Raw genomic sequence first — 237,312 nt, 5'->3', positions numbered from 1 at the left:
CACTTTGTGGAGGTGTGAGGTGCAAGTACTGGTGGAACAGTTCCACACTATCAGAGTTTATTTACAGCTCAATTTTGTTCTATCCGTATAAAATTTTGATGATGCCCCCTGCTATTTTATGCAAGAACTATATTTCTTCACAGATAGATGGAATGCCACATGCTAGCTAGGAAGCCAAAATCCAGTGCAAAAGTTTATTTTTACAGCACATTTTGTTTTATATATACCCAAATGTATGTTGAAATAATTGAACTTTTCCCACAGAGTTAAAGTAGATAGTGGAAACAGGGTTAACTAAAACAAGCTAACAGGCTAAGGAGTGAAGTTAAGTGCTATTTAGTTCACTTTTCTTCCTCTGCAGCTTTGAAGGAGGATAGTCAAGTGTCACGGTTTACTGATCAACTGGTATTTATGTCTTCAGGGGTAAACTTAAAATACGGACACTGAATATCACACCTGGAAAAGACATGAGGGTCATGATTTTGGTTTGGTTAGTTTGTCTCTGTGTGTGTGTGTGTGTGTTTCTTTATTCTGAAGGCCATGTCATGTTGCCTCAGGATGGGCATTTCAAGCAGAAATACTATTTGATATTCACCGGGAACTAATGAACGATCCATCTATGTGTTTAGCGGATATACAAAAGTGATACTGCAGTATATTGAATTTTGGGTTGTGAATTGAACAGCATTTTTCTTTTTTAAGGTCTGGAATTACCTCCCCAATAGCTAAATAGATGGATGGCAACGAAAGAAGCAACATCCAATCAGTCAATTAAACAATCATGTTAGAATTCTTTGATATCCAAGTCTCCTGGAGCAGCTTTTGAAACGTAGTCAGCATGGCTTTCATGTATTGCCAGATGGTTACTGGTGTCTTATTTGTTATTCTGTAGCCGACATTTAACCTCATCCCAGATTCAAGACACTCCCAAGTCCCAAGACAAACCGTTGGCCTCGAGGCATTGTGAAGGGACACGCTGTTTCTCTTCAAGCCTTCTGTGTCATCTGGCGCTTGTGAATTCACACACGGGACAGAAGTGGTTCGACAGTATGTTTTTATTTGGGCTTAAAAAATGTAAAATTTTCAAGGTCATTGGGCACAAATGGTGAGTTCACTTGTTTCAGTAAGAGTCCACACACACACACACACACACACACACACACACACACACACACTTAGCTAAGTGATGAAGCTTCCCACTACAGCAGGGTTTACACACCCTAAAACCATGCATAGTTACAGTATATGTTGCCATGGATACCTTCGAGTAATGTGACATTATTACCTGCCGATAAAGATAATATTGTGCTTAATTTGAACAACACATTACTGGAATCATCAGTATTCTATCCCTCTAAATTACTCTCCACATTGACTTTACCCAACAACTCATGAATACAATAATACAATCAAATAACTTTTTACATTAATGCACATGTAGAGGTTAAATAGTGGCCATAATATGAATACTCAAATTGTGAAACAATATTCTCTTACTGTGATTTCAGATGAGGTGATTCAATTTCTACAATGTTGCTATTTACAAGCCCAAACTAACCAGATGGTCATGCATCTGCACCATGCCCCTTAGAATATACAGTATACACAGTAAGCTGAAACTGTAAATAAACAGATTGTTAGTGTTTATTAGGAGGACGTATATTTACTATTCAGGTACATCACTGTTCAGCTGCACACACACACAAAAAAATTAGGTATATTATCAATTGTTTTTATGTTAAGTCAGTTTTTTAAAAATATAAACTCATTCAATGGAAGAAACACTGACATTTTTGTGCTACGTAAAACACAATTTGTTTACCTGGGGTTATTTTCTTCTGAATTAAGTCTACCGTTGTTTTATAGCTGACACCTCTTTTTAAGCAACATAATTTGTAATATAGAAACCACTCACAGCACTCAACATTTCTAATTACTTTAACTAGGGGACACAAGTTTGTCGCTACTTACTAAACTATTAACCCGGATTTTAAAAAAAAGCAGTAACTGAATTAAAATAAAGAAAATGAACAGCAGAGTAAACAATGTTTGTAAACATGCCAGATCTTTATCATTTGTTCATTTCATAATTAATAATAATAATAATAATACCTTGCTGAAACCAAAACTCAGGTTTAGCAGATTTGCAATTGAGTGCAGGTCAGATATCAAGATATTTCAAGTGGTAAAGTATTCTTTGTTAAATAACATCTTGACAATAAAAGAAAAATGAATTATTAAATTCAGCAGCAGCAGAGATATCCAGACTTTAATGCTGCCTTCAAGACAAGTCAGAAGTCTGGGAAAAACAAGACCCAAGATGGGGAAAATGAATTGAATAGCATCCAAGCCCATAATTGCCTGTCAGAAAGTCTTTCCAGAGCTTATTTCTCTAACCTCACATTACTTACAATGAAAAATATGGTAGCTTTAAGAACATGATTGTTCTTATTGTGAACTTTGTGTGCATCTTATCTTAATATAAATGAACACTCTTACGTTCCAGCCCTCACCAAATGTGTTCTCGTAATGCTAATCGCTGCTACATTAATCTCTCTGTACTCTACACGAAATGGCGGTCATATATGTGGGGACATTCCAGCGCTGCTAGGAGGAGGCATACTGTTCAGAACTGGCTATTTGTGGTTAGCACTCCGCGAGCTTAAATGAAATCTTGGGATTCCCACTTCTGAGTTGTCTTGAACGCAGTATTAGTCTATCAAATGGTTAAAAAAAAAAAAAACTAGATCCTACACTTCCCATAATGCAACTCAAAAGTGTCAGATGCTGTTAGCTTTGTAAACATTGGAGTTGCTGCTGTTTTCTACTCCTGTTGTAATTTGTACATCCAAAGCCAAGATTTCTGATGTAATTTCATCTTTGTAAAGTGACAAAATTCCCTTTGAGACAGAGAAGACTATATAACTGTTTTTACAGGTTGTGCCTTGACTATTAGTAAGTTCCCTGCAGCACAGAAAATCTACTGATACAACCGCAATCATCACCTCAGCAGCAATTACTTAGAAAAGAGAATGGTATTCTCCGTTATCTGCCCCTCCCAGAGAAAACCACTACCTTTGTTTTCATTGGCTTTATAGCTGATCTTCACAGCTGTACACTTTAAATGAGAGGAAAAAAAGGAATTGTACACCCAAGAATCAGGAGGGACCAGAAAGTGAAGTTCTGTGGTGAACTAGATTTAAGAACAGAGGAACCCAGTGTCCTGTTTTGGTCCTTTTAAAGCCCAGCATGAGGAACATGCTGTTCTAACTTTGAGAAGAAGACATTCAGTGCTTGCAACCAAACAGCAGTGGCAATCCTTCCTCTTTAGCTTTTTCCTACACACATCCGACGGAATGAGGTGCAGAAACCCTTTTCTTTTTCTTTTTTTTGCACGGTGTAAGTTTGCTGAATAAGTGTACACATGAACCACTATGAACTGAGACCATGCATTTAGAGGACACAAGCGGAGGAGAATCGAGTAGTTGGCGGAAGCAGGAATTTGATTTGTGCTTGAAAGAGAAGAGCTGGTTGTTTAGTTCTAGAAGATCACGGGGCATTGGCTCCAGTCCTCTTTGTCTTTGGCCTCCCAGTACCCTCCCCTGTAGATGTATGTGTTCTCCCCAGTTGTCTCCTCAGTCCTCTTCTCAAACCACAGCGGCTGGTAACCCTCGATGTCCTGCCCTAGTGACGCAGAATCACATTACTTTTAGACGCAACATGATGAGGTGATGATTTCCATAAATCTCAACTGTTTTCATCAATTTCCAGGTCACATAGCACACTTACTTGTAAAAGACGCAGTAAAATTGTACACAAAAGAGGTGTGTCACTTGTCCAATCTAGTAATAAAATCTTGTTTGATTTAGAGCCACTTGGTTACATGTCATACAAGCTATTGGGAAAAAAATCATTTACTATTCCAAATAAATACATCACTTACATGAGTGTGATTTTTTTTTTTTTAAATATGGGCCAGTTGGCACACAGCTATTAAAATAATTACCATAATCATCATAATTTGCGTCATTCAAACAATAATTTGTTGATGGTCCCTTGGTGAAAATGACATAATGATGTTAGGATACTGTTGACTGGAGGAATCACCAAAGTTTTTACTTAAGATTTCCATGTGCCAAATTTGTAAATAATCTATAGATTATTTTTCCTGTCAACTATGTTGTGAGAGGAATAAAATGCAGAGTCTGTATCGTTGTTCTTATTGGTCTCCCTGTACTGACCTTCCTCCAGGGCCTGATTAGCTTGTGCCTCCCTCTTCTTCCTCTCCAGCCTCTGACATTCCTCCAGACGCTGCTTCTGGATGTTTGCCTCATCCCACAGACCCGCCTCCATTAGGCGCTGGTCAGGCCGTAGACGGCTGTCAGTGGGCGCGATCCCCTCCTCTGGTTCATTCAGGGTCAAAGCCAGAGAGGAGAAAAAATGCATGTTCTCTGCATTGTCCCTGCAGAGTGAGAGAAACGACAGAGTAAAAAGGGAAACATGAGGAGAGACGGTAAAGCACTTATCATAAATGTGCGATTAGATAAACATACGGTAGAGGATATTTCTTCCACAACAGTTTGGGTTTAAGAGTCTGATAAACTGTCTTTTGTTTGCCCTCAGAACTTCCACAGCCTTGGCTACTGTCCACTATTTTGGCACTCTCCATTTTCTCGTCCCAGGTTCCTGAAAGGATGTAATGTGCGGTGCCCTCACCGTCCTCCACCACTCCAGTCACCTAGATGACACACAGAGAGAAAACTGTTCCAGATATTGTGAGACACTGACCTATTCACATCTCGTAATTCATAAAGATCTGACGAGGCAAACATTTTTAAGACATTAAAGCTTTTATTTAATGTGATCTGCACTGATAAGCTACAAGCAGAGAGGAAACGAGCTGTGGTTCAGATACAAATGACATACTTTCCGTGGGGCATCTCTAGAGAAGTAGCTGTAGGGGGAGAATTTCAGGCGACAGGTGTCCTTGGTGGTGTTGTTTACTATGTCGATGTCCCCAGACTGCCAACAGAAAGACAAGCACATCTGACATGAAGGACACTTTTCCTTCTACTAATAAGAGTCCATAGATGACAGACACAACATGAGAGGAGCTCACCTGATCAATCCAAAGTTTTCCTACTATAATATTATGCACCGTTGAGGTCACTTTGCTCCACACATAGTGGTTCCCACTGGAGTGGAACTTCAGGTGAATGTTTCCTACAGTGAGGATATTAAAATACAGATGTTTGCATGTGATCTGTTCAGGCATCTACACTATAGATAGTCAGCACTGAGCTGCTTCGAGGTCAATAGTTTCCTACCTAGTGGCACAACAGAGATATATTTCCCACGGAACTTGCTATCAATAGTGATATGCTGCCACAGGGTCCATCCTCGCTGTGAGGTGACATGGTGGGCAGCAGCTGGTGGGTGATGACTGACCTGAGAGTGCAACAACACAGGTAATTCAGACTTCATGCTCTATTTATATTTTTGTACTATTATCTCCAGCAAGGAGATCATGTTTTGGGTAAGTTTGATATTTTATCCACAAGATGGTTGTAAGTGGACTCCACTGGTTTAGACCTTTCCCAAACTTCACACGTTTGATGAAAGTCAAGATAACAGTGTCCCTGAGTGTACACAGCAGGTGATACACAGTTCACTTATTAGTCTGCTCTGTCATCCAACGTCCAAATATTAGCAGGTTTCACCACTTTCTCACACATTCCAACTTTAATTCAAAGCAACTAAGTGTAAAGGCCCAATAGTCTGCCTCAGTGGACGTATGCGCTCTTCGATTGTTTTCTAATTTTTATACAAGTACAAATGGAACAGCATATACAACCTGCTTGTCTTTTACCTGCTCACAGATGGAGCGATAACCATACTCCTCCCATCGGTCCAGCTCGTAGGTCTCCCCCAGCAAAGGGTTGAAGGGTTTGGCTGTGCGGTGGACTGTGGTGGAGTAGGACGAGACAGAGAAAGCAGCCACCAGACACATCTGCTCCAGGGAGGTGTCGCAGCGAGCTGCCCGGTCCAGAAGCTCGCTGTACTCCAGATCCTCGCTCAGACGCTGCAGCATCGACAGCGGCTCGTTGAAGTTTACCTGCAATTAGAGGCAGACACAGACGGTCTCCAGTAAGAGCTGCCGGTAATTTTACATTTTAGCAAATGTTAGTTTTGCCCTTACAGGCATGGGTATCTTGGAAAGGTCCTTTCCAATACAGTTCTTCATGATGCTCCACAGGTTGAGGGAATAATTGGGTTTGTCAGGAATATGACTGCGTCTTGCTCTTCGTAGCTGCATGTGGTTTGTGACTGATGTGTCCTGCAAAAGAAAAAACAACAAACAATATACAGAGCTTAGGTTTCTGCAAAAACTGAAACAGAAAGATTCAGATGGATGTTTTTCTGTGTCAACAAATGCATGTGAGTAAATTTCACAGCAATTAGTATGAGCTTGTTAGCAAAGTGATTAAAAACATCAGTCTTTAGCCATTCAGTCACCATTTTTCAGGCAAAATAATTCCAAAATATCATGGGGAATAAACTGGAGCCAGGTTACAAATAGATTAAGAATTAAAGGCACTCTGATAAATTCATGCCAACTATTTCAAACAGCACGATCATGCAATATAAGAATATTAAACTAAGTCTCTCTCTTTTGGTTTGTTTAGTCCTTAAGGAACACGGGAAGGTGATTAATAGTGTAGCTATGCGTGCTGCAGCAGTCAAAACACAGTTCATGAACCTACATCCTCGTTGTGAGTCCAATCATTGGGAACTCCGCCGCTCATCATACTCTGATTACTTCCTGAGCGCCTGAGACAGAGACAGAGCAACAACATTTATATACAGCTGACAGCTGAGACATTACTACTGTCCGTTGGCACTTTGTCTCACTTGTGCTGCATGTCCGCACTGGCAGTCACAGTTATGAATGCAGGCGAGTCCTCCATGGCGTCAAAGAACTCAGCGTCATCGTTCTCATCACTCGCATCCCCCTCCTGAGATCTCTCCACGCCTACAAGGAAATATGTAGGAAGTAAATAGATAATACCTGCAATACCATAGAATAGCACTGCAGTGACGGCTTAAAAAAAAAAGTCTCCCTAGTATACTTTTCTGATTTCTTGTCAGAAAATTTCATTATTGTCAATAAAAGAGAGAATCACAAAACCAGTAGCGTCGCAGTGAAACCAAGGACCTTTTTTTTTTTTAAAGATGAAATCATTTAATTTCAAGTAATCTCAACTGAACTTTGCTAATGAACTGACATTAACTCAGATTTAATTTGACTGTTTCTTTTCTTTCATTTGTTGTACTAGAAATTGCACAAATAGACTCTGCAACAGTTTGGTGTTTGCATCAATCCTTCCTGAGGTGCCTACAGGTGATGAATATTTGGCAAATAGATAATTCTGTGGAGTAAGAAGGGAGTGGGAGTAGCAGGTTCAAGTAAAATCATGACAACAAAAGAGAAAAAAGTTCACAAACTCAGAGGAAGTGATGAAGAAGACTATCACCATCAAAAAAATGAAAGATTCACTCAGTGTCACTTTCAAAATTTTGGCCTTAAAGAGTGAAATTAACAATGCTAAGAACCTGAAAAATCAACATTTTCATCTCTGTTTTACGGTATTTCTTTGTCAATCCTTTTACCGTAGTTACATACCCGAAAGAAGTGCTTTCCACTCTATATGCAACGGTTAGGATGAGAAGAAGCAAAGGAGAGTCTGAGAGAGTGAAGAGTCTCACCTGTATATGAGGTGGGATTCTCCCTCCAGGCTTTCTCAAGGCTGTTATGCTGTTTGGCTAACTGCTCGATGGTCTCCTCAAGATGGTGACGCTGCTCTCTCTCATACTGCAGGGCCTTCTGCCATCTCCGGCTGTGAGACTCTGCTACATCCAGGAAGTCACGACAAGCCTGAGGTGTGAACACAACACACACATCAAAAGATGATCTGCCTAATAATCTGGCTAATAACAGTAAGTGGCTGAGGGGCTCACGTTGATCATAGCATTGGAGGTGATGCGGAACAGGGTGGCTCGCTCATTAACAGCTTTCACTTTGTCTGTGCTGTCGGCAGATCCTCGCAGCTCCTCGAGTTCGCTGAGGGAGCGCTGGAGGGCAGCGCCGTGCTTTCCAATCAGCTCATTACAGGTGCTCAGGTCATCTAGCTTGCTGGCCAGAGTCTTGAGCACCCCTTGGGTTACGGCTCGATCCTCCTGCGGTACGGGGCCTTCATCTCCTGAGTCATCTTCTCACAGGCATGCCAGAGAAAAGTAGTACATTTCATTTGTAGATGTCATAGAGGGCGAGGAGCTGGCTAGACTTCACACAGTAGGCCTTTTTTTTTTTAGGTTTCCATTGAGCAAAAGCTATTAGGTTAGCAAAACAACTTGCTACATAACAAAGACACATTCTTACAATAGTTTGACATCACCGTCACCTGTGTTAATGAGTACCTCAGAGACATGTTTAGGCTCAGAGCAAGCACACGTCTCTCATTGTTCACCACAAACAATTCCATGTCCAGTGACGTCAAAGCCACTTCTTAAAGCTCCTTTGCGATTTCCTGCTGCAAGTTCAACAGCCGTTCAGGGTTCCCGCCTCGGCGGTTTGGATCTCTCTCTCTCTCTCTCTCTCTCTCATTTTGGTATAACCTCCAAGCAAGTTGGGCTCAAAAAAAGAGGTACTGTCTGAGTGATGTGGTGCGTTTCTGATGGTGACCTCATGTGTACTAAAGAGAAGAGGAGAAGTGAGACGAGAGCCTGGCCTGATAGATTAGGAGAGACTGAATTTAGTTGAGGAGTGTGTTATTGGGGATTGGGATGGAGGGCGATAACACTTCTCACTCTGATCTCTGACACCCCATCCTTTACAAGAACAGAAAGCTGTGAATGAACACTGTTGCCCTGGCAACGTAGGCCTGTGCAATCAGGAGGCTCGGCTATTTTTAGAAGTTGAGGGAAAAAAAAAAACAGATGCTGACGCATTACCCTCTTCGTCCTCCTCCTCTCTCGTATTGGTATGAGTGCATCCATCAGTCTCAGGGATTTTAGATTCTATAAGGGAGGACAAGAAGTCTGAACCAGAAACCATAAAATAATGAAAAAAATATGATATTCAATCCCCATGATCTTCCTCCTCACTTTAAAAATTTAAATCAAAGATCAAACTAAGCTTCAAAGTTATAAAAAACATGTCTCTGTCTACATTATACACATTTTCTTCTTCAGTCTGATATTTGGCTCTAAACCTTGAGATCTTACTTTTAAATAGATTCAGAGGCTTTAAATAGAGCACACCTGAAAGAGATTCTGAGCAGACATTCGGATAAATTTAGATCATGGCTGTTGTCTTCCTTTAGACAGAACAATCCACACAAGTAGCTTTTCAATGTACATAACTTCATGTCAAAACGCCCTTCTCTGTTTCTAGAAACTGAGATTCTACTCTGAGAAGAAGTGAATGTAGGCCAGTGATGTCTGCAGCAGAGACAAACTACTCCTCCCTATCAGAGGGGCAAAGAAACCAAACAATCAGGGCACACCAGATTAACAAAATCTCAGGGGGGAGAAGATTTAATAGAGAGAGTGAAAATCCTTCAGGCCTGTGTAATGATTTCATGTGCCATATATAGTAGAAACACAATAATATGACTTGACTTATAGTGATGTTAGATTATGAATTTTACATCTGGGTCAATCTGACGTCCAACTTGTGTACTGCTTCTTCACACTCACACACACTGCTTCTTCACACTCACGCACACACACACACACACACACACACACACACACACACACACACACACACACACGTAATATCCTCCATGCAGGGGAGGAGAAAGTCCTCAGCTGTGTACTAACTTGTTATTAGACATAAAGTTGGTGACGCATCGCTGACTCATGACCACACACCCACAGGTGACCAGTATGGACACAAAGTGGGATTCATCGTCGGTTAGATTTCTGCTACGGTAGAAATGAAGCTATAATACCAGCTGCAACTCTCACACCCTTGACTATTGGTCAACCCACGTGTTTAACGGTAGTTGGGAAGGTCTGGACTTGGTTTCACTGCTGCTTGTCCAATCAAAGGGAAATAAACAGATTATATGGGATTCCAGGACAGGTGCTTCACAGCTGCTTAATTAAGGCTGTCAGCCAGTTCATTTAACCTGATGTTAAAGCCACTAAAAAGCTTGTGTTTGAAACACACACATTTATCCTATTAAAATTGTGCTGTGTAAAGCCTCGGTAAAATCGCAAAAGTAGAATGACTATAATTAAACGAACGAATCAATCACACTGCACACGCACACACACACACACAAGTTCTGAACAGTGTGAAACCTCAGAGAGATAAAGTGAGGCGGCACAAAACCTTCTTAATGGGCTCAGCTTTTTAAATCCTGTTAATTTTTTTTTACAGGAGCTTTAAACACCGTCTGTATACGGGGAGGCAATGTGCACCGCTGCTAAATGGCACAAATAGATTCCCACGTTAGTCATTGTCCCTGCATTGCTAATAAGAGCAGCGTAAGAAAATGCAGGTGTAAACCTTTAACTCAGCATTAAAGGAGAATTATAGACGCTCTTCTCTTGCAGCTACATTTAACAAACCGGAAACATGTCAGACACGTATAGCCCGTTTAACTGAGTGACATTTTCCGTACTTTATATTCAATCAAATAAGAACTCCCTATATTTATACAGGCACAGGACACACCACTGGCAACAAACACACACATGCAAACAAACACATGTCTGTTAAATCTTATTATTGTCTCATTGTAAAGTAATTGTTACTTACAAGGTGACACACAATGAAAATGATGCACTCATTTCTTCCTATTATCCACAGGGTGTGTGCTGGAAAATAATTTCAATGAAAAGGCGCGTTCCCTCTGGTTTTCGCGCGCGCGCGCGTGTGTGTGTGTGTGTGTGTCTGTGAGCGTGAGTGTTTGTGTATGTGTGTCTCTCTCTCTCTCTCCTGCAACCAGAGCAGAGGGAGGAGTCTACAGCAAGGTCATTTCATTCAGCTCTGACTGTCGTCATACTGAATAAGGCAAGGAATGAGAAAGGAGATAGGGAGGGAGAAAGGAGACGGGTGCTAAGGAGGTGGTAGCTTGGGGGGGGGGGGGGGGGGACAACGACGACAACGACACACACTGGACATCTTTGCTTTTGTGTCCATTGAGTGACGAGACAGCACTGACCAACACACCCAAGATGTTCATTATAATATTATATGTTAGTAAATCCATATTTTTTTTCATTACACTATCATACAAAGTGAAACTGTAAATATTCACGAAAGAACAGTGGCAGCTGACAGGTTCACATACTGCTCCCTTATGACTGTTCCATTCTAGAACAACACTGCCCTCTAGAGGTCTGTTGTTTAGATGACACTAAAATAAAACGTAAGCTCACTATTTTCTAAGGTGAACTATTCCTTCCAAGTGCATATTCAGGGGAGGAAAAACTCCAGCAGTGATTGTAGTATTTAGCAGCAGGAAGATTACACAGGCGGCCTCCAGGGTATGTATTCATAAAACAAAATGTGTCTGCATTTTTTTGGCCTCAGAAGGATTGTGCAAAAAATATGAACCCTAGTTTGACCAAAGCTGGTGGAGGTGCAGAGTCTGGATCAAGAAAGAACCTGTAAAATTTGAGGGGCAATTAGCCATAGCGCCATCTGGTGTCAGCAGGAAAAGTTATTTGTTTTGTACTTAAATGTAGCAGTGGCAGTGGCAGTGCTCCTCATAGTTTGAGGAACTCTATCACGCAATTGGTCAGAAACACTGTGAGGATTGTGAGTTAAACCCTGTTACCTGTTAGCGAGGCGACCAATTTTGATAAATTATCATACAACGAGAAACTGTAGTACATAATTCACACGTTTGATGAGCATCTTGGCCAGAAGACTCCTACCAGCTGAATTTTACTTAAAGTCATAGTCCTGCTGGTTACAGGAACTAAGCCTGATGTAACAAAATCATCAGCATTTCACTGGGTTGTCTTATGTGTTGTAATGTGTGTTACTTCGCACCACCTAGAGGATGCAGGAGGTGATATTTACACCACACTGCACACATTGTTAGGATCCTTCATGCAAAATCCAAATATAATCAAGATTCACCTCCCTCTCTTTAAAGGGACCCTAAAAACTCTGAAATGCAAATCATCAATCTTGCACTTTTGCACTTAATCTGGGATGTGATTTCTTCTCAGTACAACTTCAAATCCCCAAAGCAATTCCATCCATCCATCATCCATCTTCCGTTTACTCTTTTTAAGGGTCGGGGGGGGGGGGCTGGAGCCTATCCCAGCGTCTAAGGGTGAGAGGCGGGGTTCACCCTGGACAGGTCACCAGTCCATCTCAGGACCAACACATAGAGACAGACAACCATTCACACTCACACTCACACCTACAGTCAATTTAGAGTATCAATCAGCCTCGTCCCCTCTTGATGTCTTTGGACTGTGGGAGGAAGCTGGAGTACCAGAGAGAACCCACACAGGAACAGGGAGAACATGGAGACTCCACACAGAAAGATCCCGTGCCCAAGCCGGGAACCCGGAACCTTCTCCCAAAGCAATTCAAATGCTGTTAGTCCATTTCAGGAATTCACATCATTTCTTTGAACTGGTTCTGTTTGTGAATATGTAACAAGCCTTAGCAGAGCCAGAAATAATAATGAAAGATCCATATTTGCAACATGGACATCCTGAGGGTCAAATACAGTATAGAGTGTCTGGCTCACCGTGGTGATGCTGCATCAGGGGAGTAGCATTAGCCTTAGCCTGCTGCAGGGCTGAAACCCACCGCTGACACTCCCCCTCTGAGTAGGCCTTTAGGTGGTAACTTCGGCCCCCGCTTGTTAACACAAAGTTGCACGTCTCGCCCACCTCAATGTGAGCCGTAACCAGGGGAATGGTGCCCCGGCATGTGTGTCCCATCTCTGCCTGTGTCCTGAGGGAAAACGACGTAAAGCAGAATTGTTCATGGGAGCGTGTGAAACCAGAGGAAAACGAGGAACACTTAACCTTCTGCGCTGTCTCCCGTGTTGACGTGTTCCATTTACAAAATGGGGGCAGCTCCATTTATGGATGGTAGCTGCTTCAGTTATTGTTAAACCAGAGTCACAGTAGGTCAAATCATGTATGTTACATGTGTAGTTCAATGCAATGTAAATAGAAGTCGGACACAAAACACATTTGTTACAGATTTTGATGCTGTTTACATTAGCCAATAACACTGAATGCACCCCCCCCCCCCCCCGCATGTGCACCAAACACTTCCCTTCATACATTCCAAATGCAACCAGACTGAATAACTAACATCATGGTAGTGAAATGAGTCATTTTGCGGAGGCTGAGTGAAGCTTAAACCAATTTATCTACTTTTTTACAGTCTAAAGCGCACATTCGCCATGTGTCACGTATATTAATGATGTTCTCTGAATAAATTAGCATTATGGATGTATATAGCATTGTTCTTGGAAATGTACCTATTAAAATGTTTGGGTGAAGCAGATGAGACCTTGGTTAAGAAAAGTGGCAGCAGTGTAGAAGCAAGTGTGTCGTGTTGTGAGGTTATTCAGAGCCCTCAAATGCACCTGCAGACAGGCTTGAGGGCCCTGCAGCATTCTCTGTTAGATAGGAAATTACCTTTTAAATTAACCCAAGATAAAAAACAAATCAATCACTTCTATTCTCACCAGGTTCTGCAGAGGTTCCAACTGGCTCGATCAACACTTTGGATGTTGCAACTAATTTCTTTTGAAAGTTAGAAAAATTTGACCCTTTGATTGGACAAGAGGGTAGAATTTAAACATCCTACCGATGGTCTCGCTACGATGCTACCATGTACTCTTGCGGGTGGTGTGTCCTGTTCTTCCATGGCCTCGGGAAAATGCATTAGTTGCTGGCCTCTTTCTCAGACTGAATTTCTACATACTATTTATTGATATATCTCAATGTCTGCCTTATCCAAACTTGACCTCCCCTGTACTCAGACCCAAGATATGGGACTCATTCTAGTTTTGGGACTCATCGCTGTACCCTCTAATAGCACTTGCATAAGCTACAACATGGGTACTTCTCAGTCTACAAGATTATTTCCTATTCACTTAAGTTTTTCTTGTTGTAAAACTGTCTCAGTCTCAGGTTGCAGGGATGGCATCAGTTCCAAGGACAAGCAAATTAAACCTGGTCTACTTTGGTCCTGGAACAAGCAGGCCGAGTTTAAATGAATTTAAACACAGAATAACAGAGGCTGTTGGTTAGAACCTGCTGCAGTTGCTTAAAGCCTGATTGAATACAGCTGTTTGACTATGAACTGTTATACTTAATGCCTCTCTTGTAATTTGACGCCCTTTATGCTATTTTGATTCAATCTCAGTATGACTTCAAGTTAAATAAATGTTGAATTGCAGATAACTTGCGTTATTTATTTATTTATTTATTAATGAGTAAAGGACCCCCAAGCCCCCCCTCTTGGTGCCCCAGGGAGTTCTGGCTAACCCTGGTTACCTGTAGTAGGACAGCAGGCCGTTACTGAGGACGAACCACCGCAGCTGGTAGCCCTTCAGGTAGTTGGTCCATTTAAAGAGCCAGCCTTTGTAGGTATCCAGACACGGGACCAGGATCCCCGGGAGAGACGGGGAGGGCAAACTCTTCACCAGCTCATTCATTTGTTCCTCTTGAGTCCTCGGAGGCTGGACAGAGAGGCTCGCTGCCGGGGACAGAGACGCACCAACAGCTGGTCCGCTAGCAGCTGCACTGCACCGCCTAGCTAACTGTTAGCTTGCAGCTGTTTGGTGTCCCCTCTCCTCCTCCCCCGCCCCTTCCTCAGAGACAGTTTAAAGTAATAATATCCGCCTTTAAATGTTCCGCTGGGACGACACAACAAAGTCCAGTTTTCTTTAACTATTAACTATACCGTCGAGTTGAGTCTAATGTGAAAGAATCCTGAATGACAGAGATGACGCGTTCATCGCAGGACTGTAGCTAATGAGTGCAGGTCTATGTGTCTGTTTGTGTGTGTGTGTGTGTGTGTTTGTGCGCGCGCGCGCGCGGGCCACATGCATGTCATTTACTCACGAATAAAAAGTCGCTTATTGAAAACATGTCTTAATAATAATAATCCATGAATAATCCCGTTATACCAATAATAATCGAATAGAATTAGAACAAAATTTAAGTTTCCAAGTGGATTTTTAAAATGTAAAATTTAAAAATCTAAATTATGTGTGCAAGGTCGAAGTAATAATAGTAATATGAGGAAAAATAAGACCCTTTAAGTTTTTAAATAGATTTGAAGATTTAGAATCCATCCATTGTCTTTCGCTTATTCCTACATTGAGGGTCGCGGGGGGCGGGGGGCTGGGGCCTATCTCAGCGTCTAAGGGCGATAGGCGTGGTTCACCCTGGACAGGTCGCTAGTCCGTCACAGGGCCAACATACAAAGACGAACAACCATTCACACTCACATTCATAGAGTATCAATCAGCCTCGTCCCCAATTGCATGTCTTTGGACTGTGGGAGGAAGCTGGAGTACCAGAGAGAACCCACGCAGGAACAGGGAGAACATGGAGACTCACACAGAAAGATCCTGTGCGCGAGCCGGGACTCGACTCTTTAACCTTCTTGCTGTGAGGCCACAGTGCTGACCACTGCACCACCGTGCCGCCCAGATTTTGAATCCAAATCACATTTTTTTTTCAATTTTAGGGAATTTAATTAAAAAAGAAGAAGAAATCACATGCAGTCAAAACGTGCAACCACAAGAGTTTCAGAGACGATCAGAATTTTGACATTTAAGTTTTTTTTTCAGGTAAAAGAAGAAGTTTCAGGTTTAAATGTAATGACCACATCATTTACTAATGCTGAGCCCCTACAAGGTGGAGATGAGCTTCACTCCCCTGCCCAGAGACTCAGCGGTCCTCCATGTATTGATTAGCTGGTAAAAATTCATCATTCACTGGCCATCTGTGTCCCGATGGGCCTTGATGAGGGTTTCATTTTCACTCAGAAAAATGTTTTAAATGCTTTTTTTATGGTTTATCATTGATAAAATCACTTGGATGCTTGACTTTAAAGTGCATATTTTTTCCTATAAGATTCAGAATTTGTTTTCAATATTTTTTGGGGGATATGAATTGTAAATATTGCATTGTTTTTGTCAGAATACCAAATCAAAAGTGAATTAAGCTTATGATGAATTAGTCAAGGTATAGATTTGTCAGATTTGAGATTTTTGTCCACCAGATATGAAGGACAGACATCAAACTTTCTAGAGCAGCATGTAATTTGGGAAAAATGGAATTCCTGATAATATGATTAAGCATCAAACATCAATATGTTTTGTTTTTGCTTGCAATTATTGAAATCTTTATTCAACACATCAAAATGATAAAATATTTGACTCTTATACAGACAGTGATTTAAATAAATAGCATGATTACTTATCATCAACAACGCAATAAGCAGAATTATCCGAGAAAGACCTCTGGAGTTTCTTCTATTTTTCTGTAGATTACTGGGGAGGTTAAATAAATGCATTAATAATTAATAAGCAAACAACTAACAGTTGGAAATTGTTTTCATTTGGCATCATCACAGTCATGAGTGAAAACTTTTGTACAATCATTTTTCCAAAGTGCTTGTTTTTTTCCATTTGTCTGAGAATTATAAGGTTTCGATGCCTACAGCTTTTTCTGTCATCACATCGTTGAGGACCAGTTTGGAAAAACCAGTGAAAGGCATCCCCAGATCATCACCATCATCATCATCATCATCATCATCATCATCATCATCATCACAAATCTCTATGGCACTACATCAGGATGCTTGATATGGTTTTCACTAGATAATGTTGTAACATATTTGAACTTTACATTGCACTGTGTAACAGTTCATTTTAAATACCGTGTAAATAATACAAAACAAGATTACGCAGCACAATGCAAATCAATTTTTTTTACTCCAACTAACTGACGAGAAGCATTCGTTAAGTGAATCTCAATAAGCAAATCAAATCCTCAACTTAATTTTGAAACTTGGTGTATTTCAGAGTTGCTGGGTAGAGTAGTAAGGCAGTCAGCACGGCCCTTTTTAAAAATCGTCACGGTGAAAAATGTTGCTACAAGAGTGATTTTTCATTGTCTTGAATGTTGTTGTTTTTTAAAGTTGTCGTTATCACAGTGTGAATCGTCCGGTCTTCCTGCAGCCGCCTGCTGTCCGATGCTTAAAGTAGACCGTCTTGCTCAAAAACAGAAGGAAGAAGAGAGAAGTCGAAGGGCACAAACTTGACGCCGGTCCCGTGGTAGAATTTATTCTGAAACTCCACCCTGAAATAACAAATAACAAGCATTTTATTAAATACATAATAAATGACATTGATTAATAAAAAGAAAAAAAAAACAACCTATCAGCTATTTTTGAAAAGTCTTTACTGGTGCTCTTATTCACAATATGTGTGAGTAACAAGGTCCATTAAATCATACATAATAGTCACAGCCAGGAGATGGTATCATTTAATTATACTAATACTGCTTCCCGGAGTAGTAAAGATATCTGGAATTTATGATCCTTTCACTCCCTGGAAATATTAGTCTCATATCTGACTTTGAAGAGGCCCGAGGTGACGTGAATAGTCAGACTCACCAGTGGAGGCGGAGAGCGTGGAGGAACGCTGACAAACCCTCCATGACCAGTAGGATGGACACGGTAAGCACGGCGAAGAGGCCAAAGACAGGAACCAGAAACACCACGCCCACTCTGGTGGTGATCTTTAGACCCAGCCGCATCACCATCGCCCACAACACCTCGGACAGCTCTAAAACAAACAAACAAACAAACAAACAAAACAAACAAATACGCGCATAAAGATGATCTAAAGGGACACACAAACAGTGTAGATACTTTAACTTTAGAAGGTGAACTTACGGGCGTGAGCCAAGCTGAGCGCCCAGAGTCGCAGGTAGGACGCCGTGTTGGAGATGCAGCCCAGGCAGTACTCGATGGTGTGAATGGCCTGATGCAGGAGCACATCTGCAAAGTCAAACTGTCAAACAATTCACATTATACACAAAGTACTGACTCACAGTCAGGACTGAAGGTTACATCATGTGGATGCAGTAATTCATTCTAATACTAGTGTTCCTGTCAGCGCTAGAGGCGGAGATTAGAGCCCGGCGATGGGACAGATATTAAGAAACGATCCTCAGGCTGGGGCTTCTGGTGATGTTGCTGGAGTTTGTTATTTACGCCTGAACACCTAACAACAACCTTGTTGTCTGTGTTGTTGGTTTCGCCCATAAATTTCTAAAGGGACAAAGTAGAAGACAGAGTTTTCAGAAGAACCTGGCTTACGTGATGGAGGACGCAAAGTGACATTTGTCGTTAGGACTGGTCAAAGACTGATACTAGATCTTCAGTTAGTCTATGCTAAATAAACAACATAAGATTAAGATATTAGTATACCATATAATTACAGTGTCATTGAGTTATGCCCAAAAACATTAACCTACCAATTAATCTACCAAAATCAAATAGTGCCAGCTTGACTCTAGGGGAACATTTGTGCCAAATGTAAAGAAATGTCCTCGTTAAAAACAGCGTTTGAGATTATCCTTTCCCTACACATACAAATATTTAACATATTGACCTCTGACCTCTTTGGGAAGAGCATCTCTGCTGGTCATTTCATCAAGCCCCTCCTCTTCATCATCTTCATAGGATGGTGCTATGGAGTTGTCATCCTCACTTGCATGCCTCACCCTCTCATAGCCCTGTGAGACAAAACAGCATTGTTTTCCATACTAATACTGAGCTTAAGATGTATACAGTATTTATACTGCAGTATTTTGGAGCAGACTCACCCTACGTCTGCGCAGGCCTTTTCCTCCGCGGTACAGCCAATACAAGAAGAGAGGTTTTCCCAACAGCAGCACAGGAACTGAGAGCAGAGCCACCAAAACTAGGAAGATCTGCAGCCCTGTCTGTAGAGATGAGAGAACACACACCGGCTCACACAACGATGATCAAAACACACACGGAGCTGACCACCAGACGCAAAACACACACCTGTCCTGGGTAAAGAGGCGTGATATCCTTTCCCTGCATGACAAACATGTTGATGAAGTGGATGAGGATGCTGGGAGCCTGGCTGGAGTCTCGTGCGCTGAATGCCAACCACTTGTAGAAAATCATGAAGACCAGGTAGCCAAAGAGACAGAGCAGGAAGAGGAGCTCAGGAAGAAAGAGCAGGTAGACATTACATTTCTGTCGGAAGTGCCTAAAGACGGAGGGTGTGGGAGAGAAGAAAGTGATCGGGAAGTGATGATAAAGAATGTTCTTATGCAACAATACACGAATACTAGTGCTATTTGTATGTGTATCATCAAAGCACTGGTTCATTGGTGACTGTCATCGTTTCATGCAGAGAAGTGGATGATAAAATGTAATTTAATTCAAGAGTTCTTAGTTCTGAGCTCATTTCTTCAAGAGCATCTGCTATCAACCTGCGTCACCAGTGATGCTATCACGAGTGTGAACGTGTCTCTCCATGGAGCTCCAGTGACTGCTCGAGCTCAGACCTTAATTCCACTCGAGATGCAAATAAATACAGCAGTGCCTTGTTGTTTGGAAGCAGCACCCTGATACTTGAACTGACACATGCTGCTCTAATCCTATGAAAATTCCACACAGTGCTAGCAATACCATGTTTCTGTTCTATTTGTGTTTAGATTTTGTGGACCAGCTAATCCATTCATTTAGAACAATTTTTCAGTTAAATTTCAATTTTCTATTTCAGAAAAAAAAATATATATATATATATATATTTTTTTTTTTACACTTCTGGCCGTCTTAATTCATCAACGTATTGCATCAGAAAACAAGAATGCTGCGCCTGACTGGTGTGCAGCAGGAGCTGGTGGCGAGCAGGCACCATTAGCTTCATGCTAAAAGCACTTGGCCGGCTCTCTCTGCACTTTGAAGTCATAAAAAAGAGATGCAGGAGGGGAAAAAAATGTCTTTATGAGCTCAAGTCACCTATTTCTGAGTTACTGAAAGTATTTTTAAAATACACATTTTGGGTGAAGTATTGCAAAAATTTAAATGTTTGCGGCAGCATTAAACCCTACTTTGCTCATTCAGATACCAAACAAAAGACAAAGTGAAGCCTATCAGGCAGTTCAAAAGAACTGTGGCAGTTGTATTTCAAGAGGGAAAATATCTGTCAGGCAGCCCTGATATGGAAGGATGTCCACTAACAACTGCAATCAACTGCAGCCAAGGGCTTGAACTCAAGTCACTTACAAGTGATTGAAGACGCTCAGCACCACGCCAAAGCTCATGTGGATGACCCCGATCACTACTGACATCTTCATCTTGTAAGAGTTTAGGAAGGACAGCCGGTTCACAGCCATGTTCCATATCTGCGGTGACAAAAAGCATCTCAAGAAAACGACTGGAATGCAGAATGATGAGATTATGACTGTTTGTTTACTCACAGGATCGATGCCGAATGGGTAGGGTCCGGCAAAAACCCCACTGACGTTAGGGTCTAATGTGAGTAAAGCATTTGTTTGAAGAGTCTTGTTTCTGAAATGTAAACAACAGTTAGGACTGAATGATAAAGTAGCAACGAGTGTGTGTTTGTACAGCTAACATACGTCCACTGCTGATTTGTGAACATTGCCTTGATGCTCCAGCCAGAGCCAAAGATGTTCAGAGACTTGGAGAAACAGTCATTGTAAATGAGGCCGGTGTAGACGGAGAAAAGCCCCATCATGAGGATGATGTAGCGCCCGTTGAAGAATGTCGCCCATATCTGTGCAGAGCAGAGACACAGTGAGCTATTAGCAATCATTCATTTACGCTAATGAGATTTTGCTTTACGGCTGAAGGGAGAAACTCATTCTCACCTCATTACTGGAGCGTTTCTTCTTCTGCTTCTTCTCTGTCAGCACCATCCACAGCGCAAAGAAGCTCATGACCATCCCGTGGCCGAGGTCACCAAACATCACGGCGAACAGAAAAGGGAACGTGATGATGGTGTAGGGAGCTGCCAATTAAGAAAAAATATGATATGTGGTTTCTGCCGTGAAGCTGCGGTTAAAGCAGTTATTTTAATCGTTTTTACTACAGAGGACACAGTCATTCTTACCTGGGCTTACCTCGCGATAGTCCCCCACCCCGTACGCCTCCACAATGCTCTGAAACCCAGATGTGAACTTGTTGGTTCTTACGAGGGTAGGCGGAGTGTCAGCACTTGGGATGCGGTTCACAAATGACGGCACAGTGGCATCACCTTTTCTCTAACAGAAAAAAAACACCACCAACAATAACACCACACACACACACACACACACACACAAACAGGGAATTCTGAAATATTGTGGTGTAGATTTTAAATGGCTGTAAGACAAAAATAGCAACAAAAAAACTTCTCTCGAGCCTCATTTTAAGAGCAACATGCCCAGAGCCACACTGGTGGGTGCAATTATGCGTGCTATACAACTGCTGTCAGTTGGAAACTGGCAATGACATTTGAAGATGAGCACTTTGAAGTGTGTTGACCTGTTTTGATATTTTTCCAGTGCATCTAGAAGTGCAGCTAAAAGCATTAAAGGAAAAGGAAATGCCAAACAAGGCAAAGAAATTGCATCAAAAGCCAATACGGAGTAAGAGGTTGATGAAAGGGATTCTTCCAAAAGATTTGCTGTCAATAACTGAGACAATAAAAACACAATGCAGTATCTCATTCCAATAAAAGGTTAAAAAGATCCAAACCAATGGTTAATACTTTCTTATTAAAGGGATTTTTTGCCCATAAAGTGTATTTTGGTTTTCAAGTACTTACAAATAGTTTGCTTGAGCTCACAGAGACATCCACCCCCCCCTGCATTACTTCTTTGTGACTACAGAGTTCAGGAGGAGCCAGTTACACATATTTAGCTTGAGGCTAACGGCGACTGATGGCTAAAAACTTTGAACTAGAAACAAACGGAAAGGCCTCCACTTCTGCGCGACTAACTAACTACTCACTAACACTATTTTGAGCTCCAGCAGAGTGGAATAATAATAATTAATTCTTGTTTCAGTCATAATCATTGAGCCTTCACACTATTTTTTTCTCACCGAGCCTTCCTCTAGCGCCCCCCGCAGGTTTGCCAGGTCACTGACAGGACACCACACCTCTGCGATCAGACACTTATTGGTGACATCGAAGCTGCAGAGGTTGAGGATGTGGTAGATCGCCTTCATCTTCTTCACTTGCACAACCCAGGTAAATGCTGACTCAGAGGCCTTCTGGAGAACCTGCCTCAGGTAGTCCTCGGTGCGATGCAGCACCTGCAGGAGCCACGTGGTGCAGTAAACTGAATAAGAATCAGGGTTATACCTCGATCCTGTCCAAATTAAAAGCCTCCACAACAGTCTTACATTGTTGAGGTCTTGGATGCGCGTCCTCAGGCTATCCAACACGTCCGCCCTCTCCTCATCGTTCTCAGGGTGCGGATAAAGATGGCAGTGGTAACTGAGGATGACAAAGACGATGCTGGTCAGGATGAAGAATACCTCCGGTACTGAGAGATGAAGTCAGTCTTTGATGATGTCATCCTTACCAATCACAGATTTTCTGAACTTTCTGTCCAATCTGGTCTCCCCAGAACGAGATGAGAAACACAACACTTTTGCTGATCTCACCCTGGAACAACACAGTGTTTTGCTTTGAAGTTATTTGCTTTCAACAATTTATTTTTCATTTAAATCAACAAATGTTGACTGTAAATAAAAGTTTGAAAAAATTATTTAATATTTTTCTATAATTACACCACACATTCTAACGTCAGGAAACAGACACACACTAAAAAAATTTCCTCCTTTGCAGATATTCTGATTTTAGATGGATTCATGTACAAATAAGCGAAAAAGTTCAAGTTTGGAAATTAAAACAAATCTAAATTATAAGTAACAGTTTCTCTATCAAATACAGCATTAATAGGGTTCAACACATTTTTAATTTTCTCTGCATGAAAATAACTCGTCACGTTCATTTTGGAGCTCATATTCTCTCGTTATGCAACTCACAGTATCAAGATCAGCAAGATTCTCATCCACTTCCGCGTAGCTGAGGATGGTGTAACCTTTACACACTCTCCACAGCATGCGCTCGAAAGCCTCCACTTTCACCCGCTGAATGAGGCCGGACACAAACCTGGAGCCGGAGGAGATGGGATTCTTAACGACTGCGGCTCCATACTGATGGTTAAATGGCCCTAAGTGATGCATAGATTGTGCTGCTCACCCCAGTTTAGCTCCGAGTCTTTGCATGCCGGTGCATCCCGTCACCGAGTCTGTCTCCATTGTAGGGAATTCTTCATACTGGGGACCAAGAGCCTCATGCTAATTATGAGAAGGAACATGTTTCATTCATGAAAGCTTATATTATCATGGTTTAACATAACGCTAATGCAACATTCACACATTGGAACGAGTGTAGTCTCCTCTCACAAATGCCAAATCATTCCCTGTATTCTATTTTAAACATCGGATGAGTCAGGCGCTGCTTGTGACGGCTGCACTGCGACCGTGTCATTAACTGAAGGCAGCAGCAGCAGCTTCACGTCTGTCACCCAGGGAAACAAAACACGTCAAGGAAACAAGATGCTGCTGGAGAGCTGAAGCATCCTCGCTGAGAGACTGGAGGATGCAGTGTGATGTGTCAAAACATTCGACAGCTAAACACAAACACACTCACTCTGGAACGGCTGTGTATGAAGGTCCGTGTGATCTTCAGCATGTGTGTGTACTCGGTGAGCTCGAGGAGGTTCCGCCGCAGCTTCTCTTTGTTTCTCGCCACTTCGCTGAGCTCCATCTCCAGCCTCTGAAGCTGTTCCTGAACATCAGCACACACATCAGACACCAACGTCAGTCAACATTCAGCAGCTGGATAACCTGCTCAGTGAGCTGCCAGGATTCAGACCTCGATATAGACACCGATCCAGGACTTTAAAGATACAGTATGTAGGGCAACTGAATAAACTAGTGCTTTGTAGTTCACACTCCAAGTCAACAGGGGTAGCAAATCACCAGAAATTGGTGTGTCAGTATATATTGTTAAAAAGCAAGAAAACGCTAACTGCATTTAAAAAGGTTTGAGGGACTGAGCCCTTAAAAAAGGTGCCATCATTGAGCGTCACTCTCCCTCGTCTCCATGTCAACAGGTTTTTGCTTAAATGTGGGGAGTCAGGTCTGTGTTTCAGCCTGGGTTGATGTATTTTGACGTTTTGTTGTACGGCACAAAACACATTTGTAAATATGGATTTTGAAAACTTTTTGTGTCTTGAAAAACCAAGGTTGAACAAGACTACAGCAACTGTTCATTAAACTGTTAATTATTGTACAATGGGGCGGCACGGTGGTGCAGTGGTTAGCACTGTCGCCTCACAGCAAGAAGGTTCTGGGTTCGAGTGGACTGGATCTTTCTGTGTGGAGTCTGCATGTTCTCCCTGTTCCTGTGTGGTTCTCTCTGGTACTCCAGCTTCCTCCCACAGTCCAAAGACATCAAAAGGGGACGAGGCTGATTGATACTCTAAATTGACTGTAGGTGTGGCTGTGAGTGTGAATGGTTGTCTGTCTCTATGTGTTGGTCCTGTGATGGACTGGTGACCTGTCCAGGGTGAACCCTGATCTCGCCCATAGCTGCTGGGATAGGCTCCAGCCCCCCTTCAACCCTTAACAAGAATAAGCGGAAGAAAATGGATGGATGGATGGATGGATGGATTATTATACAATTTGCATATTTGGAAAAAACAGTAAAAACAAACTTCATCGTGCTGAGAACAGGAATGCAAGGCTAGTTGTAGCTACACTGACGTCATGCTTTTTTGGTGTAGTTCGCTGATAGCATAACGATAGCTAGGTGACTTTCATTTACGCTTGAAAAAAAATCATAAAAGTAATTTTAATCGGTGGCGATTGTCTTTAAATTTGTACCAAATTCAACTGAAAAATATCCATGATAGGTTTAAAACTAATTTTATACATAAAATAATATGTTAATAATAAATTTTACACCAATAATGGACATTTTTAGCTTTGGCTTACTAGCCTTCACTTGAGTGAACAAGAATCAACTCTGAGGCCTTTCATCCAGTCTAACAGTAGACAGTGCCCCCTGTTGGAATCAAGTTTAACTGCAGCACAGACTTGTAGCCTAACAACAGCAACAATCCTATTTTGAGGATGTTGCAGGCCAGACTAAGTCGGCTCGGCTGTGGCCTTGGGGGCGTATTTTTTTGGTATAATCATTTCAATTCACTTGGGTATCCGGTTATGTGTTGAGCATGTAAATGTGCTTAAATCCGAGTTTCAGAAACCTGAATAAAGCCTTCGGTGAAAAATCTGCTGGAGAAGAGCAAGCAGAATCCCATGATATTAAAAATTCTCATCCAGCATTCCTGAAGGTATATTATTGACGTTAGTTTGAAGCAGTCAGTCCAAAAAAAAACAACAAGCAAGTGATAAGATGACGTATAACATTATAATGGCTAATGTGCTGAAATGAAAGTCAACACCCATTCAGTGTATATACTTGCTACCTGAAAGGGAAACTGGATGTTCTTAAAATGGAGGAGTCACCCTAGTAGACAGATATGAATCGCCTGCTGGTATCTGAATACGTTACCACGCACCATGATCTCCAGGACCTGTCTGGGAGGAGGAGCAAGCGGACTCTCATCCTCCTCAGGAACGGCTATATGAGCCTTCTGAATCTCCCTCAGCAGGTAACCTGCAAACACGAACGCAGACATTTCAGAACAAGCTGCATCGGGAAGGTCCCTGAGGGCCCAGGTCCAGGTTTGGGCTGCACCCACGTGACGCTACCCAGGTATGTTCTCTCTCTCTCTCTCTCTCTCTCTCTCTTACCCAGAATTCTCTCCATCTCCTCACATCTCTTGATTTCGCTGACAAAGCGCCGCTGGAATGAGCTGACAGTCGGGTTGAGCTGAAACCAGAGGAGCATCACAGGTCAGGTGACTGGAAGTTACCGCATCAGCACCGAAGCACGAGCGCTAACAAGGATCCTCTGGTGAAGAAACACGTCCTTACAAGTTTTCACTAACACATCTCCAGGATTGTGATCCGTGTCAGCGTAACAAATACACAGAGAAATCCCTGTGATGGGCGCTCATAGGACGGGCCTATAACCTCTTCTTCTCGGTCAAACATCCATATGTTCTTGATGGCGTGAATGCATGATGTCATTATTTGCTTGATATGATTTTTTTCCCCTGTTTTTTTTGTTGTCTCGTTTTTTTAATCTTTCTTTCTCATGTTTGAATCAATAAATCAATCAAAATATTTCAGCAAAATGAATGAAAAAATGACAAAAGCGACAATCAAGATAGATTTTATTCTTAGTCGATCTCTAACATGTTATTGCTCTTCCTGGAGCAAATTTCCACAACGTTTACATTTTTTAGAATTTTTTTTTTTTTTCAAATTTTCTACCCCCTTTTCCAGGCCTGGAAACTGGTATTTAGAAACTCCAGGACTTTTTTTCCTCTCCCAGTTTTTGACTTTACAAAATAAAGTGGGTGCTGGTGGCTGATTGTAGTTATGATTCCACTCAATCTTTACATTTTCCTCTGCACATGGCCTACTTATGGACCCCCATCCCCCCCACCCCAACATAATGTGCAGACAGAACAATGTGACATCATCACACTAGTTACTCAGTCCTCTGTTGGCAAAAATACATAAATACAATCACACACACAGTAAAGCTCAGAGGCCTGAGAGTGTTGAGTTAGACACAGTCTACTTACATCTCGGAACTCGACCAGCCCGAGCTCACCCAGCTCGCTGATGCAGTCATACTCGGAGCCGGACTGCAGGAACAATTGCGCCAAACACATCTCCTCACTCCGGAACACCATCTTTACCGGCAGATAGCTCCGGTCTCCTCGGCTGCTCTCTAATCTGCTGCAAATCCTCTCAACCGATACGACGAGCCGTTACACGACAATAAAGCACATCAACGAGTGGCTGCGTGGCTCTAAAGCCATTAACCAATTAACATCCGCCAGAGGATTAATTATAGGCCATTAATATTAACGCTTATCAGAGGGCAGCCTGTCCTCATTCTGGTGTCCGCTGGTGTCTATTGGATAAACACTATGACAACAAAGGCAGAAACCTCCCTTATTATGCACCTTTTACATCGAGCGATCCCGGAGAAAGGCGTCATCCTGTCGGCTCGGTACCTTGATGAACACCTGTCATGACGGCGGAAAAACACGGTGACCCCGCAACACACGCCGGACAGGGAGCAGCAGCAGGCCGGCTGGAGGGTGAGTGGTCAGCCCGCTATGTAGGCTGACATGGCTAAAAGCACGTTAAAACAGACGGCGGTCCAAATAGGCTACGGCCTTTATTCGCACTACGTCGCCCGGCAATTGACACGGATTGCGTCTGTGGGTTGCCAGATCTGCCGCATCCTCTGAAACGATCGTCACTTCTTTATTTCATAAAGTGGGTGAACCATTTTAAGGTGCTCTCGTAAAATAAAATAGGATTCGGGACACTAACACACACCCTAATGGATGTAATGTTTTTAATACTATTGTAATTTTTATTACTATCACTATGTATCAGATTATAATCTATTTATTACTCTATAGCCGCTGATTTTATAGGTAATTTCCTCGTGTCCTTTTTTATGTTCAATGAATATTCGATTGCTGTGTATTTCTGTATCACTGAGCGTGGACGAAGCTATAAAAATAAGGTGACCTTCCCTCGCCTTTGTTCTATATTTATCCTATTCACATGCAGCCTTCAGATGTGCAAAATGTGTGTTAAACAATGAATAAATTGTGCAGAGAACATACTAAGGTTACAGAAGAATAAATATTTAAATAGACATTCTCTATTCAAAAGTATGGCATTGCGATGAGTAGATGTAAGTCATTTTTTGATGTATTGGTATGCACATAATTCTGTTCCCAGTATCTTCTAAATATAAGATTTACGGGCTTTTTCTGAATGTTCTGAAGACCTTTTATTTCAAATTCACAGTGATTACACGTTTGTCAGATTGTACATCACATTAACTTGTTTTGAGACTGATAGTATTGACATCAATTAAATAGGTATATTAAATACTGGGGAAACAAATAATGATAATCTTAAATCACTCTCATCCTCCTTCTTTCATTCAAAAGAGGAGAATGATCCACAGCGTGTAGTTACGGATCCAAACCATTCTGTTCCTTTGTCTCGTTTTCATGTCTGCTCGTCGACAGCTGAACACAGAGGGGGATTATTGACAAACCTGGCAACCAGCGCATCTTCTTATTCAGTTCCATCACTAAAAGCGGGCCGACTATCTGCTCCCCTTTGTGTGTGAAAACCTTAAATTGAGGCTTCATGTTGAATTTGGTATTGATTATCGTTTTGAGAAAACACGAACGTGTGTTTGTACATCACGTCGGGGGTCACACACGTTTTTAATAAAATAAGTTGCACGCGTTTCCAGGCCTTCCGAGCAACATTTTATGACCCAGAAATCTTTGAAACCATACTTGAAAAATTAGAATTAAAAAAAAAAAATCCACGTTAAAATGTGCAAAAGAGTATGTTACTAAAAAGGAATATTAATCTTGGTATCGTAGTCAATCATTGCAGAACTTAATTGAATAAACCTAAATAAACAAAAACATCAAAACATTCTGGCTTTATTTAATTACCCTCTTTTCACCTCCATCTTTTTATATTTTTGTTTTCATATCCCTTCCTTCTCTTTTAGCAATGTCATGATGTCATTTCCTGTGTTTTTGTTTTTCTAATTATCCAATCACATTTGTTTGGTGCTGAATAGAAAGAAGCTCTGAAAGAACCCCTCCGTCCAGATGAACGTACACGCTTTAGCGAAATGTTGGGAACTGAATAAAGCAGAGAAAAGTGAGTGTGGGAGTATTTATTCTTTGTTTTTTTATTCATATTCCAAAACTTCTCTGTGCCTGGAAATCAGCTTTTTAGAAATCTGTAAATTTCCAAGGACTTTCACGGCTGTACAAACCCTCAAGGTGTCTTGAGTTAAGTGTTAAGTGTGTCAGCGGTGAGATGAACACTGAGGTGGGAAACTATGGCACGAACAAACACAAAAGTGATTCTGGGTTTTAGAAATCTGAATAAAGCTTGGAATTTAATAATCATGAAATGAGTAATTTAAGAAAAAGCATAGATTAACTCCAGACCACAAAAACTCCTGATGTCAAATAAATAAATAAATACATCAAATTGAAAGCAGATGTTTTACATCAGACTAACATGATCCAGGTGTGGAAGAATCCCACCCTCCTGGATCCAAACGTGTACATTAACTATATGTCATCATATTCTAGATTTACGTCCTCAGACTCTGAGCGAGCCGATTCAGCTCCTGAGACAGAGCTGTGACCGTGTCCAGGATCCGCTGCTTGTCCTGCTCCTCGAGTCGGGCCTCACACCTCTGAGCGAACTTATCAGGATGCCACAGCGTTTGCTGCTTGCGAAGCATTTTACGAAACACCGGCACATCCTTGCGGTCCACCCCGTGCAACATCACGTCCACCATCTCCTGAACGGTGCCGCGTGGCCCTGCTGGCCAGGGGATGTCGCTGTAACTTAGCTTAGCATTGCCCGCTGAGGAGCCAGCTTGGAAAGTGGCGGCACAGCCTTCATCGTAGCGGCGCTTCTTCACCTGCCGAGTCTCTTCTTCTTTGCGGGCAGCGCGAGCCAAATACTCCTCATGTTCCCTCTGCAGCCGTTCATGCAGCTCCTTGTAGCTTTCCTCCTCTCGCTCCTTCTTCCGTTTTTTCCCTCCAGAGCATGAGGCTGCCAGTCTTTGAGCTTCGGCGTTTTTTTTCTGGAAATACTCATTTCTAATACGGTCAGCCCAGTCGCCAAAGTCTTCCTCATCGTCATCAACAGGAAGAAAATCATCAGCTGTGAACCAAACGCAGCAGCATTATTATCACAAGAACGAATATGAAAACAAGGACCAGTGTTCGAGTTTGGTTTTAAACTGTACCATCATAAACTCCGAAGGTTTCACAGAACTCATCCTCGCATTCACCAAACAGCTTCTCCAGCCATTCTTTCTCTGCCTCACGTTCAGTTGAACAGCCGGCGTTCGCTGTTTTCTGCAAAGAATTAGAGTACAATCACCATTAACTAAGTTGTCATTAGCTTAGCTTGAGGCCTTTCTGTCTACAAAAGCAGCCTGACTGGCGCCCTCAAGCTTTGGTTTGCTCCTCCTTGATCCTAGTTCACATTTTGCCACAGTAACTTATTTAAACTGCACCCTCTCTAAACAAGCCACTGGACAGTTTTCAGTCATGGAAGCTGCAGCAGGATGAAGATGAGTATAAACAACACGGGAGGAGCAAAGAGCAGAGCAAAGTGACGGTTGTAAAGTGTGTTATTTGCCCAGTCTAGTCGTAGTATCCGGTGACATCACACGATGTGGATACTATGGAGAAAAATAAGCGGGCGTTTTAGCAACGAAAAGGTCTAATATTAGAGACAGTAAAATGTGAGAGGAATGTCTGTCCAATGTCTGCCACCAGTTTACACTGCCACATCTATCAGAATTAGTCTGATCAAACTGCTGTAGGATTTGTGATCGCATTAAAACTAAGTCATTACATATGCTTGACATACGGCAAATAAGTGAATTTATTTTACTCAGCCTCAGTGCACTAATGTTAGATGCAGCCCTACATTTGTTGTTTTATTATCACCATCACGTCTACCTACATACCGGTGTGAACTTGGTCCAGTTCATGAGGTCCTGAGGTGTCACTCCGGCACAGTTACAAACGGTCATAGCCTCTGGACAGCTCTCTCTGAGTGGCACTACCAGGTCGATGTAGGCTAAAGGAAACACCAAAGGAACCAACCTAAGTAACGAAACATTAAAGTTTAAAAAAAAGAAATCTATCAGTAGCTCATTCCACTGTCCTCCTCACCCGTTTCCCCGTGTTTCAGGGCCCCGTTAGCTGCTACATGTAGCGCTGTGTCTCCTCTTCGGTCTTTCTGGAGGACATCCGCTCCGTGTTCCAGCAGCAGTCGCATTGCAGCGTCGTTTCGCAGGGAGCAGGCCAGCTGCAGCGGGCTCCTCTGCCTCTTGCCCACGGCGAAGTTAACGTCCAGTTCCCGGTGCTTCCGCAGATACGACTTCAGTTTTAGCAACTTATTCTCCTCCACGTACTTCCATACCCGCTTTTGGCCGCGGGACAACATACTGCTACAACGTTAACTTCATGAGAGAGTTGTGTTAGCCGGAAAAGGCCGCAGCAACATTAGCCTAGTTAGCATAGCGTAAACTGGTCCGTTTTCTTTGTGATTCCGGAGGTAGCTGCCGCACGGAGAGAACAGTTCCGGGACGGCGTTGATCCGACTTTATCACTAGATGGCAATGTTGCTTCTGAACCGGTCATTTAAGTTGTACCCGTGTTACCTTACTTGACCCCCCCCCCCCCCCCCCCCCAGCTAGACAGGATGTCATGACCCTAGCTATATCTATCTATCTATCTATCTATCGATATCTATCGATATCTATCTATCTATATCTATATATATATCTATATATATATACAGATATATATTTACTGTATATATATTGTATATATATACTGTTTATGAAGGCACCAGTTCATACAGTACATGCAGAATGACCTGGCTTAATATTAATTAGCCGGAAAAAAAATGTGATATCACAAATCCTGCTCATAAGATGGCGTAGTCATTATTTAACTAAGTATTGGTTGGCTCCAAAGTTGTCTATGCGATCGTACACCAAGATTGAAATGTCAAATCAATATAATGGCTGTCTGTGTAGTGCAGTGCAGCACACATACTTGTCTTTAGGGACATTGAACACCCCCCCCCCCCCCCCCATGCATGAATTATGCACAGACACAAAAGTTTTGTCAATTAGGTGGATGTGCTGGTGCTTGAGCGCTGTTAGAACCCTGATGATCTTCCCAAGTTCCTTGCAGCCTGCATCCACCACTAGAGGGACACACAGAGAGACTTGGACATTTTTAGGCGATTTGTGTGCTTCATCTGAAAGACTTTATTTTGATACAGCAAAAGGAACTGGAGGATTCACACAGATTGAGAGCAGCCTGGGATCTTTGAAAGACACTATACAAATTCAACTATCATAGCTATTGAGTATTTTTCTGACTGACTGAAATATGGCCATGCACCTGACCTGTCATTGTTTTAATGAACTGTCAGCAAAAGCATCAACTGGTAAAAATCTTAATGGTTGGTAAACCGGTTGATGCGGGCATCACCAGGACTAACTTTTTGACATTAACCCAAATAAAGTGTCATTATTTGAGTTATTACCTACGTAACCCAGGCTTGGAACTGGGTTTTCTAAACAGGTTTGAAGCGCACCACCGTGAAATGATGTGTGAAAAGGTCGCTTTACCTTTTTCTACTGACCTTTATATTTACCTTGTAGCATCTACAGCTGGAGAGAAGTTCATAAACCTTTAATACAACATAACACAAAACCTTGTTACCGTTCAGCTGGGAGTTAAACTTACCACTTGTAGCAGCATCATAGAACATCTCTCAAACACATCTTCGATTTGCCCCTCCAATAAATACACCTGTGCTCTTCTGGAGCTCAAACCGTACGCACGTCAAAATAAAAAAACTCATCACAGCTGACTAGAAACTTGACACAAATTAAACTGGTAGATGGCAGCCTTTTAAGAAACATTTTATTGGTTATTTACAGTTGTAGAATAAATTGAAAAACTATGAATTGGTTTTGCCGTCTCACATCTGTCCCCATATTTTATTTTCATTCATGCTCTTTGTGTAAGCAGTGTTTACAGAGGACTTTTGTAGGCCCATGGTTGATAAAATTCTGTATTTAACTCTTAAAAAGCCACTAAGGCTCATAGTTTGCTTATATGAGGAAAAACATCGATAATTTAATAATGCTAATTTTATGTATGGTTTTGTTTTACTTCTGTGAGACCCCAAGAAGAGTCACTTCTACCATGTATGGCAGCTAATAAGGACCTTTTTTTTTCCATGAGCCCCCCCCCAACACACACACACACACACACACACACACACACACACACACACACACACACACACACACACACACACACACACTTCCTTGCTGTTACAGAAGCTTTCAGTACATAGCAGCAATCACACAGAGCAGTTTATGTTTGCCTCTGCTCAGCTTGCTGCTGTGTGCCACGAGGCCTCTCTGGATTGTTGTTCCTGCACCATTTATTGTAAATTCACTCGTCTGTGCAGTTTTCTCTACCTGAGATGCCTCACTCAGAACAGCTGAGTCTCTTTTACTGGCTCGGTCCGGCTGCCGATTACAGGGCATCCATTTAGACCTGAGGGATGGAAGGATGCACAACGGAGAGGATGGAGGAGGGAATGAAGGGACCCTCTGTGTCCCGTGAAGAGGATGATCTGACTCACATAACGCAAGATCCGGAGTTTTCCAAAGCTTGGGCACTTCCACTTTTTTTTTTTCTTTCGCTGTCGGAAACGACGTGTCCCCACTAACGATGGTGGTCTTGTGTGAATGCCTTTGAAATGTCTGCCATGTCAGGAGATAGGGAGACAACGGGCTTGTCACTTTGGGTCAGTGTCTGTTACTAATAAAGGCGTTAAAGTCTTCTTTACAATAGTGCTTTTTTTTTTGGTGAAAATATCTCAACCTTAACCCTCCATATGACCAATGCAGAAGAGGTTCTGGAGTAAGCACCCTCAATGCATGTCTCGCTGAGGGCCTTAAAAGCAGTGAGATCTGAAAGGCAGGATATCCCTGATCAGGAACCTTGTACTTACTCACCCGCCCTTTTGTCTTCCTCTCAGCCCACTGACTTCTATCCTGTCCGAGAGGTCTATCGTCCTCCTGGGATGACAGGGAGGAGTGCTACGAGACATAGCAGCAGAAAACATGGGGTCCTCCAAGACACTTCAGGGGGCAGCTTGCCATCCTGATACTCAGCAGTCATACCAGGCTCAAGGTCCGGTTTGCTGGCTGTGCTGCTTTGCTTCCATTGTTTGGATGGAGGAGAATGCATGCAAGCTTCCTCTGTCTATTTTTTGCTTGAGCCAGTTTATTGGGGTTTGATTTATGTCAGTCAGACACATGCTTCACACACATAAGGCCTGGCTGCAAGCCTGGCTGAAAACAAAACAATTGCAAGGGCTATTTGCCACCCATAGATACAATAACTGATGATTTAGAGTTCCACCCCTATAGAAACTCTTCCTTAAGAGTCTATTGATATTCATGACCTAATAGCCAAACACACGTACTATCACACTTTGACTCTGTTACCGCGCCTGTTGTTTCATACCTTTCTATTCATCTATTCAGACTGAAAGCGTCCGTTCACTCAAAAATACACTAAAAGTCGATGAGATAATGAACATGATTTGGATTTTATTGCCAGATCAGAGTTGTTCACCTCGTCCAGGTCAGATGTTTCTGTTATTTTGGATTATGAAGTTTCCCTCTTTAACTTTAACGGAGACTGCATTCTGGCTTCTCATTAGCAAATTTACACAAGAAAGGCTTGTGGAAGTGAGAATTTAAATGTGGCAAAGACAGCCTTTTTTGTTGTTGTTGCTGCATTTAATTCAAATGAAATCCATCATGAATATAAGAACTGTTATGACTTTATCATCACTTTATTGGACTTTGATTTGATGTATTTATCCCCCTGAAAACACACCTTGCCAATGGTGAATATACCAAAAACCCATGTTTAAACCCATTATGTAAGATGAACAAATGAGACCTTTGTATGATTCAATGAATTTATTGTTTGCACGGTTTAGAGGGAGAAGCTGAAGACGGTCGGGATCCTCCCACGGCAAGCCCAGTCCCGGCGTAGACACTTAATTTTCAGACTCTGTTATTAGAGAGGAATGAAAACATTTGCGTAATGGTTTCTCAGACAAACACCGGCCGTGTGCACCAAAGGACATAAATCATAGTTGTAGCACTTTGTTTCCAGCTTCGGTGTCGGCCATATTCATGCCATGAAATCTATGTAATTTGATCACATTTCGCTTCATAAAACTTGAAAATAATCTATCCAGATGATCTTTAACTGCAGGCTTTGATGCTGACAGGTGGAGGATAATAGTGAGGCTTGTAAAATAAAGCCGCCATGTGGAATTTAAAAGTGTAATGTATGTGATTTTCCCCAATAAAACGCGGTGTTGTGCAGACTCAGTGCGTCAATTGTGCTACAGTTTTTAGCTTTTGAACCCATTTACACCTAAAATGGCAATAAAAACATATTAAAAAAAAACCACTGTTAGAAATGCCTGCTAAAACCTTTATTTGACAGCCTCTGTAGCAGGTAGATACATGAAATAAAGTTTAAACTTTTGGATTTTATTTTTCATGTTACACGGCGTGTCTTTTTACCCTTCAGATACAGACACAGGAAGTTCAGCCTTATTCACATTCATTCCGATGGTAGAATCCTTGAGACTAAGCCACCCTCCATCACAGGTATTACACAGGAGATCGAAATCAGTAACCCTGGATTAGTCCCGTCCTTCTGTTTCCCCGCTGTCGCTGATTACGTCCTGTAAAAAGCTCATTACAGTCAAAATTGATTAATCATTAAATTCTAATTCAAAGCTCAACAATCTGTTGTTGCCTTTGTTTGCTCAAAACAACGCTATCATACCTCGGTGATGTCGGATGACGGTAAAAGGAATTTATCGTGGTTGATTCCCTTGAAAATGTTTATTCTCGTGAATTGTAAGAGAAGAAACAAACACATGAGAAGAAGGAAACAGAAGTCCAACATGCATTTCCTGCAGACATATGCTTTGATTTTTTGCCCCGTGAAACACAATGGGAGTGAGGCTGACTCCCCTCAGCAATGCACAGACAGGAAAAAGCACATTCACTGCAGAGGAGAAAATAAAGTTCGGCAAGACTCAGCATCACAAGTAACAGAGACCAGAGAATCAAGAATGTTTGTCAGAGCACAATTCTTTTTTTATTACAAATCTCAGAGTCAAAAATAACATGTATTCACAAAATGCTGTATGACAAATATATTTGTCAGGAACACACACAGAAACAAACTCACACATACCGGCTGTCAAAGCAGTCACCTTTTAATTGGGCTCTATACCAGCCTGAAAACATTTGTCAGCTGCCATCTGTCTGTCTGTCTGGGACTCCCCCTCCCTCCTGCTATCCTGTCTCGCCTTACAACGCTCTTATCAGACTCAAACACCTCTTGCAGACTGGTGCACCCTTCTGATACACACACACACACACACACACACACACACACACACACACGCGCGCGCACACACACACACACACACACACAGATGTAACGCTGCCAGCTGCAGCGCAGACACTACAGATTGAGCAGTCTGGTAGATATCACACCTCAAGTGCTTACAAATGAAAACAAGAAATGCATGAGTGGTACATTTCATGGTGACTTGAGGTCAAGTCTTCAGAGTTCATAGTCCACAGGAGAACCAAGACAAATACATGTTGACCTTTTTTAAAAATACATTCCTCAGTCAGGTTTATGCTTGGTTCCTTGTAGTCATATAAGTTCTGCTCCCTGCTTTTGAAAGAGAAGCCGGATGCGTCCAGATGCTACAAACCTTCTCCAGTCTAACCACTGAGTCAACTGACCGAAGATCATCAATGAGCAAGCACCAACTGTTTTAATTTACCTCCCAGCATGCCTCTGGGCTCTTGGGGTTAGCTACACCTTTGTGGCCAGAGACTGGGCCTCCGTCTTCTGAGAGGACAGGGAGCTGGCAGGGCTTGCATGCAAGAACTTCTTGAGTTTGAGTAGGCAGAGACACTGGGATCTGAAGCGCAGGTCAAAGAAGGCGTAGAGGAAGGGGTTGAGGCAGCTGTTGACATAGGCCAGGCAGGTGGCGTACGGGTGAGCTACCAGCAAAAAACGCAAGAAGGCACAGGTGGCAGGAAACAGGTTCAGGTAGGAGAGGGCATCAACACTCTTCACCACGTGGAAGGGTATCCAGCAGGCGGCGAACACCACCACCAGCGTGGTGATGATCTTCAGCAGCCTCCTCTTACGCTGGTCTTCTTTGCGCAAGGTGTTGAAGTGGCGAGTGACTGTGCTGCCGATGAAACCATAGCACACCATCATCGCGACGAAAGGCAGAAGAAAGCCCAGTGTTGAAGAGGAGATGCTTAGACCCGCAATCCAAAGGCTCTCTTGGTCTTTATTTGTCACCACCAGACTGAAGTCCATGGCACAGGTGGTCCGGTTGCTGCTTAGATCGTATTTGGTGGTGCGGAAGAGCAGAGTGGGGGCAGCGAGGAGACCTGACAGCACCCAGATGGCTGTGAGGGAGGCTCGCATGTGGCCACGGGTCCGTAGCTGGGTGCTGGACAGAGAGTGGACGATGGCGAGGTAGCGATCGAAGCTCATACAGGTGAGGCAGAAGACGCTGGCGTACATGTTTAGCAGGACCACATAGCTGCTGATCTTACATAGAGCCACCCCAAACAGCCAGTGGTAGCCCTTGGCTGTGTAAACAGCCCACAGAGGCAGCGTTACCACAAAGGTGAGGTCAGCCAGGGCCAAGTTTCCTATGTAGACATCTGCAGCTCGCCGCTTGCCCTGGGCTCTCCACACAGTGAAGATGACCACTCCATTTCCAGAGAGACCAAGGATGAAGATGAGCATGTAGAGCACAGGGATGACGGCGTACGACGGCTTCCACTCGGAATAATCGCACATGGTGGAGTTTTCAGTCTCCTCGTAGTCGTAGTAATCATAAGGGTCCTCGGTTGCCTCCATTTCTATTCTCTGCCTTCTCTTCTCACACAGAAGTGTGTAGCAGATAGATCCACAGTTCAGCACTCTGAAGTCTGTTGCTACATGTGATATCGACTCACCCTTATATACACCCCCTCCTCTTGAACCCTCCCAGGATGCCCCCTCCTCCCCTTCTCCTCTCTGCTGTGAAGAGCATGCCCATTCATTGCATTTGCAGTATCACCAGTCAGACTGAAACAGGTTTCATTGCTCTTAATTGTAACACTTCGTCTTCATTATTATTATTTTGAATCAATTTTTACCAAATGAGAGCTGCAAGGATGACTCTTCAGCAGAGAAATGCCCCCCTCCTGATCAAATTTCCTTGTAATTCCCACATATATGATGACTTTGTTTTATTTCTCTGAGGGGAAGAAAGTTTATTAGACATGTTGGAGAGTAGCCCATGAGTCAAGCCTGGACATGACAAGTTTCACCAAGTAGTCAATTTCAATATAAATTGAGAGTCGTTCTGGCACCGTAGTGCTCTGCTGAAATCTGAATAGGCTGCTCTATTTCCATCCTGTAGCAGTCTCTTTCATGGCAGAACATGCTCCAACACGTAGAGCCACAAGCTAAAAACAATAAGATGAGACAAATAACTCACTGGCCTCAGACCTGAATGTATATGAAGCACATAAACTGATGACTATCTCTAAATATGCCAGACAGCCCTGGATTAAATTCCACCATTTAAATTTACAAGAGAAACTGATAAAGCCTTGGAATGAATCAAATTATATACTCGATAGTCATAACATCTTAAGTGATACTTCAGACAAAAAAACTGTACTTTGCCTTTCAAGTACTCACAAAAAAGGAGTCAAGCTCACGAAGACAGTTTCCCCCCTTCCTGCATTACTTGAATATGACTCCGAAATGCAGAAAGATCCAGCAACAAATATTTAGCTTGAAACTAACAGAGACTGACCGTGCAAAAATGTGTTAAAAATGTTTGAACACAAATAATGAAAAGAAAAAAGGCTGGGCTGTAACTCTTAGCCCAGACATCTTTAAGTTTGTACTTAGTGCAAATCAAAGTGTTGATGGAATACTAAACACGCAAGTGATGAAAAAGACATGGATTGCATTGCATGGCGTGCTGGAGAGTTCATAAAAGGACAGTTTTGCTGCTGAGAGGCTCAATGTTGGCTTCGAGCTAAATATACATGGCCGGCCCTTTCTGCATTCTGGAGTCACAAAGAAGTGATGTGGCACAGAAAAAGAAATGTTTTGTAAGCTTTTGATTTATTTGAAAGGAAAAAATATGGGGCAGCACGGTGGTGCAGTGGTCAGCACTGTCACCTCACAGCAAGAAGGTTCCAGGTTTGAGTCCAGGCTCCATCACAGGATCTTTCTGTGTGAGTCTCCATGTTCTCCCTGTTCCTGTGTGGGTTCTCTCTGGTACTCCAGCTTCCTCCCACAGTCCAAAGACATCAAGAGAGGACGAGGCTGATTGATACTCTAAATTGACTGTAGGTGTGGCTGTGAGTGTGAATGGTTGTCTGTCTCTATGTGTTGGCCCTGAGATGGACTGGTGACCGGTCCAGGGTGAACCCTGCCTCTCACCTGAAAGCTGCTGGGATAGGCTCCACCCCCCATGACCCTTAACAGGATAAGCGGAAGAAAGTGGATGGATGGATGGATTTCTGTCATTTGATAAACAACAAAATGGATCAATCAAAGCCAGTTGAATATCTAATAAAATGTCCTATACTAATACTAAATAAGAGAAGGGATTAAAAAAAAATGTCAAATGTGATGTGATCAACCATTTTCACAAAAAGACACTGAACACTGTTTATCCATCCAATTTTTTATTGGAGAAAACTTTTTTTCATTCATTATGGAGGTGTTTAGATTAAGCCGAAGTGAATATTAGAAAGTTTCCATAAATTTCGAATATGATGTCATGTATGTATAGAATATTTCATACGACTGAGTGGTGTAACTACTATTTCCAGAGGCTTCCAAATCCCCCCACCCCGCCAGCGTATGTGCAACATTAAACTTGGCAAGGCATCAGAGCTAGCATGGGAATTGCAATCATTGTGACAATACCAACTACTTTTCTAACAGGTCAAACCATAAAGTCATTTACAAATTGCAACTCCTCATGTGGGGCTGCCACGTGGCTGTTATTTTTTATATATTGAGAGCAAAGCTGAGAGCAAGATTAGCTAAACATAAACATGCTACAAGAATATCTCATGGATGAATATTATAAAGAAGCTGGCAACAGCTTTAGCAATACGCTAAAAATACCTGGTATAGCAGCAAACTCACAGACTCTTACAAAGAGAACTGGATGTTGGATGTTGGATGTTGGATGACAGGAAGTGGTGGGGGGGTGAAAACACATCTTCGTTGTGTACCTAGCTGGGTTTTATGTGCCGACCTCCCCGTAAAAAAGTTTTCTTTTGTATATTTGTGCATGGTAATGTTATTTCTTATGTGTAGTTTCTTTCTTCTACTTAATATTTTTCACTTGATGATTTTTAGAGCTCTTAAGAAGCAGATAAGCGACATAGCAGCTTTTGTTGTGAAAGATGAAAACATTTACTCGTTCCAAACACAGATACTTTGTCATTTAGTTGGGTCGCACTTGCTCATATGTGTGTTTAAATCTTTGCTATACTTTAATAAAACTGTCTGTTTTGTCATGTAGCTATTTTTGTTTTTATTGTTATTTGTTATTATTAATGTTGGCTTTCTGACGAGCTAAATTACACTAGCTAATTGTCAGTACACAACCTGACAGTTGACCTCCTTAGCTTCATTTCATTTATTTTGTCATGAGTGATGAGGCTGTTTGTCACAAATAGAGCAGATATTCTGGGGCAACCATGTTGCCTCTTTGTTATGTAAACTTTCTTTTCTGGGAGGTGGCACCTTTCCACGGTTGCATCAAGAGAACCAGATACGGCGTCTGAGCCGAGGCCTCATTCATTACCTTGAAAGCTGCTCAGTGGCGTATGAAGCCAAGAAAGTTCAGCTTTTGGGTTTGAGGTAAACACAAATGGGCCACACAGGACAACAGAGCAAGCAGCAGAAACTTCTGCTGGACAAAGTGTCTAAATTCCAGTTTGTTTCCAGTTTCCAGGAAATGTCACTGCTATTTTAGACTTTCCAAATATTAACCACACACATCAAATCATGGTTGTGTAACGAGTCATTTAGCTGTGGTTGTGAAGCTAATAAAATATGTAGCTGACACATTCCATAAGGGAACGTTCCAAATTCCATCTGTAAGAGCACAGTATTAGCTACATAAATCACATGACTACCCACCTGTTGCACTTACCTCAAATTAATCATGTGACTCATTAACATCTAGCCTGGAGGCAGCCATTTTGACTCACCCCATAGAAGGCGGTAATGATGGAAACATGAAGGTTTGCACTGTTCTTAGGACCAGGCTCAGCCTCAGATTTCAATTAAAACAACATGTTCTAATTTTACACATCGTTTTCGTGGAAATCAGTAAATGCTGACTATGCAGCTACTTCACTCGACTTTAAAGGGTTAACAAGCCTTTCTTGGGTGTATTATCCAGCCCAGGTGGGACGCCTCAATCCGCAGGCCACTCAGCAGCGTGGCCACAGTGGCGCCGGGACTCAGAACTTTAGACACAACTACTGTATCACTCAACAATCTCTTCCTCCACTGATCCCTTCCTCCACTCCTCCATCCTCCTTTCCTCTCACCACTGACCTCTGCCTTCCTCTCATTATGAAGACAAGCATTTATTCCTGTCTCCTCTGCTTTTACCGTCATTTACTCTCAGAGGACTGTTTGGTTTTGCCAGTTATTGTGATGTTTGTTCATTACACTGATGTAATTGTGTTTACACGCCTCCGCCCAGCTTATGTCCTCTCTCTCTTAATTACTTCAGCTCTTTGTCCAACCCAGCCGGCGTTCTGCAGGACGTCGGGCCAAAAAAATAAATAAATCAAAGCGAGCTTCCTATCCTTTCTCTGGTGGCACTGAAGTCTGTTTTTAGTTCATTGACGAGGATGTGAACAAAATAAAACACCACTCCTTGGCAAATGCATCCATCCACCCACTCACTTCACCCAAAATCCCCTCATCAGGGAAGTGGAGGAGACTGAACTTCTCAAAGATGAGAGTTTAGATTTGAAAATGAAAGACGCCTGCACAGAAAAGCGAGTTATTGTGACGAGTTCCAACAAGAGAGCATCAGTCCTTTCACTCAACGCACCAATTCTCCTGTCTCTATGACATTCTTTTTATGTTTGTCCTCTTAATTGCCCACCTGTGTCCTTAATTGATTGTGTTGTTGTTTTGCCCTCTTGTGTGTGGTCTTGTGCTGTAAACCACACACCAGGAGGACGACCACACCAAAGTTGCGCCCGTCTTCATCCCCGATGGTCGTCTGTCAGCGACGAGTTAATAACAGAAATAAAGATGGCCTCGCATAACACGCTTGAAGGTAGAAAGGCACACACACACACACACACACACACACACACACACACACACACACACACACATCACAGTATCTGTCTGCAGAGCATCTCTTTGATCTTTTATCGTGACCTTGCACATTTATGGGCCTGTTTTTGGTGATACTTGTAGCACCAACAGAGCATTAAGTGTGTGTTCTTGTTGTTTAGGCTTGTGTGTGTGTGTGTGTGTGTGTGCATTAGTGGGGGTTTGACAGTTGTTTGATGTGTGTGTTAAGCTGTTGCAGGCCACATGCACTGAACCCCCCTGTGCTGAGACAGCTGGTTCCTCAAGGCTTTTGTTTGTGATCCCAGTAACTCTGAGTCAGCCATCAGAAAATTCATGATGTCACACGTCTGACAGAAACGACGTGATGATAAACGCATCCCGGGGCAAACACGGAGCCATCACAGCCTCTTGCACTATCGGTCACAAACACAGTCTTATCTGCACTTTTAATTAGCTGAAAGCTGTCAAAGCTGACACTTCAAGCGCCGTCAGAGAGCTTGAGCATTTGGGCTTTGTATCCGTGCTGCTGCCCCCCTCCCCACCTAGTCTTTTCTGCATAGACAATCAGGTGATTGACACCAGCTTGTTAGACACAAGGACCAGAAGGATGAGACGTTTACACCTTTTATCACTTCTCCAGTGAATGTAGCTTCTGAGTCAGGCGGGTTTGCGTGGCTGAATTAGATGGTGAAGTGTGTGTTGGGGTGTTGTAAACATTCATTTTTCCATTGAATGAATTCTGAAGCTTTATTCATGACATTCAAGACTGGATGAAGTTAATCACCTGAAGAATTTCCCTGTAAAGAGAACTGATTTCTGATTTGATATGGACAAAAATACATTAAACCTGTGTATTCTAACTTTTAATTTCAAGTTTATCCTGTAGTTAAAAGGGTTAAAATTTAAATGGAAAGGCGCTTTGCTTAGTTTGATATCAAAATATATATTTAAGTCCTTTAATTTAATTTAATTTTTCAGTTCTGTCCTTCTTTATGTTTCTTTTTTCTCCTTTTTGTTGAAAACCAACTCCAGCAGTGTTTGGTTGACATAAAAAAACTTCCCCTGACCTTCCCTCATCATGAAAGTGAGTAGATAATTACTGACTTTTCATTTTGGGGTGAAGTGTCCCTTCAACCTCTTGCACTACAAACAGTTTTTGTGACATCCTATAAGGTGATGTCAGTGTAGCATGCAGCATATCTAGAAAAAGGAAATATAGGCTAACAGCCAATAACAAACATTTTATCTAAAGAAAACACAGTTCCAACAACTAAACATGCATGTAGCCAAAACACAGCAACAGTTTATTCCCACATCGGTGCTGCTGGTGATGGTTTCACGTGTTCTCGACACACAAACAGGATCTCAGATGAAATCTGCACCGATCCAGATGACATCGAGACCTTTACTTTCATTTTATTTATTTATTTTTTTATGTTTTGCCCATCTTGATGTGTCTTACCCTCCATTTTTCCTTTTTTTTTTTGTTTAACGTGACCTTATCCCTTTTATTAGACTGACAGAATTTAAAGCCTTGACAATTTTCTGCGGAACATTTGTAACAATAAAGAAAGAAAGAAAACAAAGACGGTATTTTATCTTGCAATGTGTGAAACTTTGTCTTTTTCTATATTGATGACATTAAAACAGTGCTGGGTTCCAGACAAAACCTTGTGTTTGAAGGTTTATCAGACTATAAAACTCAGAATCTACAACTCTGGAAAGTTGTTACAGCTGCAGTGATTGGGGCTTTTGTCTGACTGTCACTGGTTCAGCATCAGGAATGTGCTGCTGGTGTGCTGGCACAGGCCTCTGGGCCATTGTAGTGCCTTCCTTCATGCAACAGTCGGACCTGTGTTCTTCCCGGACAACCCTGCAATGTTTGCATCTCCGGACATTAACGGCCTCAAGCCAGATTTGATTAACATCCCAAATACACTAATTCGATTTCCATTTGCTGTGGCACCAATCAGTCCATCCTGGCTGAATCTGTTCTGTTTGCATAAATCAGATTCACTCACTATTGTCCACACGGGTTTTCCTGTTCAGGGTCATGACACTCAGCAAAGTGTTGGGAGGAAAGGTTTGTGTGTTCCGATGGACGCGTGCAATCACAGGGCACTTTCTTGACCCTAATCAGCACATATGCAGGAGGTTGCAAGATGGTTTTTTTATGAGCTTATAGCCCTGATGACCCCACTGCAGGCAGCTCCTTACCCTCCACAGAAGTCCGGACACCCAGCTTGTGTTAGTTGGTCAGTCAGCCAGGAGACTCTGTTGGTATGAATCTTCCTGTTTCTTGTCGTCTGAGCCAAATTCAAAATGTTTATCAAATATTCACGTGAGGAGAAGAGAGGAAAATCCCTAACAGTTTTCATGAGGAGGTATAAATAAACTTGGAGCGGTCAGAGAAAATTAGAACTGAAGAAAGGCGGGTCCCGGTCAAGTCTCTTCCGCAGGACAAGAGTTGAAATCAGACAGAACAAAAGGGAGAGGGTTCATTCATCATTTATAGAAGCGGTGAGGTAACACATGTCCTCTCTGGTCTGTTTATACAACAGGTTGTACCAGAGCTCACTTCCTGTCTTAAGAAAGAAGGTCAGTCTGCTGCAGAGGGATAATGTACAGCCAGGATGACCCAACAAGAAAGATTTTGGTATCTTATTGATCTTATCAACTTACTATCTTTAACTTTCCAAAATTTTTTAAACTTTGCACCAAAACACTCTGAAATCACAGGAACTGCAGGGGCCCGAGGGTAAAATCAGCACCTAGAACGTGTAACGCGATCTCAATGTCATTATACAGTCATGCTTTAAAAGCCCCAAGTCACATTTACGGGACATTTAATACAATACACACTCTTTAATCATTTTCAGATTAGTTGTGCATGTCTTTCCAAGACCAGTGGGTTCACAGTAATCGAGACCTGACCAGGGGCCAGATGTAGAATCGAAGTGTACATAAAAGTACGTGGATAGACGGTTTTCAACACAAAAACTGATATTTATAAAGAACACACTCTGTTTTTGGCTTTAGACCGATGTGAAGAGTCAGAAATTGGCACAGCAGAATGTCTTATTCCATCGTGGGTGTGTTTTTTTTTTTTTTTTATAACTCGATTTATCTGTTTCGTGGTATTAATTGACATTCACTGTGAACAATTTTTAACGTTAACACGTAAATGTCATGTCCTCCCCAGAGCCACACAAGTAGACAGATCATGTCTTGTCTGTGCTGGATGAGAGACCCCCAGAGACAGTTAAGCTAGCACAATGAATGGCGGTCGGACAAGTTAGCGTACCTCCGTCTTGCTCGCTTAGCTTCTAAACTTTTAATTCCTCCTCTGTGTGTTCTAGTTCAAAGGTTCAGGATCTTAGTTTGTGCCCCTCCTCTCTTACAAAGTCAGCCATGATTATTTGCAGAGTTTGCTCTTCCAATGGTCAAGAGACACTTTGTTTTGTTGGCAAAGTCAAATCACTGAGCCCAGTCAGGAAAGGTCTGGTTGCATATTTCTTCAAAAATTACAATGTCTCATAATTTCTCAATGTTATACACAACCTAAGCTCTTTTAACACAAAGGAACTGGTGGCTGGAAGTTGGTAATGTAAAGTTGTATTTACTCCTTTAAAAAAAAACTAAAAAAAAACACATTTAAGAGGAACAAAAGAAGCAGACACTTTATCAAATATACTGAGTATTTCTTAAGTTGCATTTCTTCTCCAGGATGCCTGACTGATATTATTCTCCAAACCATGATGAGTCAGAACAAGCGGTGGTACAGAGTCTGTGAGAATGACTCCAAATGCACTCCGCGATTTAAGAAAGTGTTTAAATCTTCACCCTTCAAGCGTAACATGAACTGTTTCATCGATCCTCATGGCTGTATGAACTTCACAGCTTTTGAAACACAAGTCGGTTTGGTTTCAAGGGTTAAGAGATGCATGCACACACACACACACACACACACACACACACACACACACGTATAAAACACACTCTCCAATCCTCCGTTCACACACTTTGTAACATCCATGACTACACTGGGTGCAATACAATAAGCTATTGTAACTTCAAACCAAAGGGCTCGACCCCCATATGCTTTTGTCATTAGTTTCAATTATAACAAGCTATGAGGTCACCCATGGTAATGCAGACATCCTTGACTCTCGCTCTCAACACACACACACACACACACACACACACACACTGCAAAAATACTGTATACTGCTGAATTTGGTTTTTATTTTTCAGGTTAACTTTGACAGTTGTGATAATCAGACTGATCATTTTGCTGCTCCTTCGTCTCTTCTTCTGTGATATTTTCATTCAGCTTGTGTACCCTGCCACTACCCTCACCTATGTTGCAATCAACCAGACTCAGCAAGTAACGCTAAAATCTTGGACCCTCGCAGTGCTTCACCACAGGAAGCCAGAATTAGCAGTTACTCTGGTTGTAACTGCAGTTCTATGAGTCCGGGTGTTGCCTCTGTGCAGCAACTACATCCATCCATCCATCCATCCATCCATTTTCTTCTGTTTATCCTGTTAAGGGTCATGGGGGGACTGGAGCCTATCCCAGCAGCTTTCGGGCATGAGGTGGGGTTCACCCTGGACGGGTCGCCAGTCCAGGGTGAACCCTTACCCAGATACCAGCATGCCCATCGGTTCTGACATCCATCACCAGGACAATGCCTCACTCCTCCTGGAGCGGACGACGTCTGGACAAAATGCGGACACAGTCCTGGTGCTGATGCAGCAGAACCCATGCAAACAGCGCCACAGGTAACCCATGTGATGAGCCAGTGATGGGATAGTGGAAACCTATTTTCGGTCGACATTTTTATTCACCAGACATTTCAGTCACTGTTATCACAGGCTGCCTCGCTTCTCCGGCTCACCATCAGTATCAGCCTGTCCCAGTTAAGCCTGTCCCAGGTTTATCAGAAAACACACACACACACACACATGCACACACAGATACACACACGCACACACCTCTGCTCCCCCCTTCTTTTGTATATCCTCTCTGAGCTCCTGGTTTCCTCGGCCGGGAGAGAGGAGGGGAGTTTCGATGCACAGGAAGAGAGGAGACAGCAGGGATGTGACACAACAATGGCAGGAAGTGGCTTCAGATCAATACAGATAAGTACTAAACACAACACAGAAAGTGCAAACTAACAAATATCCCTGCAGAGGAGATAAACAGGGAAAACACACACACACACACACACACACACACACAGCATGATATCAAATATACAAACAGGATATTCATTGATCTGTTTGATTGTTAAACACGCACAACAATTAAAAAACATTCTTGCATATAAATGGCTGTCATTGAAGAGTTATTCATTTATCCCCATAAACTTAAACAGTTTTTTTATATAATCCTGAATAAGCTGCTGTACAAATCAAATAACAAAAACAAATGACTCACAATGCAAAGGAGGTCTGAAAATAAGAAGAGATTAAATGAGCTGTAACGCAGGAAGCTAAAACATAGGGCTGCAACTGGAGAGGAAAGGTTGTTCAACAGTTCAGAGGTCACAACAAGGTCCCTCAAGCAGAAAACCTGATCGGCCTGGAGGTTGTGTGAAGTGTAAACAGAAGACTAGCTGTCTGCTGGCAAACTGAAATCAGTGGAGAGAGGCCAAAATAACTGGATGATGTGACATTCTACCGTCCGAATCCTATCTGCAGACAGGAAAGACTAACTGGCTCACGCTACCAGGACACACACACACACACACACACACACACACACACACACACACAGATGTCTGAATCAAAGTTTGAGAAAACAACAAAACGCACGACTTTATCGAGCTCTTAAAACGATAGGGAGGGCGTGATTGAGGAAATTACAGTCTAGAAGAAAAGATTTAATCGATAGACTGGCTTGTGTTGGAGAGGAGTTCATTTTAGACACACTGGATTGCTCTTAGTCAAGAAATAGACTGTTTAATCTTAATCCTTCTTGTTCTCTTACTCCCTGCAATATTTCTGATCTGCTGTCAGGAAAAAAACCCACTTGTTCCTGATATCGGCAGTCACTCACAAACAAACTTATTGCATTCCTATTCTATTACGGCAAATTTAACAAAAGTCAACTTTGGTTTCATCAATTATATGATTTTAATGGGCAGCTGCTACAGCAGGGAATGTTTCGCGCTAAATTTGTACAGCATTTGAACTGCAAATGTCACCCATACACAGGAAACTAATCGCTGCAGAAGAGAGGGCTTCCATCTGTCTGTTAACTTGGCAAGAGCTGGCAACAGTGTCTTTTGTCTAAATTCAAATCTTTGCGATTATTTCCTCCGGTGAAACTCACACATTAAGACAGAAAGACAATTTACACGATTAATTCATTTATACATTTTTTACTTCCCAGAATTTTCCACCTTAATACAAGTGTTAAGTATTGTGCAAATATGCAATTTCTGCAGAAAAGAACCAAGAACAGTGCTTTAAATCGAACCTTATGATTCATAAGAACCTCATTTGGGCTGTAAAGGCGATCAGGGGAATCCCTGAGTGGGATACAACAGGTGTGCAGTGTTATTACATGCTACAAATTATACCCTCGCCTCCAAAAAAACATGAAGCTGATGATCTGAGCCCATTGGGGTTACATTTCCAACTACTGTTATCCTGAGGAAAACCATAAAAGGACACACACACACACACACACACACACACACACACACACACACACACACACACTTCCTGTTCACTGTCCAGAGAGCATGTGTGACAACCTCTACTCCGACTCTGCTTCCTGTCCCACACGTGCAGCTCTGCTACTTGAAATTTTTTTTTTCCAGTGCCCTTTTCAGCCAAACATGGAAGAAGAAATGGCTGCACCTTGTATCGCTCCTCAGTTCAACCTTTTTCGAATGCTGGGATGCCGTATGAAAGCGAGAGATGAACTCAAACGCTAAACTTCACTTGAAGAATGTTAATGACGGGACCATCAATCTGCGTTCCAGTAACAGGGTTGACCACTTTCAAATTGCCTGTGCATGTCAAAGTCTCAACAAATGATGATGTCCATATATGGTCAGGGAGTCTGAAACGGGAACTTTTTGGACCAGTGCCGAACCTTTCGATGGGAGTCGGCAGTTAAAACCTGCAGAAGCATAACCTTCTTTTCTCAATGCAAGCCAAGTGTTCTCAACCCAAAATGTCAGATGGTTCATTTCACAGAAGGTGCCCAGAAACTGTCTGTAAAAGGGTGGATACTCTCAAAAGAATACTTGGCAGGTGATTGGATGAACCATCCGTCTATCACAGGCTAACTTCTACCACACAGATCAAATAACACAGAAGCCTAAGCCAGTCTGTGGATGAGAGAAAAGACCTTGTCCATGGTGAAAACCCATCAGTACCATATCATTGATACCATAGCAACACCTACGCTAAACCTCCTCAGGGACCGACGCTGCTGTTTTGAACAAAACACAACCAAACCACGCCCCTTCCTCCATAAAGGACACTGACTGGTCTGAACCACTCCACCGCTGACACCGATGCATCACTTGAAAGCCTGACTGGTGGTTTCTCGTGATCTCATGATGGTTTGACCCACCAGCTGCCTCGTTCTTTGGGCATAATCTTAGTTGAAATTTTTCCACGGCACTGACACATCGTAAGCACGTTAAAGTCAAATTCACTGTATGAGTTCTGTGGTCTCTTTAAAGCACAGAGCTGTAGGTGATTGATGGTTTGTTCGCATCTGCATCTGATGGTGATGGAAACATTGGTCTGTTCAGTCAAAACAGGACTTGGGTGCAGTTATTGTGCACAGTTTGAAAATGTAAAGACAGGATTGGTTTGCGTTCTCTTTTTCATAAAAACATACCACAATAATGTTGGATGATATTCAAAAATGCATGCAAACAACAAACCATTATAACACAGGATTTTTTTTTTTCATGCCCTTGACCTCTATCCCTCCTATAGGTGGAGGGCATGAAGGGGGTTCAAGCAGGCAGGGGATAAAGGTCCAGACCTTCAGCTCGGCCTTTGTTACCAAAAAGCTTTAGAGGAGCTTTGTAGCTCCTGAAGCCAGACTTTAATCTCCTAGACGCTTCACACATATGGCCTCATGAGATCATCCACCTCTCTATACTCAGCCATAAACAGCTTCAGTGTATAAACAGACATCACATGTGTACGGTAGCTGCACACACACACACACACACACACGCACGCACGCACACACACACACACACACACACGCACGCACGCACACGCACGCATGCACGCACACACACGCATGCTGACTGGACCTTTGAAAATTAGAGGGATACATTTTAGTCCTTAATTGAGCATTTGAGGTTGAGTCATCGCGAACTTCAGAGAAAGAAAGTTCAACACTTAAGATCGATAGAGCCACACCCCCCTGAAAAAGCCATTAAAAGTAACATTTTCATAGATTAAACCTGCAGTAACAGGCTCCACAAGTGGTAAAAAGAGCTTCTGGGTGTGAAGGTGACGCGTTTGAAGTGTTTTGCTAGAGTGAATTTGGTTAGTGCTGAAAGCCGGTGAAGAATCTAGTTGAAGACCTCGATTCCTCTAAAATGGAAACAGTGAAATATCATCATCAAGCATCAGATATCTCTTATGAAGCCTAGTGAGGAGGAAGTGGAAGGAACGCTGTGTACTCTGCATAGTAAGTTTGCACTCCAGACCAGTGATGACAAAATTTGTGTCATATGCCTGCTAACAGCAATGTAAACAAGTAAGTTATGTTAGTTAGTTAAGTAAGTAATGTAACATCTTAGCTTTTGCTGTTCAGAGTCCAAACTTGGATGGACAAAACAATTCACCAGAAGATGGAGAAATTGACTGGCAACTTACTGCACCATTATAATCTTCATCAAAATCTTCATTTTCAGTATGCAGGTCGATACTAGCGAGCTAGCTCAGAGGCAACTTTGTCTATGTGACCCGCGTCATCATTAATGGAGGCAAAAATGGTTGTGGTGCTTTTCCAGAGAAGTGAAATCCTGCCTCATACTATTATAGGGTGCCGAGTTGAGTTTCTGAAGTGGATTACTTTTGTAAAACTGAAATTGGACTTCCAAGATCATATTTCATCTTCTCACCAGGGGTTGTATATAGCAACACACCCATGCTAATATAGATGGGGGTTTTCTCACACACACACACACACACACACACACACACACACACACACACACACACACAAAATTTGCAATCTGTATGCCTCTGCAGCAACATGGAGTGGAAGAAAAGGTCATTCCAAGCAAAAATACATAAAATAATACAAATAGTGCTTTGGTTTGCAGTTTATGATTTGACCGTTTTTATGGACTATTTTGGCCACTTGGCTCATAAAGTTTTTGAAAAGGTTTCTATGATGCTCTTGTATTCAACACCGCCAAAGCAACACGCAACCACAACTGTTCTGCTACAGCTGAATGTGTCCTTCTGCTCTGTAGCTTAGCCATGACCAGCAGTCTCCCATCATCTGACAGCGAACGTCCCTGTGAGCTTGAGCAGGGAGACAGACATGCGGGTCAGGTTTGGATTGGAGGGTGGAGTTGGGATGAGGTGGAAGAGCTAACATTGTTTACATGTGGAGAAAGAGGGAAGCTAGAAAGGTAAAAACGCTTTAATGAGGGGTAGGAAGAATCGGGAAGCTAACAAAAAAATCTGTCAATGATCAACTTGTTAGTTTTAATAAACTAAAATGCTCCCTCTCATCTTCATCACTTCGTGTATTTCCTGAACATAGAATTATCTCGTTACGAGTCGTAGAATCACACGAGAATATTAATGCAGTTACATCTGATGAAGCCATCTTGAACTAAATTGAAACGGTTGTCAGGTTTCGCTGGCTGAGCCAATGAAAATGTCGTAAAGAGCATTCTTGGCTGTCATGCTCTCGAGCCGCAGCTGAACGTTGTCGAAGAAGAAGAAGAAGTAGAAGGCCTGTATACACTCCATTCAGAGGCAAAAGGCTGGTGGGTGAGGCGCTTTGGACGCTGCTGCTGCTTGCTGTGGGAAATTGCCTCATTTGAGATGCAAATTCCTCAAAGAGCTGAAAGACCCGGAGAAACAGGTGTCCGAGGAAGTGTGCTACTGCATGGGTGGGTGGGTGCGAGGGTGCTGAATGATAACACAGAGTGTGTCTGTGTGGTATTCTCCTGTCGCATTTTCGTCAGTACTTTATGCAGGCAATAAGATGTCTTGAGTGTGACAAGGCTGCAAGTAGCCGTTAGTTTCATCGATGACTCGGCTGTAAAACGCCATGAAATTTGAATGAGGCTTATAATGTGTTCAAATTGCTTCTTTTGCACTATTGGAACATTTTCTGTCTTCATAATAACGATTAAAAAAAAAAAAAGCAGCTAATCCTTCGATGGAGTTAAGGCTGTAACCAGCAAATGTTTGACAAACAAAACAGAAAAACAACTCTGAAATGGTTAATCAATGATCAAATAGTTGATCAATTTTTCCTTTGAGCAATTGATTCTATTTTTACAGTTCTACAGTACAGAATAAGAAATTGAGACAGATGTGCAAAATCCAGCTGTTTGTAATTTTATTGATTCAAATTTAATTTGGTAGAAAAAAAACAGCATGTAGATTTGATTATCAATCAACTGATCAAATAGATCACAAACACAGTAATAGTGTGGAAAAACAGCAGAATGTAGTTGCACTTTTACAATCTCCGCAACGGATCAAGACTGCTTCACAAAGATAGTGGAGTTTCTTTGTCGCAAATACTGAAACAGAGAACTCAACAGAAGTCTGGGACCCTTAGGAATCAAGAGTTCTGATCCCTGCATGAGGCTCAGCGCTGCCATCTACTGTTCAACAAATTCAACTGCAGCATGCTAGAGTGGGTTTCCACTATGAAACCAAATGTTGGCGTAAATGCGAAAATAAAAGGCTTCAATCCGCCTTTGACTGAGAGAAAATATACACACGACGTACACGTCGACATTCTCCATAGTGCTTAGAGTCAACCAATAGCTCAACATGTCTCCATCATAACAAACCGACGTATGTGCAGTTCAATGACGATCAGTCAGATATCCTTGACTTCTTCACTCTACACGGTGTCAGGTCAAGTGTCTACACATTCTGCGTGCAAGTTTATGGCTCCCACGGCTTTTGTTGGTTCTGGGCTGGAGCTGCAACAACCGATTAATCGATCAAAAGAATATCAATCGCCGGCTATTTTGAAAATTGATTTACTATTTGAGTCTTTTTTTCATACAAAAATGGTCAAACATTTGCTGGTTCCAGACTCATAGCTTTAAGAGTTTTAAACTTTTTTTGCCATTTGTAACAGAAAATGTAGTCTTCTGAATGTCGGATGAACATAATAAACCATTGAACAATTGTATGGGTTATTTTGATTGGCTTTTTTTTGTTGTTGTTTGGAGCATTTTACAGACTTAACAACTGATTGAGAAAATAAATGGTTAATCAATTGAAATACGGCAATCGTTGGTTGCAGCCCTAACGTGAACTGCTAAATATTAAGATTTTACTGTGACTTTGAATCAGAGCAGCTCTGCCAACATCATCATCTCTCAATGCTTCTTTAACAGTAAAATCTGATTTTGTTGAGTCACTGGTCCCACAAACCCTTCAGCATGACAGGACAATAATCACATGTGGCAAAATTTCATTCACACCATAAATATCAACTCTCCCAAACTGATTTATACATATTCCAAGAAACTGAGTGAACAACTCAGACAAAATTCATCTGAAAAAATATTCGTGAAAAATCTTTGGCTTTGTTGCACAATAATCCCTGAACACTTTTTCCTTCATTTGATAGTGCACAGTGAGTCTGTTTTTAGCTTGAGTCAGATGTCAGTGCGCCCTCAAGTGTTCAAAAAGAGCAAAGACGCTGGTAGGAGCAGAGCGACAGTCAACGAGTGGATCTGAAATCCAGCACTAACGATCAATGTGAATCTCTGAGTTGATACGATTGTAGGCACAGAGGAAGACTAGACAAGCGAAGTGCTGTACAACAAAGACTTCAGCAGTGAAGACAATTTTAGCCTGCTTACAAAAGGCAATAGCATCAGTAGCTGTGAAGTGTGTGAGCTTGTGTGTCCAGTCATTAAGATGGTAGCTGCTTCATTCTTCCCCAAAATAAGAGTCCAAAGGGTTAATTCACCTTCTACTGTTGCCCAGAGAGAAGCACACACTTGAGTTCCCACAATCTTTTGAGTTACACTCTCATTTCATACTAAACGTTCATAAGCGTACAACTTTGCGAAAAGCATAGAACAGAGAATTCCGTGTAAATTAAATGATCGTTTTTGTCAAATTGTCCTTGATTAACTGATTGATTTTTTTTTTTTGAGAATTACTTGATAAATTTAAGCAAGTGAGTGTTTTCAACTGAAACTGTGAAACAGACGGAGCCTCCCAAGCACCACATCCCCCTGATGAAACTCCTTACCATCAGGTGATGAGGCTGACGACTGGACGCGTAGGAGCACAGGTAGGAGGAGGCAGGTGGTAGTGGGGGGGCTCCAACAGCAGCAGGGGGATAGGGGATGGGGGGGTAGAGTTGGGTTGTGAGTTAGTGATAGGGGAGAAAAACAGGGAAAAAAAATAAGGGAAAATAACTAGGAGCTGTGGATGTAAATGAAAAATGGACTTGAACCTCTCCATTTTGGAGCAGTTTGTTATGTTGCCTGAGTGGAATGACTGACGTGTAAACACTCGCCCTGCTACCTGCTACAGGTATGTGTCATGCTCTGCACTGCTCAGACTCTCTTTCGACCCTTGTACAGTCACTTGATTGAGGAGGGGTGAAAGGTCACCGGAAGGAGGGGGAGGATTAACCGTCTCCTGAGGTGGCACGACTGTTTCCTTCTGCGTCTCTTCTTCAGTCTTTCTACCGTTCTTGGTGTCCTCTGCTGACTTCCCGTCCTTCACAGGTGCCAGAGGAGACTCCACGATAATGGTGGGCCTCTGTCTTAAATCCTGTCGGCTGGGCGGCTCAGCAGCCATGATGGCCTTGGCGCCGTGCATCCTGGGAGGGGACTTACAGTTTAGATCTCCATGAGTCTCTTTCCAGCGCCGCAGCTGAGCGAAGTGTTCCTTCTCAATGTCTTTCTCAGACACGGACAACTCAAGAATCTGATATGTGAAGCATCAGAAAAAAAACAGGTTTATTTGTCTTTTTATAGCAGTTACCATAGCAACAGTTAGGCAAAGAATGTCCCTACAATCAGACAGACATCACAGTATGCGTTCAGGGTAAAAACACAACAGTATAACCGTACCTCCCGCACCAGGAAGTTCTCCTGCATGTACTGCGGCTGTATAGCTCTGAGAAGCTCCATTGTCTCGTAGAGACCTTGACAAGACTTCAATTTCTCTTGAGATCCCAGCATGCATTTCAGGAGAACCAGGCCCACTCTGAAGAGGATCTTCACTCCTGAAACAGAGACCCTCATCAGAGCACATGCAGCTGGAGCAGCAGCATCTCTTCTATCAGATCCTAAACTATTATTATCAATCATCCCCATGCGTTTTGCTCAGCTACAGAAACCATTCAACCACAAACATGTTCAGCTCCTGAACAAAATTTTACATTCCTACCTTTCCTACTTTCTAAAGTATCCAGATGGGTTTTTTTGGTTTTGTTTTTTTTACAACCTTAAAATTCAGCTTATCAAATTTTCTGGCCCTTATTTTAGCTTTCTGAACTTCACTGAACAGTTTGTTGTTCTGATGGTTCTCGTGAGAGGTCCTCCAGGGCTCGTTTTAGACTTACAAAGATTCCCATTTGTAAAACGTGTGTTTTCACCCCACGGAGTGAACAAATTGTTCTGTTTGTGGTTGTTAGACTGGCACGGAATCAATTATGGAGCTGCTCAGCTGATTATGGTGAAAGCAGATGAGTCTGGACATGGATATCTCGCAGCCTCGCACCCTCACAGAGGAACATGTCCCAGACGCGTAGAACCGACACCCACGGAAGAGTGCGAGAGAAGGCACACATGAACCACTCTGTCATGTACAAGATGGGCTCCAGCTTGTGTTTCTTCAGGTGACGGTGGGCTAAAGGAGAAACCTTTCGTAGCAGAGCGTACAGGATCTCGCCGTCCAGTTGGATCGCCTCCTGTGGGGGCGGCACAGGTAACAGTTAGAGGACAGAGAGAGAGAGAGACCAGACAGAGGATTGTCTGATGAACTCATCCTTATTATGTTATTAGGACAGTCACCAGCTCATAGACACACTAGTCAGATAAGCAGCAGCTAGCTAAACCCTGCAGCATCAGAACAGGACTACCGTAGGTAGCTAACTGTTACACCCAGTCTTCTTAGATTTATTGTGTTCGGGTGGATAACAATTGACCCGAGGAACTCTGTAAATACGTAACCTGTTTACAGTCTAGTAATGTGGTCAAACAGCTGACGGTGCTGCTGTCAGGAACCTTACCAGCCCTGTGCTGTAGTATCCAGGAAGGTATTTCTCACAGATTTGGACAAGAACCCAGAATGCATCCTAGGAGGGTAAAAAAAAAAAAAAATTGTTAGAGGAAGAAAAAAAATGTGATTAATGTTAAAGAAAACTGCAGAGAAGAGACAGGATGTACAGAGACAATACGTGGGGGAATTAAATCAAACATTTACGGAATTAAATATTGCATTATGTATTCAAAACAGAAGTATGATGTATTTTGATTTGCTAGACGAATTTATGGAATGGCTTGGACATGAAACTAAAGCAAATTTCATCAGAGTTTTTACTTTTTATAGCTTTTTGTGCATCGTTATTCTTGGTTGTTTGTGTAGTTTTCATGCTAAATAAACTCATGCATTCACACTATTTGATGTGGTTTAATATTGGAGAAACAGCACGAGTTAAGGTTGGTGCGAGCTCACCTCAGCTGGCATATGCATCAGTAGCACAGCAGCGACGGGAGCCTGAGCCTGACAGTAGCCCTCCTCAGGACGATGCAGGGTGTACGCCTTCAGCACGCGGAACAAGTCTTGCTGCCTACGAGCGCGACAAACACAAATATGAACTGACAAACCGTATTCAGCTCACGACATGGAGCCTCCTGAAAACAAAGCTGCTTTACCCATGACCTCCTTTAGCTGCAAACATTTCATGGAAGGGAAACTGTCGATGGAGGTCTCTCTCAATAATATCTACCCATTTAGGTTCTCCAGGGTGGCTGTCCAGCTCCTTAACACACAAACATTTTTCTGTCAGCCCATCAAACACATATGTACAATCATAGATCGTAGTTCTGATCCATACTGCACACAGGCATTGTAATTATATGCTCCAGACAGTATTTGGATATTAATTTCAAAGACAAGATCATACTGAACTCATAAACCTGACCTGGAACTTGCCCTGGTTTTGCTCCCTCTTCACTTTTGCCCCTGTAAGGTAGAGCCATGCCCGGCCACGCAGCGATGGAGGGATCCCCTTCTGACAGCGCTCTTTCACCTACTCATCAACACACACCCACACATGCACACACAGTTATAATCTGCAAGAATATCACAATACTTCCAAAAGAAATTTACGGAAATGTTCAGCGAAGAGACTCCTGGATAAACAAATCCTGGCGTCACTTAACACTGGAGTCTATGGTGCAGTTGGAAGTTACTTCTGTCATTTGAAGAGTCACAGATAGATAATTATGTTGCATGAACACTCCAGCAAAAGAGAAAAAAAATGTATGAAATGTAGAAACTATGATCCTCTCTACTCCGGACTCTGGACATTCCACCACAAAAATGTCTGGCAATAATGAAGTAATAAGTCAGTGCAAGTTCTCAGTCATCCAGGTCATGGTAGGTAGGTAGGTAGGTCAGGTCAACAAGTCCAGTTGCCTCCGCTTAACTTTTAGACAATGAAGTAAAAAATAATTCCTGTATCTGCCGCCTCCTTGGTGGTGGGACTGAAAGGGACATAGGTGTATCAGGAACTTTCCAGGTTACATGGCAAGTTCTTCTTCTTTTTAGAACCTTTCCCATTGCACGCACCCATGGGTACAGATGTTTTTCAGATTCAGGTATACGTGACTGATCCTGTTCCCATTCCAGAGAGGATTTTTTTTTTTTCCTGGTGTGAAAGAAGGGAAAGGTTTTGTGAAAACAACACTGGAGAATGGTATCTTGGGCTTGTATACAATCTTTAGAAGCTGTCGGAAAAGCAGCATGGAGAACTGTGACCGTGTCTAAGATGGATTTTTAGCTCCAGTCTGTTTTTCAAACTCAAAGCGGTTAAATAAGCATGTCTAACGTAGAGTCAGTTGACCCGGGACTGAATCCTTATAAAGCCTGATACCACTGCAGAAAAACCCCAGTTGTTAGCAGTTTTTTTAAGGGCTTTAGTTAAATTTACAACAGAATTATTAAATGTTTATTTATTCATGCTCCACAATGGCCCAATGAGCACTGGAGACACTCCTAATGGTGTCTATTTGCATAATGCAAACTTCTGAAGGTCGTGAAAATCCAATCAGATCATAAACCAGACCTTCTTGTGTTTTTTGGCCATCCACTTGTCCCAGCTGTTGAGCATCTCCAGCCATTTTGCCTCGCGCTGCCTCAACACCTCAATGGGGATCTCCTCAGCTCTGTGGAGAGAAGAGACACAGTAAGACAAAGACAGTAAATAGCAAAGACTTCAAGCACTTGCTGCCCTTCTTTTACATACAAGCTCATACAAACATTCAGTCACAACGGTTCCTCTGTATTCTGTTACTTCCCTGAACTTATGAGGGCCGCCCCATCATCATCATCATCATCATAAATGGCTCATCTCTTCCTCCTCTACACAGGAAACCTACTCTCAGGAAAAATAGTGGAACACTTGAAATCCGCTGCCAAGTGCATGAAAACAGGAAGCTGTGAGACAACGTTCCCCTCGCCAAGATCTCTACAGAGCCCAAGTGAACACTAACAACTCGAGCTGACCCACCGAACACCAGCTGGAGACCAGTGACATACAGATAAAATGCAAACTGCTGGCTGACAGTTTTTACATATCAAAGCCGAAATCAAGTTTGCATGTTGTTATATTGAGAGAAATAAGAATACTGTAGTTTGTGGCCATGGTTACATGTTGGGTTTTGACTTGTTTTTCATGCCCATAGAAGAATATTTTTTGTGGCTTTAGCAGGAGACAAAAGCGTGACTACAGAGCCAAAAATGGTTTTGGCCGGGGGGGGGGGACTTGACCTGAGTGAGAGTTAACTGATAAGATTACGAATTTAAAAAGTAAATGTACTCTGCTGCAAACATTAAGTATATTTTTAGACTTACAACAATGGAGATATCAGCCGAAGGATCATGAGTAGGAGGATTTAAACTTAAATTGTTTAATTAATCTTAACCTGCAATACTTTGGATAAAGTGGTCCAGTTGACAAAAAAAGCAAGCTATGAATCAGAGTCTGACAGTTGGTTTCCTACATTCAGATACAAAACGTATTGAATTCAGAACAGGAGGGATTTCTCCTAAAAGGAAAATGACAGCTTGTCACGGGAAGGTTTGTTAAATGAGAGAACTTTTCACCTTTACCTGTCTGTCAGTGCATTCTTTAAGGAAGTCCTTGGAAACACCAAATAAACCCAGCCATTCCTCACAGATATAACAAGGGAGACTTCTGCAGCTCAACTTACGAGACCGTGGGGCACTGCTGGGCTCCACCGGTGAAGCCGTACTTATCAACCGGTTTCTCCGCGAGGATGACACTCCCGTTCTGCTCCAGGTCGGAACCAGACGAACCGGTCTTTCCATTATCCGTCAGTCTCTCCGTGCTGCCTCGCATATCAAGTCTGTTACACTGCTCAGTTTTTGCCATTTATCCAGCCGCCCTGTGATTATTTTCTCTCATTACTTCCTCCCTCGCCTGCTAGGGTACTGATTAGCTAACTGTCACATCGACGCTAACTAGCGTTAGCAGCTAGGAAGATCAGCTTCCCTGCTGCTTCTTCATGCTAAAAAAAGCCACCCATTTTCATAGTAACCCTCCTCACTTTGATACACAGTTAATGTCGGGTCAATCTTTTAAAACGCAGCTCAGGTCTGTATACTCGTATTAACTCCGAAGCTGACGTGCTAGCATAACACAAGTGTCAGCTGACACTGATTTAAGCCGGAATCTCTGCTGTCAGCAGGAATGTAGGCTCACTGGTGGCTACGAAGAAGAAAGAGCAGATAAAGTAAACAGACCATCCCTGGCATCCCCGCTCTCGGCTGCCATCCAACGGTACTAGTGAGAATTACAACAGACTGTTCAGTAATTTTGTATATTAAATAGTTGTTTTTTTTACCTAGACGCATTTTTTTTAAATCATCTATGTATTTTTAATGTATAGATGTGTCATTTATCTTGCCTCATATTTTGGACTAATTTGCTGTAAATGTATTTTCAGAAAATTTGCTTGTATATTTATTTTCTCATCAAATTGACAGCTATTAGTATATTGTTGATTTATTTTCCACTTAATTTTGCGATTAAATACTTTTTTTTTTTTAGTCAAGATTACCTACAGCAGTAGCGCCTTTCCACAGGTTTTCACAAGGTCACGAAAACCCGAAATTTGATGTGTATCACAGAAAACAAAGTATTTCTGCTTTATTAGGATATTATAGTATGCTTGGCAAACAAATTCAGAGGCTTTAAGCAAGGAAAGAAGCAATACAACAGTAAATGTTTGCTATAATCAAATTGAATAAACTATGAAAAAGCAACATTTACACATAATAATCAGAAATCTTGTAAAATACTTTATTTGTCCTGGTTCATCAATATGCTCCATTCAGACATTTTTTTCCTTCATTTTTCATAACGACCTGACTACTATAAAAAACACAACACTATTGAACAAAAAGTTTCATAAAACCTGTTCAGTAAAAGTAGATGTCATTCATGTACAGCAAGGATGAAACTACTCCAACACATTATGTATAAATACTAGATTCTTTATTTAAATATTGTACATATTTGAAAACATATTTACATAAATTAGACCTGCATTGTTACATCGTAGACACAGATGCATCTTTCATACGCACAAACATCGCCTGCTGGAAACGGGACAATCATACCATAGAGACAGAAGCACCTTTGAGAACTGCTGGACGAAAGGAGAGAAAACACAGAGGGGGCTGGGCAGCGTAGACGTCACTGACAAACACAGGGCAACGTGGACCAGACAAGCTTGCAATGACGGGAAAGGCCTCTTAAGTACAGGTCTAGCAATTTAAGGCTGAAACTGCGCTCCCCTTTATACTGCAAGTTCACAGAACCATTACCTTTCTCACCCCCAACCCTCCTTCTGCCTGCATACACACACACACACACACACACACACACACACTTGCCTGACAAATATCTTTGAAGTGAATACAAGCTCAGAACCTTTACACACAAAACCATTAAGAACCGGAAGTGAGTGTAAGAACGTTCTAACTTGGCGCCAGTGGCTTAGATGGAAATCATGCAACAAGTACAGGTGTGATATTAAGATAACTTTTGTGTATGAAAATGAAACATTGATTATTGTCCTCCCATCACACATTTCCTGCTTTTTACTTAAAGAAAACACGCGGGATCAGTGGATTCAACGATGGCAGCAACTGTGTCTCTTCTAACACTGTAACAATATCGTCTCCACCTGCACAATGTGAGTTTTACAGCAGGGCAGATCGTGCATTTATATATGGCTTTCCTTCTTTGGTTTCATAAACCTGTCGTACTTTGTTGAACATAACTGGTCACAATACAATTAATGCAAAAAACAAACAAACAAACCCTAATAGTCCTTCTGAGCATTTCCAGCCACTCATCTTACCAAGATTCAAAGCACAAGGAACTTACAGTATTGCTGTTTGATGTTTGTAACAACAACAAAGAAAATGTATCTTTGGTGCACCTGCTTTTAAACTGTAAAGACACTGTCCATTCCACTGGAGTGAGCTGTTACACAAGTGAGAGACTAGAACAGTGTTCCAGTTGTCTTTCATGAATGTAATTTCTCTCTCTCTCTCTCTCTCTCTCTCTCTCTCACTCTCTCACACACACACACACACTCTTTACAATCATGGTGAACACATAAATCATGTCAAGTCATGTACAGATTTGAAAAAGAAGAAGCAGCGAACAAATGTACAAGGAAAAATATTGGACGCGCGCGCACACACACACACACACACACACACACACACACACACACACAGGCAAATGCACACACCCATCTGATTCTCATTTATAGTCACATCTTTATCATCCACATTTCATGTCAGCAAACACCTCAAACTTCCCCTTTAAAACCAAGTTACATAAAAAAAAAACACATCTCTGCCTTTTTTAAATTCACAACCTGACCTATCATTGCAATGGTGAGCATTACCAGATGCTAGCTTTGAGCTTTGTGAGATAACAAATATTAACATTAAATACAACAAACATTCATATTACATTTTACATGTACACCCCCCTTCCCCATTCACACCACAACCCCCCCCCCCCAACACACAACAGCTGCAGCTACCTATCAAGTGTTCGTTTCAGCAAGTGGAAGTGTGGGATTAATAAAGCTCACAGAAATTTGGGCGTCTATACAAAATATATTTATGAACGCGCATGTACATCTCTCACAATAGTAACTTGTTTATCCACCGAAGCAAAAAAGGCCAGAAGGTAGCCCTCTGAACACAAACATATTTACAACATATCTGGATGTGCGCACTAAAAAGGATCCCTCAGCCGAGTGAGAAAACCTAATGAACGTTCAAAAGTCGGCTCTAATAGAATTCTCTTTAGATTCCCCTGCTAGCTAAAGCTAGACACACACACACACACACACACACACACACACACACACACACACACACACACTCTACAGTGGCGTTACAATCCTGACCGTTAAATCTAATTGGATCACAAATTCAAGGATGTTTCAATAATTTTTCAAATCTCACGTGACTGGATGGCACTTCACACACTACAGGGTGATTGTGCCACCCGTAGGAGTGCCACCTCACATCGTTGCTCCCATAAGGAAGAGGATGTAAACAAACCAGAGACCGACGCAGTGCAACAAGTGGTTGTAGTAATACTTTGCAGTGAGAATAGACAAAAAGCAGGAGGACAACCTGGACGTCAAACTGTTCAGGGGACACGGTCACCCCAGGTTCTTTAGCAAAGGCTGAGGGTAACATTTTACTGACATGTCAGTCAACAGCAGGCTACTGGCGACCATTAGCCTTAAAGGCTACAACGGTCAGCCTTAAGGTTGCTTGACGGCTGTCAGCTGTTCTGAAACTGCTTTCTAATTGGCTATTATGGTTCTGCTCGGAAATTACTCAAGTCACCCCGAATTAAAAACTTAAGGGTTGCCATAGCAACATGAGGGCGGCTTGTTTGGTTTACATGTGTTGCCTCTGGGTTGGTTGGAGCAATGACCAGGACAGCTTGGTTGGTTGAATTGGCAATTAGGAAGAAACAAAACAAAACAAAAAACAAAATGTAAAACATGTTTTAAATTTTTGGTCAGGATGCATAAGCCTGGATCTGTAACCAGCTCACACTACTGCATCATCAAGAACACCCTCGCAATTGTACGGAGCGCCAAATCAGACTCCAAACGGGTGTGATTATCCCCTAGTGTGAGTCCAGCATAAGAAAGTTAGCTCTAGTTAGCTCCTCCATTGTTCACAATCCCAGCTTCATCCCCAACGCCAGCCTCTGCCATCCATTTATAGGCGAAATTCAAAAACATGGAACACATTACGAGGTGGAGCAACAAAGATTGCCATGTTCAACAGTCAATTCCCTAATGAATCCCAAACCATGGCTTACTCCTTTTACAAGATAATCTTTTTATACACAAGAACTACTAGATTATCCACCCAAACTGTCCTGGACGGTCTCTAGCCTAACCCTCTAAGAGCCTGCCACCCTCAGCTCCTCCTGGGTCATGGTCAACATGAAGATATCCTAGCTGCCTGCTTCCCCTCAACCACTCCAGCCCGGAACACAACAAGAGGAAGAAAACAAAATGCACACAGGTGGACGTCGGACCTGCAGCAAGGAGGAGTGTGTGTGAGTGTGTGTGTGTGTGTGTGTGTGTGTGTGTGTGGGTCGTGTTGCTGCCAGGGTTCCCTCGTCGGTCCATAGTGCATTTTGGGAGTGCTGCAGGTGGAAGACTCAGGCTGACAGGAGGGATGAGTCACCCCCCCCCCCCGAAGAGCACACATACACTGTCTCACACACGTTTTTAGTCTGTATATTCAGCCACAATGGACAGCAGCACTGTGATATCGTCGGGCTTTCCTCCTGCACAACAAAAGTTAAAGAGTGTGAGCTTGATCTGCACTATGTACTCAGTACTTATCGTTGTGATTGACGCAACAGACCCACTTACCTCGTACATTCAGGCCATTGTCACATGCAAACTGTGCAAAAGGGGACATATAGTTGGGGTCGTAGGCAAGGTCATGAGCTTGCTTTGCAATGTTCTGTGCTGTCTGCAGGACGCTGTCATAGTTTGCAGTCTGAAAAAGACATTCACTGGTGAAAATCCTGACATTTATGATCAAGATGCAGAGCTACATTTATGATCGAGATGCAGAGCTACATAAGTGACGCTGTATGGAACATAACATAATGACACCTTAAGTTTTTTGAGTTCCTGAAGGATCATATAGTCCGGCATGTTGTCAAAGAGACCGTCGGTTGCAGTCAGGATGATGTCACCGAGCTGCACATCAAAGGAGGAGCTGTCAGCTGCTTCGGGACTAGAAGAAACACGACACACATGGAAAGATCGGTCACGAGTGAAGCAGTGAGCATGCTGCGCATGAGCTGCTGTCAGCAGTTTCCGATGTGGAGTAACGGAGAAATTTAAAAGTCACTCAATCTTAATGCAGTGTAGGCGTTAATGCTCCGGCTGACTCTGACTGTCCTCAGCAGACACTGAGGCTACACAAGACTCCATTTCCCCGGAGGCTTTAACCTGCTGCAGTATAAAAGCTTAACCTGCTCTTACAGTGAGTCTGAATAAGAATCACAAGATTTGCAGCCGTTTTTCCACTGCTGGTGCGACGTCTTCCATCTTCCTTGTTTAGCCCAAACTTAATCTTCACTTGTCTTTTATAAACTTTCATTTTCTCGAGATCTGCCACCATCGTCGTCATCGCCATTTGAGCACGGGAGCCAGCAGTTCACTGATGCCAAAAATGTAAACAGTGGGTTTCACATCTAAATGTACTCATACGCTAAGTGAACCAGAGATTTCCTTCTGTGAATCAGCTCCACCTTTAAATGGTGCTAGCTGTCTGAATCGATGCAGCTTCTTCTCACTCATCCAGCCCGGGCATCTCAGCGCATTCGTGAACTTTACTCCATATGTTGTGGTATTAAAAGAGGAGTTACCATGCAGGTGATTTAAGTAGTGGCAGAGAAGCAAGGATAGCCTAGTTTGGCTGGCAAATCTGAGTGCACAAGCACAAACCGGGATCTGATGCCACAGCTGGTATTGTTTTACTTGAAAACATTGTTTGAAGGAGTGTAGCGTGTTTAAACAAACTGAGCACACCTCCCATGTCACATGTCCTGTCCAGACCATTATCCTCCACTTGGAAAAAAAACAAAAAAGAATGGCAAAAGAGGAGCTTGAAAACTCCAGCAGAGAGCGGGAGAGAAGCTTTAAAGATCTGTGAGTTACAAAGCTAAAAGGGTTTGGTTTTTTTGTTTGTTTGATTTTTTTGCTCAACAGTTGGGGGCACTAACCTGTCGCTGAGCACTACGCCTTCAGCCCCTGGTGGAGCGATGGAAAGCTGGAAGGGGGTGTTGAAATAGTGCTGCTGCTCATCAGAGCGGTGGACCACCTCCCCTCCTCGAACCACCAGGAAACCCGAGTCGCCAAGGTTACACGTGTGTAATCTGTGACTTCGTCGATCCAGAACCACAATGCAGGCGGTGCTGCTCCCTACAGATGGAATAAGATAATAAATAAAGGTTAATGAGAGGGAAGGAGTGTGTGATGTTTGTTTTTCCAAATTCTACAGTGAAAGCTCATTTGTAAAGCTTGGATAGGAGACAAGAAGAGCAGAATGCCACCCAACCAGTACGCCTGAGCTCTAGTTTCAGTCCACCTGCCTTGCAAACAAGACAGTCATACAATTTGCATGTGTCCTCAACAAAATGTACAAAACAAAAAACACAAACAGAAACAAAACACACACACACACAAGGTTCCTGTCCCTGTCATGTTCAAGTGACAGCAGCTTTTAGGAGTTACTTCAAGTCCAAGTGAGTAGGAAAGGTCAAGCGCACCCCAGCCGTCCAAAATAAAAATAGGACATTTGACGAACATTGTGTCAAGGAGGGGAGGAGGTGAAGCGTCTGCTCTGACTGGGGGTGAGAGACGCAGCGTCTCTGAAGTAATGTGACCTTGGTCTCATGTTGGACACCTCATGCAGTTCCACTTACATTCCTGACCTTCTTCAGCTCTGGTATGAGGCAAAAAGGTCCTCGCTGTTTAAAGGAAAACGAGGTCACGGAGTTGAATCTTCTAACAGGCATGTATAAAAAAATAAGTTAACCCTGTTACCTCATTGGTGTTACATTACTTTACCATAACAACGGTTCAGGTGTGAACGTGCCATTGGACGACTGTAAGGGGTGAGATTCAGAGTATTCCCTACATATACCTTACTATAAAGATTCTTTGTACACAAAAGCATCACATACATATATTCTGCCATTATCTCTATATGTGTTAAGACACTTGGTCTAACGTACAATACGAGGTGTGTTGGATTATTTCAGTGAATATTTGTAAAGATAATGAACATATAAACAAGTTTTTTGTTATATAGATAAGTATCTAACATTCTCTTGCAAGGCAACCGCCACTGCATCCCGGTCTCAGCACCGCCCACGATGTTTATGATTGGTTGCCAGAATTTCAAACAAGGGTAAATCACCACTCTTGCTTTGGTAGATCAAAACTCTACAGATAAATACGTTGAAGAGTTTCAGCACAAAAATTCTCCATCCATGCACCTTTCTACAAAGCGAGTTCTGTCAAAGGCTGATGGTGTTTTATATATATAATGCAAATCTCCCTGGCTGACTCATGCTGCAGCTATCTTACTCCGCAAATTATAGCTCTTCACACCGGAATAATGACTCACTCCAGCAGTTTGTGTGTGTGTGCGTGTGTGTTCATGCAATGTACTGTACTCACCTAGCAGTGGAACTTTGTTCTGCAAGAGCTCATAGTAGCCAGAGGTCAGGATACCCACTGGATTACTGGGAGTGAAGCGCCCCTCCTTCACCAGTCGCTCACATGTTCTCATTAATGTGGCAGAGAACTGAGACGGGTCGACACCATAGTCACGCCAACCACCGACGCCATCAGCAACACCTGATGACAACATGGGAATAAAATGGGTGTTGTTTTGGTATTCATCAATGACAGCTTGTGTTTTTATATGTTTCACAGTGCCAGACAGAGCTGTAAAGAAACAGCAGGGCATGATGTGAGAACCAGGCCCTCTGTGGATGGAACTCTTAGTTTACGCACACAAAACAAGAGGCAAGTTCTAACTTTAATTCACCATTTGGATTAACAAGCCCTGCGAGAAAAAAAATAGTACCTCTAACCTACTACTATGACTACCACTACTACTACTAGTTCTACTACTAATTCTACTGGGCTCCACTGCAATGTTGCTAAAGCAAGTGTGAATGTGAAGGTCACTGGAAGCCAGCTATGCTGATCTCTGTTATTAAATTAAGGTCATTAAGGGAATTAAAATCCTAAATTCTGAGTTGGAGATTGCTGGTTATTCAACAGAATGTTTGATATTCAGGACAGTGTCTACGCTTAACTTTCTATCTCTGCCAAAAAAATAAGAGTTCAAAAATCACTTTGAGGCCAAAAAACATTCTAGACTTTCGTTTTCTTTCTGGAGTTCCAAATAGGAACCTGTTTAATAGTTGTAGCATGGATTCATTTTCGAAATATAAGTGAGAATATACACCATGGGAATTTCCAGCATATTCAGGCTGTCTGTTGGAGACAGAACCACCGGCCATCCACGTTATCTAAATCGAAAGCTGAAATCCTTTAAGAATATGGAGTGTAACCATGCATTCTTAGCAACAGCAAAGAGCATTCCTGGTTTTACTGTAGACGTATCATCTTGCCATGTGCATCATGTGTAGCCTTACTTGGTAGCATACAGCTTCTTCATGTAACTACTTGACGTATGTAAGAGGACCTACGGTTAGGAAATTATCTAATAGATCGTTTGACGTCATGTGTAGATTCAACAGCGCAGTTTGACAGCCACTTCGCTTTGTTTAACCAGGCGTTGAAGACAAAGCAGCTATGCTAGCAAGGTAGCTAGTGCTAGTAGCAAAATGGCTGCCTCCATGCTCAACCATTCTGACCTTTGCAAGACATTGTACTTTTTAATCTTCGTTATTTTGGATGACGTTTTTTTCAAGCCTAATCCACCTTTAATTAGACCTACGGGTATTCTTCAGCTCGAGGGGGTAGATATCGTACGTTACGGTTGTGTTTTCTTGCGTCGGTGCTCATCTAGGTGAAAGGTCATACCGCCTTAAACTACCTGCTAATAGCGCATAATCGCTGTTAAAGCACAAAACGACAGCAGCTTCAATACGCACACCGAGCCTGTCCTAGCATTAGCCTGGCTTAGTTATCAAATACGAGCCAACACGATGGTTACAAAGGGGAAAAGTTAAACCTCTGTTTCTGAAGGGTGGGGGCTGTTGTGTTTTCATCGAGGGGGTCAGTACACGTGCAGGGTACATCACTGAAGGTCACAGGGACCCGAGGGTGCCCCGGACCAGTTAGTGTAACACAAGTCATGGAGCTTACCCAAAACATCAGCGCTCCTGTACCGCGCAATGAAGCAGGCGTCATCCCCGTAGCACATCCCTTTCTTCAGGATCCCCTTACGAAAGTCTTTCCCGAAGCCATAGCTGGCAGTGACCAGGCTGTAGTCCCGACCGTCTGTCTGAGAGAGTCCGCCCAGGACAGCCCTGGCTACCAGTCTACCATAAGACAGTACGGATAACATCACCTAACAAGGAGCAACCCCGTCCGGATTCAAGCCCGCTCACACGCCGTCCCCCTCACCCGACCCGGCCACCTGCCTGCTCGGCTACCACCTCGGATCAAGCCCCTGTCAAATGCGTCTTTATCCGCCCATTCGAACCCGACTGGTCCGCTTAAGTGAAATCACAATCCGTAAATTGCTCGAAACTAGAATAAACTACCTGTCCTGGCTATTTAGGTTTCATAAACGCAGTTCCTCCACTGGGTTCTCTTGTTCTCCACATCTTTACACTGTGTACCCATCAGAGAGCTCCGAGGACATACGGGCGGATGGACCTTTACAACCATGACGTCACGACAACCAACCATTAGCCAATGACGGAGTCCGCAGCAAATCTTCTGCGCAGGCGTGACAGGAGCACTTGTTTTGTTACACGGGATGGAACGAACGGTCAAATATTTATTCATTTGCTCAGGGTTGAGTAAAGGCTTATGGTAAGCAAGTGAGACGAACGACAAAATAAACAAAATGACTTCGTATTGAATTCATTATATAGTGTAAAAGTACTGTATTACATATTAGTTTACTACACATTTCATTTTTGAGTAGAGTAGGTCTTTATAATCGAGGTTACAACTTTGTCTTGTGGCTAGGCACGCATAAGGACTTTGGGCATATTCTGAGTTCATTTCAGGATTTTTTTTTTTTTTACATTTGAATTGTTTTGAGGAAGCACACCAGGATGGATGAGGTCTTTGTTTAATGAAAGATACTGAAAATACTGAATCTCACTGTTCGCTCTCTCTCTAAAAAAATTGTATTGGAATCCTCGATAACAATAACAACACACCAAAATAACAACACAATTTCACAAAATCAAATTCAATCGATCCAAAACTTTATTCACAGTCTTTGAAAATGACACTGAATAATTCCCTCAATGTGACTTGAGTGTACTGACTTTATTTTTTAAAAATGCTTGTGTTCTTGTGTTGTTATGCTGTGGTTAGCGATCGTATTGTATTTACATACCTATTTTATTTCATTTTATTTTTTTAAACGTATCTACCACTATATTCTTAGTGTAAAAATCTAGACATATACTTTTTTCGAATTATACTTTTTTTTTTTTTTCAATTAAGCTGTGCAGCACAAAGCAGAGCACGGAGTTGCCCCACCCCTGTTTTTTAGGCGGGTACTTCCTGTGCATCTACACAAGCGCACCCATCAAGACCAGACATCAAGTGCATTAGGGAGCTGGCCGGGGAAGAACGGAGGCCACAACAACCAGTCATTTCCAAATTACCGACGACGCACCAAGTTAAATCGTGAACTCACGGTAAGAGATAATTCATTTTTTCGTAATGATGATCGTTTATTATGTTAACCTTCGTGCGGTGGACAGAGAAAAGAACATGTCGACCTTACATATTGCGACCATAACGGAATGTGGTCAGGTTGATTGTGATGCAATAAATGATTTTAGATATTAATTGTCCTGACATGTTTTGCTGACGGTAATTCCGGTAGGTGTGTTGATTTTAACTTAGAAAATGTTCTGCACTGCACTGCAATGTTCTGTACTGATATATATATATATATATATATATATATATATATATATATATATATATATATATATATATATATATATATAATGATAATAATATATTATTTATTTATTTGATTTTAATTTTTTAATTATCAATTTGTTGTTATTAATTATCTAAAATAGCTGAATAATAAATGTGTATGTACATAATGGATTGTTGTTAATTATTACACAGCTTCATCATTATGGAATTAAGATTTTCGGATCATCACATTAAACAGAATATAAGCTGTTGTAATCACAACCTTGAATCACTTTCCTCCAGGACCATGATGGGGAGGTTTTTAAAGCCAGCTTTTTTTTCACTTCTTATTGTGTTTGTCCTGAACACTGAATCGGCATGGGCTAAAAGAAGCGGTGGCTTTGGAGGCAAGAAAACATCATCTACCAGCAGCAGGGGTGGGTCACAGTCCAAGCCTTCCAGCTCTTACCCGGGAAGCCATTCTAATCGGAACACCAATCCCTATCCTGGTGGTGGAAGTTATCCAGGAGCAGGCAATACAAACCCGGGAGGGTATCCCAGACAAAATCCAGCAAGTAACCCAGGAGTTGGTAATTACCCCAACCAGAATCCTGGCAGAGCCAATCCTGGAGGTTTTCCAAACCAGAACCCTGCTTATCCACCTGCAGTCAACCCAGGAAGGCCGAATTATCCACATCAATATCCACCGGCTGGAGGCCAACCAGCAGGTGGCTATCCCAACCAATATCCTGGGAGAGGTGGTACCAACCAAGGAGGATATCCTAACCAATATCCAGCTGCAGGAGGTTATCCAGCAGCAGGAGGCTACCCAGCCGGAGGAGGCTATCCAAACAGGGGTGGCTATCCCAACCAGTATCCAGCAGCAGGAGGCTATCCAAACCGGGGCGGCTATCCCAACCAGTATCCAGCAGCAGGCGGTTACCCAGTCGGAGGAGGACACTCTGGACCAGGTTGGGGTGGGAATCCAGGGGGATACCCAGGGGGATACCCAGGTGGATACCCAGGCGGTTTCTATAACCACAACCCAAATAATAAGATCCTCAGTCCCCGATTTGGTGGTGGAGGTTATGGGTATGGTGGTTACGGGATGGGAGGATCCCCTTTCTCTCGTACTGTGCAGGACATGGGATACCGCCCCAAGTCTACAGGCTTTGCGAAAAAGGCCATAATGGCGGCAGGCGTTGGTGCTGTTGCTGGAATGGCTGTTGGATATGGACTTGGCCGCTTCCCTCGACCCCATTTCGGTTTCCGCAACCCTGAAGAAGAGTACTACTACAACAACTACATGTACCGTCGCTATGGCTCCCGCTCTACAGACGAAAAGGACTATGGCCGTGATTATGTCTACCAGCCTCCGCCACGGGCAGAACCTTACAACAAATTCATGGATCGCTGTATGAACAGGACTGATCTTCTCAAAGATGAGGGCAAAAGCACTCCCACGAATGGTAGTCAGAGTGGAGGCAATGAAGAAGATGATGACACCGTCAGCATTGAGGAAATTGGATACCCCTCTCTAATTGAGCAGTTGAAGGCCCGCCGCTGTGTCGAGGAATTCATGGTTTACTCCGAGCAGTTTCTGCAGGAGCGTAAGCCCGAACAGCAGTTTGCACCCAGTCGCAGCAGCAGCCCCATTTCGCTCAGCGTGCTGCAGTGTGTCACCTCCGTCTTGATGCTACTGTCCAGCATGCTCCTGCTCCAGTGAGAACACCATCCATCCATCCATTTTCTTCCGCTTGTTCCTATTAAGGGTCGTGGGCGAGAGGCGGGGTTCACCCTGGACAGGTGGCCAGTCCAGTGAGAACACTTACACTTCTTTTCACTTCCCCCCGACATGGACCTCTGTCTTCTCTGTTCCATCTGAACGTCTACGTCCAACGATTCTAATCTATAATGTCTCTCAGCATCACCCATAGATGTGCACTACTAAGAACAATCCCTTATTATAGCTGGAGAAAACGCTTAATTGCTAACGTGTTGTACTGTATATAAATAGGGAGTACAGTCTCAGTGTAAATTTTACAGGGAGATCACGAGTTCATTGCTGCATACACTGCACTATTTTATGATGTTGTTTTTTTTTCAAAGTTTTCGCCTCTATTATTTGCACTTTTCCGCACCATATTATTGAGCACTGAAATGGATTCAGGGGACTTGACTAGACCTGCTTCTGCTCACTTGTAGATGAGTTGATAATGAGACTAAATGAGACTTTTTGACTAATTTGAGAGCAAACATTGTATTGTTTAGATATTATTATCGTTTTAAGAGCATTTAAGGACACTGGTATGACCTTATTTTCAATCCCATGTAAGAATTAGATAAAATAAAATTAAACATCCTTAAAGTTAAAGGAACTAACAAAAAAACAGATAAAGATTCGTGTAAACACTGGGAATTGTATTGAGGCCAACAAAAGGCTTGAGTTTATATCTATTTAAAAAATGATAAATGGATGTAGTAATTACTATGACAGGTCGGCGTGAAATTAATAGAACTGTCAGGTTTTCCAGCTTTCTGTCTGGAAAAAATGCTTGACTGTTTCTCTTTAAATGATGAAACTCTGGTAATCAAAAACAGATTTCATGTGTCTGAATGTTGTTAAGCTGCCTGGAAAATCCTCAACAAAAAGGGGTTCTTGGTCCTTGGATGTGAAGAAAATGATGTCATTGACAGGAAGTGATATTGCTGTATGGCCTGCAGCAGGTCGAGAACACAGTGTACATTTGTTAATCAGTAATGTCGGGTGGGGGGGGGGGTGGAATAGGCCCTTACAGCCTTATCTTCTATTTATCCCACCATTCTCACAAAACTCATGCAGTCATTTCATGAGATAATTGCATAACCACTAACTGGAAGTGCCGTCCTGAAAACCCCATAAGGGAAATTAGCAATACAAGTACGATAGACGATACAAATTTAGGGGTGTGGATACAAACTTTTCAAACGTCCTTTTTCTTTGCGGGTCATCAGAACAGCATCCTCTGCCATCTTACTATGCTTTATTTTGTAACTGCTGCAAAAGTCATTCATCATATTTATTAACGTGTATTTGAGTAGTTGAATGTGACTAATCTCTAGGTCAGGTGGGTGTGTAAATACCTCTGTTTAGCCTCTCTGTGTTGTCACACAAAATTAAGTATATGTTCCTTTTTAATTCAAAAATCCATGTGATTTGTGTTTAGTGAAGTTTATAGATACTATATTACTTTGTGTTTGATATTATTTGGCTGTTCCAGTCATTTTTCCAGAATCTGACTGTGCTAATACTTTCTGTCCTGCTGGGTTTAATGAAGTACTCGTGATTTGAAAAATAGTGAGTAAACGTAAGTAAAGCTGAAATAAAAAGTCAATTGTAGTACAGTCCAAATCATTGTAAAACTCTCTTTTAAAGTGATGGTTCTCTTTTTTATTAATCACACAAATATTGCTCCGTATTTCTCTCATGTACTTGCAAGTGAAGAGAAATGTAGATGCAGGTCCACAGGGTTTCTCCTGTCAGTTTCACTGGATTCCTCAGAAATGTACTCAGATTGAAATATGCCGTTTTCATGGTCTAAACTGCAATGTATCAAAGATTGAATGAAGTGCACTTATCTAGGATTGGAGGTCCTGTACCTGTGCGTCACTGAGCTCATCGCAGGAGAATCTGTGTCAATCATCTCGTCATTCAGCATGTCACATAACTAATAGAATTGATTTGTCATGCAATATTTATGTATTAAATAAAATGTTTAAAAAAAGATGTTTCTCTGTCTGACATCATTTCCTGAACTCACCTCAGTTAGTTGAATCACAGTTAGCATGTGCATGCTAAGCTAACATGGAGGACATGCAGCCCATCAGTAGCATGTTAGCATGGTCACAACATGAGCTTAAAGAGCAAAAAAATCTGTTTCATGTATCTGTGGATTCTGTTGAATGTGAGATGTATTATATATCATAGATGCATCCATTTAAAAAAATGACTACAGACTTGACCTCATGTCCTACATTGAAACCGGAATTTGCATCTTTTTTCTTGTCTGAATCTGGCACCTACATCACCATCAAGCAACTCCAGTGCAGACAGTTTGAGACTTAATTGTGTTCTTATTTATGAACATGTGAGCCGCGAGCAGAGATGGGAGGAGCAAGTTACCAAAGCTACAGTAGCATTCCTAACTACACGTCTCTGAATTGTTCTCCTCCATCCACCGTTGCCTGGAGATGTCACTTAGGCGACTTGTAGAACACGGTGTGCCTTCCTCTGGAGTCACAAAAGACTGTGCTTATTGCACAACACCTGTTTGGGGCAGCATGGGGTGGATGTAGTTCAGTGAATGAGGGGATGCTGTTTGGATCCTCGCTGTCCTCAGAGATCAACCACCCTTGAGCAAGATGCTGGACTCCCAGTTGCCCCTTATGATACATAGCAGCCTCCTCTGTGTGTGTGTGTGTGTGTGTGTGTGTGTGTGTGTGTGTGTGTGTGTGTGTGTGTGTGTACCTTCAGTACTGCACTTTCAGTACTGCTGAGTTTGACAAATGCTATACTGTTCATGTACTATTGCAACAGGCAGATTTTTTATGTCAAACTAGTTTTCCATTGATATTTTAAACATGATCTTATCATTTATAGAGAGATGGATCACTTTTAAATCATTTATTGGATTTGCACCTTCACTCACACAAACTGTATTTGATAAGGTCTCCCCCTGTTGAGCCTCTTTATTAGAGAGCCTTCATCCACACTGCTATTAGGAAAGGCACCACATGTCCAAGTGTGAGAAAGACGTTACTCATGGAAGCAGGCGCAGCTGCGTTAAAAGCCCTCCAGCGAGATCGGTTGTGAAATCCTTGGCCTTCTTGGTAGTACAGCTTTTGATCTTGCTCTGAGGAGGCTGTCCTATGGCCACGATGATCCCTGGATCCATGCTTCGGCTTACCCAGGAACCCCAGGCCATATCCGGTGCCTGTGCCTCCCAGCATGCCGGCGGCTGCTGCTGCACCTGCCCACTTCAGGCCCTGCTTGGAGAGGCCACGACTCTGAGAGGGAGAGTCCTTGTTACTGTCACTTTTTTTCCCAAACCTGAAGCCGCCGCCACGCTTGCTGTATGTGTACTGTGCACCCGGGCACAGAGCAACAATAAGCAACAGCCAAACCCACAGTGAGAGAAGCTTTTTCTGGCCACTCATTACTTCAGAGCTGCTGTGTCCTGCAAAAACACATCCACACAAAATAAAAGAGTGACAGGTAGGAAGGGGCATGAAGCTTTTTTTCTGATTTGTTTTTTTGTGTCAGCAAGACAAAAGGAGTCAGTTGGCAGTCATTCAAATTAGCATTAGCGCTTTTGATTTTACTCAATGCGAATCCAAAGTCATGCGCTCGCCAGCACAAACACAACAGGCTTCCAGAACTATCCACATGCTCTGTAAACACTAGGATTAGTTGGGCATTATGTTTGTGTGATGCATATTTCTCCCCGTCAGGGTGCCTGGAGTTTCCCTTCATCTGACACGCAGTATTACATCTCATAGACTTCACCATATCAGTTTGGCTGTACGTATGCACACGAAAATTCCTGACAGCACATTTGGAAAGAAGCAACATGCAAAGTGTCAATAATGCATGTCAAAAAGTATTAAAATGTTAAGGATACAACCTGTAGAGCATCTGATAACAGAAAAAAAATAAAGACTGACGATAATAGTTAATAAAATCAGTTAAACATAAAATGTTTGATACCTTTTTGACTTTTTAAGCGGTTGTGATGATGGAGCGGCGGTCCCTCTTCAAACCATTTACAGTATGGAGCAGCAACAGAATGTTGCTTTGCATTGTTCTTTCAATACCAACATCCAAACAGAGCCCCTCCCCTAAAAAAAACAAGCTCTGCTATTGGTTCAAGATCAATAATGAAGTGCAGTTTAAATGATTTCTGCTGAGGGTGGCATTTCACATCCCCTGGCTGTGGGGCTTTATTTTACCCATCAACAGCTTTTATTTTGACGTGATTCTAATGTGATGGAGGAGCTTTAAAAAACAGAAACAAACAAAACCCCCCAAAACACAGATGAAAATAATGAAAATATTTGTGAAAATCTGTAAAGTGTCCCTTTGCACATGCATCAAACCATACACAAGTGCCATAGACATATGGTTTATGTAAAATACAAGTATCACATTATTTTCCATTTTAAGTCCATTCCATCATCAGGTTTTGTGCACTAGAGACTTATAACTTTGACCTGATTCTTGCTAAACGTAGTTTAGAGAGTCCTAAAGCCTGGTAATTACCAAAGTTAGCGCCGTTGAACATTCGGTTCCTTCATCTGAAAGTCAATACGATCTTTTGATTGCCTGAAGTAAGAGTAAGATCCACTATATCTTAAGACATTTTAACATTTGTTCTACAGCCCAAAAAATGTGTCTCTAAATACACACATTCATTTTGAAGCTATTACAGTGTTCAAAAAGGCTCATAAACCTTTGCTTGACACTCACCTTTTTTTTGTTTTGTTTTTAGCAAGAATTCAGAAATCTGACTGGTTTTAGGTGTAGAGAACCCCTGTGTGTAGAAATCTGGTATATAATCACCCTCTTAAAATAACTGCCTGCATCATTTTTTGACAAATTTTTTTTTTTTGCCTAAAACAACTCCTTATGATGTTTTGTTTCCAGTTTTTTGTGTTTTCTTGAAAAAATAACTTGGGGGATTATTTTGAGTAGGTGACAATATATGTCCCTCTGTGTCTGCCGACACAGGTCAAGAGGTCAAATTTTCCCATCTGTAGAACCGCTCTTCCCGGCCTCCGTAACACGGATGGGAGGATCCTGATGCACGTAGTCCCAGTCCTCACAGTGCTTCAAGGACAGGTGACCCATAAGAGTCAGGCTAGTGGAAATAGTGAGCCAGTTTCGCAACGACGGCGACATGAAGTCTATGAAAACAGTGAGAGGGCAGGACTAGACGTTCCAACGGGACTCTGGCATATGGGATATGTGATACTTATGTAATGTAGTATTACATTAATGCTGTGTTGTGTGTACATATGTGTGTGTGTGTGTGTGTGGGGGGCGTTTATTTCAACCTTGCCAATGTTCTTGTTTGATGTTTGTCTTGATCATTGCTGAGTCTCATGGATGCACACTGAACACAAAATGAATCCTAGATGCTCCTTGCACAGGCTCACATCCAGGAAACTTCCACTTCATAGTCACGTCATGTTCCTGGTCGGCCCTCTGGACTGTTACCAGCTTCCAAGATATTTGTGATGTCACAAATCCTGCTTTATGATGAGATTTTCACTGAGCAAAGAAAAACAATTCAGACTTTCAATATTGACTGTAAAACCAGCCTTGAAGTGTCAAACTACCACTCAAACATCTAGCTGAAGGGAAGAACCAAATTTTAAATGAGGGGGACTTGGTGTGAGAGGGAACCATTATTTGTTTGGTGCAGTGGTTTGCACTGTCCCCTCACAGCAAGAAGGTTCCTGGTTCAAGTCCCAGCTCCATCACAGGATCTTTCTGTGTGAGTCTCCATGTTCTCCCTGTTCCTGTGTGGGTTCTCTCTGGTACTCCAGCTTCCTCCCACAGTCCAAAGACATCAAGAGGGGACGAGGCTGATTGATACTCTAAATTGACCGTAGGTGTGACTGTGAGTGTGAATGGTTGTCTGTCTCTATGTGTTGATCCTGTGATGGACTGGTGACCTGTCCAGGGTGGACCCTGCCTCTTGCCCAAAGGCTGCTGGGCTAGACTCCAGCCCCCCCCACCCCCACCCCACCCTTACCAGGAATAAACAGAAGAAAATGGATGGTGTCTCTTTTTTAGCTTGGGTGTAATGGTAGTTCTCTGGGTGTGGTAAAAATGTTGAGCGTTGCTTTCAGAATCTCCCTCTCATTCAGTTGATGCCATCCCTATTAATGGATGTGATTCATCATCATGAGATTAAACATGAACAAATGGCCGCATACTTTCTACTCAGAACAACAACCATCAAACTGCCTTTAACAATCCCATCCTTCTTGTATGGGATGGAAGACTGATGCCACTGGGATACAGGAAAGACCAGAGGATGTGGAACAAGAGAGATGATTGTTCAGAGTTAGGGGACTTGTGAATTGAATGACTATGGAAAATATTTTTTTCCCATTTTAAACAGGAATTCAGTCCATCATGGGTCTTACAGAGGGTCTCCTCCAGGGCAAAGAGGGAGAACATCTGGCTTGTTCACATGAGATTGTACAAAGTGAAATGTCACTACAGTTAAACCACTTAAAAAAAAAAAAAAAAAAAAGCACACAGTTTATTGTGGACTTTATTTTTTTGTCGACATTTGCTGTAAACATCCTAAATGCGTGTTGCTTATTTCATTAATAGAGTCATCCATAAGTGAATATTTATTCTAGCAGGTAAACACGGCAAGGGCTGAGAATCATGTTTACACAAAAATCTTAACAGAAATATATTTCTTTGCATTATAATACAGTAACAAAATATCAAGTTTTAAAAGAGGTCAACGATAAAAGCCCATGTTTGTGTGCAGATTGTGTGTGTAGTTGGGATCACATGCTTTTAATAGTGGACGCACATCCATGCTCATCTGGTTATGACATCACCCGCAGTTTCCCACGCATCCTTCGCGTGCAAAAATAAAAGCTATCATGCAAAAGAACGTTCACTCTTCTGGTGGTTTGGTAACTTCTGCACATTCCTCTGCATAGATCAGTTTTACTGGACAAAAATAGTTTTAAAATGTGTCGCACGACCTCATTTTCACAATGACTGGAGTGATTTCAGGTCTTGGAAGCTCCTGGAAGCACGAGGGAATCGTTTCTGATCCACTTCCCCTTCTACTAGATGACGTTCTCAAAGAGCTGCATAGAAGACATGATATTTTCATCCTGTTGAGAGAACAGAGAACCACGTTCAGGTCATTCGACACGTGGTAGAAATACTGAGCTTGATCATGGGTTGTTGTTATTTTTTACCTTTTGGCAGGTTTCTATGAATTCATCAATTGTCACCACTCCATCTCTGTTCCGATCCATTTTCTGAAAATTAGCAATTCATGACAGTTATAACACAGAAACAACATTATTATTATATTATTATTCAAAGTGGAAATAAGGAAACACCTTTAAAAGATGCAATGGGACACAATTGTCATGTAACATTTTGGAAACAGTATGCTAATAATATAATAACATGCTGAGAATATGTTTATATCACTGGATTATAATGGGATGGATGTTTCTCTCTGTTATTTGCTACTATTAAATTATAAACCTTCAAATCACACGAGAATTCTTGAAAGTCAAAGCCTTAAATCTAAAACCAGAGTTATTTTTGTGTCCATTGATTCGTTAGTGATCCTTTGTTTTAATCTACCTGGCTGATTATTATCTCCTATTATCTCCAATTCATCACTGATTTCTATCCTCTCCTCTATTTTAAGTAAATAAGCTCCTTTTTTCACTTCATCCCATCACGTTAACAAAAATCTGAAATTCAGCATCAGCTTAATTACACTCCAGTATCTAGATGTCCGGCCATATAAGAGTTAGTGAGTGCTTCAGAGCATTCAGAGATGCCACACCTGGAAGAATTTCTCCACGTGTTCAAAGGGGGAATCGTCTCGTACACTCGGTAATGTGTACCTGCCCATCATGTCATAAATGGACGTCATTATCGCCAACATCTCCTGCAGGACACAGACTGACATTCATCGGTCGAAATCACAACTTTGCAACCGATTTGTTTATTCTTTTAGCAGTGACTGAACCTCTTTGGTAATGTAGCCGTCCTTGTTGATGTCGTACAGGTTGAACGCCCATCGAAGTTTCTCTGTTACGGAGCCTCTGAGCAACACAGATAACCCTAACACAAAGTCCTGTGAAGGCAATGAAAATGATTATTAACTTGATGTAAACAATGATAATCTGAGTACCCATCTTCACAAAAAACAACAACAACACCACAACAAGACCACAGGATGTCAGATATCCTGGAGAACTCACCTCAAATCGGATGGAGCCATTTCTGTCCATGTCAAATGCGTTGAACAAGAAATGTGCATACGTGGTTGCATCTGAGAACATATGATATTAATTAAGAACTAACCCTTCTAAAAGTTGACGAAAACAAACTCTCCAATTTACAAAGACATGATGGTAGAGTTGACAAGTGTGTATTCTCAGTTATACCTCCTTGAGGGAAGAACTGCGAGTAAATAGTCTTGAAGGTTTCTTCATCCACCAGGCCACTGGGACACTCCTGTTGGAAGACAAAATATTCCAGAGTTGCAAACAATATTTGCTTCTATCCAATTTAATTAAGCGCAAGTTACAAGCAAGTCACAAATTCACTTATAAGATAAAACAATTGGTGTTGCAGCACAACTGACCTCATTCAGTTTTCTAGCAGGCTATAGACCTGTTTTTTTAAGCCCTCAATTTAGTCTTTCAAACAGGAAGCAAGGCCTGATGGCTATTTGTAACTCTACTCTTGACATCTCCTACCTGTTGTAATATTAATGTCTCTGCAAGCCTGAGTGACTGAAATAAAAGATACACAATATAACCATCAGGTTTATCGTCCTGCCTGAAAGAATAAATTGAGGGCTAAAAAAAAAACAAAACAGTACCATAAACAAGAGTGTTTGTAAGTACACGTCATGAATGATGCAGTGTTTCTGATAGTTTTACAGCGTCATGCAGTGCCCAGCCAAAACCACTGGTGGGCGACAGAGCACAATACTCAAACTGCACTGCTGTATTTCCTTTCCATGCTCTTTCCTCAAACTTTCCTGATTTGTTTACACAGAATACCAGTAAAGTAAATGCAGCTATGACGTCACGTGTATTTCTTTTATATCCTGTTTGGTTAGTTATGCGTTCATTGTTTCATTATTGCAGCTTAAAACGTTTTCTCCTCACAGGCTTAATGCTTTTTCATGGCACATAAAACACGTGATGATATTAACAAATGAGCGAGCGCCATTATACACAATAGAAGACAAAAAAAAAAGGATGAGTTGGCTCAGCTTGGCCTTATAGCTTCTTACAGTGTGTCATCTTTACCCTGCAGACAAAGCTAAATTAAATCATTAATGCTGCTAATCACATGCCTCCGGGGAAACTGGTTTGTTTGGTTGCTCTGAATCACCCAGTGGAGATTTCATTATAAACAAACTTGGTTTTGCTCACATTGATCATTTCTCACCACAGCAAGGTGATCCTCAGCATCTAACAAACCTCATCAAACATTTGCTAAGCTGGCTTGTGGTCTTCTTCTCCCCCTCCTTTACTGTAGTTTGCTCCCTTTAATGGCACATTAGCTACACAAGCTGTCGATATGCATTAGCGCCCGCAGCAGTGTGCATGTGTTGCAACACTACATACTTAAAAGATGCATGCGTTTGCTCATCATAGCACTGCTCTGCAGCGCCACAAGTGGTCAAAACCTGCACTTCCGTTGTGCATGACACTCGAAAGGGTTCTATGCAAAAACGATGTGGATAAAAATGTAAATAATTAAAGCAAATATACATTATATGGCAAAAATCTGGTTCAGCTCTGTGGAGAACACATTACTAAAATAGTAGACTCTTTTAATCAGCATTTTCTCCTGTGAATTATTGGATAACAAAGTAAAGTAAGAACATAACTTCATCGGCTACAGCCAGTTGTATCTTCCTGCTGTAAAAAAAAAAAAAAAAAGTGAATAATTTGTGTTTAGCATCATTCAACTCTTGCAAAATAGCCTGTCTCAGTATCAAAAGTCCCATTAAGAGTGTCATCTGGAAATTCATGTGAGCCACCTGCACTGTATTTCATAATGTCCTTTGTTTAATTGTCAAAATTCGATCCATTTGGTCTGATAAAATTTAGGAAGTCTTTAAAAAAGCCGCACAGTTGAGCTACTTAGCCAGCTTTGGGCTAACTGGAAATACTGCCTCTGCAGCGTGGGAATGTAGCATGGCTTCACTAATGCCATCCTGTGAATTGCAGAGATTTACCTGGCAGCATTGAACTTTGTGAGCTTTTTCAGCAGACAACTCAGTGGCGAGCGTGTAAACAGTAGGAAGGGCAACAGGATGAAGTAACTGCTGTCACGTGTGATGGTGTTTACCGTCCCCAAAAAGGTTTTTTTTTTTTCTTACATTTTTAAAACCCCTGTACAGTGACTGAAGCTCCTTCCTCGTGAACTGGGTCTGGGCTTGGAGCTGATCCAGACCCTCAGGTTGGTGTCGCACCATGGAGAGTTCAAGGTCACTGTCACTGCTGTCTGCAAGTGTGGGGAGGAAATAGAGACAACAGGGGAGGTGGGAGACAACAGGGGAGGGAAGAAGACAGGGAGGAAATAGCAGTAAGACCAGAAAGAAATAAAAACAAATAAAGGGAGTGACAGGAGTTGAAATCAGTAGAAAACCAAAGATGGGAGGTCCAACTCAAACATGCTCACCATCTGTATCCAAAGAAAATATACATTTGAAAACAAGAGGTTTAAGAAGGAAAGGTGAGACAAGGAAGTGGGTGGGAGGTAAAAGAGGGTGAGAAGAGCGAACAGTATTGGATAAAAACCACAGCAGCAGAAAGATTTAGGGACAATTTCTGAAAGTAGAAGAAGAAAAAATTCTGGAGTTCAGAGTAAATAAGCAGATGTACACAATGGGGACACTTGAGCAGTCAGCTAGGGACTAAAGATCTTTTCATTGTGGACAACTTGGGCCAAGAAGATCAGGACTTTAAAGTGTTGAAATTTGAATATTTAATAGTATGAAGACATAAATCATTGGAGTTCATTTTTGTGCCAATATGGACATTTCTTTACATTCATTTAAAGATACACTACATTATTTTTCAACCTTAGCCATATTTTCCTTTGGGTTGAAATTATTGATAAATGCCAGAATTTTTTCCAATACTGAGTGACAACACGAGTCAAATATCGAAGTCCGTCCACTAAAAGGGTTTCTTTTTTTGTTGCTGTTGCCACTGACCAGCTAAAATTGTTAATTCACTGTGATGTCATTATGAGGATTCTTTATTCAAGTTTCCCCTTTCACTCTCACCAGTGCTGTGTGAGGTGAGTTTGACATTTTACAGGAGAAGTCACATGGAGAGCGGCCATTTAATGGTATGTGACATATGGAATAGCTCCAAATAATTTACTTCCCAAGTCATGAATGAATATGAAGCTTATTTTGATCTGGGTGAAACATTTCAACTTTTCAAAATAATGTTTAAGATAATTTGAGCCAGAGCAGAAAGACCGAAAGAGATGTAGGAGACACAGAGGAGGAGATGGACACTGCGGCAGATGCGTTGGAGGCAGAGGAGGTGTTGCAGTGGGTGCTTGGATTCCATGCCCACAGAAGAAGAATGCCAGTGTTGTGGGACGAGTTATTGCAGTACACCGGTGTTCTGCATGTGTCCACGAAATAAACTGGAGGGGACAGTCAAGGTCAGAAAGGGCGAGGTTGTCGGACACAAATAATAATTTGAGCATGTCAGTGGCAATAGCAAGAACTTTTAGCGGATGGATTTTGACATGGACAATTGCCTCATATGCTATTTGCAGCCATAGCAGGAAAATAGAACCCAGGTTAAAAAACTAGAGCATTTTCCTTAAACATAAAGGAATTCTGACTGGTAAACAAAACGACAAATAAGTAAATGTATTGAACAAGGTGGTAAATAGATGATGTTTTGATCGATCCAAGCAAGTATGCACATCATCATACCTTTTCAATCAGCCATAAATCATCTTATCATTGTTGGAGAAGTCCAAATGTCCATCATGTAAAAGATTTAACGAGTCAGCCAACGCAAGAAAACGGTTTTCAGAGACAGCTGAGAAAGAAATGATCTGCAGAGGAATACCATCGGAGGTACTCACCATCTTTACAAGAGTGAAACACACATAGAAAGTTGACAAAGTGTAGCGTAGGAAGGAATTGAGAAAGAAAGGAAGAAAAGAAAGACAACTGTTAAAGTTTTGTTTTAATCTACCAACTCACGAACACAGTGAGCCAACACTAAAGAAAAGACTTCTACTGCCCACTGTAGTTTTTTTGCTGTTTCCATCACTGAAATGTATTTTGATAAATTCATTTATTTCATGTCCTTGGGATGATACTGGACTTTTTTTTGCCAGTACCAGATATGCCGATTATTTGCACCCAACTTGATAAATGACATTTGCAGGTGTTGATATTATCTGTATGAAAACTAATTCATATGATATTCACATTGTGACTTTAAGATGAATGCTCTTTATTTTCAAATGATTAGGAAAAGCCCTTAAGTTTCTTCTTTTCAAAGATGAAGAAGCAATAAAAGGATTGTTTGAGTAAAACTAATGGACAAATATTGACATTTAAAAGCAAATGCATCCCTAAATTTACCGTGTCTTACCTTCCAGAGACAGTGGCTCCCAAATCCCAAACTGTTTGAGAACCACAATAAACAGTCCAATAACAACAAAAATGGCCATAATTTCCATGCCCTCCAGTCCCATTGTTGGCTTAGGGTTAGCCCCCAGCAGAAGCTTTCACTTAACTAACTACTTAATTCTTCTCTCATGTGCTGCCAAACCAATCAATCTGATGGAGCCAGTATAGTAATCATCTCCTGCCTTCCGCTGCCTCCTTTTTATCAGCCTGTTTTACATTCATCAGCAATATCACTGAATCCACTGGCTGTTTCAAAGTGTGCTACCAGATTGGCCACAAAGTGTCTTTTAAGAATAATTCCATCATGTGCTCTTGTGCATCCTTGATCCTTTCAAAATGATCCAAAACTCTCCAGGAACAAACCACCCATCGCTGCAGGCATGTCATGTCCCCGGCCACTGTGGGATCCAACTCCACTCAAGAGAGGGGCTCCACTCCCATGATCTCCATCTCTGTCCTGAGCTGTGTGTGTGTGTGTGTGTGTGTGTGCGCGCGTGCGATGAAGGAATTTCTTTGCTGTCCGTTTGGCAGTGTATGCCGCTGTCTTGATTTGCTCAGTCATTTCAAGGATGCAAAGCTGTAAAACCAAGCATTGATCCATATCCGCTGATGGTTTGGATATGAACAGCACTTAGAGCGCAGGAGCCTGCCCTGCCCTCTGCGGCGCTGCCTGTGTCTACCGGGTCGTTCAGCCACACACACAATAACCCATTCATTTGGAGATGAAGCACTGTTGTGACTGTAAAACCAAAGCTTGGTTTATGACAGGAGTTGTTAACAGTAAAGCAGGAGGGACTGCAAAGCTGTGCAGGGGTCAGTTTTAAATGCTGTACTTCTACATTTGCAAGGTCTCCACCTGTCTGCTTATTGAGGTGAAGAAAAAAGAAAAAAAAATAGTGTAAAGAAGAATATGAGTTCAGAACTGATGAGTCCGCACAACATAATGGACTCAGTTTAAGTAGGAACGAGGAGGTGGAGGGCAAATCAATTGAGAGGTAAAATATTGGTCTGAGAACAGGGAGAGAAAGCAGGTCAGAAGTGCATTTTGATTGCGAGGGATCAAGTTCAAGACTCCAAATGGACTTAACGTCTGAGTAAAACAACTGAAATGTCGTTCCATAAATGCATAATAAAGTCAATACAGCAGCAGCAGTAGCAGCACTGATCAAAGTGCTCTGCAGGTGTTCCTTTAGAACACCTGATATTTCAAACACGTGAGGCATAGTTTTGCAATCCCAGCCGTCGTTCAAAGATGCACTCCTCTCCTAAGGCAAACTTCCGTGACCCTGCACCACAGTAGGTGGCTGTTCTTTAGAGCCAGATGGAGACGAAAGCTGATAATATTCGGATTTTGCATGAAGCAGCAGATTAGATTGTGCACTGTGGTGCAAATATCACTCCCTGCATCGACCAGGTAATACTAGAGATGACAAACTCACTACAAATTCTGTCGGGCATCACATGAATAAATTGAGTCCATGAAACAGTGTTTTTTTTTTTTTAACATCCGACTTACTTCCTGTGACCAATACAGCTATGACTTTTACTTAAGTTAAGCTCAGATATCTACAGGCTGAAAATCACAACTGACTTTACCACAGTTTCCTGTGCTGTAGCGAAGTTAACCACCTCACAATGGAAACACTGCTTCAACAAAACTTGCAGTCTTCACAATAACTTAACAGGTTCTAAAGATGCTTCTGACTAAATCTGGGAAGGATCTGGTTGACCCACTAGGAGTTCATCAAAGTGTAAAAAGCTCATGTTATTTCCTGTTGCCACCAGGTGGTGCTATGACTTCTGTCACAAAATGTAATGAGCTCTTTCTTGGCCCATACTGCATACCTCCACCGAGTTTGATGACTATCAGCTTCATAGTTTTTGCGTGATCTTGCAGACAAAAAAAAAAAAAAAAAAAGCGTCAACTCGCTGCAAACCTGCCCTCGGTGTGGAGGCACTATCAGACCTCCCGTGGCGCAGCTGTGTTGATTTTAAACTCCTGGAAACCAACTTCCACAGAAATGAATCGCCCATCTAACACACAGCAGTTCTCTACCTCGGTAGATTCTTTTAATATCGTTTCCTCCACAGAGAGAGAGACAGAGAGAGAGCGAGGGCATCAGACACGGCCATCAGCCTCTCAGATCAGGCCTCATGACTGCAGGCAGCCTGAGACCATTAGCCGGAATTCTCTCTCATATCTCTGGGTCGTTTTATTTTGCAAAGATTTATGAATCATAAAATTGCTTCAAAATGGGCAAAGCAAAAACTATGGGATGCCACTGATTGAAAGGTGCTGCTGCCATTTCTGAAGAGCATGTGTACTGTAGTATTTCATCTATACGATATTTGACAGAGTACACGGTCTCTCTGGATACCATAGTATCGCAGTAATACTTTCTCCAGTTTCTCCTCAGTTATCAGGAGGAAGAGGATGCACGAGACCAACAAGAGCAAAAATGTTGATTTACTAAACCTTTTCCACTGTAAAGCATTGCTGATTTGTGCTTCACACTGATTGCCCATGTTGCAGATGCAGAAGATACTAGTTTCTTTCACTAACACCAATCACAGTGGTGCCGCAACTCATAATTATTTTCATCGGCAATTTAACTGCTTATTGTTTTCACAGTTGAACGATGATTTGTTTTGTCGACAAATTGTCAAAAACCACAATTAGCCGTTGCAGCTCTAAATCAGCTAATCACGTATGATTGCAATATTGTTGGTGGTCACGTATACAGTAAATGCTGCGCTAGTAGGACTGTGGCCAGTGAGTTGGTTGGATGTAGTCTTCAATTGTATTTATGTGTAAAATGCTGCATTATGCCATCTTGTGCATTTTCCATCTGTGTCTTTATGTTTCATGTAAAACAAAAAATTCAAAACAGTGAGTAATAAAAAAAATAAACTACAGAATACTGACTCATGGAACCTTGATGAATGTTTTTAAAAAGTTAAGATTTGTTCTGTAAAAGATGCCTTCAGACGAGAGAGAGAGAGAGAGAGAGAGAGAGATGGCAACCCACGACTGAGGTGATGGAGGTGCAGTAATGTCTGCAGACCACTAGATGGCAATAAAGTTGAGAAATAAACCCCACCTATTTCAAATGAGCAAATAACAGCTGTTGTTTAATGAACAGCAAAGAGGTATTTGAGTTTAATGAGAGTCGAAGGCCCTGCAGATTTGTAAATGCCGCCTCAATAATAATATTAATATTAAAATTAAGGACAGATATACAGTTGCTTTTAATTGTGACTGATTTGCAGGCGCAAACATTTTTGACATGATGCTTTTTCAGCCATCAAGTCATCATGAGATGAAGGCATGCAGCCACCCTCCACTTGGCAGCCAGATGAAGCGGCAGGAAGTGAGTCTGGATGACCGCCACAGGACCTCCCAGGAGAGGCTTCCCTGTGTCTCATGGTGTTGATTTTCTTCCGCCATATTCATGCGCAAATGAGAGAAATATTCTTTCAAATAACTGTTTGAACACTAGTTGAGATAAAGGAACGGAGGCCAGGTATTGTTTCGACAGATTTCCTGTTAAGAGCATGCGCATGACGGATTGTGTCTGCACAGAAGGGCAATGTCAATAATTTAGATTAACCAAGAAAATGGGGCCAAGCCACTGAGCTCTTCGTCCTGAGAATGGGCCACCTCTCGAATTGTGATGCATAAACATGGCAGCATCCAAACAATGTATGTGGAGCGTTCTAGCTAACTGCTGTTTCACAATAAAAAAAAACGTTTAAAAAGCATTTGACCGGGGGCGTCATGGTTGTTTACTAAGATCTTTCTATTATTGATTGAAATCCACCACAAAATTTGAGTCAGGAAGCCAAATACAGTCGATATACAATCAGAACTTATAGGTCGCTTTCAGCTGTCCGCTAAATTTAAATGCTAATGAATTTGTTTATGCAGTTGTTTCTGGTGGTGTTTTTGACCAGCTCTTCTTTACAGGGAAAAATAAATGAAATACCAATAAAATGTTGTCCTGGTGTTTCATGTCACTATCAACGCATCTTAGTCCACGGGCTGAGACCGATTCAGCAACACCACATCATTTTTAATAAGGAAGCAAAGGAAGCTGATAGCTGTAAGAAAGAGATTTTAAAAAACAGCACTTTTCAGTACAGTGCCAACTAAACATGGTAACCATATATTGACTAGCGATGGGGTGAAATAACTCTAGTATACCATCAATATAATACAAAGGCTGAAAGATGTTTCTAACTCTAACATAACACCAAATCTGTAAATGGCCCACATTTGCTCCTGTCTGATGGTTGGAAGTACGATGATTAAAGGAAGGAAGAGAACAAAAGAAGCTCAGATGATAAATTTCCAGAGTCTGTTCCTGTGGGTTGAGACGATTAGATGGGGAGGTTTGAATGTGCAGAAGTGGAGTAAGAAGTGAAAGCGGCAGCCGTGTATTTGTTGAGGGATTAGAAACTGACGCAAGGTGACGTTGGGGGAACAGAGAGGTCTGGCCTGGAGGATGTAAAAGAGGGGCAAGAGTGTAGAATTGTGGACGGTGCTGATACTTCAGAATTCATGCATCCCCGTATCAAAAACCTCCCCTGCCACTGTTTCTCGATGCTTCCTTCCTTCGTCCTGCTGTCACGACTAGATGTTCAATATATGTTGTAGCTCAATGTAACAACTCGATGTGCGTTTGTGTGGCTCTACCTGGCCCCTGCTGCGTGGTGCTGGCTATAATCCACTTCACCAGGCAGCATTTCATCAAAGATTTGCGCGAGAACCGGGGTTTCTGCCACTTGGAGCCCTCTGGCTGTCCACCAGGGTTTGCATCCTTCCCATCAGGTAGCAGGCCGCCGTCCACCTCCTTCTCCTCCACCTGAAGACGACAGGACAGGAATGTCAAGGTTTTATGGGGAGAACTAGACCCAAATGCAGACAGCAGCCAAGGGGAGAGCAACAAAAAGGATTTATTTAAAAAAATAAATAAATAAATCAAGACAAGACAGGGATTCAAAGTCCAAAGGAAGGGAAAAACAAAGTGTCAACAAAAAGGGTCAACAGGCCCAAGCCCTGGACAAACAAAAAAAGTTCTACACAAAATGACACCCAAGGACTTACAGGAAAGATGGAGGAGCAGGGAACACGATGGGAGTGCCCATGACGAAGCCAACGACAATGGCAATGACCATAACACCGACCCAACAAGAGACAATGGGGAACACGGAGGTTAAATACACGAGACGCAGGCGGTGCAATCATACACAGGTGAGACATATGAGGTAATCACAGCAGGAAGCATGCAGGAAGACAAGACCTGAACTTCAAAATAAAATAGGAATTAAAGACAGACCGAGACAAAAGGGAGCACACAGGAAGACAGGACACTAACCACAACATAAAACAGGAAGTTAAAACGTAGACAAGAAACAGACCTGTTGATGGTTCCACACTTTGTAAAGTTACATCAAAATCACATGCTGAACATCAGGACTCCTGCTTGTGTGTTTCAAGAAAATTCAGTGAATGATATATTATTCTGAATTGCCAATGGGTTAGAGTTAGTTGCTACTTTATGAATGCGGCTGACAAGCAGGACAACATTGAACTGGACTTCAAACGAGACTGGGGTCCAGTGTCTTAGGGGGAATGGAGTCCAAGGGTCTAGGGTCTGAGATAACAGTCAGAATGACAGTCTGAGATGACAAACAAGAGTCTGGATTGCTTTGGAGATGACAAACTCAAAAGCTCTTCGATGGGAAAAAACTATTTAGATGAAAGACCGCGATGGCAGATGAGACTGTTGATAACTTTGATGCTGGATGAATGAATATACTGTATGTGACTGAAACAGAGAGATCAGGGTGATATCTCATGAGATCAGAGGCAAAATGAGTGAGATCAAAGGCAGAAATTGTCGAGGAAGGTTTACGGCACCACCCACTTCTCATAGAGGAGGAAAAGCTCCTCAAACAAAAAGCACTGCGAGGGATAGAAGAGCGGGGCACCGTTCAGGGATTCAGTCAGAGATTAAAGTCAGACCTTAGAGATCAAAGTGAGGATTTATGAGACCAAAGTCTGAAATTAGTCAGGTAAGTATTTTTATCAACATCACACAACCTGTCCTCTTGAACAACAGGCACTGCACCAGTGTTCAAGAACATGAGTGAAAGAACTGAATCTAATATTTCTGTAACAGGAGCACTTCTGAGAATAGGGACATGCGAGCTCTCATTTCCAGTTATTTTCATGATCGCAGAACATCTTGTCATCCGACACTGAAAGCACATCCAAGGCTTCTGCTGTATATCAGATGAATATTTCAGCGATAAAGTAGCTTCAGTTTTTGCTCAAGAGTGAACAGTGCAAACATCTTTTGGTTTTCATCACGTGGAATTTCAAGTAACCGGAATGTTTGAGCTAATCCTGGATGAAAAAGTACACGCTTCATTTTCCTGTTTTGGAGGACTTGTGTGTATGTTATGCGCTTTTTGAACTTCAGGCAGCATCTCTCCATTCATGCACTGACAGGATGGTTGCATAATGGACTGCTCTGATCTGTGCGGCCGCAAGTAAAGCCGCTTTTCACAGAAAACACTTAGATTCGTCATTTCCAACACTATTTCACTCTCTTTGTTGATTCTTTACAGCCAGTTGAGCTTTTAAATCTTATTCATATTCAGCTCTCTCCTTTTCTAGTTATGTCTTCTCTGGAAACGTTTTTTTTTTTTTTTTTTAATGTGCTGGTTGCAGCAAAATATAAAAGCTTGTTGAAGACTCAAGACAAAGATGTGTAAAGATTTTGTTGAGGAAACAGAACTGCTACCTGGGGAGCTCCTCTGTCCCTTTGGTCCTCTATTTTGAATATGAAAGGAAGCCAAAGTGTACATGGCATTGAGAATGTCGCTCAATAATTCACACTCCTTAAAGCTGCATTAATAAAAGATCAGAGTTGGCTGCCGTGGGGAGGTGAGTGATAACTACAAGAGAAAAGACTGTACACATCATCCAAGCATCATCAAACTGTTAATAAATATGTACACACATGCAAAGCGCGATCTCATAATATTCAAGCAGGCATCGTGTGGAGAGTTTAAAGAAGGGTTTTACTACCTGTTCTGCCTGTTAAAAAGTGCTTTACTGCTGATATTTCATATAATTCTTACAAAGTATTTGCGACCCTGCCACAAGACCTCAGGAGAGACTCCGGTGTAAAAGATGTGAAGCGAAAGTGATTTGGGAACTTGACATCCAGAGCGCTGCATTATTAAAGCGGAAGGCAGCTACGTGTGTCAAGTACTGCGATGATCATCGTGAACATGGTGGGCGACCCTCCACCCTGGATCCGAAGCCTACGTCGGGCTCGCTTTGCAGACCTTTTCTCCTGTTTGTCCGTGAAATGAAAAACTTGACGGATTTCTTCAATCTTGCAATCTTACAACAAAACTCCCTGATGTCTTTAATCTGCTTTTATCTCTGTGTTCCACTTGTCTCAGAGGTTTTAGCTGTAGATTATTGTTCAACATAAGTGGCATTTCTGAAAATCTTATTTTAAACTCAATGTCACATTTTTAATTTCTGAACACATTAGTCCACATTAAAGGAATTCTGTTGTTAAATTAGAAAGTAGTTGTTTTTATTAAATTAGATTAAATTCAGTTCAATTTAGTAATACTAATACCCCCTGTTGGAGTATTTTCATGGTAAATCTGTTTGTTAGTCAAATATTTCTCAGCAAATATTAAAGGAAAACATGAAGTAATAAATGTTTACTGTACCTGCATTGTTTCGGGTTTTCTGTTGCTGTTTTGCATAGAGGCACCTTGATCCTCTTCCGCTCGCCCTCCTAAGACGACACTCAATGAACTGCAGCAGCCTGCAGAGAGACAGAGAGAGAGAGAGCGAGAGAGAGAGAGAGAGAGAGAGAGAGAGGAGCAGAGCTACATGAGATCACACACTCAGCGGTGGATATAAAATCATCACATCTTCTGTAAGATGTGTTGCATTAATAAAAGCTCCAACCTGAGGAGTCAGAGGATTTAGAGGTGAGTCAGTTGGTGATGTGCAGGAGAGCATCAGTTGTCTCTCAACAAGTGCAGAGGAGGCAAACAATTTATAGAGCGACAGAAGGAGCGAGGTGTGGATGAGGTGTTTACATCGTGACTAATGTTATTGGAGATGCCAGACATATTAGTGATGATGTACAGGTCCAAACTCAGACATTTGTCTCCAAGGAAATTAAAAAGGATCACTGTTTTATAGCTCGGGGCACTTGGCTTTGTGTCTGATCCTGCCCACATACAATAATAAGTTACACTGCTTGTAACAATTTTTAGCCAATTATGGTTTGTTAACTTAGGATGTGTCACTTGTATTGAAGTGTGGGAGATGAAGATCCATCCATCCACTTTCTTCCGCTTATTCCAGATAAGGGTCACGGGGGGCTGGAGCCTATCCCAGCGTCTATGGGTGAGAGGCAGGGTTCACCCTGGACAGGTCACCAGTCCATCACAGGACCAACACATAGAGACAGACAACCATTCACACTCACAGTCACACCTACAGTCAATTTAGAGTATCAATCAGCCTTGTCCCCTCTTGATGTCTTTGGACTGTGGGAGGAAGCTGGAGTACCAGAGAGAACCCACACAGGAACAGGGGGAACATGGAGACTCACACAGAAAGATCCTGTGATGGAGCTGGGACTCAAACCTGGAACCTTCTTGCTGTGAGGCGACAGTGCTGACCACTGCACCACAGTGCAGCCCGGAGATGAAGATGACTATGATATTTCACAGAAATAAAAGTTGAGTTTTTTAATGTCATTAGCACGTCATCAGCATATTGGCAGATAGTGTTCATGTTTTTAATACATCAATATTGGTCTGATGGCTTGTTTTAATTCACTATTTCTACGATGTTTATATGTTTCTCCTGCGTACAAATGTAAAAATCTAACACTTTAATATCAATATAATTACTTGTTAGCCAAAGGGGGTGAATCATTTCTGCCCAAACACAGAGTGGAGGTCCATCCATCCATTTTCTTCTGCTTGTCCTGTTAAGGGTCACGGGGGGTGGATCCTATCCCAGCAGCCTTCAGGTGAGAGGCGGGGTTCACCCTGGACCGGTCGCCAGTCCATCACAGGACCAACACATAGAGACAGACAACCATTCACACTCACAGTCACACCTACAGTCAATTTAGAGTATCAATCAGCCTCGTCCCCTCTTGATGTCTTTGGACTGTGGGAGGAAGCTGGAGTACCAGAGAGAACCCAGACAGGAACAGGGAGAACATGGAGACTCCACACAGAAAGATCCTGTGATGGAGCCAGGACTCAAACCTGGAACCTTCTTGCTGTGAGGCGACAGTGCTAACCACTGCACCACCGTGCCGCCAGAGTGGAGATCATAATGCAAAATTCATTGAATGTGACTTTGAGTTTAGAATTTACAGCCCAGTAAGAGCACACAGTGTAGGTAAATGAATATGAGTGCAGGAAGCTGCCGTCTGTGCCCAAAATATGCTCTGACATTGCTGCGTCTGTGAAAGTGCCTCTTCTCCAATTCTGTTTAAACAGTGAGGAGAAAAAAAAGATGAAAAAGAAAAGAAAAAGATAGTTTTACGCATGGTGATGATTAAAGTCTTCTTGTACATATATTGGTGAATAACAACAGAGGCAAAGCCTATGCAAAAGTAAGATAGATAAGACAAGATAAACATCCATTATGTTACCATAAAATGGAAATTTCACTTGCAACGCAGCATACAAAAACAAAAAGCAAGCGCAGTTAAAAACACAAAAAAAACTTTACTTAAAATGCAATTTGCATAAAATTCATTTCCTCTAGCAGCAGTGTTCTCAGGCTGTGAGAGAAGATGTTACAGTATTTCCTTGTTTAAAATGGCCACAGCAGAAGGTATATTACATTCACTTGTTTCCTTGAAGTTCCGTTTCTGTGTTATTCCAATCAAAGCATTAAAGTAACGCAAACTCTAGTGGTGGCAGTTGTAAGGAAACCTTTCTGACGAAAATGACTGGCAGAGGTCACATCGTTGATTAATATGTCGACCGCTGTTACTGCGATCGTAACAAATTTGGAGAAATTCAATATTTTTGCCTCCTCTGTCCTCATGTACTCCTCCAGGTCTGTCTGACTCGGGCAGATGCAGAAGATATATTTAGCCTCCAGTTTCCTCAGTGCCTGACACATCAGCTCAGACTTTAATTGAGGATGTGTGTTCAGCGCAGATGTGCAGGATGTGTGTAACGGAAAGTCTTTTATTCTCTCTCTCTCCCCATGAATGTTGCATTTTTTTCAGGATTCGCCAAAAACTGACACATGCATGGCTGCACATGCAACAGTGCACAGTTTTTCAGCAGCTGCGCTACAAATACTCACAACAGTTCCTCCTTTTGAGAGACATTTATATCACTAAAAAGAAACAACACAACCTTGTCCTGTATGATGGGAAATAGCACACTGATCACTGTTTCCGTCTGTTATATGTGTGTTGGGATTTGGGGAAGATAGGGAAAGTTTTTTGTAGTTTCAACGTTCCAAACACACAGAAAACGGGGAAAAAAAAGTAATCGGGACAAACAAAACCTTACAGGAGAAGATCATGATATGTTCTCAAATTTGGCAATGTGGAAGAATCTCTTCAGGAGCAGAATTCTCCTCAGTGGATTAAGATCGAAGGCTTTGATTCTTATGAGAGAATATCCTCAACTGATCTGCTAAAGATTGAAAGATTTTATTAGAAAGTGAAGGTGTCCTCCACGCTGGAGGCAATACTCTTTAATACAATGAACTTGTCTGTGTGGTAACCATGGTGATAAGGGTTAGGACCTTCCATCCATCCATCCATCCATCGTCGTCTTCCGCTTATTTCTTACTAGTAAGGGTCGCGGGGGGGCTGGAGCCTATCCCAGCATCTACGGGAGAGAGGCGGGGTTCACCCTGGACAGGTCGCCAGTCCATCGCAGGGCCAACACACGAACGACCATTCACACTCACGGCCACACCTACGGTCAATTTAGAGAATCCAATCAGCCTCGTCCCCAAATTGCACGGGGAGAACATGCAAACTCCACACAGAAAGGTCCCGCGCCCGAGCCGGGACTTGAACCCCGAACCTTCTTGCTGTGAGGCCACAGTGCTGACCACTGCACCACCGTGCAGCCCTGGTTAAGACCTTATTTAAGAAAAAAAAAGCACAGTGCTATTATCCTGACTTCTGATAGAAAAACATATTAGTAAATTGTCCTTCCCAAAATCTAATGAGTTCTCTTAACTTTAGTAGAACTGTCCGAACCTTCACTGTGCCGCAATGTCAAAGTCGTGCAGACCTTGTTGTTTGAGGGCTTGTGATCTTGCCCGCTTAATCTAGTACGGTGCCTTGTGGTGGTGGCGGTGGGATGTGTGTGTGTGTGTGTGTGTGGGGGGGGGGGGGTAATGCGTGGTGATGTCGCAAGGCATCAAGTCCTTTCAGTCTGACATCCTGACTGTCAATCACAAAGAATGCTGACTTTACCTTAGTGGCCAAAATGAGAACCACTTGTCCAAACAATTTACTTAAGGCACCAGCGATGCACAGCTTAATGTTGATAGGCACCAATAGTTTGTGGGGACCTGGAGGAAGTACTTCCTGGGGGCAGTTTCTAGAACCTCGTTAATGTCATCCAGGCCGCTTCTGCTTGAAATGAGTTGCACTTTTTCTTTAAAACTGAATGCGATTCTTTCACAGATGTAGTCAAATACTTCATTTAGCCTCTGCTGCACCCCACTCAACACTTACTGACTCATGAGACCTACGGCAATCATAATGTCGAAGCTTTGCAGCTTTTTAATTAACTCTGCCAACCTAATCTGTCCTCTGTGTTAATTACATTGAAGATGTCTTTTTTATTAGGCACCACTGGAGGTTACAGGTTAATTATAATGTGCCATCGTTTGACTTATTTTCTATAAAACCACAGTGGAGCTGAAATACATACACAGCAAATGAATATTCACATCCAATTGAACACCAGAACAGATGCAAAATGTGTATCATCATCAGCCTGAATTATTGCAACATTTTTGGAAGCAGTAACATTATGGAGAACATGTTTTTTGATGGGGGCTGTACAGTGGTGCAGTGGTCAGCACTGTGGCCTCACAGCAAGAAAGTTTCGGGTTCGAGTCCCAGCTCCAGCACAGGATCTTTCTGTGTGGAGTTTGCATGTTCTCCCTGTTCATGTGTGGGTTCTCTCCGGATACTCTGGCTTCCTCCCACCACCCAAAAACATGCAATTTGGGGACGAGGCTGATTGAATTCTCTAAATTGGCCGTAGGTATGAGTGTGAGTGTGAATGGTTGTCTGTCTCTATGTGTTGGCCCTGAGATGGACTGGTGACCTGTCCAGGGTGAGCCCTGCCTCTCGCCCGTAGATGCTGGGACAGGCTCCAGCCCCCCCGCGACCCTTACTTGTAAGGAATAAGCGGAAGACGATGATGGATGGTGTTGCTGGAAGCAACCGTTTGGACTCTGTCTTCTGCTGCTGTTCTGCACCCACGGACAGTTTCTGCTGCTGTTATGCGAAGTGAACCATTCAACTTTTTAGCTGTATTTGGGCAAGTTAAGCAACGTACTAGGTGCAGTTTTTTTGCCCTATAGCGCCAGTAGTTGGTGTCTTAAGATGTGTGGTTTCTAGTGAATCAGAGTCGGAGCCAATCAGAGGGAGAGAGCGTGCGTCTTTACAGAATGCATGTGGAGAAAAACTAGAGTGTTTATTTTTGATTAAGACTTTGGAGAAGATACAACTTTTTTTCCATTTTTTAGGGCACCTCAGTTTGGGAATCATCACTCCACAGGAAGCTCTTCTCATAGTGTTGCACATCATTTTCAATCCAACCCGAATAAATAAAACATAAACAGGAAGTTACATTTTATATTTGGACACCAGAGGTCACTAGTGTTCAACTAGTTACAGGATGATCTCAGGTACAGTAAAAGAGCAGCAGACATGCTGTAAAACCTGATTCAGTGGAACTCAGAAGCATAATAATGTCATCAGTCATTTGTACACATCAAACATGGGGGCTGTGCGCTTGACTCAGCTATTCAGAGATCTCATGAGTGTTTCTGAAAGGTGCAGCACACGTCTGGGAGGGCAGGATAAGGAATGAATAAAGCAGTTTTGGGATGTTTCAAGCTTTTTGATAATACCTGCTTTCTCTATATGCTAATCATTATCACCACTGACACCTTGTATGCTCAACACAACACAAAAAAAATCTCCCTCTCTCTCTCTCACACACACACACACACACTGGATTTTAAATTATATGCATAATCACTGGGTGTAGCTCTTGTGTTAAAATAAGGTCTAGTTTACTACACAGATGTTGCAGCTCTCAGGGAGCAGGCTATTTGATACGGTAACTGTAGTGGGAGAAGGTAACTTACAGGATGCCTGCAGTATTTATCCATGGTGGAGTTTAATTCCTGCTGGACATGATCCTCTATTGTGTAAGTCGACTAATGGTTTTAACAGTCAGTGATTATTTAGTGGCTAGAAACCATTTCCATAAAAAGAAGCAGGAAATGTGTTAGAGTTTACAGATTTCTTGTGGCTCCCACTCTGTCTCAAACATACTTGAGCATGGATTACACACCCACACACACTGACAGGCAGATTCTATCAGTTCACTGGACATTTCTGGTGATTTAACCATCTCTTCCCACGGCATAATCCTCAGATCTGATGATTTACAATATGAAGACCTGCCTTTTATCCCAAAAGGAAGGCAGGTCCTCTCAATTTGCTGTGCAAGCTGATGTCCCCACAATGATGGCTACCTGTGACACACACACACACACACACACACACACAAGTCATATAAAAAGGATTTACATTTTTCTTGTGTGACTCTACAGCTGATTAAGAGTTTAGTGTGCTTTGCAGTCTCTGGCCAGTTCTCCCTAAATCAAACATGCTGAGGGTCGAATATCCATAGTCTGCCTCAGTTTCCTGGCTGAGATGTGACGTCTGTCTGGAGGCAAGAAGAGGCCCATTGAGATTCCCCCACTATCTGCTGCGGATGTGAGAGGCTGGGACTGCCTGTGCACCACCCCCTTCACTTCTCCACAGTCAACAGGAAGACTGGAGGCCCAACAGCGTGGCCACACTCTGCAGTAGAGGAAGGACGTAGACGTCAAGCTGTACAGTCCGAACAAAAGAAAACTACAAAGGCGAAGGAATGAGCAAGAATCAGAAAGAAGTTAAGAAAATCCAGTCAGTTTATCTGCAGAACCTGGAGAAACTGAACCAAGGGATAAAGCAAGAAAAAAAAAGTTGGAAGCCCAAGGAGGGAGAGTTTGCTGTGCAAATAGCCATGGAAAAGCTGCGGCAGCCTCCAATAGCTGGACAAGTAACCAAAAGCTCTGCACACAGGATCAGCCGAGACCTGACTTGCTCCATCTGCTTGGATCTGTTCAAGCAGCCGGTGTCTTTGCCCTGTGATCACACTTTCTGCCTGGGATGCATCGAGGGATACTGGACCGGCCCCCGGGGCCATGGGCAGGGAGGCACAGGCTCCTGCCCTCAGTGCAGGAAGGTGTACCCCGGACAGAGCTACAGGCCCAACCGAATTGTTGCCAACATAGTAGAGAGCTACTGCCAGGGGCTGGAGGAGAGTGGGAGTGCAGCGCGTCTGCCAGAGGTGGTGGAGAAGCCTCCCGCTCCGGTTCCACGCTGCAGCAGACACAGAGAGGAGCTGAAACTTTACTGTGAGGAAGACCAAGAGCTGGTGTGTCTGGTATGTGGTGTCTCCCAGGAACACAGGAATCACACCATGATGTGTGTCCAGGAGGCTGAGCAGAAGTACAGGGTGAGTTCACACCGAGTGCAGGATCCTTTCATTCCTGTATCGGGAGGCTTGATGACAGTTTATCTTTACTACATCCTGTCCAGATTTTAGATGAGGCTACGTCATTTGTCTGTTTTAGATCATAAAAATAAGAGCCCAGTCCACTTACAGAATGCTGTAAAAGGTTTGTCACAAATGAATGAACTTAATGACACCGAAGTTAACACCAGTGATTTCTTTTGTGCATGTGGATTTTATCAGTCTATTCATTAACTTTCCCTCAACAAAGTGTGTCTGTCTGTGTTTTGGTCTGACCAGGTGTCTCTGAATAGTACCATGGATTCCCTCAAAGCTGAACTTAACACAGCGCTGCAGTGTGACAGAGAAGCTGAGGACGAAGTCAGGAAGCTAAAGGTGAGTGGAGACACTTCCATCTCTTGAATGCAAACCTGCATCATTCGCCATATATTCTACTATCCCATATGGTTGCACACACACTCTCCCTGTCTAATATAACATGCTTGCCCCTGGACTTCATCATCCCCCATGTAGGAGCACACTGCTGACCTGAAGCAGCGCATTGAGGCCCAGTTCAGTGACCTCCACCAGTTCCTCTACCAGGAAGAGAAGCTTCTGCAAGTGAAGCTGAAGACAGAGGAGCGTCGGGAGCTGATCCGCCTGGATGAACACAAGGCCCTGCTGTGTGTGGAGATCTCTCGTCTACAGAGAGCCGTCCATGAGATAGAAGACAAGCTGAGAGAGCAGGACCCCTTCACTCTGCTGCGGGTAAATTTGATTTCATACGTGATGAATGCTGCCCATCTGGAAGCCATTACTTATGTGATGAATCAGCCCGGAAATGATTGAGTCAAGAATTGCTGAGCTCTTGATTTCAAACTTATTTGTCTCCCAAACCAAGTTGAAACTGAAGAAAGTAAAAAGAGAGGGAAAGTTTTGTGTGTTTCCTGTGTGAAATGCATGTTACACCTCAATAGGTGCCAAATGTTAAAACACTGAAGATTACACTGAGCAGGGTGTGCCCGTTTTGGCTTTCCTCTTAAGTATATGGTTTTAAAGACCATCAAAATGTTGATTGTGTCAGCTTGCATGTATTTCAAGGGTAACTGTTACTGTTGCTGACTTGCTACTCTCTAATAAAACAAAGCCGGCCTGCTGGACAGGATGTAGGCCATTGAGCTCACTTGTTGATCTGGAGGATTAGAAGTTGAGTTTAGGCACCGGGCCATACTCTGGCCAAGGCTGCGGGACTTTCCCCTGGCCACAGGGAGATCCCACAGGGCGTGATAGCGTGAGCTCAGACGTTGATGTAATGTGGAAAAAGCCTTCTTCTTCTTACAGTTACAACAAAACTCATCAGTGGTCTCTTTCCTGTGTTTATTCCTTTTCAGAGCATCAAAGTTTTACTCCAGAGGTGAGTGTGGAAAAAGTTGACCTATTTAGTCATGCAAGGATGTAGTCTTTTGTCTTAACGTCTGGACTTTGCTTATGTTGGCAGGCCATCTCTGAAATTTGAGAAACCTGTGTTTACACCTCCCAGTCTGTGTGAGGGTCGATTCGCAGGGCCCCTGCAGTACAGAGTGTGGAAATCCATGAAAGGCAGTATTTATCCAGGTACTTAAGTTACACCTTGGTCCCTTTACAAGTTCAGAATTCTACAGAAACTAATACTATCATCAAATGATCTTTTGTCATGTAATGTTTTTCTGCTCTTAGTTCCTGCGGCCATCACATTTAACTCCAGCACGGCCAACCCTTGGCTCAGCCTGACCTCATCCCTCACCTGTGTTCGCTACCAGACCTTTAACCACACTGTGCAGGACAATCCCTACAGGTTCAACGCTGCACTGTCACTACTTGGCAGTCAGGGTTTCACCCACGGACGCCACTACTGGGAGATAGAGGTCTACAGCAGCACGGTCTGGACCGTAGGTGTGGCACGAGAGTCAGTGCCAAGAAAGGGAGTCATAAAAGCCCTGCCAGCTAATGGTTTCTGGACCCTCTCCCTCTCTTATGGGATACAGTACATGGCTGGTACATCCCCACCAACTGTTCTGTCCCTAGAGGAGCCACTAGCCAGGATCGGTGTGTACCTGGACTACAAGAGGGGCCTGGTGTCCTTTTATAATGCAGAAAGCATGACACACTTGTACACCTTCCGGGAGGCCTTCATGGAGACACTGTACCCGTACTTTAACTTGGGCTTTCTGGATAAAGTGCATGAAAATGAGCCTCTTAAGGTATTCTTACCAAAGATATAGAAATCAGTGAAAAAATGCAAAAATGGGGAGTTGTGTCATCATCTTAGTAAAAGCTAACAAGCTAACATGAAAGAAAAGACACTTTTGATTGTACGGAATTAGACTCAAGCGTACTTTTAATTGTGCAATGTACAGCTGATAATTACATATGCATGAAACATTTCTGTTGTAACACTCTTTGGTGCCTCGACACACGTTTCATCTCCGAGAAACTGAAAGCGTCTGCTGTGTTGATTTGATATCGTAGCCTTGTATGTTCATAAGTGGTTGTACATTTTGTTCTTATTTTGATGTCACTCAGCTCGACACAGATCTGTTTGTTCCAACAGCTGGTTTATGTTGGTGCACACAATGATACGTGTGACATTTCTGATAGAAGTACTACCAAAAGTGTGTTTATTCCAAAAAATAAATACAACATCCTCGTCATTTAATAACACAATGGAGATGTTGAATCACTATTCATACTAATTAGTTGTTGGAGAGCAGTTTTGACCTGCACAATGGCTCTTCACTTTGTTTGTATTGTGCATGTATGCATCTTCATTAGGGTTTGGTACCATTTAAACGCAAACTGATATCAGAACCAGTATCCAGCTCTACTTTGTTGGTGCGTCCTTCCTCTACAATAACGAAAATGGTATTTCAGTTATGAAATAACTCCAAATTTCTTAGTTTCCAGGAATATTGCTCATGTTAGCGAAATGCTGTACAGTCTTTACTTTTATGTTGTGTTTGACCAGGTTAGATGTGCATCCATGCCCAAATTTGCATTTCACATGGCATACTGTATATTGTCTGCATCAAATTTTTCTAAGTGTAACCACACGTGAGACAACTGACTCACCATTTTCGCATGCAGGGCTTGAAGACGATTCAGCGCTGAGCGCGTATGGTCAAGTTTGATTTTTCGTCGACTTACAGATAATTAATTCCTATAAAGTAAAGAATGCGGTACCCAGCTCAAGTCTTCATGTACAACACAAACAAAATGCAGGAAAATGCCACAACCCTCACAACATAAATAAAGACAAAAATATGTGGTGAGAGGGAATGTTAGTACACAACAATTAAATCAAAGTATTACCAAAAAAACAGAAGGTGCTACCAAGGGATGAGATTTTTCTTTTCTCCAACTCATTGTCATCGTGTGCATTCGTCAATTATTACTTGACTCCCTGATGAAAGGCTCGATGCCGAGAAGTTCTTTTTTTATGACAATGCCGCTTTAATAAAGGCATTTTTTTTTTTAAAACAGAGCCTCTTAAGAGTTTTTTTTTTCCAAGTTTAAATGCAAAGAACATCTCAGACAAACTCAATGTGAGTCCAGGCAGCACACCTGTTTAATATAATACACCAGACTGTATTACATTCATTAGAAGTGATCGATTTTTTTAACCCCCAGACAGTAAAAAGTGACACAGTGGATATCGTGATTAAAAACACAGCAAACTATATCACAATATATACATTTGATACCTTCACACTGACATTATTAGCTCATTATGGGCAGTGTGAGTGAATTTACTTATAATTATTCAAACAATTTCAATCTATACTGTAAGAAAAGTGAGGAAGACTCTACACGGCTTCGAACAGAAGCGAATGTAAAGTATGTGGGTTTGTGGTATCCATCCATGAATTTCCTCCTCCCTGGAACTGGGTGTGACCCACAAAATGTTCGAGGTAAAGTCTCCATGTTGGTTTAGAGTTACTTGCTTGCATGTAATGTGTCCTGAAACTTTGTGCTTGTGTAGTGCACATGAAATCCTTTTTTACTGATGCTGTCATCGGAGTGAAATTTTAAAACTATGGCATCTCCGGCAGAGTAAATCTCTTCTGGAGCCTGAGGAGAAAAAAAAAAAGATGCAGACAAAATGAGAGGTTATTTGCTGCATAGTTCTGGTGAAGCAGTGTTTACTCCTCAGGACTGATATTTTAAGCTTTACCTCAAATCCGCAGTATCGTCCCAGTCTCGGAGACTTGACGTCAGCGCCGTCGTACAGCTCTACGTAATCATAGCTGCAGTCTAGCTCCTCCTCCATCTCAAACACTTGGAAGATGATCTCCACCCCGTAACCCTTCTCAGCAGTGAAAACCCACAGACAGTCGGAGCCTACAGGGTAGTTGTTATCCCCAAATTGAGCATGAGAGTACAAATCTTTTGTCTTGACCTCGGCCTTAAGGCTACCTCCACATTCTGGGAATTCACAACCACAAAATTAGAGGGTCAAGAAAGAGCGACTCGTAAAAGGGAGGAAGAAATGTCTGTAAAAAGACAGAAAGTTTGGGGGTTTTCTTTTCATTTGTTTAGGTATTATCAAAAGGTTTGCCTACCTGCCTTGTACGAAGCCTCGAAGCCCCTCTTTTGCACTGAGTTGTCAGAGAAAAAACGTAGGAACATTTTGTTGCCACTGGAAATGACCGGGGAAGGCTTTTTAGTACCACAAACACGTCCCAGACTTGGGGCACGGTTATCTCTCCCGTCGTAGATCTCCAGATGGTCGTAACCACATTCCATATGAGCCTCCATATCTATTTCATTGAAAACCTTGCAGAGAAATTGGAAAAAAAAAAATATGAATGCAGGAAGAAGAAGAAGACAAAAATCTTTTTAAATCTTTTATTTTGGGACATGACGTACAAGTTTGATGCGATGGCCCGGAGTTGTGGACAGAGACCAGGTGCAGGCCTTCTTGCTAGGGTATTTATCAGGCCAGTTGGGGCTGCTGATTGTGCCTGATATACTGTTTATCATATGATCACAACCCGCTGCAAAGACACAAAACATCATTTCCCAGGATGTCAGCTCCATCAGAGAGTGGTTGCATCATTTCCTCATTGAGTTACATCGTTTCTTCTTTGTGCCCTCTTGGGCAGTTTCCTTCCAATGCACATCAATAAAAATATCAAAATGAAAGCAAAACTAAAGTTTCCCAATGAGATCATCTCAAGATCCTGGAGCTATTTCAATCAATGGATACTTAAGTAGTATTAGCAAATGGTTTCAGCTATCTAATCTGTATAATAATAGAATCAGTGCACTTCACTTACAAGACAAATGTGTGGTTCTGCCAGTTAGACAGTCGCCTTTTACAGATGACATAGTTGTTTTCCGTCCGGAAAAGTGGAAGTGATTCAGTAAATGTGTGGTCGGCGGTTTTGCACAGCCGTGTGATGATGTCTGACATGTCCGATCACGAGTGCATAAATGGAAATTTTTTTAAGACAGTTTCGCTGTTGTTAGCCATCAGTTGCCATTAGCTTTAAGGTAAATATACATGGCTGGCTCTTTCTGCCTTCTGGAGTCACAACGTAGCGAAGCAACGGTGAGAAAATATCTTTGCGAGCTCAAGTAAAATCAACTTTTTGGGTGAAGTATCACTTTAAAAGACCACATGTGAAAGCTGCAGTTACATTGAAAAGAAATGCAGATTTGGTGTCGCTTCACTAGGATTTGGTGGGATAATGAACATGCAAAATGAGAATCAGCTAATGGTTAAAAGTTCTTTGAGCAACAGACTCATTCGTCCAGAAAAAGACAAGATGACAGCAGAAACACACACATTGTACCTTCCTTGCAGTCGTGCTTGTTATCGTGCAGCATGTAGCCGCTGCGGCACTGACAGCTGTAGCTTCCGAAGGTGTTAACGCATTCATGCTGGCAACCTCCATTTTCTGTCGAGCACTCGTCGATATCTGCAGACGTGTAAACAAATTCAAGCCAAGATTCCTTTGAATCACACGTGAATTTGTTACAGAAAAATTGCAAAACAATAAATTAACATCAGTTCCGTTTGCTACCGCTAATGACATTGAACTTAAATGAATACCAATACAATCTTAATGTAAAAAATAAAAACACTGATTTGGCAATTTAAAGTCAAAGTAAGTGTGAATTGAGAAAAATCTGAAGGCGTGCTTCTTAAGTGTTGAGGTACGTCAATCAAATTCAGGCTTATGTACAAATACAGCACTGCTAAGTAGTATTGCACATTACATAATACTTAATACTTCAGTCTCTATGACTCACCAGAGAAGAAATGAGCCTTAAAGCCTCTCTTGGAGACAGTGTTGTCAGACTTAAACTCAATCCTCATGTTGTTATGCAGAGAGGTGATGGACTCAGGCTTCTCCGATCCGCAAAACTTCCCATGAGGCTTTGAGTCTGAGCTCAAGCCACTGCGCACCTCCACATAATCATATTTACACACCTGATGGTAAACAGTTGTACATTTGTTTTTCCTATTATGAACAAAACTGTCTTGCAACATGATTATAGTTGGTTATATGGTACAAAATTAAAAAAAAAAAACCTCTACGGATTATTCACAATCTGGCATTATTAACTTACGTCGTTGCCTTCCGTCTCGAAAACATCAAACACCAGAGTGATGCGGTACTGAACGGGTGCTAACAGCTGCCACACACAGTTCTTGTTGGGGGGGTATTCTTTGGGCCAACCGGGGGTGGTGAGGGAGCCGTTTAGTTTGGTGATGAACCCGCCGCAGGCTGCTGCTGGTGGAAGGAAGCACTTATTTCAGATTTCAATAATATCTCCAATTAGAGGATTCTTAAGCCTATAATCCTTACAATGCTGCTAACGATAGTTGTTCTTGAAGTCATAACAACGACCCTTAATAACTACGCAATTACCAAGTAATAACCTGGTAAGAAAAAAACAAATCGGCAATGGAATTACTCTGTTACCATGACGATAACCTGTCAATAAACCTTCCATAAGACCAGTTTTTGCTCAAATTTTTTTTTTGTCTGAACAATTGGTGCCCTAATGGCCAAAACTAAATTTTTTTGTGAGGAAAATGATTGTTTTTTGTTTTTTTGTTTTGTAAAATAGAACAATAATCCAAAAAATGTAATTGAAAGTACAAGTTCAAGCCATACAATGTTAAAAATAAATTTGAATAAACTCCATCATCTTTAAACCAAAATCATTATTTTCAGATGCTAAGTTTGGGTCGGTAACAGTGACATAAGACAGTTGTGTGGCAAATACTAGGAAAGCGGTACTTGTTTGGTAATTGCTTATTTTTGAGGGATCCCATCTGTACAATAGGGAGTTGTATTCATTCATCAATGTAAAATGCATTATTAAATTAGAATCAAAAACTTAACTAAAATAATTAGGTACTCCTTTTGAAGGAGACTCTGGCCTGTTACAACACTACATAGACTGCCAAGAGAACCTCTCTGTGATACAGGCTCACAGCAACGTTGTAGAAAGGAAATACTTCCCTCTTGTGGGGAAAATGTAAACTGCTAGTGAACCAACAGAGAAGAACAATCAGTCTGCTCTCACGAAACTTTCAGTTTTAAAATCCGCCATAAAAACCATTTTTTTGACATTTTAATTTCGAGTCAAGGCTCTCTAGCTGCATCCCTTAAACCCACCAGACACGGTGAATGAAGGTGCATGCAGAATTTGCAGGTTGGCGTGTTGCAGCTCATGAGGACACAACTCTCTGTGCTGTGCACTCACTCTCACAGGTGGATCTGTCGGCTGCCAACTCAAACCCAGGATCACATGCACATCTGTAGCTGCCCAGAGTGTTGAGACAGTGCTGCTCGCAGTGGCCGTTATCAGGTCTGGAACACTCATCCACCTCTATGAATGGAAAGCAAATATCGTTTTAAGTCCGACAAAACTTCTCCTGTCCCAACCACGTATATTCTGGGGAACTGGAAAAGGCTGACCAACCTTTGAAAAAGTTGACTGAAAACCCGGCTTTGTTGACTGAGCCATCAGATACAAACTTCAGCCAGAGTTGGTTGGAGTTGCTTTTGATGTCGCCTGGTTTGACGTAACCGCAGAAACGGCCAATCAGAGGGCTGCTTTCCATACCTCCATCCCTGACTTCCACATAGTCGTAGGCGCAACTCTCATGTCTCTCAATCTGCGTTAACAGAAGGACAGTGACGTTAGCAAAGTGCAGCTGACAGTGTTCTGTGTGTGATGTTTGCAAAGACTTCCTACCTGTAACCTGGTGGTTACAGGTCAAAGGTCAAGGTCACTGTTATCCCACATGTCTATGATAAATGTCACATTCTCATCAAGGGAATCCGTATCTCAAGAACATCAGGGTGGATTTTTTTCAATTTTGGCACAAATACCCAAAGGGACTCAAGGATTTTGGCAGTTAAATGTCAAAGTTACTGTCACTACATGTCAGAGGTCACTGGTCACCTCACACAACGCCGTATCTGTGAAATGCCTGACCGGTATTCCTAGCATCAAGGTCACTGTGACATAAACACTTCACAAAAGGCAATATTTTTAGTTTTACTTCTCGTGTCACGTCAAAAACTGTTTCTGCAAGTTTCATACTTCATACCCCAGTAACCCACCTGCGTTTAGTCTTTAAGACTACTTTCTAACAATGAAAATGACTTTACCTCAAAGGCCTGAAAGGAGAGGGCCACATCAAAACCTTCTGCCACCGTGATTTTCCACACACACACTTTGTTGGACTGGTAGTCATCAGGATAATTGGGGGACTGGATCTGGCCACTGTCCCGCTTCACATCCCCTCCACAGATGGCTGTGCAGGAGGTTCGAATTAAGATTAATGACACTTTGTTTGACACTTAATCTTAGATGTTTACATCATAACCAAGAAAATAACTGTACAACTACACGAGGACATCATCTGTACCTTCGTAGACTGCTGAGAAGCCTTTTCCCACCCAGCTGCTGCTGCTTCGGAATTCAATCCATAGTCGACTGTCAGTTGAGACAATGGGATCTGGAAGTGTGTCTCCACAATAACGGCCTGCCAAAGTACACGAGACTGTAACGACCCTGCCAGAGCACGAGTATGTAAGAGGCACCGAACTGTATCGAGTGACGATGAGTTTCTGGATGATTCTCATTAGTGAGAAGCTAAGTTCATTCTTCTAAAACCTTTTAGAGGAGCTTTTCTCCAGAATCCATCTCGGACTTCCACATGGTCGTACCAGCACAAGTGGCTCCTGAAGACATCCATGGATGTAAAATTCAGAACAATCTAAGAGACAGAGAAGGGGTTGAAAGAGACTTGTGAGATTTACTGTAACATCTCACACTTCAGTCTCAATTTTTCTCTTTTTTTTTTTTTCAAACCATTCATTCTGATTCTGTCCCTACAGCAGCTTACTAGCCCGTCACTTGAGTCAGCAAGAGTCAGTGTGAGGTCTTCATCTGATTTAAACATAGATAGCAGGCAGCTATCTGGCGGAACCTGGTTTAATGGCACTGCAGACTAATTATAGTCATTCGCTTAGAGATTCATAAACATAATGCTGCCTTTTATGTATTGTTGAGGAGGTTGGGTTTTGTTTTCTGTTGAGGATCAGATTGGGATGGTCCACAGGTGGGTTATTAGGTTGTATTTTCCCCCATGAGGCCAATATTAAAATTGTAACATTGACCTTGACGACAACACACCGCACACGACATGTATTTCCTCATAACAGCGTGATTGTTCACATTACTTGCAGAACTAATAAAAGAAAAGTGACTGTTAAACTTACACATTTTCTTACGGTCTTGGGATTTTTTTTGTAATAGAAGCTGTGATGTGTATAAACCTCTTGATTAAATGATAAAATTCATCGGAATGAATTCTTCTTATTATTTTCATCACCTTCTCTCCAGGTGTGACGGAGATTCTCCACACACAGTGAGCGTATGCTGAGTAGCCGTTGGGGAAATCAGGGGAGGAGAAGTTTCCAGAACTCTCTTGCAGGCTGTCCCCACACCCTGTCATGACATCAGCATGCTTATACATCAGAGAAATGACTTTTATTTCATTTACAAGAGCAGATGAGATTTTTTTTTTGTTTTTACATAAGATCAGATACCCAAAATGATGTAGTTGTACTGTGTTTATCATGAGGTGAGTATATTTTCTCAAGGTCAAAAGCATCTTACTTGCACATTTGTAGAGTTTGCGGGCTTGTGCAATGTCCCCTTTGCTAAGCCTAGTCCTCTGTCCAATAGGTGTCTGCACTCCATTGACATCAAAACGGGGTAAGATTGTGTCTAAGAAGACACCTCTGTGCCAGGAAAATCACAAACATGAGTAATTCATTTCATCAAGACACACAAATCTCTTACAGCCAGAGAATGACTGACGCCTGCGCTACTTTATTGATTTTGATCATCTCTCTGTGGGTTCGGACCTCACTCTTGCATGGTTCCCATGGTGATGCACCCATGAATGACAGGCATGTGCAAACAGAGCACTCTGAATGAGGCTTTTTGCCGGTGCCAGCCGGCTCAGTGGAGCCCGCCCCTGAATGCCAGAGAAAAAGGCCACTCTAGCCCAAATTGTTCAACAAAGCCCGAGCTGCCAGGCCTTTATTTACCTTGGCTTGCCTCCATGACCCAGACCAGCAAAGTGGTGATGGAGGTAAAGAAAAAATAAAACAAAAACAACAAAGGACAGGGAAAAGCAACAGGCAACAACATGCACGAGACAGAAATGAAAAGAAGACTAGTGTGAAACCATTTCTGTGACAATAAAGGATCAACCCCCCCCTGAGGTTTCCTATGGAGCCTGTTTAGAGCCTGCATAAGAGGACAAACACCAGGTCAGTGTAGCAGCGAGCAAGACTGTGATGGTCTAGTTAGAGAAGCAGACAGAAAAACACATGCTCAGGAATACTCTACCAGGGGCGGAAGAGTGACAACATTATTGAAGTTCACCAGACTTCAGAAAAGAACAGTACAAAGCGTACTATGCTAACCTGGAAAATGTATTCCTGGCATAATGCATGATGCTGCCAAAGTCGTATACCTCCCCGAGTGAGTCCACCTCGCCTGGCTCCATCTTCAGGAAGTTGTACTCTTGTCCTGTTGATGTGCAGACAGTCAATGTACTAAATGCAAGAAGAAACATCTGGAGGGTCAGTGAGCCCACACACACGCACACACACAGACAGACGTGTACACGCACATACACACACACACACACACACACACACACACACACACACACACACACACACACAGTACATACGCACGTATCCATACTCATGTGCATGTCACTAAACCAAACCTTCAGTACCTTGTTGGATGTTGTCTCTGATGATGCTTACATGCTCGTCACGGTCCGGACGTGTGTGTTCATGCCAGAAGCCGATTACATGGCCAAGCTCATGTACCACAATTCCAAACTTATCGCAGTTCTTTCCTATAGAGATGGCCTGAGGACCGCCACCTCTCCTCCCCACATAGGAGCAACACCTGCAGGGGGCGACACTGTTCAGGTTCTGGACAAACTCAGCTGCTTGGGAATCTTTCAGGATTGTATCAGTAAATTGTTACTCATTCACTAAATAAATACTTTAAATCTTTCTATTTAAGAATCTATGTCTTCAATATTTAAGGCAGGCCCTCTGTACAATCTTGTGTTTGGACAGTGTAACACAAAACTTTTGGGTTCTTTGGGCACCTGGGGGTAATAGATTTAATTTTCACATCTTTCCCTTTTTCCCCTTTTCCCTAAAGCTGACGAACTGTGCTTCACTAGGTCACCCTACCAAGCTGCCCTGGTTGTTATTCCATACCCTCTGTTGCTACGAGGAACACGGCAGATTACTACTGTACATGCTTCCTCCATCTGCACCTGGTCATGACGAGTTTCACCTAGGGGACGAAGTGCGTGGAGAATCACGCTGTTGTCCACAGTTCCTCCCTTTAAAGCATCCTGACCAACCGTAGGAGGCGCTAGTGCAGCGAGCAGGACGCATCGTCCTCGCTTCATCCAGCTTCCTACCCAGAGACACCGCTAACGACTTAAGTGTGGACGCTCAACCAAGCTGGAGGCAACATGGGGAGCCGAACCAGCAGCCCCAGTGTTAGTGGGAAACACAAAAGAAGAATTTGGTATCAATTTATGTTAAATCCTACTATTCAGTCTGCCAGTAGCTCTGTTTTTCTAACCTCCAACTTGAGAAAGATTCTCAGGTCGTAAGATTATTCACTCAAAACTGTACCAAAGGTATAAATTGCCTGTCTCACAAGCATGTATGGTCACCGAAATGAGAGCAAGTTTTCTTGTTTCACACATAAACAAACATAATCGTCTGTCACACTGGAAAAAATTAGAGTTGCCTGAACTTTTGAGTGTGTGTGAAACAGGGCTCAATCAAGCAAACTTCCTCCACATTGGTCTCGTTTAAAATGACATTTTACTGTCAGAATGTCTAATATTTATGAACAGGAGGCAGAATAATTGACCTATAATCTGTGCCTTCCATCACTTCTCCCATTTGAGTGAAGAGACTCAGGACCTTGGCTCCTAAAGGGAAGGGGCTGTGTCAAAACCCCTGTGGAACAGATACAGGAAATGACTCCTCAGTGTGCTGTCATATTCCGGAAACCTCTCTGGAACTATCCGACTATTTAGCTGCGAAATGTTTCCGCATGTTAAACAGCCAGGTAATCAGTCCATCACGTAGTGCTTGGCAGGTAGGAAATGAAGTGTGTTTGAAGATTTGTCTTTAAAAGAGTTGAGGGCTGCAGCAGGGAAACAAAACAGTAGTTTGGGGCCGGATTGAGTTCCCTTTGAAGAGAAACTGCAGTGTCAAATACAATTTAAACCGGCTTTAAACTAAAAAGGAATCTGTCACATACATGTATTGAATCCACTGTTAATGTAAAAATGTTGATCATTGCAGATTCAGTAGGTTATTGCCTAAAATAATCTTTGAGACCAAAAGAAAAAATGATTGAAGACTGTCCTAGTCATAAGTGAACATGACTTTTACGGTTTTAGGAAGTATGACTGCAATCATTAGAAGTACAAGTTTAACGTTGTGCTAAACTATACTCTGGCAACATGAGTTCATCACAACTAGCCTTTCGATTCTTCTCACAAACGGACTGATGACAATTAATATACTCATTTCAGGCACTTAAACTAAAATCCCATTCAAGAAACCCACTGACTTGGAGATGAAGTGGAAGGTCAACAATGCTAACTTATTTCTTGGTTTTAGTGCACATTCCCGCACCAATCCATGGACAGATGTTGCCCTCCATAAAAATGAAGGCTTTTTGCTGCTCACTGGGGTGAATTACATAACTCGAGCCAGTTTATGTTTCACTGACTTTTACGTAAAATGAAATTACTTCTTCAAAAAAAAAAAAAATGCGAATGAGCACCGAACTCACCCACAAGGTCTGTAGGTGAAAACAATGTAGCTTTCTTCAGTCGTCCTCTCGGTGAATGTTACACATGTGTGTTTCTCCCAGTGACGCATCGCCTGACGGAAAATGGCTCGCTGACTACCTGAAAGGAAACTCTCAATTACAGTTTGTTAGCTTTAGGGTGCCAGAAACATGACACATGACTATGAGAAAATGTTGGCTTCTTCCATATAGGAACAGTTGAGCAGTCTTCAATCAGAACTCACCACTGAAATTCCCGCTGATCACATACGGTATGATGCCATCGGGCCAAACTCGCTCAGGTCTGGAGGTGGCTGCCCTCCTCCGCCTGATTGTGGCTCTCTTCCCCCTGATGCTTTCATTGGAAGTGGAGCTGCTATCTATAGCAAATTCATACAGGAAATTGCAATGATTATCTTTTCACTTGAATGAAAAGTTACTAAAGAGGTTAATCTATTCCTACTATGGTACCTGAGTCTGTTTGGTTAGACTGGACCCTGTGCAGGGCTGCTTCCCTGTTGTGAGCTTCTTTAAACATCAGAAGGTCATCTTCATCCAGAGCAATATCACCCCAAAAAGCCGCTGAGAGCAGGCACAAAGTTAGACTGTAAGTTTATACAATTAAATTGTGTTTAAAAGTTAAAACTATAAACCCAACTGCTGTTTTCTACTTTGAACATTTACCAGATCATAGAGCACCAACTTTTTTAAAGAACTGGAATCACAGGCCACCAAGCCTCTTAATTTTCAGTGGTCAGGATGCACTCTGCGTATTTCCCAATGTACGCACACGCACTAACACACACCCCCCCCACACCCCAATCATCTTGTGTGTGATTGGCTTGAATGTGTTTTTTTTAATGTTTATGTGCACATCCTGTGCGCTCAGTGTTTGTTTGCCATTTGTGAGCCCTGCGTTGTCTCCAGAGACCAGACTTTTTTTCATCATGTATTCAGGGGGCAGGCAGCTAGCGGACAAAGGGGAGACGCCTAAGATTTGAGACAAAAATGAAATCGCGCTGGAACCATGCAGCAAGGCTTAGTGCAACTTTAACTTTACTATTTTGATTCACTCTCGCATTCTTCAATATTTTTGTAAAAAGCAGGCAGGCGGTTCCTTGAAAACTTCTTAAAACTAACTCTACAACAAACAGTTAGCAACAAGCAAGTCAATGTAGAAGTCTACTACCAAAAATGTTCTTCAGGAAAAACGAACTTATTGTCGAGTCATTTGTCAGAAGCAAATGTAGCCTTGAAAATGAAAATACCTGAATTTTAAACATAAAATTATTGACAAGTGTGATTTTGTACATTAATCCACAAAATAGCTTAATTCAGCTCATTAGCTCGGACTAGTTTACTACAGTAAACAGTAAATTGTTTGAGCAGTACATTAATCAACTGCTCCACACAGCTTGAACCGGGAGTGATTTTTTTGAAACATAATCTCTGACTTTCAGTAAAATGTCTCCAATACATAGAAGCAAAAGATCCCTGGAGGCTTTTCTGTGTGTTCAAATCAAGTAAGAGAACCCATGAGAACACTGCCTTCACCAGTCTGTTTGATCAGCAAACAGTCTGAACTGCATACAAACTGTATATGCTGGAGGAGCGCACGGCTGCTTACGAGCAAAGATATGCGGACAACACTCACAGCCGGTGCAATCTCACCAAACAGCTACTCGCATTTTACAATCCTGCATTTTGTGCCAACTTCAATATTAAGCTTTTTACGATTAGCCTCCTGATGATGTCTGCATCTTGTCAAATGTTACCGAGCTACATTTTAAAAGAAGTTGAAATACATGCAACATTTTTTTTTACTGCCGTAGAATTGATTGAAGAAGGACATTAAAATGCATGTTTAATACAATTTTGCAGGAAATTTCTCAAAAATAGACTTCTTGACATCTTCCTCGCAGTGACTTGATGGTCAGAAACAAAAGTCACGTGACCTATTATCTAAAGCTTTATCACATGAACTGAACAGGCCTGAGTCTACTATTCATTTTTTGACCAACCAGCATAATTATGATTTCCTACTGTGTCTTCTAGTAATACGATACATTTGTTGTATGTGTGTGTGTGTGTGTGTGTGTGTGTGTGTGTGTGTGTGTGTGTGTTTGTTCCTCCACATTATTATCTTTCATACAAAGCGCACTTGTTCCTGATTATGTCCAATATAGTGATTGTTCTCATGTCCACCTTTTCTACAGCAGCATTACAAACCAAAGAGGATTGTTTCTCACAGGTTTGCACTAATCTCAGCAGCAGAATTAGCTACAGGGACTCGTTTTACCCTTTGACACACAAACTGACTAAACACCAACAATCCCGATCTGATAGAGAATGACCCCCAGATTGTATGAAAGAGGTGGACGGAGCCTTCTTGTCTGAAAAGTGAAGCCATTGTAGAGATCCCTTAAATCTGTCTACTTGCTGTTGTTATCTCACAAAACTCACAATTAATATCTTCTGGGGTAGATGCTGTTGTTATAATATTACATCTACTGGAATATATATATATATATATATATATATATATATATATATATATATATATATATATATATATATATATATATATATGTGTGTGTGTGTTAAGTTAAGTACCTGCTTGTAGGAGCTGTCCAAAAAAAAAATGCTCATGTTTAACCAGTAGAGAGGTATAGTGGCAACTCACAGCTTGATGGAAAAGCCTATAAATACTGTATACACTCACGTAAGGCCAGATCAATGACCGCCTGGTTGCAGGCAGTGTGTGTGTGGCCAGGCTCAAGAGTGACTGCAACTGAAAGGTCCCTAATTAAGAAAAGTTATTTCAGTTATTAAAACAGTAAACCATTTTTGTTATGAGGTCAGTAATGCGATCCCTGCAGACCATCCTGACATCAGTGTTTTTTGCTCCACTAACTTACTAATATGCGTGGTGCAGCCAAATCCAGGCATCCTTACACTTAAACCAGTCAGCCGCCGCATGAAAATCACCTGGCTAGTAGTGTATACGTCCCCTCATGCTACCAGACACCTCTGACCCATTGAGCCATCGACACCGCACCAACCAGTAAGTCCTCCATGGATCAGACATGTTTTTCCAGCACATTCCACAGATCAAACTGTTATCTAGGGAATTTGGAAGTCAAAACTCTTTAACGAGTTCACTTTCTCTTCACTTTTTGCAGAGTGGCGGGCCTGAATTGTACCATCGAGACCCCCTTTCTACACAGCCTTTTTCAAGTGTGTGTGTGTGTGTGTGTGTGTGTGTGTGTGTGTGTGTGTGTGTGTGTGTGTGTGGTAGTGGGGGGGGGGGTGTATAAAATACACTGACTGAATGGGAGCAGAGATCGTTCTGCCTCTGATCCAGCAGCGCTGAATCAGCATCTGTATAAAAAAAACAAAAGCAAGGCTTGACACAGTGAGGCCAATTTTACAGCAGAAACCCTGTGTAAAAGGAGCTACTGCTGCTAGAAGTTGGTGTGCAGTAATTAACAGGTAGGTGGTCAAAATAACAACTACATGAGGTGCCCCTTTAAATAACATCCAGAAGAATGAAAAGAAGAGTATTTCATCAGATCATCGTCTTTCTGGTGGGGATGCACGCTATATGACCTGAACATTTTTAGTCCATACGTTTCCCAGGAACCGTGTGTGTGTGTGTGTGTGTGTGTGTGTGTGTGTGTGTGTGTGTGTGTGTGTGCGCGCGCGTGCGCGCGCGTATGACAGGGGAAAGTGCCACCCAGAACCTGTGTGATCTAGTTGCGTTCCTGGAACAGTACCACCAGTTTGTTTGACTACAATGTTTGTTTTGCACGCTGAGAGCTAACAGCGCTAGCTCACAGGAGAGCATGGCTTTCATGTCAGTATCTTCAGATATGAGTCATGATTTTTAATAAACCAGAATTGGCTTGATACTGTCTTCTTTGCTCATCAGCAGTTTAGGAAATATGGTGGTCAATACAGTATTCAGGGCTTTTCTAAATGTTTTAGGAATAAAGAAAACGTTCATGATGTTTGAATGTTTTTGAGAACGTTTAAAAGGTAAATATGATAAATTCCCAACAGCCATAAAGACAACTTTAATAGCTCATGGTGATTCCCCTACAGATCAGATCAGATGCTCATGTGCAGCTTGCAGCCAGAGGAAGGACATTTTGTGCTCTTGGACCACCTATTGAGCTTGGGGGTGCCCGTGACATCACCATGTAGCCCACCAGGAAGAGGACTTGCACTTTTCAGGATGTTATGATGCAGTCGTTAATCCTAGAAATTCTTGACTTTGCTCATTCGTCCTGCTGCCATCTAATCAAACTGAAGGACTGACTTGTTCAATTTCCACCTCCCACCATTTGGCAGGTGCCCCCCCCACACACACACACACACACAAACACACAATTGAGGACTTTGTTTTAGTCAAGCTCACTGGTCTTCCCCATTAAATAGGCTACCTAATTTAGTCGTGTGATGTAACAACCTCTGAAAGCCCTGAAAGTCCAAATGAAAAGACATGGCGGTCCCTGTGTCGGCCTTTGAAGTGAATTCACTCATGCAAAGGGTGACTGTAAATGACTGTCACCCCTGCAGTGTGCACCCTGTGCTTTGAAGCCGGAGGGATTTTACAGGCGTCCAGCCGAGGACCGCTCTTGCATGGCCTCAATGACCTCGAGTCTCCAGGCAACTGCCTCGGAGAAGAAGACTGGTGTGTTTTGGAAGTTTCAGAAGTCACAAGTGGAAAGGGAACCCAACCAGTGGGAGACTCCTTAATAACCACAGTAATTGTTTGGAATGTCGTGGAATGGATGATGGAGAAGAAAAATGTGTATTTCTCCACAACATTAATTTAGATTTGACTTTACATTAAATGCCCATATCTGCTATCAATACAAAAATATGATTTTTTTTTGTAGAAAAAAAAAATTATATCAACTTCAACTCATGGAAAATGTGATTATTTCGACATAGAACTTTAACACCACTTGAGAGCAGTTGACTGACGTGGAAAAAAAACACACGGAAAGACAAACGAGTTAATACAGTCTGCTAAATATTTCTGATAAATATTGCGACATAAATCAGAAGTAAAAGTTTGACTTTAAAAAATGCTGACTGTGCAGAGTGATCCACTAAACCCGGAGCAGTTAGACCTGCCTGAATCAACCTGCTGAGTCAAGAAATCACATGATCGTGCTTTCAAAAGTGACCTCAGGTGTATCACAATCTGGAGCTTCAGCTGTACGATTCACCGAAGAAAAAGGTTGTCTATTTAATGGTCTGCATAGAAGCTGAGAAATGCTGGAATTAAATGCAGGAAAACAAAGCAAAAAAAGAACATGTTCATAATTTCATCCTCCCAAAATTGTAATGAATTGCCTTGCATAACAAGATAAGAGATCCTGTTTTAGCTGATTTAAAACACTGCTTTCAGAACAAAGAAAATCTCTTTATAACAGGATTGTTCTTTGTCATCGACGATAACTCATTTTCACATGAATACGAATGCTATATCTTCATAAGATGTCCGTCATCTACTGACAATCAGATACATATCATGTTACAACAGATGATCTTATTATGAGGTAATAAATTTCATCATGCCATAACCTGCTCTACTCTGTTGTGATAAGAAAAGTAATGATCCAGTATGACCTTTCTCAGCTTCCGTAGCGTGGCACATAGCACCTTGTAAATCAGATTAAACGTGATCTATTTGGTTATGCAATTCACAGTTAATTACAAGATTAAGAGGAAGAAATTATCGACAATTAAATATTTTAAGATGCATTTGCTTTATCCAAAATTATTAGATTTAATTAATTTACAACATTAGGGACTGGAGTGATGATGGACATGACACACACACACACACACACACACACACACACACACACATCAATTTATTACTTTACCAGCTTTACAGGGATCCTTGTAGTCAATGGCATCATGAATGGAAGTAAAATTCGTGTCCACAAACTCCCCACCAGCTGACAGAGAAACGGGCAGACAACAGCAGAACAAGGAGAGGAGAAATATAGGAGGGAATCCCATTTTTTTTTTCAATAAATCATCCAGCAGGAATAAAGTTGAAGCAGTCGCATGAAAAATAAAGAAAGCAAAAAAAAAAAAAAAAAAAAAGTTCGTGGAGAGCAGAACCGCGGTTCTGGTTTGTCAGGAGTCCATTGAGATCCGCGGACATACAGGAGCGCGAGCAGAGCTCTCTCTCTCTCTCTCTCTCTCTCTCTCTCTCTCTCTCTCTCTCTCTCTCTCTCACACACACACACACACACACACACACACACACACACACACACACACACGCACACAAACACACACACATCTGAGCTGAGGCCGACGAGCTTCCTCACCTGCACATGGGTTTGTACATTTTCGAATCGTTCTTCCTGACCTTCATTCTGCTTACCGGTATAGACTTTAGCTTTGGTGCTGCTGGTCTGCTATTTTAGGAGTAAAAGTGTATGTTACTGTACATGTATGACAAGGATACATGACATGCTCAAGTTCCAGTTCCTTTACTCTTCACACCCAATTAACTGACAACGGCAATTTAAGGCAATCTTTTAAATAATTGACTTTAATCAACAACCTCAGATTGGAACTCTGTCGATGCGATTACAGAGCGGATACACCCCCTGCAGGCTGCAGACTTCACACACACACACACACTGATGGATGCAGACTCACACTATAGAATTACATGTTATTGTGACATAAAAGAAAAATGTATTTAACTCCACCTTAGAACAATACAATCATTTTAAAGTCTTTGCAAAACCTCATGGAGTTGATGTTCTTTCAGAGCGGTGCGACTACACACCACTGACATTACGAGGTCAGTGGCTCTACTACCGATTATCCCCAACACTGGAATACACAATGTACTGTAGCATGCGTACTTTTACTTTTTACGGTTAAGTCAACTCAGTTTGTCAGCTTTGATAGGAGACATTTACCAGTGTGGCGTGCTACTGTATTATCATATTTCTACTTTAGCTTAAGTAAAGGAACTGTGGTCTTTGTCACATGTGGACATGTGGACAAGCAACAAGATAAGATGGAATTTTACCCTCTTAAGTGAGAAAAAGTGAGACTTCCTCCATTAATTCTGGTAGAAAAATCTCAACCTTCTCAGCTGATTGATTTGTTCAAGTGCACTACTTCCTTGATTTTTGAAAATTTCATAGGATTTACTTATTAAGTTGTTTCGGTGTCGTCATCTCTTAAGGATGCTCTAACCGCCCAACCTCAACCTGAACACTAGATGGCGCCAAATGGTTGACTTATGTTACACTGACTGATAATTTACTGAGCAAATTCTTTGTTTGTGATATAGGTCGAGTTCATCTCTCTGTTGAACGAGTTCTCCCCTTTAGCCTGTAAACGTTTCCCTTCTTTTTCTAAAACGTAGTGCGACGACGTTGTGACTACCCAGATGCCTTGTGGTATTTGTAGTCCTATTACCCTCCTCCTGAGTTATATTGAGCTGGCGAACAAGACCCTGAACCCCTCTATGATTGTCCCAGTGGTATTCTAATGTATTGCAATCTAACTGCATTTCTCTATTTCACTTTGTGTCATTGTAATTATAAATAAAGTTTAACCTAATGAGGCTGGGGTGTGGCATGATTCCATTTTCAGTTTCTGTAACTCAATAAACCTCTTGATGTGTCTCCCACCTGCTTCTCTCGGCTTGTTGGCTCCAACAGTTAATATTGTTCTCATTCTTGAAAGGTTCTTTTTTTCTCTCTCACGGAAAAAATAATGTTTGGATGCGGAGTCGGAAATGAATTTGAATGATCTCATTGTTAAACAGCTTTTCTCTTCCAGTTTGTCTCTACAGACTTTGTATAGCTTTTTGTTACCTCCACAAGGTGGTCAAGTTTTCAGTTGGAAGGATGTCGAATGGGCCAAAGAAGAACACATCAAAAGATGGAGCAGATGAGTCATTATGCCACCTAGAGGCAACAGAAAATGAAATGGGGTTATTGTTACCATCTATAAACAGAAGGTACTGTACAGTAAGTCTTCATTATAGTGACACCTAGTGGATATAGAAGTAAGCTTGATGTGGAAAAACGTCATTTAATTTGTATTAAATTTACACTGTGTTGTCTTTACGTGATGTTCACTTATACGTAAAACATTTAGTAGGTGTGTGGGTTCTCTGGTGCCACCTAGTGGATGCAGGAAGCGATATATATATAATATACATCACAGTGCAACATTATTCTGCTCCCAAATGCAAAATCCAAATATTTTCAGGTTTCACCTCCCTCTCGCTCTGCGGAACACACGCACTCTGATGTGTGTGTGTGTGTGTGTGTGTGTGTGTGTGTGTGTGTGTGTGTGTGTGTGTGTGTTGGGGGGGGGGGTGTACAAGGGTCCGCTCATCACTGCTTGCAGCTTTAAGAGCCAGAGGACCGTTCCAAAGGTTTGCTTTGTCTGGCATCAGAGTAGAAGCTTGTGTGTTACTTGAACTGTGCAGCAAGAGTACAATGCTTGTTTACCACGAAGTGGCAGTGATGAGGGAGCTGTAGAAGTCAGCAAACCAACAGGAGAAGTGAAAGAAAACAAAAGTATTATCAAGAACAAATGTTGGATGAACGCTGCGTGTACCTCTTTGGACCACCAGATGATCATTGTTGTGTTACATTGAGTGAAGTCATGCCACTGTCTGAGTGTATGAAGACAGAGAGAGAGAGAGAGAGAGAGAGAGAGAGAGAGAGAGAGAGACAGCTTCACTCCTCCTCACCAACACACATCTGCTGCTGAGGAAATGAAACATTGACCTAGAGACGAACGCTTCATACTTCAGATATTGCTCTGCACAACATGGCTGGGTGCTGAAAGAGGAAAGTAGAAGATAATCTCCATCTGGGGAATATTCATGTTTACTTTCTCGCAAGTCGAGCTGAAGCGGTCTGTTAAATCTGGAGGAATGTCCCGCTGCTGGTGCAGGCAGGTCCTGCTGGGTGTAGAAGTGGGCATGCTACTGGCGGTGCTGGTGGCCGGAGCTGCAGGACAGATCCACAGCATGAGGGAAGCGGGGTCATCCTGCTACGGAGGATTTGACCTCTACTTTGTTTTGGACAAGTGAGTGCTTCTACTTTTACTGGGAGATGAAGAGTGGACAAAGCATTCATGAGGCTCTCAAGAGAATTTCAAGAGCTGTGACTTACACGACAAACATGCAGGATTTAGCCCGCTGACCATGAGCATGTGTTTTCGTCTTTTAGAGTGTTCATCTTGTTTATTTTGTCACATGATCAGCTGATTCTGCTGAGGTGGCATGTTAGAGGTTCGCCGGAGTTAGGAATAACATGCAAAACAGTTTGAGTAGAAATATCAGTTTACAGCTCTTTCATTTCCATTTTAATGACTAAATAGGTTTGAAATGTTTCCAGAATTAATAACTTGTAATTCTGATCTGCAACAAACAAAGGCAAAACAATTTTTTCATCATGTTTTAATGAGCAGTTTTTTCTTGACATCTTAAAAATAAACAGAAAAAATCTCACCAGGAATTATTTGTGATCAAAATATCTCATTGCACTCAATATACAGCACAATTGCAGGAAATATATTCCGCAAAATCCTAATCGATTTCTCAAGAACTTCTAGTTATTTCACACACATTTACAAGCAAAAACGGCATTTAAATGTGAAATGAGATGCTTTTGCTGTGTAATAAAAAAAAAACACGATCATTCTTTGTTTAAGGGGGGGGGGTTGTTATACAATTATGAGCACTTTTACTTGAAGACAACAAAAAAACCTAAGTGACTCATCAAAGTCAGTGCTTTCATTTCCATTTCATTGAATAAACACTGGAGCAGATTTCAAGGCTGCCCTGCGAGTTCTGACATGCGGGTTAAGTTACACTGCCCATTAAACTGTCATAAGGTGAAAATGAATCTCTTAAACAGGTCAAGTCCTTTGACAGCATGTTGTTTTGTAGGTCAAATTCATGTTCTGGATGAAAATGGCTGTCTTGTCATTTCTGCAGATGCATTTAATAACTTTACATCCTTTACTGTTATCTTTCCAAATCAAAGTATTTCATCTTCGCTTTGATAGCTGCAGAGATTCCTGCTGTCAAACGCTTCGCTGAAGCTTACATCTTCAGCTCCCTGTGCTTGAGCCTAGCAGAACCCTTTCTCCATTAGAGCCAGATGTTCCAAAGATCCCAAGTCTCTGGCTGTGTCTTGCGCTGGGTCTCACATCACAGGATAAATGAAAACATAAGGGAGAGAGAAAAGGAGCAGCGCCTTGTGAGAGGAGGCTGCAGAGCTGCATATTTGCCACACCATTCTCTTGAATTATCGACTTCCGCTTTGCTGCTTTTTCTTCTTCTTTTTTTTTTTTTTTTGATGATTTCTGTGCTGAGTCTGCACCTGCTACCAAATCCAGATCTGGCACTGACTCATCCAAACAAATGATGTGGCACTTCAGCTTTTGTTCGGCTTTTTAGAACCGCAGGGGAAAATATCAAGCGTGCAGACGGAGAGTAAAACTCTCCGGCCTGTGTACGGAAGCATTATGCCGTTATCTTGAGCTCACAAGTTCATTTTTGTATTAAGTCAGCTAATTTTCAAGCTGTTTAAAGGTATCTTGCTGGGATTTAATTGCTCTTGATAACAAGATCTTGTTATCTTTAGAATCGACATCTCCAGATGAGATTAAAAAAATTCATTCCAATCACAACCGTTCTCAGTTCTCAGGTTTCACATGATACAGTTTTAGGTCGTACTTGTTGCTGGAGGCTAAAAACAAATGTTGAACTTTCATTTTTTATCATAGTTTTTTAACCCCTCAATCATCTCAGTCCTGTGGCTTAAATTTAGGACTGAAACGATCAAGTGATTCATCACCTGGTTGATGAGTGGACTACGTATAATTATCATCAATTCATCGGTTAATCAGTCAGTCGGGGTTTTATTCACATCACATCACATTCATTCAAACATGTAATTCAAAATTCAAAGCTTCACAACTGACCAACTAGAAGAGACTGAAAGATGCAAAAAGGGAGATTTGACACGCACTCGGTGATCAAAGAGGAGAAAACGAATGACGCGACAATTAAAACACGATAAAAACAGAAAAGGCAGAAAATAAAGCGATAAAAAATATTGAATGCGGAATTAAAATGATTAAATATAACAGAAGCAATTGCATGATTTATGGTAAAACTCTTCACATTCATCAAATAAAACAGTGATAACGTAGATCAGAAGAGTGTAATCGCATCATCTTTCTGGATCCACCTCTGTTTCTTCCAGTATAAGCAGATCTAGCAGGATGTGGATCTTGTGATATCATTTAATCAACATAATTGATTAAAAGTAATGATGTTTTGTTAGAATGATGTCATAATTACCCCCAAAAGCAGATCTAAGATATGAAGAAACAGTCCAGTTTTTTGTGTATGAAGACCAACATTTAACACTTTCTGCTGCTTTAGTTGTTTTTTTTTTACATTTTGTTTTTATTGGATGCAAATTCCAGTGTTTCACTCTTCTTGTGCAACGTTCTGAATGTTTGTGTTCCCAAAGGAATCATCAGCAAGCAAACTTCAAGATAATGAATACTTTTCTCTTTGACTCTCATTCTCAGGTCTGGCAGTGTGCAAGATTCCTGGAATGAGATCTATTATTTTGTTGACCACTTGGCTCACAAGTTTATCAGGTAGGTTTGCATAAATTTAACAAAAACAAAGCACAAGTTAAAGCTTTTTTTTTTTTTGTCTTCTCATTGCAGTCCTCAGCTGCGGATGTCTTTCATTGTGTTTTCAACAGAAGGACGAACTCTCATGGCTCTGACGGAAGACAGGTGACGTAGCTCTGGAACCCACTTTGCATGTGTCTTTTTTTCCCATTTTATTCCATTTCAATCATCATTCTATTCTCTGTTGGCGTGCCGATGCTCAGAGAACAGATCCGAGCTGGACTGGAGGAGCTCCGCATGGTCCAGCCGGGTGGAGACACCTACATGCATAGAGGTTTACACAAAGTAAGTCTGTTAAATGGATGGGAAACTGATCCTGCTTATGCAACTCTATGGCATCTAACTGTAGAGCCAATTAAATATATCGCCACTGACGCCATTACAACTTCTCCCTCAGGCAAGTGAGCAAATCTATTACGGGACCGGAGATGGTGAGCAGAACATTTTCCTATTTGACACTTTCCCTCTACTTGGAATCTTTGTTGACCAAATTCAAATCCAGTCATGTGGCAGAATCATCAGAAATTGTCTAAAAAAAAAAAAAAAAAACACTACAGGAAGACAATATTCTAAATGTATTTACATTCAGTATAAATGACCCATGTTTACTTAATTAATACAAGCAATCACACTTTTATTTTGTCTCTCAGGCTACCGGACAGCCAGCGTCATCATCGCTCTGACGGATGGTGAACTGAGAGAAAATCAGTTTGACCTGGCACAAAGAGAGGTGAGAGGGCTTTGGCTCCAACATGATGGTGGAAGTGAACTGGGAATATTGTGTCATAAAAGAACTTTCCTGAATGTTTTATGGCAGTAAAAGTGCTGATGCGCTATTCTGGTTTCCTACCTATCTGACAGAAGTTTTATGACATTAAAAATTCTTTCCGTTGTAAAAGGAGAATGAGTTGTGATGACTTAGGTGTAACCAAACTGCAACAGAAGATGCTCTTTTGATTCAAGCGCATGCATCACAACATATTTAATGTGATCTTTATTGCAGTGTTTAAATGTAGAAGGCCTAATGACAGTAGACATGAAAGGAATCTTATACCTTATAAAATGAAGAAGAACAGGTCAAGTGGAAGGCTGGACTGTGATTTCAGTAATAAAAAAAGGGTCCAATTTTTCGTAAGGGGTGTGTCTATGACCTGGATTCCTGGATATTCAATTCTGTTCTGTAATAATGAGTAATGGGCTTTACTCAATGCATTCCTGGAATCATCTCTGTGTGACGTCTTATTTGTCGACCTACTCAGTACAATAGGAAACTGTAAAACATCTACATAAAGGCAAAAAACAGCTTACCACACACATACACACACACACACACACACACACACACACACACACACACACACACACACACTTGCTCAAATCAGGTTACACAGTCACAGTTTGACCCGCGGTCTGTTTGCCAGGAGGAGGAGACGAGCTTTACCTCACGAATGCACTGATCTCTGCTGTATGTAACTTTGATTCGTTTTGAAAGAGCGTCCATCCAATGAGAGACTCCAGCACTCTGCGCTTGTAGTCACAAATGATCACTCGGACGCTCGGTGACAAACCCACTGGTCCGGCCTAAACACGCTTCAGGTCTGAAACAAGAAGCAATCTAACCTGCTCCACACATTCTGCACTGTGAGCTGCTTTCATTGCCGATTCATTAAAAATGAACTTCAAGTCAGGTTAAAGCTTTAAACACGCTCTGCCATTAGCCACGTTGCACTTGTTTTGTCAAAGCAGGTGTTTTCCAACAGCTGTCAACGGCATCAGTGACATCACTGGCTGAGGCGTGGCCAGGAGCTGCAGCTTCAGAGATCTAGTGGAGATTTGCTCCTTTCGGTGGGTTAATTTGTTAGTTTAATGTTTCTGCTTTTGTTCCGTCAGGCCACCAGAGCACGGCAGCTGGGTGCTACAGTTTACTGTGTAGGAGTGAAAGACTTCAATGAAACCCAGGTAACATTAAACCACTTAACCACTGGATGAATGAGTCAGTCGTAAACAATAAGTCAGTAATTGAGTTACATTTCTTGACAGCTTTCAACAATCGCCGACAGTAAGGACCACGTCTTCCCTGTGAATGATGGGTTTCAGACCCTGCACGGGGTCATTGACTCGGTAAAACTGTACCACACATATTATCTGTCAAAAATCACATTTAGCATTTAATCTGCTCATCTGCTCTGCTTCTTGTGTCTCTGCAATCAGATCCTGAAGAGATCCTGCATCGAGATTCTGGCTGTGGAACCCTCCAGCATCTGCGAGGGAGGTGAGGAATGCAAAGATTAACCTCTGTTCCTATTATGATATATTCAATTTAGATGTAATTTTGCTATCTTGATACAAGTGAGACATTCGTCCACTGCAAGGAAAAGTTAAACGGCCTGTTCAATCCCACAGAATCCTTCCAGGTGGTCATCAGAGGAAATGGATTCCTTTACGCTCGTGATGTGCAGAAAGTTCTCTGCAGCTTCTGGATCAATGATACAGTTACACTGAGTACGTACCTGCTATATGTCTTTTATTCAAAACTTTTAGCCTGTTTCCAGGCAAAACCTGATAGAAAATACATCTATCATGACATAGAAGGCTCCTGTCTGTCTGCCTGTGTGTGTGTGTGCGCACGCGTGTGTTCCTCAAACACCAAATGAAAAGACCCAGGAATGAAACTTTTGACATTTTGGAACTGGAAAAAAAAGAAGGAAGAAAAAAAAACACCCTCTGTCTGGTTTTATGTAAAAATGTCCATTCCCAGCTAGCTGGCGGGGATTTCCCCCTGGATGTCCAGGTATCCAGGTAAAAAAAGATCACATTTGATGTCCATTTATGCGCCGCAAATTACATGACCAAAAAAAAAAGAAGATATTCTTGTCTCATGAAATATATGTTTGAAAATTGTTATTCTTATTGATGAAAGTTGACAAGAATATATATCTTTTGCTCTTTCATCCTCTGTCATGTAATTTAGGGTGCATAAATGGACATCAATTCATGCAATTCAGAATCTCCTGATATTCCTACATAGAAATTAGTATAGTAAGTGAGGATCTAAGAAAGAACGCAGTATATTATCCAAACGTAAGTATAACAAATGATTTAAAAAAAGATCATTTTAGACACAAAAATAGATTCCCAGGGCTTTCAGCTTATACATTTGAAGCAAACAACCTTGGAGGTCCCAGTGTTAGAAGGGGAGTGTGTCCCTGGACCAGGTACGAACATCTGGATTATACTGAAACTGAACGTGAAGTAATTACATGTATGGATACAATGAAAGATTACAGTGATTCCATAGTTCCTGTCAGATCTACGTCCCATTTTAACTTCTTTTCTCTTATGTTTTGGGTCAGCACTGTCAGGATTGCTTCTCTGAATCAAATGACAGCTGAACGGTAGATAGATTTCACAGGAGTTTGGCGAGACACTCGTGTGTCTACGGTAAATATGCTCGCAACGCAGGACGGGAGCTTGATTTTGGACTTGCAGCTCTTGACGTGAAACCGTGCAAATTAGTGCAAAATGCCAAACGTCTACTATGCATCACAATTAGTGAAGACATTGTTTTATTGGAGGAAAACATGTTTGCTGCCACAGCTGTAAAAAAAAAAAAAAAAGAAGAAGAAGAAGAAGAAGAAAAAAAAGCCTCAAGTGGCGACGGGAAGAAGCTGTGAAAGTCATTTAGAAGGATGGAGAGTAGTTTAAATATAATACAGTATGAAAGAGCACATTTGTGTTTGAATGTCTCATCCCTCTGTTGTGAAGTAGTAGAGGATAATGCTGTTGGTGGTGTGTGTCCATCCAAACATGATAATATATTCCAGTCATTAATAGATTCCACTCAGCATCCACATACGATAGTGTGAAAAGGTTTATTTTGACCATTTGCACAAGAATGAGTAGGAAGAAGATCTCAAAGATTCAAATTCACCCCCTAAAAAAAAAAAAAAAAACTGCGCCACCTTCCTGTGCTTTGACTCAGCTGGTAGAACGCTCAACACTTCTCAGATGTCTAGAGGGGAATGTGGATCCCATCAAGGACGAGCGCCATCCTCGCACACATTAGACACTCACTCAGCCAGCGTAAATAAACCACAACCCGCCTTATTTGCCTCATTTTCCATAGAGAGGAAGTCCAGGAATTTAGTTACCAAAAGAATATCATGAGGCTTCTGAAAAGATTCTCCTTCTTCATATGGTGACTTTGCTGCATATGAACCTTTTAATTCTCGTTTGACAGTGAAAAGACCTTTGGTGGTGAGAGATACCTACCTGCTGTGTCCAGCTCCTGTTTTGGAAAAAGAAGGAACGTAAGTTGTGAAATAGCTTGGCTCACTTGATTTATGTTTCCTCTTTGAGATGTTTTTTGTTTTGTTTTGTTTTGTTTTACTTATTATATCAGACTTAAAAAAGAAAGAACTTGGACAGGGTGGTTTAATAGGAAAAAGAAGTTCAAGTAAAAGTTCACTAGTGTTTCTGCTGTAGGAGTCTGAGAGCACACTTTTTCTGGATTTCTGTGCTGTGAGATCAGTAAAGTTGATCTTATCTTGTTAGAAGGTGAACAGAAGTGCAATCTATGAATTTAGAAATGTGAAGGCCTGGTGATTTGGATGCTATCAGCCCATTAAATGGCCCTCATCAGCTGTAATCCAGAGCAAATACTTGAAGTGGTTGGCTCCAGCTGAAGAGACAGATGCTCACTGGCAGCCATTTTGATTATGACCAGGAAAAACAAGTGAAGATGACATGAATGTCAAGTCTTCTCCAGGATGTGGTTTGAGGTTGTATACAGCTGTGTTTCCATCAGTGAGTTGGCACTATCTTGACACAATAAAACTGTGGTTTATCAATGGTAACAATAGATCCATGATTCCCAAACTGGGGTGTGTGTACCCTCAAGGGTACGCACAGTTGCATTAGAGGGGTTTCACCAAAAAAACAAAACTGTATCCTCTCAAAATCCACCATCAAAAACAAACCCATGTTTAATGCTTTTCCAAACCACAAGACTGGCTCTCCTTCTTCCACTGATTGGCACAAAGGCACCAAGTATGACCCAATCACAGGCAGACGAGGGCCGTGGGAGGGTCTTCTGGGGATGCGCACATGTCCAATTCCTCCTGAGCCAGAAAAAAAAGGCCTTTTAGCACCCAATATGTTGCTTTACTTGCTCAAATATGAAGAAATGTTTGAAATGATCTCACATTATCTAGTTTGCGCTCAGTACATCCCAAATGCCCAAACCATCAGCAGCGGAGCTTTTAGTACCATTCCTTACATCGTTAGCATGAATGTTAGCAGTGTTGCCTAGCCACTGGTGGTGCTAGCACTAGCTGGAGAGGTGGAGGGGTACACAGAAGGAAGGTGAAAGTTTCTGGGGATGCAGGACTTACTGTTGAACCTAGACGCTATGCACCTTCTGGCTTACTGGTAGATAGAGTTTAAAGCATCCCAGTGGCTAGGCTAACTGATGCTAATGTGCCCAGTTAATGGGCATGTTAAAAGTGCAAAACAGGTTTGGCTTTGCTTCATGGTCAATTGAAACGAGATACTTCAATTTCTGCACGCAGTTTACAACACTGAGAGGTTGAGTGCTGTTCGTAACACAAACTCCCAATTCTAACTTCTCTGCAGGGCGGCTACTCTCCACGTCAGCATGAACAACGGCCTGAGCTTCATATCCAGTTCTGTCACCATCACCGCAGTCACTTGTGTGAGTACCATGTGACACATGAGGATCGGACGATAAGTGAATGATGAACTCACCCTGAAAGCATCGGCCCAACCGGAGTAGTGAAATGGTTTAGTATCTTTTCAGAAGATTCACAACTATATTAAGTGATTACAACATGACTTAATTCTTATTAATGGATATTTTGTTCTTTTTGCCATCTGCTGCTGTTCTCAGTTTATATCTTGAAGGCAGTTTGAAACCACCTGTTGTCCCAAATGTGCACTTCTATTTGACCGGATTTTATTATTAGCTTTGACTTTGAAAAGTTGTTGTTTATGTTCTTTTAATCCTCCCATACGTCCCTAAAGGTGTGTCAATCAAGCTTTAAAGGTACATTTTTAAAACCAAAGAGGCTGAATAAAGATTTTGTAATTGATGTCAGATGCCCTGCCTACCTTTATGTGACCACCTTTGGAACTTAATACGCACATGTTGTTGTTCATAAATGACTGTTGTTGTTGTTAAAAACATGAGGATGTAATTGCTGCTGTGCCTTATTACCTAGTATCAGTTTAGTCATATCCAGAGCATCCTAATTCACAATGAGTCTTGATAATATACCAAAAAATACCGTATGAGGCTGTATGAAATGAGAAAGCCTCCCTCGGCAAGATGTTTCACATCGATCATGAGTGTTTCATATTAATACTGAATGGGATCAAAACCAGAATGAGACATAACAGGAACGATAGCTCATTTAATAAAAACCTAGATAAAGAACAGAAAAAAAATATGAAAACCTTTGAAAAACTTTACTCGAAAGCATCAGCTGTCGTGTTTTGCCTGCAGCTTGTATCAGGGACCTTTTCTACAGGCTGTGGGTTGTTTCCACTGACGTAGTGACCTTTGACGCTTCCCTCGTCCATCAGGGTTGTGTATTTTGTTCATCTCAACTTGAATGTGAGATCATTAATAAGCTGTTTTTTTTTCTTTCTTTCCAGTCTGATGGGACCTTCGTGGCCATCGCTCTGCTCATTCTGCTGCTCCTGCTCACCATTGCTCTACTCTGGTGGTTCTGGCCTCTCTGCTGCACCGTGGTATGACACCCATCGCAGTCTCACGTTAACAAATAAAAGCTTGAACTCTCAGAAATTGCACATTTTATTGTTGTTCTGCAAACCTGGATGAATCAGATTTTCTGAACTATTCAAGTTACAGTAATGTGTGTGTGTGTGTGTGTGTGTGTGTGTGTGTGTGTGTGTGTGTGTGCGCCCGTGTGTTTGCAGGTCATTCATGAGCCACCTCCTCCTGCAGTCATAGAGGACATTTCTGTGAGTGGTTTAATACACACAGAGCTGTACAGGTTTGGTATAACTCAACATTTTGTGTGCAGCTTCAATAATAATCGATCACTTTGAAAGCACCACATCAAGTACCAAAGCAAACCCAACCCAGACGTCACTACTGTTACACTCCCGATCAAGCACAACACAACCACCCTTGTTTTACTCCTGCAAACCCCTGAGAAGGTTTCCCTTCTTCTTCTTTAGGATGACGAGGACGGTTTTCCTAAAAAGAGGTGGCCCACGGTAGATGCTTCATACTACGGAGGCCGAGGAGTCGGAGGCATCAAGAGAATGGAGGTAGAGAGATGACGACCATGATAGCAGTGTAGCTGTAGAGTGTAATACACAACAGGTGACCATGAGACATTTGGTGAGGGTTAAGCGTGACGCCTGGTGAGCTTTTACTTCCAGAAAAGGCTCGCATTTTATGAAGGAGGAAAATTAATCATCACTATTTGTTTGTCTGACTGCAGGATGTCGAAAAACATGAATGGATAGGGTTTGATGAACTTTGGTGCAAGACAAGTGCATGCTTTTCAGAAGAATCTGGATCAAATTGTTCATCCTGGATCCTGAACAGTGTTCTTGGATATTAAATCCTAATTAAGTGTTAGAAGCTGTAATTAAAAACTGTGATTAGAAGCAGATACAGCCTAGACAGCACTCAGGGAACGTGCAACCCTGCCAAGGAGGTTACATGACTAGAGAATGCCAATGAGTTTCATGTCATATTATCAAATATTAAATAAATGTTCTTTCTAATCTCCGGGAGCCAAGTAGTTAAATCTCTAATTAAGATACATGGTCTCAATGAATTTTCTTCTACATCCTGGCAATGGCCTAAGACAGTGTTCAAGATCCACAATTTAATCCAGATCATCGCCCAAAGTGAACCACATGTTCCTCGTAATTCCTTCCTACTATTGGTTTTAGTGCTATCCTGACACTCGGGATCAATTTGAGAGTTTGCATTACCAAAAATATTTGGTCAAAACTTTTTTATAGGCGTTGACTGAACGTTCAACCATCATCACAAAAGAACTGAATCCAAATGCTTCTTTTTCAATTCTCTATTTATAAAAATATGAAATATCAAAGTCTCTCAAATCTGCTGGCCAGCTTCACACTCAAAGAAACGCGACTCAGATGTACGTGGCTGCTCCTGAAATGTTTAAAGATGGAAGATCAAGCGCAAGTACAACAAGAAGAGTTCAGCAGGTCGAGAGGATCTTTGAAGAATAAGAACACGCTGTGTGGCGTGTGCCGAAATGATCCGGCCACGGCAACGCGACTGTCTAAAGGGGCTAAAAGTTTCACTAAGCTTCCAAACAGAGCTGTGGAAAATATGCACACCCTCGTTTAGGGGCTTTCTCTGCCAAATTAAAGCTTTCATGGCTCGTCTGGCAGCTGCGTCCGAATTGTCACGGTCGCTTGAATTACTTGTGTGTTTGTGTGTGTAAATGCTTGTGTAGGTGTCTTGCAGGTCGTTGTCCGTTTGTAGTCGAGATGTTTATCCTGGGTTTATTGTGTTTGTTCACCTGCCGTAAGGACTTGGTGATGAATTAGTAGCTAAATCTGATTTCAGATGTTTTCCGCATGGTTTTCAACATAAACACAATTAATAAACTCAACTCATAATAAAACAAAGAAAGCTAACGCCATGCGGGATCAATTGATTTTCAAGTGGTTCATTTGGCATCAAAGTCCTGGGAAAATGAAGGAAAAACGTTACTCAGCCTGTGGATAAAATCTCTGTTGATTTTTAAGCTTTTGAGCCGTAAAACGGTTTCAATGTTCTCACAGGTTTGCGGAAAACTTCACATCAGAAATTATGATGCAATAAAATTGGAAGGGAGGATCCAAATTCCCCGAGTGGCCGTCGAGAAAGAGAGAAAGAAATACACGAGATACGTTGTTCCCATGCTTTGATTACTTTGAGGGAACAAGTTACACCTCGCCGCAACGTATAAATTCAGTGATGAGAACAAATTAGATCTTGTGGCCACAAATTAATCACTTGAGGGAACAAGTTGCATGTAGTGTCCCAAATATATTATATAATATATAATCTAACAATATTCTTTATCGATGGTACTGCAATATTCTGTTTTCTTTGATTTTTTTTAATAGGATTGATTAAATTCTTCATCAGAACAAGATGAACACGTTAAGGCATTCATCAAACCTGGATTTGCTCCAATCAGCTGCTTTATTAATCACCTTTCTACTGCCAGATCAAGCTGACGTAACAGTTGTAACAAATGCCATGAATCCTGCTGAAAATCTTGCCAAAGATCCTACGTCACTCTGAAAAGATCAAGATGAATAATTTCACCGTTAATTCTAACTTTGATTTTGGTCTCAGATTGCAGTGCCTTGCTAACATATTCTGCTTCTTTTAGGTCCGATGGGGAGATAAAGGCTCCACCGAGGAAGGAGCTAAACTGGAAAAAGCTAAAAATGCTCGAGTTGTGATGCCAGAGGAGGAGTTTGAAGCCCCTCCGCCGCGTTCGTACTACAACACGCACAAACCTGTCTACCCACAGAAGTGGTACTCTCCCATTAAGGTGCCTCAACTCTTCTGCTCATCAATAATACAGTCATTAAGCTTTCAAAGTCAAGAGGAATCAAAATGTATTATTTAACTCCTATCCTAGTGTATGTCCAGGAAGAGGGACGCCCTTTTCAGATGCTCCATAACTGCAGTGTGTTTGAAAGTAACGGTCTCTTCCTCGGCGCGGCGTCTATTCACAAGAACTTACTTCTAAGATTTCTGGGAATGATTTGTTACCGAGAAATAGAATTTGTTTCCTAACATATTAGTCAGCGGAACGGACAGTAATAAGAACCAGATATGAACTGAGCTAACCTCTGAATATGGAATCTGTTGAGTGGGTGTTATTGCTAACAAATTCAGTCCCATTTAAAGCCTCTTATATGGAGGAATCGAAGAGGGACATCTGGAGCAGAAAGTGGAGCAGATACAGTCTGGCTGAGTGAAAAATAAACAGACCAACTCCTTTTATTTGTGCTTTTTATTTGCTTGAAGGTAACTGAGATGTTGAAAGGAATGTTTTTGCTGGCCAGTGCACTCAGAACCATTTATCGTCAGAGGTCATTGTTATAACATTTATCTGTGATCGTCTTTCTTCAGGGAAAACTGGACGCTCTGTGTGTTTTCCTGAGGAAAGGTTATGACAGAGTGTCTGTGATGCGACCTCATCCTGGAGACAAGGTGAGACATTTAGAGGCCAGGAATTATATCGGAATGCCAAGAAGGACAAGTACACGTACATCAATAAGATTATGAATGAACTACTTGGCAAGCATGGCTTTTAAGAATTTTCCAGATTTTTCTTTTAATTCATCACCTCTTTTGAATTAGAGATGAAGGGAGTCTGAAGTGAAGGCCTCTGGCTCCCGATCAAAGCAATCCTATATGCGTGACAGATTACCTTCAATTCATCACAGGATTAAGCATTCTGAGAGTGTCATCAAATCACATGAAGAATGACCGCCAAGTGGCACGAAGAGTAGACAAAGATAAATACAGCATTGTCTGGGGAATGCATTTGTCTGCAGAAGTCATTAAAAAAAAAGTCAATGCTGCCTCCTCCAGCTCCCAGCGTCAGCGCGGTGGGGCTGGCAGGAATGCTGTTTTCTTCCATGACACTCACTAACAGAGGAATTTCCTCTTTCCATCTGTTTCAAGCTGCCACTCGCTATGCCACAGTAGTTTTAGGAATTTAAACAGCAGGAATAGGACTGCTGTTTCTCCACAGAAGCTTTCCTCACATATTATAATGCATTTATATTCGTTTAACCAAGCAAGTATTGACGATTTTTAACCGATGTCTTTGTCGCCCCGACAGGGCAAGTGCATCAACTTCACGCGGAGTAAATCCTACCCCGCTCCTCGCTATCCCATCTACAACCATCCCTCCACGCCCATCTACACTTTACCCCACAGTTACCAGCGTCGGTTATCAGAGGACAGCAACCTCTTCCACCTGCCCCCCTCGCCAACTTCAACTCTCCCTCCTCTACCCTCCACTCCTCCCCCGCCGTCCTCCAACAACACTCTCATGTATACACCACCTCCAAACAGAGCTCTGCCCTCCACCGACCTGAGCTACACTTCTGCACCCCCTTCTCCAACCGGCTCTCTACCACCTCCGCCTCAAGGCCCACCTCCCTGTAGGTCTCCTCCCCCTTCACGGCCTCCTCCGCGTCCCAATCATGAGAACAATTGTTGACAAAGAAGAGTCAAGACTTTGGGGGTCAGAACTCAGGATGGAAACCCAGGATGGAGACTTTTCCGCTGAGCTTGTTTTATTTTGTCTGGATGGACTGCAAAGTGGAGGGACATTGAGGTGTAAAGTTGCAGCCGCTGATTCAGCACCTGAACAGTTAAAAACTATCCACATGTCTATGTCTATTTCCTCAACAAGTGGCTACGACATGATATGCCATGAATTTTGACCATTTTAGAGAATATTTAGTGTTGCAAGCACAGCTTTAGCAAGCAAATGCTATTGGAGTTAAGCAATAGTGTGTAAGAAAAATGTTTCCTCATATCAAATCCAAAACTTGTCCGATGAGAATCTTTCCCCTGAACAATGATAACGTGAGCTCAAACCATCGATTGTGTATAAAAATGGACGACATAACAGATCCTCAAAAGTGAAGCTGAAAGATAATGGTCACCATCCCCGTGGCTGACTCCCCTTCCATGTTAGTGGGTGGGGCTTATCCTGCATTCCATTCCAAGTCAGAAGTCCATAACTTTGGGTTGGGATGCATTCCACATGCGTTTGCTCAGGAAAACTGGGAATTGCCTGTAGCAACCTGAAGTTTGTTAATCAAGTGTTGTGATGTGGGGATGGCTGGTTACATGCACGCGCACACACACACACACACACACACACACACACACACACACACACACACACACACTGACACACACAATGAAAAAAGAGCTGCAAAGATGTAGCATTCACAAATCACCTGAATGGAAACAGATATTTAATGGAAAGTAAAATGTTTATGAAAAGCTCATTCTGCTCAACTTCTTAGTATGCTGCCATGTTTGCTTTGACATCAGGTGGGTACACTCAGGATCAGTGGATTCTGCCAGAGCTGCTGACTCCCAGGGTTCCCAGGGGGAAGTTTCAACAGAAGATGCACCCTCTGTTTACAATGTGGAAGACACCTGGCGGACCCTGAGATCACAATTCAAAATGGCTGCCCTGCACATCAACAGTCTGAATAATATAATATACAGGTTTTTTTTGTACTTCTGTCTTATTTGGTTCACATTAAATCAGTCACACATGAGAAAAAAATCTAAATGTAATTATTTTGATACTGCTATTAAGATATGAATAGCGATATTAAAGGGAATGTTAATCTTTTCACGATCGCTCTCATTTTCATTGAAAAGCCAATGGAAACGCTAATCACAAATGCTTTCTGTGGGAATCTGTATCAAAAATTGTGTTTTTCTTCTTAAGTCAGTAAAAGATGATGTGTTGGCAAGACATTGTTGCTCCAAGACAACAATATTTAATTTAAAATAGAATTTGACACAAAGTAACCTTTTTCACAGATATTGCACCTTCCTGTAATGTAAAAATTGCAGTTGGGCTTATTGCAATTTTGATTAAATTTCCATTGATTGTGCAGCCATATTTGGTTCTGTTGTCTTCTATCTGCAGACATGTTGCCTTGATATTTGTACACATAAAATACTGCATACAGCGTTGCTTTCCGCTGCAGCTGTCGCGTTGATGATGTGTGTTTCTTTACTTGTTTCCCCAGTTCTGCTGCAATGTGGTCAACTCTGGTGTGACATCACTCCCTGTTCCATCCTCTGATAATATAAAAGGAATGTAGCTTTATTATTCTTTCCCCAAAAGATGTTTTTTGTCATTTAGGAAGTTCTTCTCTGACTGGCTGTTCCATTGCTCTTATACCTGAGAAGTTTAATCATTTCTTTTATGCTAGAAACTGCGATTGGCGTGAATGGACTGAGTGAAGCAGCAGTGGCTGCAGGAATCTACTCGAGAAAAGAAAAATAACTTTCCATCAGCAGAGTATCTGTCTGAAGACATAAACTGAGTTTGGCAGGATCTCAACACCACAGCTCCAGACTGTCAGCAGCACCTGCTATACCTGGCAGTGGTAACACTCGCTCTTTCTGTTTTGTGTCACTGTTATCATGATCTAATTGTATCTTACAAATATTTAATGTCTACGTGAAGAGCAGAACAAACTGGACGTGAGTTGGAAATAGAGTCTTATTGTATAGTTAGTCTCAAACAAAACTCGCACAAGCTGCTGTATGCTAACACACAATGCCTGTGACTATTTTGGGTTTCTGTTCAATATTTAATCTCTGGTCCTTTTACAATGCAGGGTTTCAGCTTTAAACACCAGTCATGGATCAGGGAGCCTCCAGTCCAGTTAGGCGCTGACTTCTCACAATAAATACGAGGGGATTTTTGTGATTATAGCTTAAAAACTAGGAGATGTGCACTTGTGTGTCTTTGCAGCCCAAAGTGCAGTTTGTCTTGTACAGCGGCGTGTTGAAAAACAGAGTGGAGGTAGAACGAACATCATGCTTTCTGTTTCCAGTTGTGAAAATGTTATTTGGTGGTATGAGTAACAATAAAGGTCATTAAAGTTACAACAAAGATCATTATTAAAGGAGTTTAAAAGTTATGAAAAAAGCACAGTGTCCTCTCTCCCACTAGCATCCCAATTACTTTCAATTCAAGTTTCAATATCAAATACTGATATTCCGCAAGATGATAGATGTGAGGTGGTTTGACCCGCGACTGACAGACTCTGAACTGCCCGGAACCGTCATGGCTGGAACGTGGCTAGAAGCGGCTGACAGCTGGGAACATGTCACACCTGCTGCATACCTGGGGGAGTTTGGTGGATTCCTACAGCTTCAATAGATGATCTGTGTGAGTGGTTCGTGGTCTGGGTACCTTCTGATTAAAGCTTAACGCCATTACAGGATGCATCAACCACAGCACAAACAACAAGTGCACCTCCTTATTAAAAGAAACACTATGCACTTCCACACAAAAGCCAGCAGTGTAACTTTGTTTGTTTGTTTTTTTCTTCGGGGCTCTAGATGCATGTCCTGCAGCTGCCAGGATCTGCCTCAGGAAACCTGAGTAGAGCTTCTGGCATTGCATTTTGGAGCAGTGGACACAGAGAGGCAGGTGTGTGTGTGTGTGTGTGTGTGTGTGTGGGGGGGGGTCATAGCTAAGACGAAGTGTTTAGGGGATCACACTACTCTTCAGGTGATCCTCCGCAGATCTTGTATTATCGTAGGTTTTTCTGAGTTAGCATTAATCTTAGTCTTTTACTTGTGCTGATTTTATAGTTTATTTTATAAGTGAACATTGATGGAGCAGTGAATTTGTTTCTGTGTTCTCACACCCCTGGGTGGATGCGACCGTTGTCATGCGTGACAATGGCTGTTTCCACAGGGACATTAAGTCCTCAAATGTCCTGGTTGAACCTGAACTGATCAGGCGTGTATGACTGACCTTGGCTGCAGCACTATTGATCAGAGCCAGGCTTTTCATCACTTCTCAGGTATGATATCTGGCTTCGGCTCACACTCTTCACTTATCAGCCACTTTCCAGAATAATCACTTCCATCCCTTCACAAACCACCTTAATTCTGTGTGTGTACTCCAGGGACCCTTGCATTTGCCCCTCAGGAGTGGTCTCAAGAGAACAGAGCCCCCCACCCCCTCCACACCACTTCCGAAAGATCAGGAGCTGTGCAATGCCAGAAGAGCCAGAAGTGGTCTCTACAGATTCCTGGTTGCTTTGCAACAACCATACCGAACTAATGATTACCGTAAGTTATTTTGTCCTTCAGTGGAAACTAAAAGAAAACATATGGAAGTCGCAGAGATTTAAAGAGAAAATGAGCCCAGTAGTGTTGGAGATGAGCCAAAGGAGTGAAATTCCTAGCTGTATTATCTCCAATTGTCCTCCCGGTATCTTAACGATGCTGATGTCTTTGAGCGTGGCCAGCACAGACCTGTTAGCCTCAACATACACACACACACACACACACACCTCTGTTTGATTCAAAATATTTTTGATACAACATCTACACAGTCTGGCAACATACGTCGTTATGCAAAATTTGACCAATCAGGGTCAAATGTCAGAGCGTCAGGGCCATTTCTTAAAGAATGTAATATAACTTTGTTTCCTGGCAGGAGGGAATCAGTTCTCACCTGGTTTCCACGGAAGCGAGGTCTCACATGTAATTCTGCTGTGAAGCAGGAATAAACCACTCATCGATTTAAAGAAGAGCCCCTTGGTCTTTTATCTCCTGAAGCCGTGTTAAGACAAAGGGTCTTAAGGGTGGGCCCGAACAGTAGTTGAATTAATGTGCTGAGATGTAATTAGATCAGGTCAAATGCACAACTCAAAATTCTGAGTTGAATTGAATCAAATTCCCAACAAAAAAAAGATGGAAACTTCCAGAAAGTGCTAAAATTGATATTTTTAAAACTGAAAATTCAGTGGCTCCTGTTGAGTTTTTATTTAGGTTCATAAAGCAGTACTGACATACTGACCTATAAAAGTATTTCATAACTATAATACAATATAATATTAAAATCATCAGCATTTCTGTCAACATTTACATTTTCATCATGAAAACAAATCCTCAAGTCAAAAACCAGAGGAGCAAGACTTTCATCTGTAAAGCTGTCAGCAAGAAACTAATAAAATGTTACATCTTTGGCAGTGTGTGAGTCTGAGCTATTTGAGGTTTATAGGCCTGACAGACGCGACCTCTGGAAAATCAGCCTGTTTAGTAGCCAAAATGGCAGACGTCCTGGTCCTAAATGTATTTGTGCTTTTATTCTTGAACAACAGATCAGTAAAGCTCTTCTCTACCTTTCTGCTCCTCTCATGACCCAGATGCTTTATCAGCGCCGTGATAGATGTGCTGACCCTGGCACAAAAGATGTTTTTGATTCGGCTGACTCAAGCGTGTCGAAATTGATTTTGGTTTGCGGTGACAGACTCCGTTTTATCTTGGAATTACAAACACAGCTATGTCGACCTCCAGTTCACTCATCAGGATGGTGTAACACAACCCTGACTTTCCTGATGAGGAGGGAGGACCCAGAGGAGGCTCTAAAAAGGGTGGTAGAGGTACTGATCTAACTTGATAAATCAGGAAAAACTGGACATGTTCAGACTCCACTTGTGAAAATTATATATATATATATATATATATATATAACTCACATGATCAGGGTCGGGTTCTCTCTGGTACTCCAGCTTCCTCCCACAGTCCAAAGACATCAAGAGGGGACGAGGCTGATTGATACTCTAAATTGACCGTAGGTGTGACTGTGAGTGTGAATGGTTGTTCGTCTCTGTATGTTGACCCTGCGATGGACTGGCGACCTGTCCAGGGTGAACCCCGCCTCTCGCCCGTAGATGCTGGGATAGGCTCCAGCCCCCCGCGACCCTTACTAGTAAGGAATAAGCGGAAGACGACGATGGATGGATGATTAGGGTTGCCAAAACAGTTGATTTAGTTAAGTAACATATCAAAAAATGAACTAAAATAATCACCCCTTTGGCCTTTGACCACATGTTTGTGGAAACAGATGAACATTTTTGGTTCCTGTTGTTACATCCTGAGAGGTTCATTAACTCAAATTTACCAAACTGGATTGAAATGAAATAAAATATTTAAAATGTATACACAGATACAGGATAGAATGGAATAGACCATAGCCATTTAGACCAAGAACTCAGTCTGTAACAAAATTATTATCATCAGCACAAGAACACACTTCAGATCCAATGTAGATAAAAGTAATTCTCTTCAAATGCGTTCTAACTGCAGTAAAAGGCCGGTTTTTTAACATTTGACCATTAGAAAGGAGATATGTGTATAAACATACAAAGGATAAAGATTAAAAGGCATTTATGTGCTTCGTGACAACAAAGGACACTTTTTGATGCTCCATGGTAACGAAGTGATTCTGCACACAGCTCAGGGTTTTCATTATTTCATGAAGGTTGGTGACATCATCATCTCCAGAGTATCTCCACCCACCTGAGCTGCCACACTGCAGGTCATAAACATACACGGTGATCCGTGAAAAGGGAACTGCTTTTATGAAATTACTGAATGCTTTTATGAGAAATTTCACTTTCGAGAAAAGCAATAAACAGAGAGGAGATGAAGTTTAGGATAAATGTCTGATTAGAGGGTTATAAAATTGTAATCAGAAGGACAGCAGAGTGGGTACAAAGAAGCAACATGAGGTTCCCGTGTTCTTTACACATTTGATAGCAGTAGAATCTTTAGGAAATCATGTTTTGGGCATCTGTTGGCACTAAAACCCTGAAGTGCATAAAGAACATTAATTTATAAAAGCACCCGGCATGTATAATTTCCTCTTATGTCCTGACTCTTCATTTGCTTTCCAGACTTTGAAATTATGCAACAAGCTTTTGTCAGCTAACTCTTATTCTGCTCAGCTCAACCAAAATAAATCCTAAATATATTTTCCATGTGCTCTGCTTCATTTCAATTCCTTTGTCATTTGGAAATGCTTTCACAGATGCATGCAGTCCTGTGGCCAGTGAGCTCATGGAGGCGTGTTTCAGAAAAGTAGTGGCAGACGACTGAAGCAATAAAAGTAAAATCCAACAGTGATGCCATACAGTGCTGGGAGAGGCATTTACACGACTTTATTTTCACCACTGTATCCAACGGCAAGCTGTTAAAAGACTAATGGGCGAAAGGTTAATGCCAACTGTGAAACCTAAAGTTTATTTATAGGCTTTTATTTTGGCAGTTTCAGCTTTGTGTAGGCAAAAGCCACACTTTTCTAATGTCTATCATCCTGAAAATGAACCAGAAAGAATATCATTAAACTTTTTTTTTTGTTTGAGCACAATGGCCGTGCAAAGACTTTGGTGTGTGATTCTTCAACCTGTTTGAAGTGTTATCATGCCACAACAGCACAACCCATTTGCCATTCAATTAAAATATCAGTTAATGAAGTAAAAATGTGCACTAACAATCATTCACACCTCACATATAAATCATATACAGTAGCTACTTCACAGCCTCGAGCTAATCTTTCAGACCAATTAATTTCCATGTACGCACACAAAACCGGACATGTTGATTGTGACATCAGAGCAAGTGACCCGGTTCCCTCTCCTCTCTTTTTTCCCCCAAGCGCTCTCCTTGTCATCATTTCAGGAAAACAGTTCTCTTACCTAATCTAGAAAACTCCAGATACTTTTGATGATTGAAAAACAAGTGTATCATCTTTCACACACACCTATCTTACCTCTTCTTATTCCTGAAATGGAGCTTTAAGCTGCAACTCTTCTGCTTTCGCAGAGATGAAAGAAGGCCTCATGAAGCAGCAAATACTTGAAGCGCCATCTTTTTTTTCTTTTCTTTTTTTTTTCCATTTCAGCGCTGCCTGCTTTTACTTGTATAATCTTCAGAGTAACAGAAAATAAACTTTCCTTTCCCTTCAGATTTCTCAAATTTCTCCAAATTGTACAGTAAAATCACTGCGATGCATGAAGATTCTGGTTCATTTAAAATTTAGGGGACCACAAATCATCATCCACTTCAAATAAACCTCAGCGAGTTTATAAACACAGCCAAGACCTCCAGCAAACCACCGCCACCACTTCAGAAACCTGTAGATACTCCACTCTAACAAAAAGAGTCTCACAAGTGGTTAAAATCAGAGGTGAAATTAAAATATTTGGCAATGAGGCATGTGGAAACATCTGCAGGTGACATGCAGCTGGCATATACCTTGACATTTACATGGTGCTGGTAGAAGCACGTCATTACAAGTCAATTTAAAACAGATGCAGGGAAAGAAAAAAGAAAAAAGAAAGGAATCCAGAACCTGGACAGTTTGTCTGTGGAAAAACAAAACAAAAAAAAACAGAACAACACTGACTTCTCCAACCTTTAATAAAATACAAAGTATGTCACTTGTACTCTTAATATTCTGAAAATATAGACGAAAACATGCAACAAAGGCATCTTGGTTTCCAAAAACTCCTTTTCTGAGCCAGGTTACAAAGTGAAGTCCAGGATATTCGGGGTATGAGTTTTATTTGACATCTTATAACTTGTCGATGGTCCCAACATGACTGTGAACCAAAGACATGATATGTTTCATTTTAAGTACCAAAACAAGTGATAAATGAAAATTAAAAAAAAAAAAAAAAAGAACTGTGGTCCTGTAAAACTGCTGCAATTTGTGTGGAAAAAGTAACTTGTGAAAAATGATCAAGCGATAAACAGCTACAGTGAGTATGAAATATTTTAAGAGCTAAAAAAAAAAGAAAAAAGATCTCTACGTAGCACATAACTGCCCCTACTGAAAATATCCATAAACCTTTACAGTGCTTTGTTACTTGACCCTGTTAATGTGAAAGCAACAACTTTGATTTTTCCTCACTCGGCTGTGAAAAACATTTTCACATTTAATCTCTTACATTTAAACTCTTTGGCTTGCAGCTGAATACAGCATGTTTAGTACCTTTTGCAGGACTGATACTGAATACTGACTCTGCTGCGAAACTTCAGCCAAAAATGTGCACTTTTGCCTCTCAAGTACTCATAAAACAAGTGCGTTTAGCCATGCGTATTTGACTTGAAGCTAATGGTAACTAGTGGCTAACAACAGCTACAGCAACAAAACAACAACGTGGCCCAAATAAAAACCCTGTCTGCACACCGTGCATTGGAATTCACATCTTCCTTTTCCACCTGTATGCTCAGGAATATACAAACACTTTGACTGAGGGCATTTTGCTGCTGCTCGCTGTCGGCCTCCATTAGCTTCAAGCAGAGTATTCATGGCTGGCTCTTTGTACATTTTGGAATCACAAAGAAGCAATGAGAAAGGGAGGAAACATCTTTGTGAGCTCAAAACATCTGTTTGTGAGAACTTGGGAGGCAATTATTTTCGGTGTTGAAGTATCGCTTTAAAAAGGCACCATCTACCATATAAATGTAAACACCACGGTATATTACTCACTTTAAAATATAGTTACAGCAATCACTATCAAACTGAGAGGCCACTTTAAGTAAAAGCTATCACTTTTGGATACCATTGTACAAAATATGTCTGTGTATGAAGGTTTGAGTAAAACAGGCCCTTATTTTCACAAATAATCAAGAAATATGCTAAATGCTCTTTGATTACTCGATTAACAAAGTCATTTAAATGCCTTGAACAAACCCTTTTGATATCCTTAGATGATTTTCTGTCAGTCTTCCTCTTGTTCATTTTAAGACTCAAAGTGCAGCGACGTTGCGCCGTCATGTTCTGTCTGAAACTAAATCTGATGACTGAGGTAGGAAATTTAAGTCTAAGTATGTCATTGCTTAAAGGATTATTCATTCACTTTAATACCGCAGTAAAAATCTTAGGCGTGAAACTACAGTTTGAGTAACATAGCTAATATCTTCAAGATTAAGGTTTCTGCTGAGAGCATCTCGGCTGAAAAGGTGCAGCAGTGAACGGGTCCTCCAGAGATCTCCCTCCTATGGTCCAGGAGTGAAGAGGCCCCACTGCTACCGAACCCACGGCGGCCTGCTGACCCACCCTGGACACCACCCGATGCACTGCCACTGGCTGCTGGAGCAGCGGCGTCTCCGTATGCAGAAGAGGGGCTCTGATGCTGAGGGACTGAGGTGGTGACACTGGGACCGGTTGACAAGGTTTACTGGTGTGATGTGACATCAACATGTGAGGGTTGGAGGGAGATGCTTTGGAGGTTTCCTGTCTCTTTCCAAATGGCGCCTGCAGGAAAACATCCGATGGCTCGGCAGGTTGGGGAGACGCAGGAAAGGAGGAACTGTACTTGTTTTCTTTTCCTGGCGTTTTAAAAGGCGCCAGCTGGAAGACATCAGGGGACATCGCGCTGTTGGGAGACGCTGGGCGGGCAGGTATGAACTGCAGGCTGGTGGAGGGGGGCGGATGTTGCCTCTCCTCCGATAGGAGCGTGTGTTTAGCAGAGACCAATGCAGCGCTCTTCTGCTGCATCCTCTGCTGCTCCTCAGTCACCTGCACTTGAGCGCCAGCCGCTGGTGGTGGGTTGCTGTTTAGCGCCCTCTGCAGGTCTGTATGTGGAAGAGACGGGAGACTGTCAAACAACAACACTCAAGAGCTCAGATGACTCCTATGAATTTCTTCTTCACTCCACAAAATATATATTTTCTATGATTTCTATCTTGTTAAACAGTGATATTTATTTATATGGTAGGGAAAGTGGATCCAAAACAAAGATAAAAACCTGATCTCACAGTGAAAGGATTCTTGAAAATACCAAGACTTCCTAACACCACATGAGGAGAAAATGCAAAAGTTAAGGTTTATTTAACCGTTAATTTATCGTTATTCATAAATATCAGCTTCTTGACATGAAATCCATTGTTGTAAAATCGTGTTTTATGGTGTATCAGAGCAGTTAGTTTACATTTATGTGGTGAGAGGGGGCTTTTTGGTAACCCCCTTCCAGCCTGGCCTCTGATGCCTTCTCAATTTTCCATGAATTCCATCAAAAACATTGTTGCACGAGGGAATTCCCGCATCCACCACATTAAAACATCTTACTTGAGTCACAGGGTTTTTTTGTTTTGTTTATTTCTGCGGCGTCACCGTGTCATTTTAACACATTAAATACATCATCAACCATGTGGTGTTAATGAGTTGTGGTCATTCCATGCGTTTCCTGTGAGATCCGTGGTAGAAGTACTCTTTCCATCAGGATATATATATATATATATATATATATATATATATATATATATATATATATATATATATATATATATATATATATATACTCATCTATGTTCAGATGGGTTATATACAGGATACTGGATCTATGAGGCTAATCTTGATTTTTCTCTCTAGCCAAACTTTTTTTTTAAAGAACATGTTTGGCTCATTTAAATCTGGTTATTTAGATAAAACAAGGATGTTTCAAATTGACTTGTGATTTTCTTAAAAATGCTGCGATATCGATTTTTCGAATCAGAGAAACATACTGTACAGTTACAGGCTCTCAGGTAACGTTGTAAACACAGAAGAAGAAAAACTCACTTGAACAATAAGAACCAGTGAAAATGTCACCACAAAAACAAAATGGACTGAAAGTTAAATGGGGTGTGAGGCTGATTCAGTCTTACCTGATTAGAATAAACCTGCTCTCCAAGCAAAATACAACTTTGATTAGTACAACACACAATTCCACCTTTACCCTCTTAAACGATGCAGATTTTTACAAGATGAGTGCAGACACTGTGGATATCTCTGCATGCAAGTCTGACAACAAGTTAAAAATCCCTTCCAGAAATAACGAAGGACGTACACAAATGTTGCGCTTTAAATTTTTGGAATAATTTCTGCTGTTTTAACATTTCAAATAAGTATATTAACTGTTCAGAAAATTAGAATACTTTGACTGAAAGGTGGCTTTAAATATTTCACTAAATCTTAGTTGAAAATGAGAAATACCCCATATGTTATATATTACAATACATACTTATGTAGACATATACATGTTTTCCCTTTTAATGTGACATAGAGAGATCAAACATCCATTTCAACACTCAGCTACGTGTGTCTATCTTCTGTAACTTTTCTCCAACAATGAAAAAGGATATAAACTTAATTAAAACCCAACACATCAGCATTCACATTTGGATTTTATTTGCCATCCCTTTATAATTCTTTAATTATCTCACAAAAATAGAAGGAGCACACAATACCACAGCTGGGACGCAGGTTTGGGCCATAAACACGAGAGGCTTTTTTTCCAAACAAGTAATAATATCAGATCATATGGACGTCAGAGGAGAACGAGGGGCTTCTGTTTAACATCATGGACTAGAGTCTCACTACGTGCTGGGCGTTTTCTGACCAACGGTGGAGGAAGAAGAAGAAGAAGAAGCTCGGGAGTTGCATAGGTTTAAAACAGTAACTGCAAATGACTGACATGTCCAGTGGAAGAGAGAAGGATGATGAGAAACTGGCCTTCTGTTGCACATGCAGCACCTGCAGTACATCCACCCGAGACACTATGACAGAGCACCGTGGAGCTTCTAAGTAGATTTACTCTCACCGAAATATTGAAAAATAAGGTTTGGGTTTTTTTGGGGGTTGATTTTAGATTGAGAACACTTCAAAGATGTTTAAACTAGGGCTGGCAAAATAACCTCTTAATTTTGGTTAACCAATCATATAAAAAAGAATCCATCCATCCATTTTCTTCCACTTGTCCTGTTAAGGGTCGGGGGGGCTGGAGCCTATCCCAGCTGCCTTCGGGTGAGAGGCGGGTTCACCCTGGACAGGTCACCAGTCCATCACAGGGCCAACACATAGAGACAGACAACCATCCACACTCACAGTCACACCTACGGTCAATTTAGAGTATCAATCAGCCTCGTCCCCTCTTGATGTCTTTGGACTGTGGGAGGAAGCTGGAGTACCAGAGAGAACCCACACAGGAACAAGGAGAACATGCAGACTCACACAGAAAGATCCTGTGCTGGAGCCGGGACCCCGAACCTGGAACCTTCTTGCTGTGAGGCAGCAGTGCTGACCACTGCACCACCATGCCACCCTACCTGTACGCCAATGCATCGATATTAGTTTTTAAATAGAGTAATGGAAGTAACCAGTAGAGGGCAGCAGTACATCTTGGCTACTGGAAAATAAGGTAGAAGAAGAATATTTCACCCTTTGTAGTTGATCTATTCATTTACATGCGCATTGATCTATTTGAACTGAATTCTTTTTAGCATTGATATATGCTGTTATTAATGAATTTTATTATTATTTTAAATTGATTGACAGCCCTAGTTTAAACACATTATTAATTGCTATGGATCATCTCTTTTTGCTTTGCTATATCCGTGTCTTCCATGCTTTTGGCACTCCTATCATATTCTGGATTGGTGAGAAGATTCTGTACCTCTTCACCTGTTAAGGTAAGTAACTACAATTGCTAACAAAAATTACGAACGGTAGGTCGTCTCCCCGCTGGGATCACGCTGAATAATCCTACAGAAACATTTCTATTGCTGATTGTAATGAATTTTTTTCATTTCCCGAACGAGCTGACGGTCCAATCAGAGCCCCTCACACCTCACCTATCAGATCAACTCTCTAGTGGCTCTAGTGTTTTATTGTAATACACATTTCCAGCAAACCATTATGCCTCCAACTCTCCCAGAGAGAAAGAGAGAGAGAACAGGAGCAACGCAGTTTGGGATGACCTGAGAGAATTTGGCAGGGTGGGGGGAGGGGGGGGGGCTGTGCTTTCACAAGAGTTTTTAATGACAACATCGGCACTGTCGCCACCTTTGCAGCAAACAACAACACAAAAAGTAGGCTACGGTAATACACATCCAACAATTCTGACTCCACACACACGCACGCACGCACGCACGCACACGCACACACACACACACACACTGATCATAACACTGTATACCAACACACACATGAACATAACATTCAACAACACTGCCATGCTTTTTGATATGACTTCTGTGAATAAATCGGCAAAACTTTACACACACACACACACACACACACACACACTTTCATTAAAAGTTCTGCAGTGACCATGAAACGAAACAGCTTCCCAGAAAACTGTTTTCAATAAAAATATAATCCTTCATCAGTCCATGTAAACACACGTAACACTTTCCTTTTTTTGTTTGTACAAAGGAGGAAGGAGGTGGGATTGAGCCTAATCCGAACAAAGACTAGGATTATCAGATATACCTATTCATATACTGACGATTATTGAGTAGATAGATCCAAGAAAACAAAAAAACCTTCCCAACACACATAATTATTCCACAAAGAGGAATGAAATATTTATATATTATTCAGTGATTATGGTATTGAGAATCATAGATATTTTTTTTATTATAGTAGACTAATATTTATTTCATACATTCATTCTCTAACACTCTATTCATATTAACATTTATGAACAGGAAAACAATTATTAGTTTGAATATATATATATATGATATATATCTATATCTATATATATATATATATTCACAAATAAAGCCGTATGTCTTCCACAAGTAAAGCTTTATGACAGTGACTTCATATGTACATGGGAAGAATAATGCGAACATCTATTTACATAAATGAGGCGTAAACAGATGACAGGAATGTAGGGGGGGGGTTGCACAACGTGGAGTAAATGTTTGCGTTGGTCGAAAAAAAATAAGTGTGAGCAAATTAAAATCATATTAATGCAATACAGAACTGTTGCCAAAAGATTACCTGAATAGTCATAGTTGCTCTCTCAATAATAGCATCTGTATATCTACTATTTCTCTACGCGTTTGCAACCTAAGCTTGGTTTCATGCTTTGTTATCGATATGGCACACGGCTATATAAAGCGCAGTTAAATGACCCTGATTTTGCCATTTGGAATAAACTACCGGTTGCCTCAAAGTCAAAATGTAATGTATGTAAACTTGAAATGGCTCTTTGTTTTATGAGTTATTTTGTGGTCATTTTCCAGCAGTTAAGAGTTTTCTTGGTAAGCACAGTTGGGTCCCGTTCACATCAGAACTGATATAGATAGCATTTCGGTATTTTATCAATAAAAACTAAAATCTAATTTCACCTTCAGTAAAAAAAACATGATCATATTCTGCGTGTTGCTACCGTTAGCAAATCAGATATCTTGTTCTTGTTGTTGTTGTTGCCATGACCGACTTTGCACAAAAATACTACAGAGAGAGGCGAGTTTTGATAGGTGCAGCCACACTTAAGACCGCCACCTGCTCATCATTAGCCTTACAGTTGGTGACGAGGTCTCCCCTCTCTCTCTCTCACTGCGACATGCTCTCAGGTACCCACGTTTGACACTCATTCATTTGTCCTGAATCAAGTAATTACCAAGTTTGGTACCCACACCAAAAACTATTGCTCAGTCTGCTCCGGGAAGCTTTTAGTGCCCCACTCTTATTCACAGTAAACTGACTCTACTAAAATATCTTCACCTAAATTTAAAGATATGTTCTCTGACGAAGGTTCAGAGGAGTTTTCCGTGTATAGAACAGATTTGTGGTCACTTTTTCTTTCAATCAGTTCACTTTGAAAGTGAGCTGAAATCACACACGACCATCTATCTCCATCGTCTGCTAATTAACACTGTGGCCCGTCTACTTTTGCGTTATTACACTGAGGAGGATTTTTTTTCCTCGATATTGGGGCGTATCTGCGTTTGGTTTGATAGACATCAGCTGTTACAACAAGCAGCTGCATCTGTAAGTGAGCAAACAAAGTGTTGCTAAGAGGGATTTAAAGAGCAAACACACACCAGCATCTGTAGCTTTGTTTGATTGCTAATTAGTCCCTGTCGTTAACAGTGTTTTTTTTTCCCCCCACTCATGGATGTTTGCTTGGCGGCTTGTTAGCCAAGCTGAGATGCAGGACAGGACGTGTTTGTAAGCCTGAAGAAGAACTGGAAAATGTAGAGAGTCTGCAGTGACTGTCCTCTGATGAGATTTGATTTACTGTATTGAAATAAGGTTTCCAGAGCCATATTTAATAAACGTAAAACACGGGTGAGCTTTTAGGAAATCAAAACAGAATTTTCATCCGTCGGTTTCTGAATGCCCTTTACAGAGCCACAATCTATGCTGTAATACCAAAGAAAGTTCTATTCGAATTTCAGTTGGACTTCAAAAAATGTGCAAATAAATCTGTGGAGGAGAATTTCAAAAAAGGCAAACAACGACAAATTCACTTGTGCACGATAATAACTACAACCACTTATAACTATGCCTAGTGTACATTACAACAATGATCGTCTATTGTTTGCTATTAGACATAATGCAATATTGTTCAAAGGTTAATCTTTAAAAGGACCATGATGACAGTGAGCTGATGGACGATAGGTGATGCGCAGAGTTTACAACAGAGAGAAAAACGAGAGATGAGAGGTGAGTAGAAGCCAGATGATGCAATTAAGAAGGCGGAGAGGGTAGGAGTGACGAAGCAGGACGATTCTACTGGATGGACTACGATGAAGATGGCAGCCAGGGGTTGCAGGAAGCTAGCTATGACAACATTATTGATTGCTGTTATGCTATGCCACTTTATAATCCAGTGTTACAGCGTCTATGGGGAAGGGTGGGGGGGGCCGCCTACAAGTCGATGAGCTGGTCCACCAGCAGCAGGGAGCGGGCCAAGCTGGGCAAGCTGGATTCAGAGCCGCCACTGTTACTGCGCGAGTGGCCACCTGAAACTGGCCGGGGGGGGACACATGGGGTGGGAGGGGGCGAGACAAATACAGGCAAACAGAGGGGAAGAGAAGCAGAGGAGCAGGAGTCACAACAAGCAGCAGTCAAGGAGGGGAGAGAGGTCGAAGAGAGAAAGAGAATTTACCCGTTTACATATTTGCACTTCTCCCCTAAGCCACACAAGAAGACACATACCCGTCTCTCCTCTGCTAGTTAGCTTAGCACAATGAATGGTAGTGGATGGGAAGTGTTAGCATACCTATTAAAAAAAGACACAAAAAACCCCCACTTTTTTCCAGAAGACTCTTTAGTTACGTTAATACAACCGCAGTTGGACGTTATATTTGCGATGAGATTATGAGACGTTGTACTTTGGGGATCAGACACATGGCCGGCACTATTTTCTTGATAAAACTGTTGGGCACAGGGATATCACACAGCACCTCAAAGGCATCACATTATCTTTGGAAAACAAAACTAAACATTTGTTTACAACTAAAAGAACAACCACTGCTAGTAATTACAGCCGACTTTGTAAGACAGGATGAGAAGTATTACTTGTGGACCAACCAATATTGTCAACCGTTTCTATTTAATGGCTTTTGACCAAGGTATGCTAACATTTCCCATCCACTGCCATTTATTTTGCTAAGCCAACCAGCAGTTGGCAGAGAAGAGATCGATCTCTATCTTCCTGTCCGGCTCCGGGGAAATGGGCAATTGGCGTATTTCTGAAAAAGAGGTCTGTGCCTTTAACTTGAGCTGTAGAAACTGTGTTTGATAGCAATTTATTATTTAGTCAACTGGCAAACAAATTAGAGGAATCAAATAAACAGCATATTTTGTCATTCTGAAAACAACTGGACACAACCTGTGATTCAGGCTTACCTTGGGAATTCTTGCGTCCAGTGAGGGGAATGGGATCAAACTCGTCCTCCGTGCCGGCCTCTGCACTGGCTTGTTGGGGTTCAAAGTCAGATATCAGGAGAGATGAGTCTGCAGAGCATAAAAGAAAGAGTATAAAATGATTTTTTTTCCCCAGAAAAAGGGTGGATGGAATGAAGTAAAGAAAAAAGATCATTGAGGTGCATTCAGTGTATTCTAGATTAGACTGTACCTCCTTACATGTTCACGTGCCATCTCACCGAAATAAAAGTATTCCTAAAATTAGCAGCTAGTGCTCAAACATCTGCTGCTCTCCAGTGGCACAAAGATCTATTGAGGAGGTATTGTGATGTGGGGAGATCAACCGTAATTAGGATCATGCAGCTGCTGCACTGACAGACGGACTCTAATTCGAAATTGGCACTGTCAAAAAACTGTCAAATGCTTTCGTTCACCAGCCAAGCACCAAGAAGTCAACACCAGCTGTGGACGTTTCATTCAGGGACACACAGTACTGTTGTACACACGATCCAATTCAAGCGGACATTTTTGTCTGATGTTTTTTCAAAAATGTGGTAAAGATAACACATTTAGGATGGTGAATATAAAAGAAACCTCCTTGCGTAGAGGAAGTGTGAGTTGAGGGACTACATTTTCCTCGTATCACCTCACTACCCTGCCCTAGATTCCTACCTGTTTTAGGCTGTGCCGAGTCTCCAGACAAGAGACTGAAATCATCCAAAGCAGAGGCAGCGGAGGTGGGGGCAGAGGATACCGAGGAGGTGGCACTGCTCCCTGCTGGAGGGGCGGACGGGCCAGAGATCAGAGAGCAGCCAAGGAGAGAGTCGTCTGCAGTGAGGTGGTCTGGGTTGTTTCAGACCGACGAAGATTTCAGTTTAGAGATAAAAAAAACAGTGGACACAAAAATAAGCAGTGTTCTTATCAGTTACACAGCTGTAATCATTCTTATTAGCTCTTAAGAAGATTTTCCTACAATTGCTGGTAGTTCATAATCATCTGTCTTTTGTAAAACAAAACAAAAAAACATTTCTAACTGTAATATTTCAATGTGTGTCATTTATTCATAACAATCTGGAAGCTGCTGTCTTTGAAAGCAGGGATGAGGAATAACAGAATCAAACACTGGAAACAGAAGCTGCTGTCTCCTAATAGCTCTAGAGCATTGATTTGTTTTGTTTTTACAAAAAGAGGACACACACACACACACACACACACACACACACGCACACACCTTTTGCAGACTCTTCCACTGAGCCACCGAAGGGATCCGACAATGACAAAAGGTCGGGAAGCATGAGTGAGGACGTGTCAGGAGATTTCAGTCCTTCAATCAGCTTCTCTGAAGGTGGATGAAACATCAGAAAAAAATGCATAAAATACATAAACAATTTTGCTGGTATAGGTAAAAAGTTTAAGTACCATTAAATAAAATTTCTTAATTCAAAATTCCTGCTATTGGGGCACTCAAACATGGATTTCACTTTCAAACAAATGAAAAGTTGCGTTTATCTTGTTAAATGACAGAAATGAACGAACGTTGAGATGTTTACCTGGAGTGTCTGACAGTTCAAGGGTCCTGAATGGGTCAGGGACAGTCAACAGTGAGGCCTCCGAGTCCATGTCAACAATGGCTGATGGTCTCTCAACTGAGAAACAGTAAATTATCAGAACTGGGAAACCAAACATTGAGCCTACACTCTAAAACAGGAGAATGGGTTTATATGCTGCAGATTGGAGCTTGTGTAGGCATGTTGTGTTTTTTTCCCCCATCTCTACTAATCTGAGATAAGCCAGAGTGGCTCTGAGCACTTTCAGTCCAGTCGATAAACTAACATCAAATGTTATGACATAGCAATCAATGCTCACACACTTGTTTCTTGATAAAGGAGCCTACAAACCATCCGCGGCATCATTCGTCAGCTGAAGCAGCAGAACTGCCACAGCACTTTACTGCAACAGTCATTTAGATGCTGCTGACTGAACCTTTCATTTCTTCTATTTGATGCACACAAACAGGATGCATTACAAATTTCACTTCTTGGTTTACCATGACATGACTTCAACCTCTTATATACACTCACTTACTAGTTTTATAAGGCAGTATAATACAAGAGTCCTGGTGTTCCTGATGGAAAATACATTAAGGACACCTGTAAGTATGACCCAGTTCCCTTAAATAGCCTCTAAAACGACTACTATAATATATCAACACCTGTCTCACGCATATTTAATAAACCCTGAACATTAATCCTCATTAAGGGAGCACAAGTGAGTACATTAAAAATGGACTCAGCACACCAGTGAAGAATTAAAGTGAGATAAAACTTAAACATTTCCAAATTAAAGGTGCACAATGAATAATTAACTTTTATATCCACGGTGTCAAGTCACACTAATGTCCAACAACTGACGGCGGGAACAGAATCTAAATGGGTTCCAACAGGCACCAGACTGTAAACTGTCAGACATTAGCATTAGTTAGCATGCTAGTTTTTGCCAGGACTACCCACTAAGCAAGTGAGTAGATTATAACATATTATATGGCATTACAACACTAATAAAAAAAGGGATCAAATAAATATCGTATGGCAATCAATAAAAATGATGTCTGTTAACAGCAGGAACAGTATTTTGAATTGGATTCCAATTGTTAACATCTATCATTTTATCAAGAGTCAGACTAGCATGACTTAGCATGCTAGCGGGTTGAACTATTAAGCAGGTAAGAGGAGTATAATTTATTATACGGCATCAGCCAACAGTGAGGAATTTAAAAAGTTACATACAAAACCTAAATAATTCAACATTTAATCTCAGTCTGAACTACATTGCAAAAGGAAGAGGTCATATTAAGGTTAAGGTCAGGTTAAGAGTCTGGGTGTCGTCCTCGACTCCACCTTATCATTCCATACCCACATCAACAACACCATCCGGTCCGCCTACTTCCACCTCCGGAATATCAACCGTCTCCGCCCATCTCTCACTCCCAACAGTGCTGCAATCCTGGTCCACTCACTCGTCACCTCCCGTCTGGATTATTGTAACTCACTTCTTTTTGGTCTCCCACACAAACTCCTCCGTAAGCTTCAATTGGTCCAGAACGCAGCTGCCCGAATCATCACCAGAACCCCTGTCATCAGTCACATCACCCCCGTTCTACATCAACTCCACTGGCTTCCCATAAAACACCGCATTGACTACAAGATCCTCCTCCATACAATCAAAACCATCCATAACCTCGCCCCTACATACCTGTCAGACCTTCTCCACACCAACATTCCCCCCCGGTCTCTCAGGTCTTCCTCCTCCATCAGCCTCAACGTCCCCTCCTTCCGTCTAACCTCCATGGGGGCTAGAGCCTTCAGTTGCTCTGCCCCTCGCCTCTGGAACTCCCTCCCTCCTGACATCAGAAACACTGACTCCATTGACACCTTCAAAAATCATCTCAAAACTCACCTTTTTAGACAGGCGTATGGCTGAACGCCCTCTTCTGTGCTCTGCTAGAGACTTCTGTTGTTGTTGTTGTTTTAAATTGTGCATGTTTTATTTTATTTTTTTTAAACTGTTTTACGGCGACCTTGAGTGCCTTGAAAGGCGCCTTATAAATAAAATGTATTATTTATTATTTATATTATTATATTATATTCACTTTGTTTGGATTTACAGAAACTAGCGTGCTAACTCATGCTAATGTCTAACATTGATAAGATTGTAACTTTAACCCCTTATCATTGTAATTCTGTGGTTAACCTTCAAGCTATTTCAATTATTAGCTTGATTCATCAACAAGGATAGTTTAATTGAATTGTAATGTGACATACTGTTGTCTTGTGGTGCATTTTCCACACTTGTGGCCAGTAAACCTGGTATCAACTCTTCACAGGATGTCTCTGGCTCTGCGGGCAGATCTACTTAAAGAGAGAGGAAAAAAGTCCCATTAATTACTTTTTTTCTGTAACATATTCAAAATATTACAAACAAAACACAGACAAATTTTACCGTTGGACTTTTTGTCCTCAGTTTTGAGTTCGTCTGCAGCAAGGTGGGAGAAGTTGTCATCATCAAACGGGTTCCACGCAGGCTGTGTAGGAGTAGCAGCATCTGAGGCAGGAACAGCAGGTCCAGTTTTGCTTTGGACTACATCACCAACCGGCTGAGTGGCGCCTGGTTGAGATGTGAGTGTTCTGGAGAGAAATTAAGTACATTTGAACCAATATGGGGGATTGTGACAAATATTAAAAGCATGTTATATTTCATTGAAGAGAACACTTACTGGTTGAAGCATGCGTCTCCGTTCGCTCCCTGCTGTGAGGAGTCACTCACCGGCGCTCCTGCTGTGACGCTCACAGTGGCATCACTTGGAATGCGTTTGTGGCCTTGCTCCTCGGTAGTCTTTGGAGAAGCAAGGGGAGTCTGATCAAGAGAAACAAGAAGTTACAGACACATTAAAAGATGGAAGATCAGCAAGACCATCACGCCTAACATCCATCTTAGTGTCAGTCAAAAATTTTGGTCAAAGCCAAGACGAACACAACCAGAAAAGAAAAGATGAGCACCAAGCAAAAATGTACAAGCTTCAAAGTGATGGTGAGGAAGCGCACCGTCTCAGCTGCCTTTTGGCTGGTCTCAGTGGAAGTGGGCGGAGCTCTCTGTTGCTGCTCGGACAAAGACGTCTGAGCGGATGCTGGTTTGCTGGGCGAAGGCTGAGCTGCTGGCTGCTGAGCTTGGCCAACCTGCTTGCGTCGAGCTGGGCGTTGAGGAGGGGCGGGACTGGATGGAGTCTGTGCTGTCTGCTGGGGCGTAGCGCTGACCACAGAGGGAGTTGTGGCCTGTTGCTGAACTGTTGGCTGTGCTTGAGCTTGTGGCTGGACATCAGCTTTGGTGACAGGTGACACTGCTGCCGCCGCTGCCGCTGTTGTCTCTGCCCCTGCAGCTGTGGCTGGCTGCACAGGAAGAGAAATAAGAGTCTGAAGTCAGTTAAAACATCTCTGAATAGCAGAAACAATTGCATAAATGCTGGGTGGATTATTTTTCTCTCATCTTTTTATTTTTTAAATAAACTGATAGAACATAATTCTTTCTTTGGAAACATAACAAAGACATTCACTTTTGTCTTTTTTCCACCCTCATACATAATGTTTTCAATCTGCATCAGAGAGAATCAGGACTGGCTCCTTTGTTGGGTGATGTGCGTCAGTATGTACCTGTTTCTGTGCCTGGCTGACGTTGTTCTGTGACTGGATGAGCGGCAGAGCTGCCGTCTGTGCCTTCTGAGACTGGAGAGCGGCGGCTGGCTGAGACAGGTCCAGGCTGACTCCTGTGGGATGTTGGCAAAAACGCGGACAGTATGTTATCAAGAGCACGGAGATATTTTTATGCAGATGTAGAAAATTTTAAAATATTTAGCAACATAGGGGCTCAGAGCAATGTTTCACTCTGTTCACCTGCAATAAAAAGGATTAAACAGGATAATGTGAAGTAACCTGAGACTGACGGAGCAGCTTTTATCAAGAGAAACCCTTTTCCTAATCACTTCAGACCTGCGGTGAGATTGCTTTAATTTGCCTGAGTCCTGACCTGCGTACTTGATCTGTCTCTGTTGAGAATCGCAGCATTCAATGTGAAAAAGGATTAGAGGGATTCCTGCGCATCTTTGTTCATGGGGTTGGGTGTCTTTGACAGATAGGAGAATAATGACAAGTGCTGTACGTACCCACAGGCTGAGCTGCACCACCAGGGAGATTAGCCCGCTTGCGGGGGGTGAGAGCAGCAGGCTGGATGGGTAGAATGCCAGCAGCAGGCTGGGTATGGGCTGCTTTGGGCCTCTGGCGAGGGGTGATGGAGGTTTCAGTGGTGGGAATAGGATCTGTCAATCTGGCAACAAAGGAAGGATTTTCGCCTACTTGTTCTGGATCTCCATATTTATTTATTGAATATCTGGACATTTTCTGAACCCTAATGTCCTCCAAATGCAGTGCTAGTCTGACTTTGATGCTAATGCAGTGTTAGCTGACCCAGCTCACCTGGGTTTGGTCTGACTCTTCTTTGCTGCTGCCGCCTCACTGGCTTTGACTGGCTCAGGAAGTTTAGAGGGAATTGAAGAATTCTGGAAAATCGGAAGAAGACGAAAAGCTGAAAAAAAGCTACCTTGGATTTACACAAAAAGACCCCTCTCAGTAGCAACAAAGACAACATCCATCCATCTCCGTCCATCGTCATCTTCCGCTTATTCCTACACATTAAGGGTCGTGGGGGGGCTGGAGCCTATCCCAGCGTCAACGGGCGAGAGGCGGGGTTCACCCTGGACAGGTCACCAGTCCATCACAGGACCAACACATAGAGACGAACAACCATTCACACTCACAGTCACACCTACGGTCAATTTAGAGTATCAATCAGCCTTGTCCCCAATTGCATGTTTTTGGCCTGTGGGAGGAAGCCGGAGTACCAGAGAGAACCCACGCAGACACGGGGAGAACATGGAGACTCACACAGAAAGATCCCGTGCCCGAGCCGGGACTCGAACCCGGAACCTTCTTGCTGTGAGGCCACAGTGCTGACCACTGCACCACCGTGCAGCCCCAAAGACAACATATCACAGTTAAAAGCACAGTTAAAAACATGAGCTGAACTATTGACAATGAAAAGAGTTGAAGAAGAGCGGAGGAATGAAATGAATTAAAGGAGAATACAAAACATTTATATTTATGTCTGTATAAGACAAAGTAAAAGCAATTCGTAGGAATGACCCAAAAATGTAAAATATATTCCCTCGTATTGCCATGGAAAATTTCCAAGTATGACTACTCCTGGAATTTTGTAACCCTAAAAGAAAGCGATCATGGCTGATGGACAGTCGGTACGAGAAGCCACACAAGATTCCTCTGAACATTTCAATTAATTCCATTCCTGATGAAAACAGTCAAGCAAGTCCAGATAATTTATTTGACCTGGCAGCGAGACACACTGACCTTCACATTCTGAACAGGGCAAGTCCGCTGCGCTAATTTAAAAGAAAAGTAGGACACTTGGTAGATATCTGGTCTTTTGTCTGGGTCTGGCTCCAGCATGTAGCCTGAGAAAACACCAAACACAACCGAGAGATTGAGACTGGAACGACTTCAGATTTAGAAAAGTCAATAAGTAGACATTCATGTGTAAAACACTTGTGCATGCCTTTGTGCAAACAAACAAAAAAAAATGGTTGAGAACATTTATTTTTAGAGTGACTAACGAATGAGGCAGTGAAGATCATAAGAGTAGCGGGAGTTATCTGGAATGGTGAAACTGCCATCACAGATGGCCACCTGGCTTTCACCAAAGGGCAGAGTGAAGAAGCACAACTTGTACAGCAAACAGCCCAGCGCCTGGAGAAGAGAATCACATGCGTGCCCCGTCACACCAACACACCGAGAGAGGAGAGGAAGAAGAGAGGAGTAGGAGAGAAGAGGAGAGGAGAGAAACTGTAAGTCGCACAACAAAAAAACACTTCTATCTTTTCATACATGTGCACAAGACTGTATAGATTTGTTATTTTATCTTAAATATGTGATTAATTCACCTGGGGCATTTTGTCAAGTAGAGCTTTACCATAAAACATTCAATATTAGTTTAAAAAGTAAAACTAATAATGAAAACCTTGTTGTTGTTTTTTTTACAGAAATGGATGCTTGATGGTTTAGCTTCTCAAAAATCTGTGTGTTGCTCAGGGACTGCATGGATAGTGTGCACACTGTAGCTTCTGTAGTACCATCAATGTGCCTTTAACTTGTATTCCCACTGGCCAGCAGGGGGTGACTACACAGGTTGCAAAAAGAAGTCTGATTATGTAACTCAATGAGGAAAATTAGCCTTCTTTTCACTTGATTTAATAGAGCAGTAAACATCATCCTAATGAGCTTATAGTCTCAATCTCCAGTTTTAAGTCTTCTTCAGACAGCATGATCTTCATTTAGCAGATTATAGTCCCGTTTGGACTAAAACTGATGACTGAGCAGGCTTTACAAGTCATTGCCGTGCCAATCTGTAAGCACATGTATAAGCTCCACCTTCACATCCAAATATGGTGACTTCTGCAAACCAGTTCATACGGTCTATGAATGAAGTATTGCACGTCCACCACTGTTCGGATCATCTTCACTCACCCAGATATCTGCTTTTGTGGTGATAATCTTGTTGTTGTAGAGGTTCACCATCTCAGGTGCACGGTATGATAAGGTTGTGTATCTGAAACGCAGAGTTCATTGAAAGGAAACGCAAGCATAAAAACAATGTGTTTTTAAGCAATTTCAAGAGTATCTGATTCGACTTTAAATCATGCGAGGACACATGGAAATGTTTTCCCAATGCTGCGCTGAGTTATGGCCCATATGAGGAGGATCATGCAGTTAGTCTGTAAGAAAACAACTGAACTGCACTTGTGATTCTTTGAGGGAAAAACTGCTGACTGGCTTCTGTCCCGTATTAGCCGAAAGATGCCCCCCCGCACAAAAAGAAAATAACCAAAAAAGGATGCACTAACTTTTTGATCTCTTCCTCAACGGCAGCTACTCCTTCAGTCTGCGGACTCTGGAACTTGTTAGTGGCGCTGCCAAAGTCACACAGCACATAGTGTCCCTTATCGTGCAGGAGGATGTTTTCCACCTGTAGATGTACAAGAGATGGAAGATGTGGAGCTGCTCAGGTTGAGGAGACCATGACAGGAGCCATTCTGGGGTGTAAGACCATAAACACTGTGTTGTCTCACCTCATGCATCATGCACAATTCACATCAAGAATTGTGACATGCAGATTTAACTCGGTCAAAATTGCCCTGTTTAGCTTGTCGCACAACACATCAACCATATTTCTTCACTGACGTCACCTTAGCAATCGAAAGGCTAAATGTCTTGGCCTACAGCAGAGCATAAGCGGTGTAAATGTGTCACCTTAAGGTCTCGGTGGACGATGGGCGTCTTGCGCTGGTGCAGGCGAGAGACAGCTTCACAGGTGTCACAGAAGATCTGTAGCACCTCCGCTTCAGTGAATCCAGTCTGCAGCCGTTGATTCATCAAATTAACAACCTGGCCTCCTGTAGAAATACAATCACAGGAAAACTTTAGACAAGAAAACTCATGTTACTGAACACAGACAACTGTTGCTAACACTATTTTGCCCCTTCAGTCAACACAAACCCACATATTTATCTGCTCAATCAAAAGCAATTTGATTGTGTAAATTAATATTAGATTCTTGGGGAAAGAAATAAAATGTCGAGGTTGACTCACAGACTAACGGTACAGCTGTCTGTGTTGGGCGTTCTCGCCTGAGTCCGGTCTGTTGCACTGACTGAACGCATGACAGACAAGAGTCACAGGATGTCACTTGCTAATTTGATGAGTGAATGTAGGTCAGGAGTGATGGAGAATTCACAAGTTAGCAAACTTCTCTGCAGCAGATGCAGAGAGAGAGAGACAGAGAGCCCATCCTCTTGATACAATCCCTCAACATCCCGATATGTTGTGGTTTTCTACGGGAACAGAAACGCTGTCTTGCTAGGTGAGTTCATCAGTTGGTTGTGTTCCCAGAGTATCTAATGGCAAAGAGTGAAGGTTTGCAAGTTGCATTTTCTTTGTCCAACTCATTATTCCGAATTCCCTCTTTTCACTTTGAGGCTTAAATGCCACTGAACATCTGCTCTGAAGTTTCTGGGCGTTTGAAGTTTCTCTGCTGTGCTGGCTTCTGATTGGCCACTTCCTTGACTGCCTTTATCACTAAAACTGGAAATGCAGCACAGCATAGTAGCTGTTTCGTGACACCTACCAGATCGGAGTTGCACAATTTGTACTGTATCTCCAATCCACTGGAACTGGAATATCGATATCATGTCAGGAAAAAAAGTATTGCGATATAGAAACTTGTTCCCACCCCTAGTGCATGTTAAGTATTGACAGTGTTTGATTAAACTTTCTTTTTTTTAACTTCGCACTTCACACTCAGATTACAGCCCAGAGAACTCAAAAGAGAGGTCAGCAGAGGTCCTTAGACTAAGTTTTACAGCGTATGTGACTTTTCTTTTCTACTGTGTGTGGATGCAGATCATGTGTTTATCCTAAAAAAAAAAAAAATTGTTTGGCTCCAATAGGATTGTTGTGTCCTCCCGTGGTCAAAACACAGATATTAAATTAGATTCCAGCCTGTGTTTCATAAGTAGGAATATTTGAACATTAGTTTTAGTGTGAACAGCTCCAGTGTGTGTGCAATAACTGTTCAGGTTCATTGTGTGCTCTTTTTGTGTTACAGTTCGGTAGCACAACCTCTCTGGACCAGCCGCCAAAAAACCCAAATTCTTTCAGTGATTACTGCATATTATTGTTGCCACACCCGTTTCCTCCTCAGAGCTCACCCTTGCAGTAGTCCATGAGGATGAGAACCTCCCACACATCCCTTGATCCCATGGCTGTGATACTGGAGTCCAGGTAACCCACAATGTTCTTGTGACCAACAAGGTCTTTCTACAAGACCAGAGACAAACATGACAGTCTTACTAAAACACTCAGACACAATATGATTTTAGACATGAGGGGAAATATATCAACAACTTGTTGCAATGAGTAATAAAGGATTATATATATATATATATATATAGATATATATATAGAATATTGACAAATGCCGCAGTGTCAGGGTCAAATATGTGCAACAATCTATTCGAGTCTAACATGACATGCTGTGGGAGGCCATCGCCTACAGAGGGCGCTGTAGAGGTGCGCTGATATCAGAAATCTATTAGGTAATGAGAAATGTCAAGTACTGCAGCTGGGGAAAAGCCCTGGTGTGTGTGTGTGTGTGTGTGTGTGTGTGTGTGTGTGTGTGTGTGTGTGTGTGTGTGTGTGTGTGCAAGAGAGAGAGAGAGAGAGAGAGAGAGAGAAAGACTGAGAGGTGAGGAAAAACTTTGTAAGATGAAGAAAAATGACAACATAAACCAAGGCCCATAAACGACAACAATGCATTAAGACTTCAGCATCCAAGACTCCTAACAACCACACGATCAAAAGACAAAATATACACAGTTCTCTTCTGTCAATAAGAGAACAATAACAGGGACTTCACCACCATATTTTAATAAAGATTGGATCCCTATTTACAATAAATTTGTAAAAGATATGTGGCATGCACACAATCATCTTCAAGCTTTAATTTTGTGTAAAACAACCACTCATACATTTGTCAAAACTTGCATGAGATGCACAGCCGGTATTGGTATTTTTTGTGCAGCAATTATAGTCTTTAAACACGTGCAGATGCGAATAATCCTTACGACTCATGTTACAATACATCTCAGGGGAGGAGAGCCGAGCATGCAAGACAATACTGTGAAAACATAAACATTGCACACCATGTACCAGATGAATAAACACAGTGGAACCATCCAAAACATGCTGCTGCAGGCTGTGTCTTCTTAGCGAGTCTGGACAGAACGGAACATCTCTCATTGGAGGATTTCTAGGAAATTAACAGCCATTTTCTACCTCCTTCAAACTCTCACACCGCTCACTGAAGAGAAATGTTAAATCTCAGCGACTCACCATGATTTGAATCTCGCATTTGCACACCTGCAGATCGTGCTCATTGTTGACATACATCCTCTTCAGGGCGCAGCGCACTCCTTGATTTGTTCGCACGAGGAACACGATTGCAAAACCACCTGCAGGGTTGAGGAGGAGACTTCATTAAACTGTTGTCGTCAGAAACTGCAGTTAATTTGGTAGTTAGACAGATAAAGAACTGAGCAAATCCAGAACAGCCATGCTATTTAACAACAAGTAAACTGTTCAGGTTGAAATCTGGCATTAAACCAAAATACTTATCGCTGCATCATGATCTTAATGTGCACATATAGCTTTAAATCAATAGAAATGACCAGGACAAACACCAAATGGTGAAGCCTTATAGTGTTATACATTAGTCATGTCATTGCTGCAGGGTTTACACAGAGGCCTACATGGAGGCCTTACCATCTGGTGCAGCTCAGACCACAAATTCATTCTGCAGTTTAGTTGAGATTGTCATCTATTTCAGGCCGATACTGCATCCTCAACCTGATGTGTGAAATCGAATTACATGGCACCCTTGCGCTAGAAATCTGCATCTGTGAGTAGTTTAAGGGTTAGCAACCACTTTAGATGCACGTTATTGAATATTTTGACCAGGTGACTTGTTTAACACATTTAGAACAAGGCAACTCTAGTTCTAGGCATATTGTCATGGAATTATTCAGTAATACATTATTAAAGCCCTCCATTCATTCACTTCAAAAGGCATAAAATAACTGCTCCGACCGTCCAGCGGCAGGTCGTGTATCCATTCCCTTCTGAATCACTTCTGAATCACAGAGCATCTAACAGGAAACAGCTGCTGAGAGAGAGCAATAGGCCTCTCTTCTGAATCCAGGGTAGATGCAAAGCTTCATCATTATTGTAGTAGTGGCATAAGGTCTGAGCATGTGGGACACACACACACACACACACACACACACACACACACACACACACACACACACACACACACACACACCACATGGAAGAAAAGGGGATGAACACAAAAGGGTGTCACTTCGCAGGTGCAAGCCCTTCTCACCTTCAGCAATGATCTCCTCAACAGTGACTTGGTGTCGGCCAACAGTGAAGGCTCGTCCGATGAAATTGCCCCCTGCATGACTGGACCCAGAGCTGCCACCTCCTCCTCCAGAACCAGGCCCGGAGCTCACCAACTCCCGGCGAGAATCAAAGAACTTCCTCATGTTGTCCAAAGGACAGGAGGGCTTCGATCACAAGACGAAAATGTGCACTGGATGCGTGCACTTACAGATGATACAGGTCGGCTCCTAAGGCAGTCTTTTATTGAAGCCTCAAAACATGCAGTGTTGTCCGTCACTTATGATGAAACAAGCCAGATTTTTTTTTTTTGTGGCAAATTTCCCATTTGCCAGTTGGTTTTAGCTAGAGCGGCTGCGAGTCTTGCGACTAGCTGTTATATAAGTGAATTACACCACCCAGGAGGCTATAGCATCTCTGGATAAAGCATTTCTTTAGCTACCCATCCAGCTGTTCATGCTCGGTCGCTGCTGAAGATAACATTAGGGACTTCTCCATCTCTTCCAAGCTAGCTAGATGCTAGCTACTTACGCGCTATGACATTTCGTGTAAGGTTATCCAGGTTATCCTGAGAAGATAATGTCTTCCAGTGCGATGTAGTATCCGTAACTTGTGAGATAGCGACAAATCTTCCCATCATCACTCAAGAGGTGTCGCCGTTTGATGCCACATAGCTGCGCGTTTAGCTATTTATCAGATCAACTTACAATAAAACTATTATTTTGGTTAGCTAACGCAGTAGCACGTATCTGCCTTTCGTCACCAAAAACAGCCGCAGAGTCGACGGTGCTTCCGTCTGCTGTAAATGTCGCTGCGAATATGAAACCACAGAATTTGACATCCACACCAATACTGGACCGAGGTTTCATCCCCGCAGCCTCAATTTCTGCAACACAGCAATCTCTGGCTCCCAGCGATATCGCAACATCCTAGCTGTTGCTGTTGAAGGCGCGGAGAGGACCGTGGGTAGTGTAGTTCATAGCGCAGCTGCAGCTTCCCCTCCCCCTCGGGGATGTGGTCATATGATACGTTCAATTAGCGTCGCTTATTCCACTAACGAACAGTGGAAAATGAGCCCCCATTAAATCGCTCACTGTATCAACAGCTGATACCCCCGTAGAGGAGATGTCCATGTTTTAGTGTCAAGAGGGTTAATTTTGTTGCTTTGTATAATTGTTTCAATTCAATGATTTCAGATTTTAGTGTTTAAGAGTACTGTGTGTGCCTCAATGTATTTGTGTCGTTGGGGTGCAGCTGGGACTGGAGTTGTCTATGCATCACCCTGTGTGTAGCATTTAGAGACACACGTTATTGTTCTTAATGTTACTGTTAATAAATGTTTTAGGGGCGAGGATCGCAAGCCAAACTGTGAGTTCGACTTTCCGATATTTCTTGAACCCATGCTCCCCACGGCACAATTAAACAAAAGTGTTAATCCACTCAATATAAAAGTTGTTTGAGTGTTAGCATTTGACTTCGCGTGTCTCACTACACGGTTTTAAAAATAAAACAAAAAACAAACAAACAAACGAATAAATACCAACGTTTCTGCAACTGACCATTAAAATTAGCATGAATTCCCTAGTTTCCCGTTCTTCCATTGCCCCATGAACGCAACATGAGCTCGTCTGCGTCCTCCACCGAGAAGAGGACCTTGTGAAAAAAAAAGCAGAACATTAGCATCCAAGTGGGTGGGACGGGGAAGCAGCTGTCATTTATAACGTTGAGTTTGACGGTTCTCAGACTCGGGCTCCGTGTCGTCTACAGGACAGGTAAGGTGCAGTTCAGCTTGCATTCGCTGTATTCGTCGTATTTGAGGTGTTTAACTTGGCTCGGCTGAGCGCAGACTGAAGCGGTCGGTGCTCTGAAGGCTGGGTGTGCCCTCACGCCAACTCTATGACAAGTTAACTGTTTCATAAATGCTTCGTTTTCTCTTTTTACACAATTCTCGCAGCTCAGCTGCACCGTAAAGTTTATTGTTTCAGTTTGGGAATGATTTCAGGCGCAGAAATAACAACTTCAGGGGAAGAATGCAATGTAATAAATTTGCTTTTAATGTTTTTTTCCAACTATTGCTCAATTCACCGAACTCACCCGCGACGGTATCTGTTCTCCTTTGGCGTGCTTGTCGATAAAAGTCAATATGACACTGTTTGCCATGTTTATGTGGATGCTAGTTTAATAAATACACTGTATGGAACACATTTGTCCCATGATGTTTGCCTGGCTTTACTCCATATGCCCTGAATGAGGTGTGTGTAGGATCAACCAACCTTGTATTTACACCACAAACCACTCAAGTGTGTATGTTGATCTACACACACAATTCAGTCCACTTCGGTTTGACTTGCAAATGACTTCCTTTAGCAGTACATATTGATATGCGTACATGGAAATTGATTTATTTTCTGTTAACATACAGACATTTGGGCTTCACGAATCATTTCTACATACAAACTTGCCATTCTTGAATAGTGTTTTAATTGAATGGAGTTTGGCAGACACATGATGACTCTATGCTACTGGGTAAGTAGACACTTGCTCTCAGTGGAGTAATTACAGATGAAAACAAACAACCATGGGATTAGCTCCAGGGATGCCAGCAAAAACGTAGGACACAAGAGAACCTGTGACCAAAAGTGTGTGACGGAAACCCTCTCTGAGATGATGAACTGCATACAATATTGATAAGAGGGTTAATGAGTGTCATACTGAGGAGTTTACCACCCCTACACATGGTGAACTGTTTTCTCATGTTTTCAACTCCTTCTGAAACACTAATTAAGTGTTTTGTTGTTGTTGTTGTTGTTTTATTAGCAGCTTTCATCTCCTCCAGTTCCAGTTTGATCTCCTCCTACAATGGCAGCGGTAGGTCTTTCTATACCTTCCATACTGTAACAACTGTCATGCACTCAACATTTATTCACATCAGGAGCAGAAACTTCAGCAGCAATGAAATATTATAGCTGGTCCTCTTTAAATAGCATCACACTGTAATGAGTAAGACTGTAATTACATATATGATGGGAAAGTTGGTCTTGGGTTTTTCTGTGTATAGTTTAAACCCTAAACCTTTCAGAGAATGCATGGTCATGGCATTTAACTTCACCCTCATGGAAATTTATTGTTAAAAATGTATATGAACCCAATACATAAACTATTTGTAATTTCTTTAAGCTATTAATTCAGATGAGCAAATCCAGTTCTTCCACCCGGTAGAAAAATATCCAACAATCACATATGTTTCACTTCTACATCACTCGTATGTGAGTTGGATTTTCTTTTAAGACTTGGCTGTGAACAGAGAAACTTCCTCTAAACTGCCAAATTCATCATCCCTCTGTGTCGTTAAGGTCAAACATCCAAGTGAAGTGTACAATAAAGTGGACATGTTTTTTCTTTTTTTAACTTTAATTTTGTTGAACAGATGAATAGTTCCAATGTTCTTATTTGGATTTCTTAATGATCAGATCGGAACCCGTGGAACGGTGACTGAGGCGTCTGGCTTTGACCCAGAAGCAGACGTCCAGAAGCTTCGAGGAGCCATGAAGGGAGCTGGTGAGTGATCCAGACACCATCACTAGTCAAATAGGTGCCTGACCCTTCCATGGAAGCTTTGTTTCCATGGTAATAAAATAACTACTCCTCAGTCTCTCTCCTCTCCAGGAAAGTTTGAAAACTAGATTCAATGTTGCTCCTGTTGTCCTGGCAATTTTCTTCTGTTTTCACCGTCCACAAGCTATTTTCACTGTCCTTGTACTCTGACTTATCTTCACATAGTGAGTTGTAAAGCTTTGCTCCTGTTGTGGCTTCATGTCATTACTGAACTCATTGAGGATTGTGTTGCTCTGAGCTACATTCACGGGTGTGTAGCTCTCAGAGAGCCTCAGGACAGCAACAATCTTCTGTCCATCAGCAAATTTGTGGCGTGGAATGTTGATGCTGTTATGGTCTGTTTGCATCATCCTGGTCCCCTGACTTTAGTTTGAGCTCTCCTGCTAACAGATGGTTTCTATGCCGATGCTACTAACAAACAAATGAGGATCATTTCTGGGTCTTCCCTATTGTTAAGTATTTGCACCTGAAAACATAAAGGATCCTGATAATATTTGACATGTAATGTGAGGTTCAGTGTTATAAAATGTCTTGCAGGCACCGATGAAGCGGCTATAATAGAGGTCCTAGCACACCGCACTATTGCCCAGAGGCAGAAAATCAAGGAGGCCTATAAACAAGCAGTGGGGAAGGTGAGAGCTTTTGACTGTTACACTTCAAGGCTGCAGGTCATCTCAGGTTTTCATACTCAAACCTGCATACAGCAGAGGAAGTAAAGAGAGTTCAGCTGCAGCACCGAGAGAAATTAAAAGGCAGCCTAGTGGATGAGTCATCTCTTCAAATCTTATTCCACCGTGTACAGTCTCAACATTGTTTTCACATAAGTTGGAATTTGCTACACGGAGCTGATAATGTTAATTATTAACTGAAAAGCAGAAATGAATACCACCTTTAACAAAGGCCTGAACAGAGGGGGCCTTGTAAGCTGGAGGAAGAGGGAAACCTTCCCGGTTGTAAATGCAAGTTCACTAACCCATGTAGCTATGTTGCCAACTGACTGTGTCTTTGTTTCAGGATTATGCTGATCAATATCTTAACTAAAAGAGGAAGCCTAGCATGTTTACTATATAGACATAATGAGATAATGACCATCACACTATGCAGGGTCGATGAGAGGTCAATAAAGTTATCTGAAAGTTCCCCTTACGGCGCTGCAGCGGGACTGAGAGAGGAATCTCGCAGGCAGAAAGAGTGAGTCATGTTCAACATGATGACGCCCACATGTGGTCACACAGGCGGGTTGTGTGCAGCAGTCCAAAAACCACACCCTCTAGAGGATCGTGATGTCTCATGTCCACGCTGGCAACACGAGACCAGAGGATGAAGCAATAGTATTTATGTCAAAGATCATCATCCGTAACAGAAAGAAACGCTGTGAATGACCATGAATCTGACCCTCCCTCCCCTCAGGACCTGGCAGACGAGCTGTCCTCGGAGCTGAGCGGCAACTTCAAGAGCGTCGTGCTGGGGCTACTAATGCTAGCGCCTGTTTACGATGCCTACGAGCTGAGAACTGCCATCAAGGTCAGAGTTTATCTACTAGTTGTCTTTAAAGTTAAGTTTGGTAAGTTTGGTGCTTTTCTTCTGAAATCCCTCGAAACCCACAAATAAACACCCAGCTCTAGCTGCAGTTTAAAACGTGTTTGCGCCTCAGGCTGCTATAAAATCTCCAAAAAGCATTATTTCTTCCTTCTCATCTCAGGCAGCAGTTGCACATGCATGTAATTAGATGAGCACTTTTGAGAAAATTAAAATCTTTGCACAGTGGCACATGTCAAAAAAGTGATGTGGATGGCAGATTTTTGAAAAAGACCTAAATTTGGACCTTGGGTTTCTTCACTATGACAACGCTGCTTGTCTGATGCTGCAGGTGGCACCAAAAAATGCTCCATTTACCTGAGTGCATTTGAGGTTTTATTTATATGAAGAAGCTCCTGCTGTCTTGGGATGTTGTTTAGACTTTTCTTGAAAAGGAAAGTCTACGGTAGGAATTAGTAAGCTCAGGGTGAGAGCCACAGACAGGGTCAGTCGGTCTGAAAGCTCTGAGAGAAGGATTTTGTTCTTTTTTTTTTCCTGGGGTTATTGAAAACAACAGCACCAAACCAATCCTTTAAGCTGTTAATTCTTTATATAATAAACTAATCTTAATTATTCAGTGAACACAACACCATCACACCCTCCTTGTCCATATTCTCTATCAACCGATCACAGGGGGCTGGAACAGAGGAGGCATGTCTCATCGATATTCTGGCTTCAAGGTCAAACACTGAAATAAAAGCCATCTCCGCATTCTACAAGAAGCGTAAGTGTGTCACTTCTATGAATAACATTTCTACTCCTCGGTGTCCTGCAGTGCCTATAGTTTGTGTATGATATCTGATACTTGGTGCCAGTTACTGAGTGTCTGCTCTTTGTTTTATTCAGAGATGCAATGACATCCATTATGAGAAGGCATCAATTATTCATAGAAGCCATTACTGCTCACAACGTGGCAGTTTGTCGGCTTATTTTTTTGGTTGCAAAGATGTTTGTCTGCAGTTGTTTTTCTAAACGTCTTTCAGTTTGGTGATTTCCTCTATGGGCTTTGTTCTGATTATGCCAGCATTAGAGGGGAATTAAGATGTTGATGCAACCAATTGTAGTATAACTATATTTCTGTTTGCCAAATGCAGTTGTTTAGATTGTGTCACTTGGAAATCCCTTCTTTTAAAGAAGTAATACTTAATTATTTTATATGAAAGTGGTAATAAAAGTGGTGGTTCAAGTTCCTGTTGTGTGGAGTTGGTTGAAACAAAGCCAAATGTGTCAGATTTTCCTGTCAGTGGTTTTAGGTGGCTGTTGTAGGAGAATGAGAGTTAAGTTGCTATGACCAGAAGTGAGTGCCAGATTGTTGACCTGTACTGATACTCAACACACACACACACACACACACACACACACACACACACACATACACTACAGGGACACCCATGTACAGACAATCAAGGTCCAAGATAAGCGATAAGCATAATCGGGGACTGTCCCATTCCTTCCTGGTATAGCCTAAGCAGGGTAGTCTTACACCCCCCCCCCCCCCACACACACACACACACACACACACAGCCTGACTTCAGTATAAAGAGGTATGTCACATTCTGTAACATTGGAAGATGTCTCTGTGTGCGTTGCTAGTAGGGTCGTCACTGTGAATAAAGAGATTCCCCATCAGACACCCGAGTCCCGGTCCTCTGATTCCTCTTATCCACCTCTTTCCATCACAACACTGTGATCTTTCCTGCCCAGTGACGGACCAAAATCTGTAAATTAAGTTCAACTCAGCTTTCTTTTAATCGCCCTTCATTATTTTCACAGATGTCTTTAACATCTTTTTCTTGGCAGAATATGACAAGGACCTGGAAGACGCTGTGTGCGGAGACACATCTGGGATGTTTCAGAGAGTTCTGGTGTCTTTACTCACGGTGAGGCGACACATGACTTCCCTGACCGGGTGCCGTACAGCACCTACCTGAGAATGTTGTGACAGTAGATTTGTGTAATGCCACTGAAGAATGTCATCCTACTCCAACAATTTATGAGATCATTGTCACTAAAAAGACCATTTTGGAAGATTTCACCTTTGAGCCATCTCATTAGTACAACCATTAAATGTCAGTCGGAGCCTGGGATGGAACTGACTCCATATTGTTTCTGTTGGAAAGAGGAAGCAAGAGTTGTTTCCCATCAGAAAAACACTTGATTCTGTTTTTTTCTTCCTATGTAATGCCTTTAACCTGCTTTGTCCTCTGCATTGTAGGCTGGACGTGATGAAAGCAACAACGTGGATGAGGCCCAGGCTGTGCAGGATGCCAAGGTATGGGCTCCAGGTCCTCACGTGTTTTAACTCCCGGTACGACCCAGTTTAATGTTTGTGATTGCAGGAAATCTACGAGGCTGGTGAGGCTCGATGGGGCACAGATGAGGTGAAATTCCTGACGGTGTTGTGTGTGAGGAACCACAAGCATCTGCTGCGAGGTATTCCTGGAACATGTCATCCGCAGAATGCATTCATCACAGTTATTCATTTGCGTCATATACACATCATTTTCTTCTCCAGTGTTTGAAGAGTATCAGAAGATTTCCGGCAGAGACATTGAGGACAGCATCAAGAGGGAGATGTCTGGATGTCTGGAGGACGTCTTCCTGGCTATAGGTTCGTCTCCTCTCTAACATGCTCCTATACCGCATCTATTTATGCAGCCCTCCTCTGCTCTAGTTCCTCTAACTCAAACTATATACAAGATAAAACCAAAAGAAATATGTGCTGCAGCTTAGTTTCGTACAGAAACACGCTGGATCAACTGCTTTTCATTACAGATATCAATCAAGTGCCAAAAATAAAGAAGCCTCAGCCACACGTTTTTGGTTGTGTACTCTGCAGAGCCACTACATGGTATTTTTTTTAAAGAACAGAAGCAGCTCTTGATGGCACGGACAGAGTCACTTCAGTACTGTTGAGCACTGAAAGGTGACAATATCTAAAAAGTAAATCTCCAAGTTGCGTTTAACTTTTTATCTCACAAATCTGCTTTGAGTGGGAAAACGCTGAACTGGGCTGCAACATCAACCAAAATGAGGAAACAAATGAGCTTAAACCACATATTGGTTTATATTATCATGTTGTCAGACTGTTTTGATTATATGGAAATTCCAAGGAGATGAAAACTGAAGCTAAAGATTTGTAACATTTGCACCGTCATCTTAATTTTGTTAATCCAAAATTTAATTGGATAATGTGTTGTGTATTTATGAAGTAAACCGTTTATGCGCTGGCATTTGTTTTGTCTTTACAGTGAAATGCATCCGGAACAAGCAGGGGTTCTTTGCGGAACGATTATACAAATCAATGAAGGTAAATATTTTATGCTTTTACACTGAAATGTTTCACCGCTACACATTCAGCTAGGGGTGTTGATTTACTCAAGAAAACAGACCACCGTGTTAATTTCTTTCGTGAAAATATTACTCCGAATTTTCCTACACTGTCTTTATTTCCCCTATTACTAAGACAAAGTTTTGGCAAGATAAAATAGATCATGAGAGTAATAACTATGAGGACACAGATGTGTGCGTGTGTGTAAATGTTTGTTTTGTTGTGTACGAGAGATGAAGATGTTGCAGTTGAACTACAACATCCAAAGTGAAGTATGTCTCTTGTTCATAATTAAGAATATAACACTGACAGCGCAGCACCAATAGTGTGTAGATTTCTGTCATGACAACCACTAGCTCAGGCAAACCGCACTTATCTCGGTTTCCTCCCTAGATAATTACGAGTTAACAGTTAGGGTCCAAGCGCCCTCTGCTGGATTGACTGCATCAGAACATCTCTTTACCTTCAGCATTGAACACAATGAGAATTCCCATGACTCAGTCACACGGTTAACTAAAAACATCATTCAGTTGAAATGGTAGACAGCCTGTCAATGATTAAATGGGATTAAAAAATCTTATTAACTGAAACTGGACTGAGTCATCTATTGTGTTCATCAACCAAACCTGTGAAGGTTAAATACGACTAAAACTAATACATATTTTCATCGTAAGACTAAGGCATCATTTGAAATGGCCACCAAATATCCATCCATCCATCCATCCATCCATCCATCCATCCATCCATCGTCTTCCACGTGTTCCTATTAAGGTTCTCAGGGGGTGGAGCCTATCCCAGCAGCTATGGGCGAGATCAGGGTTCACCCTGGACAGGTCACCAGTCCATCACAGGGCCAACACATAGAGACAGACAACCATTCACACTCACAGTCACACCTACGGTCAATTTAGAGTATCAATCAGCCTCGTCCTCTCTTGATGTCTTTGGACTGTGGGAGGAAGCTGGAGTACCAGAGAGAACCCACACAGGAACAGGGAGAACATGCAGACTCACACAGAAAGAGCCCATGCTCCAGCCGGGGCTCGAACCTGGAACCTTCTTGCTGTGAGGCGACAGTGCTGACCACTGCCCCACCGTGCTGCCTGGCCACCAAATATGTGCATTAATATCTGTCCATGTGGTTGGAAATTCAGGAAAATACAAAACAACCAGCTGTTCGAAAACCACCAGAAGAAAAACAGATTTCATTCGCGTATAAACCCAATTTCGTCTCTCTTGTTAGGGCCTGGGGACCACAGATACTGTCCTCATCAGAATAATGGTCTCCAGGGCGGAGATTGACATGTTGGACATCAAGGCACAGTTCCTGAAGATGTACGGCAAGACTCTGTACTCCTTCATCAAGGTGAGCCGCTGAGGGAAAAATGCAGTCAGCAAAAAAAAAAGGGAAAAATAAGTCACATTAAAAATGCTGTTTGTGTAAATGCCGGAAAGCCTTCAGTTTGATTCGGTATGCAGTCACCATGAGTCATTTATCTAGGAGTCTGAAGGTGTCATATTGATTGCAGTTATTCCCTTTGCTTGTTCTTTCTCTCCCTCTGTCTCTGCGTAGGGTGATACATCAGGTGACTACCGTAAAATCCTGCTGGAGCTGTGTGGAGGAGAATAAAGGAAGCAACCGCATGATATTCATCTTTAGAAGCTTCTATCTAATGTTTTCTTCCTCTGTGGCCTTTACATTTCACTCACTGGCTGTCAGTGCCTTCTTTTACCGTTTGTTATACCAATAAAACCAAAGACCGATGACCCTTTTATACATGCCACTGCTTTTGTTGTTGATCCCGTGTTAAGAACTAATTAGTGGTAATAGTCAGAGAGAGATACACCCTTCCCACGTCTTTAAGAACGGAAATGACAAATGTTATTGGCCTCTGGCTCCCAGTCAGCACAACATCTTCATCACTGGCCGGCCATTTGTGTAATTGGTTGCTATTCCTCATTTGTTGAGTCAGCCCTGCACCAGTTGACTCAATTACACTAACAGGATTGTAGCAGAAGTTTTGACGGCAGTAAAGTGTACTCTAATCACATAAAGGAGGATACTCATCGCTCATCTAAGAGGAAATATGTGTGGTTGTACTCAAGGTGACCACTGGGTGGAACCAACATAATTCTCAATGAAGTTGGAGAGCAGTACATCTTTACTGCCCAGGAAAAGTTTTCATTGAACTGATAAATATATTTCATCTGCTACCTGTGTGGTTCAATAAGGGAAAAACCAAAAACATCACCATCATAGAGGAATGACTGCTACTGTGTGGTTGCTGAGCTTGTGAATCAGCCTACGGTGGCCCAGATGGGCAAAACACAATAAACATGAGAAATACAATACTGAGTTTCAACTGAAATGTTGTGCTCTGGCCCTCAGTACAAGGTTGGTTGCAGCTTTAAAATGTCAATTCTACATCTAATTTTGCTATGGGACCATTGGTTCATAATCCAAATTGTGACATTTCAACATAAATCAAGTAAGTCAGACAAAGTCAGGATCAACCAAGATCATTGATTTTTTTTGGGGGGGTGGGGGGGGGGGGGCGATGCAGCAAGTGAGGCGCCCTTTCATTCTTCCAGCTAGGCTCTGAGCAGTGCACATACAGGTTCAGAGGAATTTGAATAATTTTTCCATTCAGTTTATACATCTGGCTTAAGAACATTGAACACAAAGAGTTTAATACTCTGAATATTACCATGGCAACAGAAATAACACAACTGCAGACATATAATGTCTGTTCAACCAGACACCATTTAGAAAAAAAACAGGACGGATTTATCTTGGGCGGCATGGCTCAATAGAGTGGCCGTCTGGCAACCGAAGGGTTGCTGGTTTGATCCTCGACCCCAGTGACCATGGCGAAGTGTCCTTGAGTGAGATACTGAACCCATAATTGCTCCTGATGAGTAGGTTGGCGCCTTGCATGGCAGCCTTCACCATCAGTGTGTGTGTGTGTGTGTGTGTGAATGGGTGAATGAGATGACACTGTAAAGCACTTTGAGTGCTGCTAAGGTAGAAAAGCGCTATATAAAACTGAGTCCATTTACCTGCTTTGTTAGCACCCATTATGCCTCCATGCGCCCTCGATGCCTTGACGCAGGTGAAAGATGCAGGCTGGGGTCACTAGTGTATATGTCTGGCCCATACATCTGGCACCCTAAGGGAGAACATGGAGACTTTACACAGAAAGATCCTGTGCTGGAGCCAGGACTCGAACCTGGAAACTTCTTGCTGTGAGGCGACAGTGCTGACCACTGCACCACCGTGCCGCACCCCCCTAAGGGAATTCCTCCAAATGTGGCTCAAACCTCCACCGGGATTAGAAGATGAACCGATAAGAGTTTGATGGTCAAAGGTCAGGGTCACCTCACACACCCATGATATATTTCTCATTCTCATTTATGTGATATTTCAGGAATGCCTCGATGTGACTCAAACCTCCACTGGGACTCGAGGATGAGCTGAAAAGATTCTGGTTGTCAAAGTTCACCAAAGGTCAGGGTCACAGTTATAGACCCACATTGCAGAAGGACACAACCACAATAGGGGGTTTCTACTTTCATATGTTTGCTGTTTCTGAGCTCATTTCTTCTGTTACCCTTTCGTGCAGGGTCATCATCTGACTGTAGAAGTACTCCTACCATACCAATTTCATGATAAGTAAATGTCAGCATTAAAGTTGGTGGAACCAGCAGCATTTACATGAAATTATTTTCTTTAATGCATGCAAATATTGATGGAGGACTCACGTGACTGCTGACCACTTCACGCAAGATGTATTTACATAATGAACACACTTTAGCATCTGCTAATGGAAAATAGCTTTAAAAAAAACAGAACACTCCCACATATGCAGAATAATCCATCTGGTTTGTGTATCAAAAGATTTCCGCAGCCACAGGCATGCATCTCTGGATGAAGCATTGTACTAGCAGATAAACATGTTGCTTCCCACAATGCTGTGCTTTAAAACTGTGATAATGATGTGTCTGTTTATTCAAAACCCCCCGAGGGAAGCTAATTAATTCCGATTCTTTTTCTGTCGCCGGTGTCTCGCTGACTTGTCAAATGAGTGATGTCATTACAGGATTTTGTGTGTGTTTATGGGGTGTCTTGGCTTCCTCCGATCTGGCTAATCTTCGCGGTTGTGGTCATTTAAAGTCCGTGCTATTTCATAGGAAGCAGAAGACTGTACAGTAGAAGCATAAGAGCTTTTTGTGACATCATCTAAAATGAAATGTCACTTTGGTATTTTCAGCAAGAGGAATTAAATGTTTTAGATGTAGGTTTGAACCAGAAAAAGAGCACTTTTGAAAACCTTTTATCCATGGGAGATGTTTTTTTTTTTTTTTTTTTTTGCGGAAATAAAACTGAACACTCACTTGTCAACAAGAGAGTTTAGGACATTTGAAACATCTGAGCACTCTGCACCACGTGCAGGCCATTTCTTTTTAGTTCTACATTCAACATTTCTTGCAAATGGCATACACAGTAGTGTACTTAAGCCTGTTACTCAGTCTTCCACTCAGCTTGAAATACCATTAAAATTATTAATAGAGGGGAAAAAATGGAGGCTCACATGTGTGTCTGTGTGTGCGTGGGTGAGGCAGCAAGTCAAAACACAGAAAGCTAAAACACCAGCAGATTAATTGACCCTAGGGTCATGCTACTCTGTTAGCGTGGATGGCGTGGAGCGATTCATCTAACTGTTCCAGACTGATATTAGATCCTGATGCTTGGAAATGACCAGGCTGACACAGTGAAGGCTTGAGGGTAGAGACCCGGTCCTTCAGCTGGCTCTGGTCTAGAAAAAGTTCTACACACACAAATACAAGGGTGGAACACCTGTAAAAATCTTTTACTCTCAGCAAATGAAGCCAGAGATGCAGTCTTAACATGCATCATTTCCTGTTTTATTTTGTAATTAATATATCTTTCTGTTCTTAAAATTTTGATTTAAATCTATCACCTGAACCATGATTTAGTTTCACCCCTCATAATTTGTTTGCCCACGAGGAAGTTCCTCTCTTGTGTGAGGGTTTGGTCTGTTTGGTTTGGTTCGTCAGTTATTACAGTTTCATATTCAATCCCATTGATTTCCATGTGATCCCATTTCAGTATATAGATCCATATCTTCACATCCATTTCCATGGATTTCACATGGGTATTTCTGTTTTATACACTGGCATTTACATGGGTTTTGCATGTGTATTAGCAAGCACATATCCCATATTGTAGGTTTAACATTGAACTCTTTATGAGTTCTACATGTGAACTTGGGCTGGTTTGCAAAGTGAAAATAGCGGCAGAACTCAACGTGTAAAATCGTATGCAAGCGAGAGAGAAAACACGTTGACCTGTAAAAAAATGTTCACATCTGGAATACTCACACAACTGACTCACAGTCACAGCAAGTGAACGCTATCGTCCAATTTCTTTCAATGATTTCAGATCTTCACATTCCCCAGAAGCTAATTACCAGAACAGATCGTACCAACCTGTGAAATGCAGCAGAGTTAAATGTGGGTTGTACTTGATGTAGAGAAGAACAGGGTGTACAGCGAAGAGTACAGCTATGGATCTGCATCATTTTCCTCTTTCTTCTTTTGTAATGTCTGTAATATGTTATTGACATATTGATCACAATTGTTAAAAAATGTGGTGTTAAAGCAAAAGTCCACTGGCAATGTAGCTGTGAAAACAAACAAGTAAATAAATGGGTCTTAACAGATCAATAAGAACTGCTGCCATCATTAACCTGAGATCTATCAGCTCGGACCGCTAATTAAATGGTTCAAGATCAAATGTCATCGTGAAGTCCAGACCAGGCATGAATCTTTAAGGGATTCTGCCATCTTAATGGTTTCCTGTCACTTCCACAGATCTCTCTCTCTCTCTCTCTCTCTCTCTCTCTCTCTCTCTAAAACAAGCAGCAGCCTCAGCTCATTCTCCGCGGAGAGGCGCTTCGGTGAGGTCGGCTCTTCATTCTCAAACACTCAGCTTATATTCGTAGTGGGAAACAGCGACACAGGTAAGTTGATCTCTATAATGATGCTTTTGTTCCCCTCTTCTCTTTATATCAGAGGTAGCATCTCTTTTCCAACACGGAACATAAAACTTCAAGAAAACAGAATTCCATGGTTGTGTTTTTTTAACTATTAAAAGTACTATAATTATTCAAAACGGATGCAATGAGACACATTTTTTTTGCATTGTGACCAACATTCAAACTATAAGCTCTTCCTAAATATCAGGACATTAATAAATAAAATAAGAGATCAGAGATTTTGAAGAAAGCTTCTTGTTTGTTTGAAAACAGTAGAAAATCTGTAAAAATATACAATTTGTATACTGTTATATAGTTTAAATCTGTTGTTATTAAAAAAAAAGGCAGCATGAGCTTTAAGGACCTTGAGTATTCTCCCCTTAGTTATTCTCTACATGTGGTTATCTACCTATGCCAGGAGGAAACATTATCAGTGGCGTGTGACAGGATTTGCAGGACGGTACAAAAACCGTGAAGCCAAATGTCACCAAACGCGGTGGAGGGTTTTGTCAAGTGTGAACCGAAGAAGAAGCCGTTCACTTCTGGGGCAGATCTGTTATTTCACATCAGGTTTGGCTGAGTTTGCCTTGGTGGATTTATGCATTCTTCCAGCGCCCTATAGTTCTGAATGGTAATAACTGGGATTACTAGTTGTTTGTCAGTGAGACAACTAGAAAGTTGTATGTGGATTCGATATGCTGGTAGAACTCACCACGGTGACATTAATGCTAACTCTATCGGGTACTGGAGGCAGGTGGTTTTGACAGTCCAGGCTCAGTCTTCAGTTGATGTACTGTATCCACTGACAGTTTCTGCCACTCCCATGGGTGCGGGCTCAGGTGCCATCAACCATTTACTGTACCTGCATTAGAGCAAGCAAAGCAACACGCTAGGTGCTAAATATGCTAAAAATATCAACCAAACTAGACCCAGAGTAAGAGTTCTTCCACGAAACTGAGCTCCTCCAAAATTGTCCTAACAGCCTCGTAGTTTTTGTGTGATCCTGCTGACAGACACACAGCACTGAAAATATTGTGTCCTAGTGTAAGTAATATAACATTTTAAATGTGCTGAGGAGAAAATAGTTTCACAAGAGAAAATAAGCAGGTATAAGGACTTACTTTCCACATCTTTGCTATCTAACATGTCCTCCCACAATCCATCCATCCACCTCCAACAGCTTATACTGTTAAGGGTCATGGGGGGGCTGGAGCCTATCCCAGCAGCCTTTGGGTGAGAGACAGGGGTCACCGGACCGGTCGTCAGTCCATCACAGGGCCAACACATAGACAGACAACCATTCACACTCACAGTCACACCTACAGTCAATTTAGAGTATCAATCAGCCTCGTCCCCTCTTGATGTCTTTGGACTGTGGGAGGAAGCTGGAGTACCAGAGAGAACCCACACAGGAACAGGGAGAACATGGAGACTCCACACAGAAAGATCCCGTGCCCGAGCCGGGACTCGAACCTGGAACCTTCTTGCTGTGAGGCGGCAGCGTGAACCACTGCACCAACGTGCTGCCACCTCCCACAATCCCGTATTTGAAATGTTTCTTATTCCCGAGGACTTCACAATGTTCTGTTGCTCATCTCAGCCGTTCCCTTTTATGTATCTGCTCTTTTCTTGTTGCTTTCAGAGTGTGCTGGCGTTGTTAAAAGCATGTTTAGTCATTAACGGTTTTCATTTTGTACAAGTCACCACCTGTTTTCATTAGAATTTTGTTTTAACCACATACATGCTTTGACTGAGAATTCTAGCGTGAGCGCTGAAACCCATCCCTCTGTTTTGGACAGTGTTACGATGGAAGCCAACCACAGCGCCCAGACGGATGGACACATCTATGAGGTGGCCGTACAGAACACGTCCACCAACCGCAGCTCCCAGTTTGCAGACGTGGTTCTGCTGCAGATGTTCAAACCTCTCATCATCCCCTGCTACGTGGTGGTGGTGGTGGTGGGGGTCTTCGGGAACTACTTGCTCCTTTATGTCATCTGCAGAACCCGAAAGATGCACAACGTCACCAATTTCTTCATCGGAAACCTGGCCTTCTCTGACATGCTGATGTGTGTGACGTGTGTGCCCTTCACTCTCGCCTATGCCTTCAACCCTCACGGTTGGGTGTTTGGCCGCTCCATGTGCTACCTGGTGTTTCTCATTCAACCGGTTACAGTTTACGTTTCAGTCTTTACTCTTACTGCTATTGCTGTGGACAGGTGGGTGACTGCGCTGAAGCAGACGCGTTGCTCAGATGATCATTTGCAATATTTTTCCTTCTTTTCTTTCAACAGTGTCCGGTTTCTTCGCCAGTGTGTGTAATCAACATGATCAACATGGAGCTGAGATGACACACAGATTTAGATCTAGAGAGAAAGTCCTGTTTAAAAACCAAATATATTGATGGGATTCACTGCAGGATTTATTCACCATTTTTAATATGCATCCATTATCAATCCATACGAATCATAATGACTTTAGGGAGCTATTTAAATTGGTATAATTTCAATAATGATATTTTAACTTTACGCCCCACACCACGAATGCATAATAGATGCTAAAATATTCAATTAATATATGAATTGATTTCTCTGAGTTTACATTCATCAATGATGATGTATTTTAGTTTCATTTAATATGACGTATGAATCGCATTTCTACTTCCTGATTTGAAAGGCTTGTCCTGTCCTTGTGACTCAAACATGACATGCAAAGTTTACTAAAATATGACCTGGTCGCAGCAGATAAAAATCCAATTATCAAGCTTTGTGCACAGACAGAAAAAATTGAAAATGTGCTGCAGAGACATGTCCAACAGTACGCCCCCGAGTCCCTTCTGCAGTTCTGTTGATTTCTTTGCCACTGACAATACAGATGGACACGTACTGTAGTTCGCTGTTTTTGAGCATCAGATATAACTCACCTTGGCATTGCTTTGAAAGAGACTCTCTTAACGTGCCCCTGCAGACTTATTATGCTCACTGGTAATTATTTTCAACCTTTTTCATCTGTTCTCTGTAGGAAAGTGCTTAGTAAAGGACGACTAAACATACTGCTCTGAACTTCTACACATTAAACAGCTTGAAGAACCTGTGTGAAAGTACCACATACTAATCTGTGACATGATGTCTTCACTAACAGTAAAATAACTTAATACACAAAATGAAGCATCAGTTTCCAGTGTAAAACATCACTGCATTCTTGACATGCTGCTGGCTCCATGCAACTGATTCTACATGTCAGTCAGTTCTTCCTTAGTGCTTTAAACACAGCAGAACTTCCTGTGATGACTCTGGCTACTGTTTTACTGCTAACATGCACATCACTTTGAGACAACTGCACTGTCTTGGTGGTAGCTTTGCATACTTACCTAGAACATCAATTCCACATTCACCTGAAGCACTAGAGTGTGCAGCTCATTTCCCTGCAAGGGGACAGAAACGCCGGCGAATGAGCCTCAGATGACAATGCTAAAACATTCAGTCAGTTATACTGTACACCAGATAGATTTCACACCTAAGTTCTTTTCTCTGATCGACAAATGGCTTTCATGTTCCATTCACAGATACTACGCAACCGTGCACCCGCTGAAGAAGCGTACCACTGTGGCTACCTGTGCCTCCGTCCTCATCAGTATCTGGCTCCTGTCCTGCGGACTTGTGGCTCCTGCAGTAACTCACACCTACCACGTAGAGTTCAAGGAGGAAGGCTTCACCATCTGTGAGGAGTTCTGGTTGGATCAGGAGAAAGGAAGACGTGCTTATGCATACAGCACCTTACTGGTCACCTACGTCCTGCCATTATCAGCCGTCTTCATCTCTTATCTCTGCATTACTGTCAAACTGAAGAAATGTGTTGCACCCGGCCAAAGGAGCAAAGATCAGGCAGGCGCTCAGCAGGCTCGTAAGAGGAAGATCTTCCGCTTGGTCGCGCTCTTGGTGTCAGCCTTCGCTCTGTGCTGGCTTCCTATTCATGTCTTTAATGTGCTGCGAGATATCGACATTCACCTGATTAACAAGCGCTTCTTCTTGCTCATACAGCTGCTCTGTCACCTGTGCGCCATGAGCTCGTCCTGTTGCAACCCCTTCCTATACGCGTGGCTGCACGATCGCTTCCGTGCCGAGCTGAGGAAGATGTTCAAGTGCCATCGTCGTATTGGAGTGCCTGCCAATCACTGCGCTGCCAGTGTGGTCTTGTAATGATCTGAGGACACTTTAATGTTCCTGAAGTTGCTTGTTTATCTCACCAGATCTGTGGAGATCATCCAGCCATTAGTTGTATTGTGTACAAATATGATCTACTGGTCAAAGGTGGCTCTCAATAAGAGGGTCAGTACTTTTGGAAGAGTTCAGTCATGCTCATCATTGAAGTTAATAATAGTGATCCTCTTGTAAGGATGGCACCAGTCAAGGGGAGTGAGGCAGCAAGTAAACAGTCGGTTCTTGAAGTTGATATTTGGGGGGGGGGGAAATAGCAAATGTGACTTAGAGACAAATTGTGATGTCTAGATGAGAGGTCACAGCCAAAACAGCAGTGGTTAGTACCAAATGTGGACCAGGAACCTCAGACGAAGAGTGGTTGACTGGGTCAAAGGGTCAAAGGGCTCAAAAGTGCACTATGGCTTGGTGGCATGGTGGTTAGCAGTGTTGCCTTACAGAAAGAGAGCAAGTCCTTTCTGTGTGGGGTTTGCATGCTCTCCCTGCGTCTTCTGCATTGGTGGCAATCAAAAAAGATGCCAATGCAATCTGAGGATTAACCTTTGATAGACATAGATATCCACAAACACAGCTGCATTCTTAACATGAAATATCTGGGATGTGTGTACACATATGAGAGGTATCTTTGCGACGTGATGTGTAATAGTTGAGCATGGTGTTGCTGGATGGAAGGTCAGTGAAAACATCATGATTCATTCTCTGGGGACTATAAACGTCATCAAGAGATTTTATGGAAGTGCAGCCATGAGTTTTAAAGACACTCGGCCATCAACCCTGAGTTGAGAGCGGTGCGTAAGGAGGGAAGGACATTTGAAGACCCTAAGAAGAAGAAGAAGAAGAAGAAGAAGAAGAAGAAGAAGACACCACCATGACCCAACCATCAGCGTTTCATCTGCATGTTCCATCTGAACTGTAATGACGAAGCTTTGGTTTAACATGTTCGCAAAAGATGATGGCTCTACGCTAAAGAACAGGTGATAAATGAATGTGGATAAACATTACGTAAGAGTTGCGCATGATGAACTCAGCGTGTATATATTTGTCAGATATCGAGAGACATCATTATCATATTGCCGTCCATCAGGTGTCAGAGCTGTAATGTGGTGCTACTCCGGCAGGAATAAATTAAATTCATGAACTTGCTGCTCTTTGGTTTCCTTTTCTATAAGCCTGCAGGCCATGCTTATTCATCCTAACACATAGGTTATCCAATTAACTCTGATATCTTGATAATAGCAGCTGTGAAAGTGAAATGTTGGGCAATAGTACGGCTGTCTAAGTGTTATATTGCATCTTGAGATTTGATGCAAAACACACACGAGTATAATAATCCAGACGTCATTTTCCAATATGTTATACCACTGGTTGGTTGTCATCGTCATTTAATTTACTTTATCACTTTGAGTTGCCGGAAGAGAGTGACACGGATGAAAAACATTATGTGTATGAAAGGACTCAGGATAGATAAATGAGTGCTGCTGTGTTTTATAATTATGTATATGATTTGCAGGCATTTAACCGTATAAAACACAGTGGAATATTGTGAATATACTGCATGATGAAAGTAAAATTTTATCTAACTTGGTCTGGAAGTACTTGCAGCATTGACTCTACTAAATAAACAAGAGGGAGGACAGAAGTGCTGTCTGCATATGAATTAGCATGTTAGCCAAAGGTGGTAATTTATTAGCATGCTAAGTGTTTCTGGCCAAAGCGACGTCATTTTCTTAGCGATTAATGAAGTAGAGGTAAGTTGTGTTATTAATCATGGTTCTTACCAGGCTGATGTGACATTATAAGGGAATAAATAAGAGAGTTTCTACCATTTTAAGGGTTTTAAGAGAAACTACTCAACTATTTTTTTTTAGCTTCAAAATGAAAAAGATGACATTGATTTGAGTTCCAGTCACAACGTTTAGTGGAAGTCATCACTTTATTTTTACTGACTAAAACTGATACATTCCAGCCCAACATGATAATAGTAACCTGTAGTGATTGATTCAAATTAGTTAACAAGAGACTTTTGTCTCCCTTCATGGAATTTGAACATGTGTTAATTAAAATGAGTAAAGCAAAAAGAGGGTAACAGGCCAGGTCCCGCCAACTTGTGCAATTACCTCATCCAGTATATATATATATATATATATATATATATATATATATATATATATATATATATATATATATATATATATATATATATATATATATATATATATATATATATATATATATATATATATATATATATATATATATATATATATATATATATATGTATATATATATATATATATATATGTATATATATATATGTATGTATGTATATATATGTATGTATATATATGTATATATGTATATATATATGTGTGTGTGTGTGTGTGTGTATATATATATATATACACACACACATACATATATATATACACACACACACATATATATATATATATTATATATATATACACACACACATACATATATATATACACACATAAATATATATATATACACACATACATACACACATATATATACATATATATATATGTCAAGGAAAATTACAAGAATTGCTAATAAAAACTGTAAGTAAAGAATTCCGTCTCGTCAGTGTAGACGAGACGGGAGGCAGAGCTGATCTATTCTGACTGAATTCACTGCCAGCCATGGGAACACTGGAATTAGTTGCCAGTACCCAAAGCTTACACTGGACCAGGAACCTGCTCTCACCTACCCTGAGACACAGCCGCGTCCATAGGTACAGTTCAGATAATTTACTTTGGAATACATCTAGACGTCGTAGATTTATGTAGATTTGTATTACCCTTGAACAATAAGTGCTGTGAACGTGATGCCAACAAAAACCAAAGTGACTATCAAGCAGTGAAGAGCTGCAGTATCAGGATCAGCAGATGTGTATCTGAACTGAAAAATCTGGATCGGTGCATTTCCACGAGAAAACGATGAGTAGGAACTCTTTTAGTTGGGATCAGCTTCAGAATTCTCTCATTAAAAGTCAATCAACCAGTAAAAAAACAAAAAACAACGTGAATCTCGACCCTAACTGGATGGACTGCTCTGACCACCTTAAGATTTCTCCTCCTCCGACTTGTTCAACAGCTTCTGCGTCAAAGCGAACTCTCTGGCCTCTTGAGGGGTGCGAAGGTATGACTCGATCTCACTGTCAGAGATCTCCTCATCTCCCCTCACGTCCTGGAGCACTTGCTGCTTTGCTCTCTTCCTTTTAGTATGAGTCACACACGGGGGAGCGAACAGCACCCTCTTCTGCCAGTTTGACGCAGGATCTTTGTTCTCGGGAGTGCCGGTTTCGTTGTGCGGCTGAAGCACCGAGCCTGGATCAGCATCTCCACTTCTTTGCTGTTCTGCTTTTGCGTGACTAAGTTCACTTGTTTCCATAGATGGGAGAGCTTCAGGTTCTGAGATGTGGGAGGAAGCCTCGGTGAGGGAGTCCTCCTCCAGCAGAGCGTCCTCCAGGGTTCTCAGAGCGCGCTGTAGCAGTGCGTAGCGGTGCTTGAGAATATCCTCCACCTGCTGAATCACATTATGAGGTGTCACCATGTCCCTGACCCAGGGAATCTCCTTCCCCAGCTTACACAGCACCTCCTTCATCTCGGTCACTCTCTTCAAAGCAGGCTTGTGCTTGTTCACCTGCGCAATCTTACAGAATTTCTCCAGAGACATGTTGAGACGGTTCTTGGTGGGTTTCAAAGATTGCCAGGCCAAAAAGACTGATGCCATCATAATGGGGATGGGTTTCCGTCCAGTTACGATCCAGGAATCTGCTGCCAGCTCCACCAGGGCAACGGCACGCTTGGTCAAGTCTCGAGACTCCTCGGCATATTCTTCAGGAACGTGCAGGGAGCTGAGTTTGTATCTGACAGGAAGAGAAACGAACAGAAACCTCTAAACAATCTGCAGGAGATGTTCCTAGCACCTACGAGGTGAAGCCCTTTCCCTCAATTTATTGTATATTGTTTGAGCAAGTTAAATCTTGTGGCCACAAAATAACTGAATTAAGGGATGAGGTTATATCTTGTGGCCTCAACATGGCTAAATTCCACTCACTCCTGACTGTGGGCCTCTATGACATCCATGACAGTGATGATCGGAGCCTCGATGTTGAGAACCTTGACCATGTCCTGATAAACCACTCCTACCACCATGGGGTCAGCATCCAGCAGGCAGCTAATGGTTCCCATGGTGATGGGCCAGTTGAGGATCCTGCAGCTCACCAGAACACAGCAACCGCCCAGGATTTCTTTCTTCTGGAGGCTGACTTTGATGAAACGCTCATGTTGATAGGCGGAGGTGTAATACGTCTCCGAGAGCTCCTCGATGTCACCGCGGACCCTTAGAGTTCGACATATGGCTTTCAGCCTCTGCAGGCCTGCAGAGGGATGATTCGTGTTTATGAGCGCGTCCATGTGAGAGCAGCAGGATCAAAACAGACTAACTCACCTTTTTTCAGGTTTGCACACGGTTTCTTCACCACAACGGTGGTTCTGCTGTAGCTGACATCTGTAAGACACCATGACAGGCTGCTGAGATACAAACCTATTAATCCCTAATCTCTAATCTTATCAAGATTAGACATGTTAATCTACGTGGGACATGTTAGACTTGGTGGTTTTAGCTAAATTAGCTCCACCTCAATGAGCTACATAAATGAATACCAGTAATATAAGGAGTTTTTCAGCAAGCAAGAGCTTGTAATAAGTAGTTACTTTTAATGATAGTAATACTAGTATATCGGTAAAAGTTTAAAATTACAATTCATGGAGTAAACCGTATTTTTCAAATGTGGTTTAATTCCTCTTACACTACTGACTCGCTGCATGGCAGGAAAACATTTGTCCGGCTGACTGCTCATACCTGAACCCCCGCCTGGGTCATGGGCCAGCGACCCTTCAGACACCACCGAGCCACAGTCCACACACACCAGCTGAGCCTGCGAGTACAGGTCATCATCCACGATGTTGGAGGAGCCGCAGCCCGGACACCGGAGACCCGCTGCGGACATCCTCCCCAACACTCTCCCGGTCACCGGTCAAAACCGCAAAAATGGTGTCAAGTTCGCAGAAATGCTTGCAGACCGGAGAACCACAGTTTGGAAGGAGTCCGTCACTGAAATGTTTCCGTGCAGACGCACGTTTGGCATGCCGATGGTTCCACTTGAGAAATATGTCCGCGGGTTGTATCTTTTTTTTAAACTGTTACTATTCGTCTCTGTGCAGATAACTTACATTTAGTTATCATGCTTGACCCAACCCTCTCCCCTCACCCGGTCCTTGCTACTGAATCGGGGCGGTTTGAGTGACTTGGAGGCCTCAGGGTAAGACCATCGAGAGCCTTCTTGTTGCGATAAAATGCATTTTCCTCTTTTCCAACATCTGAATGTTTGAGTTTCACTGCATAGCATTTTTGAAGAACAGATTTGGACAGTTGGATGTTGATTTCACATGAATCTGTGAAAGAGTAAATTTTCCCTCTGTGCTCACTGTTCCTATGAGCATGACTTTTTACATCCCAAATATTTTGAAAACTGATAGTGGTCCAAAAATCAATGGGCAAACACAATCAAACACACATTATATTATTAACTAAGCTTATTTTTGAATAGTTTTGTGTGTGAGGGATCTTTAACACAATCAATCCCAGTGAACAAAAAACCAGCTCTTTTTAGTCACACCTGCTAACATTATGCTCAGCTGCGTATACCAGTTACACCTGTGGTAAAATCTCAACTTGGATTCTCAGAATTCAACTACATGATTTAAGTATTTTCAAAAACTTTTCACTCTCAAATCAACTTGGAAAATGCTTCACAGTAACCAGGATGGTAAGGATATCTCTTGCAGTAACCCAAACTGCAATCAAAAGTACAGAAAGGTCAAAGTCAATACTATTAAATGTGAAATGCGGGTCGTAAATATTGCTAAATATCTGATTAGATAGGACCACATTACCACTTCAAGTGCCAGCTGATGTGAACTGGGAAATGACTAACAGGAAAAGGAAGGCCCTCATATTGGAATACACATTCTTGTAGGCTCAAGTAAAATCTACAGAGTCCGTGTTTTCATTGCACACTTTAATTTTCCATATTGTAATAGCATTAACCTCAGTATAGTGATTCCATGTTAATGGTGTAAGCAGGGTAAAGTGCATTTCGGGGTCAGTAGAATCATGTAAACGTTTGACATTCAGTGCAAGAGCAAGAACTTTGATCTATTAGTGCATTGCCTCTACAGTGAAGATATCGCAAGTAGACAGGAAGTATTTCTTTACAGTAACTGGACATTTATCAAAGTTGTTTCTACTTCAACACCGGAATGTACACAAAAAAAGGATGTTTTGAAATTATACACGAATATGCTGTTGCAAAGTATCAAAAATATTACAAGTGACTACAAAGAAAGGCAGAAAGTTTTTGTTTGAACATCTTTGATTCCAAGCTGTCAGAATCTCAGCTGAAGAACTCTTAACAGTATTTTAGTCTTCATTTATCTGCCAGTATGTTGAACTTGACCTCTTAACCTTTCAAACCCAGTATCTTCAGTCCAGTTACTGTTTTTTTTTTTTTGCAGCAGGAATACGGTCATCAGTGAGTGTCCTAGGCAGGTTTCTTCATAGAGCTCAAAGACATGAGAATGCTCGGTTGTTCTTCGATGACACGTACAAGTAAGTTGTCAATGTACTGCTCCAGCTCTGAAATCTTTTTGTCCTTCGCTGACAGCTGGTTCTCTTGTTTCAGCACCAGAGATATGAGTTCCTCTTGTGTCAGCAGGGAGTACGGCCCCTTCGCCACCGTGTTGTTTACCTGCCAGAGCACAGAAAACATCCCAGTCAGTATATCACAACTCGCAGCTCCCCATCAACCACTTAAAACCTTCTTCCACTTGCACACATGGAGGTCAACTAACAACAAAAGTCAACTAACCCACCTCCCATTGTGAGCAGATGAGAATCTTTTGTTTTTCTGGTGTGTTTAGTTCAATGTCAGTCTGTTTTGTAAACTCAACACAGACTGAATGATGTTAGAATGGCACTTGAATGCAGCGAGTTAGATTTGAGGTCAGGGTGGCAAAATTTGCCCCCCCCCCCCCCGAGATAATATAAACGCGTCACAAATTCACTGATCATCCTGATTTCGAGTTCAACGTTCAAACATGTTTGATGTGTACATTAAACACTGAAACGCCACTTTAGAACAAGTATTTTGAAGAGTTAGATGGCAACTCTTTCACCTGTCATAAAAGTTAGGGCTGACAAAAATACCTTGGTGTTTTTCGGAACTTCCTGAGGGATTCTTTTGGATTCATCTTTTTCCTCTGAGACGGACTGCTGGTCCAAAGCATTCAGGGGTTTGACAGGCTGAAGTCTGCAATGACAACAATTTGGAAGAAAAAGATGTTGGCTTCGTGCCTCTCATCGGTGTGATGACGTTTAATGTCCTGACCACTGGAGTCTCACTTAGTCACATTTCATTAACCTGCATTGAACAAAATGTTGGAGGTCTACCTGGAGCTGGTGTGTGTCCTATGAGGTGAAGGATTCTTGCAACACTGCTGAGAAGCGGCGTCTCACCTGCGTAAAGTTACCTCCTTCTTCACCGCCACTTCCTCTCCAGCTCGCTGCGGTTTCGACGGCAGGGTCTTAGGTGGCAGGATCTCCAGTGCCGGACTCCCCTGGACAGGGAGTGCGGCCTCTGGCTCAGGGTCACATGCTTTGGTTGAACTCTCAATGCTTGGGCTGGTATTTGTTGCTGAGGCAGCTGTCTTTGCAGGAGGTGGGGGGGCACGGGCCACCTTTGAGGATTTGAGTCTGGTTTGTGAGCCGCCATCTTTGTCAGGAGCTTGTGACATGGCTGGGGGCCACTGTACTGAAACAGGACTCCCAGAGACCGTTGTATTATTTGTGAGCTCCTCTTCATCTTCATCGTCCTCAAATGGATTCAAACTGTAAACAATTTTTTTCTGCTCTGGGCCACATCCATGAGAAACACTGGCGTCCATTTTGGGTGCCCCCTCTTCCAAAGACTGAGGTCTTGTCGGCGCCGGACGTTTAGTGTGTTTGGCTGCAGATGTTCCTGAGGTGGTACTCGACTGGCTCTGCGTGCTCTTCGGATCAGATTGAGACAGACTCTGAGGAGCGATTACTTGCAGCGAGCACTGAAGGGTAACGCTGGCAGTTTTGACATCTTTGTCTTTATTCGGCGTGTTAATGTGTGCCAGGTGGCGTATCGACACGTCCTGCTCTCCCTGACTCTTTCTGTCAGCTTGATTCCTTCCTGGAGGCTGAGGAGCTAGTCGTTTCTCCCGCTGAGTAGCATGAATGTCCTTTTCATCGCCGGAAACGGTCTTACTTCCCTCCGAAGGTTCACGAGAATGACATCTGGCAATGAGAGTAGAAGAAGTTAAAGTGTTTGATTAAAAGGAAGCAGAAAAAACACTTATGATGCATGAAAATATAATCAGATATAAACCTAAATGAGTGCTGCATGGCTGAGGTATTTTTATAGGCCAACCAGGAAGTTAGCGTCGCCATGGGTCCCTTGACCGAAAGCAAACAGGATTTTTACATTAGACTTTGTATCATTAAGAAATAAATAAAGTAGCAACAAAAGTTTATGAGTCTTGCACATACTGTTCCACAAGGCAGTCAGCCACTGCAAATTGCTGGAAGTGCAAAGCTAACTTTGACCATGGATTCATGACGTCAGCGTCACTATAACTAGCCTCATGCTCCTGTAGTCTTGTTTAGCCACTTGTTAGCAGTTTTTAAAAAACAGTTTTTAAGACGCAAAGCTTCAAAAGTGTAGTACTGGCCTGACATATTTTAGAACCCTGTAAGAAATGCTAGAATATCTTTAGCTTGTACAAACCAAAGACCTTATTTCAGGCATTTAACCAAAATACCACTGACTGTGAGACGAGTGACCGGACAATCAACCCTCAGTGGGTCAGACCGACGTCCAAGGTTCCCTGTACATCGTTGGTTTATTAAGGAAGTGTTGTTCCTGGTTTAAGTTTCAATTTTGGTTGACATGATCACCGGGGGGTTATTATGTAATAAGAAAGGAAATAAAAATATAGTGCGTGAACAAAGAGTGTTTTTAATAAGAGAAATATGTCTTCCACAAACCAGTCGGTTTCCGTGATGTCAAAGATTGTAAACTAACCGAGTAACAATCAGATAAGACTCCCTATAGCAACATGGAAATGACTGACTTATCTCCCGTTCACGTTACATTCAGATGTTGTGGGACGACCTGCTCCCAGTATCCTGTTCTGATAATCAGGAGATTAACTGACACACAGCCAGTCTGAAGCAGCGACACGTACATAGTTACACTCTTCTGTAGTATCACCAGTCTGAAGAATTGTGCAGTGGAGAAATATTCAGAAATAATGTGGATCGGGGGCAGCAGGATGTGTTGAATTTTGACGGAATTTGACTTTCGTTCTCCTTTGTTCGTTGATTTGTATGTACGCAAACAATTTCAACACATTTCGACATTTCCGTTCATTTCCCCCGGGATAATTATCGGGACTTTTATGATCAGGCATATTTACAGTGGGCCCTGATAAAAGCACGATGCAGTGGGACTAAATCTTTTTTTTTTCTTTTTTTTTAGTGAGTTGTCAGCTGCATATTTGTAACAGTTTTGGAAGTTCTTGAATGTGATTGGTGGGTTTCTCTGTAAGAGAGGAGGGTGGCGGCGATATTTGGGAACCGTGTGAGGAAAGGCTAACCTTTCTTGGACTGTACTGTAGTTGGGCAAGTTGGGCGCCTCCTCAAAGGGATTATTTGAAATATCTTCACCGAATGGATTACTGGAGGTCACGGCTGCAGGGTTCTCCACACACACTTGGGATTTCTGGCTTGTTTTGTTTTCTTTCCTCTTCTTCTCTTCTTCAGCGCCTCCAGCTGACTTCTCTTTCTCTAGTTTACAAGCCTCTCCTTTCTTCTCCATTTCCTTCACCCCAATCTCTTCCTCTTCCTCTTCCTCTCTTCTTATTTTCTCCTCTTCCTGAATCCTCCTCCTTTGTTCTTCCGGCCTCGTCTTCCCTCCAAGCTTCTTCATTTCTTCTTTTTCTTTCCTAACTCTCTCCTCTTCCTGTCGCCGTTCTTCTTCCCTCCTTGCCCTTTCCTCTTCGTCATGTTTCCTTTTCTCTTCCCTGGCCTTCTCCTCTTCCTCTCTTTGAAGTTTTTCTTCCTCCTCCATCCACCTCTTTTCCTCCTCCACTCGTCTCTTTTCCTCTTCTAATCTTTCTTGTTCCTCTGCTCTTCTCACCCTCTCCTCCTCTTGTCTCCTTTTTTCCTCCTCAGCCTTTTCCTGTTCCATTCTTATCTTCTCTTCTTCAATCCTTCTCCTCCTGTCTTCCTCCAGTCTTCTTCTTTCCTCTGCTAATCTTTCTTGCTCCTCTTGTATTCTAACTCTCTCCTCTTCCTCTAGTCTCCTCTCTTCCTCAAGTCTTCTCTGCTTTTCTTCTTCCTTTACTCTACTTTCCTCTGCCAGCCTCTTTATTTCTTCCTCCCTCCTAACTCTCTCCTCCTCCTCCTCTTGTCTCCTTTCTTCCTCTCTTCTAGTTCTTTCCTCCTCTTGTTTTCTTTTCTCTTCCAGAGCCCTCTCCTCTTCCATCCTCATCCTCTCCTCCTCTTCCCATTTAATTTTCTCTTCTTTCTCAACACGCCTCCTTTCCTCCTCCAGTCTCCTCTTTTCCTCCTCTAATCTTTCCATCTCTTCTTCCTCTCGTCTCATTTTCTCATTCAGAGCCCTCTCTTCTTCCTTCCTAACCCTCTCCTCTTCCTCCCGTTGCATTTTTTCTTCTTCAACCCGCCTCCTTTCTTCCTCAAGTCTCCTCTTTTGCTCCTTTAATCTTTCTTGTTCCTCTTCTTGTCTTCTCACCTTCTCCTCTTCCTCTTGTTTCTTTTTCTCTTCCTTGGCCTTTTCCTCTTCCATTTTGATCCTCTCCTCTTCCTCAACCCACTTCCTAACTTCCGCCAATCTCCTTTCCTCTGCTAATCTTTCCTGCTCTTCTTTCTTCTCTCTCCTAACCCTCTCCTCTTCCTCAGCTCTCTCCCTCTCTTCTTCCTCAGCTCTCTCCCTCTCTTCTTCCTCAGCTCTCTCCCTCTCTTCTTCCTCAAGTCTTCTCTTCTCTTCAGCTAAACGTTCGAGCTCTCGTCTCCTAACCCTCTCCTCTTCCTCAGCTCTCTCCCTCTCCTCTTCCTCAGCTCTCTCCCTCTCTTCTTCCACACGTCTTCTCTTCTCTTCAGCTAAACGTTCGAGCTCTCGTCTCCTAACCCTCTCCTCTTCCTCAGCTCTCTCCCTCTCCTCTTCCTCAGCTCTCTCCCTCTCTTCTTCCACACATCTTCTCTTCTCTTCAGCTAAACGTTCGAGCTCTCGTCTCCTAACCCTCTCCTCTTCCTCAGCTCTCTCCCTCTCTTCTTCCTCACGTCTCCTCTTCTCTTCAGCTAAACGTTCGAGTTCTCGTCTCCTAACCCTCTCTTCTTCCTCAGCTCTCTCCCTCTCTTCTTCCTCAGCTCTCTCCCTCTCTTCTTCCTCACGTCTCCTCTTCTCTTCAGCTAAACGTTCGAGTTCTCGTCTCCTAACCCTCTCTTCTTCCTCAGCTCTCTCCCTCTCTTCTTCCTCAGCTCTCTCCCTCTCTTCTTCCTCACGTCTTCTCTTCTCTTCAGCTAAACGCTCGCGCTCTTGTCTCTTAACCCTCTCCTCTTCCTCAGCTTTCTGCCTCTCTTCTTCCTCACGTCTCCTCTTCTCTTCAGCTAAACGCTCGAGTTCTCGTCTCCTAAACATCTCCTCTTTCTCTTCTTTTATTCTCTCTTCTTCCGTACCTTCTTTCTTGTCTGCCTCAGTCTCCTCTTCCTCCTCTTCTGTCCAGGGTGAGTACTGCCTCACTGCCCTGAGTGAATCCACTGATGGGGGAGAGCTTTCAGGAACATCCTCCATAGATCCGTGGCCTGAACTGGCCAGACTGTAGTTGGAGCCAATGCGAGAGGTCCGAGGCTGTGGCTCCTCACAGTACACATGACTGCCATTGATACACAAGTTACTTTGTTCCACAGAACCATGTTTCTGGGAGACCGAGGTGGAATCTTTGCTGCCTGAGCTGCCTGAGCGTTTATGGATCTTGAACTTGAACTTCTTTTTACCTAGAAGGATGAATGAAAGTTAAAAAGCTGCAGACAAACATGAAAGGAATAACAGTGATAAGTTCAAAGGTGCTGACCCTCAGAGGAGTCTACGTTCAGACCAGACGACTGGCTGCCACTCAGTGGGGAGTTCTTAGCAGGCAGAACAGACATGGACTGGGACATGTTCCTCTGCAAGTTTGACTTGGAGGAAAACAAGGACTTCATCTTATTCTTCTTCTTTTTCTCTTCCTTGCCTGCAGCTACCTCCCCGGCTCCCTCCTCCTCACTGTCTGTCAGAACCTGGGTAAAGGTTGGCACCACTGTGGGCGCAGCGTCCGACTCCTTTTTCTTCCCTCGAACTTTGTCCTTAAACTTGCCAAGACGAGATCTGGATTTGCCAGCAGCAGAGAGGTCAAACATGCTGGCGGTCATGTTGTTTCTCATGAACTGGATGTCCAGGAGCACCTCTCCTCGGTCTTTGTCCACCTTTCCAGTCTTATCCAGCAACTTAAACCATCTGTGGGGGAAACACATGTCATGAGCATAATAATGATACTGAGTTTTCTTAAACGGTGTTACTGTGGCAAGATGTACAATTATGAACAGTAAAGTAACCGGACTCCATGGTGGTGGAGTAGTGGTCAGGTCTTTATGAAACTTCGCACCTCTGACGAGAGTCCTGACCTAAGGACATTTACAAGCTGAATTTAAATTTTCGTGCCACCTAGCAGTTAACAGAAGTAAACCTGATGTGACCAACATTTGATTTTCTTCAACTTATATTATGTTGCCGCATAATATAAGGTGTGTGTGTCTTTCGCGCCTCCTGGTGGGCACAGGAATTAATGTTTGGATCACAATGCACACATTAGTCTACTCATTCATGTTTAATCCAAATATCCAATTCCTCCTCCCTCTTGCTCGAAGGACCAGTCTCACACTGAATGTGTGCAGGGGTGCGAGGACCCGCTCGCTGCTGCTTTTACCGAAGCCGGAGCAGGCGGAGGTATGTGCTCTCTGAGTGTGATGGAGGCTGGTGTTTCAAACCAGTTTTCACCATTTTTGAAAAAAAGATATTCATAATGCTCAGTGTTGTTAGTGTATTTTTTTTCAGAATGAGGAGGTTTAATTAGCGCCAGTTTCTTCATGGAAACTGTGATCCATCCAGTAGCAAACGGAAAGTGACTCAGTCGCTCAGACTCAAGTCAGTGTTTATGGAAAGACTTTGATGCTCAAAACTAGCAAAACAACCTTGAGGGTTTTCTTCAATACTAACACTTTTCCAGTCTGTGGTGAGCTCTCACAGAGAATATGAATGCTTGTACTGTCCTGTATGCTTGTAATATCTGGGTCGTCAGCCTACAGCCTTCCTTCTGCTCCATTAACTGACCCAACCCTTAAAAAAAAGTGGGTCGAGGCAGATTTAAATCAAAGATTCAAAAAAAAAAATCTTTTCAACCTTCAAAAACATAGAAGGAGAGGAATCAAAGCCTACAAACATCTTTGTCCTTATCCTTTTTACAAAGCAGCCACATGGGCTTGATTTACTAATGAGTGGATGAAAACGACACCCATGAAAACACTTCACGTGCAACTTGAAATCTCACAATGAAATGTCAAAAATCCAGTAAACGGGCATGTAAGACGTCCAGTGAGATCGTGCTTTGCCAACTTTGCACTGCGTCAGCAGCCGTCCAGTGGGAGGTCCAAAACTAACAGAGGGGTCTCAGAATCACCAGAATTATTTAGCAGAGCAACGAAAAACTAGCAGTCAGCAGGAAAACTGCTTGTCGTGCATAAATCTGAGGTCAGCTCACCACTGAACAAACAACTGAAATCTGGATTCCTGGGGAAATGAGGAAACGAGGAATGTGTGTGTGTGCGTGTGTGTGTGTGTGTGTGTGCGCGCTGCTGTGTTGTGGCTGCAGCGAATCATCTAAAAACAAGAGGGTAACTCAACACTTTCTTGAGTGACCGTCCACTCCTTTTGTGCTCGGACAAATAGCCTTGCCTTTAATATTATTTACACTCTCAGAATGCAATAAGGGGAGAGAGAAGATGTGTAACTGCTCTACTTTGTCAATGAAACTTTGGAAAAGGATGCAGCAAAGCCACAGAGGGACAAACTACTGGTCTTCATAACTGAGGCCGTAGATGGTCTTGTACAGCAACACTGAGATGTCATCTTTATCGACCCCGTGGTGCCTCTCTAAATTGTCGAAATTCATCACCTCGTGTCAGGAATGCCTTCAGGTGTGAGGCACAAACACAGTAAAGACAGAAATGCCTCTTCCTGTAATTTGCTAAATGGGTGAGACTGCTGTCACAGCTGCTGCTTCCTCCTGCTAATGACTAATGACATCTGCAGGCTTCAGGCCTCCACAGTATAAATATTCTTCTATGAGACAAGAACTGTCTGACGAATGTCCTCCAACAAACTGCTGCTAGATGGACAAACGGTGTGTTCTACAGCTCTTGAGCTACTTAATCCCATGCACAAGAAGCTATGTGGTCACAGTTATTAAGATTTTAATCCCTCTTTAGTACTGCAGCACCAGCATCCTTTTGCGTGGTTTAATTGGCACAATTAGTTACACATTTTCCCTAAATATGGCCTAACGACATAAATAATACAGAAAACAAGAGTATATGATGGTATATATTGTGTAAGAGCATAGAAATCCAATGTTATCGTAACACATATCAGCTAAATATGGCCCAAAATGTACCCTCGAACAGATTAAAGGCAGCATTCTTTTTAATAATCTCTATGTAAAATGGGTACGAAGAATCTGCTGCTATTAAACTCCAACAGAGGGCACTGTCTCCATTTAGACTGGACTAAAAGCTTCCAGTTGATTCTTTTTGACTCAAATAACGGGCTAGTGACGTTAGCTGCCGCGATGAAAAAATAAGACATGGAATGAAAGAAAAGCTGTGACGTTTACACCACGGGTGAGACATTTTCCATCTTAAACAGCAGATGGAATATTCTAACAAACAAATTAAACACCCAAGAAGAAGCCAAAAAAATAAATAGCCTCACTCCATCACACAAGCTCCCCACAACTCGCAAGGCAACCAAACTGTCCAATGCTAGGCCCTTCGCTCTGTCAGCACTGAACTCTGCAAAATATAAATGTTGCCCAACTCTTGTGTTGTCCTCTACAGAATCCTGAGTATGCAACCATCCAGAAATGTCTTTTTTCTTTGTACACAAATGCAGCCAACATGAATGAGTACAAAAAACAGAAGAAGAAGTCTGTTTCAACACAAGGGAAGTTGCACAAGCATTTGGGCGTTTGCTGTTAAGGGTAGTAAACAGAGCGTGCATGTGTGTGTGGGGGGTGGGGGGGGGGGATTAAATAGCGTTGTTGCCTAAACAAAGCCTGGATGATGATGATGATGATGATGATGGCCTTACAGTAAACTTACCAATCTTTCACCTCTGTGCTATTTTTCAGGCAGGAGGATGGTGAACGAGTCAACACTGAAAATGCATTCTACATTCAGCACAGGCGCACACACACACACACACACACACACACACACACACACACACACACACTTCCCTGTGAAGCCTGAGCTCCTGATAAGACAATGCTTGGAGTAGCTAAAGCCTTTCTTATCACAGAACACAGCTGCCCTAGTGGGAGAAGAGCTGAGCCAGTCAAACGACTCAGCAGTCATAATGTCCAAGGACCAAAACTGTCCCAGTCTTATCAGTCCACATCCATGAGCCTGAGATGTCAAGTGAAGCCCGAGCACAGGAAATGAGTGCAAATGAAAATATATTTACAGACGTATCAGCGGATTTACCCTCTGTTATACCTCAACCAACATGTGTCATATTTATTAGTGTGTGTAAATCAAAATGAGCTTGAGAACATAACAACAACATGCTGGCCTAATGGTAGAACAGACAATTGCCTTGAAAGAGGTTCCTAAATATCCTCACATCACGCGTCTTGAGCAAGTAAGAAGCAATTAAGGAAAACATCAGCAAATTGTTGAGGGAACACAGTGCGACAAGCACATACAAGCCAGAAACACACTGCAACTGCAAAAACGGGAGTGTTTCCAGAGGGTGCTTCAAAGGGACGAACACGTTTGGAGACTTTACAAAAAAAATCTTACACCACAGTTTATGACCAGAACTCGTCTTGGACTTCTCTCAGGGTTTTTGATTGCATTTGTAGCTTTCAACAGGAATACGGAATATTATTTTTAACAAAATTGGTAGAGGGGTGTAATACTGGCCAAAGAAGAATCCTGAAAAATGAAGGGTAATTTAGGCACAACGCCATTGTGTGGAAACAGGAAATGATGTTCAGTCTTCACGTGTGGTTCCTTGATTTATCATGTGAACTCTAAGGTCCAACATACTGCAGTAAATATCTACAGTGATGCTTCTTATCCAAGCAAAGTTCTAAGATAGAAGCACAGGGCTGAATGATTGCTCACAAGCACAAGTGGACTTCGCACTTGAAACAGTAGCGCTCTTGTGCTGGCAGCGTGTGGAACCTGGAAGAGTCGCGCAGCCACGACGGCCTTACCCAGAGAAAGTGACCTTGCTAGACTGTTGCCATCACTGTTTGTTTTCAATTGATAAAACTGTCAGGAATGCGAGGCTGCAGCCGGATTTAAACCTCGGAGGCAAGGTGCATTCCCCAAGCTCCAAGAGAGCCGCAGAGATCAACCTGCAGAGCTCTCGCTGGACGTGTTCTGGGATTTTACAAAACAAAAATGAATACATGTATAAGAAAGCCTCATACAACGAAGCATGTTTTTCCAAACAAATCTCCGCGGTAGAGGATTTTTGATTAGGCAAAGAAAAAAAAATAGATGGGATCGAAGACGCATGCAATTATGAATCAAACATGCATCCAAGTGAAGCGTTAGAGAGATAAAACCTCAGTTCAGGTCAGCGACTAGGAACCGGAGAAGCAGACACAGAACACATGAAGTTCTAAGTGACAAGTCAGTTCTGTTCTGAAATCTTATCTTACATGCTTTTATTGTGGCTTAACTGCCTGCATTGTTTTATGAAAGGTCACCATAAGAGACAGAACGTCTACAGGTGAAGAAACAGGAACGGTAACAAACCACAACACCAATATAGATGAGTTTCAATGGAATGACATCAAAGAGAACACGGATGGAAGCAAACAGCAACAAACAACCACGGAGAAGGTGGGAGAACACGGAAGTTGTCCTCGCGTGTGCGTGTGTGAGTGAATGTGCAATCAAACAAACACGTTGGTATGCAGCCTGCTTTTGTATAATACCGGTCACACGGCAGGAGACTCAGGAACAGCTTTGGACAACAAAACAATTTCTATTCTTACTAATATGGAAAACAACCAACTCCAGCAAGCTGATGGGTCACATAGCATGAATAAAAATACTAAACCATCGCTGTGACCAAGTGAAACCCATATTTTACTGTTTAAAGTAGCAAGTACAAGCAGTATTACTGAGAGTACATCCTGTAAAACCTGATATCTTGAGACTAAAATGAAGCAGGTAATCATTGTCTCTACTTGTTAGACCGGGTACTTAGCACCAGAATCCTGGACACTCAAGTACTAGCTTGAAGAGTACTGTGTGTTTTATTTTATCATACCGTATATATACCTTTTCTAGACGCACACCATGGTTTGCAAGACCATTTTTTCAAGGTTATTTGAGTTGGACACTAATTCAAAGAGTCGCATCAGATGTTGCTTTATAGGGCACAGGGAAGGGAAGGTTTGGTCTGTTTCCAGGGACTCATCTACAGGTTCAGCCAATGAAAGAGTGAATCCTTTGACTCAATTCTTTCGCTTGAGTAAGAAATGCTGATTGGCGTCCTCAGAGGCTGCAACTGAAGGAGCAAATCCTCTAAGCTGCGCTGGAGCGAGTGGGCAAAATTCACAAGTCAAACCCACCGGAACAGGTCTGAGTAGTCAAGCATGGCATTGTGTGTGAGTTTGTGTGTGCGTGTGTGTTTTCTGTCTCTGCAGAGAATATGTGTAAATATTACACACTGCTCAATTAAACAGGAAAAACACTCATATGACAATTAAAATCCAGCTATCACAAATGCTGGATGATTTCTCTATTGGAATGTGTATTGTAATTATTATGGGATAAATGAGGATTATTCAGTTTTATCCTACAAGACCACAAAATTGCAGTGAGATTTTTGAACCAGCATCAGCGTTGTTTCTGGCGTTGGAATGAATACATAACGTCGATACCGTGCCGATGTTATCGTGCATCGGAATATAATGTGCGTTTTGAGGTGCTGCAGTATGTTGGGTTTGATTTTTTTTTTATACTGTTTGAAAATCATCTGCTTTGCCTTTTTCACAGCTGCCATCCTGACTAATGCCCCTCTATTAACTGAATCACATTTGTGATGTCAGCCTGTGAAAAATAAAACAATCCATAAAGCGATTATTTTTGAAGGTTGCGGTATAGAAATTATTATATTAAAGGATATTTTATTATCTTTCGCTGGTTATCGTTATAGAAACTGTACTGTGCGACTGGACCTTTTTATGCTGTTTAAGTTTTAAACATTTCAAATTCATCACGTACTTGTTTGCTTTGTTTATTCCTTGATAACCAGGCTCATGATACCGTGTGTTGATCATATCGCAGCAGTGTGGCAGTGTTCATGAGAAGTAAACACGGATGTGATAGATAAAACTGAATGGACTCGTTCTATTAAAGGGATCATAGTCAATTCTACCAGGGTCACAATTAGATTACTGATTACACCTGTGTTTACCTTGCCGTGACGTCATTTGCATATTAGTCATTCATATTTTAGACTTGCATGTCGCATTATGAGTCTAACAGGGTTCCAATCCATCCACCTGATTAGTCTCTACATGTTTAATCAGACATGGTGGCTGCTGCGTGCACTCACTCGGTCTTGTTTCTGGTTCTGTCCTCACTGAGCTGCAGCAGGTTGATGACCGCCTGTCCCAGCAGTTTATCTGGACCCACCAGGGCCCGGTGCAGGACGTGGACGTGCAAGGTGCTGCGTTCCCCTCCACCGCCGTCCAGATGCGGCAGGTCGAAGGCGGCCTCCTCCTTCCACACCGGAGCGACGCTCTTCTCCACCACCGAGGTCTGGTACTTCTCCTTACCCACTTGCATGACCGCGTAGGCATCGTTGGTGCCGCTCTTCCCCTTGATCCTCAGGCCTCTGGCTTGGAGCACCGTTACCTGGACGTTTGTTGGACACCACTGCTGATCCGCCAAAGACATTTTGACACTCGTTCTATTAACACTCTGGAGGAACCACACACCATCGAGTCGCCGTGGTTCAGGATAGAGGCGAGAGAAACTTTCCCCGCGAGCTTGGTCAGACTTGAGGAAACAGCTGATTGGGCGTGGTTAGGGGGGGGGGTGGCTAAACCCTGCCCAAGATTAACAGGTCCCATGATTGACATCCATATTAGCGACGAACACTTGTTGACGCCTGCCAGAGCACATCAGCATCAGATCCATACACATCAAATCAATGATCTTTAGATATTTGACTCCAGAAACATTCCCAGCTTCTTGGAATGTCTGAGTAAATGTGGCATGACAAAGACCAGTCACAGCTTGATCCGGCTCAGCTTAGAACAAACATGAGACGTCTGGTTCATGCAGTTCAATCTAACAGCGCTCTCTTGAAGAGAAGATACCTGACAAGCCGATGACAGCCGATAGGTTTCACAGGCTTGAGTTTCACGCGCAGCTCCACTCTGAATCCTGATAAGGCTGCACCCTCGCTGTTTGAACAGATCTCTTCCACCTTGCAGAACAGATAGACGCCGCAAATGTGATTGTTTCTCTCTCGGAAGTCTTTTCACTCCCCATTTTCTAATTCAAAACATGCTGCGATGGACCACAGTAATCCCCACCAGGTTGGAGCTCACCACCACTGTCACACAGGCTACCTGTGTATTGATTTTCGTCAGTTTATTATTGACTAAAATGGCCTGACATGTGCACAGGGTGGTTCACTGAACTGCTGTTGAACAAAAACTTGTTGCTATTTTTCCATCACTCTTAAACTGCAAACATCATCCTGTCATACTGTGTGTTCTGACTGTCACTGTGTCCTGGTGTCAAGCACAGACACTAATAGAGCCTTGAGCCTATTAGTCAGGTGACGCAGTCGATGTGGATACTGCCACAGTGTGTGTGTGTGTGTGTGTGTGTGTGTGTGTGTGTGATGTAACAGTTGTAGTAGGAGGTATTTAACTCATCTCTTTTTTTAAAAAAGGTGATTGAATTTTTTCAGTTGTGGTCGGTTTAATTCTTCCTTCTTCATCTGTGTGATGTGTAGGTTGTAGTATTACTGTAGTACCACAGCGGTTTGTCATTCGTGGGCTGGAGGTATTTCAGTACATCTCTCTATCATGTCTCATTCTGATGTGAACATCTCAGGGAACCAGTAGGGATTTAAATTTTTTTTTTATTGTGCACAAATGTCCCCTGGTACTCCTGGATGAACAATTTTGGTGATCAGAGGTCGAAGTCACGGCCACCTCAAGGGAGCGCCTTGACAGAATTCGTTCAAACTCGGCTCAACTATCCACTGGGACACACAGATGAGGTGGAAAAAATTTTGGAGGTCAAAGGTCAAGGTCAGTAGGATTTCACAGGTATGCAATTTGGGGGACTTTGTTCAAACTGGGCAAAACTTTCCATTGGGACTCCAGGATGAATTGAAAAAAAGATTTTGGCGGTCAAACGTCAAAGTCACTGTGAATTCACATTCATTGAGGGATTTTCAACAAATTGAGAACAAGCATATCCTGAGACTCATTGATGAGCTTAGAATGTTTTAGAGGTCAAAGGTCACTGTGACAGTCACATTTCAAGGTGGCATACAGGGTACACGATATATTATGTTTCTGATGAGGCTTTAAAACAGAAGACGTTTTCAGTAAAACAGAGAAGGGTAAATATCCTGACTGTGATATTTGAACAATTAGCAAAAATGCAATGACAACTGACCCTATTAAAACTTTTCAATATTCTGATAAAACCTAATAAATGTAGCTTTTCCTATTTTCACAATATACAGACGATGAGATGTCCAAATCAATGCAAAATGTAAGACTATTCTTTGGCTTGGAGCTTGGTACAAATCCCTGTCATACTCTCACTGTGTCCTTGCAATCCTTTTGTGGATCTGGGTTGCTTTTCTCCTCCTGGATATTCACACGCTAAATATTTGTCTTCACGTTGGTTCCTCCTGGTCTTGGTTACCTACTAGAACTTTACTGTAAAGTTTCTGCTGCTCCTCTTTGAAAGCGTCCTTCACCTTTTCTCGTTTCAGTCCTCCGTCCCTGAGAGGACACACGTACGGAAGGAAAACGGCGTCACACACAGACTCATTAGTTAAATCGTCCATAAACCCTGAAGGGAATAATACTGCACCATTTGTGTCTAATCTAAAGCTGCTAGCAAAACATGAATTCTCAGATCTGCAGAATATCATTTACAGCAGAGATTTACCAAATAAGATCCACTAATCCTCCTTGTGCGGCTACGGCGGCTTTCACTCTGTTGGCAAACTGCACTGCATCCTCTCCTTCCTATGCAAGACAGCAAAAAAGGCAAAGCAGCTACAAATGATAGAAAATGTACTCATCGTCCGTGATTCACTCTTTGAATAAAGCAAATATTTACCTCTCTGTTCATAGGCGGCAGGTACCAGACGCTACAGACGATGGCCCAGCTGCTCATCATCCTCAGCAGATAGGTCACCATGCCAAACTTACTGCTGTTCCAGAAAGCGTCTCCAAAGCGAGGATCATACTGTCGGATGGAAACAAGGTACAATCGGTTATAGATTAAAAAAAAACCATCATTTACACATAAGGAGAGAAAAAAAAAGATTCCGACCTTGATGGCTACTGGGTAGACGGTGCAGCCGATTTCAAAGCTGCCCTTTTTGAACATCATCACTGATGTGTTATTGATGCAGGTTCCTGTAGACGACACCAGGGGAAGCTCTTAGCAGGACTGCCTGATATCCTGGAAGTGTGTGTGTGTGTGTGTGTGTGTGTGTGTGTGTGTGTGTGAGTGCATCATACACACCCTCGGGGAAGATAAGGATGGGATGTTTGGTTTTGTCAGCAACATGATCACAAAGCCTGAAAGAACAATCGATCATGTAAAAATCAAATATTTAAAAAAAAAAACCCTCTATAAACTGATCTGCTGCTGTGATTGCAGAACTAAAAGAAACAACAAAAAAACGTATGTCACTTAATCACTACTGAGTCACATGAAAAGTGGTTCGTGCTGCTGCGAAAGCTTCATCCCACTGGGTAAAAATTCCGACTGCAAATAAATCAGATTATTTTCTCACATCAGATGAATCTTTTCTCTCCACACTGCGATTTGCAAGTAATGTGATCACATTTGTTCTCACACAAACACAAACGTACGACAGCGTCCAGTGACGCACTCGAAGAAATGTGATTCCAATCAGATTTCCAACCGCTTCTACTAGGGTTGATCCACAAGCAGCAACTGGAGTTTAGAGGTGAGACTGGACTTCAACATGGGATTTGATTCGACAGCCAGTTGTTTCTTCGATTAATTTGATAACACAGTCGATTTCCCAGAGAGGGATGCCATGTGTGCGCCATGTCTGGTGGTGCTGGGCCACAGGAGAGAAGGCAGTTCCAATAAAAGGAGATAATCCAATAAAAGGAGAAGTTACAAGCAGGGATTGACATTTGTTTTTTTTTAGTTTTTTTTGTTTTCTATATTTTAAAAAAAATTTTGTTTCTGCTCTTTTACATAGCAGGACCATGCGTGTGAGATTGTGTCTGCGAGTGGAAGAATTTGCAGCTAGTTTTTGCAATCATAAAGACAAAGCTTGTTTTCTAACAAAATGTGTCGAATAGAAGAACCGCTCTTAACGTTCTACTCATGCTTCATCCATCCATCCATCCACCGCGGCTCAAACCCGGAACCTTCTTGCTGTGAGGCGACAGTGCTAACCACTGCACCACTGTGCCGCCTCTCATGCTTCACATGAAACTCAAATCCCAGTATGTAGCGGATGAATAGCAGCTCTTAATGATATGATTACTCAGCTGTGTACGTAACAGGCCACGCCCTCTGTGACATCCTCACATCCTAATTAACAAGTGGTTGCTGGGCAACGGCAGCAGCAGCACGGTTGATAGCCCAGTCAATTAAAAACCAACTCTGACATGATGCAGTTGTACCTTTTGACCACTAGATGTCGGTCTTTCATTTCTGATCTCTCAAACCAGATGTGGGGAAGGGATTTGACCATGGCTCTTTGGACAATTCCAATCAATCCTCCGTGCACCTGACCAACCTGAGGGAACAGTTCAAGTCCAGATAAGATCAAATCCCTGTAGACTGCAAGACTCCAAAATGTAAGTGATTTCACAAAATGCCAAACACACACATTCATCCTCTCATGCCAAAGAACATGCAAGTACATAGAGAGAGAGAATGTTTTGGTGCATGTTCTCTCTAAGGTGAATATTCTACCATAGAGTAGCACCCGTCGTTGGCCAAGATGATGACGTCGATGGGTGTTGTATGATTGGCAACACAGATTCCGCCGTTCTTTGGCCTGTTCTCCCTGCAATTTAACGTGAAATATGCAATTTAAAATTAAACATCAGAAGGGATTCGTAAGAATTCGACTGATTTTTCAAGAGCTGACACTGCTGATGAATGCCGTGTACCTGTGATGATAGGTGATGATTGCCGTGAGAGCTCTAACACAGATACGGTAACACATCAGATGGACCTTTTCGCTGAGGTGGGACCTAAACCTGAGGACATGACACCAGGCCTATCAAAGAAATGCAACAAAACCAACAGACGCCTCTAAACAAATCTGGGTAAACTTACTCCTTATTTGGTAAAAATGCCACCAAAGTAGTCAGTACCAGCAGCAGACAAATGCCAGTGACTGCCAAAGTGACCCTGCAGGAACAGAACACAATCTTGTAGACCCATTCATAGCTTTTGTACCAAGAGGAGAATCTCACAGTCCTGACCTAAGAGGCAGCAGGATGCCGTAGCGGACGAGGACTCCCAGCACCCACAGGACAGAGAGTCTCAGACTTATATGATGGAAGTTGTAGTTACTTCGAGTCAACAAGTTCCAGCTTTCCAGCTCCTGAGCCGAAAAGCGCTTAGTCACCTCATCGTCCACGATGCTCTCCACACCTCGCCGGCAGAAATAGAAGACGTCAGCCATCTCAAACTCCGGCTCAGAGCTCAGACAGCCGGCGGAGTCTCGCAGATCCTTGATATCCTGCTGCAGAGAAGATGATTCTTTGACTATGATGCCAACTGTAGATGCAAGAGAAAGACAAACACTTGAGTTTATGAATGGTAGATAAATCAGATAGCTGAGTTTGATCAAAAGGACCACCTTTACCGTTGCTATATGGTTTATACAGGTGCTGATTCCTTTCCTTTGCACCCATCTCCATTCGCACAGTTGCCCACTGATTGAGGAGAAGAAACATTATGATGGAATAAAAAAGAAAATGATTACTTTTAAAAGATTTTTTAAAAAGTCATTTCTTTCAAGTTTTTCAGAAAACAAAAAACTGGAGGCAAAACATCATCAGGAGTCGTTTTAGGCAAAAAAAATTGCCAAAAAATAACTCGGGCAATCATTTTAATAAGGTGACGATATGAAGATTTTCTCTGGAAAATCTGAGTGCTTTAAAAAAGCATTAAAAGGTACAAATTTGAAAAAAAAAAAATTACGCACAAATGTGATCAGCGCTGAGAAATTTGATATTTGAATGGTTCTGGTAGCTAAAAGTATCAAGGAGTTCAAAGAATGAAAAAAAAAATGTATGGAGGGAATATATAAAGTAAGTTTAGGATCTCATCGAAGTTAATGCTGTATACCACAGCTGACCAGCAGCTATGGAGTTAGATAAGCAGTAATTAGGTAGCCTAGTGAAGGCCGCTGAAATGGATTCCAGATTAGAGATTCAAAGAGAACTTGGCCTGGTTGGAGAATAATATAATCAAAGTAAAATAATGAAAGCAGCATGATCCCTGGAGACTCGGGCTGTTTTCTTCAGAAGCATGCAGATGACATGTAGATAAAACGCAAGAAAAAAATGTTCAAACTCTGCTTGGAAACCTTGACTGTTTTTTTCTTTTTTTACTCCAAAATAAAGGAGTAGTTGTAGGCCAGAGTTCGATGGGGCCTCTTGGAGCAAAACCAGTGAACTAGTGGGCAGAGCAAGGACTAGCTACCCTTGCTAAGGTGACTTCAAGACGGTCAAAGCTTTACGGTGACTGCTATCTCATGCTAGTTAATTATGATGCCTTGTGACCAAGTTAAAGCTGCCATGCTTTGTTGTTGGGCAGACATTCAAGAACAGCCCTGATCGTCCTAGGAACCTCCAGGCTGATGGTGGCCCACCCTTCTACTGGACTCCCTGAGTCTTGAGAAGCAGTACCAAACAGCTGTAACTCTCCCAGTAACCTCAGTGTCGCAGGCCGTAGTTAATTTTTAGTGCTAACTCTGGTTTTGCACTGTTGATTGATCTCTATGGCTGTGTCCGAATCGCCAAGTAGCAACCTACGTCCTACTGCTACAACCTACTGCCACAGCCTACTTCTACAACCTAAACACGGTGGTACCATTCAGACACCCTAGAAGATTGGTGGTGAAGCACGACCTCTGCTGGCAGAGCACAGATACTGCAATTAGGTAGACAGCATTAACAAAAGCCCCACCTGCTGGCCTGACTGTCGTACTGCATTCCACTCTGAGCGCACCCTTCATTCATTCTCTATTATTAAGCACATTAACACACCTGTAAAGGTGTGTTCACACTCGTCATGTTTGGTGTGAACACACCTTGAGTCATTGAGTCACTATAAATGTTGGTGTTGCATAAGAAGGGGAGACTGTTGGTGGCAAACTTGGCTTGCGGGTCCACAAGTTTTTAGGGGACGAAGAAGAAGTCCGCGGTGCATTGTGGGCCATAGGGAGCTCCGTAGGATGCACCTGAACCGACCTACAATATGGGCGTGTTTAGGCTGGAATTTAGGTGTGAAGTAGGTCGCTACTCGCGCCAGTTGTGGTTTCGGACAGCTTACGACCTGCTCTGCGACCTACGATCCGACCTACTTGGCAATTTGGATGCAGCGTATATTGTTCTTTGTTTTTTCTTCGTGTCATGCTGTATTCGCCTCATGTTCCACTTCCTGTCTGTTTCCCACCTATTCTGACTGATTCACCTGTCTTGTTAGTTCATCAGTCCTTGTCAACCGCAGCCTCGTTCCTTTGGTTTCTTATCCAATCAGCTCCTTCCCTTCCCTCATTTTGTGCCGCCTGTTTCTTCTTCTTGTCTGATTAGTTGGGTTTCTTTTGTTTTTGCTGTTTGGGTCAATTTTAGATCTTTCAGTTTAGGATCAAATGCTGAACTGAATTTATGACTCCTGCCTGCTTCTATCACAACAAGCTGAGAAAGGAGAAGTAGTTTTGCAAAACCCCCTAAAGCAATAGAAATCTCTCTAATTTAGATTTTCAGCAGTAATTGTGACTACCACTAATCTGGGTAGAGAGGGAAAGTTTATCACCACAGATGGTAGTCTGTCCCATGGCTAACTGCATGTTCCCCAAAGAGTAGTACAAAAGCTGGAGTCCCTCAGGTGAGCAATGTAGCAACATGCCCAGAGCTTCTAACAATCCCTCTGAGCTGGGAGCTCCCAGGGGTGCCTTGCAGCAAGGACGGGATTACCGAGAAGAGGATAGCAGTGATTCCCTGGGACAGAGCAGCAGACAAGTTGTGGTCTCTCCTGGTTTTCAGAGGTCATACACTCAATGCTTGTCCAACATCAAAGTCCTGCAGCGTAGCGCCACTGGGAATGTTAGCGAGCATCTGCCAGATTGTCCTCTCTTTGCCTCTGGAGCTCTAGCAGTGACACACACGTGAGCACCGCTGTAAATGACAGGCAGCACAGATGGTGGAAAAGAAGCGAAATAGCCATCCTGAAGTCACCCAACTCTTTCTGGAGTCAGTGGCAGTTGGGCCACTATTGTTTGTTGGATATTTAAAGGGTGCAGTGGAGCTTCTCTTTCTGACTGACACTGCGATGGCAAACAACTGTGCTGCTGAAGACTACTGAAGGATTAAGATTATAAACTCAACAGATTTGAATGCACCAGCTTCTTGTGTTTTACCACCTTTGTCAGTGTGGGCCTCTGCTGCTCAGTAAAACTACCTAATACTGCCTTGATTGCCATTATTGTCTCTCTTTATAATTCAAAACTGGATTCATTTTCATGGTCTTCAGTGGTGCAGTGGTCTGCACTGTCGCCTCACATAAAGAAGGATCTTATTTGAGCCCCGGCTCCATCACAGGATCTTTCTGTGTGAGTCTCCATGTTCTCCTTGTTCCTGTGTGGGTTCTCTCTGGTACTCCAGCTTCCCCCCACAGTCCAAAGACATCAAGAGAGGACGAGGCTGATTGATACTCTAAATTGACCGTAGGTGTGACTGTGAGTGTGAATGGTTGTGTGTCTCTGTGTGTTGGCCCTGTGATAGACTGGTGACCTGTCCAGGGTGAACCCGCCTCTTACCCAAAGGCTGCTGGGATACATCTAACCCCCCTGTGACCCTTAAACAGGATAAGTGGAAGAAAATTGATGGAGGAATGAATGGGTCGAATAAAATAGATACTGCAAAAATATTCATGCCAAGAAAAATCAAGAGTGGTATTTTACTGCATTATTTCTGTGTGAAGTAATTGTTCCAACTCATACAGTACAACATACTGTATATACTCAAAAAGGAAAATCAATTTCAATTCATCCACCCACTCATACAAAGAGATATGACCTTAAATCATCTATGGATTTGTACCATTGCGCAGGTGGACACGGCTCACCTCAAAGATCCTGAGAAGTGTTCTCATGTAGAGTCGGCGGATACCAAAAGAGACTCCGAATACAGTTGGCACAATGATGAAGACGCACACGAGAGAGAACCACACTGTGATGGAGACTCCCAGACACCTGCACAGCAGCTTGCCAACAGGAGGAAACGTCAACCAGGCCATTATCAGAGAGGACATGCTGAGCAGTGAGACAGAACACCACCATGGAACACCTCCGAGTCTTCTGACGCTCACCACATGGAGGTGCACTCGTCACCTGCGTAGGACAAAATGTTCTTGTTGATCTATCATTATTGTAGCTGCCTTGCAATTCTTCTGATTTTCGCGATGTCTCTCCAACTGTTCAAAAATTCCTTCATACGTTCGCTGATTTACTTCCCCCACCAACTGAGTTCCAATGAAAGAAACACTAAGACATGTTGAAAGGTGGAACAAACCTGTTACATAGCCAGCACAAAATATGAACATTATATGGCAGGTTTCCAGTTGGCAGGCAAGCGTCACGTTCTTTGTGTCACTGTTAATAATACGGCACATCGTAAGCATCAATAAGTCAACTCAGAAGTCAAATTTGCAATGTGTATATGTTGTGTTTTTCCTCATCTAGTTGTGTTTTTTAAGAGTGGCACTCTTGAATTTTGTTGTATTTTGCACAAAATAATGACAATGAAGTCCTTCTCTTCTATTCTGTTCAAATGTGATGGCTGGAAACATGTATGAGAAGTTCCTGTCTTGTGTTCCACCTCCTTTAAAACTCTTTTTAAAGAACTCTCTCAGGTTTAGCAGGATGGTTCCATTGAATTAGGACACACAAATATACAAAAAAAAGCGTGAATTGTTTGCTCCTATCTACAATTGAGATTTTTTTTTGAGAACATGAAAATAAGAATCAGAATTAATATGCCTTTAAGTGAAGTTTGGTTGACAAAGTTCTTGCATGGGAACTGATGAACTCCTGTAACACCCCCCAGCCCCAGCTAATGATGAGTTAGCCGCTTGACAATGGCTAACTTACCGGCTTTAGCAGTCGTCCTGAGCCGCAGCAGGATTGAGATGACAGACGGTCGAGCTGCTGTCCATCTGGACGGTTCAGTCCAAAGCTATCTGACACTCTGCTGGGCTTTACTGGCTTTTGGCAGCATGCTACAGCAGTGTATGGTTACCAAGGCAACAGCTGGCCAATAGGAACTCCTGGCACTGCACTGTGGGCTGGGTTTAGACAGTAAATCTGATTTAAGGTAGAGGTGCTCATAGTCAAGAGGAAGTCGGGGAGGACTCTTTATGAGGGATGAGATGTTTGGTGATGCCTTGAAGGGATAGTTTACCCCAAAATAAAGATTTGAAGATTTAGTCTTTACCTACTCACCATCATGTGGATGGAACATTAAATTTTACATTTTTATTGATTGATTGATTTTTTTTGGTTCATAAAATGCTGCTGGAGTTTCATAGGGAAAGATGCTGTATCTCTCAAACAACTCAAGTAAATGGACACCAACTATCAAACATCAGCAGAAAAAATACATAACAAATTTGTAAAATATCTCCAAATTGCTTACCTGAAGTAATCAAAGTCTTCCACTTCAAAAAACTGCTTCACCTGACTGACTGACTAGGTAATGAATGAATATTCATTTTTAGATGATCTATCCCTTTAAATTGTTGGGGGACATTTGAATAATCCTAACTTTGATCCATTAAATCAAACCTAAAACTTCATCCATATTTAAGAATATATATAAAGTGGCTCTTTATATAATGATATAAGCTTAATACAGGTTACGGATAGTATCGACGGCGGCACAGTGGTTAGCACTTACACTTCATAGCAAGAAGGTTCCGGGTTTGAGTCCTGGCTCCATCACAGGATCTTTCTGTGTGAGTCTCCATGTTCTCCCTGTTCCTGTGTGGGTTCTCTCTGGTACTCCAGCTTCCTCCCACAGTCCAAAGACATCAAGAGGGGACGAGGCTGATTGATACTCTAAATTGACCGTAGGTGTGACTGTGAGTGTGAATGGTTGTCTGTCTCTATGTGTTGGTCCTGTGATGGACTGGTGACCTGTCCAGGGTGAACCCCGCCTCTCGCCTGAAGGCTGCTGGGATAGGATCCACCCCCCCTGTAACCCGTAACTGGATGGATGGATGGATGGATGGATAATATCAACATTGCTAAATACCTGCCAAACCTACATGTACTGTATTTCTGATATCTTATGAAAGAAAGGTCCTCACGACATGAATGATACGACACAAACCTTGCATGTACACTATTTCATAAAAACCTTTATTTTCTATATATTCTGCTACAAATTGCAATTGCTTTGAGCATGCATAGTTTTACACAGTTCAGACAACTAAAATCACTAAGAGTTGCTTTTAGAAGAGTATCTGGACTTGACCTCATGCATTTACCCCCATTGTCAATTTATGAACGGTCAACCAATAATTTAGCTGCCCCGGGGTCCAAAGGGCTTCAAGCAGCCATTTTGAAAATCTGTTCAGCTCATACTTCTAAAAATGCTGCATACACTTCACCGCGCTGAATGGAATTCAAACGTTTGTGTAAACTTTCTTTGGCTTTTGTTCATAAAGAAATGACTGCTCCTTTAAGTGATGAATTTAATTACAGATTATGCTACAGGGGCAGTTGATGGATGAGGCTGATTGTTCAAATCATTCTGAGGTATTAACGGTTACACCAAAGTGAACAGTTTCACTTCAGGACTGTTCTGTAGACGCGACAGACTCACAAAAACCCAACAGGCATCACATTTATCAAAGCTCTCTCATAAAAATGTAAGCATGAACAGAGCGGCTGTCTTTCATCTCATTTTAACGCTCTCGCCCTCCTCCGTGAGTTACACTGCAAACAAACCTGTAAATGTTTTATGTCGTCTGAGTATTTCCTGAGGGGTAATATTCAGAGCGACAACACACTGTATAAAGCCTACAACAGTCGCCATTAGCTACACTTTTGCAGTCTGTTCATCTTATGCACACTGAAAAATGACATATATATCACAGTAAAATGGGCATGATGTTGGTTAAGTCGGAGTTGCTACATTACACATAATTACAAAAACAAATAACGGCTTTCCTTAACCAGGGTTTGACAAAAGTCTTTAAGGACAAAACCAATATATAGTGTGTTTAGAGAAACAGCATAAAACACAACCACACAGATTTGACAGAATCACATTAAATATTTCCATATTGCCGTATTATACTTAAGAAAATTATGATTGTAGGCTGTTGCTGGCTTCCTGCTGTTATTGGAAACGTAATTGCTATAGTTATCACCAACAGTTGCACAAATTAGAGCCCAAAAAAAAAACCCTCACATAATCTTTTACCCATTTGCTCACCAACTGCTTGCATTAGAAATATCAGTATCTTAAGGAAAAATAAAAAGATTTTAAAATATACTCTGTAAAAGTCAGAAATGCAGCTGTTTGTTTTGTTTCATGCTCCAAGAAGCAGCAGTAGATAACGAACAGTGTTGCGCCTGTCTTTGTGCTCCAGCGTGGCAGTTTCAGGGCATGGATTGATATGTTTGTTTGTTTTTTGTTTGTTTGTTTTGTTTTCTTGTTCAATGAAAAGTCCAGGAGTTCAAGATCCATCAGTTCCCCTCTGGTTTCTCTCCCCCGTCGGACGAGCCACCGCAGAAAGAATCTATATCTTCCCGGATACATTCTCTCCACCTGGGAACTCATCGAGACATCATTCGCACAAATTCTGTCAGTAAAACAAAAGAAGAGATTATTTGAAATAGCTCAAAAGCCAGTTTTAGCAACAAAAAATAGAGTGATGCAAGAGAAGCAGGCACAAGGCAGCTGTTATTTGCATGTGGTGGGCGAGCAGAGATATAGGATTAAGCGCTAACTCTGTTTTTGATTCCTTGAACTTCCTCAACCCCATGTAAAAAAAAAAAAAAAAAAAATCCCGTGACACCCTTAAAAGTGTTCACTTTTACACTTTGTTCACTAGATGAAACACTTCGGCCGGTGAGTTAGACCCTATTTTCCTATGTCCGTGGGTGAAAATGGATGATTTAAAATGTTCCAATATTAAGAGGTGATGGGGGACGCACGCCAGTGGCTACACCTTTGCAGAGGATCCTGAGAAAAGTATATTCATATTCTACAAAGGTTCAACAACATTGTGTGCGTTTAACATATGAAATTTGTCCGTGTAGTTATACACGAAAACAAATTGCGTTAGTTTCAGCCACTGGTAAATTTTCATTTATCAAAAAAATGTGAATGTGAAAGTTTTACAGACCACGTGATCTCCAGCAACAGTTCACAACTAGGTGGTAGTGTAAAGTAACATAATTTCACTTTTGATATGGAAGGTATTTTTTTTTTTCTTTTACCTGGATAGTATTACAGTATAACAGTAATAGTTTAATAAGAATTTCTGACCTTTCAGCCCTGGTACTGGGACAGGCTAGCTTCCCCTAATGCTAAGCTAAACTGAGCTAACAAACGGTTGGTTGATTGGATTCATATTTACAAAAAGACATAAAAATATCATGGCCATGTGTTAGTTGAAGCTCATTTTTTTTTAAAAAAGTGTTAATTCAAGTTCAAACTCCTGTAATTGTGTATATCCATTAATTTCACATTAGAATTTCTGTGACTCGTGATTTCATTCACTTAGCATCATCTAAATGAACTCTTTCAGCCAAGGAGTCTTTGCTTTTATCCAGTCGGGTTATCAGTTTGAAAAAAGGGAACATAGAAAGTTGGGTGCGTCTTTAAAAACCTGACAAAATTTGCGCTAAAAGGTAAAACAGACTTTCATGTTTAGCCGTCAGGGATTCAGAGGCCCTTCAATTCACTTCTGACATTCATTCTGTCTCAAGTTTAAAACTGACTGCCATGTATCAGCATCCAACATTCTTTGAACATGTTTGACTGGGTGGTTTTTTCTCTGCCAAACATCCCATCAGAAATTAGCCCATAAATATAAATTATGTCAAGCACAATCCCAAGTTTTTATTTTATTCAAATGTTGTTCGAAAATGATAGAATGCATATAGAATGAAGGAGAAACGTGAAAACTCCAACTGAGAACAGCAGTAGTTCCTGATATTTTTATCCCTGACAGCCAATATGCATCTTTTTCTCGGAGGGTAATCTATGAGGTGACATAATCCCTGCGTGTGGAGATAATCTGACAGTCGACGTGCCTGCTGCTCTCATCCCCTCACCTCACTATCAGCCTGGTATTGGGATATCAAACAGACACATGTTGGGATTTTTGCTTGCAAATGTGTGTGTGTGTGTGTGTGTGTGTGTGTGTGTGTGTGTGTGTGTGTGTGAGGGAAAGATATCGTGAGAGCATGTTTTATTTTCAAGATGCGGCTGCATTAAATTGTCTTCTGTTAGACATAAGGTGCTGCGAAGGATTTACCTTCAAAGTCTACGTGTCCGTCTCCATTGAGGTCAATGTCTCGTAGGATGTCCTCCAGATCTCTGTGGCCGACCTGAAAGAGTCAGATTGAGGGGAACGAAGGTGTGAACTTGACAGATACATGAGACAGATGAGATTTGGATGGACATCGAGAGAGTAGATCAGACCCTCCGAGCACCGCTGTACCTGTTGTCCTAAAAGTTTCTTCATTGCTTCTCTAAGTTCTGCTGTGCTGATCTGGCCGTCGCCATTCGTATCAAACTGAAAATGAGGAAGAAATTTCGAATTCATTAGAACTGAATCAGAACATGCTTTCCTTTTCTGTTGTTAAATTACACTCTGAAGATTATTTCACTTTATGGCACATAAAGGCTGTTAATTAAAACCCTCGATTCAAGCAGGCACCTAACCGCATGGTCTTTGATAATGAACTCTAATTCAAACTCATCCACTCCTGATAAATGCATCAGTTTAACCTCAACTTCAACCCAGTGCACACGATTTTAAATCCATATAAAACGATGTTGATTCTAATCCTGTTCTTTTAGCCAGTTTTCAAACGTATCCTTCCTCACCTCCTTGAACGCATCCCTCAGCTCCTTTACACCGATCATGTCTGCAGTTTCAGCCAGAAGTTTCGGCCCCATGAGTTCAACGAAGTCCTCAAAGTCGACATGTCCTCCCACTGTTGGACAGAAAGAAAGAATAATCTGGGTTATAGATAAATACTTAGACCTACAACTTTGCTCATTATTGCATGTAATCTCACACCAGTGCTTACAGTTCATGTTGATCTGCTGGCTGAGTTCTATCAGCTCCATTTCTGTTGGCATGTAACCCATCGTTCTCATGCAGTTCCCCAGGTCTTTACAGCCTATAAACCCATCTTTGTCTTTATCAAACTCCTTGAATGCCTCACGCAGCTCTGGGAGTGTAAGATGAGGTGCTGATGTTAGAGACTATGAAGTATGTCTGGAGAATTTTGACTGACAGTAATAGGCAACTTTGTATATTTGCTTATTTTTTTCCATCACATACCATCCATTTCTTCTGGCCTCAATTCTCTGTCCTGCAAAAGAATCACAGGGGAAAAAGTTGAGAATCCAAAACACAGCTGACTGTAAAAAAAAAACAAAAAAAACAACCCATGCCAATACACAGCATACCTCACACAACATGACGCTGTGAAAAATAAATAGGCAACAACAGGAGTGCGCCACAGAGTGCCAAGAGAGCAGGTTTTGCTTCCGGCCAGTGAGGAAGAGCTTATCAGTGAGATCATTGCTGAAGTGTTTGAATAGGAGGAAAACATGCAGGATCTTGGCACTCCGGGGTAACACAGAAATAGCTCCTGGGATCAAAGTAATACAGCAGAAACAAGCTTGAAAATATAAGAACATGTAGGATTTGTTAGAGCAGAAATGATGCTGAACAAATATCTGTCATGCTTTCCTGTTAGGTATGTAGAGCCTATGGTGTAGAGGTACATGGACAATAGGCGGAATAAAAATACACTCCCCTGAATTAATATTACTCTGTGTCAACCCCTTCATCATCCCAGCAGTCAGTACATCAGCTAAAACATCGATTGTCCACGCTGTCCACGCATTTCCTTCTTCTTTAATAACAAAACCTTGACTCGATGCCGGAAATAGACACAAGGAAATAATGTGAGCAGCTTATCTGTCATTGCCGTTACCGTGCCGTAATAATCCTCCTTTTTTGCTGCAAATATCCAGCGTGTTTATCCCTTACATTCATTCCCTAGAGACTTACCCTAACCACTACTTGCCTACTGCTAACCCTGACCACCGACCCAGAAATCCGCTTGAGGACAGCAGTTTTGTCCCCAATGGCATATGCTACCCCCCCCCCCAAAACACACACACACACACACACACACACACACACACACACACACACACACACAAGGGCACGCACGCACACATCCATACTATATTATGTTATCAGTTCAGTCACGCTTCTTTTTGTAACAAGTATTTGCACCACACATTCATGTTTCCGTGATCTCCGTGTGTGTGTATGCGCGCGTGCTGATCTCTGCATGCATGCACGTGATGTTTTCTGGACTTACGTACAGCCTGCCGGCTCTCAGCGAAGCCCTTGCGTAGAAAGATGCATGCGGGCCCAAGGACGTTGTGCATGTTGGCTCCGTTCTGGGCCAGGGCCACTAGCGGCTCAAGATAGGCCCCCCCTGAGCCCCCCTCCTCACAGGATTGCACTGCTTTGTAGTTCTTCTTCTGGTCCTGGAGCAGCATCCGGGGCAGGGGGGCCAAGACATGGTTGCGGGGGCAAAGACAGGGGAGACTGTGACTCAGTTTGTGGCAGCAAGGAGTCAACAGGGAGCCAACATGCAGGAGGGATTTAGATGGGTTCAGTAGCTGGATCAGAGGTGACACGTCTGCCAGTCAAAGGAAGGTGTGGAGTCAGGTCAGTCAGGATGAAGGAAAGAAAGCACCTCAGTCAGTTGGGGGGGAGGGGTTCTAACATGGCTTGACAAGACTAACTGATGCCGTCCATGAATTTATCCCTCCATCCATCATCCAGCCCAGCACAGACGCTTTAACGTGCTGCAGATTGTTCCTATTGTGGAGAAAATAGTTTGCACAGCACAAACTATCTGAGGGTAATTAAATTCACCTTACATGCTTCCAAATTCTTACAGAATTAACTCATCTTCTTATCAGCCTTGCAATCCTTTCTAATGGCTATGATAATTATACTACCTAAAGTAATTGCTGCCGTCTTGCAAACAACAATTAAATAAAACCACATAACGCAAAAAAGTGAGTCAAGAGTTTTGACCTCTGAGATACAGACGCTTATTTCGAAGACACAGCGATGGCGATTGACAGTTTGTTGTAGACATCCATCACAGTTTACAGTACAGGCAAACTTTCTGGTTCAAATGTGAACCTTATTTTAGTCGGACACAGTTTTCTGTGCAAAGACTGATTATTGAGCTCACTATAAATTTCAGCTCCACATAAAGTGGTTTAATCTGCTCATATTATCAGCTTGTTTACAACTGCTTTCATCATCTAAACCCTCATGTTTCTTTCCCCGTCAGACTTTGCTGTAGCAACATCTCTGCGTTCCCAAAACTCATCGCTAACTTCAGTGAGCGTGATTTTATCACTACCAATAGAGATTATGGCGAGAAATTAAAGCAATAACTACAATAAATAATGTGCAAGGGATGAGAAACTGGAGTCTGCCTCGTAAATATGCTATAGTGCTACAAATATAGCACTTTAGGACCAGAGTAACTTGACCAGAGTATTCTAGTGCGCATTTTACAATAACTTTGTTGCCCTGACAATGAAGCCTTTGTTCAACCAGCCGTTTAATTATAATCACCAATTAGCCAATAACCCCGAGGGCAAACGTTGTTCTCATGACATTCATCCCAATTACAGAGAAGATCTACAAGTTAATTAAAAAGGCAGCAGATAGTTTGCTGCCAGTAAACAGCCATAAATCAAGACTTCATTGGTCAGGTCTTCAATTACCCCAGTGAAACATCCAACCGAGCTGAAGGCAAATCCAGCTAAAAGCGAGCGAGTGACTTTCACAGCGCATTACCAAGACAGCCCTGTTCTCTGCAGCATCTCAAAAAGTAAGATGCTTATTACAGTAAACATCAGACGTCAGCATGCAAACAAATAAAAACAATGTACTACACACTCACTGTTATACACTCTTGAAATGACCTTCACACTCCATCTGCTACCCTGCCAACCCTAATGCCAGTTTGCATTCCTACAGTTCCCACCGCAGGAAGGGATGCCCACTGGGTAATCTGACCAAGTGATGCATGGAGAAGGGCTGTCTGCGGCTATTTCATGCCAGAAAATTACTACGAAGCCACGTGCAAGCAGTTATATAACAAGAAGAGAAAAAAAAAGGAGAAGGGCTGAAGTCATGCAAGAACTTCTGCAGTACTGGTTTGGCACAGATGGCATCAACAGTTGCTTGTCATATTGTGCTAACTCAACAGCTGCTGATAGGAAGAGGCTGCTTACGCTGACCGCCAAGAGGATGCATGTTTGGTTGTTCGTCTTTTAACATTCTGAATCTGATGTCACCCTTGAGTTGGATACAGATGAAACACTACACCTGTTCATCCACATCCACCCGCAGGTGCAGCTCAACAACCTCTGCTGCTGCCTGGTGTGGTAAAGCATCACTCTGTGAGGTGACTGACTCTAAAGTCTGGTGACATGATCCAGAGCACCTCAGCCACCAGGTCAAGCACAAGCAGCGCTGACTAACTCCTCTAACGTGGGCTAAGGTGCTAAAACGAGGTTCCAGGAAGTGCAAACATGCATTATTCAGCACAACAGAAAAGATCACAAATGTCCGTTTTAAGTTTAGAAAAGAAATTCTGTTGCTGAACACAACCTGAGGCTTAAACTGAAATATATTTCTATAAGTGTGCCCACAAAGAACACGAGCTGGAACCCAGTCAGATACACGAGGGGTCAGTCGTTACAGGTCCAGTCGGTAAGGTCGGGTGGGGTGGTGGTGGTGGTGGTGGTGGTGGAGGGGGGTTGGGGGGTGGGGGACACACCATGAGGAAAACATGCACCAACTCTCAGGGGATGGAAGGAGACCACAAGTGAGCAAACCTTACCTTCTTGGTGAAAATTTTAAGCGACTTTACAGAGTTGCCCATTGCAAAAAAACAAAAAACAAAAACCAGTCCTTCTTGTCTTATGTTTTCTCTCTAACTGTGTCTGTGTCAGTGTGGCTGCATGGAAGTGCACATGTATGCATGTGTGTTTGCATATGTGTCCGGGCATGCATGGGAATAAGAGTGATTAGAAAGGGAAAGAGGGTTCAGTGGGTCATTGGCTAATATAAGAGGACGTTTGGGGAAAAGCAGAGAGAGGAGCAGAGATATTGTAGGAGGTAGAGGAGAGAGGTGGGGAAGGACGAAGGAGTTTGCAGGGAGGACCTGGAAGCAAGGACACTGGGAGGTACGAGGGGAGGGACACTGAGACAAAAGAGAAATATATAAACAAGAACAAAGGACAGATTGGAGCAACACACAGATAAGCGAGGGAGAGGAAGCATGCATGTGATCAGAGCGAGATGCAAGCGCCGGGAGTAGAAAAAGCAAGATTGCTTATTCATTCCATCCTCCTCTCCTACAGTTTTTCCTCCCTCCCTCTGTCCTGTCCCTTCCCTCAACCCCCTCTCTCTCTCTTTCTCTCTCTCTCTCCCTCTCTCTCTGTCCAGTTGTCTTTCTCTTGCTCTTTCTCTTCCTTTTCCTCTCTTCCCCACTCTCGCTCACTCCACAGTTTCAAAACATCTATGCGAATGTGACAGAAGACGCTCATTCGGACAAGCATATTACCTTCCCCTGAGCAAGACGCTGGAGACACTAATCCAAAAGAGAGAGCATGTGCGCACACACACGCACACACACACTGACACACACACACACGCACATAAATTCACTCGATTAAACACACACGGATGCGGGGCTCTGGAGCTAAAAATACACTCTCTCCCCTCTTACTCTCATGCATCTCTCCCCACTCAACCCCCAGCATCATACACACTCAAAACTCTCTCTCTCTCTCTCTCTCTCTCTCTTTCTCTCTCTCTCTCTCTCTCACACACACACACACACACACACACATTGGCGCAGAGACATCAAGTCATTTTAAGCTGGAAGGGCTTGGATTCAAAAAAATGCGCACAAAATTGACACACTGATTCTCAACCACCCAGGATGCAAATGGAAACACACACACACACACACACACACACACACACAGGCGTATAGATGCTCTCTCTCAGCCTCTGTCACACACACACATGCACACACACACAAATACACACACACAAGCACACATACATTCATGGACTTGGCCTTACTATCTTCATGAGGACTTGTCAATGTCATTCATACTGAACACATTCCTCAATCACTCTTTCTAAAACCAAGTCTTAACCCTCAAATGGCAGTTTGGTTTCACAACACACGTCTGTTCCCTCAGGTAAAATTATTGTTGTCTCTGTGTCAAACAAGGACACATTCTCGTGGACACACAAACACAATTACTTAGTCATTTTGGGCTATTTTTAGGTAGACATACATTCATTTGCTGGAGACTCACACTCCCCTTGACCACTGACCTAAGAATCATAATTCTGGGTCTCTTCAAAGGTGAATTCAATGTATGATTATTATATGTAGTAGTAGTAATTGTAGTACCACAGTACTTAGTATTTCCATATCATGTCATCATATAATTTCTATTGCACCTCAAAGATAAATATTGTACTTGTTTCTAGTTTTACTCCACTTTATTATCTGTAAATTTACAAAGAAGGATGAGTTAATAAAAACTGCTTAGAGCTTTGAAAATATGATGCACTAATATACAGTATATTAAGGTATCAAAAATACCTGTCAAATTGAACAGCTGCATCGTGAAGATTCTGAATCCAAGTTATTGTGACAGAAGCAATAATCAATCAAGTGATGAAAAACATTTTGCATAACTTTTGTTTATGTACTTTTTACTGATACTGCGTGCAAGGCTGAGTATTTATACTGCTTGATGTAAGAGTACATATTCCACCTTCAGATGCAGTGGTGCAATCCCTTATTTTAGTTTCTACCAGCAGCACTGGCTCCTGAGGTAACTTAATGACAGATGTTGCACCACTAATCACCATCTTTATTTCCTTCTCATGGTCGTCCTTGTCTTTTCTCTGCTATTTCGATAAACACATTCACGCCAAAGTCATTTCCAATCTCTCTCCCATTCAGTATCTCTGTGGCTCCTCAGCGATGATTCATCCAGCCTCTCACCGGAGGCTCATTGTGAACTTCAGAACACATCAGACGTCAGACACAGGCACCGTCAGCTCTAATTATGTCAGACTGTAGCGTACACGGCCACGAGAGCCGTCTCACTCGGAGGCGGTTTCCTTCCCTCTTTCTATCGTTATCACACACACACACACGCACACACGCACATGCACGCGCTCATTTAAAGTATTATACAACTCTTTACACACTCAATGCTGAGGTCATGGTTTGTTAATGAATTTTTGTGCTTGTTGTTCACAAAACCAAATGCACAACCTTAACAAGAAGCACATTTTAAAGAGTGAATATTAAAGCGATAATTTATCCAAAAAAGTGTATTTTGCTTTCCAAGAACTCAAAAACAGGTGTCTTGATCTCAAACATTGTTTTTCTCATTCCTCCATATGAGGGGTGACATGACTTTGAGGTAGAGTTGGCATTCAGCAACCGTATGGTTAGTGGTCCGATCACTCCCCCCACTGGCCATGTCCTTGAGCAAGATACTGAACCCCTAACTGCTCCCGATGAGGAGGGTGGCACCTTGCATGGCAGCTCCACCATCAGAGGGTGAATGAGATGATACTGTGCTTTGAATACCGCTAAGGTAAAAAGGTCCATCCACTGTCTTCCGCTCATTCCTACATTAAGGGTCGCGGGGGGGTTGGAGCCTATCCCAACGTCAACAGGCGAGAGGTGGGGTTCAGCCTGGACAGGTCAACATACAAAGACAAACAACCATTCACACTCACACCTACGGTCAATTTAGAGTATCAATCAGCCTCGTCCCCAATTGCATGTCAGGAGGAAGCTGGAGTACCAGAGAGAACCCACACAGGAACTTGGAGAACATGGAGAGTCCACACAGAAAGATCCTGACTCAAACCCAGAACCTTCTTGCTGTGAGGCGACAGTGCTGACCACTGCACCACCGTGCCACCAAGGTAAAAAGGTGCTATATAAAAAAAGGAGTCCATTTATTTCTTGTGAGACTACTGGAAAAGCCAGCCACGTAATTTAGCTTGAAGCTAATGACTAACAATAGCAAAGGTGCTGAGAAAAATGTCACCTTACAAACTCTGAGGTGCATTCTTCAGTACCTCTATCCAGCCATTTGCTCTTCTAACCCATACTATTTTAGGTTCAACGCTCATTGATTGTAATGCCAAGTGCAACAAACTGGTGCGTTCATACAAAAAACATATTTGTGAGCTCGAGACAACTATTTGCGAGTACTTGAAAAGGAAAAAAAAACACATTTTTGGTGAAGAACGCACAGCTTTAATGAGTTTGTTTGCTATTCAAATAATGTTTCGCGGTCAAATGTAATCCTGTTTCATCGGCTGACATCAAGTGCGGTTGATGATCTAGGAGAGGGGAGGGTGGGACCGTCAACAGTGTTCAGAATGTTTAGTCATCTGCCGTTTACTTTTTGTAAAATGACCAGCATTGCTGTGGTAATTTAAACAGACAAGATTCTGTGTGTTTATTTCCGTGTGCAAAGCGAAACAAAATCGGATCATTTCACCGTCATTTCTGAAAAGGTTTCACATCACACTGCATGAGACTGTGCGTACACTTTTGTCGTCATCAGCGGACGTCTGATCTAAAACTGGTGAAAAGGCGTACTTGCGTCATCCTCTTGCTACTCATCTTTACAGTTTTATCCTGCAGCTCATTACATGAACTCACCTCAGTAAAACTTCATGAGTATTTTGATGCATTTCAAGTACTACAAAGGAGGTTAGTCTAGTTAAATGTCGCAGCAGGGGGGAAAAAATACAGCAAATTAAGTCATTTCAGAGTTGGGTTATTCCTCCGGCTCATTTATCTTGTCGTCTGTCTTGCTCTCTCTCTCTCTCTCTCTCTCTCTCTCTCTCTCACCCCCCCACCCTCCACACACACACACAAACACACACACACACACACACACACACACACATACACACAATCCCTGCCTCACACTGTCTGATCTCCACTTTCAGCATCAGGTCTCCATAAATATTCAGCATCATCATCACACACACACACACGCACACACACACACACACACACACACACACACACACACACACACACACACTTGTGTTCCTTGCTGCCCGTGCAGTTGTGCACAAGCTCTTACATGTCGCTGCCTAATCCCCATCTCAAAAAGGGATTTAACCGAAGAGTGAATTCTCTACCTTCTTCTGTGCCAGTGCTGATATATAAATATCCACGTGTGTCTATAAATAGCCTCTTATACTCTTGACACACTGGAGGCATATGCTGCAGCGAATCTGATGATTTCTTTCTCTCTCTCCCTTTCTCTTTTCATTTCATCCCTCAGCCAAGGTCGGCGTGACCCACGATGGCAAAAAAGAAAGAGAGAGTAGAGGGAGATCTCGTAAGAGCCGGAGAAAAAGAGGAAGTGGGGCGGCAGATAGGAAACACCAGTGCAGGATGAGTAACAGGAAAACGAGTCGAGGTCGTCAAGAGCTAATCTTTCCTCACATTGTCTTCAGAGCTGTCAGGCTGGAGCAGGGAAGTGAGAATGGATGTTTGTCTTATATAACAATCATCAGGTCAGAGAAGTCGCCCTCTTCCTGTCCTTTGTCCTGATGTATTCAGTTCTTTCACTTCCTTCACTTTCTTTCATTCCTTTTCACTTCTCTCCTGGCACAGTGATGTGACACCCCACCCCTGCACACAAGCCTTTCACTCCACTCTCTTCCAAGGCTACAAATGGTACTTGCTCCCTCTGCTGGTTAACACACATACATCCTTTCATTTAAATTTAATTCGACATGAAAATTGTCTTTAAAAAAAAACAGAACAAAAAAACCCAATTCATTTCAATAACATGTCTGCGCTGTGCGCTCCCAGATTTGCTCTGACGGCTTGTAGAACACGGTCACAGAAGGTCACAAATCTCTTAATATAGCAACAAATATGTGTCTACAGGGGGAAAAGACCCTGCCTGTGCTTTGTCCTTGGTGAAAGGAGTTGTTTCAAGGTCTGAATGTGCGTAAATAACAGGATTTTTCTTTGTGGCTAAATATGGCGCATTCCTGCTTTTAAACATATTTAATTTTACATTAAAATCCCCATTTTATGCAAAAAAACCCAACAACAACCCACATTTATGCTGCTCATGTTTGTCCTTATTTTAACCCCCACATCATGCAGCCTTTTTGGTGATTCATCTTATGAATATGAAAGGCTTTTATTCACCGCTTCTTCTCTCTTCTTCTCTCATGCTGGCCAAACAAGTTGAATATTTTTGTACAGACAAAAAAAAAAAAAGGCCAGTCTTCCCTCCTCCAGTCTCTCATAATCAGGTCTTGATGGGCTATTTTTAGCTTCTTCCACTGGCAGTGAATGTTGGGATTGTATGCAGATCTTGATGTTACATAAGAAAATATAAAGCGAAGGAGTTTGTAGTGTGCAACGTCTCACCCTGCATCCCTCGCTGCAATGGAGGTCTAATGCGTGGTCGATAAAATGAAACACAACATTACTCCGTCTCAGTTGTGCGTCTTTGCATTCTCTCTTCTCTCTCTCTCTCTCCCACCCTCTCACACACACACACACACACACACACACACACACACACACACACACACACACACACACACACACACATGCATCACTCCTTCACACAAACACTGATGTGCACAATCAGTGCACTAACACATCCAAAGTAAATTCAGTGGCATCAATGCAGTCACTGGACTCATAACTGACCCTGCCACTGTCCTTCACATTAATAAATCACTCTTCCACCATTTCATTCTCCAAAAGCTCCACCACTAGAAATTCAGTCACCCAAAGTGTGAAACATAACGAAAAAAATCAGATATATCCAGGCGCCAGCAGCTCTAGATCCTTAATATAGCACATCTCTGCGAGGATTTTGCCTCAATGGAACCCCTGAGGCTGATTGAAGCTCTGGCCTGGATTGAGAGGGAGTTATTTCTGGAACACATTAGCGCGCACAGAGGTAATTGTCTCCTCTTGAGCTTTTTTATCATCCACACCAAAAGACGGATTTATAGCAAGAAAATGTGAAGGGAGAGAATAATCAGTCACAGGAGGAGGTTTTAATTTGACTGATGTTTTAGTGGGTCAACAGGTGATGCAGGGAAGAAGAGACGGACCCGTTACTCTCCACACTGTCAGTAAACATTCTGAATGATAAATGCTTTACTTACCTGTGTGCGTGAGTGTGTGTGTGTGTGTGTGTGTGTGTGTGTGTGTGCGAATGACAAGCTTTCATCATTGAAAAGTTTTCCACACAGCAGAAAGTTGATCCCCCCGCTGTGACTCAGATGACAGTCACAATGAAAGTGGCTGCATTCATATACTGTAGCAATGCATGACAGACTGACAGCCCCCCAAGACACACACACACACACGCACACAACCTTCACCTTCATCCCTACCCCCCTCCAATATGAGACTGATGACACCAGATACACACAGCAGACAGATTTGGAGGGAAAACACACCTCCATATTTAATCTCTTAAAGTGTGTGTGTTTGTGGGGGGGGGGGGGGGGGCTCACGTGTGACCTGCAAGGTTACAACTTCACCTGCGAGCCTCCACCTGCCGTCACATCAGCTTCAATAAGCTTAAACATGAATCCATACTGCAATATATCGTGATATTGATATTTATCCATACACTGGCGGTCACTGCCTGTACCTTCATTCAAATGGATCAAATAGTTTCACTCATTCTAATTTGATAAGTTGTGATTGCATGCGTGTGTGTGTGTGTGTGCGTGTCCCAAAAAAAACACTCAATTAAGTCTACAAACTCAGTAGTTTCAGCTCTCAGCTCCTGAGAAACTGACTCACTTGCAGTAAATAAATGTTTCCTGTTAATTGTATTTTTCCATCTTCAGTTGCATCCTGAACTGCCTGACATGCTGATGCTGCTCTTCAGTTACGGTAGACTACGTTTGCAGTATCAACTACAAAACTAAAGGGGGGGCAGCTAATCTGCTCTTAATTTATTCTGCTGTTGATTTATTTTTTATTCATGTTGAACTCTGACTTTTGTTTAGAGCGCAAGGTGTGTGACACCTGTCACTTTTCAAACTGACCCTTTTAGCATTTAAACGTGAGAATCGTTGAAGTTCATTTTCATCCCATGCAAAGAAATTTCAACGTATTTGACTGAAGTGAATCAACTGTTGCTCCGAAGTTTCAGGTCCTCCTGCAGCCTTCTTACCTGCCCAAACACGGACTTGACGATGGGGTGCAGGCTGGAGTACTCAGACGCGGTGCTCAGTCTCTTGGATGAGCGTGCGGCTGCGGGCTGCACAGGTGCGCTGGGTGCAGGTGTGTCGGAGTTGAGGCTGGACGATGACCCGGTGATGACTTTCTCCCTGGGCTCGAAAAAGAACGCTGCATCGTCCGGGTGTTTCGGGTAAGAGGGAGTTGGTGAGGTCTTTCTTCCCTGACGGGAAGCGCCTTGAAGTGGAGGAGGCTGCTCGCCTCCAGGTCCAGCTGAGTCCTGGTGATGATGTTTGGTCCTGCACGACTTGCTGCGCTCTTTCTGCTGCCGACTCGCCCTGTGTCTCACATCCTCCTGGGCTGCAGGGTCCTCCAGGAGACTCGCATTCCGGTGGGTTTTCTGGCTTCGGGAGTCGGCATGTCTTGGCTGGCAGAGAGGTCTCCTCACACTTGTTTCCTCTGTCCAGCCTGCATCAGCGCTGCCTCCAGCTCCGGCGGGATGCTGGAGGCTGCGGTGGCCCCGGTGACCGTGAGGACCATGATCCGAGTGTGCGGACCTGCGGTTGAGCCCCGATGATCTCAGCAGAGACGTGGTCGATTCGCTTTTGGGGAAAGAGGAGCTCATGGTTCGCGTCCTCTCGCGGAGTAGACGGAGTTAAGCTTCTGGAGGCTGTAGGTCGAGTCCAGGGAGGGAAGGTGCAGGTGATGATCCGCATTCACCCTTCACCAGCGGTCCGCGGGCAAGTTGGAGCCGCTGACAGGATCTTCGCACATTGGCAAAGACTGCGAGCAGCAGCCGGGTCTGGCAGCCAGTCTGAAGCTTCGCAGGAGAAGTTTGAACGTGTCACTCACACGCAGTCAGTCCACGCGCCAAGTTCATTAAGAGCCACGTACGTCACAGCTGATGATGGCCCCATAACTGAAGCTTTGCCTTTATGTGAGACGACGACTCCCATCCAAGTCTCTGGAACTACGCGGCAGCGTAAAAGAATAAAGACAAAGTGAGAATAAGAAGAACCAACCAGCTAAACAGAGCAGAGGGAGTTTATTGCAACTTTTTATTAATTGACACATTCACACATCCGCCTGTTTTGAGCCAAAAAGCTAGAAATTACTGAGAGAACCTGGTGGACCGACGGGTTCTTTTCGGGCTCATACCAATTATTAGTAATCAATAACCTACATTTGTAACTGATGTACATTTGAAGTCAAAATGTAAATCTTGGAGTCCAAATTCTAACACAAAACATTGTTGAAATGCAGTTTAGTTGAAATAAGCTTCCTGCAGCATTTCAAGTTAACTGCTGATGTCAATAAACAAACTCACTGTGCACTTTCAGGTAATCGGACTTTAGTGCTGTGAGTTCCAATAACTGGTCAATAAATGCAGGATGACAAAATGGGTTTTAGAAAAACAAGACTTTTATTTCATTTTCAATTTTTCGGTGAAACAGAGAATCCTAGCCGGTTGTATATTTGATGTGCATTGATTTTACTTGATAGCGCGTTACTTGATATTTAACTTCCACCGAAATTAAAAACAACCCTCCTACCAAATAAGCTGTACAGCTGCTGTGAGTAAGATACATTTTCATACCCACGATGTTACAGTACTGTAGTAAAAATATGTGAACTCGTCTGTTCCTCAATGGGTGGAATGATGAAAGCGTGACAATCCCACGCTCTCGACCCATCTGCACACCCTGGGTCCTAATTCTCTCAGCACATGTCCGTGCAGGGACGCGGGGCAAACGTATGCAGCGATGTTCATATACGGAGCCAATTAGACGCCGCAGCTCTCACGAACTGTGTTTCAGTGCAAAAGCTGAGAAATGAGCAGATTTTGCCCTCCTCTCTGTGGGGAATTTTTGTTCTCTGACATCTGTGTCTCCTCTGCTCCAGGGAAAGGCCAAGTATCTCCACTCCATCGCTCCCATCCCCCCTTCAGCATCAGCCTACTTTAATTGCTGTGTTGTTGTCGAATCATCTCGGCAGCAACATTTCAACTTTTGGCCTCGTCGTCCTGTGAACAACCTTTCAAACGTTATCTCACCTGTCAGGGTTTTAATTTTCCAGGGAGGGCGGAGGACATGTTAGAGCCTGTTAGAGGTATAAATGAGTATAAAGGTATAAAATAATGTTCTCTCTCTCTCTGCCGCTCTTCCTGAAGCCCTCCCTCTCCTTGTGTAGACGCTGGGCGGCAGGAAGGGGACACGCAAGCCTCTGAGCGCAATATGGCCCATTTTACGTCTGCAGCGACACAGAATAACAATAATAATAATAGAAACATGCTGTAATCAAGACAAACAAACAATATGCTTTTCAATTGTCAAAACAAACAGAAAGAAACAGACAAAAATGGCAGAGTTTAAATAGGTGGTAATGGAAGATTTTCAAGGATTAACAGTGATGGAGATGACATCTTTTCCTTTCTCTTTTCCACGGTAAAAAGAAAAAGAATCGTTTGTTGATATGTGAGACATTTCTGTCTATTAGAATATTCATCATGGATGTCTGGCTCTCCACCATCTTTGACTGAGTCTTGCATCCCTTTAACCCTCGATTCCTGGCACAGTTCAGGGTTACTGAAAGATTAATCTGTACGTTAAATATTTAACCAGGTAGCAGCTGGGGGGCAGAGAGTGAGGGAAGGTCTCCCTCACCTGAACCCTAAAGCCCTAAGCCCACCCCTCCAGAGGCGCTGCTGACTAATTAGGATCATGTGAGGTGGAGCTTGAACCGGAGACTTTGGTTCAGCTGAAGGTCGCGTCACAGTGGAGGAGCCACGATGAAGTGAGGGCTGCAGTCGTCCTCATGGGCTCATGAAATATTCACTCATAATGTCTGACACCCGGCTCCATCCGTCCGTGCTTTCATTCATCCATCCATCATCCATACGTCTGCATGTTCATCAGTCCATCCATCCACTGATCCATCCACTGATCCATCCATCCATCCATTCATTTATCAGTCCATCCATCCACCGATCCATCCACTGATCCATCCATCCATCCGTTCATCAGTCCATCCATCCATCAGTCCATCCATCCATCCATCCATCCATCCATCCATCCATCCATCCATCCATCCATCCATCAGTCCATCCATCCATCCGTCCATCCATCCATCCATCCATTAGTCCAGATCATTGATAGAACACTGGTAGATCATCAATTGATGGTCAATAGAACATTGGCAGAAATTTGATAGCTAATTAATGGAACATTGATAGATCATTGATAGCTCATTATTACGTAATCAATAAGACATCGATGGATCATCCCGAGCTTATTCAAAGATGATCGATAGAACATTGATATATCAACAATCGATCATCTATTAACCATTGAAAAATCATTGGAAGAACATCGACTGAACCTTGCATTGATTATAGACGTATCATTTATCAAACATAGATCATTGATATCTCATTGATAGATCATTGATAAAACATTGATAGGTCATTGATACATCATTGTTAGATCATGAATAGATCATGATAGGTCATTAATGGAACATTGATAGACCATTGAGAAAACATTGCTAGGTCACTGATAAATCGTTGATAGATGATCGATAGATGACGTACTGATATATCACTGATCTATCATTGATAGAACATTGATAGGTGACTGTTACATCACTGATCGATCATTGATGGATCATTCACCCAATACCAAGCGAAGCAGCCATGGTCTTCAGCAGACCGTTCTCTTGAGCGTATTTCTAACCAGCCACGGCTGCACCAGGGAGGTTTTAATTCCTTGGAGATTAAACTGCTTAATTTCCACCCCCTCCAATAACGGTTTCATCTGCGCAAATGGTGCCACTCACTCACCACTACTGTTATACTCACCACGGCTGAGTGTCACCACCCCTGAGGTGGGTGACATGAGATCTGATGAAGAACACGTGGCTCATGTTAAACAAGTACTCTTACAGAAGAATTCCTAGACGTAAAATAAAAGTACTGTTCAATTAACTAGTCTGATGATACGTGAAATCAGCGTGCAATCAAAATAGTGACGAATCGGCTAATTTCCCTCCTGGAAATAGATTATACATGTTACATTTTGATCCGCCATGTGTTCATCAGCCTGTGTTGAGTAGTAACACATGATAAATAAATAGGTAGATGGATAATAAAACCCAGAATATACACGAGTCATAAAAAAGGCTTCAGTAGAATCCATATTATGTTTGTATATGAATATTTTAGGGCACTATTTAATACTGTTGTTTTACATACTTGAAAAGGAATATTTTGGTCAGTAGCATTATGTGTCCCAGTGTCTTCAAATCAGTTCCAGATTCGTTTGCATTTTATTGCCATACATACACAGAACACACCTTTTTTCTAATGCATTCTATGTATTTCATAGGAACATCATCGTCTCCCCCTTGTGTTGAAGTCCCAAGTGGCCATTTGCAGCACTGGACGATGGGATGGGATTACAATCACGTCAGTTTCATCTCCAAGTGCTCCATGCAAATTAAGTCAAACTTTATAAAATAAAAAGATCCCAGACTTTCAATAAATCAACTCACTGTAGCGACAAATCCAAGTCATGCAGAAGCAAAAACACTTTTGTGTTGTCATAAATCATCAACTGCTCCTCAGTTTAAAGACCCTTGTATCAGTTCATCATGATGATCCATCTGGTGCATAGTAAATGTGACAGAAACGTTAGAATAATGACGCTTGTTTGGGGTTTTTTCTCACTTCTCCAGGGACACAACAGCAGCTATCATGGAGGCATCAGTCATCAGCACCGCGGTCAGCGACTGTCACCATATTGGGGGTTGGTGGGGGGGGGGGGGAGCCTTTGAGCAGAACGGCCTGTTGAGGTCACACTGAAGTTCTGTAGCAGCATGCAGGCTTCAATCAAACAGGCCTGCTTAAACAAGTCGGTTGCATAACGAAACAGTAAGCTTCTGGCCTGAAAGAACTGTAGAAACTTGAACCTGAGGGCTCAGGAGTTGCACAAGTTTTTGGCAGAAAAGCTGTCGTAATGAAATCGACCATCAGTCAACATGTAACTGAAGTAAACCAACTAAAGCAAACATATCATATTGCTTTTTTACTTCCTGTCTAGTAGAAGTGATGATGTGGCATCTCTCCTTTTGGTTCTTGTTGCCCTGCAAGCCTGAGAGTGTTAAGTTGGAGAGGACCGACGCTTCGCCATTGACAGGGTTGATGTGCAGCAGTTAGGTTATTTTGGAAGTGACTGGGAGGAAATCTTTCCAGAACAATGTTCCCTCACGCTGTCAGAGGAAGCTTCTATGCAACTGAGTCCAGCAGAGTCTTTAACTCTTTACATCCAGATTACAAGCTGGGAAAGGTAACAGAGTAGTGAAAAATGATGTCAGAATATGTTAAGTGTATCAAAACAGAACCAATAACCATAAATAATCCTACTTTCAAAATGAAAACCATAAAGAAAATCAGAATCAGAAGAAAACTCTGTGTGTGTGTGTGTATGTGTGTGTGTGTGTGTGTGTGTGTGTGTGTGTGTGTGTGTGTGTGTGTGTGTGTGTTTTCAGCATCTGCAGCTCCTCAGTTCCAAGACTGTCGTCCTCCCGTGTCACTGACACGTAGTCCACTTCCTGCACCGTTGTGAGCAACGCTTCTGTTGCTGGACAAAAAAAAAAAAAAAAAAAAAAGCAAATAAAAATGGAAGTTATCGTTTGTGTCAGTGGCTCTCTGCCCAGTCCCTGAAAGCCCCGGTCCAGTTCCTCACTTCACATAGTTTGCAAAGAATGCTCAAATCTGGGGTTAAGCGTCACATCTACTTCTCAGTATGAGTGGGATGATTGACCGTACCAGCTACTTGTGCGTCGACTTGCACTTCAAGAGGAAAAGAACAGTGGGGAAGTCTGTGTTCAGTTGGGGGGCCAGAGCCGCTCACTGCTCCTCCAATAGGGATCATGAATAAATCCCCATTATTTTCAATATCAACTTTTGTTTCCCTCCTTAACGTCTAACACGATCCTTTATGGTTGATAATATGTCACAACATTTACATTTAAGAAGTGAATTTGTTTGTTACAAGGTTTTCTGGGGGGGAAAAATAACCCACGTTGCCATGTATTGTTTTAGAGATTTAGAGTTCAGGATCACTTTCATGAATCTGATTTATACGTGGGTGAGATGGAGCATTCCAAATCATCCAGGACCCAAAGTTCATGCTAAAATGGCTCAGTCTTCCAAAAATGACTAAAGGAGGCGACTTATTTAGTTTTTATTGTATTTTTTGAGGGTTTTTTTCTGTTTGTTTGTTTTTGCAAAAGTTAAGGAGAGTTTAAAAAAATAACTAAAAGAGCCGCTTCAGGTAACTTGTTGATGGTCCCTAAATGCATCTCAGCGAGCCAGCCTGGA

The 237,312-nt window shown here is 42.3% G+C and overlaps 19 protein-coding genes and 1 long non-coding RNA gene across 33 annotated transcripts; 6 read left to right on the top strand and 14 right to left on the bottom strand.

Moving 5' to 3' along the window:
* Positions 1-1,045: 1,045 nt before the first annotated feature.
* On the bottom strand, positions 1,046-15,054 carry osbp2a (oxysterol binding protein 2a). 2 transcript variants are annotated; one of them, XM_086186652.1, is made up of 14 exons: positions 14,560-15,054; positions 12,789-12,997; positions 8,020-8,273; positions 7,768-7,936; positions 6,913-7,033; positions 6,765-6,831; positions 6,200-6,337; positions 5,870-6,115; positions 5,328-5,448; positions 5,120-5,223; positions 4,927-5,022; positions 4,554-4,738; positions 4,242-4,462; positions 1,046-3,684 (listed from the first exon to the last, which is right to left on the bottom strand). In XM_086186652.1, exons 1-14 carry the CDS (start codon positions 14,718-14,720, stop codon positions 3,542-3,544), a joined length of 2,235 nt encoding a protein of 744 aa, XP_086042778.1. In that variant the 5' UTR covers positions 14,721-15,054; the 3' UTR covers positions 1,046-3,541. The 2 variants fall into 2 exon arrangements, with proteins under 2 accessions (XP_086042778.1, XP_086042779.1); XM_086186653.1 differs by having other exon boundaries at positions 8,020-8,270.
* A 2,095-nt stretch (positions 15,055-17,149) lies between these two features.
* On the bottom strand, positions 17,150-27,505 carry atp6v0a2a (ATPase H+ transporting V0 subunit a2a). 3 transcript variants are annotated; one of them, XM_086187207.1, is made up of 20 exons: positions 26,872-27,505; positions 25,970-26,048; positions 25,735-25,832; positions 23,799-23,936; positions 23,346-23,443; positions 23,129-23,255; positions 22,663-22,745; positions 22,481-22,574; positions 22,178-22,390; positions 21,204-21,354; positions 20,962-21,101; positions 20,710-20,867; positions 20,548-20,638; positions 20,354-20,472; positions 19,118-19,328; positions 18,913-19,032; positions 18,706-18,822; positions 17,978-18,095; positions 17,696-17,867; positions 17,150-17,379 (listed from the first exon to the last, which is right to left on the bottom strand). In XM_086187207.1, the coding sequence occupies exons 1-20, from the start codon at positions 26,980-26,982 to the stop codon at positions 17,277-17,279; spliced, it is 2,541 nt and encodes an 846-aa protein (XP_086043333.1). In that variant the 5' UTR covers positions 26,983-27,505; the 3' UTR covers positions 17,150-17,276. The 3 variants fall into 3 exon arrangements, with proteins under 3 accessions (XP_086043333.1, XP_086043334.1, XP_086043332.1); XM_086187208.1 differs by having other exon boundaries at positions 23,346-23,422; XM_086187206.1 differs by having other exon boundaries at positions 22,178-22,574.
* A 704-nt stretch (positions 27,506-28,209) lies between these two features.
* nfkbil1 (nuclear factor of kappa light polypeptide gene enhancer in B-cells inhibitor-like 1) lies at positions 28,210-31,439 on the bottom strand. Its single transcript, XM_086187209.1, has 4 exons — positions 31,060-31,439; positions 30,852-30,964; positions 30,120-30,231; positions 28,210-30,034 (listed from the first exon to the last, which is right to left on the bottom strand). The coding sequence occupies exons 1-4, from the start codon at positions 31,331-31,333 to the stop codon at positions 29,454-29,456; spliced, it is 1,080 nt and encodes a 359-aa protein (XP_086043335.1). The 5' UTR covers positions 31,334-31,439; the 3' UTR covers positions 28,210-29,453.
* A 4,164-nt stretch (positions 31,440-35,603) lies between these two features.
* LOC147244056 (apelin receptor B-like) lies at positions 35,604-37,986 on the bottom strand. The gene has a single exon (XM_086187041.1). The coding sequence runs from the start codon at positions 37,927-37,929 to the stop codon at positions 36,859-36,861; it is 1,071 nt and encodes a 356-aa protein (XP_086043167.1). The 5' UTR covers positions 37,930-37,986; the 3' UTR covers positions 35,604-36,858.
* A 14,940-nt stretch (positions 37,987-52,926) lies between these two features.
* On the bottom strand, positions 52,927-60,605 carry LOC147244055 (TBC1 domain family member 10A-like). Of its 2 annotated transcripts, none has more exons than XM_086187194.1 (9): positions 60,099-60,605; positions 58,952-59,051; positions 57,806-57,913; positions 57,537-57,643; positions 57,337-57,451; positions 56,891-56,956; positions 56,380-56,569; positions 55,728-55,882; positions 52,927-55,581 (listed from the first exon to the last, which is right to left on the bottom strand). In XM_086187194.1, the coding sequence occupies exons 1-9, from the start codon at positions 60,278-60,280 to the stop codon at positions 55,177-55,179; spliced, it is 1,428 nt and encodes a 475-aa protein (XP_086043320.1). In that variant the 5' UTR covers positions 60,281-60,605; the 3' UTR covers positions 52,927-55,176. The 2 variants fall into 2 exon arrangements, with proteins under 2 accessions (XP_086043320.1, XP_086043321.1); XM_086187195.1 differs by having other exon boundaries at positions 59,998-60,139.
* A 2,342-nt stretch (positions 60,606-62,947) lies between these two features.
* LOC147244054 (protein phosphatase PTC7 homolog) lies at positions 62,948-69,873 on the bottom strand. The gene is made up of 6 exons (XM_086186874.1): positions 69,345-69,873; positions 67,680-67,859; positions 66,218-66,416; positions 65,100-65,223; positions 64,851-64,980; positions 62,948-64,762 (listed from the first exon to the last, which is right to left on the bottom strand). Exons 1-6 carry the CDS (start codon positions 69,544-69,546, stop codon positions 64,704-64,706), a joined length of 894 nt encoding a protein of 297 aa, XP_086043000.1. The 5' UTR covers positions 69,547-69,873; the 3' UTR covers positions 62,948-64,703.
* Positions 69,874-70,667: 794 nt separating this feature from the next.
* Positions 70,668-74,858, top strand: LOC147244053 (uncharacterized). Its single transcript, XM_086186873.1, has 2 exons — positions 70,668-70,864; positions 71,403-74,858. The coding sequence occupies exon 2, from the start codon at positions 71,407-71,409 to the stop codon at positions 72,823-72,825; it is 1,419 nt and encodes a 472-aa protein (XP_086042999.1). The 5' UTR covers positions 70,668-70,864; positions 71,403-71,406; the 3' UTR covers positions 72,826-74,858.
* Positions 74,859-75,606: 748 nt separating this feature from the next.
* sprn2 (shadow of prion protein 2) lies at positions 75,607-76,931 on the bottom strand. Its single transcript, XM_086187593.1, has 2 exons — positions 76,846-76,931; positions 75,607-76,315 (listed from the first exon to the last, which is right to left on the bottom strand). Exon 2 carries the CDS (start codon positions 76,293-76,295, stop codon positions 75,831-75,833), a length of 465 nt encoding a protein of 154 aa, XP_086043719.1. The 5' UTR covers positions 76,296-76,315; positions 76,846-76,931; the 3' UTR covers positions 75,607-75,830.
* Positions 76,932-79,407: 2,476 nt separating this feature from the next.
* LOC147244051 (calsenilin-like) lies at positions 79,408-93,426 on the bottom strand. 2 transcript variants are annotated; one of them, XM_086188522.1, is made up of 9 exons: positions 93,329-93,426; positions 90,261-90,429; positions 83,270-83,394; positions 81,312-81,381; positions 81,126-81,196; positions 80,891-80,998; positions 80,705-80,809; positions 80,097-80,159; positions 79,408-80,009 (listed from the first exon to the last, which is right to left on the bottom strand). In XM_086188522.1, exons 1-9 carry the CDS (start codon positions 93,362-93,364, stop codon positions 79,962-79,964), a joined length of 795 nt encoding a protein of 264 aa, XP_086044648.1. In that variant the 5' UTR covers positions 93,365-93,426; the 3' UTR covers positions 79,408-79,961. The 2 variants fall into 2 exon arrangements, with proteins under 2 accessions (XP_086044648.1, XP_086044647.1); XM_086188521.1 differs by lacking the exon at positions 93,329-93,426 and adding an exon at positions 90,672-90,825.
* A 6,166-nt stretch (positions 93,427-99,592) lies between these two features.
* On the top strand, positions 99,593-104,371 carry trim69 (tripartite motif containing 69). The gene is made up of 6 exons (XM_086188520.1): positions 99,593-100,432; positions 100,730-100,825; positions 100,964-101,197; positions 101,821-101,843; positions 101,928-102,043; positions 102,146-104,371. The coding sequence occupies exons 1-6, from the start codon at positions 99,803-99,805 to the stop codon at positions 102,688-102,690; spliced, it is 1,644 nt and encodes a 547-aa protein (XP_086044646.1). The 5' UTR covers positions 99,593-99,802; the 3' UTR covers positions 102,691-104,371.
* LOC147244049 (bone morphogenetic protein 1-like) lies at positions 102,831-120,075 on the bottom strand. Its single transcript, XM_086188519.1, has 20 exons — positions 119,770-120,075; positions 114,338-114,448; positions 114,112-114,246; positions 113,870-113,987; positions 111,759-111,937; positions 111,439-111,544; positions 110,621-110,745; positions 110,334-110,449; positions 109,613-109,715; positions 109,365-109,481; positions 109,105-109,250; positions 108,410-108,605; positions 108,191-108,316; positions 107,045-107,205; positions 106,724-106,904; positions 106,264-106,389; positions 105,335-105,462; positions 105,028-105,241; positions 104,640-104,890; positions 102,831-104,536 (listed from the first exon to the last, which is right to left on the bottom strand). Exons 1-20 carry the CDS (start codon positions 119,906-119,908, stop codon positions 104,402-104,404), a joined length of 2,913 nt encoding a protein of 970 aa, XP_086044645.1. The 5' UTR covers positions 119,909-120,075; the 3' UTR covers positions 102,831-104,401.
* A 2,584-nt stretch (positions 120,076-122,659) lies between these two features.
* On the top strand, positions 122,660-138,308 carry antxr1b (ANTXR cell adhesion molecule 1b). 2 transcript variants are annotated; one of them, XM_086186515.1, is made up of 18 exons: positions 122,660-122,971; positions 125,495-125,566; positions 125,639-125,710; positions 125,809-125,890; positions 126,003-126,036; positions 126,256-126,335; positions 127,496-127,564; positions 127,646-127,726; positions 127,817-127,877; positions 128,009-128,107; positions 129,846-129,915; positions 131,240-131,318; positions 132,281-132,376; positions 132,566-132,610; positions 132,830-132,922; positions 135,028-135,192; positions 135,780-135,860; positions 136,498-138,308. In XM_086186515.1, exons 1-18 carry the CDS (start codon positions 122,766-122,768, stop codon positions 136,879-136,881), a joined length of 1,869 nt encoding a protein of 622 aa, XP_086042641.1. In that variant the 5' UTR covers positions 122,660-122,765; the 3' UTR covers positions 136,882-138,308. The 2 variants fall into 2 exon arrangements, with proteins under 2 accessions (XP_086042641.1, XP_086042642.1); XM_086186516.1 differs by having other exon boundaries at positions 125,677-125,710; positions 136,498-138,307.
* Positions 138,309-144,265: 5,957 nt separating this feature from the next.
* Positions 144,266-167,520, bottom strand: aak1b (AP2 associated kinase 1b). 3 transcript variants are annotated; one of them, XM_086188314.1, is made up of 20 exons: positions 166,510-167,520; positions 165,459-165,577; positions 164,276-164,384; positions 162,819-162,961; positions 162,413-162,534; positions 162,036-162,117; positions 161,126-161,258; positions 160,863-160,966; positions 159,915-159,997; positions 159,605-159,765; positions 159,096-159,208; positions 158,493-158,834; positions 158,165-158,304; positions 157,891-158,075; positions 157,713-157,802; positions 155,442-155,537; positions 155,123-155,230; positions 154,564-154,734; positions 153,874-153,981; positions 144,266-146,816 (listed from the first exon to the last, which is right to left on the bottom strand). In XM_086188314.1, exons 1-20 carry the CDS (start codon positions 166,670-166,672, stop codon positions 146,167-146,169), a joined length of 3,222 nt encoding a protein of 1,073 aa, XP_086044440.1. In that variant the 5' UTR covers positions 166,673-167,520; the 3' UTR covers positions 144,266-146,166. The 3 variants fall into 3 exon arrangements, with proteins under 3 accessions (XP_086044440.1, XP_086044441.1, XP_086044442.1); XM_086188315.1 differs by having other exon boundaries at positions 144,269-146,816; positions 157,713-157,799; positions 166,510-167,519; XM_086188316.1 differs by lacking the exon at positions 144,266-146,816 and adding an exon at positions 147,569-152,990 and having other exon boundaries at positions 166,510-167,517.
* A 630-nt stretch (positions 167,521-168,150) lies between these two features.
* Positions 168,151-176,825, top strand: anxa4 (annexin A4). Of its 2 annotated transcripts, none has more exons than XM_086188318.1 (13): positions 168,151-168,298; positions 169,344-169,394; positions 169,997-170,084; positions 170,679-170,773; positions 171,552-171,665; positions 172,353-172,443; positions 173,520-173,599; positions 173,935-173,991; positions 174,059-174,152; positions 174,235-174,330; positions 174,971-175,029; positions 176,294-176,416; positions 176,624-176,825. In XM_086188318.1, exons 2-13 carry the CDS (start codon positions 169,386-169,388, stop codon positions 176,678-176,680), a joined length of 963 nt encoding a protein of 320 aa, XP_086044444.1. In that variant the 5' UTR covers positions 168,151-168,298; positions 169,344-169,385; the 3' UTR covers positions 176,681-176,825. The 2 variants fall into 2 exon arrangements, with proteins under 2 accessions (XP_086044444.1, XP_086044445.1); XM_086188319.1 differs by having other exon boundaries at positions 168,159-168,298; positions 169,347-169,394.
* Positions 176,826-181,022: 4,197 nt separating this feature from the next.
* prlhr2b (prolactin releasing hormone receptor 2b) lies at positions 181,023-185,568 on the top strand. The gene is made up of 3 exons (XM_086187230.1): positions 181,023-181,094; positions 182,909-183,328; positions 184,675-185,568. The coding sequence occupies exons 2-3, from the start codon at positions 182,916-182,918 to the stop codon at positions 185,306-185,308; spliced, it is 1,047 nt and encodes a 348-aa protein (XP_086043356.1). The 5' UTR covers positions 181,023-181,094; positions 182,909-182,915; the 3' UTR covers positions 185,309-185,568.
* A 2,205-nt stretch (positions 185,569-187,773) lies between these two features.
* brf2 (BRF2 general transcription factor IIIB subunit) lies at positions 187,774-190,504 on the bottom strand. The gene is made up of 4 exons (XM_086188178.1): positions 190,220-190,504; positions 189,806-189,865; positions 189,413-189,734; positions 187,774-189,221 (listed from the first exon to the last, which is right to left on the bottom strand). Exons 1-4 carry the CDS (start codon positions 190,365-190,367, stop codon positions 188,414-188,416), a joined length of 1,338 nt encoding a protein of 445 aa, XP_086044304.1. The 5' UTR covers positions 190,368-190,504; the 3' UTR covers positions 187,774-188,413.
* Positions 190,505-191,423: 919 nt separating this feature from the next.
* On the bottom strand, positions 191,424-204,891 carry LOC147244043 (uncharacterized). Of its 4 annotated transcripts, none has more exons than XM_086188176.1 (7): positions 204,423-204,891; positions 197,599-198,020; positions 196,610-197,521; positions 195,103-196,474; positions 192,935-193,741; positions 192,626-192,728; positions 191,424-192,167 (listed from the first exon to the last, which is right to left on the bottom strand). In XM_086188176.1, exons 1-7 carry the CDS (start codon positions 204,764-204,766, stop codon positions 191,961-191,963), a joined length of 4,167 nt encoding a protein of 1,388 aa, XP_086044302.1. In that variant the 5' UTR covers positions 204,767-204,891; the 3' UTR covers positions 191,424-191,960. The 4 variants fall into 4 exon arrangements, with proteins under 4 accessions (XP_086044302.1, XP_086044300.1, XP_086044301.1 ...); XM_086188174.1 differs by having other exon boundaries at positions 195,103-196,918; positions 196,982-197,521; XM_086188175.1 differs by having other exon boundaries at positions 195,103-196,918; positions 197,006-197,521.
* On the top strand, positions 204,303-214,915 carry LOC147244041 (uncharacterized). 2 transcript variants are annotated; one of them, XR_015110470.1, is made up of 4 exons: positions 204,303-204,626; positions 207,205-207,337; positions 208,795-208,923; positions 213,419-214,915. It is a non-coding gene; the product is annotated as an uncharacterized LOC147244041 (long non-coding RNA). The 2 variants fall into 2 exon arrangements; XR_015110471.1 differs by lacking the exon at positions 204,303-204,626 and adding an exon at positions 204,852-206,139.
* On the bottom strand, positions 205,101-214,575 carry LOC147244042 (glycerol-3-phosphate acyltransferase 4-like). The gene is made up of 14 exons (XM_086188177.1): positions 214,458-214,575; positions 213,434-213,698; positions 209,946-210,015; positions 209,560-209,857; positions 209,411-209,485; positions 209,242-209,331; positions 209,042-209,135; positions 208,747-208,862; positions 207,602-207,657; positions 207,407-207,492; positions 207,191-207,319; positions 207,017-207,096; positions 206,768-206,847; positions 205,101-205,301 (listed from the first exon to the last, which is right to left on the bottom strand). Exons 2-14 carry the CDS (start codon positions 213,617-213,619, stop codon positions 205,102-205,104), a joined length of 1,560 nt encoding a protein of 519 aa, XP_086044303.1. The 5' UTR covers positions 213,620-213,698; positions 214,458-214,575; the 3' UTR covers position 205,101.
* A 790-nt stretch (positions 214,916-215,705) lies between the features above and the next one.
* Positions 215,706-231,762, bottom strand: LOC147244040 (calcium-binding protein 4-like). The gene is made up of 7 exons (XM_086187544.1): positions 230,929-231,762; positions 219,899-219,929; positions 219,642-219,785; positions 219,436-219,545; positions 219,047-219,121; positions 218,861-218,933; positions 215,706-217,177 (listed from the first exon to the last, which is right to left on the bottom strand). Exons 1-7 carry the CDS (start codon positions 231,556-231,558, stop codon positions 217,152-217,154), a joined length of 1,089 nt encoding a protein of 362 aa, XP_086043670.1. The 5' UTR covers positions 231,559-231,762; the 3' UTR covers positions 215,706-217,151.
* Between the last annotated feature and the right edge of the window lie 5,550 nt (positions 231,763-237,312).

The sequence above is a fragment of the Aulostomus chinensis genome, chromosome 19 (assembly GCF_037954235.1).
Source record: "Aulostomus chinensis isolate RoL2024-O1b breed Wild chromosome 19, RoL_Achi_v1.0, whole genome shotgun sequence".
In the NCBI taxonomy this organism is placed as follows: domain Eukaryota; kingdom Metazoa; phylum Chordata; class Actinopteri; order Syngnathiformes; family Aulostomidae; genus Aulostomus; species Aulostomus chinensis.
The sequence above is the reverse complement of the archived record's forward strand: the minus strand, read 5'-3'. Positions and strand labels throughout refer to the sequence as shown.

What these genes read in the sequence shown, in the direction of transcription:
- osbp2a (XM_086186652.1), bottom strand. Translation starts at nt 14,720, where the DNA reads ATGAATGAGCTGGTGAAGAGTTTGCCCTCCCCGTCTCTCCCGGGGATC. An exon ending in GGCCTGCTGTCCTACTACAG is followed by an intron (nt 12,998 to 14,559) that starts GTAACCAGGGTT and finishes GTTTTCCCTCAG; the next exon opens with GACACAGGCAGAGATGGGAC. An exon ending in GAATCCCACCTCATATACAG is followed by an intron (nt 7,034 to 7,767) that starts GTGAGACTCTTC and finishes ATTTCCTTGTAG; the next exon opens with GCGTGGAGAGATCTCAGGAG.
- atp6v0a2a (XM_086187206.1), bottom strand. Translation starts at nt 26,982, where the DNA reads ATGGTGTTCCGGAGTGAGGAGATGTGTTTGGCGCAATTGTTCCTGCAG. An exon ending in TCATACACAGCCGTTCCAGA is followed by an intron (nt 23,444 to 23,798) that starts GTGAGTGTGTTT and finishes TCTCATAATTAG; the next exon opens with CATGAGGCTCTTGGTCCCCA. An exon ending in CTATCGCGAGGTAAGCCCAG is followed by an intron (nt 21,102 to 21,203) that starts GTAAGAATGACT and finishes CTTAATTGGCAG; the next exon opens with CTCCCTACACCATCATCACG.
- nfkbil1 (XM_086187209.1), bottom strand. Translation starts at nt 31,333, where the DNA reads ATGTTGTCCCGCGGCCAAAAGCGGGTATGGAAGTACGTGGAGGAGAAT. An exon ending in CCTGAAACACGGGGAAACGG is followed by an intron (nt 30,965 to 31,059) that starts GTGAGGAGGACA and finishes TGTTTCCTTTAG; the next exon opens with CCTACATCGACCTGGTAGTG. An exon ending in ACTGGACCAAGTTCACACCG is followed by an intron (nt 30,232 to 30,851) that starts GTATGTAGGTAG and finishes AATTCTTTGCAG; the next exon opens with AAAACAGCGAACGCCGGCTG.
- LOC147244056 (XM_086187041.1), bottom strand. Translation starts at nt 37,929, where the DNA reads ATGGAGGCAACCGAGGACCCTTATGATTACTACGACTACGAGGAGACT.
- LOC147244055 (XM_086187194.1), bottom strand. Translation starts at nt 60,280, where the DNA reads ATGGCAAAAACTGAGCAGTGTAACAGACTTGATATGCGAGGCAGCACG. An exon ending in CAGCAGTGCCCCACGGTCTC is followed by an intron (nt 59,052 to 60,098) that starts GTAAGTTGAGCT and finishes TTCTCTCCACAG; the next exon opens with AGCTGAGGAGATCCCCATTG. An exon ending in TGATGCATATGCCAGCTGAG is followed by an intron (nt 56,957 to 57,336) that starts GTGAGCTCGCAC and finishes TTACCCTCCTAG; the next exon opens with GATGCATTCTGGGTTCTTGT.
- LOC147244054 (XM_086186874.1), bottom strand. Translation starts at nt 69,546, where the DNA reads ATGTTATCCGTACTGTCTTATGGTAGACTGGTAGCCAGGGCTGTCCTG. An exon ending in GAACAAAGTTCCACTGCTAG is followed by an intron (nt 66,417 to 67,679) that starts GTGAGTACAGTA and finishes TTCCATCTGTAG; the next exon opens with GGAGCAGCACCGCCTGCATT. An exon ending in CAATGGCCTGAATGTACGAG is followed by an intron (nt 64,763 to 64,850) that starts GTAAGTGGGTCT and finishes TTTGTTGTGCAG; the next exon opens with GAGGAAAGCCCGACGATATC.
- LOC147244053 (XM_086186873.1), top strand. Translation starts at nt 71,407, where the DNA reads ATGATGGGGAGGTTTTTAAAGCCAGCTTTTTTTTCACTTCTTATTGTG.
- sprn2 (XM_086187593.1), bottom strand. Translation starts at nt 76,295, where the DNA reads ATGAGTGGCCAGAAAAAGCTTCTCTCACTGTGGGTTTGGCTGTTGCTT.
- LOC147244051 (XM_086188521.1), bottom strand. Translation starts at nt 90,812, where the DNA reads ATGATTGCACCGCCTGCGTCTCGTGTATTTAACCTCCGTGTTCCCCAT. An exon ending in CCTGCTCCTCCATCTTTCCT is followed by an intron (nt 90,430 to 90,671) that starts GTAAGTCCTTGG and finishes TGTCGTCTTCAG; the next exon opens with GTGGAGGAGAAGGAGGTGGA. An exon ending in CACCACGCAGCAGGGGCCAG is followed by an intron (nt 83,395 to 90,260) that starts GTAGAGCCACAC and finishes CCACACTTGCAG; the next exon opens with ACAGCAGTGACAGTGACCTT.
- trim69 (XM_086188520.1), top strand. Translation starts at nt 99,803, where the DNA reads ATGAGCAAGAATCAGAAAGAAGTTAAGAAAATCCAGTCAGTTTATCTG. An exon ending in ATCAAAGTTTTACTCCAGAG is followed by an intron (nt 101,844 to 101,927) that starts GTGAGTGTGGAA and finishes TTATGTTGGCAG; the next exon opens with GCCATCTCTGAAATTTGAGA. An exon ending in GAAAGGCAGTATTTATCCAG is followed by an intron (nt 102,044 to 102,145) that starts GTACTTAAGTTA and finishes TTCTGCTCTTAG; the next exon opens with TTCCTGCGGCCATCACATTT.
- LOC147244049 (XM_086188519.1), bottom strand. Translation starts at nt 119,908, where the DNA reads ATGGGATTCCCTCCTATATTTCTCCTCTCCTTGTTCTGCTGTTGTCTG. An exon ending in GATCAGCGGGAATTTCAGTG is followed by an intron (nt 113,988 to 114,111) that starts GTGAGTTCTGAT and finishes GTTTCCTTTCAG; the next exon opens with GTAGTCAGCGAGCCATTTTC. An exon ending in CCGTCACACCTGGAGAGAAG is followed by an intron (nt 109,716 to 110,333) that starts GTGATGAAAATA and finishes TCTGTCTCTTAG; the next exon opens with ATTGTTCTGAATTTTACATC.
- antxr1b (XM_086186515.1), top strand. Translation starts at nt 122,766, where the DNA reads ATGTTTACTTTCTCGCAAGTCGAGCTGAAGCGGTCTGTTAAATCTGGA. An exon ending in CTCCAGCATCTGCGAGGGAG is followed by an intron (nt 127,878 to 128,008) that starts GTGAGGAATGCA and finishes TCAATCCCACAG; the next exon opens with AATCCTTCCAGGTGGTCATC. An exon ending in CAGTCATAGAGGACATTTCT is followed by an intron (nt 132,611 to 132,829) that starts GTGAGTGGTTTA and finishes CTTCTTCTTTAG; the next exon opens with GATGACGAGGACGGTTTTCC.
- aak1b (XM_086188314.1), bottom strand. Translation starts at nt 166,672, where the DNA reads ATGAGGAAGTTCTTTGATTCTCGCCGGGAGTTGGTGAGCTCCGGGCCT. An exon ending in CCTCATGGACTACTGCAAGG is followed by an intron (nt 162,962 to 164,275) that starts GTGAGCTCTGAG and finishes GTATTTCTACAG; the next exon opens with GAGGCCAGGTTGTTAATTTG. An exon ending in TGGTGCAGCTCAGCCTGTGG is followed by an intron (nt 159,209 to 159,604) that starts GTACGTACAGCA and finishes AACATCCCACAG; the next exon opens with GAGTCAGCCTGGACCTGTCT.
- anxa4 (XM_086188318.1), top strand. An exon ending in AGGCTGTGCAGGATGCCAAG is followed by an intron (nt 173,992 to 174,058) that starts GTATGGGCTCCA and finishes TTGTGATTGCAG; the next exon opens with GAAATCTACGAGGCTGGTGA. An exon ending in GATTATACAAATCAATGAAG is followed by an intron (nt 175,030 to 176,293) that starts GTAAATATTTTA and finishes CTCTCTTGTTAG; the next exon opens with GGCCTGGGGACCACAGATAC.
- prlhr2b (XM_086187230.1), top strand. Translation starts at nt 182,916, where the DNA reads ATGGAAGCCAACCACAGCGCCCAGACGGATGGACACATCTATGAGGTG. An exon ending in ACTGCTATTGCTGTGGACAG is followed by an intron (nt 183,329 to 184,674) that starts GTGGGTGACTGC and finishes TTCCATTCACAG; the next exon opens with ATACTACGCAACCGTGCACC.
- brf2 (XM_086188178.1), bottom strand. Translation starts at nt 190,367, where the DNA reads ATGTCCGCAGCGGGTCTCCGGTGTCCGGGCTGCGGCTCCTCCAACATC. An exon ending in TGACCCAGGCGGGGGTTCAG is followed by an intron (nt 189,866 to 190,219) that starts GTATGAGCAGTC and finishes GGTGTCTTACAG; the next exon opens with ATGTCAGCTACAGCAGAACC. An exon ending in ATAGAGGCCCACAGTCAGGA is followed by an intron (nt 189,222 to 189,412) that starts GTGAGTGGAATT and finishes TCTTCCTGTCAG; the next exon opens with ATACAAACTCAGCTCCCTGC.
- LOC147244043 (XM_086188173.1), bottom strand. Translation starts at nt 204,766, where the DNA reads ATGTCTTTGGCGGATCAGCAGTGGTGTCCAACAAACGTCCAGGTAACG. An exon ending in TACAGTACAGTCCAAGAAAG is followed by an intron (nt 193,742 to 195,102) that starts GTTAGCCTTTCC and finishes TCTCATTGCCAG; the next exon opens with ATGTCATTCTCGTGAACCTT. An exon ending in AAGTTCCGAAAAACACCAAG is followed by an intron (nt 192,168 to 192,625) that starts GTATTTTTGTCA and finishes GTGCTCTGGCAG; the next exon opens with GTAAACAACACGGTGGCGAA.
- LOC147244042 (XM_086188177.1), bottom strand. Translation starts at nt 213,619, where the DNA reads ATGTCCTCTCTGATAATGGCCTGGTTGACGTTTCCTCCTGTTGGCAAG. An exon ending in GGCATCCTGCTGCCTCTTAG is followed by an intron (nt 209,486 to 209,559) that starts GTCAGGACTGTG and finishes CTGTTCCTGCAG; the next exon opens with GGTCACTTTGGCAGTCACTG. An exon ending in ACGACGGGTGCTACTCTATG is followed by an intron (nt 208,863 to 209,041) that starts GTAGAATATTCA and finishes CTGTTCCCTCAG; the next exon opens with GTTGGTCAGGTGCACGGAGG.
- LOC147244040 (XM_086187544.1), bottom strand. Translation starts at nt 231,558, where the DNA reads ATGAGCTCCTCTTTCCCCAAAAGCGAATCGACCACGTCTCTGCTGAGA. An exon ending in CCAGCAGATCAACATGAACT is followed by an intron (nt 219,546 to 219,641) that starts GTAAGCACTGGT and finishes TCTGTCCAACAG; the next exon opens with TGGGAGGACATGTCGACTTT. An exon ending in TGAGGGATGCGTTCAAGGAG is followed by an intron (nt 219,122 to 219,435) that starts GTGAGGAAGGAT and finishes CCTCATTTTCAG; the next exon opens with TTTGATACGAATGGCGACGG.